General features: G+C 39.3%; 3 protein-coding genes and 5 long non-coding RNA genes across 9 annotated transcripts; 5 read left to right on the forward strand and 3 right to left on the reverse strand.

The window, feature by feature from the left end:
- The first annotated feature begins 810 nt into the window (after positions 1-810).
- Positions 811-12868, forward strand: LOC134286298 (uncharacterized). The gene is made up of 2 exons (XM_062847903.1): positions 811-2412; positions 12626-12868. Exons 1-2 carry the CDS (start codon positions 811-813, stop codon positions 12866-12868), a joined length of 1845 nt encoding a protein of 614 aa, XP_062703887.1.
- Positions 12869-12920: 52 nt separating this feature from the next.
- Positions 12921-241622, forward strand: LOC109408115 (uncharacterized). Its single transcript, XM_019681334.3, has 3 exons — positions 12921-13627; positions 143633-143708; positions 240144-241622. The coding sequence occupies exons 1-3, from the start codon at positions 13498-13500 to the stop codon at positions 240307-240309; spliced, it is 372 nt and encodes a 123-aa protein (XP_019536879.1). The 5' UTR covers positions 12921-13497; the 3' UTR covers positions 240310-241622.
- Positions 85640-87977, forward strand: LOC134286422 (uncharacterized). The gene is made up of 3 exons (XR_009996893.1): positions 85640-86235; positions 86295-86670; positions 86947-87977. It is a non-coding gene; the product is annotated as an uncharacterized LOC134286422 (long non-coding RNA).
- On the forward strand, positions 91431-92472 carry LOC134287843 (uncharacterized). The gene is made up of 2 exons (XR_009997583.1): positions 91431-91620; positions 91885-92472. It is a non-coding gene; the product is annotated as an uncharacterized LOC134287843 (long non-coding RNA).
- LOC115263708 (uncharacterized) lies at positions 92393-126387 on the reverse strand. 2 transcript variants are annotated; one of them, XR_009997582.1, is made up of 4 exons: positions 126172-126387; positions 125517-126110; positions 93627-94089; positions 92393-93568 (listed from the first exon to the last, which is right to left on the reverse strand). It is a non-coding gene; the product is annotated as an uncharacterized LOC115263708 (long non-coding RNA). The 2 variants fall into 2 exon arrangements; XR_009997581.1 differs by lacking the exons at positions 125517-126110; positions 126172-126387 and having other exon boundaries at positions 93627-96657.
- On the forward strand, positions 180913-188850 carry LOC134284011 (uncharacterized). Its single transcript, XM_062854656.1, has 5 exons — positions 180913-180999; positions 182689-182938; positions 183965-184290; positions 185207-186116; positions 188648-188850. Exons 1-5 carry the CDS (start codon positions 180913-180915, stop codon positions 188848-188850), a joined length of 1776 nt encoding a protein of 591 aa, XP_062710640.1.
- LOC109422013 (uncharacterized) lies at positions 189971-190812 on the reverse strand. Its single transcript, XR_003896524.2, has 2 exons — positions 190398-190812; positions 189971-190328 (listed from the first exon to the last, which is right to left on the reverse strand). It is a non-coding gene; the product is annotated as an uncharacterized LOC109422013 (long non-coding RNA).
- A 34734-nt stretch (positions 241623-276356) lies between the features above and the next one.
- On the reverse strand, positions 276357-279749 carry LOC134286427 (uncharacterized). The gene is made up of 2 exons (XR_009996895.1): positions 279217-279749; positions 276357-278185 (listed from the first exon to the last, which is right to left on the reverse strand). It is a non-coding gene; the product is annotated as an uncharacterized LOC134286427 (long non-coding RNA).
- Between the last annotated feature and the right edge of the window lie 8609 nt (positions 279750-288358).

A 288358-nucleotide genomic window follows, 5' to 3' on the forward strand; every position in this document is an offset into this window, starting at 1 on the left:
AGGACTAGACTAGACTAGGACTAGACTAGACTAGGACTAGACTAGACTAGGACTAGACTAGACTAGGACTAGACTAGACTAGGACTAGACTAGACTAGGACTAGACTAGACTAGGACTAGACTAGACTAGGACTAGACTAGACTAGGACTAGACTAGACTAGGACTAGACTAGACTAGGACTAGACTAGACTAGGACTAGACTAGACTAGGACTAGACTAGACTAGGACTAGACTAGACTAGGACTAGACTAGACTAGGACTAGACTAGACTAGGACTAGACTAGACTAGGACTAGACTAGACTAGGACTAGACTAGACTAGGACTAGACTAGACTAGGACTAGACTAGACTAGGACTAGACTAGACTAGGACTAGACTAGACTAGGACTAGACTAGACTAGGACTAGACTAGGACTAGACTAGACTAGGACTAGACTAGACTAGACTAGGACTAGACTAGACTAGGACTAGACTAGGACTAGACTAGACTAGACTAGGACTAGACTAGACTAGGACTAGACTAGACTAGGACTAGACTAGACTAGGACTAGACTAGACTAGGACTAGACTAGACTAGGACTAGACTAGACTAGGACTAGACTAGACTAGGACTAGACTAGACTAGGACTAGACTAGACTAGGACTAGACTAGACTAGGACTAGACTAGACTAGACTAGGACTAGTCCTAGTCCTAGTCCTAGTCGACATAAAAATAGACAACGAAGCGTCGAAGCGAGAACTTGAGAAGATCATGTTCAAGCACCGTATCCGTATTCTGAGCCTATTGATCTCCGATACGAAACGTACAATGGCTAGCTTGAGACAAACGAAGCAGAACATGAACCGTAAGATAGACGAAGACTTCGATCAACCCGACGCAGAAAGGATACGCAAGATGGTGAAAGAGAAAACTGCTACGATCTTCGAGAAGGTTAGAGCGAGAGAGAGACGGAAAGTATCCAGTATGAAAACAAGGCAGGTAATGCAAATGAACAACGAAGCTGAATGGATAGTGAACACTACGACTGTGGAAATCCCGGACTATGTGGAACGAACACTCATGCTGGGCCCAAATTTCAACATAGAAGACAAAGGGGATATTCCATACGTGGAGTTGGTTGCGAGCATCGAGAAAAGCATTCAGAGAAAAGAAAATGCGGATGAAATCAGGTCGGAAGTGTCCAACGCGATGATAAACCATATCCACTATCATCGGCAACCTCGCCACCCACCAGAGGAGTGGATCCAGAAGGAAGTTTCCAAAAGCAGGAAGTTTTTGAAAGAAAACCCAAACCTGGTGGTAACAAAAGCGGATAAGGGGAGCAAAACGGTCATCATGGATCTAAACGAGTACCAAACCAAGATGCAGAATCTTCTCAACGACGGAACCACGTACAAAAGGATGACTACGAATCCGACGAACAGAGTTCTCAAGAAAATGAACAGTTTTATCGATGAATGGCACAGAAAGGGCTACATTGATTTCCGCACACAACGGAGATTAAAAGATTCGAGCTGCAACCCACCAAGAATCTACGGATTACCAAAGATTCACAAAGAGAACCGTCCGCTCCGGCCGGTGGTATCAACTATAGGATCGCCAACATACAACATGGCTCGATTCCTGGCGGACGTAATCGGAAAAGTGGTTGGAAAAACAGTTTTCCACGTACGCAACAGCTTCGATTTTGCGGAAGAAATCACAGGAGTCCAGACAAGTGAAGAAGAGGTATTGTTTTCGCTGGATGTGGTCTCGCTCTACACGAACGTACCAGTGGACTACGCGCTGAGGTGTCTGGAGGAAAGGTGGCCCGAAATAGAACAGCACACGAACATCGATAAAGATAGCTTCGTCGATGCAGTAAAGGTGGTCCTAGAATCAACTTTTTTCGTCTACCAAGCCAACGTTTACGCGCAAACGTTTGGCGTTCCAATGGGATCACCACTATCCCCGGTGATTGCAAATATCGTCATGGAAAAGTTGGAACAGGAGTGCATGGTGAAACTGGAGGAGAAGCAAATACGCATGAGAGTATACAAGCGTTATGTGGACGACTGCTTGTGCGTAGCCAGAAAAGACCAAATTCAAACGATCGTGGAAGTATTCAACGAGTTTCACGAACGTTTGCAATTCACGGTGGAAGAAGAAGTTGATGCGAAAATCAAATTTCTCGACATGATGTTGGAACGAGAAAATAATAAAATAACAACATCCTGGCTTCCCAAACAAGCCAACGGAAGATATTTGGATTTCACATCCAAAAGTCCGTTCCAGCACAAGCAAAACACCGCGATCGCGCTAATAGATCGCGCAATAAAATTGTCGTGCGGCGAGAAACGAGAAGAAGCTCTGAACCAAGCCACGCGGATCCTGGTGAAGAACAATTACCCAACGTGGTTCGTGCACAGGGTGAGAAAACAACGCGTCCACAAGCATTACAACTCACTGGACGCGGAAACCGGACCAGATCAACACGCAAAGTATGTGTCTGCTCCCTATGTACCATGCTTGAGTGAAAAATTGAGGAAAATACTGCGGCGCAATGACGTGGTATTAGCGTCCAGACCCCAAAATAAAATAAAACACAAAATCTTTAGCAAGATGAAGGACCCAATACCACCAGGGAAGCAGAGAAATGTGGTGTATTCCATACCATGCGGCGCGAACGACGGGAAGGTATACGTAGGCCAGACGAAACGGATGCTAGAGGTGAGGATGGCCGAGCACAAAAACGATTGCAAAAAACGGAATCCGAAATCTGGCTTAGCTGTGCACAATATGGAAGAAGGGCATTCGTTCGACTTCGAGAAAACAGCAGTGCTAGAACGCATTGAGGACCCGGAGACCAGGATTATCGCAGAGGTATTCCACATTAAAAAGATGGGAGAAAAACAAACGGTCAATCTACAACGTGAGTGTGGCAACTTTAATTCCACATACAATGGACTATTGGCCCAACTACCTGCACGATCCAATACACGAATGGGAAGACGACCGAACACAAACGATGACGAAGCTAATGACGAAACGGGCGATGTTGGACGTTGATAAGGATGCGGGAAAAAAGGGGAGTTAATTTAGTTTAATTTTGACCAGCCAAGCTGTTCGGTCTGGATCAGCATGTTGTAAGTGTAAATTGTAATTGTCTTTTTTGTATGAAAATTGTGAAAATGTTCAATAAATGTTTGTTTTAGGCGTCTGATGATGGCTGAAGCGTAGTAAGCCGAAACGCGTTACGCACAAGAAATACATGCGAGTTTCATTACAATTCACCGATAAAAGCCAATCAAACCAAATAATAGTAAAGGTCCACGGTGATTATCTTCAACCGATAGTCCTAGTCTAGTCTAGTCCTAGTCTAGTCTAGTCCTAGTCTAGTCTAGTCCTAGTCTAGTCTAGTCCTAGTCTAGTCTAGTCCTAGTCTAGTCTAGTCCTAGTCTAGTCTAGTCCTAGTCTAGTCTAGTCCTAGTCTAGTCTAGTCCTAGTCTAGTCTAGTCCTAGTCTAGTCTAGTCCTAGTCTAGTCTAGTCCTAGTCTAGTCTAGTCCTAGTCTAGTCTAGTCCTAGTCTAGTCTAGTCCTAGTCTAGTCTAGTCCTAGTCTAGTCTAGTCCTAGTCTAGTCTAGTCCTAGTCTAGTCTAGTCCTAGTCTAGTCTAGTCCTAGTCTAGTCTAGTCCTAGTCTAGTCTAGTCCTAGTCTAGTCTAGTCCTAGTCTAGTCTAGTCCTAGTCTAGTCTAGTCCTAGTCTAGTCTAGTCCTAGTCTAGTCTAGTCCTAGTCTAGTCTAGTCTAGTCTAGTCTAGGATATTCCTTAATGATGGTGATATGGGACAAGCAAGCTTGGAACAACAGTTCAGCAGTTTTCCTAGTTTTCCACCCATCCACCCACGCGACGACCAGTCCAACATCACGCAGTCGGGAGCTGTTAACATCCCACAGGCATTTGCTGCTGTCTGAGGAGAGGATGTTGCTGGTTCGCTTATCACGATGAGTGTGGAATGTGGCACTTCGACAGCCGGAGAAAAAAATGTTTCTAGACTAGGACTAGACTAGACTAGGACTAGACTAGACTAGGACTAGACTAGACTAGGACTAGACTAGACTAGGACTAGACTAGACTAGGACTAGACTAGACTAGGACTAGACTAGACTAGGACTAGACTAGACTAGGACTAGACTAGACTAGGACTAGACTAGACTAGGACTAGACTAGACTAGGACTAGACTAGACTAGGACTAGACTAGACTAGGACTAGACTAGACTAGGACTAGACTAGGACTAGACTAGACTAGGACTAGACTAGACTAGGACTAGACTAGACTAGGACTAGACTAGACTAGACTAGACTAGACTAAACTAGACTAGACTAGACTAGACTAGAAAACCCGTTTTTCAGAATGGATACATAGGTCAACTACGCCTAGATCAGCTCTGTATCGCTGTATAAAAATTTCCCTTCAGTGCCAGTCAGCGTCAGCCTATCCCCAGGAGGGGGTAAATTCCTCCTTACCCCGACGACGATCCTTGGTGGCAGTAGCAACGGGAGTCGGCGGCAGAACAGCGTGAGATTTCGACGTTCAATATGTTTTTTTTAGATGTGTTCCTTTTGAGTTGGGTCCGCCACCGTTCGTCGCGTCGTCGTCGTCGTCTCGTGCGGTGTTGTAAACACAAGTGCGACACCCTGCTGAGAGCAGACTATTAGTACCCAATAGCTTGGGATGAATTGTTTATGGTGATGTTGCGCCACGTTGCGATGATGAGTTGGGGAAGAGTAATGATGTTCTTCTGAAGATGCTATATGGGTTTGAACAAATTGTTTTACTCCGGGACTTACTTGGATGCAACGCAATTATCAAGTAATGGGTTGTTAGTATTGCAATAATTAATTGTTGCATTTGTTGAAGCATTTGATCTTCATTTTATAAATCTAATAATAAAATTCAAACAACTATTTAAATAACAAAGCGATTTGTTTTTGCGAAAACACTCATCTCCTAGTAATAAGCATCCTACAAATAAGTGCGAAGAAAATATTTCACAGTTTCTACTCGGTAAAAGACTACTGACCAAACATATTTGGACTCTATTCATTGTTGTGCAAATCTTACAATGTACATGCGATTACAGAACAAGCTACAAGAAAGTAATTATACACCACAACAATAACCTGAATGTTTTGTAGTGTTGAAGTTTTAAACAGTGCCACAGTGCCAAACTTTGAATCAGCATTTGCTTGAGTTTCCTGCTGTTTCCTGGTGCATGCTCAATCCTGATAAGTGACAAACCATACTGTGGCAAGATTGTGATACACAATGGTAAAGTTTACTTCCTGCAAACACCAATTTCGTGGTACACTATCGGATGGAAATTATTTTCCAGTTTTGCGTCTGTTTGGATTATATTTGTATTGTTTGTTTGCAAAAGTTTCATTTGCTTACACTACCTTAAAGCTTTGGATGATTATACTGTTTGGAGTAAGTCGGTAGTTAGAATCGGTAGAAGAATTTTCCTGTAAAGAAGGTAAAGAAACCGCATTGACAGCTCAAGTAGGTGAATTCTTTACTAGTTAGTGTATTTTTATTGATTCTCGAGTTGTTTCATGTGTATTGGCTCATTTAAACTGTAAGAGTTAAACAATTTGTCAATGACACCCTCGAAACGAACGAAACGAACAGAAGAGATATATGGCTATTTTTCACAACTATAAACAATATGTCACGGTCGCCATGTAATAACAAGTGATGCAGATACCATGTAGTGGATATTACATCTTCGGGTGAACCTGGTGGCTTTTCTCATGGTTATGATTCTCTGCCTTCGGACCGGAGTAGGGTAGAAGCTTCAGTTTGGGCCAGTCGGGTGTTTTGGCCATACTAAGTTTTCAGTCTGTTGCGATCTGAACCAGCAAAAAAATAAAAAATATTGCTAAAAAAAATTGTTCCGAATGTTAAGAGAAAGCAAGACGTATCTGGTGTCCTTGGTTCTGATATTATTCGATAGGGTCTGTCTAGTATCGAAAAAAAAAATACTTGAATGAACACCCTAAGAAGTATTCCGTTTTCAGCATAGTTGTTCTGCAATCTTAGAGCTTTTTGGCGGGACAGTAGGCAGTTGAATACGGTGGTGCAAGAGGCAATACTTGAACACCATCTTTGATCCCCTGCAGTCAAATTTTGTCACCCCATAATATTGTTTCTTTGACTTCGTTTTCTTTCCGGGAATTTCTACAGGAATTCTTCCGGGAATTTTTCCAGGAATTCCTCCGGGAATTCCACTGGGAATCTCTCCAAGAATTCCTCTGAAAATTCCTCTAGGACATCCTCCAGAAATTCCTCCCAGAAATACTCAGGAATTTGTCCGGGGATTCCTCCAGGAAGTCCTTCAGGGATTCCTTCAGGAGTTCCATCGGGAATTTATTCAGGAATTCCTCCGGGAATGTCTCCGGGAATTCCTCCGGAAATTTCTCCATCAGGAATTCCTCCGGTGATTCCTCAAGGAATGCCTTCGGATATTTCTCCAGGAATACCCCCGGGGATTGCTACAGAAATTCCCTCCAGGGATTCCTCCAGGAAAAAGGAGGAGATCCTAGAGGTATTACCGATGGAATTCCTGGTGGGACCTCCGGAAGAATTCCTGGATAAGTTCCCAGTGGAATTCCTGGAAGAATCTCTGAAGGAGTTCCTGGAAGAATCCCCGGTGGATATATGGTTAAAAATTGTGATGTGCTGTAGCAAATCTGAGCCTGGGTTCGGATTCAGCGGCCCAAAATCTGTCAGGGACACATTAGTTAGCTCTTGAGACAAAAAAAAAATGTGGCGCTGTGTTATTTATGGTGCATTTTCATTTATCTATGTGGGAATTAAATAGGCTGCCCAGGTCTTACTGAACATCTTTGTACAACACGCGATCTCTTTAAGTGCATTAAGGTACGCCGGGGCAAGTTAAAACGGGTGGGGCAAGATGAAACAGCTGGTTAACTTGATGTTATCTAATCATGATACACAATTTGAATGTCTTAACACATAGTTTTTGATTGAAACTGTTCGGTGAAGGAAAATTTTACAAGTTGTATTGAAATCTGTTTCAATTTACCTCGGTGTACCTTAACAAGATAAGATTTTTTTTCACGGTTTTCGGAATTAACACGGTTTTTTTACATAGTACGTATCCTTAAAAAAAACCTTAGTGTGCCCAGGGAGTCGAGAAAGTTTTCCTAACCGGAACAGGACTCGAACCCGCCGTCTACGGATTGGCGATCCATAGCCTTAACCACTAGGCTGACTGGAGACCCATTCGAAATACAAATACAATATACATCGTAGCCCTCCAGGAGGTGTGTTGGACAGGATCCATGGTGCGTACGATTAGAGGAAATCATACCATCTACCAGAGTTGTAGCAGCACACGCGAGCTGGGAACAGCTTTCATCGTGATGGGTGATATGCAGAGGTGCGTGATCGGTTGGTTGTCGATCGACGAAAGAATGTGCAGGTTGAGGATCAAGGGCCGATTCTTCAACTTCAGTATAATAAACGTGCACAGCCCACACTCCGGAAGCACTGATGATGACAAGGACGCATTTTACGCGCAGCTCGAACGCGAGTACGATCGCTGCCCTAGCCACGACGTCAAGATCATCATAGGAGATTTGAACGCTCATGTAAGCCAGGAGGAGGAATTCCGACCGACGATTGGTAAGTTCAGCGCCCACCAGCAGACGAACGAAAACGGCCTACTCATTGATTTCGCCGCCTCCAAAAATATGGCCATACGTAGCACCTTTTTCCACCACAGCCTCCCTTATCGTTACACCTGGAGATCACCACAGCAGACGGAATCTCAAGTCGACCACGTTCTGATTGATGGACGGCACTTCTCCGACATTATCGACGTCAGGACCTATCGTGGCGCCAACATCGACTCCGACTACTATCTTTTGATGGTCAAACTGCGCCCAAAAATCTCCGTCATCAACAATGTACGGTACCGGCGACCGCCACGGTACAACCCAAAGCGACTGAAGCAACCGGGTGTCGCCTCAGCATACGCGCAGAATCTCGAGGCCGCGTTGCCAGACGAGGACGAGCTCGATGAGGCCTTTCTAAAGGACTGCTGGAGTACAGTGAAAGTAGCTATCAACGACGCAGCCGAGAGTACCATCGGGTACGTGGAACGAATGGTTCGACGAAGAGTGCAGAACGGTTTTGGAGTAGAAGAACGCAGCGAGGGCTGCAATGCTTCAGCAAGGGACTCGACAGAACGTGGAATGTTACAAACAGAAGCGGAAACAGCAGACCCGCCTCTTTCAGGAGAAAAAGCGCCACCTGGAAGAAGCAGAGTGTGAAGAAATGGAACTGCTGTGCCGTTCCCAAGAAACACGGAAGTTCTCAACGCATCCCGCAACGGCTTTGTGTTGCGAGCCGAAATATGCAGGGAGGCCTTATGACGGACAGACGTGAGGTGATCGAAAGGTGGAAGCAGCACTTCGATCAGCACCTGAACGGCGTGGAGAACGTAGGCACGAGAGCCCACGGCAATGGAGGAAACGACGACGCCAGTGCAACGAAGGACGGAAATGAACCAACTCCGACGCTGAGGGAAGTTAAGGATGCCATTCACCAGCTCAAAACCAACAAAGCAGCTGGTAAGGATGGTATCGCAGCTGAACTTATCCAGATGGGCCCAGAAAAGTTGGCCACCTGTTTGCATCGGCTGATAGTCAGGATCTGGGAAACCGAACCGAGCTACCGGAGGAGTGGAAGGAAGGGGTAATCTGTTCCATTCACAAGAAAGGCAACCATTTGGAATGTGAGAGCTTTAGGGCGATCACTATTATGACTGCTGCCTACAAAGTGCTATCCCAGATCATCTTCCGTCGTCGGACACCTAAAATTAATGAGTTGGTGGGAAGTTATCAAGCCGGCTTCATCGACGGCTGGTCGACAACGGACCAGATCTTTACCGTACGGAAAATCCTCCAGAAATGCCGTGAATATCAGGTCCCAACGTATCAACTTTTTATCGACTTCAAAGCGGCATACGACAGTATCGATTGCGCAGAACTATGGAGAATCAAGGACTAAAACGGCTTTCCTGGGAAACTGACTAGACTGATTAAAGCAATGATGGACGGTGTGCAAAACTGCGTAAGGGTTTCGGGTAAACTATCCAGTTCATTCGAATCTCGCCAGGGACTGCGACAAGGTGATGGACTCTCATGCCTACTCTTCAACAGCGCTCTGGAAGGTGTGATGCGATGAGCCGGGCTCCATAGCCGGGGAACGATTTTCACAAAATGCGGACAATTTGTGTGCTTTGCGGACGACACGGACATTATTGCCAGAACATTTGGAACGGTGACAGAGTTGTACACCCGCCTGAAACGCGAAGCAGCAAAGGTCGGACTGGTGGTGAATGCTTCAAAAACAAAGTACATGCTGGTAGGCGGAACCGAAAACGACCGGATCCGTCTGGGTAGTAATGTTACGATAGACGGGGATACTTCCGAGGTGGTGGAGGAATTTGTTTACCTCGGATCCTTACTGACGGCTGTCAACAACGTGAGCCGTGAAATTCGGAGGCGCATCATCAGCGGAAGTCGGGCCTACTACGGGCTCCAGATGAAACTGCGGTCGAAAAAGATTCACCCACGCACCAAATGCACCATGTACAAATCGCTAATAAGACCGGTTATGTCTTCTACGGGCACGAGACATGGACCATGCTCGAGGAGGACCTGCAAGCACTCGGAGTTTTCGAGCGTCGAGTGCTTAGGACGATCTTCGGCGGTGTGCAGGAGAACGGTGTGTGGCGGAGAAGGATGAACCACGAGCTCGCTGCACTTTACGGCGAACCCAGCATCCAGAAGGTGGCCAAAGCCGGAAGGATACGGTGGGCAGGGCATGTTGCAAGAATGCCGGACAACAACCCTGCAAAGCTGGTGTTTGCTACTGTTCCGGTTGGCACAAGAAGACGTGGAGCGCAGAGAGCACGATGGGCGGACCAGGTGGAACGTGACCTGGCGAGCATTGGGCGCGACCGAGGATGGAGAGCGGCAGCCACAAACCGAGTATTGTGGCGTACTATTGTTGATTATGTCTTGTCCTAATGATGTTGAACAAATAAATGTCTGTATGTATGTATGTACTTGTATTGAAACTTGACAGTTGATAAATTTTTTTTATGAAGATTTAAATTGGGCGTTAAAGGGTTAAAAGAGTCCATGTTGTACGACAGCCTTGACTAGAGCACATCTATTACACTATTATTCTGAAGAATCTTCAGATATATTGTAGCTGATGGTGACCTATCTGCATATGTTCCATCCATGTCATCGTTGGAAACGTCGAGACCATCACATTTGGTGGAAATCCCAGTATCTGAGACGATTCTGCTGATCAATACAAAAGGATCATGTTCTGCTTTCTAAATGATTGCTTTAGCAGATGTGCTTGCCATGTTATCGTTCGATGATTGATTCTTTGTTTTATTTGAAGTGCTATTGTTTTAGTAGTCTTAATCGCTATTATCATCTAAAATTTGTTTATGATAATAATTTGATGTTGAACTGAATAAAATAAATTGTAAGCTGCCATGCGTCTCCACTAATTTGGTTCGTGTTGGATCACTTGGTAATTGGCTTCTTTAGTGGTGTTGAGATAATTCCATATTCTGAATCTGCATGCCAAACTGAGCCGAAATCCAAATTTTCATCAATTTTGGTGCCCGGGAACCTATTTAAAAATCAATTTGAAATTTGTATGGGAGCGATTTGTCGAATCACCCCTTGTCGCATTTTGTACTGAGCGGAGCTGTCAAGCAGTTGCCCAGCTGTCAAAAGGTGATTTCAAAAAATCTCTTTGAAATTGATTTTAGATACCAAAATAAAGTTCTAAAAATCTGAAAAAAATCATAGCGGCTCAGAAAAAGGTGCTCTTTCGTTTAAAAATAAAAAATCATTGAATTTTTCTTAATTTAAAAACCCAATTATTGCATTTCCATTGATAAAACTTTGCTAATTGCTATCGTTATTTTTCAGAACATTATGGAATCTAAGCTGCTCATACATTTGCCATTACTGATTTATTTGTTTACGCATTCACTCAACCAACAAGTCCTTTACATAAGGTACCCCGGGGCAAGTGGGACCTTAAAAAATGCTAGTTTGGTTTTGTCAAGCCAAAAAATTCTAAACATAAATAATTTTATAATTCCAATGGTTCTAAAAGACATTGTTGGTATGTTTCTTCTTAGTAATGGTCATTAAAACTGTTTCAAAATTTTTAAATTCTATATATTATGCATATTATGAAAAGTGGAACAGATCTTCATTTACACCGTATCACGGGGCAAGTGGGACCTATTCGAATTTTTTTGTTATAATGGCTTAATATAGTTGCTGCATATATGTAAGGCAGCATAAATTTTAAATGTGTTATGCGAATAACTATGTTTAGCGATTTATGTTGGAGAAGTTTTGTGGTATCGTGCATAAATTACGTAACACATATAATAACGAATCACTGAGAAAAAAAAATGATTTAACTCTAGCAGCTCGTGCAAAACAAATTGATTTTATTTATACAAAAAGCACCCTAAGGTTAAATGCCGAAAGATTTCCAAACCTACTTTTCATATTACATAGTTGATGAGTCTCGCCAAAAGGTTTTTCAACATTTACAGATGTTATGCTTTCCCTTACATAATATTACGATCATTAAATGAAGATTTTTAAATCGTAAAACCCGAATAAGTCGTTTTCCAATTTTCTGATACTTTATGGCCGATTCCTTAACATTCAGAAAAACTCATTATGCAGCGAAAAACGAAAAAATAATAGAATTTGCTTGAACTAAAATATGGAAAAATAGATAATTTCGAAAAAAATATGTTCTATCAAAGACTTCACCATTTCAAACAATAGCTTCATCATCAGAATAGAAGTAACTAAGTATAATTCAACGATTTATTACTTAAGGCGCCGGTTTTTACTTCACTTTTATGTGAATTTCGACTGAGGCTGAAGAAAGCGAGATAAATCTATGAAATTGTGTTTGTTTATTCTCAAAGGTCTCACTTGCCCCAGATGCTGAAATGCACTGGGGCAAGTGAGAGCAGTTAACAAAAGGTAATAAATGAAAATAAATTAGAGCTTTTTCGCTTAAAATAATTTGCAAGCACTCCAAATATTATGCTGAAACTGAAAAAGTTTTACTTTATTTGTTATTTTATTTTTAAACGACGAACGTAGTAGGGTACGTTATTGTCACTTAGTGAATTGAAAATTACATATGAACAACAATAACATATATGGTCTCTAAATGGTGAGAACAATAACAATTTTTGAATTCAAAGTATCCGTTGGTGTGATACCTATGTTTTCTATGAAGAATGTTTGCCTTAAAAATAAAAAATAAAAAAAGTTATAGCTGTAGGTCTCACTTGCCCCGAATTCTCACTTGCCCCGGGATACCTTACGTATTACGTACGTATTTCGGTACAGCTTGGACATCCTCGGAGAACAGAACCAGCAATTTCATCATTCATTGCCATCCTTCACACTCCAGTTATCAGGACTGACTGCAGGAGCTGAACGTGTCCCGTGTTTAGTCATTCCGGTCTCATAGCATCGTCGCAACGGCATCGCCGCCATCGGCCACGCGGATGCGGGGGATGATAAAACCGAAGACGAGAAAAACTCCCAACCCGATCTGCTGGGATGCACGATTTTCCACCGCGTGATACGGTCGTCCGTCGCGTTGTCGTCATCGGATCGGTCGGGTCCGACTAGGAACCGATTCGTACTGGGTGGCGTCGCGACGCTGGCTGGTGGAAGCATGCTGCCTCCAGTCAGTAACTTCCTAGAGTAGACCGCCGTCGCCGCCGCTCTGCCGGGAGGAAAAACCCATATAAGAATGCATGGCGGCTGGTATCAGTTCATCATTTTACTATCGGTTACTGTTGCTCGCGGTTGTTGAACGCACCACAAGTAGAAGGTGTCGGATAGGAATCCCTAGCCCCGAGTGACGGACGAGTGGGTGGCGAGCGGAGACTGGAAGGCGGTGGTAGCACTTCCAGCTGTCGAGAGGGTGTGTGATAACATACAGAGATACCGTGCGTGCGTGCGCGTGGGGTGAGTGGGGGAGCACACTTCCGCCGACGACTACACGGCTGCTGTTGGTTCCTTTTGTCGAGAAAGGAGAACTTATTGGTTTTGTTCGCTCCATCGCATGTGAAAAGGTTAAAAAGGCAAGCAAGTGAGCGGTGCTTTGGCAGAGACTTCCCGAACGACCAGGCCGCCACCTTTTGTTCCACCGAAACACGGTGCCACGGGGTGCGCAAACAGTTGTGGCAAGTGAATAAGTATCCAATAACCCCGGTAGTGCGGTGGTAGCTGCAAGGAATTGGGAAGTGTGCCCTAATAAAACCTGTGTGCTGACAAGTGAAAGTGCTTCTTATCGTGGTTTCGTGGTCGTCGGAAACGGTGAATGCAATCAAAATGAATAAGTATCTCGTGGGAAGACTGTTGTTGATCTGTCTGTTGGCCATATTCGTGGCTAGTGCTCGAGGCGCCAGCAGCTACTTCTACGACTCGGAGGAACCTTATGGCAACATGTTGGAAGGTGCCGGTAAGTGGAAATTGCTTTGTTTGGTGAGGTTTTGCGCCGTCAGGTGGGGTCGAATCCTAGTTTAGCGGTATTGAGCGCCTAACATATGGTCGGAGTTTGAGGATTCAAGTGTGCATTTACAGTCTTGCACGGTGGTTTCATTTGTTGAAAAGATGGTCATAAAACTTATTCCACAACAATTGTTTGTAAATCCAGTAATGGGCTGATTTTGTCAGTCAGAAACCGAACTCTTTCTTACTGAGGACCATGACGGAGTGCACTCGTGAAATCCATAACACTAGAACAACATTCATAAAGTATAGTTATACATAGTATAATCATGGCTTACCCACAATTATGGGTCAATCCCATTTGAATAGCATGAAGAACTGACTGACTGATTAATAAATATGACAGTGGCTCATAATTTTGCAACGACTGCATGTGTAATTATTATTTTTATTAGCTTTATTAGGGAGATTTTCAGCCCGAGGCTGGTTCATCTCCGTCATGTGTAAGCATTCGATATGCGTTTTGATGTTTGAACAGTATACTAACCAATTTTGTAAAGTTCATTATTTTTAGTGGCAGCTTATCGAAGTTAGTGTCTTGTTTTGATGGGTAAATTTACACGTCAGTTTTAGTTGATATTTTGTGATACACAATCCATCTTGATGTGTGTTTCTTGTCCAAGGGAATAATTAATAGTATATAATGTGCCGTATGATTCGCACTACTGGGAGGTAAAAGCCATAATACCACTTATCAAATTAACACCTCTATTGACCCAGAGAACTACATAATAAATGTACGGAGCTTCAGACTCTAGTTTAATTTAAAAACACTTCACTAATACTTCACTTTTACAAAAGTGACTGTCGAGCACTTGACACTGAAGAAGTCTGTAAGTCACAGACGAAATAGGCCTATCTGTCCGAAGATAAGCACAGTAGTAGAATTAAAAGGAATTTGCTCGTCCTTTCTAGTTTTTCTTTAAAAGAGTTATTCATTTTTTATTTTCTTTTGCAAAAGTGAAGTATTAGTGAAGTGTTTTTAAATTAAACTAGAGTCTGAAGTAACAAGTTCTACTAAAAGCTCTAAAGTAATAGTAAAGTGAAATGTACGGAGGTTTCACTTTCCTCCTTACTAAACTGAGAACACTAGTTTACAAAATAAAACGAAAGTCGTGAACTTCTGTCAACGACCAAAATTTTTGAAGCACAATTTAGTGCTGATTTCGAAACCGACCTTCAAAAAATTTTAAGTAGAACAGTTTTTGAGTTTTAGCTCAATATCGAGCTTTACAACTTTTCAAAATATGTAATTTACTAAAGTTCAAATATATTGCGTTTTGTTCAACCAATTTTAAATCTTTTTCCATAAATTAAAAGCTGAATACAATACCATTCGATCATCTGAATACAGGTTTTGCGGTAGATTGATGAATTTCAAGATATTGGCGAGTTTTAGGGACAATCTCCTTAAATTTTAGCAAACCTCCCAAAATTTTTTGACGAAATGTATTTATTTCAATAAGAAAAAACAAATTTAAAAATTCTTTCTCGACGTTTATTTGACACATCATATGTAGACGAGTTACAGTAAAAATTTCAGCTCAATCGGAGCATTGATTACGGAGAATTAGATGTTTGAAGTGAGCGACTTTGCTTAAAAATAGAACAAAAATCGATTTCAAAAATGCTGTAAACTAGTGGAACTATTGTTTTCTACTTCACAGTTGTATTTTTTTGACAACAGCAAAAGCTTTAATGAATTCGATACAATTGGTATTATTGTCTCAAGTTTATATTTACAGTTGTTCGGGCCCAGTTCCTGAGTTCTATATTGTTGACAAATTAATCAGCTTTCTCATTGCCATCGATTCACCTATGCTCAGGTGGTCAGTATATATGAACTGTATAGACTATTATAGAAATTATACATACTCTAACGATTGACTGCCATTGTAATTTGAGCACAATATCTGAAAAAATTTCTACTATCTCTTCTAGTAAACAGTCGAACAAAGCAAATAATACTAACTTTATTTAAGCTTCGTACAAAAGTTATGAAATGGGGCTATGTTAGCTGGAGGTTTAACTATTGAAGTTGCACAAAGCAACAAAATATTTTACTTCCGCACATAATGAAAGTTACTGTATTCATAAGAAGAATTGTTTCTCGACTGGTAAAAGTTATCTCCACTGGAGTATTTGATCAAAAACTATCATTACGAGCCTTCTCAATGCAAGCATTTTTGTATCGAATTTCTCAACAAATCCAGCAGCAACGATCGCTAAGTAAGCGATTGTCTTGATACTGTTTACTGCATTCGTTTTTCTGGTTTGACAAGCTTTGCCATTTAAAGGATCAAAAGAGCTGGCAAATAAATTAGTTGAAAATAAATGTGTACAGAATCGCTAAAAAAACAAGATGGTGCCAAGTTCTTATGTTTATTTATTTATTTCAATTATTCATCTATATATTGTTTTATCCGGATACTTTTAAAATAGTTAATCGGAGAGCATTGAAAATCCATGAAATTCTTTTAGTTTTTGGCCCATTTTCCTTCCATGTAAAAAACATCGAAACATTTTCACCTATAGAGTATTTTGAAACCTTCCGAAAATGAAAATATAACTCAAATATTGATGTTCTGTGGAAAGAAACTATAATTTCTATAATCTGCTGGATCAGACATAGCGTGGGGTGTTTGTGCAGTGCACAATGGGTCCAGAGCCGTATTTATGAAGACACAAACATTTGTGCCTATGTTTTTTGGTTCTAGATACATGGTGCCTTTGCGAAAGTTGTTTCGTAATTTTTAACTTTTTTTTTAACTACTATTGGTATGAAATTTATTGTTCGGTTCCAGTATTGCAAAGTTGTAATTGAAATCAAACTTGGTGGGTCTGTGACCATAAGTGACCCACCAAGTTTGATGACATTCAGAGATCTACTATTTCGATTTTCTATGCAATTACTGTACATCAAGTTTTTGCGTAGCGTAATTTACGGAGAGGAGAGGAGACGGAGAACTTCAGATTTTAGAGTTAACAGAGAAAAGGTGAAATTTAGAAAAAAAGGAATTTTTGTATATATGTTTTGATAATAATAATCAGACCATATATATTTTAATTATTATGCCAATAGTTCAGTATTATTTTTAGTGGAGTTTGAAAAGGATCGTTATTGTAAAACTTAAGTTGCATTGCAAGAGCGTTTATGAGTAAACTGAGAGAAACACGTGAACTTGGAGGTAACATTTCACGATGAAACCTTGGAGGAATCCCTTGAGATTCCCCGGAGGAAGAATCCGAGTTCCAGTAAAAATACCTGACCTCGACAAGTATTCCTGAAGCAATTTCTGTGGAAAATTCCCCGGAAAATATCATGAGGAATCCTAACAGGGATTTTGCGTTTTGTTCAGAGTGTTACGTCTGTTTGACCAGATCGAAGGCCGAATAGTAGGAATTGGGCTATCACTGTACTAAATTCTTCCAAATTTAATATATATAAAAGAAAATGTCGCAATCATAATGCTCTGGATCGAGTCGAAAATTTCGGATAATCGAGTCCGACCTGTATTGCTGTATAAGTTGATGTTTGAGATGAGCCCATAAATAATAAATAAAGCGGATGAAATATTCCTTACACAAAATTCAGATTGGACTTGGATGTCTGTTCTCTGTGGTTATTCAGAACAGCATTTTCTATAACTCTTGTCAAGACACAAACCTTGTATCTTTAAGCATAGTTTGAAAGGGAGGCTCTCATCCCATACGAATGATGTTGCGGGGCACTTCTCGATGGAGGTGTATGTCAAAAAAACGCACAGGAAGTACGACGTTTGCCGGGACAGCTAGTGTACAGTAAAAGTGCTAAAATAGTATATAATAAGTTAATAATGTGGGCTTCATGGCCGTGCGGTTAGCGACGGCAGTCGTCTAGGCGAACCGTAAGCCTCGGAGTGTGGGTCCGATTTCCGCTCCAGTTGGCGAAAACTTTTCGTCAAACAAAAATTCATCACTGGGCCACTGGGGGTTCTGTGTGTTGCCCGTTGTCTAGTGCATGTAATGTGTTCAGTCTGTGCAGCCTCTGGCTAAAAACGGTGTGAATTGTTTTTTTTTAAATTTTTTTTTCCAAGAGTCAAATATTATAAAGTAAGTAAAAAGTAACCACAAAATCGAAGTATATAAATTCAAGGGTACACAAATTCCAGGTATACCTGTGGTTTCTACAGTAATATTGTACATTTGTGAAATTTGTAAAATTTAAATTTGTTCAAACTTTTTATGGTTTCATGATATGAAGTTTTGTGTTGTGATATAATACTTATTTCTGAGCTATTCGAACGATTTATAACACCAAATGCTTATAAAATCAAAAAGCTCTTAGAGCTCAACAAGAGAGCTCTACGTACATATACTGGCCTAAATAAAGGGTGAGTCGTTAAATATTGTGCCACCCTACCTTCAAGTGATTCGCAAATTGTCTACAGTTGACGAAATGAAACCAAATTTTTACAGTAGTTTAGTACATGTATGTATTTCAACTTTTTGGTATAGGTTCAAATTTAGGATGCGTTTTAGTGAAATTCAAGACATTTTCAATTAACGCCCTCCATGTGGACATGTTCAGGCTCCACTTGAAACAAATAATTAAAGTTCTCTGGTTTGTTTACGCGCATCGTGCCTGATTTTCACCCTGCTCCAAGCTTATGTTTCACTGACAACCGTTCCTGAAACTTATTAACGAAAATTAAGATGATACGATAATGTACAATCATTAATTGTTCCAAGGCGCGATACCATGATTTTTTATTTTAGCATGTGACTGTACAACATATTTTTTAGAACTGTTAACTAAATTTATTCTATATCGACCGAAATCTCACTGATAACTGCTCAATTCATTATATGTAAACAATAGACTATAAGGAGAAACTGTGCAAAATTTGGTTGATTTTGGTGGAGTAGGAAAAAAGTTACGTTAGTTTGAAAATGGCACAATAATAATTATCGACTCACCCTTTAGTAACTGGACACTGTCCGAGTAGGTATCACTTGAAAAATATTTGCCAGATTCAGAGTAATATCTATCATTTTTGTATACGGAACGTGAAACCTCGGGAAATCTGCTTTGCAGTCGTGGTGCTTTATTCACGCGCAGGCAAAGATTTCTAGATAGTGGTTGCTTGCAACCCAGTAAGATCGAGTATGCAGAACTTTTGAAGGTTTATAAGTTTATGGGGTTTATAAATTCCATTGCACCTGACTGGGAGACGACGCGTTGTAGTAGAAGCTGATTACTTGACACATGGTAATTAGCTAGCTAGATGCGAATATAAAAACGGAACATGCCACAAAAGTTCAGATTATTGGACGCAGTGGCTTAATTTCCCCAACAGGGGTAAAAAAAACCTAGTTGATGTTTCAATTTACGAAAGCCCATTGATTCGCTTATCTCAGCGGCTTTAAGCACTTGAAATTAATTTTGTAATTATTCGTTGAAGTGCAGTTCAAACTACGGTATTGAACATGGTGAGCCTCAACCAATTAGAACTGCACTTATGGCTTTCTTTATTTTCTTAATCAAAAACAAATCGCCAGATGTTATGTTTATAAATAATGATGAGCCAATCAGTCTAACATTTCAGACTCATGTTTCTGCTAGAAAAGGGGTACTAGAATATTAGAGTATTTTTTGTATATTGGACAATGTTATCAACTTTACTTGTTACTTTTAAGTCTATGATGATACTTTCGAGAAATTTGCTTTCGTTCATCAATGAAAAAAAATGCGAATAGAGTTATATGTAGCACACCTCGTTGGTAGGTTTTGTGTTATTATGAACGTTTGGTCAGTGGTGTTGAGTCTCCCTCCAGTCTGAGGATGCTTTTTGTCAAAGCAAAGCTCTAGCAGAAACATTCATTGGTATCCATAGAAAACTGTCGAATGATCATTTCTTTACGTGTCGTAAAGTATACGTAGGTGTAAATTCATGAGTGGTTCATAAATTAGAAAAATGATTATATTTCATGAAAAGTGGGCGAATGATTAACGTTTACGTGCTTTCATCATTGGAGTCATTAGTCAATATGGAGTCAACTTTCTTATGTACATCCTAAAGACGTGAATAATGGCAACTGTGTTAACAATATTTTTAGATCTTTCACAAAGAAGATCACAAATGTCATAAAGCATCGTCAATCGTCACAACCCCAAATCATACGATTTGAACCCACAATCATAATACGATATCCCCTTTAGCTCGTTTGCACAGACCACACCGAAAAGGGTGAAAGCACTGGAAAAGCATACACCCATTCCACTAAGGGGATTCAGGTGGCCAAAAATCTAAAATTGACTTTATTCAATTTGAGATTCAGGTTCGGTAGTTGGAAGTAGACCACTTGGACCAGTAAACCCTAGAATATTAGTTTGCTAATCCCTATACTTATCGAGATATTGGCAGCAGAATGAGACCATTGCCAACTTTTCGTAAAATTAATGAAATGTTCAACTGAGCATATCTTTGGCTTAAATGTAAAATGTCAAACTTTTAAAGCAGTTTCTAAAAGCTTGCTTATAAACCTTTCGAATGACGCATCAGACGTAAAAATGTTGATTGTAAAACTATTAAATGATGCCACATCAAAAAATTAAAAAAATTCCCATACAAACCGTTCCATACAAAAAAAGTTTCGCTGAGTTTCGCTTCGGGACTACTTCTATGCTTTTGTTTAGGATCCCTGGGAGGCATTGAAATCAAATTTGGCTGCTACTAGCTGCTATTCAGCAATTCCAATCATGTTGTCGGCGATGATTGAGATATTGCTACATAAAATCACCCTATTGGCAATTAAATACCTCTGAAGAAACATTTGGTCGTCATGGCCACTTTTATCGGTAGATCAATCATAGTGCAGTCCGAATCAGGTCTTAGATTTCTTAACGAAACGTGTTTTTACGAATTGGAATCAATTTTGTATTAAATAGAAACAGAAATCCTTAAACGCCTAAAAGTATGCAATGTCCTTGTAATTTCATGCTGTTTGAAACTGTCGTGTTGAAACAACCTGTTCAACATGTTTTTCATATTTTTCAGGCATAAACCCTACGAATAGGAGCAAGACATTATAAAATTGATGCGAAAATATTTTTGGCCACCTGTTTGTATGGAGCCGCCCCATAGTGCATTCGGGGGTGGAAAGTATCCCAGAAAAGATGCTATAGCTTCCATTCAATTTAGTGCCGGATATTATGTTTACTGCTACGATTGCTTGCGTACGTGAACAGAATTCGGGTGACACCACTAATCATGTCATGACGCTTTTCCATATCGGCATCTTCCAAACCGATGAAGGCGAAGGGTTGAAAATATCACTCACAACGTTAACACTATTTTTAGAAATAACATTGTTTTATGGAAACTATTAGATTGAAGTAATTTTCCAGTTATTCTTCATTGAAAAAGATGGAGATATGTTTAACCATTTTAGAGGAGCTTTGTATATGTATGTCTCAGACTGTGACTTACGCAATTCCTATTAATTCAAACGCTGGTGACATCTGTAAGCTTATTCAAGTAAGTTTATAAAGTTTGGGAAAATTTGTTGTTTTTTTAAACTTTAACCGGAACAGTATTTTTTTTTCTTATTTTTGAATTTTAATTTTAATCTGAATAATCCTGAACAATGCTTGTTCAGTTGACACGAAAAATCACGTAGTCTTTTCACAATCTCAATACAGTTTTATGCAATTTCATTTTTATTACTTGGTGCGGTTGGTAATGGTACTAGGGTACAAATTTTTCGACTAAGTTGTGCTTTATACTATGCTGTTGGTGCATAATCTTTGCGATTTCGTTGTGACAATCGAGGTAAGCTAACACTAAACAGCCTAACAACGACTTGTTCGATTCTTTCTCATACTGAATTGCTCTTTTACAGCAGTCTTAGAATATGTTTCGCTGACAGTTCTTCGTTGCAATAACCCGGCCCTGGATGCAGGGTTGGTCAACTCTGAGGAGAATTCAAAGAGTAGTGAATTTTTTTCACACAGCACCCACAGCTTGCTTGATCTGATTCGCTCTACCAATCATCGCTCTCACTTCACAATGCTATTTTGTGAAATCCCACCCGCGAAAAAGTGTAGCACATTCTCTTACACTTTTTTAGTAAAGAGCAATCAAGCGAAAGTACGTTTGAATTAAAAAAAAAACATTTTCCGGAAGTAGGAATCGGTAGCCCTGGTTAGAACCTTTGTCAATCCATAGTGACTGATGGAAGGGCCCTAAGCATTGATTCCATTCCGGCCTGATCGAGGCTCATCCGAGTCAGTCCGAATCATGGACTCACGGCACGGCATGGACAAGAACTTGATTATGATTGGAATAAAGTCGATGTCTTGGGGTCGACTAGGTCGTAGCACGGTACCAGCTCAGTGTATAGTAAAAGCTGTGTATCCCTTCCTAGTTTTCGGGCAGCTCCAGGTCGTCACAGGTTTGCATGCATGTATGCGAATGATTGAAACTGGAGTAATTTGGGGAACCCAAAACCCGAGCTAAGGAAGCGCGACTTTAACAATTTATTTCACTCAAACTGATCAATATATGACATGGAGCCTTGGGGAGTTCGTTCCAGGGCATGGTATACAATAGTTTTATCTCCATTCGGGGCACTGACGGAATTCTTACTAAACACGGTTGCTGCTCAACCGGGCCTAGCGCCTGGCTTCAGCGCCAGGGTGGCCTGATGACAACTTCTTCTACAATAAAGCCCAGTAGAATCTCCGTACACCACTGCTCACCATGATCTCAAGATGATACTTCAACAATTTACATATGCTAGAAATTCGTTTAACCGTTATGTGGCCGGCAAACTTTTTGCTTTTTTCTACACCGTGTATTTTAAATGGGTGCTGGGTACCCGGGTACCCTGCCGGCCACATAAGGGTTAAAGTAGGATTGAATCGTCAGCTGCATTGAGAGTTTGCTGTAGCAAATCAGATTTTCATTTCAAGGGCAAGAGCGAGAATTGACCAACCCTGCCTGGATGTCTATCATGAAACCTTCTGTTTTCAAGAAGAGGTCAACCCGCATCAGCCATGCGTTCGACGCCGCCTTATCGATGTGCTCGAGTTCAAATTGATCGAGGTGCGTCCAATGCAACTCCTTCTGCTTCCTCGTTACGATCATTAGGAAAAAGACACATCTCCCTCTCTGACTTAAAACCGATCATTCCGTCTACGGTCTTGATGTCACAGTTTAGCTGGTACTCTTCCTACGCCAGATGCAGGGCGCTGTAACCGTAGTCAGCTTTTCATACATTTCGGTACACTTCGGATAGTCTTCGCTTTGTATGAAACGGCAACGGCTGGATCTGAGAGATACATAGTGCCTAGATATCAGAGGCGTCTTTTATTCTTACTGCGAGTGACAGGGTGACTCCCTCGATGGTCGACTGTTGGTCGTTTGTTCGGTGATTGGTACTCGTTCTAATGCTTCGAGGTCGGTTTTGGTCCACCTTATCAACCCCAAGTTGTAGGTCGATAGGGACACAGCAAAAGTGTTCACCTTAACCTTCACCATGTTTCTGGCTGATAGAACCCAGAACACAGTTGACACGATGCATGTACTTGTCCGGCAACTCCATCTTGATCACTGTGTGGCGAAAAACCTCTAAGTTGCAGGAAGCCGGAGTACACCCTTACAAGATTTCCGAACATTAATGTTTCTGACATGATATAAACAAATGGGTTAAACGATTGCCAAGTGATTCAATAATATCCTTGGACGTGTTCCACATCCCCATCGCGTGTTGCATTAGCCTGATGACGTTCACGTCTACTTTGTACAGTTGCAATAGTCCGGCCACTGACACTCCTCTCTGGAGCCACCATCGAAATGTTCGATCATGGACACTGGATGACAAGGAAAATCTTTCTGGTGGGAAGATCCCTGCTCGGGCAGCCCATTTATCCTCGGAATGCCAGGGGTGTTGATACTCAAGTTAGGAAAATTTAATAACTCTGTCCACATGACTGGTGGCTCGGCTACTTGGAGAAAGAAAAATTGAGATTATTGGCTGAAGAGTGAAAAAGGGCGCACAACCAATCGGCGTCAGACAGTCAGTCGGCTTGCATGTATGTGAAGAGCGTATTTAGGATTGGATAGTAGTAGAAGACTTTGGATGTTTAGTTTTGTGTAAACAAAGTAGCAACAAACTTCGTACACATAACATGATCCGCTGCCTAGTCCGCTGCCGTCGACCGCCAGCTAGCTTGAGGGACTGACTACTATTGCTGAGTTTCTGCTCTGTGTCCGCGTTACGGGCTGCAATAACTTACCTTATTCTATAAACTTACTTAATTCTACTCACGCTAGTTTTTGGTGTGCGTCGTCTTTACAAAAGTTTAACTGTAGGTTCATTACTAGTGAAAATTTCTAAAGCATTGTAGCAATCAGGAATTTTGTAAATAGTTTATATGTATATACCGGCAGGAATTCCATTAATGTAGTCCAAATATATGTCTCAATAAGATTGGAAAGGTCAATCAGATTAATGAACGAAAAGAAGTTCAAATATGAAGCATCCCTTAGCTTATGCAATCATGAGTTGCGAGCACTTTGCAAAATCTTTCCCGGGGCGGGCTCCTCCGTCTCATTGAAAGGTTGGAAAAGGACAGCAGCACGACCTTCGTACTGAGTTATCCTTCGGGGTTCTGTAGTCACAAAGTGCACGACGGGAGTTCGGGAAATGACAAAGTCCGGTTTGTCCGAGGTCGATGTTCTTTAATCGGAGGAGCCACAGATTCGTCCATTTCGTCCGTGACTTCTCAGTTAATCAGAGGTGTGCGCGTTTGAGAATTTTGTTCGAGTTCATAAAAAGTATGAAAGTTAGTGACTTTATGTGCATGTAAAATAATTAAATGTCTAATTTATTCCCAGTTCCTAGAAAGTGTGCGTAGTTTTGAAAATTGTGTGCGAAATTAGATAGGAAGCCAAACATAGCAAGGTAATTGTGCTTTTCATGTGCGTTTAGTGCCTGTGCTTAGTGTTCGATTTAACCGCTAGGCTGTTTATTCGCAGCAGATTCATCTCGCACCCAAGCACCCAACGGACGAAAACGTGCCCAGCGACCGTCAACCAGCTGGAAGTCGCCCGATTCGTCAACATATCGGCCGAACGAGGTTCAGGGGACCTCGTGAATGCATCCACCGCCATCCTAGGACATCCATTGTCAGCATTGACGATTCAGTCGCTGTTCGTCCATCTTGAACGAACTCGGTGGACGAGATCGTTGACCCAGCCATAGGTCATCGACTGCGGTAGAGTAGACCAACGAAACCGGTGAGTCATACCAGACAATCTTTTTTGGAGTGAAGTGGGGCGTCCGATGAGGGTGCCTCGGAGTTCTTTGTTGCCAGTCCAAAGACTGAGAAAAATGCGCATCTAGAGCGAACACGAAACCTTGGATCGTGAACACGTGCGTGACAAACTGCCGCCGTGTCGATCCCCGTAGAACCAGGAGTGCAGACTAATACGCATCTGCGCTGCTAAAGCCGTGACGTCACACGAGATAACGCAAAGCACATGAGCACAGAGTGAGAGTAGACAGACAGGGCAAGAGAATGCACACAAGATAGGGAGTAGCTAGCCAAACCCAATACACACACAATCGAAGGAAAATGTTTGTTAGATGTGAATAAAATTATAACTAAAACTTCCATGAATTCCGTTTCTGTCTTTCAGAAATAAATGTTAGTGTTGTGTAAGCTCCCTCCCTGGTGTTTAGTTAATTTCATGTGTTGCACGTCACTTCGCGATAAATATCGTTTCCCGTCCTCCACCCAGTTGGGGTTTGATTAATGGGCAGTCAGTCCATCTCTTATGTGTTGATTTGTTGCGCGACGATCGGAGAGTCTGCCCGTGATGAGAAATAACGAGTGACTCAGTATGTTGCATCGTTTGGGAGAATGAGTGGATCTCTTACCGGAATCTCTGAGTGTCTTTCGGAGTAGAGAATTTCGTTGTGATAATAGGGTGAACCCGTTCGGACGTTTGGTTCGTAAGCCAGCCAACGATCTGTAAAATTCCTCTCGAGGAGAATCTATGGACTCGCCCTCAGGAGAGTCTCAACCGGGCAATTAAAATTGGGCATGTGGTCTCCCTTGTGGAGTGGCGCTTAAGCCACGTGTTTTGAGACGGATCGCCCGGGCTGGCTACAGCATTTTCCATCGAATATTCAAGTTTTGCAGCCACTGGTAGCCGGCGGCCGTGGCACAGTGGTCATGGGTTCTTTCCTAGCCCCGGCATACTCATTTTTTGCAGGTACTACCCCAAAAACCGTTCAATATATCGTTTGACCTGAACTGCAAAGTTCTAATTATAGGAATCAAGTACGAACGTGTCGGAACAATGTAAACACAATTTCTCTCCTTATCTGATCAAATTTGTTCCAACAAAAGCATAACGAGTTTCTATGTACCGGCCGGCGATGGCGGCCCCATCGTATCGCAAACTTGCCCAATCAATTGATGGAGGCGTCAAAGGCAATCACCTGCCTGGGTTCTCATCCTCCACCTTACACAGTTACTGTTGTCAGGTTGGGTTGCATGCCCGCCCGCATGCTCATATAGTCCAGTGACGACAACCGACGACGGAAACCCCATCCCTAAGTATGGGTAAACATATGTTAGTGGCGTGCGATGAGCTCATTTCGATCACTTCACTATCCACTCCTCCGTCCAGGCTTTCTATCCCTGCCTTGTTCTAGTCTAGCGGCATGCAGGAACCTGTCGAACGGATCGCCGGAAACGAACGTCAATGGCCGAATGTCACGTAAAGCTCCAAATGGCAAACCTCTCTCGACACGAGAGGGGTTTTTTTTTTCGTGATAGCTGTCTGTTTTATGAGTCCTTACGATATATACCGTCCAGTAGTTCAACTTGAATTGATCCTGGTTGATTGTTTTAAGTTCAATGAGTACTTCCTGGATTGTTTGTTGTATGTCCGTTTTGCTCAGCATCCCTAACCCTTCCTAATGAGATTGTTCGCAATCAACATCGATTGGGTTCCCCAATTCACAATGTATTTGATTTCCCTAAATTTTGGTACAATATGCTGGAATCGAATGTACAGTGGACGAGCGATTGCATTATCATTTTTCACCGTTCCCCACAATGACAAGCATACAGAGATCTTTGAACATTGGGAATACTTGTTAATTTTTTGAAGACTAACCAGCCTCGGGGTGAATATCGAGACTTTCATAAAGAGAAAAAAAATGTTAGTTCCAAGCAGTTATTTTATGTAAATGCAACAAATCTGTCGATAGTTGTGTACCACGGACTCAAATCCAGATTTTTATACATTTTTATAGTGCATATTAGTATTCCAACGATCACCAAATCCTTTTGCCTATTTCTTCTTCCATCAATCGATTGTACATTCCGACGACGCGCAACGCCTCGTCCCTCCCTATCAGGGAGGATTAATTGCTTCCAATACAACAAGTACTAATTAAATGTCGATACCTGTTGGAATTGCGACGGCATGGTAAACGAACCAGAAAATCGATCACATTATGTGCTCATTAGTGCAGTGTCTCGCAGCCAGCGCACAGCGACTCAGGCGTATGGGGGTGGAGCCATCTGTACGGGGTGTCAGACCAGCTGTGACTTTGGTGCGAATGGTTGAAGTTGAAATCGAGAGTACCTACTCCTCCCCTCTCCGTAGACTTTTGTTCATACAAAATTTTCGAAATTTGTATGGAGCGTAACCAGACCTATCCTTTCCTTTTCCTAGAAGTCTACGTAGTTTATGGACAGGCTCTTATATTCTGTTGACACAGATTGCTCCAGACGTCTTTAAAGGATTGCATCAACTTGTATAGAGATCTAATAAAAAAAAATCCCAGAAATTCCGCAATCAAATCATCCATACGCTTATTAATCCTTCAGTAGTCGCGCTGTTGTTGTACTTTCTACAACACGTGAAAAAACACGCTGTTTGAATCTTCTTGAATCTAGCATTACTCTAAGGCAGCGGTTTTCAGATCGTGCACCGCGGTGCACTTGGTGCACCGCGAAACCATGACAAGTGCACCGTAGCACTTCAGAAAAGTCTTGCATATTTAAGTTTAAATTTAAATCCAATTTCATGTAAAATAATTCGACTTAATTTGAACAACTGAACTATTGTAAGGTGCTCCAAGGGATTGGGAGTAACATTTTCATCATTCCAGCCAGCGAGTTAACCTTGAATCCAGCAAAAAACCGACTCAGATATTCGCGAAGAATCATGGAACAAGTCTGCCAAACCTTTTCTAATAAATATCATATTTTTCTAAGAACACGTAATGGATGTTCACAAGTACCTACCCTACAAGGCATCTGCAAAGTTTCTTCAATGAATGCGCTAAAAAAATCTCAGAAGAAATCTTACTTATATTTCTGTGGCTTTGCTTAATTCCAGAGAAGGAATCCATCACTGACCTCAAAATCAGGTGAACACACAATTCCTTCCGAATTGACAAGAGTGCCTGGAAGAAATTTATCAAAAATATTGCCAATATATGCCAAAGTTCTGAAAATAAAGCTGCCAAGTGTCTTGCTAGAAATTTATCAGAAATCCAGTAAAAGTTTAGGAAAAAACGTCTATCAAAAAATTTCTACTGGCGGTTTGCTATCCTCAAATCTACCTGTCCAATGAACGTAAATTATTGAATTTTGTCGTCAAATTAGCTCGTGATTTGTAAAAAAAACACGATAATTGTCGTTTCCGTCCATTTTCAATTTGATTCGGATCATGAATGCTCCGCATATTCCAGTTTTAGAGTCGTTGAAGAGATAAAAAGTGAGATTACGAGTCGCTACTGCTAGAAATAATTCAGTAGTCTTGGAAGGACTTCACCGAGGTTCTTAAAAACAAAACACCACTAATTCTGCTCAAGATTTCATTCAGCATTTATAAAGATCTTGTCGGAAAGTTTCCAGAAACATTCTGAGCAAGGAATATTCCAAGTCGAATATTTAACTTCACTAGTGATAAAAAAAACTTAAGACAGTGTCATAATTGGTGGGGAAAAAACTAATGACGAGTTTATACACCTTGGAATTGCTATGAAGCGACAGCGTTTTTGGCGGGTTTGGAATAGTTTTTTTTAACAATAATGAACATGTGCACCGCGGAGCGATTTATTTTCATAAAGTGCACCGCGAGCCGAAATATCTGAAAACCCCTGCTCTAAGGATTCAACAAAGAATTATTCAAACAAAAACCTAACCGCGAACTGTTCTAGGGAGTCCATCAAAAAACCATGAAATAGATAGGAAGTTCAGCTGAGATTCCGTGATAGAAATAATGGATTTCCAGTATAATTCTCAACAATTCATCTTGGAATTCTGTGAACAGAGATTCAAACGATCCTAGAATTGACCTAGAAATTGCCAAAGGGATTTCTTCTGGAAATTCAGGAATTACACCACTAAAATTTTATCATGACTAAAAGATATTTTATTCAATCGGTAACATCTTCTTTTTCAAAAAAAATCTGCAAAATTTCCTTAGATCAGAAGTGATCGAATCCACATGCATAACTTGTGTGTTATTGTGTGAATAAAAGTCATTTTTAAACAGCCTTATGCAACTTTGTGCTGACAAGTGGTAAGTTCAATGTTTGTTTAAGAATTTCTATGAGCTCCCTTGAGTATGGGTCATCGGATCTACAATCGTAAACAGTCTGGAACGTCTTTAATCTCATCTGAAACCACCTGAAACGTTGAAAAAAACGCTTCAAAGACACGGACACGTTCAATGCTTCCAGTGAGCTTTTCGCTTTTTGAAGGAATCACGACACTAGACAACGGACTAGCATGCAACGCTCAGTGGCAGCTGCGGCGGGAATCGAACCCGCTCTTCTTAGCACGATGCGACTTGGTGACCCTAGTCGCACGATCACGGAGCCGCACAAAGCACCGCTGAAATGTTCCTGAAGCTTACTTAAGAGCTGTGATCCAAAATGTATTTTCAGAAACTGTAAGCCCCCTCAACCACTTTCAAAGTCCCCTGTAACACCCCTGAGACCCTCCGAAATCCCTGAAAACGGCTGCGTAACGCATCTGAAACCCGCCAAAAATCTTCTGAAGTTTCCTAAAACGCCCACGAAATTCCCCTGAAACCCCCTCGGGCACCATGTAACGCACCTGATACTCTCTGAAACCTCCCCTAAACGCCCACGTAACGCCTGAGTTTCGCTTCTGAAACTCGCCAAAAATCATCTGAAGCTGTCTGAAATGCCTTCGAAATACCCCTAAACCCCCCTTGGACCCCATCTCTGAAGCTTTCTGAAATGCCTTCGAAATCCCCTGAAACTTGCCAAAAATCCTCTGAAGTTTTCTGAAATGCACCCGAAACCCCATCGGATCCCATGTAAGCAGCTGAGACTCTTCGAAACTTCCCGAAAATACCCCTGGAGTAACCCCTCCCCCCTTCGGTGCAACGCCCCTGACACTCTCCTCCCCTCTTCCCTCATGAAATCCCACTGAAACCCCGCACTGCCCCCTTTAAATCTCCAGGTCATTCGCCCTTCTTAAACTTCTTTGCAATCTTCAAATCTATTTAGGTAATGAATCCATTTAGGTAAAAACTCTAGTTAGGCAGTCCCGACTTACACTCGGTTTTGCTGTAAAAAAATCGAACTCTATTTAGCAAAAATAAATAACTGGGGTTTAAAAAATGTTCCTATCTGACGTACACGGTAACAAAAATTCACTCAAATGATGAGTTTAAAGCCAGGGGTTAGACAAAAAAAACATTTTATAAATATATAAATATAGCTTCAGTTCAAAACGTCAAAAAATGGGTACCGTAAACGGGGCTACTTTGATAATTTTTCAGCAAATTTCCTTAATATTTTTCCATGTAACAATATTTCTCCTAGTTTTATATTTTCAAAACAAGTACTAGGGTATCAGTTGCAATTAAAAGATTCGATATTTTGAATATTTTGGGTGATTTTTAATTTTTCATAAGAGGAAGAATCACATTTTCATTTTGGGGTAACTTTGATAGTGCCCTAAAACACATCAAATCTTGAAAAAATATTACATGTTGAAATCTTAGAAGTATGAACATTATAAGAGAAGTCTTGTGGAACATATCACATTGATGTTTTATATCAAAACATGGATTTTTTTTACAAATTTCTTCATATAAAAATGAGTTTGTGGAGTACTGAGTGAAAATCACAGTGAATTTAGCTATCAAAAATCATTATCTTTGTAAAAATGTATTTTTAATGGTACATCAACAGATGATTACATGCTTTTCATGATGAGTTCCCTTTTTGGGTTGTTTTTTAATGTTTTATAAACAAATTTTGAACACAATGATTTAATTACATGAAATTACAAGGGCATTGCATACTTTAAGGCGTTTATCGGTGTATGGAGAATAATACCTCAATTTACAAAATTGATTAAAGTTTGTAGAAACACACTTCGTTTAGAAATTCATGGCCTGGTTTGGAATCTACTATGATGGATCTATGTACGATTCCGGCGAAACTAATTAGGCTGATACGCGCAACGCTGGATGGATCAAAATCAAGTATTCGGAACGCGGACGAATTGTCTACGTCGTTTGTGACCTTGGATGGATTGAAGCAGGGGGATGCTCTTTCAAATTTATTGTTCAACATTGCACTCGAAGGAGCGATTAGGAGGTCAGGCGTGCAGAGGAATGGCTCTATCATCACACGGTCGCACATGCTCCTCGGTTTTGCGGACGATATTGATCTCATCGGCATCGATCGTAGGGCAGTGGAGGAAGCTTATGCTCCTCTGAAGAGAGAGACAGCGAGGATAGGCTTGACGATTAACTCTACCAAGACGAAGTGCATGATAGCGGGTAGAGACAGAAGCAGGCCTAGTGGTGTTAGTGCTGAGGTAGTGATTGATGGGGAAGTGTTTGAAGTTGTTGAAGAATTTGTTTATCTTGGAACACTTGTGACATGTGATAATGACGTTTCCCGTGAAGTGAAAAGGCGTATTGCAGCTGCGAATAGGGCCTTTTACGGATTGCGTAGCCAGCTTAGGTCCCGTAACTTGCAAACGCAAACAAAATTCGCTCTGTATAAGACGCTGATTCTTCCGGTTGCCCTCTACGATCACGAAGCGTGGACGTTAAAGGAGGTAGACCGAAAAGCTTTTGGAGTTTTTGAGCGCAAAGTGCTGCGGACAATTCTCGGTGGGAAACAAGAAAATGGAGTGTGACGCAGACGCATGAATCACGAGTTGTACCAAGTGTACGAAGATGCGATTTTACTGTTACACATCAGAGAGTTTATGTCTTCGAAAAAGTTGTTCATTTTGACTAAATAAACAACTCTTTCTTTGACGTCAAAATTCCACGGCCTACTGTTTTCGCATTATTGGATATAAACTAGATTATATTGACAAAAAATGACTATAAAACATATTTTGATGCAATAGTATGAACTATTTTTTATTGTTTTTACTTTTACGATACATAGTAAGTCAAGCAAATGTCAGTTTACTATTGTCAGCATGGGTCAAGATATCTTTTAATTTTTTGCATGTCATTTTCAAAATGTTTTAAGCTTAACCTATTTTGTCAATCATTTTAAATTCTAGAGCGCGAAATAACTTGTCGAAAGTTCGTGGATCTGTTCCTGGATGGAAAGGACGTTGATAGAAGATTGTCCACGAAACTGACATGTTCATGACCTGCTGATGTCAAACAACTTTGTCGAAGACATCATGTGTCGGAAATGCTTCGTTTTGGATTAATTAATTTAGTTCCCCTAGAATGCGATTCTGGCCCTTAGTGCAATGGTAGCCCATCAGATCAAAGCTTTTTTGATCCCATTTCAGGACCCAAAAAAGTGAGCAAAATTTGGGCACGATCGGTTATGTCTACGTTTTGCGCATCGCGTTTGAATTTTGTATGGGGTTTTACATGGGAAAACACACTTTTTTGCATTTCTCTCATAACAAGTTAGAATTTTTCTAAAACTGTGTATTCGATAAAGTGAAAACATAGCCTAGGGTGTCCTTAAAAAACTTTGTCGAAGACCGCGAAGTGATCTGATGCTTATGGAAAAAGTTAAAGCGTTGGCATTGCTTGGCGAAACAGCATGATTTTGTTGCTATTATAATTCCTTTACATGTTAAAGCATAAACACATGCATGCGGTTCGGTGGTTATAACTATTTTCACAAGCATCGGATCGCTTCGCGGTCTTCAACAAAGTTTTTCAGAACATCCTAGGCTATCATTTTACAGTATCGGTTAAAAAGTTTCAGACAAACTTTTTCAACTTATGGCTAAAATGCAAAAAAGTATGTTTTCCCATACAAAATCTCATACAAATTTCAATTGCAATGCGCAAAGTGTAGACGCAACCGATCGTGCTCAAATTTTGTACAGATACTCAGGACAGCTTTGATCTGAGAAAACGGTTCCGATGACCCACACTAATATGCACAGTTATTTACAGAAAGTTGCTCGGTGGCTTTCACTAGTGCGTGGTGTGGTGTATACCTAAGATCGGTTGTCGTTTATTTGTGTGGTTCCGAACTCAGGTTGGAGTGTGGTACATAGAATGTGTTTAGGCAGAGAGTGAGTAATTTCGGTTGATATTTAGGGGTGGCGATAAGGGTTTAAGTGAAATTTTTGCTATAACAAACCTTCAAGAAACATATCAAATTTAATTTTTAAACATATCATTTCTTGACTAAATCGGCGATTCTAGAATCCAACTGGGCCGAATTTGTGCTCAAAATTGCGATATATTTTCACTGGTTTTCAAGATATTTAAAAAAAATGTTGTATTTCGGTATTTTTTGGGTTGGGTACCACATTGGGTATGGCTTTTTTTTTAATATCTCGGAAACCAGTAGAGATATCGCAATTTTGAGCACAAATTCGGCCCAATTGGGTTCTAGAATCACAATGCATGATATTTAGGGATATGGAAATTTTTTTCCTCGCATTTAGAACATGAAAATATTTTTTGATTCAGAACACTCCATTAAACTTAAATTTTTGGAGTGACTTCCATATGATTATTTAGAATACATTTTGCACTTTAAGCCTGAAACTAAACATGAAAACAATTAAAGTTTTGCCAACATTTTTATTTTTCTCATAAAATAGGGTATGTGTGCCATCAGTAATCTCACGCTCCCATATTCATCCTATTCGAAAACAAGCGATTACGGCACCGATTGATTCCGTTTTTTTTGTTTTCATGGGTGCTCACTTCTAACAAAAAATACAAAAATAAGAAACAAAACATACAGCGCTTCAATCCTTTGTTTTTCGTAGGATGAAAATGGGAACCACATGCTTAATAAGGGAACCAATACCCTACATGTTTTCCAACAGTTTTTGGTGTTTATCCATTTTGAAACGTTTTTTTAAAGGTACAGTTTATTCACAGCATTTTTAGGCAACAAAAATATCTACAAAAGCACGCTAAAAGATTTGAAATAGGTAAATTGATTAAAAAGTTATCGGACTTAAAAAAAACCCAAATTAATCCACCTAGCGGTGATAGTGCCTTTCTCGTCGAATATGCTCTCATGATCTTTCCGTCAATGTAAGCCAAAATGTTCTGAATCCTGATAAATACTTTATAAGAAAAGCAAGCATTTTATCAAAGCCATCATTGAATTAAAACTTATTGATGGCACATAGTCCGACGTTATGTTCAACATATAAGCAGAGCTGAAAAACATCAGACTTCTCAGTTGACTGCTTGAGCATCTTCACTAACACTGGAGGCCGATCAATATCAAGACAATACTTCCAAGCCAAGATAAAACTTTTTACACAAACACAGATCACTTTGCGATCTTCGCCAATGTTTTTTCTGTACACTTTAGGCTATATTTTTTATCATATCATGGGTTACAAAATTCATGTAAAATTTGACAAAAAATGCAAGCATGTGAAATTTTCCATGTAAACTTCAACCACTTCGCTCTGTAAGCGCTCTGTAAGAGGGCGCAACCAGTCCATTAAAATTTTACCCAGTAATTTTATACGATTGATGCGTTTAAATTCAATTTTTCCCATAGGGAACGTCCATAAATTACGTCACGCAAAAATCGACCATTTTCAACCCCCCCTCCCCCCTATGTCACACTTTTTGTATGAGACCTCTGAAATTTTTGTATGGATCGTCACACTTTGCCGAACCCCCCCTCCCCCCTCGAAGCGTGACGTAATTTATGGACATTCCCATATAACGTTGACTCATCCAACTGTATATTATCGTCGCGTCACCAAATCGAAGTCGCAACTCGCGTGACATGCGAAGTTGCAGATGCGAAATTTATTTGAACCGATTATTGGCATTGCGCATCATTGAGCTAATTAAGAGCTACAATATGCACCCATCCGAATCGAGATGCGACACTTAAATTTAAGTAAAAACTCAACTTCGAATTTCTAACAAAACAAAACAAAACAAACAAACAAACAAAAAGCATAATATTTCCATCTCAGGAATCTGAAATTGTGTGATTTGATGAGCACAGCACAGATAAACAGACATATGCAACAAATTGCGATCCGCTAGCTAGATGACGGTAGTGAATAAACGTCAAACAGGAGGACAAACGATGCGTGCGCTGTAAGCGTTCAATTGGTGAACTGATAAATATTTGAATCAATCGTTGAAAACAACAACGATATGTAGTGAGTATAGTCTGTCTGTATGTGGGTTTAATTTGTCAAATTTTGTTTCTCTTACACATATTTATCGTTTGTATTGATTTTGTTCACCGGTAGTCTTTAATGTAGTGTGAGCCTATTTTATAGCTAACCGTTCCTCAAGTTATTAAAATGCCGTGGTTTGATGTGTCGCACGGTACATTTGGTCAATTTCGGTGGGACACCCGGAACTGGTTCCGGGGCACTACCGAGTCTCCCAAGTATAGTCTAAGACCATTTCATTGCAAATGTTCATTAGGTTACTTAGAAAACCACGATCTCATGTATCGCGTGCATGGGTAAGGATCACTTTTACGTTTGACCACTTCCAGTGGGACACCCAGAACCAGTTTTGGGACACTACCGGTTGTCTGAAATATGGTCTTACGAATCGATCATCGTGTTATCGAAAAAGCTGCTATTTGATGTTCTGTCAAACCCTCCGTATTAATCACTTTTAAATACGACTCTTTTTAATTCGTACCTCGCTCATTTGACATTTGTCGAATTAAAAAATGATCAAATGTCACAGTGAAATACAACGGTCTTCGAAGGAATAGTTCACTAACTATGTTTATACAAGAAGCGTTGTTCGATTTGTACTAAGAGCTCTGGGATTTTTTTGTCCGGAAGTGTAACTTTTCCTATAGTAAATCCTATGCCAACTTTAAATCGCTTGCGCTAAACTATAGTTTCACGAATTGCTCTGAAATTGTGTTCAGTTCATATGGGACCAAAATGGAATCCAAAAAGTCGACTGGAGCGAGGATTTATTTTTTTCCATGCATGGGTGTCCCATGCACGAATGATCCGATATTGTGCTGTTACTCACACTCGAAGCGGCTCCTCGTGCAGCTGCTACTTCCGGAAGTTTAAATTTTGTGCTATCCGACACCTGATCCAATTGGTGATCAACCACAGTGAACTTCGGAAGCCACCAATCATAAAATGAACAAGCTTTGAATTCAAACTACCACAATATCTGTAGGATTTGTGTTCAAAAACTAATCCAAAAATCTAAACAAAAACTAAAATAGAGTTAATTTGTCGAATTTAAAGTTAACCCCGGTAATTTGACCGCAATCATTGTCGAATTAGCGTAGTTTTATGGTACCACACGTATGGGTTTGGTTCAATTTCTTATTATACCACATCCGGCAAGACACCCAGAACCAGTTCCGGGATTGTATCGATTGTCCCTAATGTGGCCTCAGACTAGTTCCATAGCAATTGTGAATCTTCTTCTTCTTCTTCTTCTTCTTCTTCTTCATGGCTCGACGACCCCACTGGGACTTGGCCTGCCTCTTTAGTTATTAATTGAGGGGCTTTCTTTGTCTACCATTGCATGAATTTGTATATTGTGGGGCAAGTACAATGACACACTATGCCTGACCGGAACAGGAATCGAACCCGCCGTCTCCGTATTAGCGATCCATAACCTTAACCACTAGGCTAACCAGAGACCCCAATTATGAATCAGTTTTCCTAAAAAGTCGCGAATTGTTGTACCGTATGCATAACTGTGGTTCATTTTTGCATTTCGCCAGTTCCGGCGAGACACTCAAAACACATTGCGGAACACTATTGATAGTCTTAAATGTGACCTATTTTCTTGCTGACCGTTTTTCGCGTTATCGAAGAAGCCGTTATTTAATGTGATGCGTGCATGCGTTTGGTTTCGTTCTACATTTGACCACTTCCGGTGGGCCACCTGAAACCGGTTTCGGCACACTAATGGTATTAAAAGTAATTTTATGTGTCGCATTTATGGGTTTGGTTCTCCTTTACATTTGACCACTTCCGGTGGAACACCCGTAATCGGTTGCGGAATAGTATTGGTTGTTCCAAATATTGTCGGAAACTTTTTTTTGCTAAATCAAGACCCCTAAAAAGCCAGGATTTGATGTGTTGCATGCACGGGTTTGGTTCACTTTAATATTTGGTTACTTTCGGCGGGGCACCCAAAATCGATTCCGGAACAGTACCAGTAGTTTCTGATGTTGCCTGAGCCAATTTTTTGCTAACCGTTCATCAGGTTATCCAAAACGCCGTGATTTGATGTGTTGCATGCACGGGTTTGGTTCAGTTTCTTATTTGGCCATTTCCGGCGGGAAAGCCGGAACTGGTTCTGGATTACTACTGGTTCAGATATGTTCTGAGAATATTTTCCTGCTTACTGTTCACAAGGATATCGAAAAAAACGCGGTTTGATATGTCGCATGCTTGGATTTAGTTCATTTTTATATTTGGCCACTTCCGGCGGAACACCTGGAACCGGTTCTGGATCACTACTGGTTCCGATATGTTTTGAGAATATTTTCCTGCTTACTGTTCATCAGCATATCGAAAAAGCCACTATTTGATATGTCGCATGCATAGCTTTGGTTAACTTTTATACTTGGCCACATCCGACGGGACACTGGAACCGGTTCCGAAACACAACCGGTTCAGATATGGTCTGAGACTATTGTCTTGCTTACCGTTCATCTGGTTTTCAAAAAAGCCTCGGTTTGATATGTCGCATGCATGGGTTTAATTCGCTTTTATGTTTGGCCACTTCCAGCGGGACACCCAGAACCGGTTCTGGGACACTACCGGTTCAGATATGGTCCGAGACCATTTTCCTGCTTACCATTCATCAAGTTATCGAAAATGCCGTAGTTTGGTGTGTCGCATGGATGGGTTTGTACCGTTTACATATCTGGCCCCATCCTGGGGTACCGGTCCGGAACACCTAAATGGCCATAACTCCGGAACGGCTGGACCGATCCGAACCATTTTCAATAAGAAACAATAGGACCAGATTCCGCGTCGAATGAACCGTCGGTCATTAAAATCGGTTGAGGTTTACTGCCAAAAAGTGATGTGAGTTTTTTTGTACACATACACACATACACACATACATACACACACACATACACACACACAGACATCACCTCGATTCGTCGAGCTGAGTTGATTGGTATATGTGACTCGACCCTCCGGGCCTCCTATCAAAAAGTCATTTTTGGAGTGAACATATAGCCTTTCCAGTACACTTGGTGTACGAAAAAGGCAAAAAGTTAAAAGTTATTGTGAAAAGAAGAAAAAAAAAATCTTTAAAAACTCATAATTTGCTTGATTTTCGAAAAAAATAATGTTCTACGATTTTTTTTTTCGAAATTCAATTTGTGAGAGATTTATAAAAAAACTGAAAATCGGTTGAAAATTGAGAAAGTTATGGTATTTGAAGTGAAAACACATTTTTATTACTCAGCTTTGAGGTGATTGCGCCACCTCTAAATCTCGATATTTTTGTCTTGAACCCAGAGGTTTCTCTTGTTGTGTTATTTGAATCCAGAAGAACTTGCGAATTCCAGGTTTCAACAACTTTCGAAAAATAAGCCGTAGCTTAATGTGCAACCACTGATGTCTCTGCAAGTACTTGTCATAAGCATGCTGAAGAAAACTAAAACTAAAGAGGGAGATGGGTGGATACTCATAAAATCTTGCAAAAAATGAGTGTAGAATATATTCATTATGTATTTGGATTGCAAGACGTATGCACTTGACACTTTCAAATACCATCCAATTTTGTAAGTTCGCATCAAGCATATCATAAAACAATCTAGGGAAACATAGAGCTCACATACCGCCTTACATATCTCAACACGCATCCACCTAGCTTGGCCGGCGATGACAGGATTACAATTACATTTCCAGAAATGAAGGCACCAGCACCACCGGTTGCTCTTGGTTCAGCCCTGTTTAGCCCAGCTACGCCGAGCATCCTTTATGTGAATGAAAACGGTATAAATTACACCAACGTCTCGACGTGGCGTAGGACGTTTCTTATACCTACATACCTATGTGCATGGTGTCGCCATCAACACATTCACGCGAGAACAATAGCAATTCGTATCGCATCTTGCCAGGAATGTAGCTGAAATGGGTGCGAATCCTTGGTAGTGACACAGCGTTAGCAGCCACACCACCATGGCGGCAAATCCAGCCGTCCTTAGCCAGGACCAGCCTTGGGTCCTGGAATAGCAACGCAACCGGGTTGGATATTCAATTACGTGTATGCAGATTACGATTTTAATTTTATTACCTAGTCGGAGGAAATGGAGATGCTAAATTACGGCAGGCATTATAAATAAGTTTACATCAGCTACAGTGGCTCTGTGCAGACCGGAAGTTGGCGCCGTTTTCGTCATCACCACCAGTCCACCACCACCCGGGTGGACGAAGGGCGGTAGATGGTGATGGTTATAGGACGGAAAGGCGGCAAAAGGCTCTCATAAAACATGTGCAACTTAGTTTGCAAACAACAGCTTCCTTCATTTGGCGTCACCTTGCATTGCAAATTGTTACATGTTATGCATACTGTGGACTTGATGAGAGCAGTGAGACAGGATCTACGGAACTTTCAATTCAACTAAAACGTTTCACAGTAGCAGTCAGTGGGGCACCATTTGTTGATACCTACTTCTGGATTTATATCTAATGAAGGGATTGAGCATTTAGTCAAGCCTTTTCTCAGATTGCTCTTTCAGTCAGCTTTTAATTTAGTTTGCCAATCCAATTTATCGTAAATATGGCTTTGTCCTGAAACAATCCTACTAGATATAACCAGATTGTGGACCGAACACGGTTTAGCAGGAAGACAGGGAGATTTAGACATTTTTCTTGGGGTTTCTTCAGGAATTATCCCGTGTACACAAAAACTTGTGAGTGAATTCTACCAAATCTTGCACTAAGTTCTCTTTTTTAAATCAAATCCATGCACACGCTATGTCTGAACCAGCAGATTATAAAAAATGAATGTACATCGGGTTTCTTTTCATCAAACATCAGCATTTATGCTATATTTTCATTTGCAGAAGGTTTTAAAATATTCTATCGGTGAAAATTTTTCCATACATTTTGTATGGGAGAGAAATTGGCCGAAAATAAGAATTTCATGCAAATTTGTATGAAAAACAGCTAAAAAAGCGAAAAAATCAAAATTTCCCCGATGAAATATTTTGAAACTTTTTGCATATGATAATATAGCATGAATTCTGACATTCTGTGGAAAGAAACCCGATGTACATTCAATTTTTATAATTTGTTAGTTCAGACATAGCGTGTATGCAGATATTTTACTTATATTTGAATCATCTATTGATCCAGTTCTAGTGATCGCTCAACCTATTTCTAAGGGGCGCCGGCTAATCTGTTACGTGGAAAGGATGTTATTTGTACTTGGCTGAAATATATAGGACTCATAAAAAAGGGCCCCATAATAAAATCAGAAATTGCCAATAGAGAAGTAGGGGTGGGAGGAACAGTAAACTATAAAATTTCCATAAACAAATCAAAAAGTGCATAAACACATCAAAATTTCTTATAAATAATTGAGGGGCCCAGAATCAAAGGGGTGTAAGTGACCATTTTGTTAATTTTGAGCTGAGCATATCATAAAATTCTTCAGATTTCAAGCTTTCAGGAACTTTTTTAAGATTGTTTCTACGATGATTGGAAAACATTTTGTATGGGATGAAAAATTGGTCAAAAACTTTAAACCTCATTTACACGAAAGTGGGTTTTTGCCACTTACACCCCTTTGCTTCTAACCCCCTCAATAAAAGGAAACATATTGTGACAACCAACTAGCTCAGGCAACTCTAAACAAGGCTCAGGGTCGGCCAATTCACCTTATTGGGGAAGACTTACAACCCACAACCGTGCTGAAGTAAACGGACAATAGAAAGGGACGACAAACGGACATTCCAATTCCACAAATAAAGGAGGAAAGCCAAAGTATTCATGTTTAAACTTTTAGTTTAGACGTACACATAAGGAGAGAAGGATAAGGTAAGGGGCGGCCGAAATTCAACGTTGGGGCCCTTGACATCATGCGGCGAACATACCTGTCCCCATGCATCTGGTTCACCTTGGTCGGGATGAAGGTTGGTTGTAGTCTCTGCCGGAAGCCGGGGTACGACTGTCAAATACAGCGGGGCGGACCGGGGCCCGGAGGGTGCGGTCGCACCGTCGCGAAAAGTTCGTTGGTTGAGCTTCTCGCAGTGTGGGAGCACTTGGTCGGCACACGTGGTTGGCAGGAGGTGGCTGTACAGGGCAACTTGGAAACCCCGTCGCCGGCTTCTGGTGGTCACAATGGCCGAACTTTCTAGCCGATGGGTACCGGCGAGTAGGCCGGATGATTCGGAGTGTGGGTCCTCGATTAGCGATCAGCCGGGCCTGCGAGTTCACGAGATTGAAGGCCAAGAAGCGTGCATCAGGTTATCGTTCTCGCTCTTCTGGATGGAAACCGGATGGGCCACGTGCGGACACGCGACGGGCTTGTGGTGGCCGTACCGTGGTCGGTTCGGTTGGTGGAGCCCTCTAGGCCTTCTTCCACATGGGGTCCGGCAGGGATCCTTGCTGCCCACGTGGCGGTTGTGGTTCTCGACATGGTTGCGCCGTCGTCCAGCAAAATCTTCTTCGATGCGGCCAGAGGGGAAATGTAGGATGGTCCTCGTGGTGGTAATCTTTCCGGGTCGGGAAATAAACGTCTCGTCCGGCGGGACTTCCGAAAGGGTATCTTTTCACGGACTAATGGTAATGGCGGGTTGTCGGGAGAAATACCCGGAATCCTTCCGGCGTGGATTTCTGATTAGTTCACTCTGACGTCGAGCTACGGAGCCTCGGCTTCAGAAGGGTCACGCATCCCCGATACGTCTTACTTCTGGCGTGGTCGTACGTCAACTGGCTCTCGTCTCGTTCGGTGGTACACGGAGCCGCCAAACTACCCAAAGTTGAGTTCTTTTGACGCAATCCCATAGTTCGGCCCAATAAGCCAAATTTGAGTAAATCGATTAAACTCACACTAGGTAAATTGCCTTCACCTCCAGCAAAAACATTTACTTAAGAGTAGGTAAATTCAACCCAAGACCCCCCTCATTCAACCCAAATTTGAGTAAACCTGCATTTACCCAAAATTGGCTTATTGGGCTCAAGGATCCCCGTTGGGTAGATGCATCTCTGTTTGTTTTTGACAACGTCGGCGAGGGAAAGAGGGAAAACAACCTAATTTTAGGTAACTAGTTTATTCGATATACTCAGCTATGAGTAAAATCGACTCAAAAATTAGGTAGTTTGATTTCTCCGTGTAGCTTTCTCGGTCTCATTCGGTGATTTTCGGTGCGAGAGATCTTCTCTTCGCTCGTGGAACGCGGATGTGTTGTCCCGATCTTCTCCAGGTCATGGCGAAAATGCCGAAAGCAAAGCTACTACGTTCACTACAATTTCGTGCCACAACGTGATTGCCTCTGAAAAGCTAGTTTTTGGGACGTTTTTGGCATTTCCGAATTTTATTAAGTTTTGCTCAATATCTACATTGATGTCAAAGAAACAAATAAACACAAAACATTAGAGAATATGACGCTGTTTTTGAATTTTCAACTTATCACGTATAGGCTCAGTGTACCAGTTATGGCTATAGTACCTCAAATTCGCCATAGTTGATTTTCAACCTTTAACGATGCAAATCAACAAGAAAAAATATGTGAACAACAGATCACGTTCACAAAACATGATTGCACCCATTCAAACTTCACAATTTTCTCAAATTATGATGGAAATAAATCATTTTCCTTAACATTTTGGCTTCCTTGCACCCTATTTTGTCATAGTGTACCAGTTATGGCTAACCCCATAAGGAATGCATGTAAATAGTGCGAAGTGGAACCGAAATTACAAAATGTATCCATAACTGGTACAGGGTTCCTATCATTGGCACACGCCGTAATAAATACTAAAAGTGGATTTGGCTCGGTTTCTATATTTTTCCTGTAAAGTATGAAAACAAATCTATCATTTGACATATCGACGACATTCGTCGGTCTTCTTCTTATTTTTGTAGAAATAGTTTTCCTTAGGTAGTGCGATAACTGGTACATGCACCCTATTAGGATGTTCCAGAACAAAATCTATAAAACAAAAACAACTTTTTAAGGTTTTTCTGATTACAATTGTGATAGTTACATATATTTCCTTGTATTTTATTAGGATACGTAGCAAACAAATACAGGGGGTGGCCGAAATGTTTGGGATAGGCAATTTTTTTTTCTCACGAAAAAGTTCATCATGCTATAACTTTTCATAGAGTGCATCAAAAAACTCAAATTTTGACTGTTTGCCAACCCATCATATGTGCATCATAGTTGTTGATAAACGTTTACAATTTCATTCAATTCGGTTCTCTGGTTTCCGAGATATGACAGTTCAAAAATTTAGTTGTCTAAATAATAGTGTTTTACCCAAAAAGTTCTAACTTCGCGAATAAATTATCAATCGAGCCAAGGGCGTAGCCAGCTTTTCGATCAGGGGTGGGGGGCAAGCACCCTTAGCAAATTTGTGCCTACTAGCTTCTATATCTATACGCAATACGATGAAATTGAATATAATAACATATTCTAAAAGTATTATTTAACCCTTCAGCAGACACGTTGCTGTATTTTGTACAATACGTTAAAACCTCGCCTGATCTAGATGATTCAAGGTGGTGCTAGTAGCGGTGAGCAATTTCTGGCAGATTAAGGATTTTTAGGACTAGAATTTCTTGGTTCCTGTATGAGTCCTTTTTAAATAATCTTTCAATACTATTCGCTGGAGGAATACCTCCAGATATCATCAGGTAAACCTGGAGAAGTTTTTGGGTACATGTCTGAAAAAATGATTGAAGGATTTGTAAATTTTCCTAAGGAACTCCTGAATGAATTTTTGAATTGAACCTGAGAAGAATTTTTGAAGAAATAATTTGAGGAATTTCCGGAGCAATCCCTGGAAGACTTCCTGAATAAACCCCTGGAGCAATTCCTACAGGAATGCCTGTAGGAAGCCCTATTGAATCTCTAGAGGAATGCCCGAAGGAATTCTCGGAGGAATTCCCGTAGAAATTCCCGGAGGAATCCCTGGCAGAATTTTTGAAAGTGTACCTGGAGGAATTCCTGAAGAGATCTCATGAGGAAATCCTAGAAGAAATTCTAGATAAATTTCTGAAGGATTCCTTGGAGGAAGTTCTGGAGAAATTCCTGGAGGAATTCTGGGAGGAACCCCTCGAAAAAAAAATCAGAATAAATCTCTTTTGGAATTCCTAGAGGAAATCTTATAGAAATTAAAAAAATCCTTGGGACAGTTCTTGGAGAAACCTCTGAAGGAATTTCAGGATGAACACCTGAGCCCTGAAGCAATTCCTGGGAAAATATCTAAAGAGAACAGGATTCTCTAAACAAATTCTAGAAACTTCTAAAAGAGAAACTAATTCGAGAAACTTCTAAACAAATTCCTAACGTAATTCTTGGAAGAATTGTTGGATGAGACCGAACAGGGAATCCTGTAGAAATTCCTGGAGAAATTTTTTGGATGAATTCTTGGAGCAATTCCTGGAAAAATTACTGGGGAAATCTCCAGAGGAATTCCGGGAGGAACTGCTGTAGAAATTTGTGAAAAAATCCCTTGAGAAATTCCAGGAGGATTTCCTGGAAGAACCCTTGGAGGAATTTCTGGAGGATTACCGGGAGGAATCTCTGGAAATATCCCTGAAGCAATTCCTGGATAAATTTCTGAAAGAATTCCTGAAGGAATGTCTGGAGGAATCCCTTGAAAATTCCTGAAAGTATTCCTGGAACTTCCTGGAAGAATCTCTGAAGAAATCCCTTAAGGATTTCCTGAATGGCTGACATAAATTCCTGGAGGAGCTCCTGAAGAAATTTCTGAGGTATTTCCTGCAGGAATTCCTAGAAGTATTCCTGTGATAATTGCTGGAGAAATCTCTAGAGGAATTCTTGGAAGAACTACTAGATGTATTTCTAGAGAAATCTCCAGATAAATGTAATGTTGGTGGCACGACTGGTGTTGTTGTTCGTAGACATTTTCCTTGAAGAAGGTCCCAACAAGTGCCGAAACGTTGGCGAAGATTTAAAAGAATCAACGCAAGGTTTCTTTGACTGTATTGGCGGAAAATGTATACGAAAATCTCTAGATAAATCCTGAACAAATCCTTGGGGGATCCTTGAAGAAATTTGGAGAGAAATCCCTTGAGAAACACCTGGGGAAATCCCTGAAAAAATCCTAAAGGTACTCCAAGAAGTTCTCCTGCTGGAAGAATTTCTGAAGAAATAGAGGAATTCCTGGAAGAATCCTGGGGGGAACTTCTGGAGGATTTCCGGGAGGAATCTTCGAAGGATTTCCTGGAGGAATCCATGAGAAAATCCCAGGAAAAATTCATGCCGAAATCTCGGAGAAATTCCTGAAGCAATTTCTGATGGAATCTCAGGAGAAATTCCTGGCGAAATGCCTGGAGGGATTTCTAGAGGAAATGCTAACAAAATTTATGAAGGATGTCCTGGGGTAATTCCTGAAGGAGTTCCTGAAGAAATCCCTGTATAAAATCCTGAAGGAATGCCTGGAGGAATTCCTAGAGATATTCCTGTGGGAATGATGAAATTCCTGGAAGAATCTCTAAAGGAATTCTTGAAAGAATTACTGGATAAGTTTCTAGAGGAATTCTGGCAGATCTATATTACTCTTCAATTTCAGAAGAAATTCTCGAAGGAATTCCTGAAGGAATTCCTGGGGGAATCCTTGAAGAAATTTATGAGGAAATCCCTGGAGGAATTTCTTGAGAAATTTCTGGAGGAATACCTGGAGGAATACCAGGAGGAATCACTGAAAAATTACTAAAGGTATTTTTGGAGAATTTCCTGCAAGAATTTCAGAAGAATCCCCTAGGGGATTTGATGGAAGAATTCTTGGAGGAACTTCTGGAGAAATCTTCGAAGGATTTCCTGGAGGAATCCTTGGGAAAATTCTAAGAGAAATTCGTGCAGAAATCCCTGGAGGAATTCCGGAAGCAATTCATGAAAGAATATTAGGAGAAATTCCTGGAAAAATGCCAGGAGGAATCCCAGAAAAAATTCTGAGGGTATTCCTGGAAGAACTTCTGAAAAAATTCCCATAAGATTTTCTGGAAAAAAAATCCTGGAAAAATTGCTGGCATAATTTCTGAAGAATGTCCAGGCGAAATTCCCGGATTCCTCGAGTAATTACTGAATGAATTCCTGAATAAGTTCTTGGGGTAATTCTTGGAGACTTTTCTGAAGGAGTTCCTGGAGAAATTCCTGGATTGAATCGTGGAGAAATACCCGGAGGAATTTCTGAAGGTTTTCCTTTGAGAATTGCTGCGGCGATCCTTGAAGAAATTTCTAAAGGAATCTTTGGAGAAATTCTTGCAACAATTACTGCATTAATTTCTGGGGGAATCTCTAGAGGAACTATGGGAGAAATATCTGAAAAAATCCCATGAGAAATTCCTGGAGGATTTTTAGGGAAATTTCTGGAGAAATTCCTGGAGAAATCCTCGAAGGAATTTCTGTAGGAATCCTTGGGGGAATTCTTGAAGAAATCCATGAAGGAGTTCCTGGAGAAATTTTTAGCGAAATTCCTAGAGAAATCCATACCTAGAAGCAAATCTACAAGAATTCTCGGAAGAATTCCTGAAAAAAATCTAGAAGGAATTTCTAGATTTTCTCTGGTAGAATTATTGAAGGGATCCCTGAAGGATTTCCTAGAGAAATTCCTGGATGAATTACTCACATTATTTATGATGGAATTCCTTGATTATTCCCTAGTGAAATTCCTGTTGAAATTAATTGAGAAGAGCCTGGAGCAATTCCTGGATGAAGTCCTGAAGGAAAGCCGGCGTGGATTTTTCGAAGGAATCCCAGGATGAAACAATCCCAGTAGAAACTCCTGGAACAACTCATGGAGAATTCCTGGAGCAATGTCTGGTGGAATTTCTGGAGAAATCGCTGAAACATTTCTGGAAAAATCTCTGCAGGAATTCAAGGATGAATATCTGGAAGATGCCTGGAAAATTTCCTGGAAGAATGCCTAGGAAAGTTCCTAGTGGAATTCATGGAGGATTCTCTGAAGTTATTCCAGGAGAAATCTTTGAATAAATTCTTGTAGGAGTCTCTGGAAAAAAAAAATCTTGGAGGAATGCCTTGAAGATTTCCTGGATAAATTTCTGTAGGAATTCTTGGAAGAATCCCGGAAGCAATTATTAGAGGTTTCTCTGGAGGAATGCCTGGAGGAAGTCCTGAAGGAATGCATTGAGGAAAACCTGGAGGATTTTTTGAAAGAATTTCTGAAAAAAATAATCTTGTAGGAATTTTTGGAGGGATCCCTGGAGGATATCCTAGAGGCATGCCAGTAGGAATTCCTGAAGAAATCTCCAGAAGAACTCCTGGAGAAATCTCTAGAGGAATTTTTGGCGGAGTTTCTGCAGGAATCTTAAGATGAAATAAAACTGTTAGAGGAATTCCTGAAGAAATTCGTAGATGAATCTCTTTAGAACTTCGTAGAGAAATACCGGGAATAATTCCTGAAGAAATTGCAGAGAAATTCTTGGAGAAAGTCTGGAGGAATCCTCAGAAGAGTTCCTGAAGAAACTCCAGAAGGAATCCCGGAAGCAATTTTAAAAGGAATTCTTAAGGAAATTCCTAAACAGTTCCAGGGGGAAATACTGAATTATTTTCGGAGAAGTTCCTTAAAGAATACAAGGAGGATTTCATGAAGGAAACTTAAGAAGAGTTCTTGGGAGAATCTTTGTGGAAATTTTTAAAATCAGTTGTTCCAGAAAGAATCACAGAAGGAATTTCCGAGTTAAGCCCTGCAGAAAATCTTGGAGGAATCCATGGAGGAGCTCCTGGAGGATATCCTAGAGAAATGCCTGTAGGATTAACGGCGGAATCTCTAGAAGAATTCCTGGAGAAGTTTCTGGAAGAATCTCTAGAGACATTTGTGAAGGAATTCCTGGATGATTGTATAGAGGAATTCCTGCAGCAAGTCCCAGAGGAATCCCTGGAATAATTCCTGGAGAAATCTCTAAAGAAATTCGGGGAATAACTCCTTGAGAAATGCATATATGAATCCCAGGAAGATATTTTTTTTGTCTGTATTAACGATATTTTTAACCCTAGGCTAGTTCATCTCGGGACCCACGCTTTACTTCCTTTCCGAAGGAAGAACCCACATTTTGTGAGTATGTAGGGAGTGGGATTCGATCCCAGATCCTCAGCGTGATAGTCTTGCGTTCTAACCACCACACCAGGTACGCTCCACCCCAGGAAGAATTCCTGAAGAAATTTTAGATGGAATCCTTGGAGAAATCCTCAAGGAGTTCTAAGAAGAATTATTGGAGGAACTCCGTGAGGAATCCCTGTAGCAGTTCCTGAAGGAATCCCTGCAGGAGCTCCTGAAGTTACCCCAAGAGGAATCCCGGAAGCAATTTCCAGAGGCATTGCTAAAGGAATCCTTAAACAGTCCCTGGAGGAAGTATGTACTGGATTAATTCCTGAAAGAATTTCAAAAGGAACTCCTTAAAAAGTGCTCCTGGGGGAATCGTTCGAGGAATTTTCAAATAATCCCTTGAGCTGTTCCTGAAAGAAACACAGAAGAAATTCCCGCGTAAATCCCTGGAGGAATTCAGGAAGCAATCCCATGAGGAATTTCTTAGGAAATCGCAGGAAAACTTTTTTAACAAATCACTGGAAAAAAATATGTTCGAATAAAATATGGAGGAATGCATGTCTGCAATAATTTTTGGTCGAATTATTGTTGGAATCTTTGGATGGACTCATAAAATAATATTTTGTACAATGTTTAAAGGTACTCCTGGATTTTTTTAGTGCATCTCTGAAAAAATTACAGTAAGCGTTTCTGGAAGATATTCCTACTGAAATATTTCAAATTAATCCCCATTGAATTATATCTCTTGTGGAATTTTCGAAGGAATATATGGAGAAACACCTGAAGAAATCGCTGAAGGAACACTTATAGAAATACCTAAAAGAATTTCTGTTGACATTCCTTTGGGAATCACTGAAGAAATTCCTGGAGGAATCGTCGAAAATACACTGGAACAATCATTGGGGGAATCTCTATAGATATCCCAGAATAATTTCCCGGAGGAATGTCTGGTGTAACCCATAGAGGATCTCTTGAAAATTTCTCTGGAGCAATATGGCAGCTATGGAAAAAAAATCCTGGAGGAATCCTTACAGAAGTATGCATAAAAATATGAAGGAATCGTGGGAATTTGATGGATTTCTTGGAACAAACCCTGAAACAATCATTATTAGAACCCTGCAAGATGCCCATGGAAGAATTCACGAAGGAGAAAAACCTGGAGTTTTTTTTTAATTGAGTACTAGTGAAAATTCGTGTTGCAGTAGCACATAACTGTACTCTATAGCAGCATATGGTTCTACAAAGTCCTTCCTTTTTCCTACCGGAACCGGTTCCGGCATATCTGGAAAATTTGGTATGCTGTTCTTGTATTGCCATCACAAAATTTAGCCATTCAATCAAGCTTGTTATTTGGTAAAAAATCTAAGATATGGTTGTCTTGGAGAAATATTTGGCGAAATTTCCTGTGGTTCTCGAGTAAAAAAAGGTTTGATAATTGTGGATAACCTAAATTATAAAAATATATATGTTTTTAGATATGTTTTCTGGAATTTTGAATTATTGATAATCTTTGAGTTGGCTCTATATTAAAAAATAAATCTGGCGGCCAGAGGGGGGCCACGCCCCCTCCCCCCCCCCCTGCCCCCCTCTGGCTACGCCCATGAATCGAGCCCAAATTTGTACCAATGATGCACATATAATAGGTTGACAAACAGTCAAAATTTGAGATTTTTAGATGCACTCTATGAAAAATTACAGGTTGTTGAATTTTTTTGTAGAAGAAAAAAAGTTGCCTATCCCAAACATTTTGGCCACCCCCTGCATATATTTCAATTTCTGCCGGAAGAAATATTATTTTACAAGTTTTAGTGTAGTTATGATTTTTTTGAAGTTCGAAATTTATTTCAATGAATTTTGCTGAAATTTTGTCCAGTTACTTCTTTTAGGATGCCAATCAAAAAATGTGGGTGGACTTGAGAATCAGAGAACATTTTTGTAAAAGTGGACAGGCCTAATGCACATCCATTATGCATACAATCCCCGCCGACGCAAAAACAAATCCCGTCGTTACTCCGCAATTGATAAATTTATGCAGTTCACCACTTCGTCAGGCACAAACAGTCCTACCGACTCCGAAATGTGCAACATTTTCAGCGAAAGCACAGAAAAACTTTTCCACCGGATCAAGCACCGTTCTTTATGGCTTGGTTAAATTGTTTAACTTTTGCCACTCTTGCTCGCCGATTTTCGCACCGAACAAATCTCGACAGATATTGCCTCAGTGATGATAGTACGGTAGCTTTTTAGCGATGGTTTGCGATAATTTGTGCAAATTGTGTTAAATCAGTGTCGTGCGTTGGCGAATGTTTAAAGTTTTTGTCAGCATTTTTTTTTTGTGACGAATAGATCCATCTTAAGTGATGTTGCGTTTACGATGCATTTTCACATTTTTATCAAGTAAAGTACATTCTACAGATAGAGTAAAATGGAGCAAAAGTTCGAGTGAGGCAAGAGTTTCTTTTGAAGTTTTTGAGCTCAATTCAAATTATTTCTTTCGGGTGTCAAGGTTGTTCGAAGCCTTTTTGAAAAAGAGCCTTTCGCTCCAAAAATTATAGAAATTGATCAATATTTCGAAAAGTTATGACAAAATGTTGGTTTTTGATCAAAAAATTGTAATATGCGATGGTCCTTCCAATGCATGGAATGGAATTGTAATGAAATCGATTTCGATATTTTATTATTGGGGGTAACTAGGTATATTTTGAAGATGCTTTAGCATGTATAACTTTTTGCAAAAAAGATTTGGAAATCATTTTTTACACATAGTGGGGCAAAAGTTCGAACGGTGGGGCAAGAGTTCGAGTCATGTGGCAACTTTAGGTAAAAACATGAAATTCTGCAAAATGTACATATTATCTCTAAAAATGATGGAATTAGTGTGAGAATTCGATCAAAGTTGAAAAAAAAAGTTTTATCTGAATTTGGCAAAAAACTACTTTTTTTTGGTGTAGTAAACTTAACCCTGATTTGGATAAAATCCAGGTCGAACTTTAAAGTGTATTCCAGTTTCAACATCAAATATTAATTGGTTTCAGGCATTTCTATTACCAAAACTTCAAAATAGTGTGCAACGGCTAGCGGAATTCCAAAAACACTAGATCCGAACTTTTGCCCCAGTGGCAAGAGTTCGAATAAGACACACACATACAAAAAGTGTTGTAACATAAAATTGAAAAGATATCTGGCGTAACTTTGTTCAGCAAAGTTTTAGCTCATGGATGGTAGAATCACCAGACGGTATTCATTTATTTATATCTGCTTTGGTTTTTTGAATAATATTGAATTTTCAACTAGGGTCGAACTTTTGCCCCACCTTACTCTAATTTAAAGACTTTCTTTAGAAGTTCAAGCAAACAAAAAATGAAGGGTCTTCACACGGTTTTAAGCCAGTTATGTTATGTCGTAATAAGAAGCTTCGTTTGGTAAACAAAGTTCTTCGTAATTGTTTCAGTGCTTATATAGAACATTCAGCTTTTAATTTTTCTCTGCCCCAGTTGAGTATACGCACTACCCAGGCATAACGTTGTAATACGAAAGAATATACGCAATTTACATTGGTTCAAACTATTCAGAGAGTCATAGAACTTTTTTCAAAAGAATCGAACTTTGTTGCAGTTGCACAATGGAATTGAATTATGACCATGAATGGCACTATTTCTTCCCTCCCTATGTTGGCAAAAGCCGTGGCTCACCGGTTCAAATTGATGGCGTAACAATTTTCCAAAGCAGAATCCAATCGATTGGTGATTGCTAAATGATGAATGACGTAGCCCCATCAGCACATCGGTTTCAAGGGCAAAGTTCTGTATCCGGCATACACTTTAATCGAATAGCACTCCAATATTGGAGAACTATGAAAATATGTGAATATTACATATTTTGAAACTAAATAGACCTTGTGGACTATCCCCTAAGTATCGTAAAACTCAACTATGGGAAATTCTTCACTTGCCTCTGATAAAGAGTCTCTATCGAATACCAACTGCAAAAAACTCAAAACCGCCCGATTCAATTTCTCCGTGTAGATTCCGTTTGTCTTCGCCGAAACGGAGCTAATTTTCTGGACACTCTTCCAGTACGCGTCAGCGGTTTTGTCACCGTGATTCGGGATGGCTTTGCTTTCAACAAAGCGACATCACAGCTCCATTTGCTGCCATATTGTTAATAGCAATGGCTTAATTTGTACCGAATTCTTCGAACTTTACAGAGGAGAGTGGTTTGCCAATACGGTTAAGTGTGCACACGATGGCGCTAGAATGGGTCGATACGTTTGCGTCATTCTATCGCATTGTGTTGACTGCCTATACCTATTGGAATGGGGACAGACCACATCCAATATGGAAAAGTCTTCCAAATTGGAAAATTTGACGTTGGGTATCGCGGTTCACGGAAAGAAAGGCAAAGATTGTTGAATTTTCATAGGCATCAACCATCTCAGACTTGGTAAACACTACGCCATTACGGTTGATGGCGGGAAAGCTGTCCTTTGCAAACACGTGCCCGCTCTAGTATGCTATGAAATAGCATAATATTGGCACGAGTTTACCCCGAATTTTGTTTTGTTAACATTGGCGTGCAAAGATTATTCAATTATTACAAGTGTTATTAGCAAGGGCGTAGCCAGCTTTTCGGTCAGGGGGGGTGTGGCAAGCACCCTTAGCAAATTTGTACCTACTAGCTTTTATAACTATAAGCAATACGATGAATTTTTTTTTTTTTTATCTGTATTAACGAGATTTTTAGCCCTGGGCTAGTTCATCTCGGGACCCACGCTTTACTTCCCTTCCGAAGGAAGAACCCACATTTTGCGAGTTTGTCGGGAGTGGGATTCGATCCCAGGTCCTCGGCGTGATAGTCAAGTGTTCTAACCATCACACCAGGTCCGCTCCACACACGATGAAATTGAATATAACAACATTATAACCTTAAAGCATTAATTAACCCTTCAGCAGTCACGTTGTTGTATTTTGTACAATATGTTAAAAAAGCTCACCTGATCTGCATAAATTAACGTGGTGCTGGTAGCAAGTTCTCCAGAAATTCTTAAAACATATAAAAAAATTCAGGTATTCCTGGAGAAGTTCTTGGGAACATCCCTGAAAAGATGATTGAAGGATTTCTGAAATTTCCGAAGGATCTCCTGAATGAATTTTTGGACAGGTCCTGAAAGGAGTTTCTGAAGAAATCAGTTGAGGAATTCCTGGTGCAATCCCTGCATGATTTCCTGGATGAATCCCTGAAGAAACACCTGGATAAATCCCTGGAGTAATTCCTACAGGAATGCCTGTAGGAAGCCCTGTAGAATCCCTGGAGGAATTTCCGGAGTAATTCTTGGAAGAGTTTCTGACAGTTTACGTGGAGAAATTTCTGTATAAGTTATGGGAGGAGTAGCTAGAGAAACATCTGAAGAGATCTCATGAGGAAATACTAGAAGAAATCCTAGATGCATTTCTGGAGGATTCCTTGAAGCAAATTCTTGGGAAATACCCGGAGGAATTCTAGGAGGAACGCCTAGAAAAATTTTAGAAGAAATCTCTTGAAGAATTACTAGAGGAAATCTTAGAGAAATTTCAGAAGGCATCCTTGGAGGAATTCTTGGAGAAAACCTGGAGGAATCCCAGAAGCAATTCCTGGGAAAATCTCTAGAGAGAATCCTGGAAGAATGCCTGGAGAAACTTCTGGAAAAAATCCTGGCGTAATTCCTGGAAGAATTCTTGAATGAGACTCAACAGGATTTCCTGGTGAAATTCCGGAAGAGATTTCTTGGATGAATTCTTAGAGCAATCCCTGGAGAAAATCGTGGAGGTATTCCTGGAAAAATTTCCATAGAAATTCCGAGAGTAATTACTGGAGAAATTTCTGAAGAAAAAATCGTTGAGAAATTCCAGACGAAATTCATGAAAACCATGAACATGAAAGACAACCAATCAACAATTGCTATTGTCGAATCTCCTGGAACTTCGAAGCGGCTAAGGCACACGGATGTGAAGCTACATTTTATCCGTGACTGTGTTTCAACTAACAAAATAGAAATACGGTATCTACCAACAACGGAGCAGCCAGCCGATTTATTAACCAAAGCATTGCCAGCAGCCGTATTCAAGAAACATTGTGAGAGCATTGGCATCCTGCGACGTCCTGAACAACGTTTTGCTTGAGGAGGGGTGTCAGGATACAAGCAACCGTAGCATATAAGCATAGTAGTCTGTTAAACTTAGAGTCTGATAAATCAGTTTGTATTATACCGTCCAAGCTAGTAGTCGTCTTTCCATATCCTTATCAATACATGGATGAATTTTTGAAGGAATCCTAAGAAGAGTTCCTGGGAGAATCTTTGGAGGAATTTTTAAAATAAGTTGTTGCAGAAAGAATCACATAAAGAATTTCCGAGTTAAGCCCTACAGAAATTCTGGTAGGAATCCATGTAGGCATCCTTGGAGGAAATCGTACAGGAATGCTTGTAGAGATTAACGGAGAATCTCTAAAAATACTCCTGAAGGAATCTCTAGAAGAATTCCTGGAGGAAGTTTTGCAGGAAACTCTAGAGGCATTTCTGAAGGAATCCCTGGATAAATTTTTACGGGAGTCCTTGCAGCAATTCCCACTGGAATCTCGAAGTCTAGTGTTTATGCCCTATCTATCTATATAAATAAAAATGGATTGGTGTTTGTATGTCACGATTAGGCTCGGGAACGGGTCAACAGATCGACATAATTCTTTCACTCTTGCATTCGTGTAGGGCTCCGACGTGTTCGTACGAAAAAAAAAAAAATGCCAAAATCGACCGGGAAAGCAATAAAAACGGGAAATTTTGAAAATCCATTTGTGGGCCATTTTCTTCCAGAACTGAATGTCAAGAAACATGGTAGGCAGGCAGTACGACGTTTGCCGGTACAGCTAGTTACAAATATTTGCAAAATTGTGGCCTTGATCTTTGTCTTAAAATTAAAGCTTGGGTGCTAAAAGTAGAATAACTAGCCACAGAAGTCCAATGTCGCGACTGCTCGTGTGACTAACATCTAGTTTGCCACGCCCTTACATCGTCAGCAGCGGTACTAGAAGTGTCAAGTTAAATTTGTTTACCAAAACAAAAGGTTCTCTACAAGATGGTCACTAAAGAATAGTAAATTATTGCAATTAACGTTATTAAAATAAATAAATGAGAAAAGTTTCTACAGCGCCATTGAAGTTCTAGTGTATTTCTATTGTGCTCAAGCAAGTTCAAACATGGATTTTTTTTTGTACTGGGGTGGTTGGCAGTAGATTCATGAAGAGCTTTTATGTGAATAACTACAACAATTACGTGTGGCGTGGTTACTGGTAGCAACGCATTTAGTACGAGATTGTGTCTTGGAATTCCCGACTACTGTGATCCTTTTTGGTTAAGCTGGATTAACCATTCCCTGTCGAGATTACAGAATAGTGATGAAATCAATAAAAAAAACTTAGTTAAGTCATGATGGATCCTGAAGAATTAACTGATTTAGCTATATTCTAGAGACTTTCAGCCCTTGGCTGATCATCCTGAAGAAACTTTTTATATAAGGAAACGTCCATAAATTACGTCAGGCTTTGCGGGGGGGGGGGTCAGCAAAGTGTGACGACTCATACAAAAATTTCAGAGGTCCCATACAAAAAGTGTGACATAGTGGTGAGGGGGGAGGGGGGGGTTGGTTGAAAATGATCGAATTTTTTTGTGATAATTGAGAATGCAAATAATAAAAAGAATATATATGCAAAAAAAAATACAAAAATTAATGTAAATTTTAGACTTGTAATCACTTTTAAATCACATAGAAGTCCAGAACTTTTCACAGATTTGTAAATGTATTTTCAGCTCTAACAAAACACAAAACATCAGATAAATCAGTAAGTGTCAAGGTAAAGTCACAATCTTTAAATTAAGGACAAACGTCTCGAAATCCCGCTTCAACAGTGCATCAGAAATTCAGGCGCACAAATCTCAAGAAACAAGCCTCAAACAACAGTATTATTCTGTTCTTGCTCATTTGTAATAAGTTTAAAATATGAAGCACAGGTGCGCTGGTTTTGTTTGCGAAGATATTTGTGCTTTCGAAATCGTGAGCAGGTGCCAAAGTCGGCCATTGTGGCGGCCATTTTGGGATTCTAACAAGTCTGTCCTTAAACAACTTGGTTTGAAACTGTGGGGAAATTTTTGAAGGAATTCCTGGAGAAATTCGAAGACATTCCACGAATAACTCCTGGGGAAACTCTCAGTGAAATTCCCGGAGGTAACCCTGGAAACATTTTCGGAAGAATTCCTCCGGGAATTTCTCCAGGAATTCCTGGAAAAAATCTCGTAAGAATTGCTGGAGAAATAACAGAAGGAATTCCTGGAGGAATCACCGGAGGAATTCTTGATGGGATGGGAGTCTCAGAGGAATTCCGGGAGAAATTTCGGGAGGATTTCCGGAAGAAATTCCTAGTGGAGTTTCTGGAGAAACTTCCGGAGACATTTTCGGAGGCATTCCTGAAGAAATCCTCAGATGGATTCCTGTAAAAAATCCGGGAAGAGTTCCTGGATAAATTCCCAGAGGAATTCTTGGAGGAAGTCTTGGATGAATTCCCAGTGGGATTCCTGGAGAAATTTCCAGAGGATTTTTTTTTTCATAAAAAAATCACAGAAGATTTCCTGAAGAAATTCCTGGAGAATTTTCCGGAGTATTTTCTGAAAATTTCTGGAATTACCGAAGCAATTCCTGGCGAATTTTCTGGAGAAATTCCCGGAGATATTCCCAGAGAAACTCCTAAAAAAAATCCCGGAGAAATTTCTGGAGAAATTCTTAGAGGAACTCCTGTAGAAATTCTCAGAGGAATTCCTGGAGAATTTCAGAGATGCATTTGAACGTGTTCTGCGCATGTTCTGTTCAAGAGCTATGCTCACGTGAGCCGTGTTCATGTTCAAACTTTTCAGGTGCCTGATCACCGTGCACTTCGTAGCTAGTAGCAGTGACTTATATACCCAACAAGGAATAAAAAAAAAAAAAGCTAGTAGCAACATGTAGCAACACATTGCTACCGTAGGCACCCGTAGGTGTCATTTTGTGTCTTTTAGTTATTCTCCCTACCAAACCGTGAAAAAGCAATTTAGATATAAAAATGAAATGATTAGTCCCTGCAGGTCCCTGCCTGTCTAATGCATTCAAAAGTTGTCACGGTTTTATAGATTATCATTTGTGAATGTCTTCATGGGCCCAACTCTCTAAAAAAGGTTTTTTTTATATGAAAAGAATTCATTGATTACAGCCATTTTAGTTGCTGTCGATGCTGTTACTTACGTTTTGCTCGACGATATTTTCCTCAATGAAATCGAAACAGAATGGATTTGAGTCCCACATATCAATTGACTATTCGGAAAATATCCGAGCATTTGCGGCCTATAATGCGTTGGCCCTGTGGGAGCAACCTACGGGGACTTGCGCTACAAAAAATGTAAATGAATAAAAGACTCTCTTCATTAACCCAGCCAGATCCCGTTTAGGCCTGGACATCTATTTAAATTCAACGATATTATGGCGTGGATCCTTGCGAGGTTTTCACTACATTATGCCGTCCCGGGTAGAGCTTAATGGCAAAAAAATGGCAAATTTTACCATTAAAACAGAATGTTTGAATGGCAAAATGTGTTATTTGTTTGTTTGAAATAAGAGTTAAAATAACAAAAATAATAACAAAATTTTGGTAGCAGAAAAACATAAAAATAACTTATTTTGCCATTGTAATAACAAAGTAATGGTAAAGCATGCGGATTAAATTGAAGAACAAAATAAGTTATTATTGAGATATTGATAACAAAATAAGACCCAAATTAACTGTTATCGGTGAATAACAAAATATGACATTCTTGAGTTATTGATAACAGAATAAGACCAAATTTAGCTGTTTATGTGGCGATCAAAATAATGGTAGGTTTAATTGTTCAAATTCAATTTTAAAATAATGGTACCGTGTGTGCACCAAACTTTGCGCAGTTAAGAAAAATCACATTTCTAATCGTTATAAAAAATACAAATAAACAAATAATATCATGAACAACTTGCTCATACGATAGACTGATGATCCTTCTTTGAGTCTGCAATATTTAAAAAATCATAATATGAACCAAAAAATACTTAAAATAGAAAAACTATTTCATTGCCTTGTTCCTAACTTTGCGCACAAAATCTTCGATTGTTCCTAACTTTGCGCATGGTGTGCCTAACTTTGCGCATGCTATGGATTGCTTGACAAAGTCACCAAAAATACTATTATTTAATGTTTCCCCATTGAACTAAAGTTATTTAGGTAGTGTGCTCTTAACTGATCTTTGTTGAAATACTTTGTCCTACGAGACAGGGGCGACGGAGGCCTCCGGCAGTTCTTGAATTCGTCTGCGGTTCGTACTAGGCACCTACCCTGTGAACAATCCAAAATTCATGAGGGGTTTTCCAGTGGGTAGAGATCAAAGGTAAAAGCTTCCTGATAAATGGAGTGATCGTTACGGATAGGAACAATAAGGGATCATTTAAATATGACGTCCATCTTTGGTGGGAGGGGGGTGGGGTTGGAGTTGTCTGAAAAAGTGTGATATGCCATGTATTAGGTATAGGTACTTTGAAGCGTGACGGGGTAACCCGGGGGAGGAGGGGGTTCTAAAATTCAAAAAAAAATGGTGGACGTCATATTTGAATCGTCCCTAACATTGACCGCCGGAAAAGTCAAATAAAGGACTGTTCACAAATCACGTAACATTGTAGACAGACCAAGAGTGCCTGCCGTAGTGCTACGGTTCATACAATTTTCTACAAATTTCCATACGATACAAAATTTGCTACATGGTGGAGGCAGGCCTGAAATTGTCAATACCATTGTTACATAATATTTAAATGGTTCATAAGTCATGTATTCACGTTCATCATGCATTTACTGAAGGTGCGCAAAAATTAGGAACACAGTGCAAATATTGGTTCCAAACATTGCGCACCACTATTTACTAGTTAAATTGAAAAAAAATATTACGAACTGTGATTGATATTACTAGAATATCACCTTTTTTGTCAATTAGGTAACTGCAAAATTAATCATCGCTGCACAGTTTTATCGAGAAAAATGTTGATTTTTAGTAGAGTTACTTCTTGGCAGTCGTGTTAAGGCGAGGCAACGTTTTTGTGTATTTTTTGTTTATTATTCAACATAAACAAAGATTTTATGGTAATATAATTTTCGTCAAATAATGTTTATGTTTACACAATGCTAGTGCAATGATTAAACTGGTGAAAATGTTGACATTTATTTATTTTTTGAATTATTTTACAAGAATGCGCAAAGTTTGGACCTGCGCAAAGTTAGGTGCGCACACGGTAGATTCAGTTGTTATTTCAAAGTAGCAGAAGAAAGGTAAAATAAGCTATTTCTTTTTTTTTCTTCAATAAAATTTAAGTTCATCAATCAATGTAAAAACAGTTTTATTTTGTGGAAATTAAAAACTCAAAACGAAACGAACTCAAAAATCAAATTCACTTTGATGAACGTAGCCACCGTTATGCTTGAAATATACAATATAATAGTTAATGGTATATTAAGAGTAAAATATGTTATGGTGCCTAATGTTTAGAAATAATTTCTCACAATATCAAAATAATGGTTAGTTTAGCTAGGAATGTAAATTATGTTATTGTTTTGATATTTTATACAATTCATTATAAAAGGTGCTAAATTGCAAGTTTTACCATGATACTAATTTTTGTTATTGATGTGTTATTAATGAATAACATATCAATGTTATATCAATGACAATTTTAGCTATGATTGTATATTTTGCTATTGATTAGCCATTTTAAGTTTTTCATAATAACAGAAGAATGGCAAAACGAGATATGATGGCAAAACCAGTTATTATTTTGTCCTTTGTTTGCCATTAGCCTCTACCCGGGGTGGCTCTGACAGACCCAGCTGAGCTAATGAGAAGCACGGTATTACATATATCATTGGAAAGGACTTAAGGACCTGGTCCCGTCCTGGCGTAATGAAAATATTTAGCCCAGATCTTTTACGGAACGATAACTAAGGGTTCAAAAGCATTGCAAAATGATTTTCTCATCGATAGCCCCGATTTCCAAATTTCCAGTCCAGTCAAAACGCATTTGACCTGTCAAAATTTGAACACCGCTCCGTGTTCAATCTAGTAATCAAGATTGTGTTCAAAATGTTGAACATGATCTTGAGAGCTCGAAGGGAACAATTTTGGCACGCTCACCGAACATGAGCGTTCAAAATGCATCTCTGGAGAATTTCCCGGCAAAATTTATGGAGGAATTCCTGTGAACTCATGGAGCATTCCTGGGGAAATTGTCAGTGAAATTCCCGGAGGAAATCCTGAAAAAAAAATCCGAAGGAATTCCTGGAGAGATTCCCGGAGGAATTTTTGGAGAAACACCCGAAAGAAATCCTGGAGGAATCCCCGGAGAAATTCTTGATGGGAGTCCTAGAGGAATTCCCGAAGAAATTGCTGGAAGAACATTCCCGGAAACATTCCCAGATAAATTCCTAGAGAAACCCCCGGTGGAATTCCTGAATAAATTCCCGATGGAACTCCTGGAGGAATTCCTGGAAGATTTACCGGAGGAATTTCTGGAGCATGTTGTAGACGAATTCCCGGAGGATTTCCTGAAGAAATTCCTATAGGAAGTCCGCGAGGAATTCGCACAGGAATTATTGGAAACGGAACCTATCGTATAATATCAGAACGAAGAACACCAGATACGTCTTGCTGCCTCTTAACTTTCGGAACAATACTTGACAATGCCGGATTTTTGAGATAAAACTATTTGAACGTTTTGGTTACTGGTGTCACGTAGTTTAACAATTGCCGGATAGATCTTAACCTGCCGAATAATTTTGCAGAAAACGCCAATCTTTTAGCTGATTATCGAGTATCAAGATATACGAGTTTAAATATTTTTACACAAGGTGCCACCAAGGGAATTTAATGACGAATCAAAGAATCAGCTGTCATACAGTTCTTAGCTTGCTGAATTCCATTGTTGAAGACGGCATCATTCTATCTTATCAGGATTCTGAGATATTGAAGTATGAAAATAGTTAAGCCTGGCGCCGCCTAGCGGATGATTCTCGAACCAGAGACGCCATTACCAGATAGTTCTTAGCCAACTGAACAACTTTGATGAAAACGGCATGCTTGTGGTTTATTAGAGTTTCGAGATATACGTGTTTGCATTTTTCACACAAAAGGTGCCACCTAGCGGATAAATCCCATACCAAAGAGTTAACTATCAGATAGTTCTAAGCTTACTGAAAAACTTTGTTGAAGACAGCATCATTCAATTTTATCAGGATTCTGGGATATTAGGGTTTGAGCATTATTGACTATGGCGCCGCCTAGTGACCGAATCTCGTCGCCGTGGCCAGCTAGTTTTTAACCTCCTGAACAAATTTGCCGAAGACACTATTCTTTTACCTCATCGGACTGCTGAGGTATAAATCCAGAACCATGTAGACCAGGTACCATTCCCCCTAAACTAGAAGAGTTTCTCGGGAAGTTGTAAAAAAATCATCAAATCCCATCGAAAAACAAAGTTCTTCCAGCTTTTGGCACCTTCCGTAGAGTTCAGCGTGGTTCATTCTTCGCCGCCATTCACCGTACTGCTGCACATCGCATGACGATGAGTCGAGTCCCTCCATATATCCACTGGCGACCAGAATCGCAAAAATGCAACACCGCTTTCCATTAGCGGGAAATAATTTGCATTTCCCGCTTGGTGACTGAAATCATCGAAAATTGTCCTCGCTTCCCTAGTGCCAGCCGAGCGCCTACACCATACCTACCACCGCGAAATCCCTGCGTGCCTGATTGAATGTTTTCCGGATTTTTGTGTATCAGTTTGGGTAACTTTTCTGCCTGTAAAAAAACGAATCAACAAGCCATTTGCCCATCCTGCCCCACCCCCATGTCCATGACGGGCCCAAGGGAAGGGAAATAAAAGCGAAATCATGTTATTTTCATTACCATTTCGGTGGGAAAAGCTCGACGACAAACAATCAATGAATCTGAATAGGATTATGTTCGCTCAATTTCGACGCTAAATTCACCGATTATTGATTCCTGTAAACGCTGAGGAAATGACTTCGCAAAGCTATCCGCTCCATTAGTGCTATTAATATTTCAGAAGATGCTGAATTGGTAAAAAAAGCTTTTAAATTTCGATAAAAAAAATCCTTAATTTTGTTTCGAGCGAACATCCGGTCCTCGACTAAATTTGGTTCATCCCAAAGCTGGTAGAAAAACATATATCTCGGTTGAGGTGTTCCGTCAAAGTTGTTGTTTTCCTGCCGTTGCCATCTACCTCTGACCGGTTGTCCACCGGTTTTTTGATTTCGGTGAACCGGCGTAATCCTTCTTGGGACAAAAACGATCAAACCAAAGCCAGACCGATGACAAAACGATTAAAGTTGGGGATTTCTTTTGAATGAGAAGTCAATTTGGAACAAAAGGAAGGAAAAGTTCCCTTCTCACTCCACCCACGATTACAATCGCTGGGAAATATCAGGTTCAGGTTACTCGAATCACTCTTTTTTTTTCTCGTGGAATACGGTAAAGATGAAATCGATTGTTGACATCAACTTTCTGGCAACCGGATTACCTCAAGCTGTAGGATTTGAGCCGCTTTTAAATAGGGTATTGGTTCCCTTATTAAGCATGTGGCTCCCATTTTCATCCTACGAAAAACAAAGGAATGAAGCACTGTTTGTTTTGTTTCTTATTTTTGTATTTTTTGTTAGAAGTGAGCACGCATGAAAACAAAAAGAACGGAATCAATCGGTGCCGTAATCGCTTGTTTTCGAATAGGATGAAATTGGGAGCGTGAGATTACTGATGGAACACAAACCCTAGTTGGTTTCTTCCACATCTGAATAAGAAAGTCAAAAGCAGTAGAGAAAAATTAAAAATCAATGAGTTCTTTAATCGACTCCAGAAAGTGAAATTTTAACCTTTGGGTATGCTGATTAGAGTATACACTCCCGATCAAAAGTTTGGGACCACCCCCTCAAAAACATGTCATTTTTTAGGCTCATATCTCCGCCAATTTGCGTCCGATTTCAAAACCCTAGGTCTCATTCAAAAGGTAATAAGTCAAAGAAACTTTGAAAATGATGTGAATAAAACTTTTCTAGTAATGTTTGTATGTAAACTTTAGCCAAGTTTTTTGTAAAATGAATACTTATGACAGCTTCGCTGGATTGACCATATTATAAGATGACACCGTTAATATACCCAATTTTCTATTAGCTTTCAACTACACTTGATGTATCGACCAAAAGTTTGGGGTCACTATCGGAAAACATGGAGAAGTGATTTGTTGATATCTTTGTCATCTTTCATTCAATTTTAATTCTTCTTGGCTTATTTGAAACATAATGAATGGTGCTTACTGCATAGATATTAAACCACACATATTTGTTAATAATTACATACTAAAACTTAACGTAAAATTGCCTCATTATTTGGAGTGTGGTGAAATTTGTTAACTTTACATAACTTTTTTATATATAAAAATCGTTGAATACGTTAAATTAAAGATATCAAACGTAAATTTAGTTAATTGTCTTTGAAATAAGCCAAGAAGAATTAAAATTGAACTTTAGATGACAAAGATATCAACAAAGCACTATTTCATGTTTTACGAAGGCGACCCCAAACTTTTCACCGATACATCATATTGAGGGGTGACGTCAAACTTTTGGTCGATGACATCAAGTGTTAATTTATTTAATAACTTTATTCCTAGAATTTCTCGGCTTCGGGTCGGATGCGGGTTTTGAGATTTGAAAATTTTCGGGTACGGGTCGGGTTCGGGTCTGTTGAATCTGAAACCCAACCATCTCTATGCTGCACACGGCAGTGATGACGATGAAAGTCTAAAATATGCTGGAACATTTTGGCGCAGAAAACGTGAGATTTTTTTTTTATTGCTGGAAATGACTTCATTAAGCAAAATCTCATGTTTTGGCCTAAGCTATTGAATTGTAGTTTTAAGAAAAAATACGTTAAAGGGACCGAATTGAGTTTAGAAATAAAAAATATGCATTAGATTCCAAAGACCAAAGAGGTACCCTAGTTTTATATTTTTATCAGACAATTCAGGAAATTTGGCGTAATATATCAAAAAATCAGAAATGTATGTGTTTTAGATTTCAAGATATGATTTTTTGAAAATATTAGGCCAAATTTTCCCATACAAAACTTTTTTTTAAATTTTATCATATTTTGAATCATTATACAACTATGGATATCAAAAAGACCAGGAATCACTCAAAAAAGCTATATAAGGCATAGTTAGTGTTAAAATATACGAGTTTTTATATTCAAAATATCATATCTTAAAAACAAAATAAACATTTTTTCTGAGTTTTTGAAATGTTACGCCAAATTTCCTGAATTTCCCGAGATTATAAAAACGCGAAAAAACTAAAATATATGCATATTTTTTGCACTTAAACACAATTTGCCCCCTTTAGCGTAGTGTAGTTTTCTTAAAACTACAATCCAATAGTTTTCAAACGAAAACAAAAAAATAACTTCGGTCAACTCAGGCCAAACATGTCTAAAGGTCCTGTTTAGCACTTAACTACTCTTCTTTCTTCACTTGATGGTGGGATATTTTCCCAGCGGATTCTAAAACTTCTTTCGTTCTTCCCATTCAATTCTAATTGTCCTAAACTGCTTCACTAGGCACTGCACAAGCGGACGGGTGCAATTAAGTATGAATCGTCGCGATTGGAACTTTCGGACACCATACAAAACCGGGAGCAACTATTTGTGTGTGCAAACGCGGCGGGGTAACGATTTCAACTAACTCTATTTTACATTTCTTATGCTACTATTTACATAGGGTGTGCATTCGGTGTGCACCGTGGGTCAAACTTAATTTGCTTAGGTCAAAATTAATTACTTATTCTAGACTGGAAATTTCATTTCGAATCTAATTCAGAGAAGGTATTTAACATTCCGGCCGCCAATGAAATTTCTACACTTCATCAGTCACTGGCGGTCGAACTTCTTCGGCTCATGGTGTACGTGGGATGAACAAACGCTACAGGATGGAATGTGGTGCAGAGGGCACAGGCCGCTCTCCAGGGTTGGGGTCCTTGGTAGTTGAATGCGGATGTCGAGCTGGAAGAAACGGAACATCTGTGGCCAGATTGTTTGGAACGATAGAACGAATAATGGTACTTAACTCGAGTTAAGTCCGGTCCATGGGGCGAACCCACATGGAAGGCTTAACGTCTTTACAGATGCTTCTCGTTCTACTCGATTCCCCCGAGCGTGGGCCAGAATCTCATTCTGGCGACTCATTTCCCCGAGTAGGGGCCGGGAACTCGTCCGGCGGCTCTGTTCCCTGAGCAAGGGCCGGGATCTCGTCCGGCGGCTCTGTTCCCTGAGCGAGGGCCAACGTCTGGCGAATGCGGGGCATCAGTAACGATGGTGGAAGGATCAACTTCGATCGGAAGAAGGCACAGCTTCGAGATGGCACGCTGGATCGTACCGGTGCTGGTTCGCAAAGTGGCCACACGAACTCGTCCGTCGGAGCCGGGATGGACGCTGATCACACGTCCGAGAGGCCACTTGAGTGGCGGAATCTTCTCCTCCTTGAGGACGACGATGGAGCCGACGGCGAGGTTGTCGAGCGCTTCAGTCCAGCGGTACCGGAGTTGCAGGGTCGCTAGGTACTCCTTGTGCCACCGAGACCAGAAATGTCCAGTGAGCTGCTGTACTCGTTGGTAGCGAGAAAGACGGTTTTCTGGGACGTCCTGAAGGTCGGGATCGGGTACCACGTTCAGTGGTCTACCGATCAGGAAGTGCCCTGGAGTGAGGGCGCGTTCTTCGGAAGGATCGCTCGGGAGCGGGGTGATAGGGCGTGAATTCAGCATTGCCTCAACCTGCACGAGAGCGGTTTGGAGTTCCGATTCCGTGAGGTGAGCATTGCCGAGGATTTTGCGTAGCAGGGTCTTGACGGATTTTACGCAAGCCTCCCAGATGCCGCCGAATGATGGTGATCGCGGCGGAATAAAATGGAACTGGATTCCATCATCCCCACACTCGCGTTCTACAGACTCTATGTGTTGTTGGGACAGGAACAACTTGCGGAGCTCCTTCAACTCCCTGGTAGCACCAACGAAATTGGTGGCGTTGTCGCAGTAGATGCGCGCTGGCTTACCTCTCCGGCTGGTGAAACGCCGGAGGCTCGCGATGAATGCTTCGGTGGTGAGGTCGGAAACAAGGTCGAGGTGAGCTGCTTTTGTCACGAGGCAGACGTACACGACGATGTACACCTTGGCTAGTGGACAGCTGCGGCTTCTGGTGGACGAGCGCACGTAAAGCGGGCCGGCGAGGTCGATGCCGACGTTTTCGAAAGGGTATGCCTGAGTGACTCGCACCGGAGGAAGTTGGTCCATCAGCTGCTCGAGCGGCTTTGGTCGAGCGCGGGCGCACGTTACGCACTGATGGACGATCTTTCGAACCAGGTTCCGGCCGCCAAGAGGCCAGTACTTCTGGCGGAGGGATGAAAGCAGCAACCCAGGACCAGCGTGGAGTGTCTTCTGGTGCTCTCTCGTTACGATGAGGTCGGTTACACGATGCTTGGCCGGCAAAAGGATAGGGTGCTTCTCGTCATTCGGAATAGAAGCGTTATGCAACCGGCCGCCGAGGCGGATCACACCGTCCACCAACTGTGGATTCAGGAACCGAAGTTTGGATTTTCGGTCCACTTTCGCAGTGGAGGACAGTTGACGGACTTCATTCTCGAAGTGCTCGTGCTGAGCCTGACGGATCAAGGCGAGCAGGGTCTGGTCGATTTCGGCTGCGGTCAGAGGGCCGATAATACGCTCCTGATGGTTCTTGCGGCGGAGGCAGTTCTCACGGAACCGACGGATGAGGGCGCCGATTCGAAGCAGCGAACGTAGACTGGAGTAGCGGAGAACTAGATCGCATGACGGATCGTCTTCGACGACGGGAAGAGCAACGATCTTACGGGCTTCGAGACTGGTTGATTTCGACGTTGCATACTTGGCTGGCCACGGAATGTCTAGTGTGCCAAGCCATACTGGTCCGTGCCATACCGCGAGAAATGAGATCGGCCGGATTGTCTTTTGACGGAACGTGATTCCAGACGGCGTGTGTGGTGAGTTCCTGGATTTCAGCCACGCGATTTGCCACAAACGTCTTCCATGATGACGGTGTTGCGGCGAGCCAGTCCAGCACGATGGTAGAGTCGGTCCACAGGTAGACCGTGGCAGCAATCTCGACGGAATTCATGGCATGGACGAGGAGCTTGGCGAGCAAATGAGCCGCGCAGAGCTCTAGGCGCGGAATGGACTTCGTGTCGACTGGTGCCACCTTCGACTTCGACATGAGCAGCCGAACAGTGCAGGATCCAGCGGAAGAGATGGAACGGAGAAACAAGCAAGCACCGTAGGCGGCCTCTGAAGCGTCACTGAAGCCATGGACTTCCAGGCGTGCGTAACCAGGGCTAAGGACGTACCGGGGAATCCGCAGGTGCACAAGACCGGCGAATTTCTGCTGAATATCCTGCCACTCACTGACGACTGCCAGAGGAACTGGTGTGTCCCAGTCGAGGTGGAGCTTCCACAAGCCTTGAAGAAGGATTTTCGCCTTCGAAATGGTCGGGCCAATAAGTCCAAGCGGGTCGAACAGACTGCTGATCTGCGACAGAATCTCCCGCTTCGTGAGGATGGAATATTCCTTCCACTTCGGCTGCTTGAAGGACAAAAGGTCGGTGGCAGGTTCCCAGCGTAGACCGAGCGTGGTGACGGAGGCTTCATGGTCCAAATCGAGCAGCGTTTCAGTCTCCCGGAGCTCCGGCGGAATGGCGTCGAGTACAGCCTGGTTATTGTACGACCATTGCCGAAGCGGAAGGCCTGCAGAAGCCAGCATCGCGATGAGCTGCTTGCAGGTAGCGGCGAGAGATGACGTGTCGTTGGAGCCAGTCAGCAAGTTGTCCACGTAGAAGTCACGGCGAAGCACAAGAGCTGCCAGCGGGAATCGCTGTTCCTCGTCGTCGGCAAGCTTCTGTAACACCCTGATCGCTAAGAACGGGGCACAACTAGTGCCGTAGGTGACGGTAAGTAACTGGTAAATCTTCAGCGGAAGATCCGGATGATTTCGCCAGACTATTCGAGTCAGCGGCTGATCCTGTTCCGATACCAGGACCTGACGGTACATTTTTTCTATGTCCGCTGATACGACGAATTCGAAGATTCGGAAGCGTATGACGATCGTAACTAGAGTGTCTTGGACGGTGGGGCCAGCGAGGAGAACGTCGTTGAGGGATAGACCGGATTTCGACCGGCAAGACGCATCGAAGACGGTTCGGAGCTTGGTAGTGGTGCTGTCCATCTTAATGACTGCGTGATGGGGAAGATAGTAGCGAGGTTTGCTGTCTCGCTCGTTGAGATCAATTTCCCTCATGTGCCCGAGAGCTTGGTATTCTTGGATGAACTTCTGGTACATGGCGTGCTTCTCTGGATCTCTGGCAAGCGATCGTTCCAAGGAGTAGAATCGCCGCGTCGCGTTGTACCAGTTGTCTTCTAACTGTGGTAGTAACTCTTCTCGCTTTGGGAGGTTGACGACGTAGCGACCATCTGCATTTCGGACGGTGTGTTCGACGAAGTGTTCCTCGCAGTATCGCTCGGACGGAGACCACCCTTTTGACTGCTGCACTTCTTCTAGCTGCCAGAAGCGGTTAACCAGCTCATCGATTGTGCAGGGATTGCTGAACTGGCAGTTACGGGGATCTTCGTGGTCGTGGTTTTCCAATACGCACTCTCCAGAGACAACCCATCCGAATTCGGTGTTCTGGAGCAGCGGGAGATCGTTGCCGAGAGAGATTCGGCCGTAACGAAGGACACGGAAGAAGTGTGCGGCACCCAGGATCATGTCGATGTTACTGGTGACCGCGAAAGTCGGATCGGCGAGGTCGACGTGCTCCGGTATCGACCATTCACGGGTGTCGACGGAGAACTGTGGAAGCTTCACGGTGATCGACGGAAGAATCAGCATAGAACACTTCACGGAGAACGATGAAAAACGAGAAGAGACGCTCACGCACGCTTCGTGCTCTACACGCGTGGTGGTGTTGCCAATTCCGCTGATTGTCATCGGCTGTGGCAGACGAGTCCGTGGTAGTTGGAGCTTCTCACACAGTCCAGCAGACACGAAGTTTCGTTGGGATGCACAGTCCAGCAAACACCGTGCGGTAATGATGCGACCTCTACTGTTGCGGATGTTCACGAGCGCAGTTGGAAGAAAAACGGTTCCAGGGATCACGGCTTGGGATTGCGAGACCAAAGCGCACTGGGGATTCCCGGAAATGTCGTGAACACGGAGAGAGGGAGCGATCGAAGTACTAGGAGTACACGGTTGTTGAGCTGAAACTTGTGGAGCGGACTTCGAGTGTGCTGGATTTGACGGAATGGAAGGCATTTCCTCGACAACGACGCAACAGGTAGATTCTTCACACTGGGTGCTGGACGTGGACTTCGTATCGCTGCTGTCCGTGTGAAGCAGCGTGTGGTGTTTTCGGGAGCAGACGCGGCAGCGGGAGCCCGAACAGGTTCGGGCGAAATGGGAGGAGGAGCGCAAACAATTTAGGCAGATGTTCTTTTGTTTTACCAGGTCGGTCCGTTGCGCGATATCCAGCTTCTGGAACTCCGGGCAGTGGTACAGGTAGTGTCCCTGTCCACACTTCTCGCACGGCTTCTCCGAATTGCTGGTACTGGAACTTGAAGGTGTCGAACTGGATGCGCCCTTCGGTGGCGCTGCGACGGGGAATGCGGCTGATTTAGGCGGAAGCTTGGGCTTGGAGCGAGGAGAAGGAACGAATGTGGCCGGGGAAACTGCGTGCAGGACTCGAGCATAGTTCTGGAGGAAGTTCACCATCTGGACGTACGATGGCATGGAGGTCGAGTCATCAGTGACTGCGCTGGATGTCGAAGCGGTTCCTCCCAGAACGGAAGCGATGTTGTCGGCATCGAGTTTGGCGCAGTGGTTCTCCCATTCTCGGAGCGTACACGAATCAAGGCGGACTGTCAGCAGGTAAACCAGTAAGGAACTCCACTTATCGGCTGGTTCACCCAAACTCTTCAACACGGAGATTTGCTGTTCGAAGCGATCGACCAGCGCCAGAAGATCTTCGGCAGATTCATTACGCATCGCTGGAGTGTCGAAGAGCGTCCGAATGTGACACTTGATGAGCTGCCGCTTGTTCTCGAATCGCAGAGTAAGTGCCCGCCAAGCGTCTTTGTAGCCCTGCTCACTGACCTTGATTGGGTCGAGAATACGGGCCGCTTCACCGTGGACCAGACCTTTCAGGTAATGCAGCTTTTCAACGGGACCGATATCACTCCGAGAACCGATAGCAGACTGGAAGCAATCGCGAAAGACGCACCAGTCCTCCAAACGACCACTAAATTTAGGAAGAATCAGCTCCGGAAGCCGAACGTTCATTGGCTTGGTGGGTGGGGAGCGACTGGAGGGAGAGGAACTGGCAGCCATCGCAATCTGCTTCAGGTAGAATGCACGCAAACCATAATATCGGGAATCAAATTTTTGACGCTCACCTTTCAAGTCGATGGGATTCTCCTCCGTGGATAAGGCCTCCATCTTGACGGCTACCTGATGGAACTCGTCGTAGAACCGCTCAAGCTTTTCCGCCCAAGCTTCTACCTGCTCTTTCCGGGCCTCCTCCTTGTCGAAATTCTTCACATAATACTCCAACAAGGCCACGGAATCCACCACGTTTTGCTTCTTCTGCAACCACTCATCAAAGGTCTTCGCTTCTGCCGCCATTTTGTTCACCGGTCGCTCCAAATTGATCACACACACGTACGGCGGTCCAAAAATCCGGCTCGAAGGACCAAATTATGTTTAGCACTTAACTACTCTTCTTTCTTCACTTGATGGTGGGATATTTTCCCAGCGGATTCTAAAACTTCTTTCGTTCTTCCCATACAATTCTAATTGTCCTAAACTGCTTCACTAGGCACTGCACAAGCGGACGGGTGCAATTAAGTATGAATCGTCGCGATTGGAACTTTCGGACACCATACAAAACCGGGAGCAACTATTTGTGTGTGCAAACGCGGCGGGGTAACGATTTCAACTAACTCTATTTTACATTTCTTATGCTACTATTTACATAGGGTGTGCATTCGGTGTGCACCGTGGGTCAAACTTAATTTGCTTAGGTCAAAATTAATTACTTATTCTAGACTGGAAATTTCATTTTGAATCTAATTCAGAGAAGGTATTTAACAGGTCCTATCTGCAGAAGAGAGGCTCTCTTTGGTTTCCCTCTCTTTCGTTAATATCTCAGCTGTTTATATGTATTATGATTGTCTCCTTGCATTGAACGATGGTCAAAACAATCATCTTTTAATTTGTACTGCAAAAATAGTTGAAAAGTGTACCATTACATTGCAATAATTGAAAGAGAAAGTGAACAAAGAGAGCCTCTCAAATGCAGATAGGACCTATTGAAATGTTTGGCCTGAACTGGTTCAAAAGTCATAAAAAAAGGGTTTAAAAACCTTGATTTTTAGGACCACCCTATCTGAAAATTGGTCACCCTAATGACGGAATAAAAATAACGGGTCTAGTAGTTTTCGATGAACTACAAACCCACCAAGTTTCACGACGATCGGAGTTGTACTATATTGTTTATCGTTCTGGCTGTATAGGGAACTGCATGAAATTCTCTCCTTCTCTTTCACACTAACAGAAATCTTGTAAACAACAAGGCCACGAAACTTCAAAATCCCATACAAAATCAAAACAGTGCGGTGCCCTATACAGGGTGTTAGGTTCATGAGTGCAAACTTTTTAAAGGGTGATAGAGGACCATAAATGGTGAAAAAAAAAATGTTCTACGCATATGGTCCAATCTCAAACGTTACGTAATTATTGAACTTTCCATGTTTTTGATTATTATTGCCTTAACTAGCTATAATTTGAAAATGGTCAAAGTTATCGCAGTTTTCTTACCCTAATTCGAAAGATTATTGAATTTTCTATAAAATGGCATCTTTGAATCGATTGGTTCAGTTAAATAACTATGTTTTCTAGAGCAAAATAGTTAAAAATAGTGTGTTTTAATTTGTTTTTGTCAATTATCTTTGAAACATGCGTAATAAATTAAAACTATTTCTTAGGCAAAGTTGTGGCCCCTGTCCTACTCTAAAATTGACATCAAACTTCTAGCTCTTATCGTTTTCTTGCAATTTTGATTTAAATGTGCGACACAGTGCGCGAAAAAGTGATTACCATGACAGTTGCCAATTTATGTACTGAAATGCGAGTTTAGGGGTAAAATATATGCATGTATTTCATTTTTTTTTCATGTTATCATGGTCTTGGGACTCATATAAAAAATCCAGATACCGTAAACCGGGGTCAAATTGATTAGCGGGGTGAATTTGATCACTTGAGTACTACATTGTAATTCCATACTAGGAACTCTTAAGCGTCGTAATGATCTTAAACTTTCTACGTCATCTGATTCGTAGATGTCTAGAGATGAGTGTAGACTTTTAATTTTTTAGAAAGAAGTTAGATTTACCATATTTTTTCAAGGAATTTGCAACGTATTTCTCATTTAGCTGAAATCATTGCTACTAAACAATCAATTGCTAATAGGACTTCCTGTGAATTCTCTGTTTTAACATATTTCTGGAGCCTTGGTAGGGATGTAATGCAGCTAATCAGAAAATGAAATAGCTATAAAAAGTTCATTTTATGAGAAATTGTCATTTTTTGTGATAAAATCACTTATTTTAAATGAAATTGTCTACGTTTAGGCGTTTAAGGGGAAATTTCAAAATTTAATTTTGCATTTCTGGAGCTCGATATGAAAAGGTCGTATGTGCTTTTGTCGATTAAAAATTCGATCAGTTGGATTCGCTTTTTATAGCAAAAACCGTTGAAATTGAACAAAGTTGATACATACAGCAGAATCATCACAAAACAGGCTTTCCGTTCCATCATTTAAAGTCTGCAAAATATCTTCCATATTGCTACAATATCTAAAATAAACTGATTGAATTTTATATCGACAAATGTACATACGACCTATTCAAATCGAGCTCCAGATTTAAAGTAATAAAATCACTAGTTGTAAGATTTTAGACGCGTTATTCGGTTTTAGAAGAGCAAAATTAAGCGGTGAAGGAAATTTTCCTTTCCAACCGATGCTTATTTCGCCCCTGATCAATTTCGCCCCAAAGTGGCATTTCCAATATTTTGATATTTGAAGTTATTTAACTTAAAGTTTAAATTTGTTGAACAAAATTCTGTCACATGGCTCCATGGAGATCCACTGGGTACTGGTTTTACAGAAATTCTTTTGGCAATATTTGAACAGGCGCTGATGTTATCCGCAAAAGTTGTTTTAAAGTGATTAATTTGATCCCGGATTACGGTATGTATGTTTTTTTACTTTTGAGATATGATTCTTTTGTAAATTTTGCGTTATATATTTCAACACTAGCTGCTCTAAAATTGCCTGATATTGTGCTATGCATTCGATCAAAAAAAAAAAAAACGGACGCAATTCAGTTCCGGTCTCTAAGCAAACTACAAAAACTCATTCCTAAGCAAACAAATCTGGGGAAACGAATGGTATAAACTCCTTCGGCAAGTGTCTCATTTTGGTCATTTTCCCCTAAATATGTCAGAAATACCTAAGTATATCAAACCGAAAAAAAAGATGAGGGAATATTAAAAAAAACATCATGTAGCAATGTCAGACAACTTAGTTTGGTAAATGTTTTCAACTTTTGATCACAGTAAGTGACTTATTTTGTCCAATATCCCCTACAAAATGAGAATATTTGAAAGTTTCGAATGAATTTGAACAAAAAACCAAACAAAGTCGATAGAAAGTCATGCTATTTAATGGTAAAACCCTAAGCGAATCACCTTTTGTTCATCATATACATAGATGATGTCTCATGTTGTCCTTTTTCCCCTACGAATTGAAAGTACATAAAAATATTCAATGACAAAATTTATCAGTTAGAAAACTATTCAAATATGTCGTAATCTTATGTTGGGATGTCGGAATGATCTCTTGGTGCCATTCCCAATCAGTCACAATTTTATTGAGTTATTGAGTATCCCATTTTGACCATTGTCCCCTATACATTACAAAATGTTTGTATATATATACACGCCGAATCAAAAGTTTGCGGTCACCCCTTCAAAAACATATCATTTTTAGGCCCAACAACAAAATGAAATCCGAGTGATATAAATAATAGGGCACGATCATTGAAGTACTAGATTTGTAGTAATGAGCTGAATTTTAGTATGATGAGAAGGTGTAGTCTCCGTTTCCTAGGAAATGGTTCAAAACCCGTGGGAAATATGATTTTTTGTCTGATTTGATGCTGTTTGTGCAAAACATTGGAAACAACACAGTGTTGTTTTCACCATTTCTTGTTTCTTCAACAGGACAGTTTTCCAAAATTTTGCTCAAACAGCATAAAATTTGACACGGAATCATAGTACCCAAGCTTTTTGTACCAGTTCCTTGCAGAACCGGAGAATTAACCTTCTCACCATACTAAAATAAAGCTCATTACTACAAATCCAGTACTTCACCGATCGTGCCCTATAGATAAAAATTATTAAAACAAACGGCTATATTCAAGTGATGGGGGATATTCGTAATATTTTTTTCCTTAAATCTAGAACCAATAACTGTTTCATTCGTGAAAAAAGATTACAAATCGGTCTATTGGTTTACAAGTTATGACGACTTTAAAATATAAAAAATAAGAAATGTACTTACCAATTTTTATTCGTTCTCTGAAGATACGACTTCAAGAAGTAAATGTTAATAATGATTTCATCGGAAGAAGTTCGCTTTTTATAATAGACTAGCTGTCCCCGGCAAACTTTGTCTTGCCTACTGCGTTTTTTGACGTTTCAAGTCCCTAGCCAAGCGCAAGTCCCCGTTCAAAATGTATGAAAACCCGATTTTCAAAAACTCTAAATTTTCCCATGTTTTTTGCCTCATAAACCTTCCTTGGGTGAAAACTAACCAAACAAAACTTAGACGACCAAAATTGGACCACCCGGTCGCAAGTTATGCGCGGTCCCACGTATGCTACTGCATTTATATACAGGGGATGGCCAAAATGTTTGGGATAGGCAACTTTTTTTCTCTCACAAAAAAGTTCAACATGCTATAACTTTTCATAGAGTGCATCAAAAAATCTCAAATTTTGACTGTTTATCAACCTATTATATGTGCATCATTGGTACAAATTTGGGCTTGATTGAATAATTTTTCGCGAAGTTAAAACCGTTCGGGTAATACACTATTTTTTAGACAACTCATTTTTGAGCTGTCATATCTCGGAAACCAGTGAACCGAATTGAATGAATTTTTAAACGTTTATCAACAATATATTGATACTTAATACAACGTTATAAAATGTTATATTTTCTCACGGTGAATTAAGTTATACCGGGTTTAAATATTTACCCATATAGAGGAAAATAAGTCAAATTTACAATACCGCACAAAAATTACCAAATGTGTTCTTCCTTTAATCTAAATAGGCTCTAATATATCTGATTAAAGATAACTTGAGAACAGAAGTGGAAAATCTTTGGACATCAACACTAAAATTTATTGACATTGACGTAAAAAAAATACATTTTTTCGAGAAAAATCCAAAAAGTGTCAATCCATGATGACTTTTTTCAACGTTCAAAAAGTATCTATGTTTTAATAGTTTGTGAAGCATTTGTATATTGTTAGTGTACGTTCAAAATTTCATTCAATTCGGTTCACTGGTTTCCGAGATATGACAGCTCAAAAATGAGTTGTCTAAAAAATAGTGTTTTACCCGAACAGTTCTAACTTTGCGAAAGATTAACCAATTGAGCCCAAATTTGTACCAATGATGCACATATAACAGGTTGATGAACAGTCAAAAATTGACATTTTTTGATGCACTCTATGAAAAGTTATAGCATGTTGAACTTTTTTGTGAGAGAAAAAAAGTTGCCTATCCCAAACATTTTGGCCATCCCCTGTATATATAGATAGATATATCCAGAGTTCGAAAAGATGCGCTCGCTATTAGCAGACGTTGATTCAATTGTCGGTTCAGTTTACCATGTAGCTCAAAAAGTGGCAGCTCTTTCACAATAAATTTTGAAAAATCAATAATTGCCGAATCAGTCTGGGACGGGTTGGCATATTCTTTTCTAGTCGATTCTAGTTATTAACGCATGCTCGATGGTGTCATGCACACAGGACAATCCAGCATTCAACTCGGCAGCATCATCATCGGTCTGTCTTTGGCAGTCTTGCAACAATCGGACTCCTAGTTCCTTGATGAACTTTATCATTTGCGTTTTCGATAAGCTTTTGAGTTCTGCTGGCACTTGCGTTGACAACGGAAGGCCTTGAAGGAACTTCAGCGCTGTTATTACGTCGTGATTGCGTCGAAGAGGTCGTTTCGAACTTTGGAATTACTTTTCTTAAGCTTCGAATACAGGAAACTCAAGTTACCTTCCGCATACAGTCGCGTCTTCTCAATGCTTCATAAGCGAGCTTGTAAGCGAGTCTGATTGGCTGAAGAGCTTCATGAAGGTTTATTGCGGCTAAAATATAAACGACTCATAAAAAAGTGATCATTCTTCATAAATAATTCCAAAAGTGCCAATGAAGAAAGAGGGGTGTAAGCAGTCATAAATTACAAAAGTTCCATAAACAAATAAAAAATGCATAAATAAATCAAAAGTTTCCATAAATAATGGATTTTTGAGCAATTAAAAAAGTCAAAAATGCAATGAATAAATCAACTGTTGCAATAAAAAAAGCCATTTTTCCCACCAAGTAACTTCGAATTTTCCATAAATAAATCCGAGTTTTCCATAATAAATTGGAAAATTCACAATAAAAAAATATCGAAAAAGCAATAAATAATTTAAAAAGTGCAATAAATGAAAAAAGAAATTATCAATAAATGTCAAAAAACGAGCAATAAACGTAAATGCATTTTGAACCAAAAAAATACATAGACCATGCGGCGAAGCCGCATAGAGGATTGAGGAACTGAGGCGGCAGAAGGCCGCCGAAGTTTGCGATATCCGATGCACCGCAACTGCATCGTTTCGGTTCTAGGCAAACCACAGTTCCAAGAATTTGCCCAGTATAATGCAAACATAGATGTTATCCCTTTTTAGGTCCGACGAGCGATAGCGAGTTCGGACAGCAAGCGATTGCTCGGTAAATTGCAATCATAGTTAGGCAGGCTTTTCAGTCGTTACAGTCATATAAGTGCGATTCAGCATTTCACTGCCTCATACTTTCCTGCATTTGTTTTTCATGGGTAATTTAGTCATTTTTTATTGCATTTTTTGAAATTTTTATTGCTTTTTCGATGTTTTTTTATTGTGAATTTTCTAATTAATTATGGAAAAATCGGATTTAGTTATGGAAAATTCGAAGTTATTTGGTGGGAAAAATGGCTTTTTTTATTGCAACAGTTGATTTATTCATTGCATTTTTGACTTTTTTTCATTGCTCAAAAATCAATTATTAATGGAAACTTTTGATTTATTTATGCCTTTTTTATTTGTTTATGGAACTTTTGTAATTTATTACTGCTTACACCCCTGTTTCTTCACTGGGACTTTTCGAATTATTTATGGGAAATTTTGTATTTATTATGGAACGTTTAATTGTCTGCCGTTTATTGCAACCTCGAAATCACTGTCCGTCCAACATAAGACCTAAAAGGCGTATTTCGGAAAGTGTCTCTCTGATGCAATCAAAACTGCGAATAAAGTGCTCCAGCATCGTTTCAGTCGAATTCCAACGAGTTTTGACGTCCACACACAGTTTGAACGTAGAGATGAGCAAAACAGTTCTATTGAGTGAACCATTCTCAATTTAACAATTCCTTAAAAAGAACTAGTTCTTTTGAACCGTTCTTTCGTTCAGTAGTTTTTATGGTTGTTTTTGAGCCGAAGTTTGACGTTTGTACGTTGCCGTGTTACGTGACCACATTAAAAAGCAAAAATATGTAGGATTTGTGATACTATGCATTGCAGTTTTTGGATCGGTTGCATATGTCATCGGAGGGGGCCGGGTCACAACGTCCGAGGCCATACAGTCCCGGACATTAAGTCGCGTTTTTTTTTTTTTGCGAAATAGCGTCCAAAAGTTTGGATGCGTCATAATATCCTATGTGCCTTCTTTCCTTGGACCTTGTGGCGTATCTGCAAGTTCGGACGTTATGCCCCGGAAAAATGCGCCATAAAGTCCTGGGACTTTATGGCCTCGGACGTTATGATACTGCGCCTCATCGGAGTACTATTTTGCGAGATAATTGGGCAGATCATTTACAACATTCGCACTTTCAGAACGCAATATTCGTTCATTATAAAAGCTGAATGAACCGTTCTGCGAGACAGTCAATTTTCTCGTTTTTTAGAGAACGGAGAACTACCGTTCTTTTCAAATGAACGACAGTTCAGTTATTCCCTCATTAGAACTAGTTCTTCGGAACCGTTCGCGAACGGTTCGCCCATCTCTAATTTGAAGTGGTTTATGAAACATTATCGTGATTTTTTTTTCTTGAATGCAATTTTGGAAATCATTTCACGACTCTTTGAATACGTTTCAAAGACTCTCCAAATCCAAATCAAAGCGAAAACATATGTAGGATATGTGTGTCCCGGGATTTTCGAGACGGTGAAAAATTTTATCCCGGGATTCGGGAAATCCCGAATTTTGCAAGATCCCGGGATTTTTTGTCCCGGGATATCCCGGGTTGGAACCTCTAGCGTAAATGCAAATGGACGCAAAAGCGTACATAGTTGTTTATCGTCTGCTCATACAAAACCGAAATCCACTTAGGGTCGATTTCTTCACCTCGGCTTAACCGGTAAGCCAGGCTTACCCATATAGTTAAGCCTGGTTTAACGCTTAAGCCAGGGTGAAGAAATCGGCCATTAGTATACATATTAGTAGCTAAATATTATTAACAACTTTGCATCGACATGTTCAATCACAATATTGAACCGCATTACCCATAGAGCAGTTAATTCATCCATTCAAGTGTAATTGTCCAAGGGAGTCCCATCTGTGTCGTTCGATGGCTCCCATAAAATGTGCACAGTTAACAAAAAAGCGCACTCATTCTTCTCCTTACTCCACAAATCCACATCGCCCAAAGCATCCACGTTTCAACTTTTTACTTCGGATGCTTCACGGAGACCATATTTTTCCATTTTCACGATAATCTCTCAAGAGACAGGGGACCAGTTTAGCCCGAGTGCACAATGTGTCTTACTCCTGCTGCAGAGTGCACTCGCAAAGAGTTGCTTTTAGCGAGGATTGGTAACTTCTTTTATGATCATAAATTTTACGAGAAAGATTATAACTCATAAAATTATATAATGTTTTGCAACGTGCAATAAGTACTATGGGCCAACACACAAAGCTGAAGTTCAGAAAAGATGAAATTTAAGGAAAGTTATAAGTCTCAACAATCTTCAAGACAAGCCGGTCACATTTCGAAGGGATGAAACTTTTCTCGGTAAAAGACACTTCTGATCGAGATCTATAAACTGTCCTAGCCGGCACTTCTCCCGGAAAGCTATTACCAGCGATAGAAGGATGTATGGAAATGTATGTGTAAATGTAAATGGGTGCTGGGTACCCGGGTACCCTGTCGGCCACATAAGGGTTATAACCACGGTGCTCCCCAGACCGTTATTATAAAATAAAAATCTCCATCCAATCGGTGAAAACTGTTCGTTTTCTATGGCTATCCTGCATGTCTGGGCACAATTTGAAAAAAATCGTAGGGCCCATTTTTGAGTTACGCCCTTTTAAATGGCGTAAAGCCCAATATTCAAAGAAAAAATCGAAATATTTAGTACTCAATTATTTTTTAACGATTTGATGAAATATTTTTTTGAAGAATTGTAATGCATTGAGTATTAGATTTGTTTAGCATAGTTTTTGTTGAAATAATTGAAGAAAATTTGACGTTTTTGTGAGTTGACATAAATAAAAGCTCTTTAAAAGAGAAATTTAGCATAACATGTGAAAAGGGCCTAAGTGCGTTTTGTAAACAAACACGTTTCGATCGCTGTAGGGCCCTACTGTACCCACGAATACCTACACCCTTTACCGATAGCCCGAAGATTGGACTTTCTGAAACATCATTTACGTAGCTAGCTTTTTCTTTTTTCTTACTCTCCTAAACAAACATGAGAAAGAGCGGGATGCAAGAGGGGGCCTGTGCCCCCTCTTTCATCCTTCTCTTTCTCGAGCTAGCTACGCCAATGTGAAACATGTTTTCAAAAAGCACTTAGGCCCTTTCACATGTTATGCTAGAAACGATATTATGTGTGTTTGAATAAATGGAAGAAGAGCCGTTGTTTTAAGCCCTTTACATACTAGTTTTATTCGCACAAGACAAGAAAAAACGAATCAATTCTGTATGAACTCATGAACACCAATATGTGATGATTTATAAATTTTTAATGATAATTACATCTAATCAGATATGTATTGTATTTGAAAACGTAATATTTTGAATAAGAATGTAGACAGCGCCTAAGTTGAAATGAGCCGCGCAAATATATAGAGAGATATTTCTTTAAAATAAATGAGATATAAACAGACTTGCTTCGGCATTATCGTTTTTCTAAGTCTTTTCAATAGCATCTCATGTCCACATAGTTTTTAAAAGATAAGACAACACACTGCCAGGAGGCGTTTGTGGTGTGATAATGATGTTTTCCAATAGTAAATTTAAGGTGAAGATATGACGAAGCCACAGCTCAAATTTTCAAGAGCACAAATCTGAAGAACCGAATGTCGTTGACCAGCGGGTAACCAATCGATCAACTTTTCAGCGCAATCCGACGTTTGGTTCTTCAGATTTGTGCTCTTGAAAATTTGAGCTGTGGCTTCGTCATATCTTCACCTTAAACACATTTTTGTGGTCAAATACAATACGTATCTGAATAGATGTAATTATCATTAAAAATTTATAAATCATCACATATTGGTGTTCATGATTTCATACAGAATTGATTCACTTTTTCTTGTCTTGTGCGAATAAAACTAGTATATAAAGGGCTTAAAACAACAGCTCTTCTTCCATTCATTCAAACACACATAATATCGTTTCTAGCATAACATGTGAAAGGGCCTAAGTGCTTTTTGTAAACAAACATGTTTCAGAAAGTGCAATCTTCGGGCTATCGGTAAAGGGTGCAGATATTCGTGGGTACAGTTGAGCCCTACAGCCATCGCAACGTGTTTGTTTACAAAAAGCACTTAGGCCCTTTTCACATGTTATGCAATTTCTCTTTTTAAGAGCTTTCCATTCATTTACTTTTTTTTGTTTACATACATTCACGTTTTTCTTACCGTATTTGAACCTGAAAAGTTACAAATATTATTGAAATATTTTCATATAAATACACTTTTATTAATCTCAACTCACAAAAACGTCATATTTTCTTCAATTATTTCAACAAAAACTATGCTAGACAAATTTTATACTCAATGCAATACAATTCTGCAAGAAAATATTTCATCAAAATCGTTAAAAAATGGTTGAGTACTAAATATTTCGATTTTTTTAATATTGGACTTTACGCCCTTTTAAAGGGCGTAACTCAAAAATGGGCCCTACGATTTTTTTCAAATTTTGTCCAGACATGCAGGATAACCATAGAAAACGAATGGTGGGCACCGATTGGATGGAGATTTTTATTTTATAATAACGGTCTGGGGAGCACCGTGGGTTAACGTGTAATGAGAAGACAGATTAAAGCAAAAAAAAAAACATCAGTTTAGTGCTACAACGACACAATAAGTCTTACAATTGTCGCAAAAACCATTTTCACAATAATGTAACACCATATCATCCCTTCATCCGACCATGCTAGAGCGGATCAAATGGATAACAACAAAATAACCACCAATCGGCCGCGACACCATCGGTTTGCACTTTGGAATCATCCAATAAAATTATAAGGGCTTAATTTTCACCACATTTATTGATAAGCGTGGTGGCGTGGGTGGACGACAGTGGGAGACGATCCGGAACCGGAACATACCACACCGCCAACACACGGAATCGAAAAACAATACGCTTCAGCACGTGCCTGAAGAAGGGGCAACACTATTCCGGGATCCTTCCAATCGGCTTGGTTTACGGGCTGTCGCCTTGGATGCGGGATTCACTCTGTTAGAGGCCCATGCTGCAGCGCTATGCATGGGTGATCTAGTGGGTGATTATTATTGGAAAGGGTTCGGTATCAACATCATCCGAGTAGCTGACTGGAGCGTCATGATCCAAGGACCAGTCGGAGTTTACGGCCGCAGTTTGCTGGGTATAATGGATAGTTTTACGAGGCGATTACGACAGGCGATAATAATTCATCACCAGATAATTGCGGGGCTTAGTTTCGCTAGGCAATAATGCACTGGATTGGAAAGAGTATGGCGAACGTGAAAAATAATCGCGGAAAGCCTGCAGCTTTAAAGGGAATGAAATTTTCTTAACATCACACTCACGTTTTGGCACCGTTCCAATATTGAAATAATTCGATAAAACTGTTTCTTCCTATATGTATACTGCCGTGAATCGCAAGTCAGTCCCATCTGCATTTTGGGCAAAATTGAGTTAATGGCAGTTTTCGATCTTTCTTCGGATGATCTGCGTGAATAAAAATATATAGTTTGTTTGCTGCGTGAATAAAAATATATAGTTTGTTCAGTAAAATCGAAAAACAACACCAAGTCAGATTGTCCCATAATGAAAAGTAATCGCAAGTCAGTCCCATTATCAGCTTGTGTACCCTGCAGTGCAAAACCGAACACTGTTTTATTTAGATTTATATTTTCCTCAGTAACGTTTTCACATTTGAAACAATTTGTGAAGGTTTGATGATGATCACAGAAGTTTTCACAAGGTTCCACATAGAAGTCGAATTTGAAAACTTCGAGTCCATTTTCTCAATGCCTACTTTTTACATATGGGACTGACTTGCGATTCACGGCAGTATACTGGTTAGGATTTGGCAAAATTCTCAAAATATTGTCACCGTTCGCCTTGTGACTAGGGCGAAGAATGTTATCAGTTGTTCCTTTTTGGACCACCCTAATTAAACCGAATTTCCACTGCAGCACTTTAGTAATGGTAGCTTGAAACTACATTTATTATTCAAATGATAGCAAAAACAAATACACAATTAATTCCTTTCTTTTCGGCTTATTTCTAATATTATAATTACTTACATTCAATGGTTTTCTATTGTTTCCCTTGCAGGCGGCTTTTGTAGCGCGGTTTCAGTCCGATTGGATCCTGCAGACGTATCAAACTTTTCAAATAAAGAAATCAAACAAATTTGCTCAATTTAAAGCTCACCTTTGAAAATCACAAGAACTACCTCTAATCTTCTGCCGCAACAACTATCGGCTCTATTATTGTTCGTGCAGTTGAAAATCGGAATTTTTGACATGCGAAAATCGATTTTTCTCCTGAACCGTGTGTCGGACGTACGTCGGGCACAGTGCGCTGGGTAGAGAGCCAGGTCCGCTGTCCAGCGCACTACGTCCGACGTTAGGTTTTACGTATGAATTTTGAGATAATTAGATTGTCGGGTGTGGGGAAACTTCGGGTTTCAACCGCGACGACAATATTTATAATTTCGCGAACTTGAACTGAAATTCAACAACTTTTCCTGGTTCGTTATTTTCTTAGTTCACTTCAAACCATTTTGTTTGTCTCTTCTGGAACTTGTTTTTGTTTCGACTAAAATATTAACGCGCACTGAAACGGCAAAAATTAGCAATAGCCAATATCTTACAGAAATAATATTAAAAACTATCAAAGTCTTTGATAACAGAGAGATGCTCCTTCTTTTTATCATCTGCACAAAAAAACTATTGAAAAATATCCATAGGATTGCCAGTTATTCAACAAAAACCGAAATTTTTATTGCTTCACCCATACAAAGTGTTAGGCGATTTTGATCAAGTTTATTGCTAATTTCGAATTTTTAATTTAGCGATAATATAGCTGCCTTTTGTTTCTGTTTACCTTCTACCTTTCTCACCCAACATTGAGTTCTCCAAATTTTATCTCACGAAACCTAATGCAAGCCTATCCATATATTGCGGATTTTTAGAAAATTTTCCACTCTGTGGTAGTTTAGCAGATCAATGAGTAGGCCGAGCTCTTCGAATTATCATTACTAGTCGAGATGTCAACTGGAGAAGCACCACAGTAGGTATTGGGTATTTATGTGGCAAACTTTTTAAGAATTAGGGTAATTCATGTATTTTGGACAGGCTGACGACAACGCTGGAAACATTGTTTCTTAAATTCCTTAGAAACCAATTGGATTGTTTTCAAAGTTACTTAAATGCTTATAATATGACTGTACTTTGCATTCCTGGTGACTAAAACCTTAACCAAAGCATTTTAAGCTGAAAAAATCACAATTTCCAATCGCCTGTTAGAATAGCATTTTGGACACCGAATATATGTTTTGGACACCCTCAGGTATATATAATTTGGACAGGGCAATTATCTCCATTTTTAGCCATGAATACTGCTTTATCATGAAAGTAGCATAAAATGACAAATATTTTCATGTAAATAATCAAATTTCTTCGCTTAACAGGCATCTATTTTGATAACTATTACAGTTTTTTGTTAAAATCGAGGAAATATCGCCAGAACAACATAATACGCCTCCAAGTATGCAATCGCACAGCATCCCCATGTAATTCGTCAGATGACCAAAATATATTTACAGTAGAAAACTTGTAAAGTATTTTGGACACCACCTATTTTAGGCGTTCTAGATGAATGTTAAGAGATTGGCTGCCCAATGCTTCTTTATTGAACAGTTTTCATTGCAATAAGGCTTTTAAATTTCTTACAATTATCAATTCAACGATTTTGAGGTGAATATTGTATGTGACTGTGAAGTGTATGTCGTCTTGCATACCTGTGCATTTGATGGGTTTCAGTGAAAAATTTTACATTTTCGATAATTTTGAAGTAAATTCTTAATTGTTAAGCGTATTTTCAACGTAAGTCATCAGAATAGGGTCTGTTTGATCCAATAAGGATGCATCAAAATTCGTCGACGTTCAAATCGTCGACTTGTATCGTTTTTATCGACTATCGTTCATTTCCCACTAGTTGCATTGGTATTAGTGACAACCTGGATTTTGATAATCCAAAACAAAACGATCATCCGGGTGGTTCTCGCAGTACCTACTGTTTATCCGAAACTTTTGCCGAGAATTATTAATTTACGCGTTTTATTTTTCTTTGGAGTGTCACTAGTTTTAATACAAATTAAATTTTTATACAAATTGCCTGTGAGGATAATAACAAATCCGAAGACGAGATGGTGATGCCGTACAAATCGGCATCCGGAGAGTCCGGAAGGTGCTTTCAAGAATCCAGATTGTACCACACATCGGTTAGCTGGCTGGAATGGGGATCGTGGCTTTGATATCGAGCTGGATGACGATATTGCCGCTTGGTGTGAGAACTTCCACGATAATTATAAGACAATCTAGGAATCGCGGATTTCCTAGCGACTGCGGATGTTCTATACGAACACGCGAAATCCATATAAGTGCAACTGAAGCTGTGTGCTAACTGTCCGGACCATAATTCACCGCAGAGCAATTAGCTGGCGTACACGGGTGAGTTTCAAATACTGGTCCCTTAATTTGGAATACATATGATGTGCGTTGATTTTCAGAGCTGGATGAGACGCCGCGTAATGTTCTGCATAATTGTGGACTACGGTGCCGCGAGATGATCACCCCGAAAGTACAAAGTACGGAAGATAATTGCTCGACAGCACAGAAGCTGGCTAGATTCCGTTAGATCTGGACCTGTTAGATGGATTCGATGAGCATACTTTGTGATGCCACTGTTTATTCAAGATAAGATGTCGATTGCTGAAGACCGCCTGAATAGGGCCGACTGTGGGACACTGTTTCGGAAACGGAACGAGAACTGCAGCTGGAACTGGTGTGTTTGTTTGAACTTTAAGGATCAACTAGAGGCTATCAGATAGGCCTCCCATTATCAGATCAAACGGAACGATCTTCCCCTACTTGTGCAAGATTACTGTAAGTGTTAAGTGGGAATGACATACCGTCAGTGTACCAGTAGCCGCTCGTGTTCCAATCGCCGATCAAGAGTGTAGAAAACAGAGTTCCCTGCAAAAATAATGTTTTTCCACGGATATTCAAAATATGCGTGCCAAATTATACACGGATGAAGACAATCGTACATTTTTATGCCAATAAACATCATTTTTAAGACGGTGAGCGGCTATTGGAACACGAGCGGCTACTGGTGTCTGATGGTAATTGACATTCAAGTTTTCTTTGACACGATTACAGGAGAAACCAAGTAGTTGCGGCAAGATATCGAGGGCGAACAATGGGATGTTCCCGAGAATGAACCCGCGCATACGCTCCGGCTGGATGAATTCCAGGTTCATCTGGTGGACTCGAAGGACATACTTCTCGCCATGTTATCGGAACTCAGGCGGCAGTCGGTTATTACCGACCTTAATCGGTGCAAACAAGATTCCCCACATTCAGCTGGCCAAGTGGGACGATGTGTAAATGATCTGGCCATCCAGCTGGAGCCGTCGGATTGGACCTTGACGAAGAAAGTGTTCAACCAAGATTTTCTAAGCTGTCGTTTGCTCCTTCTACCATATTTTAAAAGGCACTGCCGTCTTCCAATGTGATTTATAGGATTTATAGCACCTCGAAGGCATCGGTCATATCCTAGGAATTATGCTTAAACGGGGGACCGTGTAGAAAAACTGGAAAATCTGAAAATATTGAAAATGTTCTCACCTTTGAATATCCGAAGATTGTTTCAGAGAGTTCAAGCAGAAAGGGAGGTGGTAATGTAGCATGGGTGGATTCTAGGGATTAGTGTAGAGGTGGCAAGGGAAGGTTGAAGGGTTTGGAGGAGGGGAATCCATACTGGTTTTAAGGAGGGTTTCAGAGAATTTTTAGAGGTTCTTCTTCTTTATGGCTCTACGTCTCCACTGGGACTTGGCCTGCCTCGCTTCAACTTAGTGTTTTTTAGCACTTCCACAGTTATTTTTAGAGGTGTCAAGGACGGTTTAAACTTTAGACGGACAAATCAAAAGATCAAGGACACTGTCATAAAGTGTTCAAGAGGATATAAGGCGTTGTTTGGGTGGGACATAAGGCTTAGGGGTGTAGGGGTGTTCCAGGACATTTTCAGCAGATCTACATACGTTATCAATGGGGTTTTGTTACCATTCTTCTGATGTGCAACATTCTATAGGTCTATGAATTATAGAGTTATGTCCATAAATGTAGAAGGTCCTCCACAAGCTCTCGCGAATATAGGCATCATGATACATGCATATACATACATACATTTATTTTTTTTTTTTTTATAATCTCTTTATTCTCCAAAAAGGCTTAACGGGGCCGAGTTTACTATTTACACATTTCATTAGACAAGTTCGAATCACAGCCATTCTGTGATTCCTGAGTTGCACACAACTTTTTTTTATCCTTCCTACGCTTCGTTGACAGCCGCCGCTTGTTGGTGCCATCGTAGGTCTCGTATGGTGAAGTTGAGCTGTCGTTCCCGTCGTCGTCGTCGTCTTCATTCGTGCTCTGCTGTTCGGTTTGGTTCGTTGAAATGGTAGTCGTTTTGGTCTCGTGTTCGGCAAGTGCACGTCTGCTTCTTGCTACAATCTCGATGAAAGTATCACTCACATCAGGAGAAGATTCGCTGGAATGACTGCACATCGGTGGAAAATCAGCTTCGGTGAATATCGGTTCGCTTGATGGGGCACTTGCTGCTGCTGCTGCTGCTGCTGCTGTAGCTGTTGTTTGGGTTTCGGGTGCGCTCACATCCAAACATCTCTGCTTTGGATGTACTGGTTTGGAGCATCGCCTACAGGTTCTGACCTGGTTTAGGTGTTCCACATAGCAGATCTCATTTGTTATTGAAAGATACGATGGGATTGGGTGCTTGATTCGCATCTGCAGCACACGAACCCCGTTGGGTATGCCAGCAAAGTAGTGTTTCCAGCGTTCAGTTTGTATAGAGAACACATCACCGTACTTCTTCATAAACTCCGCTACCGTAGTATGAGGTACGGAAGGGGGAAGGTCATGCACTCGGACAGTCACTGCTTCGCTGTCCACATATACCGGTATTTTGAATGGTTTGTCTTTCCAAACAAAGACTCGTTTGATATTGTGCGCTTTCTCGTAGCGCAGCGCAATATCATTGCTTACCATCTCAAGGTACACACACTAAGAATAAATCGCAGAATTCTGTGAAATTTCACCGAAATCTCAACAGCAGATTTTTCGGTGAACTGTTCGGTGATTTTTTTATTCACCGAACAATCTGTGAAAACTGAAAACGCTCATCAGTCAAATTCACAGAACATTTCGGTGACTTTTTCACCGATTTTCGGTGGATTTAATGTTTACTTTTGTTGGTTTCACAGAACTTTCGGTGTTTTTCCACAAATTTACGGTAATTTTTCATTTGGATTTTTTCGGTTCACCGATTTATTCGGTGTTTATTTTGGAGTTTTCTAGAAAAAAAAAAATCAGCAATAAATTTAATATCTGTTACATTTCGTTGAACATGTAATATTTATTCCAACATTCAACTGTAAACACATATTACGAAGGCAAAATACAGATTCACAGGATGAAATGGGGTTGTTTTTCTTGCACGATTTTTCTTGCTGGGATGCATCACGGTGATATGTCCGGGCACTTCAATCTGGTAGAAACAGAAGCCAAATAATTGTCTATAAACATATATTATGAAGGTGCAAATAGTGCATACTTACGGAAAACCACAACCAGCCTCTTTTCCACCTATTGAACATTTTTGTTAGATTTCACTTTAGTTTTAGTTACCACCTGTTACCACTTTTACGAAAGAACAAATAAATCCAACTAGTTGTGTTTTGACACCCTGGGCGCTCTTGGGAATATGGCAGACTACTGATTTCACAGAAATTCGGTGAAAATCACAGTCTGCGGTAAATCTTTGGTTGTTTACCGAACTGAAATGTAAAAAGTTCACAGAATTTTGTAATTTATTTGCCTTCACCGAATTTTCGGTGGCGTTTTGACAGTTGGGTTGGAAATATTCGAATTTCACAGAAAGATCTGTGAAAACATGGTTTACAGTTTAGATTCGGTGAAACATTTCACAGAATTCTGCGATTCATTCTTAGTGTGACAGTTACGCGTGTTGTGCAACTGGAGACTTTTAACGTCCGAAAGATTTAATTTTATTTCGTTTTCCAGAAACTGTTCGACTTTTCGAACATCGGGTCGTCCTGGAACAACGCTAAAATCAACTACCAATGTGTTTTTCCGAACACCACTCATTTTAACGGTATGAAGCACGGGAGACCGGTAAACGCGTCCGAAGGCTACGAGTATAGGCTGTCAACTGATACATTTATTTGTTCAACATCACATTTAAGACAAGACATAATCAACAAAAGTACGCCAGGCCAGGCCAGTAGGCATCAAGATCTACAAGCGTAATCAACAGATTGTTACATAAATGATACAGTGCAATACATACAGACCCATTGAGCATTGTTCTTTAAAGAACAAATTTACAAAGATATTCTAGGTCATCCAAGGACGAGAGTAAAGGCCTTGAGATCTACAAGCGTAATCCATGGATTGTTGTTACATTACTGACACGGTGCACCATCATAACTGGAGCATTGTTCTGTGAAGAACTAATTTTCAACGATGTTCTAGGTCCTCCAAGAACTTCCGCGAGTGAAGGTCGTCTGATCTACAAGGGTAACCAATGACCTTTTCTTATTCTACTGTTTCGGTATTAGCCGCCGTTCATAAATAACGTAACGCTCCAGGGGGAGGGGGCGAGTACGGCCAAGCTTTACGGCCCTTACAAAAAAGATTTTCATACAAAAAAGCATTACGGAGGGGAGAGGGGGGTCGAAAAACGTCGATTTGAGCGTTATGTAATAAAAGGATGCTGCCAGAGCCTTTTAGATGTTAATGCCTATAACTCAAAGGGTTTAAGACCATTCGCAATGCTGTTTTATTTTGTATGGCGAGTTTTAAAATTTTTAAAACTCGCCATACAAAATAAAACAGCATTGCGAACGGCCTAAGGCTTGGTTTAAGAACAAACGTCTTGACATCCCGCTTTAACAGTGCATCAAAACTTCAAACGCACAAATCTCCAGAAACAAACATTTTGGGGTTCTAACAAGTTTGTCCTTAAAGAGTGAACCTAATCTATGTAGAGTTGCAATGGGATTCATAAGATTTATTCTGATGGTTGTAAACTTTAGGCCGTTCGCAATGCTGTTTTATTTTGTATGGCGAGTTTTAAAAATTTTGAAACTCGCCATACAAAATAAAACAGCATTGCGAACGGTCTAAGACAAGCATAGTACACAAATTCAATTTATTTAAGTATGTTGGCAAAAAAGATCAGAGTAAACAAAAAAATAATTTATTTCATCCGGTAACGTTCATGGGCCTGTAGAATGACCCATCGCTTCAGTAGTGTAATAACAATCCACTTAATTACGCTATAATTGCGAGCGTACTTGGAGGCCATAGAATATCTTTGGAAATCTAAATCAGGGTCTGTCCATAAACAACGTAGACACTTTAGGGGGGGGGGGGTGTTGTGGATCTGGCCAAAGTCTACGCTCCATACAAATTTCGAAAATTTTGTATGGACAAAAGTGTACGAGGGGGGAGGGGGGTCTGAGATGGCCAAAAATGAGTATACGTAAAGGCCTGTATTCGCGAGAGTTCTTGGATACCTCTAGATCATCTTTTAAAATGGCTACTCAAAAAAAAACTATCTTCCACGGACCTGTAGGATGTTGCATCGCATCATTAATATAATAACCCATTGATCACGATTGTAGATCTAAAGGCCTATATTCACGAAATTTTTTGGAGGATCTCAAGGAGGACATCTTGCGTAATCAGCACATCTACAGGAAAATCTTCCATTGACCTGTAGGTTGTTGCATCGTCTCAATCTAGGGGCGAGACAGATCTAACGAGAGCAAATCTGAGCTCGAGGTGTTGCTCAGAATTCCTCACAGTTCCTCAGAATTTTTCCCATTTGTGCCAAAGTGTGATCTGGCACCAATGTCAAACTGCAAAGTGTTGCATGTGCTGAATGAAAATTGCAGTTTTAGGGATGTATTTCAACAAATTTCGTCGATCATCGATAAAAAGAGTAACTCAGAATCTCTCAGAGTTGCTCTCGTTTGCACAGTGTCTTGCCCCTAGGTCTCAATAATATAATAACAACCTATTGATCACGCTTGTACATCACTCGCGGAAGTTCTTAAAGGACCTACAACATCTTTGAAAACTAGGGTAGGACGGGGCAAGATGAGCACCCCTCCGTTATACTACTTTTATGATGTATTTTGCCCAAACAACTTCATAATCCGTTAGAATATACTTCATCCTGTTTGTAAACCTGATAAAAGGTACTTCATAATAAACGAATTAAAAAGTATCATCAAATTAGTCATAGCATGGATTTTTAGCATTTTATTATAAGAAATCATCAGAATAAAATAATGTCAAAAGAAATTTTTTACCATAATTCTGGTTATCAGCCAATATTAATAGCTTATTGCAAAGCATTGTGATATCTTTCCAGATATCAACTGCTCGAGTCTACTGTTAAATAAAAACTGTCTTTATTTCAATCTACAAGTTTAAAAATCACTTAATTCTACATACATAGATTTGTTCTCTACACAATACTTATCCTAGTGGGAGGTGAGAGAGAGAGAGAGAGAGAGAGAGAGAGAGAGAGAGAGAGAGAGAGAGAGAGAGAGAGAGAGAGAGAGAGAGAGAGAGAAAGTATAAGCGAATAAGGCACCAACGCTTGTTGCGTGATGCACTTGGCAGCAGTCTAAGTAATTTATGTGTACGCAAGTATTATTGCATGAGAACGGAGTGCTATGCTGAAAGAGTCGAGTTACGGTTCATGTGGGGTTTTGCATTTGAAGTGATTTCTGAAGTGCCAATGACATAGGTCATTGCTATGTGATATTTGAGAGACAACGGCCCGAATCTGACGGTATTCGAATGGTGTAGTTCTTGCCCACCCACCCAGAGCTTAATGACATTTACTGAAGCGAGTAAGATCAGTTCACTCATGAGCGATCAATTTCACCGCCTAACCAGTGATGAGACGATGGCGCTCACCGGTTAACAGAAATTTATTGAATGTAAATATATCCAAAAAATACTAACTTTATGTTCATAATCATAACTTTATTTGGAGTTCCACACCATTAGTATAGTGGAATCATTCGTCCAAAGTAATGAGCATCCGAAAGATCAGAATACAAGCTGAGCCCGGTGTCCTCGAAGGTCTCGGAACGGATCCTAATTTTTCCTTCAGATGGTGCAAATTAGTGTATAGTTCAACCAGGACAAATCTTCTTCTTCTTCTTCTTTATGGCTCGACGTCCCCACTGGGACTTGGCCTGCCTCGCTCCTCGCTTCAACTTAGTGTTCTTTGAGCAGTTCCACAGTTATTAATTGAAGGGCTTCCTTTGCCTGCCATTGCATGAATTTGTACATTGTGAGACAAGTACAATGATACACTATGCCCAGGGAGTCGAGAAAATTTTCCCGACTGGAACGGGAATCGAACCCGCCGTCTCCGAATTGGCGCCTATAGTTTTAACCACTAGGCTAACTGGAAATCCCTAGCAGGACAGGTCGTCAGGACAAATCGTCATCCGAAATTCCATGGACATAGTTGGCACAGGTTGGCAATATGGATATGCACCGATTCCTTAACACAGTCTCATTCCTCGTCACGAATCGGGATTCCGATCGAATTACGATTTGACGAACGTAACGATACGGACGTCGTAAACAAGAACATCACGGCGGGGCTGAATGCTCCTTGGCCTTCTTCCAGGCTCAGCGAAACCAAGAATACCTAGAAAATGCAAGGGGAAAGTTAAAATTGCTCAAAATTGAAGTAAATAAATTCGTACCTGTACGTAAAAGACCTCATTAGAGCTCTGAGCGGCTCTATTCCTACCAAGCGACTTGCAAGTTAATAACAACCGCAACAACCAAAAGCAAGGCATACTTGTACCACTATTTTAGTTCTATCTTTTCCTGCAAGCTTGATGATGGCGCTGTGTTTTTGCTTCCAAAAAAATAATTAAATGCTGACCGAGATGTGCTTCAAATAAACATTTCCCGTTCTTCTCGTGTTTGATGCTTCGGTTTCCCTGCGGTACTATTCCAACTTCCAGTGGATTGTTAGTTTTCGGCGGAACCGTCGAATCCGTCGTAATACGTACGGTCCTGTAGAAACTGTCCTTCGATCCTACCGATCATTACCGCGCCTTTGGTGATGCGTTCTACCTTGTGCAGACCTTTGAACAGGGCTACGTGTTTGTGGGGATTCTACTAGTTCCAGAATGTCGTGGCAGATTCTGAAGTTGAGCTCTGAAATAGTAAACGGTAATGATATTTAAAGGCCGTTGAACGATATTGTAATTAAGATGATTTTCCCGAGCCCGAAATAAGCTTGGGGTGCAATTAATTACCAGTATGCATTATATGGGTTCTTGTGTACTCCCAAGCCTGAAATCAGCATAGGATACACAAATCACCCGAGGATGCATTCAGTTCAAATTGTGCATCATATGGGATCTAGTATAGACGGATTTCGCGCCAACTCAGATTATAATGAAACTTTCTGGGTGTGTAGACCTTGACTGGATAAGCCACTTTGCATACTTAGTTTCTTCAAAAATTATCTAGACTATCTTTTGAAAAGGGCTAAACTTTTTTTACCTATATTTTTTCAAATGTGTTTAATAAAAAAATGACTACTCCTACAAGAAAGTGTTGTATGAGTGATTGTCACTAAATACGTTAAGTTTCAAGAAAAAATATTGAAAAAATTCCAAATTGAGCCCTTAAAAATCGTTTTTAAAAATTCAAAGTCTATTTACAAAAAAAAAACACACCATCTTTGATATCGATGAAATTTTGTCTCCAGATAGGTAAATATGCTCCCTACCAACCGTCCATAGGTACACTACAAGATGGGCATTTTTAAGAAAAAAAAAGTTTTTCTGACAAATGTTCATGTCCAAATGTGTGTCGGCACCGCTCAAACGTCAAATTTGCGGTGAGAGTAAACAGGCCAGCATAAATTCGTGCAGTGGACCATGGGTGATTTTCACAAAATAATTCAAAATAAAAAAAAAATGAAAGAAAACCAAATTGAGCCCTACAATGAAAAAATCATTTGAAAAAAAAAATCAAAGTCGGTTTACAAAAAAAACATTTTCGTTTTCGATGAAAAATTGCCCCAAGATAAGTAATTATGGGTACTTTTAAGTAAAAGCAGTTTTTCTAACAAAAACTTTTTTGTGTCAAAAGGATTTTTTGGTGTCTTTTGTTATTAAAAACTTAATCAGTGATGGTAAGTATCCCCCCAAAATCCAATGAACCACATTTTGTTATAGATTTTGTCTCATTTATTCAATCATTTGGAAAGGTTTTCTTTTATTTTATTTACATAAATACTTACTTTATTAAAAATGTATCCTTGTCGCACCTTTTTATCGACTTGTTTCAAATGCATTCAATGAAAAAATAACAACTCCTAAAAATAAATTTTGTTTGGGTGACTATCACAAAATATTTCTAAGAAATAGTATTGAAAACATCCTGATTGTGCCCTACACTGAAACAAATAATTTTAAAATAATACAATTTCGATTAAAAAAACACATTTTTGATATCGATGAAATTTCGTCTCAAGATAGGTACCGTAAACCGGGGTCAAATTGATCTTCGGGTCGAAATTGATCAGACGTTTTTCGGTTAGATATAGCATACTTTAAATAGTTTCCCTGCAAATATCGTTTTGTACTCGATTCCTACAGCACGATTCATTTGAAGAAACTATGAAAAGTATGCTCAATCTTACTGAAAATCATCAATTTCGGCCCGGAGATAATTTGACCCCGGTTTACGGTAATTATGTTCACCACCAACCGTCCATACACCACAAGACGGGCACTTTTAAGAAAAAAAGTGTGCCTAAAAAAATGGTGTTTATTTTTGAATCGACTTTGAATTTTAAAAATGATTTTTTTTTCAGTCAGTTTTTTGTAATAGTAGTCATGTTTTTTACTAAACGCATTTGCAAAAAAATCGAAAAAAAAGTTAGCCCTTTTCAAAAGACAGTCTAGATGAATTTTGATGAAACTAAGTATGTAAAGTGGCTTATCTAGTCAAGGTTTACATATTCAGAAAGTTTTATTGTAATCTGAGAGGGAGCTGCTAACTCCAAATACGATTTAGGACGAAAATCACCATTTCCAAAGAGAAACCATTTGTAATAAAGTATTTATTTGAATATAAAAATTTAATTGATCGAATGAATAAGACAAAATCTCCTTGAATAAATGAGACAAAATCTCTTAACAAATTATGTTTCATTGGATTCTGAAATGATTACGACCTTCACTGGTTTAGTTTTTGATAACAAAAGACACTGAAAAAAAAAATCGTTTGGACATGAAGAAGTTTTTGTTAGAAAAACTTTTTTTCCTTAAAAGTGCCCATCTGGTTGATAGGGAACATAATTACCTATCTTGACACAAAATTTTATCGAAATCGAAGATGGTGTTTTTTTTTTTGAAAATCGACTTTGAATTTTTTAAAACGATTTTTTCAGTGTAGGACTCAATGTAGGATCTAGTACATTCCTAAGCCCGAGATGAGCTTAGGATACACAAATCACCTAAGAGTGCATTCAGTTTAAATTGTGCATCATATGGGATCTAGTATATTCCTAAGCCCAAGATGAGCTTAGGATACATAAATCACCTAAGAGTGCATTCAGTTTAAATTGTGCATCTAATAGGATCTAGTATACTCCTAAGTCCAAGATGAGCTTAGAATACACAAATCATCCTAGAGTGCATTCAGTTCAAATTGTGGATCATAAGGGATCTAGTATATTCCTAAGCCCGAGATGAGCTACACAAATCATCCGAGAGTGCATTCAGTTTAAATTGTGCATCATATGGGATCTAGTATATTCCTAAGCCCGAGATGAGCTTAGGATACACAAATCACCCAAGAGTGCATTCAGTTTAAATTGTGCATCATATGGGATCTAATATATTCCTAAGTTCGAAATTAGCTTAGGATACACAAATCATCCGAGAGTGCATTCAGTTTAAATTGTGCATCATATAGGATCTAGTATACTCGTAAGTCCAAGATGAGCTTACGATACACAAATCAACCTAGAGTGCATTCCGTTTAAATTGTGCATCTTATAGGATCTAGTATACTCCTAAGTCCAAGATGAGCTTAAGATACACAAATCACCCGAGGATGCATTCAGTTCAAATTATGGATCATATGGGATCTAACATACTCCTAAGTTCGAAATTAGCTTAGGATACACAAATCATCCGAGAGTGCATTCAGTTTAAATTGTGCATCCTATGGGATCTAGTATACTCCTAATTCAAAGATGAGCTTAGGATACACAAATCACCCGAGAGTGCATTCAGTTTAAATTGTGCATCATATGAACCACTTAGGTGACATCAGATGATGAACGACAACATTAAGCTCAGAACGAATCTGAAATAAAATTTAATTCACACCCAAGCATCAAATACACTTAGGTGACATCAAATGATGAACGACAACATTAAGCTCAGAACGAATCTGAAAATAAAGTCTAGATCACACCTAAGCGTCAAATACACTTAGGTGACACCAAATGATGAACGACAACATTAAGCTCAGAACGAATCTGAAAATAAAGTCTAGATTACACCCAAGCATCAAATACACTTAGGTGACATCAAATGATGAACGACAACATTAAGCTCAGAACGAATCTGAAATAAAATTTAATTCACACCCAAGCATCAAATACACTTAGGTGACATCAAATGATAAACGACAACATTAAGCTCAGAACGAATCTGAAATAAAATGTAGTTCACACCCAACCATCAAATACACTTAGGTGACATCAAATGATGAACGACAACATTAAGCTCAGAACGAATCTGAAATAAAATTTAATTCACACCCAAGCATCAAATACACTTAGGTGACATCAAATGATGAACGACAACATTAAGCTCAGAACGAATCTGAAAATAAAGTCTAGATCACACCTAAGCGTCAAATACACTTAGGTGACACCAAATGATGAACGACAACATTAAGCTCAGAACGAATCTGAAAATAAAGTCTAGATTACACCCAAGCATCAAATACACTTAGGTGACATCAAATGATGAACGACAACATTAAGCTCAGAACGAATCTGAAATAAAATTTAATTCACACCCAAGCATCAAATACACTTAGGTGACATCAAATGATAAACGACAACATTAAGCTCAGAACGAATCTGAAATAAAATTTAATTCACACCCAATCATCAAATACACTTAGGTGACATCAAATGATAAACGACAACATTAAGCTCAGAACGAATCTGAAATAAAATGTAGTTCACACCCAAGCATCAAATACACTTAGGTGACATCAAATGATGAACGACAACATTAAGCTCAGAACGAATCTGAAAATAAAGTCTAGATCACACCTAAGCGTCAAATACACTTAGGTGACATCAAATGATGAACGACAACATTAAGCTCAGAACGAATCTGAAAATAAAGTCTAGATCACACCTAAGCGTCAAATACACTTAGGTGACATCAAATGATGAACGACAACATTAAGCTCAGAACGAATCTGAAAATAAAGTCTAGATCACACCTAAGCGTCAAATACACTTAGGTGACATCAAATGATGAACGACAACATTAAGCTCAGAACGAATCTGAAAATAAAGTCTAGATCACACCTAAGCGTCAAATACACTTAGGTGACACCAAATGATGAACGACAACATTAAGCTCAGAACGAATCTGAAAATAAAGTCTAGATTACACCCAAGCATCAAATACACTTATGTGACATCAAATGATAAACGACAACATTAAGCTCAGAACGAATCTGAAATAAAATGTAGTTCACACCCAAGCATCAAATACACTTAGGTGACATCAAATGATGAACGACAACATTAAGCTCAGAACGAATCTGAAAATAAAGTCTAGATCACACCTAAGCGTCAAATACACTTAGGTGACACCAAATGATGAACGACAACATTAAGCTCAGAACGAATCTGAAAATAAAGTCTAGATTACACCCAAGCATCAAATACACTTAGGTGACATCAAATGATAAACGACAACATTAAGCTCAGAACGAATCTGAAATAAAATGTAGTTCACACCCAAGCATCAAATACACTTAGGTGACATCAAATGATGAACGACAACATTAAGCTCAGAACGAATCTGAAAATAAAGTCTAGATCACACCTAAGCGTCAAATACACTTAGGTGACACCAAATGATGAACGACAACATTAAGCTCAGAACGAATCTGAAAATAAAGTCTAGATTACACCCAAGCATCAAATACACTTAGGTGACATCAAATGATAAACGACAACATTAAGCTCAGAACGAATCTGAAATAAAATGTAGTTCACACCCAAGCATCAAATACACTTAGGTGACATCAAATGATAAACGACAACATTAAGCTCAGAACGAATCTGAAATAAAATGTAGTTCACACCCAAGCATCAAATACACTTAGGTGACATCAAATGATGAACGACAACATTAATCTCAGAACGAATCTGAAAATAAAATCTAGATCACACCTAAGCGTCAAATACACTTAGGTGACACCAAATGATGAACGACAACATTAAGCTCAGAACGAATCTGAAAATAAAGTCTAGATTACACCCAAGCATCAAATACACTTAGGTGACATCAAATGATGAACGACAACATTAAGCTCAGAACGAATCTGAAATAAAATGTAGTTCACACCCAAGCATCAAATACACTTAGGTGACATCAAATGATGAACGACAACATTAAGCTCAGAGCGAATTTGAAATAAAATTTAATTCACACCCAAGCATCAAATACACTTAGGTGACATCAAATGATGAACGACAACATTAAGCTCAGAACGAATCTGAAATAAAATTTAATTCACACCCAAGCATCAAATACACTTAGGTGACATCAAATGATGAACGACAACATTAAGCTCAGAACTAATCTGAAATAAAATTTAATTCACACCCAAGCATCAAATACACTTAGGTGACTTTAAATAATAAACGACAACATTAAGCTCAGAACGAATCTGAAATCTGGGATCTAGTGTTTTCCTAAGCCCGAGATAAGCTTAGGATGCACATATCACCCGAGAGTGAATTCAGTTCAAATTGTGAATCTTATGGGATCTAGTGTTTTCCTAAGCCCGAGATAAGCTTAGGATGCACATATCACCCGAGAGTGAATTCAGTTCAAATTGTGAATCTTATGGGATCTAGTGTTTTCCTAAGCCCGAGATAAGCTTAGGATGCACATATCATCCGAGAGTGAATTCAGTTCAAATTGTGAATCTTATGGGATCTAGTGTTTTCCTAAGCCCGAGATAAGCTTAGGATGCACATATCATCCGAGAGTGAATTCAGTTCAAATTGTGAATCTTATGGGATCTAGTGTTTTCCTAAGCTTGAGATAAGCTTAGGATGCACATATCACTCGAGAGTGAATTCAGTTCAAATTGTGAATCTTATGGGATCTAGTGTTTTCCTAAGCCCGAGATAAGCTTAGGATGCACATATCACCCGAGAGTGAATTCAGTTCAAATTGTGAATCTTATGGGATCTAGTGTTTTCCTAAGCCCGAGATAAGCTTAGGATGCACATATCACCCGAGAGTGAATTCAGTTCAAATTGTGAATCTTATGGGATCTAGTGTTTTCCTAAGCCCGAGATAAGCTTAGGATGCACATATCATCCGAGAGTGAATTCAGTTCAAATTGTGAATCTTATGGGATCTAGTGTTTTCCTAAGCTTGAGATAAGCTTAGGATGCACATATCATCCGAGAGTGAATTCAGTTCAAATTGTGAATCTTATGGGATCTAGTGTTTTCCTAAGCTTGAGATAAGCTTAGGATGCACATATCATCCGAGAGTGAATTCAGTTCAAATTGTGAATCTTATGGGATCTAGTGTTTTCCTAAGCCCGAGATAAGCTTAGGATGCACATATCACTCGAGAGTGAATTCAGTTCAAATTGTGAATCTTATGGGATCTAGTGTTTTCCTAAGCCCGAGATAAGCTTAGGATGCACATATCACCCGAGAGTGAATTCAGTTCAAATTGTGAATCTTATGGGATCTAGTGTTTTCCTAAGCCCGAGATAAGCTTAGGATGCACATATCATCCGAGAGTGAATTCAGTTCAAATTGTGAATCTTATGGGATCTAGTGTTTTCCTAAGCTTGAGATAAGCTTAGGATGCACATATCACTCGAGAGTGAATTCAGTTCAAATTGTGAATCTTATGGGATCTAGTGTTTTCCTAAGCCCGAGATAAGCTTAGGATGCACATATCACCCGAGAGTGAATTCAGTTCAAATTGTGAATCTTATGGGATCTAGTGTTTTCCTAAGCCCGAGATAAGCTTAGGATGCACATATCACCCGAGAGTGAATTCAGTTCAAATTGTGAATCTTATGGGATCTAGTGTTTTCCTAAGCCCGAGATAAGCTTAGGATGCACATATCATCCGAGAGTGAATTCAGTTCAAATTGTGAATCTTATGGGATCTAGTGTTTTCCTAAGCTTGAGATAAGCTTAGGATGCACATATCATCCGAGAGTGAATTCAGTTCAAATTGTGAATCTTATGGGATCTAGTGTTTTCCTAAGCTTGAGATAAGCTTAGGATGCACATATCATCCGAGAGTGAATTCAGTTCAAATTGTGAATCTTATGGGATCTAGTGTTTTCCTAAGCCCGAGATAAGCTTAGGATGCACATATCACTCGAGAGTGAATTCAGTTCAAATTGTGAATCTTATGGGATCTAGTGTTTTCCTAAGCCCGAGATAAGCTTAGGATGCACATATCACCCGAGAGTGAATTCAGTTCAAATTGTGAATCTTATGGGATCTAGTGTTTTCCTAAGCCCGAGATAAGCTTAGGATGCACATATCATCCGAGAGTGAATTCAGTTCAAATTGTGAATCTTATGGGATCTAGTGTTTTCCTAAGCTTGAGATAAGCTTAGGATGCACATATCACTCGAGAGTGAATTCAGTTCAAATTGTGAATCTTATGGGATCTAGTGTTTTCCTAAGCTTGAGATAAGCTTAGGATGCACATATCACTCGAGAGTGAATTCAGTTCAAATTGTGAATCTTATGGGATCTAGTGTTTTCCTAAGCTTGAGATAAGCTTAGGATGCACATATCACTCGAGAGTGAATTCAGTTCAAATTGTGAATCTTATGGGATCTAGTGTTTTCCTAAGCCCGAGATAAGCTTAGGATGCACATATCACTCGAGAGTGAATTCAGTTCAAATTGTGAATCTTATGGGATCTAGTGTTTTCCTAAGCCCGAGATAAGCTTAGGATGCACATATCACTCGAGAGTGAATTCAGTTCAAATTGTGAATCTTATGGGATCTAGTGTTTTCCTAAGCCCGAGATAAGCTTAGGATGCACATATCATCCGAGAGTGAATTCAGTTCAAATTGTGAATCTTATGGGATCTAGTGTTTTCCTAAGCTTGAGATAAGCTTAGGATGCACATATCACTCGAGAGTGAATTCAGTTCAAATTGTGAATCTTATGGGATCTAGTGTTTTCCTAAGCCCGAGATAAGCTTAGGATGCACATATCACTCGAGAGTGAATTCAGTTCAAATTGTGAATCTTATGGGATCTAGTGTTTTCCTAAGCTTGAGATAAGCTTAGGATGCACATATCATCCGAGAGTGAATTCAGTTCAAATTGTGAATCTTATGGGATCTAGTGTTTTCCTAAGCTTGAGATAAGCTTAGGATGCACATATCATCCGAGAGTGAATTCAGTTCAAATTGTGAATCTTATGGGATCTAGTGTTTTCCTAAGCTTGAGATAAGCTTAGGATGCACATATCATCCGAGAGTGAATTCAGTTCAAATTGTGAATCTTATGGGATCTAGTGTTTTCCTAAGCCCGAGATAAGCTTAGGATGCACATATCACTCGAGAGTGAATTCAGTTCAAATTGTGAATCTTATGGGATCTAGTGTTTTCCTAAGCTTGAGATAAGCTTAGGATGCACATATCATCCGAGAGTGAATTCAGTTCAAATTGTGAATCTTATGGGATCTAGTGTTTTCCTAAGCCCGAGATAAGCTTAGGATGCACATATCATCCGAGAGTGAATTCAGTTCAAATTGTGAATCTTATGGGATCTAGTGTTTTCCTAAGCTTGAGATAAGCTTAGGATGCACATATCATCCGAGAGTGAATTCAGTTCAAATTGTGAATCTTATGGGATCTAGTGTTTTCCTAAGCTTGAGATAAGCTTAGGATGCACATATCACTCGAGAGTGAATTCAGTTCAAATTGTGAATCTTATGGGATCTAGTGTTTTCCTAAGCCCGAGATAAGCTTAGGATGCACATATCACTCGAGAGTGAATTCAGTTCAAATTGTGAATCTTATGGGATCTAGTGTTTTCCTAAGCCCGAGATAAGCTTAGGATGCACATATCACCCGAGAGTGAATTCAGTTCAAATTGTGAATCTTATGGGATCTAGTGTTTTCCTAAGCCCGAGATAAGCTTAGGATGCACATATCACTCGAGAGTGAATTCAGTTCAAATTGTGAATCTTATGGGATCTAGTGTTTTCCTAAGCCCGAGATAAGCTTAGGATGCACATATCACCCGAGAGTGAATTCAGTTCAAATTGTGAATCTTATGGGATCTAGTGTTTTCCTAAGCCCGAGATAAGCTTAGGATGCACATATCACTCGAGAGTGAATTCAGTTCAAATTGTGAATCTTATGGGATCTAGTGTTTTCCTAAGCTTGAGATAAGCTTAGGATGCACATATCACTCGAGAGTGAATTCAGTTCAAATTGTGAATCTTATGGGATCTAGTGTTTTCCTAAGCTTGAGATAAGCTTAGGATGCACATATCACTCGAGAGTGAATTCAGTTCAAATTGTGAATCTTATGGGATCTAGTGTTTTCCTAAGCTTGAGATAAGCTTAGGATGCACATATCACTCGAGAGTGAATTCAGTTCAAATTGTGAATCTTATGGGATCTAGTGTTTTCCTAAGCCCGAGATAAGCTTAGGATGCACATATCATCCGAGAGTGAATTCAGTTCAAATTGTGAATCTTATGGGATCTAGTGTTTTCCTAAGCTTGAGATAAGCTTAGGATGCACATATCACTCGAGAGTGAATTCAGTTCAAATTGTGAATCTTATGGGATCTAGTGTTTTCCTAAGCCCGAGATAAGCTTAGGATGCACATATCACCCGAGAGTGAATTCAGTTCAAATTGTGAATCTTATGGGATCTAGTGTTTTCCTAAGCCCGAGATAAGCTTAGGATGCACATATCACTCGAGAGTGAATTCAGTTCAAATTGTGAATCTTATGGGATCTAGTGTTTTCCTAAGCTTGAGATAAGCTTAGGATGCACATATCACCCGAGAGTGAATTCAGTTCAAATTGTGAATCTTATGGGATCTAGTGTTTTCCTAAGCCCGAGATAAGCTTAGGATGCACATATCATCCGAGAGTGAATTCAGTTCAAATTGTGAATCTTATGGGATCTAGTGTTTTCCTAAGCCCGAGATAAGCTTAGGATGCACATATCATCCGAGAGTGAATTCAGTTCAAATTGTGAATCTTATGGGATCTAGTGTTTTCCTAAGCTTGAGATAAGCTTAGGATGCACATATCACTCGAGAGTGAATTCAGTTCAAATTGTGAATCTTATGGGATCTAGTGTTTTCCTAAGCCCGAGATAAGCTTAGGATGCACATATCACCCGAGAGTGAATTCAGTTCAAATTGTGAATCTTATGGGATCTAGTGTTTTCCTAAGCCCGAGATAAGCTTAGGATGCACATATCACTCGAGAGTGAATTCAGTTCAAATTGTGAATCTTATGGGATCTAGTGTTTTCCTAAGCTTGAGATAAGCTTAGGATGCACATATCATCCGAGAGTGAATTCAGTTCAAATTGTGAATCTTATGGGATCTAGTGTTTTCCTAAGCCCGAGATAAGCTTAGGATGCACATATCATCCGAGAGTGAATTCAGTTCAAATTGTGAATCTTATGGGATCTAGTGTTTTCCTAAGCTTGAGATAAGCTTAGGATGCACATATCACTCGAGAGTGAATTCAGTTCAAATTGTGAATCTTATGGGATCTAGTGTTTTCCTAAGCTTGAGATAAGCTTAGGATGCACATATCACTCGAGAGTGAATTCAGTTCAAATTGTGAATCTTATGGGATCTAGTGTTTTCCTAAGCCCGAGATAAGCTTAGGATGCACATATCACTCGAGAGTGAATTCAGTTCAAATTGTGAATCTTATGGGATCTAGTGTTTTCCTAAGCTTGAGATAAGCTTAGGATGCACATATCATCCGAGAGTGAATTCAGTTCAAATTGTGAATCTTATGGGATCTAGTGTTTTCCTAAGCCCGAGATAAGCTTAGGATGCACATATCACTCGAGAGTGAATTCAGTTCAAATTGTGAATCTTATGGGATCTAGTGTTTTCCTAAGCTTGAGATAAGCTTAGGATGCACATATCATCCGAGAGTGAATTCAGTTCAAATTGTGAATCTTATGGGATCTAGTGTTTTCCTAAGCTTGAGATAAGCTTAGGATGCACATATCATCCGAGAGTGAATTCAGTTCAAATTGTGAATCTTATGGGATCTAGTGTTTTCCTAAGCCCGAGATAAGCTTAGGATGCACATATCACTCGAGAGTGAATTCAGTTCAAATTGTGAATCTTATGGGATCTAGTGTTTTCCTAAGCTTGAGATAAGCTTAGGATGCACATATCACTCGAGAGTGAATTCAGTTCAAATTGTGAATCTTATGGGATCTAGTGTTTTCCTAAGCCCGAGATAAGCTTAGGATGCACATATCACTCGAGAGTGAATTCAGTTCAAATTGTGAATCTTATGGGATCTAGTGTTTTCCTAAGCTTGAGATAAGCTTAGGATGCACATATCATCCGAGAGTGAATTCAGTTCAAATTGTGAATCTTATGGGATCTAGTGTTTTCCTAAGCCCGAGATAAGCTTAGGATGCACATATCATCCGAGAGTGAATTCAGTTCAAATTGTGAATCTTATGGGATCTAGTGTTTTCCTAAGCTTGAGATAAGCTTAGGATGCACATATCATCCGAGAGTGAATTCGTTCAAATTGTGAATCTTATGGGATCTAGTGTTTTCCTAAGCTTGAGATAAGCTTAGGATGCACATATCATCCGAGAGTGAATTCAGTTCAAATTGTGAATCTTATGGGATCTAGTGTTTTCCTAAGCCCGAGATAAGCTTAGGATGCACATATCACTCGAGAGTGAATTCAGTTCAAATTGTGAATCTTATGGGATCTAGTGTTTTCCTAAGCCCGAGATAAGCTTAGGATGCACATATCACCCGAGAGTGAATTCAGTTCAAATTGTGAATCTTATGGGATCTAGTGTTTTCCTAAGCCCGAGATAAGCTTAGGATGCACATATCACTCGAGAGTGAATTCAGTTCAAATTGTGAATCTTATGGGATCTAGTGTTTTCCTAAGCCCGAGATAAGCTTAGGATGCACATATCACCCGAGAGTGAATTCAGTTCAAATTGTGAATCTTATGGGATCTAGTGTTTTCCTAAGCCCGAGATAAGCTTAGGATGCACATATCACTCGAGAGTGAATTCAGTTCAAATTGTGAATCTTATGGGATCTAGTGTTTTCCTAAGCTTGAGATAAGCTTAGGATGCACATATCACTCGAGAGTGAATTCAGTTCAAATTGTGAATCTTATGGGATCTAGTGTTTTCCTAAGCTTGAGATAAGCTTAGGATGCACATATCATCCGAGAGTGAATTCAGTTCAAATTGTGAATCTTATGGGATCTAGTGTTTTCCTAAGCTTGAGATAAGCTTAGGATGCACATATCACTCGAGAGTGAATTCAGTTCAAATTGTGAATCTTATGGGATCTAGTGTTTTCCTAAGCCCGAGATAAGCTTAGGATGCACATATCACTCGAGAGTGAATTCAGTTCAAATTGTGAATCTTATGGGATCTAGTGTTTTCCTAAGCCCGAGATAAGCTTAGGATGCACATATCATCCGAGAGTGAATTCAGTTCAAATTGTGAATCTTATGGGATCTAGTGTTTTCCTAAGCTTGAGATAAGCTTAGGATGCACATATCACTCGAGAGTGAATTCAGTTCAAATTGTGAATCTTATGGGATCTAGTGTTTTCCTAAGCCCGAGATAAGCTTAGGATGCACATATCATCCGAGAGTGAATTCAGTTCAAATTGTGAATCTTATGGGATCTAGTGTTTTCCTAAGCTTGAGATAAGCTTAGGATGCACATATCACTCGAGAGTGAATTCAGTTCAAATTGTGAATCTTATGGGATCTAGTGTTTTCCTAAGCTTGAGATAAGCTTAGGATGCACATATCATCCGAGAGTGAATTCAGTTCAAATTGTGAATCTTATGGGATCTAGTGTTTTCCTAAGCTTGAGATAAGCTTAGGATGCACATATCATCCGAGAGTGAATTCAGTTCAAATTGTGAATCTTATGGGATCTAGTGTTTTCCTAAGCCCGAGATAAGCTTAGGATGCACATATCACTCGAGAGTGAATTCAGTTCAAATTGTGAATCTTATGGGATCTAGTGTTTTCCTAAGCCCGAGATAAGCTTAGGATGTACATATCACCCGAGAGTGAATTCAGTTCAAATTGTGAATCTTATGGGATCTAGTGTTTTCCTAAGCCCGAGATAAGCTTAGGATGCACATATCACTCGAGAGTGAATTCAGTTCAAATTGTGAATCTTATGGGATCTAGTGTTTTCCTAAGCCCGAGATAAGCTTAGGATGCACATATCACCCGAGAGTGAATTCAGTTCAAATTGTGAATCTTATGGGATCTAGTGTTTTCCTAAGCCCGAGATAAGCTTAGGATGCACATATCACTCGAGAGTGAATTCAGTTCAAATTGTGAATCTTATGGGATCTAGTGTTTTCCTAAGCTTGAGATAAGCTTAGGATGCACATATCATCCGAGAGTGAATTCAGTTCAAATTGTGAATCTTATGGGATCTAGTGTTTTCCTAAGCCCGAGATAAGCTTAGGATGCACATATCACTCGAGAGTGAATTCAGTTCAAATTGTGAATCTTATGGGATCTAGTGTTTTCCTAAGCCCGAGATATGCTTAGGATGCACATATCACTCGAGAGTGAATTCAGTTCAAATTGTGAATCTTATGGGATCTAGTGTTTTCCTAAGCTTGAGATAAGCTTAGGATGCACATATCATCCGAGAGTGAATTCAGTTCAAATTGTGAATCTTATGGGATCTAGTGTTTTCCTAAGCCCGAGATAAGCTTAGGATGCACATATCACCCGAGAGTGAATTCAGTTCAAATTGTGAATCTTATGGGATCTAGTGTTTTCCTAAGCCCGAGATAAGCTTAGGATGCACATATCATCCGAGAGTGAATTCAGTTCAAATTGTGAATCTTATGGGATCTAGTGTTTTCCTAAGCCCGAGATAAGCTTAGGATGCACATATCATCCGAGAGTGAATTCAGTTCAAATTGTGAATCTTATGGGATCTAGTGTTTTCCTAAGCCCGAGATAAGCTTAGGATGCACATATCATCCGAGAGTGAATTCAGTTCAAATTGTGAATCTTATGGGATCTAGTGTTTTCCTAAGCTTGAGATAAGCTTAGGATGCACATATCACCCGAGAGTGAATTCAGTTCAAATTGTGAATCTTATGGGATCTAGTGTTTTCCTAAGCCCGAGATAAGCTTAGGATGCACATATCACTCGAGAGTGAATTCAGTTCAAATTGTGAATCTTATGGGATCTAGTGTTTTCCTAAGCTTGAGATAAGCTTAGGATGCACATATCATCCGAGAGTGAATTCAGTTCAAATTGTGAATCTTATGGGATCTAGTGTTTTCCTAAGCCCGAGATAAGCTTAGGATGCACATATCATCCGAGAGTGAATTCAGTTCAAATTGTGAATCTTATGGGATCTAGTGTTTTCCTAAGCTTGAGATAAGCTTAGGATGCACATATCACCCGAGAGTGAATTCAGTTCAAATTGTGAATCTTATGGGATCTAGTGTTTTCCTAAGCCCGAGATAAGCTTAGGATGCACATATCATCCGAGAGTGAATTCAGTTCAAATTGTGAATCTTATGGGATCTAGTGTTTTCCTAAGCTTGAGATAAGCTTAGGATGCACATATCACTCGAGAGTGAATTCAGTTCAAATTGTGAATCTTATGGGATCTAGTGTTTTCCTAAGCCCGAGATAAGCTTAGGATGCACATATCACTCGAGAGTGAATTCAGTTCAAATTGTGAATCTTATGGGATCTAGTGTTTTCCTAAGCTTGAGATAAGCTTAGGATGCACATATCATCCGAGAGTGAATTCAGTTCAAATTGTGAATCTTATGGGATCTAGTGTTTTCCTAAGCCCGAGATAAGCTTAGGATGCACATATCACTCGAGAGTGAATTCAGTTCAAATTGTGAATCTTATGGGATCTAGTGTTTTCCTAAGCTTGAGATAAGCTTAGGATGCACATATCATCCGAGAATGAATTCAGTTCAAATTGTGAATCTTATGGGATCTAGTGTTTTCCTAAGCCCGAGATAAGCTTAGGATGCACATATCTCACTCGAGAGTGAATTCAGTTCAAATTGTGAATCTTATGGGATCTAGTGTTTTCCTAAGCCCGAGATAAGCTTAGGATGCACATATCACCCGAGAGTGAATTCAGTTCAAATTGTGAATCTTATGGGATCTAGTGTTTTCCTAAGCCCGAGATAAGCTTAGGATGCACATATCACTCGAGAGTGAATTCAGTTCAAATTGTGAATCTTATGGGATCTAGTGTTTTCCTAAGCTTGAGATAAGCTTAGGATGCACATATCATCCGAGAGTGAATTCAGTTCAAATTGTGAATCTTATGGGATCTAGTGTTTTCCTAAGCCCGAAGATAAGCTTAGGATGCACATATCACTCGAGAGTGAATTCAGTTCAAATTGTGAATCTTATGGGATCTAGTGTTTTCCTAAGCCCGAGATAAGCTTAGGATGCACATATCACTCGAGAGTGAATTCAGTTCAAATTGTGAATCTTATGGGATCTAGTGTTTTCCTAAGCTTGAGATAAGCTTAGGATGCACATATCATCCGAGAGTGAATTCAGTTCAAATTGTGAATCTTATGGGATCTAGTGTTTTCCTAAGCCCGAGATAAGCTTAGGATGCACATATCATCCGAGAGTGAATTCAGTTCAAATTGTGAATCTTATGGGATCTAGTGTTTTCCTAAGCTTGAGATAAGCTTAGGATGCACATATCACCCGAGAGTGAATTCAGTTCAAATTGTGAATCTTATGGGATCTAGTGTTTTCCTAAGCCCGAGATAAGCTTAGGATGCACATATCACCCGAGACAGAATTCAGTTCAAATTGTGAATCTTATGGGATCTAGTGTTTTCCTAAGCCGAGATAAGCTTAGGATGCACATATCATCCGAGAGTGAATTCAGTTCAAATTGTGAATCTTATGGGATCTAGTGTTTTCCTAAGCCCGAGATAAGCTTAGGATGCACATATCATCCGAGAGTGAATTCAGTTCAAATTGTGAATCTTATGGGATCTAGTGTTTTCCTAAGCTTGAGATAAGCTTAGGATGCACATATCATCCGAGAGTGAATTCAGTTCAAATTGTGAATCTTATGGGATCTAGTGTTTTCCTAAGCCCGAGATAAGCTTAGGATGCACATATCACTCGAGAGTGAATTCAGTTCAAATTGTGAATCTTATGGGATCTAGTGTTTTCCTAAGCTTGAGATAAGCTTAGGATGCACATATCATCCGAGAGTGAATTCAGTTCAAATTGTGAATCTTATGGGATCTAGTGTTTTCCTAAGCCCGAGATAAGCTTAGGATGCACATATCATCCGAGAGTGAATTCAGTTCAAATTGTGAATCTTATGGGATCTAGTGTTTTCCTAAGCTTGAGATAAGCTTAGGATGCACATATCACTCGAGAGTGAATTCAGTTCAAATTGTGAATCTTATGGGATCTAGTGTTTTCCTAAGCCCGAGATAAGCTTAGGATGCACATATCACTCGAGAGTGAATTCAGTTCAAATTGTGAATCTTATGGGATCTAGTGTTTTCCTAAGCTTGAGATAAGCTTAGGATGCACATATCATCCGAGAGTGAATTCAGTTCAAATTGTGAATCTTATGGGATCTAGTGTTTTCCTAAGCTTGAGATAAGCTTAGGATGCACATATCACCCGAGAGTGAATTCAGTTCAAATTGTGAATCTTATGGGATCTAGTGTTTTCCTAAGCCCGAGATAAGCTTAGGATGCACATATCACTCGAGAGTGAATTCAGTTCAAATTGTGAATCTTATGGGATCTAGTGTTTTCCTAAGCTTGAGATAAGCTTAGGATGCACATATCATCCGAGAGTGAATTCAGTTCAAATTGTGAATCTTATGGGATCTAGTGTTTTCCTAAGCCCGAGATAAGCTTAGGATGCACATATCACTCGAGAGTGAATTCAGTTCAAATTGTGAATCTTATGGGATCTAGTGTTTTCCTAAGCTTGAGATAAGCTTAGGATGCACATATCACCCGAGAGTGAATTCAGTTCAAATTGTGAATCTTATGGGATCTAGTGTTTTCCTAAGCCCGAGATAAGCTTAGGATGCACATATCACTCGAGAGTGAATTCAGTTCAAATTGTGAATCTTATGGGATCTAGTGTTTTCCTAAGCTTGAGATAAGCTTAGGATGCACATATCACCCGAGAGTGAATTCAGTTCAAATTGTGAATCTTATGGGATCTAGTGTTTTCCTAAGCTTGAGATAAGCTTAGGATGCACATATCACCCGAGAGTGAATTCAGTTCAAATCGTGAATCTTATGGGATCTAGTGTTTTCCTAAGCCCGAGATAAGCTTAGGATGCACATATCACTCGAGAGTGAATTCAGTTCAAATTGTGAATCTTATGGGATCTAGTGTTTTCCTAAGCTTGAGATAAGCTTAGGATGCACATATCACCCGAGAGTGAATTCAGTTCAAATTGTGAATCTTATGGGATCTAGTGTTTTCCTAAGCCCGAGATAAGCTTAGGATGCACATATCACTCGAGAGTGAATTCAGTTCAAATTGTGAATCTTATGGGATCTAGTGTTTTCCTAAGCTTGAGATAAGCTTAGGATGCACATATCACCCGAGAGTGAATTCAGTTCAAATTGTGAATCTTATGGGATCTAGTGTTTTCCTAAGCTTGAGATAAGCTTAGGATGCACATATCACCCGAGAGTGAATTCAGTTCAAATCGTGAATCTTATGGGATCTAGTGTTTTCCTAAGCCCGAGATAAGCTTAGGATGCACATATCACTCGAGAGTGAATTCAGTTCAAATTGTGAATCTTATGGGATCTAGTGTTTTCCTAAGCTTGAGATAAGCTTAGGATGCACATATCACCCGAGAGTGAATTCAGTTCAAATTGTGAATCCTATGGGATCTAGTGTTTTCCTAAGCCCGAGATAAGCTTAGGATGCACATATCACTCGAGAGTGAATTCAGTTCAAATTGTGAATCTTATGGGATCTAGTGTTTTCCTAAGCCCGAGATAAGCTTAGGATGCACATATCATCCGAGAGTGAATTCAGTTCAAATTGTGAATCTTATGGGATCTAGTGTTTTCCTAAGCCCGAGATAAGCTTAGGATGCACATATCATCCGAGAGTGAATTCAGTTCAAATTGTGAATCTTATGGGATCTAGTGTTTTCCTAAGCCCGAGATAAGCTTAGGATGCACATATCATCCGAGAGTGAATTCAGTTCAAATTGTGAATCTTATGGGATCTAGTGTTTTCCTAAGCTTGAGATAAGCTTAGGATGCACATATCATCCGAGAGTGAATTTAGTTCAAATTGTGAATCTTATGGGATCTAGTGTTTTCCTAAGCCCGAGATAAGCTCAGGATGCACATATCACCCGAGACAGAATTCAGTTCAAATTGTGAATCTTATGGGATCTAGTGTTTTCCTAAGCCCGAGATAAGCTTAGGATGCACATATCATCCGAGAGTGAATTCAGTTCAAATTGTGAATCTTATGGGATCTAGTGTTTTCCTAAGCCCGAGATAAGCTTAGGATGCACATATCATCCGAGAGTGAATTCAGTTCAAATTGTGAATCTTATGGGATCTAGTGTTTTCCTAAGCTTGAGATAAGCTTAGGATGCACATATCACCCGAGAGTGAATTCAGTTCAAATTGTGAATCTTATGGGATCTAGTGTTTTCCTAAGCCCGAGATAAGCTTAGGATGCACATATCATCCGAGAGTGAATTCAGTTCAAATTGTGAATCTTATGGGATCTAGTGTTTTCCTAAGCTTGAGATAAGCTTAGGATGCACATATCACTCGAGAGTGAATTCAGTTCAAATTGTGAATCTTATGGGATCTAGTGTTTTCCTAAGCCCGAGATAAGCTTAGGATGCACATATCACTCGAGAGTGAATTCAGTTCAAATTGTGAATCTTATGGGATCTAGTGTTTTCCTAAGCTTGAGATAAGCTTAGGATGCACATATCATCCGAGAGTGAATTCAGTTCAAATTGTGAATCTTATGGGATCTAGTGTTTTCCTAAGCCCGAGATAAGCTTAGGATGCACATATCACTCGAGAGTGAATTCAGTTCAAATTGTGAATCTTATGGGATCTAGTGTTTTCCTAAGCTTGAGATAAGCTTAGGATGCACATATCATCCGAGAATGAATTCAGTTCAAATTGTGAATCTTATGGGATCTAGTGTTTTCCTAAGCTTGAGATAAGCTTAGGATGCACATATCACTCGAGAGTGAATTCAGTTCAAATTGTGAATCTTATGGGATCTAGTGTTTTCCTAAGCCCGAGATAAGCTTAGGATGCACATATCACTCGAGAGTGAATTCAGTTCAAATTGTGAATCTTATGGGATCTAGTGTTTTCCTAAGCTTGAGATAAGCTTAGGATGCACATATCACCCGAGAGTGAATTCAGTTCAAATTGTGAATCTTATGGGATCTAGTGTTTTCCTAAGCCCGAGATAAGCTTAGGATGCACATATCATCCGAGAGTGAATTTAGTTCAAATTGTGAATCTTATGGGATCTAGTGTTTTCCTAAGCCCGAGATAAGCTTAGGATGCACATATCACTCGAGAGTGAATTCAGTTCAAATTGTGAATCTTATGGGATCTAGTGTTTTCCTAAGCTTGAGATAAGCTTAGGATGCACATATCATCCGAGAGTGAATTCAGTTCAAATTGTGAATCTTATGGGATCTAGTGTTTTCCTAAGCCCGAGATAAGCTTAGGATGCACATATCACTCGAGAGTGAATTCAGTTCAAATTGTGAATCTAATGGGATCTAGTGTTTTCCTAAGCTTGAGATAAGCTTAGGATGCACATATCATCCGAGAATGAATTCAGTTCAAATTGTGAATCTTATGGGATCTAGTGTTTTCCTAAGCCCGAGATAAGCTTAGGATGCACATATCACTCGAGAGTGAATTCAGTTCAAATTGTGAATCTTATGGGATCTAGTGTTTTCCTAAGCCCGAGATAAGCTTAGGATGCACATATCACTCGAGAGTGAATTCAGTTCAAATTGTGAATCTTATGGGATCTAGTGTTTTCCTAAGCCCGAGATAAGCTTAGGATGCACATATCATCCGAGAGTGAATTTAGTTCAAATTGTGAATCTTATGGGATCTAGTGTTTTCCTAAGCTTGAGATATGCTTAGGATGCACATATCACTCGAGAGTGAATTCAGTTCAAATTGTGAATCTTATGGGATCTAGTGTTTTCCTAAGCCCGAGATAAGCTTAGGATGCACATATCACTCGAGAGTGAATTCAGTTCAAATTGTGAATCTTATGGGATCTAGTGTTTTCCTAAGCTTGAGATAAGCTTAGGATGCACATATCACCCGAGAGTGAATTCAGTTCAAATTGTGAATCTTATGGGATCTAGTGTTTTCCTAAGCCCGAGATAAGCTTAGGATGCACATATCATCCGAGAGTGAATTTAGTTCAAATTGTGAATCTTATGGGATCTAGTGTTTTCCTAAGCCCGAGATAAGCTCAGGATGCACATATCACCCGAGACAGAATTCAGTTCAAATTGTGAATCTTATGGAATCTAGTGTTTTCCTAAGCCCGAGATAAGCTTAGGATGCACATATCATCCGAGAGTGAATTCAGTTCAAATTGTGAATCTTATGGGATCTAGTGTTTTCCTAAGCCCGAGATAAGCTTAGGATGCACATATCACTCGAGAGTGAATTCAGTTCAAATTGTGAATCTTATGGGATCTAGTGTTTTCCTAAGCCCGAGATAAGCTTAGGATGCACATATCACCCGAGAGTGAATTCAGTTCAAATTGTGAATCTTATGGGATCTAGTGTTTTCCTAAGCCCGAGATAAGCTTAGGATGCACATATCACTCGAGAGTGAATTCAGTTCAAATTGTGAATCTTATGGGATCTAGTGTTTTCCTAAGCTTGAGATAAGCTTAGGATGCACATATCACCCGAGAGTGAATTCAGTTCAAATTGTGAATCTTATGGGATCTAGTGTTTTCCTAAGCCCGAGATAAGCTTAGGATGCACATATCACCCGAGAGTGAATTCAGTTCAAATTGTGAATCTTATGGGATCTAGTGTTTTCCTAAGCCCGAGATAAGCTTAGGATGCACATATCACTCGAGAGTGAATTCAGTTCAAATTGTGAATCTTATGGGATCTAGTGTTTTCCTAAGCTTGAGATAAGCTTAGGATGCACATATCACCCGAGAGTGAATTCAGTTCAAATTGTGAATCTTATGGGATCTAGTGTTTTCCTAAGCCCGAGATAAGCTTAGGATGCACATATCACCCGAGACAGAATTCAGTTCAAATTGTGAATCTTATGGGATCTAGTGTTTTCCTAAGCCCGAGATAAGCTTAGGATGCACATATCATCCGAGAGTGAATTCAGTTCAAATTGTGAATCTTATGGGATCTAGTGTTTTCCTAAGCCCGAGATAAGCTTAGGATGCACATATCACTCGAGAGTGAATTCAGTTCAAATTGTGAATCTTATGGGATCTAGTGTTTTCCTAAGCCCGAGATAAGCTTAGGATGCACATATCACCCGAGAGTGAATTCAGTTCAAATTGTGAATCTTATGGGATCTAGTGTTTTCCTAAGCCCGAGATAAGCTTAGGATGCACATATCACTCGAGAGTGAATTCAGTTCAAATTGTGAATCTTATGGGATCTAGTGTTTTCCTAAGCTTGAGATAAGCTTAGGATGCACATATCACCCGAGAGTGAATTCAGTTCAAATTGTGAATCTTATGGGATCTAGTGTTTTCCTAAGCCCGAGATAAGCTTAGGATGCACATATCACCCGAGACAGAATTCAGTTCAAATTGTGAATCTTATGGGATCTAGTGTTTTCCTAAGCCCGAGATAAGCTTAGGATGCACATATCATCCGAGAGTGAATTCAGTTCAAATTGTGAATCTTATGGGATCTAGTGTTTTCCTAAGCCCGAGATAAGCTTAGGATGCACATATCATCCGAGAGTGAATTCAGTTCAAATTGTGAATCTTATGGGATCTAGTGTTTTCCTAAGCTTGAGATAAGCTTAGGATGCACATATCATCCGAGAGTGAATTTAGTTCAAATTGTGAATCTTATGGGATCTAGTGTTTTCCTAAGCCCGAGATAAGCTTAGGATGCACATATCACTCGAGAGTGAATTCAGTTCAAATTGTGAATCTTATGGGATCTAGTGTTTTCCTAAGCTTGAGATAAGCTTAGGATGCACATATCATCCGAGAGTGAATTCAGTTCAAATTGTGAATCTTATGGGATCTAGTGTTTTCCTAAGCCCGAGATAAGCTTAGGATGCACATATCATCCGAGAGTGAATTCAGTTCAAATTGTGAATCTTATGGGATCTAGTGTTTTCCTAAGCTTGAGATAAGCTTAGGATGCACATATCACCCGAGAGTGAATTCAGTTCAAATTGTGAATCTTATGGGATCTAGTGTTTTCCTAAGCCCGAGATAAGCTTAGGATGCACATATCACCCGAGACAGAATTCAGTTCAAATTGTGAATCTTATGGGATCTAGTGTTTTCCTAAGCCCGAGATAAGCTTAGGATGCACATATCATCCGAGAGTGAATTCAGTTCAAATTGTGAATCTTATGGGATCTAGTGTTTTCCTAAGCTTGAGATAAGCTTAGGATGCACATATCACCCGAGAGTGAATTCAGTTCAAATTGTGAATCTTATGGGATCTAGTGTTTTCCTAAGCCCGAGATAAGCTTAGGATGCACATATCATCCGAGAGTGAATTTAGTTCAAATTGTGAATCTTATGGGATCTAGTGTTTTCCTAAGCCCGAGATAAGCTCAGGATGCACATATCACCCGAGACAGAATTCAGTTCAAATTGTGAATCTTATGGAATCTAGTGTTTTCCTAAGCCCGAGATAAGCTTAGGATGCACATATCATCCGAGAGTGAATTCAGTTCAAATTGTGAATCTTATGGGATCTAGTGTTTTCCTAAGCCCGAGATAAGCTTAGGATGCACATATCACTCGAGAGTGAATTCAGTTCAAATTGTGAATCTTATGGGATCTAGTGTTTTCCTAAGCCCGAGATAAGCTTAGGATGCACATATCACTCGAGAGTGAATTCAGTTCAAATTGTGAATCTTATGGGATCTAGTGTTTTCCTAAGCCCGAGATAAGCTTAGGATGCACATATCACCCGAGAGTGAATTCAGTTCAAATTGTGAATCTTATGGGATCTAGTGTTTTCCTAAGCCCGAGATAAGCTTAGGATGCACATATCACTCGAGAGTGAATTCAGTTCAAATTGTGAATCTTATGGGATCTAGTGTTTTCCTAAGCTTGAGATAAGCTTAGGATGCACATATCACCCGAGAGTGAATTCAGTTCAAATTGTGAATCTTATGGGATCTAGTGTTTTCCTAAGCCCGAGATAAGCTTAGGATGCACATATCACCCGAGACAGAATTCAGTTCAAATTGTGAATCTTATGGGATCTAGTGTTTTCCTAAGCCCGAGATAAGCTTAGGATGCACATATCATCCGAGAGTGAATTCAGTTCAAATTGTGAATCTTATGGGATCTAGTGTTTTCCTAAGCCCGAGATAAGCTTAGGATGCACATATCATCCGAGAGTGAATTCAGTTCAAATTGTGAATCTTATGGGATCTAGTGTTTTCCTAAGCTTGAGATAAGCTTAGGATGCACATATCATCCGAGAGTGAATTTAGTTCAAATTGTGAATCTTATGGGATCTAGTGTTTTCCTAAGCCCGAGATAAGCTTAGGATGCACATATCACTCGAGAGTGAATTCAGTTCAAATTGTGAATCTTATGGGATCTAGTGTTTTCCTAAGCTTGAGATAAGCTTAGGATGCACATATCATCCGAGAGTGAATTCAGTTCAAATTGTGAATCTTATGGGATCTAGTGTTTTCCTAAGCCCGAGATAAGCTTAGGATGCACATATCATCCGAGAGTGAATTCAGTTCAAATTGTGAATCTTATGGGATCTAGTGTTTTCCTAAGCTTGAGATAAGCTTAGGATGCACATATCACCCGAGAGTGAATTCAGTTCAAATTGTGAATCTTATGGGATCTAGTGTTTTCCTAAGCCCGAGATAAGCTTAGGATGCACATATCACTCGAGAGTGAATTCAGTTCAAATTGTGAATCTTATGGGATCTAGTGTTTTCCTAAGCTTGAGATAAGCTTAGGATGCACATATCATCCGAGAGTGAATTCAGTTCAAATTGTGAATCTTATGGGATCTAGTGTTTTCCTAAGCCCGAGATAAGCTTAGGATGCACATATCACTCGAGAGTGAATTCAGTTCAAATTGTGAATCTTATGGGATCTAGTGTTTTCCTAAGCTTGAGATAAGCTTAGGATGCACATATCATCCGAGAGTGAATTCAGTTCAAATTGTGAATCTTATGGGATCTAGTGTTTTCCTAAGCTTGAGATAAGCTTAGGATGCACATATCATCCGAGAGTGAATTCAGTTCAAATTGTGAATCTTATGGGATCTAGTGTTTTCCTAAGCTTGAGATAAGCTTAGGATGCACATATCACTCGAGAGTGAATTCAGTTCAAATTGTGAATCTTTTGGGATCTAGTGTTTTCCTAAGCTTGAGATAAGCTTAGGATGCACATATCACCCGAGAGTGAATTCAGTTCAAATTGTGAATCTTATGGGATCTAGTGTTTTCCTAAGCTTGAGATAAGCTTAGGATGCACATATCACCCGAGAGTGAATTCAGTTCAAATTGTGAATCTTATGGGATCTAGTGTTTTCCTAAGCCCGAGATAAGCTTACACTGAGAAAAAATTCTACTCAGTCGATGAGTTACGACAACTCAGTTTCGTCGACCTCGAAGAGTTGGCGGAAGCTGAGTAAGCTTGCTGGAGGGAAATGAGGTGCTTCTACTCAGTTCGTCGCGTTTGCCGTCGGTTACTCGAATCTGAGTAAAACTGGAGGAAATCGATGTTCCGAACTGTCAGATTAGGAGTGAGCTGGAAAAGCAAAACAGAAGTTTGTTCGTGGCGGACTGCAGCGGCTGCATTGAATCCGGCAAAACGACCCCATCGAAGGCTATTTTTTGTGATTTGAGTGATTTATGACTTCGGCAGACAGTGATTCTTCTAGTGGCAACGGCAATTAAAATTACTAGAATCTAAGCATTTAATGACTGGCATCGTAAATTCTTCTCAGTAGTTATACTTCAAAAATAGCATCAAAGCATCGATAATTAAAAGTTTAGAGATTTTGATCAGTGGCAACATGTTGCTGAAATAGAATCACTTGCTGCTGAAGCTGTAAATTATCAAATTTTGAAAACAGTAAATCAACAACATTATTAGAATTGCTTCAAATCTACTCAAAAACTGAGTAGAAGCAACTCACGGTCGATGTTAAATGCCGTGAGTTGACTTTACTCAGTCTTCATCGACTAGAGCAACTACTCAAAATTGAGTAACCTACACCTTACTCAGTTTTAGGGTTGTCCCACTTTTAACGAAACTGAGTCGGATCCTACTCAATTTTGAGTAGAATTTTTTCTCTGTGTAGGATGCACATATCACCCGAGAGTGAATTCAGTTCAAATTGTGAATCTTATGGGATCTAGTGTTTTCCTAAGCCCGAGATAAGCTTAGGATGCACATATCACCCGAGACAGAATTCAGTTCAAATTGTGAATCTTATGGGATCTAGTGTTTTCCTAAGCCCGAGATAAGCTTAGGATGCACATATCATCCGAGAGTGAATTCAGTTCAAATTGTGAATCTTATGGGATCTAGTGTTTTCCTAAGCCCGAGATAAGCTTAGGATGCACATATCATCCGAGAGTGAATTCAGTTCAAATTGTGAATCTTATGGGATCTAGTGTTTTCCTAAGCTTGAGATAAGCTTAGGATGCACATATCATCCGAGAGTGAATTTAGTTCAAATTGTGAATCTTATGGGATCTAGTGTTTTCCTAAGCCCGAGATAAGCTTAGGATGCACATATCACTCGAGAGTGAATTCAGTTCAAATTGTGAATCTTATGGGATCTAGTGTTTTCCTAAGCTTGAGATAAGCTTAGGATGCACATATCATCCGAGAGTGAATTCAGTTCAAATTGTGAATCTTATGGGATCTAGTGTTTTCCTAAGCCCGAGATAAGCTTAGGATGCACATATCATCCGAGAGTGAATTCAGTTCAAATTGTGAATCTTATGGGATCTAGTGTTTTCCTAAGCTTGAGATAAGCTTAGGATGCACATATCACCCGAGAGTGAATTCAGTTCAAATTGTGAATCTTATGGGATCTAGTGTTTTCCTAAGCCCGAGATAAGCTTAGGATGCACATATCACCCGAGACAGAATTCAGTTCAAATTGTGAATCTTATGGGATCTAGTGTTTTCCTAAGCCCGAGATAAGCTTAGGATGCACATATCATCCGAGAGTGAATTCAGTTCAAATTGTGAATCTTATGGGATCTAGTGTTTTCCTAAGCTTGAGATAAGCTTAGGATGCACATATCACCCGAGAGTGAATTCAGTTCAAATTGTGAATCTTATGGGATCTAGTGTTTTCCTAAGCCCGAGATAAGCTTAGGATGCACATATCATCCGAGAGTGAATTTAGTTCAAATTGTGAATCTTATGGGATCTAGTGTTTTCCTAAGCCCGAGATAAGCTCAGGATGCACATATCACCCGAGACAGAATTCAGTTCAAATTGTGAATCTTATGGAATCTAGTGTTTTCCTAAGCCCGAGATAAGCTTAGGATGCACATATCATCCGAGAGTGAATTCAGTTCAAATTGTGAATCTTATGGGATCTAGTGTTTTCCTAAGCCCGAGATAAGCTTAGGATGCACATATCACTCGAGAGTGAATTCAGTTCAAATTGTGAATCTTATGGGATCTAGTGTTTTCCTAAGCCCGAGATAAGCTTAGGATGCACATATCACTCGAGAGTGAATTCAGTTCAAATTGTGAATCTTATGGGATCTAGTGTTTTCCTAAGCCCGAGATAAGCTTAGGATGCACATATCACCCGAGAGTGAATTCAGTTCAAATTGTGAATCTTATGGGATCTAGTGTTTTCCTAAGCCCGAGATAAGCTTAGGATGCACATATCACTCGAGAGTGAATTCAGTTCAAATTGTGAATCTTATGGGATCTAGTGTTTTCCTAAGCTTGAGATAAGCTTAGGATGCACATATCACCCGAGAGTGAATTCAGTTCAAATTGTGAATCTTATGGGATCTAGTGTTTTCCTAAGCCCGAGATAAGCTTAGGATGCACATATCACCCGAGACAGAATTCAGTTCAAATTGTGAATCTTATGGGATCTAGTGTTTTCCTAAGCCCGAGATAAGCTTAGGATGCACATATCATCCGAGAGTGAATTCAGTTCAAATTGTGAATCTTATGGGATCTAGTGTTTTCCTAAGCCCGAGATAAGCTTAGGATGCACATATCATCCGAGAGTGAATTCAGTTCAAATTGTGAATCTTATGGGATCTAGTGTTTTCCTAAGCTTGAGATAAGCTTAGGATGCACATATCATCCGAGAGTGAATTTAGTTCAAATTGTGAATCTTATGGGATCTAGTGTTTTCCTAAGCCCGAGATAAGCTTAGGATGCACATATCACTCGAGAGTGAATTCAGTTCAAATTGTGAATCTTATGGGATCTAGTGTTTTCCTAAGCTTGAGATAAGCTTAGGATGCACATATCATCCGAGAGTGAATTCAGTTCAAATTGTGAATCTTATGGGATCTAGTGTTTTCCTAAGCCCGAGATAAGCTTAGGATGCACATATCATCCGAGAGTGAATTCAGTTCAAATTGTGAATCTTATGGGATCTAGTGTTTTCCTAAGCTTGAGATAAGCTTAGGATGCACATATCACCCGAGAGTGAATTCAGTTCAAATTGTGAATCTTATGGGATCTAGTGTTTTCCTAAGCCCGAGATAAGCTTAGGATGCACATATCACTCGAGAGTGAATTCAGTTCAAATTGTGAATCTTATGGGATCTAGTGTTTTCCTAAGCTTGAGATAAGCTTAGGATGCACATATCATCCGAGAGTGAATTCAGTTCAAATTGTGAATCTTATGGGATCTAGTGTTTTCCTAAGCCCGAGATAAGCTTAGGATGCACATATCACTCGAGAGTGAATTCAGTTCAAATTGTGAATCTTATGGGATCTAGTGTTTTCCTAAGCTTGAGATAAGCTTAGGATGCACATATCATCCGAGAGTGAATTCAGTTCAAATTGTGAATCTTATGGGATCTAGTGTTTTCCTAAGCTTGAGATAAGCTTAGGATGCACATATCATCCGAGAGTGAATTCAGTTCAAATTGTGAATCTTATGGGATCTAGTGTTTTCCTAAGCTTGAGATAAGCTTAGGATGCACATATCACTCGAGAGTGAATTCAGTTCAAATTGTGAATCTTTTGGGATCTAGTGTTTTCCTAAGCTTGAGATAAGCTTAGGATGCACATATCACCCGAGAGTGAATTCAGTTCAAATTGTGAATCTTATGGGATCTAGTGTTTTCCTAAGCTTGAGATAAGCTTAGGATGCACATATCACCCGAGAGTGAATTCAGTTCAAATTGTGAATCTTATGGGATCTAGTGTTTTCCTAAGCCCGAGATAAGCTTACACTGAGAAAAAATTCTACTCAGTCGATGAGTTACGACAACTCAGTTTCGTCGACCTCGAAGAGTTGGCGGAAGCTGAGTAAGCTTGCTGGAGGGAAATGAGGTGCTTCTACTCAGTTCGTCGCGTTTGCCGTCGGTTACTCGAATCTGAGTAAAACTGGAGGAAATCGATGTTCCGAACTGTCAGATTAGGAGTGAGCTGGAAAAGCAAAACAGAAGTTTGTTCGTGGCGGACTGCAGCGGCTGCATTGAATCCGGCAAAACGACCCCATCGAAGGCTATTTTTTGTGATTTGAGTGATTTATGACTTCGGCAGACAGTGATTCTTCTAGTGGCAACGGCAATTAAAATTACTAGAATCTAAGCATTTAATGACTGGCATCGTAAATTCTTCTCAGTAGTTATACTTCAAAAATAGCATCAAAGCATCGATAATTAAAAGTTTAGAGATTTTGATCAGTGGCAACATGTTGCTGAAATAGAATCACTTGCTGCTGAAGCTGTAAATTATCAAATTTTGAAAACAGTAAATCAACAACATTATTAGAATTGCTTCAAATCTACTCAAAAACTGAGTAGAAGCAACTCACGGTCGATGTTAAATGCCGTGAGTTGACTTTACTCAGTCTTCATCGACTAGAGCAACTACTCAAAATTGAGTAACCTACACCTTACTCAGTTTTAGGGTTGTCCCACTTTTAACGAAACTGAGTCGGATCCTACTCAATTTTGAGTAGAATTTTTTCTCTGTGTAGGATGCACATATCATCCGAGAGTGAATTCAGTTCAAATTGTGAATCTTATGGGATCTAGTGTTTTCCTAAGCCCGAGATAAGCTTAGGATGCACATATCATCCGAGAGTGAATTCAGTTCAAATTGTGAATCTTATGGGATCTAGTGTTTTCCTAAGCCCGAGATAAGCTTAGGATGCACATATCATCCGAGAGTGAATTCAGTTCAAATTGTGAATCTTATGGGATCTAGTGTTTTCCTAAGCTTGAGATAAGCTTAGGATGCACATATCACCCGAGAGTGAATTCAGTTCAAATTGTGAATCTTATGGGATCTAGTGTTTTCCTAAGCCCGAGATAAGCTCAGGATGCACATATCACCCGAGACAGAATTCAGTTCAAATTGTGAATCTTATGGGATCTAGTGTTTTCCTAAGCCCGAGATAAGCTTAGGATGCACATATCATCCGAGAGTGAATTCAGTTCAAATTGTGAATCTTATGGGATCTAGTGTTTTCCTAAGCCCGAGATAAGCTTAGGATGCACATATCATCCGAGAGTGAATTCAGTTCAAATTGTGAATCTTATGGGATCTAGTGTTTTCCTAAGCTTGAGATAAGCTTAGGATGCACATATCATCCGAGAGTGAATTTAGTTCAAATTGTGAATCTTATGGGATCTAGTGTTTTCCTAAGCCCGAGATAAGCTTAGGATGCACATATCACCCGAGAGTGAATTCAGTTCAAATTGTGAATCTTATGGGATCTAGTGTTTTCCTAAGCTTGAGATAAGCTTAGGATGCACATATCACCCGAGAGTGAATTCAGTTCAAATTGTGAATCTTATGGGATCTAGTGTTTTCCTAAGCCCGAGATAAGCTTAGGATGCACATATCATCCGAGAGTGAATTCAGTTCAAATTGTGAATCTTATGGGATCTAGTGTTTTCCTAAGCCCGAGATAAGCTTAGGATGCACATATCACCCGAGAGTGAATTCAGTTCAAATTGTGAATCTTATGGGATCTAGTGTTTTCCTAAGCCCGAGATAAGCTTAGGATGCACATATCACCCGAGAGTGAATTCAGTTCAAATTGTGAATCTTATGGGATCTAGTGTTTTCCTAAGCCCGAGATAAGCTTAGGTTGCACATATCATCCGAGAGTGAATTTAGTTCAAATTGTGAATCTTATGGGATCTAGTGTTTTCCTAAGCCCGAGATAAGCTTAGGATGCACATATCACCCGAAAGTGAATTCAGTTCAAATTGTGAATCTTATGGGATCTAGTGTACATACTCTCAAGCCCGAATAAAGCTTAGTATGTGCAAAATTTTTGTAAGAGTGAACTCTGTTTATACAATTAATTAACAGAAATTGTTACATATTCCCGGTTGGGTAATTCACTTGGGAGTTCACTTTGAATTCATATGTAACCAACACGAACAAACTGTAATAATTGTGTGTGCCATCTATGGGTATAAAGGACAGCTTAAATAAATTCCATGTTCACTTCTAAGTAATCTAAAAGTGTCTTTAATATCGTAACGAAGAAACTCCTTATGTAGTTCTAGTTCATAGAATTGAACATAATTCTTGTGTTAACACTTGTGTACTAATCAAATTAAAAACAGCAAAACTTAAAATAGTCACTTACATTTTATCAGTAGCAGCATAGATCATCACACCGGATCTGTTGTGGATATAATAATACGATAGGCTAAGTTTATGAGAAGGGGCGTACAGCTGGATGTACAGATGGCCTGGATTATTTTTGTGTATAAAACAGCGATATTGCCTGTTATCGATTTGTTCAGATGTTCAGATTGTACGGCGAACTGCGCTGGACCGATCATACGGACGGCTTCTAGTCCTAGATCTGCGCTTGTATGCGCCAGACTGCAGGACTACTTTCGCTTTGGAACGACATCACCCGGGATCGCATTCTCGACCTGCACCGGAGCTCGGTGTGCATTATTTGCCGTTCGGTCGAGTGTGACATTCTCCCTTACCACGTTGCAATTGCTTTTCATGAGTTTGGAGAAGTCGCTTCACGTACGGTCTGAGATCCTTCATAATATCCCCATCCGGATCTTTCCGACGGCACTACCGTACGCCTCTTTTTGGCCACACCAGCCACACATTCTTTCCTCCATTTCTTCCTTGGCTACACAATTGGTTCTGCAATGTTCGCGGACATATTTTAGCATATAATTCAATCAGCAACAACCCGTTCATCAAAAACTCCAACCTAAAATGGAACGAATTATATTGTAAAATTTACCTACATTATAATATAAATCATTACTTACTGTAAAATAACTAAAATACACTATGTCTCGTCGTTGAAAACGCAAAAAAAAAACCGTTGACGAATTTAGGGGAAAGGATTTCTGGCACTACCGAAAAGAAGACGTTTCATGTAAACAAAACATCTGTCAAACGTGGTTTCACTAATACTTATACACATGCACGTAACACAGTAAACGATAAGTTTTCGACGAGTTGAGTTGCGGGCCAGCTTCGCCGGCCCTCCAATAATCGATATTCAGAAAAGTCTACTTTTATTAGCTCTCCGGAACAAGACATACATCGCAGTGCATGTCCAAATTATATACATGTCCAAATTATATTTTTTACCCTATTTGGTGGGAGGCTCGAGTCTGTCACGCTGTCACATTAATTACACGTCAGAAATGCAAAACTCTGTTACAAATGCTCGGTGAGTAGTCTCCACAAGCGTTAAAATTGAGAAAAAAAAAACAATATGACCAACAAGAAAATTTACATTACAGAAAGAAGAGACCGATAGGCCTTCTTCTGAAATTGCGTCTTTCAGCCCACGAGTTGAATCTTTAACTTAAGTTTGACCTACAGAAGAACCCGTACTCATCAGGTTAGATCGTAACAAAAAACCTTTTCTGATGAAATAATCCAATTGTCCCGTTACCTAGCGAACAGCTTGACATTTTTTGTTAGTAGAAGGGGCAAGAGACACTTCTAGGAAGTCTGGCACAAATTGTCCACGTTCAGTCAGTTTAGTACGGTGCGGTGGCCGGCCATTCATTGCGTCGTTTCCTAGAGCCGTGTGTCTTGTCCACACTCATCGTTACACGTAGGTGGACGACCGACATCCATTCAACCGGATTTTTTCCCCTTTGCCATAATCGTCCAGGCCAGACCACCGAGACCGGTGTGTGGAAGGTATTACCGTTATCAATGGATACCGAATGAGCCCCATCTGTTAGCCACTGCACGGACACAGGAAGCAGCGTGGGAGGCGGCGTGTTTGATATCGCTAGGAAATATTAGAATATGCGGAGAGGATTTCCTTCGGCACTGGTGATGGTCGGCCGATGTGGAACTTTTCACAGGTGTGTGTCCCTTATCTGTTGTCTACGGCGAGTCACAGTACCTAGAAGCACATGGTCGTTCGATACCTACTCGCACAATCTAATCTACAAGTTTGATCGAAAAGTCTACCTGTTATGTGGCTTTATATATTTGCAGGTGCGTGGGAGAAAAATGAGTTTTCAAATTGCTTTGCTTTTCCGATAATGTGGTTTTGAGAGGGATTTGGCCTGTCACCATAGGCAATGGAAAAGTTTTCCTATTTCGACCCAATGTGGAATAGTAAACCTAGTCCGCAATTTGATGTAGATATATGAATTATTACTGTATTGTATTTGTATATTGCACAGAAACATTTTTCTTAGGATATTTTATGCATAAGCATTAAACCGGCCCACATTTGTATGAAGCGAAAAAAAAGTTTGCAAAATTCGCGGGGCACCTTCTAGAATCATGCCTTTAGATGAGAAGAACAATCTGTGAAAAATTCAGCTCAATCGGTTAAAATTTGAGCTGGCGCAAATGAGTTGAAGGTTTGTATGGGATGATCAGTCCAAATATATGGGAAATTGGATGACCTCCAAACTCCGTACCATAATGGGTTCAAACAGCGCCCTGAAAAGGGCACTGTAATAACGCATGAAGTGAAAGGGAGCCTATAGCTCTTTACCACATCGGGTTAAGAAAACAGAATATCCTGAAGATTCAGGTTTTTGAAGTCAGTTTCACTTAATAAGTGTTTACCGAATACTTGGAAACGCAGTTGTGCAAAAAATAAACAGTTACAAATCAAATGATACGAAGTTCCATAATCGGATTCACAGCTATCACAGGCAAATGAATCAGCTTGCTGAATATTCGCCATGTGATAGCTGAGTCGGCAGTGGCCAGTCAATGCTTTGACCAGCATGATGCAATTCTGTTTTGACAGATTTGTAAGATACTTCGCCATCCTTGTACAATACGCCACGCTCAGTACAATACAATTTGGTTTGACGACATGACTCCAAACTATTCCAGTATTGTCTGTGTTGAGTGGCAGCCCAGGTGTGAATCTGAAGCTTTACCCAACATTTCGATATCGGAATAGCTGGCTCAGGGCCAATGAAATCATGTGATGCTCCAATACGAGCTAACTCATCAGCCAATTCATTTCCAGTGATGGAAGAATGGCCAGGTACCCATAAAAGGTGAACAGCGTTTGCTGAATTCAGCTCCTAGATTTGAGTTCGACAAGCGATAACTATTTCTCGGGAATCGATTCCGTAAATTTCTCCAGGAATTCCTCCGGAAATTCCTCCAGGAATTCCTGGATGAATTTCCGAAGGAATTCCAGGAATTCCTCCGGAAATTCCTGGAGGAATTTCCGGAGGAACTCCTGGAGTAATTTCCGGAGGAATTCCTGGATGAATTTCCGGAGGAATTCCTGGATGAATTTCCGGAGGAATTCCTGGATGAATTTCAGGAGGAATTTCCGGAGCAATTCCTGGAGGAACTCCTAGAGAAATTTCCGGAGGGATTCCTGGACTAACTTCCTTAGGAATTCCTGGAAGAACTTCCGAATGAATTCTTGGTGGAATTCCTGGAGGAACTTCCGTAGGAATTCCTGGTGTTCATCTCCGAAAAATTGACCCCGGAACCACCGGAACCGATTCCTGGGAAATCTGAATACCGGATCTAAAATGGCCAACAGTATTTCAGATAACGCAATATAAGCCCAGAATGATGTATTTTGAAAATCACGATGTTTGAGATGCCGCATGACGGTATTGAACCATTTTCAAAACTTGGCCCCGAAACTGGCTTCCGGAAAATCTGTATACCGATTCCATAATGGCCAAATGTATCCTAAGTGACCAATCATTATGAAAAAGTGCCATAATTTTCAAAATCATGAAGTTTGATATGTCGCATGATGGTGTTTGTTTATTTTCGAAAATTGGACCCCGGAACCACCGGAACCGATTCCCGAGAAATCTGAATACCGGTTCCAAAATGGCCAACAGTATTTCAGACAACGCCAAAACAGCACAGAATGATGCATCTTGAAAAATCACGAAGTTTGAAGTGTCGCATGATGGTATTGAATCATATTAAAAAATTGACCCCGGAACCGGCTCCCCGGAACATCCGTAAAACGGGTTCCAAGGCACGTAGTGACCTGGATGGACTTCTAGAAAAAAATTTCTATCATTCTAGTGCACTTAGGTCTGAAAACTGAACGGCTCTCATATCGAAAATTTACTTTTCCAAAATGGCCAAATCGAATGACCCTTTTTGATTCCGGAATAACTCCGGAACCAGGTGGCCATTCCAACAATCCCTAGAAAATCCTTGAATTAGAAGGATATCCGAATATTGTGTCAAAATTTTGCCGAAAAATATTGACAAACAAAAAAGTTATAACGAAAAGGGTATTTTTTCGCACTCTCGTTAGGGGGGGGGGGGGGGGGGTTGGTAACGGAAGGGTTAATAGCAGCCTGGCTATCTGAACAGAAGTATATTACTTATACCATTACGTGTTGCTGAAGTGTCGATTGCACTCCGCACATAAGAGCGAAGATTTCGGCCTGAAAAACGGTGATGTGTCTACCAAGTGAGTAAGATTGATACAGCCTCTGCTCACGAGAATAAACACCAGCATCTGCTCGACCTTCGAGAAGGGAGCTATCAGTGTAACATACGATGCCGTCTGAAATACTTCTTTCCAGATATCCAGATGGCCACTCTTCCCGGGAAGAGAATTTCGTGGAATGTGTCCTATATGGGAAATTACAAGCAATTGTAAGATCACTTGGAGCAAGGACAACTTTGTCCCAATTCACCAAAAGTGGAAACGCTTGGTTGGGATGCGACTGGGATGATTTTGCTTCGGAATGTTGGCTTTGCAGTCTTTTGGGGAATCGAAAACACTAGTTTATGATTTTTCCCGACGTTTCGGTCCGTATGGGACCTTTTTCAAGGGTTCAATCGGTCAAAGCCATCTTGACTAGGAAACCTTGACCGATTGAACCCTTGAAAAAGGTCCCATACGGACCGAAACGTCGGGAAAAATCATAAACTAGTGTTTTCGATTCCCCAAAAGACTGCAAAGCCAACATTCCGAAGCAAAAGTGGAAACAATGAGGTGTGTGTTGATGTGCGGTTTACAGGAGTTTCCTCTAGTAGACCGAGTACCGAGTTTGGAGATGAACTAACTTTGATTGGAATTTATGAAATATGTAAATAACAACTCGTGAGAAAACTGTCAAGTTCGATTCAACTATAAGAAGAGAAAGAATAGTGTTGAACTCATCCACTGATATACGGTAATCTGGCCTGCGTCTTTCCGGATGGACCTACATTCGTATTCCTCTCATCGCACTCTACATACCTAGCCCACCATATCTTTTGGATATGCAGTCCTTAGGACACCTGGTTTACCACTTTATTAAAACATTTTATTGACTTTAAATAGATGTTTCAACTTATTCACTTTTTTCTCTTTCATTTCCTTTGCAACAAAAATGTCACGGACATCAACAAAACAAAGCACGGAAAAAATCATAAACAGGAATGGTTTTCACCAAATACTCTATGGTTAGTTTTTATCCGGGATGATAACAGTAAATAATAAAATCGATAGGGTAATTAATAACTTTTTTGACGAACGCCGCATCATTTTGCGCTCTTCGGAGGTCTGATTTATCGTGAAGTTATCTACAGAGATCATTCTTCGACATACTTTTAGGGATCAAGGGGTGATTCCATGCGATTTTTCTTTGAAGAAGTAAATTTGCCCCATAGTAAATCGAATGTAAAACTAAGAATGTCGGCGCTTAAATATAGTTTTTCCGATCGATCTGAAATTTTGCACAGTTGATATAGGGCCAAAATGGAACTCAAAAAAGTATACAGGAGCCAGAGTATTTTCCTTATTATATTTTCCCATATAAACCGTGGTCTGAGATGGCCAAAAATGAGTCTACGTTGTTATGGACAGCGCCTCAGCGGCACACTCAAAATGAATGTCGTATCGCAGAGAACAGACATCCAACTCCAATCTGAATTTTGTGTAAGGAATATTTCATCGGCAACACAGGTGGCAAGTTCGTGGCTCTGCGATCGGTTATTTTCTCATACTAATGTAATTCACCACTTGAAATGTTTCAATTCACCACTAACTGTGGCAATATGGTGTTTGGCAGCGCAAGTGTTTCCTTCGTGTGTTGATTTGCATCCTCACTCAAGTGAAGATTCAAATCCTTACACAACTTTCTGAATGAAATTTGTTCTAGCCTGGATGTCTGTTCTCTGTGGTTATATTGTCAGATTTCTTGAGACGTAAACACCGCGCGGTCGTTTAAATGTTTCAAAAAGGGGCTTTGCACAAAAGTTCGCGCGGTGTATCGTTTTCGAAAGGAACAGCCTTATTTCCCATAAGGATGGAGTAAACAGGGAGTGAAAACCGCGGCAGTACCTTTCGAAAGCGATAGGCCGCGTTCACTTTTGTGCAAATCCCTCAATAACGAACATGTTTCTTTTTCAGTTTCTCCGTGCACATTTTGTGCTCTCAGAAATTGTGCACACAAACATTCTTGTTGAGAGCGCACTCAGTCGTGCTTTCAGTGCAATACTGTTTGTACCGCAGGAATATTTCTCCCCTGTTGAGGTCAGCCACTGCGTCCAAGTTTTTTGGAAATCCAAGGGCTTACAATAGATGGACCATTCATTTCAAGGATTTACTACTAGAAGCCGCTTATAAGAATGAAAATTTTATAACTTTATATCTCAGGATCCTGATTACTTACAAAGATGGTTTCTTCGACAAAAGTTGTTTGGCAGGTAGGTAGGGGCCGCGCTAGTTACAACATATTAAAAGCATTTAAATGATTGGAATTTCTCCAAAAGTATTCAACAACTTGTAACTTTTTTCCTTACGAACATAATTTAGTTGAATCAAATCTTTTTCGAAGACCAACATATTAGTCATAAATGTTCAAAATTTCATTTAATTTAGTTCAAATAAACATAAGAATTAATCATTTAATGAATGGCAGTAAAATAAGAAGTATTTTACTAGAAACGCTCTAACTTCGTGTAGAGTTAACCAATCAAACACAAATTTGTACCACTTATAGCTAACTAAGTGAGAACTACTTGTATTAACTAGCATTTAAAATTTGGGGATTTTTGGTGCACTTTATAAAAAATGATAACTTCTTGAAAATGTTTAAAGCTTATTATTGAAATTTGCATGCTTTAGGAAATTTTCAACTAGCGCCGCCTAGCTGCAAAAACTCGAACCATACGGTAACTATTCTGAAAGCCCTTGATCTACTATTTAAAAAAATCAACGATGTTGAACATTATGTTTTCACAATGAGCTTTAAATGTCATGGTTTGTTATAATTGTGTTATATTTTTGTTACAATTTTCTAGTCGGGATACCCGCTGATTCTCAATTCATCCGGCCATATTCAAAACAACGCGGAGTAAAGAAAACGCGTTTTTCGGCACGAAGAATAATTCCCTGTGCTTAAAAAAGGGAACGTTTAACTAGGAAACTATTACAACCGGAAATCGAACCCAGACATTATCAGCGTAGTCTTGGTAAAAAGCTGCGCTTTTACCGGCTATGCTGCATGGGTCCCTCTCATCTTCTTGGGTATCATCGAATGCTTACGTAGGCGCGCGTAACTCGGAATTGTACTGCACCTTATGTAAATATAGCATCGAAATGCCACGACAGCAAATTCCTAAGAAAAAAAAACCGTCAAATGATGGAAGCTGCAAGAGACCTACGAAAACACGGCAAACATCACGTCCCTGTGGGAAAATCCCAACGGGAATGCAACTTTCCACACACTTCTTCGCGTATGACGAGCAGACGGTTTTTCCTCCTGGGAGGTCGTTCATTCAACAGGCTTTGAAGAGAAGAGTCTATTGGAGTGCCATATTCCATCAGCGTTCATGAGTTAGTACGTTGATGGAGGTGGTGATGATATGAAATGGAAAACTTTGCTGCTTAGCTCCTTATACTCCAATATAATGAGCGAGAAATTGGACCACATTGCGCATTCTTTCTTATTCTCCTTGAACTTCGAAAAATGAAAATTAAAAAACGAAAAAACGGACCAGTAAACAGAAACAACAACAGTTCATATTCATAAATAACTTTTTCAAACTTTTCAATAAATCAGTTGTTTTTTATCTTTTAACGAGATTTTCACCCCTGGGCTAATTAACCTCGGGACCATCGACGGTTCCTCTTTTTCGAAGGAAGTACTCACATTAGTTTGTCGGAAGTGTGATTCCATTCCAGGTCCTCGGCGTGACAGTTCCGTACTTCAATCTTCACACCATGAATGTCTCTGACAATTTTTCCAGAAATTTTGAGAAGCATATCTCCCTATATCGTTTGCAGAATTGTTGGGAGAGTGTATACAACATATAACAACACACATATATCATTTCATTTTACCCCACATTCACCAGCACTCTGTCCGGTGATGCGGATGATGTAAATTGAATCATTTCCATTTCCCGCGCAAAAAAAATCCTCCAAAGCGAAAAAAAAACTGCCAAACTGGCGGCGGCGAACCGGTAGAGGGCCAGAAAAGATTAATTTTATCGTCAATATTGGCTCAATCATAAGCTGGTCACCTGCTGCTAGGCCCCGCGTTTTCCTGCTAGGTGACAACGGTGACGACGATAGGTCCAAGCAATTTCCATCTTTCTTTGACGTGGGTCGCTCGTTGGGCGAAGTTGGATCAGGATCAATCACATTCTATATGTAGGTAGGTACGTGATGCTGTTGATGGCAGGAAAATTTCTTCGTGATTGAAATGTCCACGGTGGTCGTCGTCTTCGTTGGTTCGATGACGTTTTCGCTGGATTTGGATTTGAGCAATATGGAAACGTTCGGGTGTGACGTATTCCTGCTGGGTATTCGTTATTAACAGTCGTCAACCTTTTTATGGTTGGATGACAAGCGTTGAACTGTTTGGGAATGCATCAAACAGCACCCACCATAATGCTCATTATAAGGTGGGTTATTCTCGCTGAAACCAGTTCACCATTTATGTACATTATTATTTTTTTTTCCTCCCCTGTTGGGGAAATTAAGCCACTGCGTCCAATAGGCTGAACTTTTGTGGCATGTCCCGTTTTGATATTCGCATCTAGCCAGCTAATTACCATGTGTCAAGTAATCAGCTACTGCCACGACGCGTCGTCTCCCAGTCAGGTGCAATGGAATTGATAAACTCCAAGACCTTCCCAGGTTTTGCAGACCAGATCTCACTGGGTTGCAAGCAACCACTATTTAGAAATCTTTGCCTGCGCGTGTATAAAGCACCACAACTGCAAAGCAGATGTTCCGAGGTTTCACGTTCCGTATTACAGAAATGACAGATATCACTCTGAATATGGCCAATATTTTTCTAGTGATACCTGCTCGGGCAGTGTCCAGTTACTAGGCCAGTGTATGTACATAGAGCTCTCTTGTTGAGCTCTAAGAGCTTTTTGGTTTTATAAGCATTTGGTGTTATAAATCGTTTTGACTGATTGCAATTTTTGACGTCCATCCAATTGGATATCACCCTCTGCTCAGCCCAGCGTTTCAGGTCCATTTTAATTGTACAGTTTGATATACCACAGAATGGTTCTGGGCCAGCAAACTGTAAATTGGAACCACTTGTACATTAAGTCTGGCATTCGAATTTTCACTGATAATTCGGATGAAAACTACTTTGGTTGGACTAAATTGATGGGACATATTCTACGGGCCCCATATCATCAATACAAATTTTCAAAGTTGAGTTTTGGCATATTTGACATTTTTATCACATTCTACATTACTTTTGTCATCCAAAAATGTATTCGACATGATATTAGTGTGACAATAAATATAAATTGAACGACGATTAAGATTTTAAGCCATTTCATCTAAGGTGTCGTATTTTTAACACGAACACACTGATTTTTCAAAAGTCTTCCATCATTTGTAGATAAATGTATGTAGATTTTTTAGCATAAAAAGTTTTTTATTCGGAAGACTTTACAACTCTGAAATATGGTTGATCATAGTATGGGTTTTTATTGCGTTGTAACGTCACGAAAAATCAACATTTATGAATTTTATTCAAATACGGAAAACGTTTCAAATATGAAATTTTGTATGCTCTTTGTACTCGAAAAGATCTTTCAAATGAGACTAAAAGAAAGAAAATCGGTTCACGGAAGCTTGAGTTTCACCTGGTTGAAGTTTGCGTTGTAACGTCACGAAAATAAGTTCTGTGGGAAAGACCAAATCTTTCTGGCTTGGACGGCTTCTGAATTGGACAAACGCAGTTCTATATTCAAAACAGTTCCGTTCTCGTTGTGTATGAGCTCTTTTTCAAGATATCGTTTATAAATTGCGTACCATTGCCCGTTCATAAACTACGTAGACTTTTGAAGGACGGGGGAGATGGTGTTTGGCCGAAATCTACGATGTAATTGTACTGCGGTATTGTATTTTTTTTCAATCGTAATCAAATTCCACTCAAACCGAAAATTAATGTGATATCAGTGGCCAACAGACGAAACACTGACGAAATTACAAAGTTATCAAGTTGGTCAAAGACTTACAGTTGATGGATAGTTTGATTTAAACTTCCACCAACAGGCGGCGCTAGAGAACTTACAAATTTTAAATTTCATACATCTCAGGATTCCTATTACATAGAAATACGATTTCTTCGGCAAAGTTGTTTGGTATGTAAAGGATTTGCAGTTGATTTACCAATAGATGCGAGATTTTGCCACTAGAAGACGTTAGTTTCCATTTTGCAAAAGCAGGCAAGGGATTAGAATTTCTTGAAAAGTATTCTACAGGCTGGAACTTTTTTCACTTTGGACATATTGTATTCAAATCAAATTGTAATCAAAGATCAATGTATAATTCTTAACCTTCAAAATTTAATTTGATTTGATTCACTTATTCCTTAGATATAAGAGTTAATAGAACAACAGTCAAAAATATGATTATGCTTAAAGCGCTCCATCTTTGTGTAGAGTTAACCAATCAAGTCCAAAATTGTAGAAATTAGGGGTAGGCGGGGCAATATGGACACCCTAAGGTTTTTGCCTACTTTGCCTGGCAAGATGTCAAAAAAGTTTAGTCTTTTGATACATGTATCCTTTTAAAGTCTTTTTAGCATCTATTGCATTGAGTGTAAAATTAGCAACTAGTTAAAATACACAAAAATAAAAACGAAAAAAAATCTATTGTATAATAATGCTCACGAATAAAAATGATTTATCCACTTCAAAAAATGTTATGAAAAATGTTAGTTTTTCATGACCGTCTTCAAGCATACGGGGTAGAATGGACACCCCCATGGGGCAATATGGACACCATGAGACTTTTACGAATTTCGTAAATTATTTACACCTACAAAGTCATTTCATCACGAAACAACTATTATGGATGAATAATACGCCGAAGTAGTTCATTTTTGTTCAGTTAATTTAATTTCAGGCTGATTTGGATAAAGCTTCGTTTTTGTCGGCATGTACAGCTGTGCCTAGAACAACTATTTTCCACTGCTGTCGTTTTTTGACCAATTTGTTTCACCCTATGTCTACTGTAGTGAACATTCAACCGAAAATATACTGAAATCGAAGAATTTGGTTGGTTTGTGATTTAGGTTATATTTTTCCCTTGCTGCTTCTTTCAAAAAGGTGAGTGTCCATTTTGCCCCGGCAGCAGAAGATATTTCCAAACTTGATTTTTGATATATTAAAGAAGAAAATATAAACATGTTAAGCATGTAGATACAGCGAAACTACTTGCATGTGTTCTAGAAATATCAGGTTTTAATCGACCTGCAATAAATTAATCACTAAATCTTATTTAAGATGGTGTGAAAATTTTAATTTCCATGCACAAAAAACGGAGGACCCAACTTTTTCATGTAAAATCAAGAATAATTTTAATTTCGAATGTTTCTTTCCTGAAACTACATTTTAGACAAATGGACTATATTCTCCATTCATCAAAAGTTCAAAAAAGATCGCATATTTCAAAATATCGAGGGTGTCTATTCTGCCCCGGGTGTCCATATTGCCCCGCCTACCCCTACAGATAACAAGATTAAGAACTATCAGTCAAAATTTGAGAATTTTTGATATATATTTTATAAAAAGCTACAGCATGTTGAATGTGTTTTGGATAATTAATAAAATTGGCATACTTTTGAAAATTTGCAACTACCACCACTGTGTGGCAGAAATTAATACCATACGGCTATTAAACTGAAAGTTTTTGATCTACCAAACAACTTTAATGAAGCAATCATCTTTCCAATTAATCACGATCCTGAGATAAGTAAAACTAAAAATGTGTATGCCCTCTAGCGCCTTCTAGTAAAAGGATTTGAAATCATACGGGCCATCAATTGAAAGTTCTTGACCAGCCAAACAATTTTGTCGAGGACACCAACTGTCTAAATAGTTAGGATCTTGAAATATATGGGATGGATATTACGTCAGTGTTACATCTATTTTTGATATAACAAGAATCACCGACAAACAGACGTAACACCTACGGAATTGAAACTCATATATCCCAGGACTCTAATTACTTAGACTTTTGACTTTTAGAATGTTGATGTCTTTGGAAAAGTTGTTTATCTTGTCAAGAATTTTCAGTTTAAAAGGCGTTTGGTTCAAGTTTCTAACTGACTAGTGGTAGTTGAAATTTTGAAAAATCATGCACTTTATATTTATTCAAAAAATATTCAACATGTTGTAATTTCTTATAAAGTGCCCAAAGATTTTCCAAAAAATAGTTTCTCAACTAGTCAAAATTTGTTGAAAACTTTTTGAGAAATTCTAAACTATTGTAAACTTTTAATTAGCGTCGTCCAGTGTGTCTGAATCTCACATCCAATAGTGAATCAGCTGTAAGTTTTTGACTTATCAAACAACTTTGCCAAAGACACTAACTCTCTAAGTAATTATGACTCTGACATATATAGGATGGATTTTTTTGTCAGAATTAGGTCTATTTGTCTCTGGAATCACAGAATTTGATGCCCCTAAGTGGTATGCAGATCCTCAGGTATGTATGTCTTTGGCTCAATATCTGCTCGCACATCTTAAAGCGTTTTTAATTGAATCAATGACATTGCATAAATTATTGAAAAAAATGTTTAATTCGACGACGTGATTAATTTTATGCTGCAAAATCTAAATATCTGGCGGTGCAAAGTAATGAGTATCAACGGTTTAGTCTTTGGGACAATATTAGATGAATATGGGTGGTACAAGGCCGAAGATGGGTACCATTAACCTTCATGAAGGAGTATTCATACCATTGATAGCAATAACTTGGCCCTCCGAGCCATTTATCACAAAACGGATTTTAAATAGAATAAAGTTCCCCTTGAAGCAGTGAAGATAATGCAATGATATATTCACAAATTCGGGCAATTTTGGCTGATTGTTCTGATTCTAAAATGATGTGCATTTTCGTGACGTTACAACGCAAGCAGAACCCTGTTTGAAACTGAACGGGCGTTGTAACGTCACGAAATGTAAAAGTCGATTATTCAAAACCAAATCCGAAATTTAAATGTTTTATTCCATTGAATTGAAGAACAAACCAATGAATTTCAATGGTGTAAAAAAATCAGAATATCATAACAATCCGAGCAGATTTTTTAAGATGATGGTAGCGCGTTAGAGAGGGTCGGATTCTAGCGCGTTGTAACGTCACGCATTTTGAACACGTTTTCCTAATGAAAATTAAATGTTCAACAGGTCAAATATTTCAGAAATTTTACATGGAATCCGAATATGAAAAAATATTTTGAGGTTTACGCTCGTTTTCATGAGTTATAGAGGAAAATCTGACTACGAATGCGTCATAACGTTGTAACGTCACGATAGAATGTGTCATGGACCCTTTGCTTGCCAACTGTAATATCGTGAGTAATTGAGGGGGTTAGAAGCAAAAACCTACTTTCGAGTAAATGAGGTTTAGAGTTTTTGAGCAATTTTTAATCTCATACATAATGTATGGAGTTTCAAAAACAACCCGATTTTCTCTGATTTATTGTAATTTTCCCAATCATCGTAGAAACAATCTTAAAAAAGTTCCTGAAAGCTTTGAAATCTGAAGAATTTTATGATATGCTCAACTCAATATCGACAAAATGGTCACTTACACCCGTGGGCGTGAATGCTGAGCAGGAAACCTACTCCACGGTGCTGCGAAGTGTGTTCGCTTCGTAGGCCAGAGTATAGCAGAATTTGACCTGATGCCATTCTGTGTTCTCCAGAGATCGACCCACGGGAATTAGCTCAGTCCTAGTATTTCTAGATTCATACGGTATGCCTTTTTAGCTAGTTATTCCACTTTATCTTGCTGGGCTAGGGCTCTACATTCCCAGTTCCATTTATTGTCCGTTGTTTTCCGCTCAAAGTCGTTGACATCAAATCAGTTCACATGCCGGGGCCCGTAGCGTAGTGGCTACACATTCACTTAATAAGTGGATGGTCATGGGTTCGATCCCAGCCCCGGAACTTGCAATTTTTCGTCAGCTGCTCTTCACCCCAAGAGCGGCTGATACCTGACCCTCTTCTGAGCATATGCTCTAACGAACCCGGAAAATTTGGATATCGGCTAACGGCAACTCATAACACAGCGTAACATTTTTTTTTGTCTCAAGAGCAAACTTATGTGTCTCTGACAGATTTTGGGCCGCTGAATCCGAATCTGGGCTCAGATTTACTCCAGCACGTCACAATTTTGAGCTATACCTCAATTTATAGGGCAAAATATGCGATTTTGGGCTTTTTTGACTGCAAGCCATTAAGCATGGACATATTTTTTTTTTGAGCAATCAAAGGGTAAATTGGTCAATTAACATCTAAAATAATGACTCATGCAAAATATTTCATTTTACAAAATCAAATTTGATAGATTTAAGCATTTTATGTCAGTATGAAAACTTGCATGCATCTTTTGGAGGGTGACTTGTATGGGAAATATCGTACTTAACATAAATCGCTTAAAACTATCAAATTCGATTTGGTAAAACGAAATATTTTGCATGAGTCATTATTTTAGATGTTAATTGACCAATTTATTCTTTTATTGCTTAAAAAATATATTTCCATGCTTACTGGCATGCAGTCAAAAAAGCCCAAAATCGCATATTTTGCCTTATAAATTGAGGTATAGCTCAAAATTGTGACGTGCTGGAGCAAATCTGAGAACGGATTCGGATTCAGCGGCCCAAAAACTGTCAGAGACACATAAGTTTGCTCTTGCGACAGACCAAAAGTTAATTTTTGTTACGCTGTGTAATGGACCCCCAATCGGACTGGAAATGAAACATAAACCACACCAGCAGCATCGTGCTCATCATTCTACCATGGAAAGGTAGAAAAGACAGCAGCGCAAGGCTATACAGTTTAAATTAGAATTAGTGGAATTAGAATAGACTACATTTAGGCGCTGTACAAAGTGTAAGTGCAGCCGCCAATTGGAATTGCTCACGCAGTGCCCAAGTGGACAAAAAGAGCTGTAAATTAGGTTAAGTGGTCGAAGAATAAAAAAAAAAATCAGTTCATAATCTTTCATATCGGTGGAGAAGCATTTCGTTCTCAGCCGCTGGATGCCAGAACGGACGCTGATAGACTATCCAGAATTATGGCAAATCCAGAGAAACTATCGCAAAACTATCTTTCCCCCTTTCTTAATGGCCACCACTACTTTATCCCTCAAAGTACCCAGGTAAAATCGTGTCATATTGTGCTATAGCAAACGGGGGCTTGGTCCTTACTATCTTCATTAGAGGCCACCCCATCCGACCGCCATTCGACCGAAATCTGCGGCATACTTCATTCGTTCGAACCAATAATGGTGTTTACTTTTCTCATTTGGTGTCCCCAAGCGGCCGCCTGGCTGTGGTGCACGTCCTGTGTTGCCCGAAGAAGGCAGAAGACCCGTTTGCATGATTCCATACCCACAGGATGTGCCATCACCGGACCGGATGGAATACCTCTACTCCTACAAGATAGTAGGCAAGCAAGCAAGCACCAAGCAAACAAGCAAGCAGACCCCACAGAGAAATAACTTACCTGGATACTTGTCTTTATTTATTTATATCATTGCTCTTGAGCCTCGAGACCGGATGGACCGCCATCCACCACCACCACTTCCGTGCGGACGACGAGGAAGCATGGCCTGGAAATAAGAGGTGTGTTTGAGTATCATAGTTTAATTATTGGGGACTTAGTGGGGGCCAACTGATGTTGCCTGCGTGGAGAGACCAGTCAACCATTGGCGTAGCTTCGTTGTTCTGCTTCGGAGGGTACACAGTCAGACTTTTTAATTGAGTTAAACGTCTTTAAATGAACACTTTTGTAAGATTTGTCACTGAGATTTTTCAGATAGCGTGGAAATTTACTAAAACTGTTTTAAACATTTTAATGCAATCCAGCTTTTTACGCTGGCTATAAAACTATGAGGGGTGATTCGATCTTGACAATTCTTGCCGACCGATTTTATAGTTTGGTCATTTGGTCTTAGGAGGCGGGAATATATGTTTGTTTATTTGAATGTCAAAAATGTTCATGGAGTTTATTTGGTAGCTGCGAATTCTTCGTAACCCAAATTGCATTATTTTATGTATTTTATGCGGCTAATTGCTCTTTTAATTATTTCAGATTGCCATAATTGCAAGGTACCAGTGGGATATAATTCATCACATACACAATATGCAGAGCTGTATCCACACAAACCCGAGTGAATAAGGAGTACTTTATACATTTTATGTAAAGAAAATGCCAGGTCAAATTATTATTACAAGAGAGAAGGCGTCCCTAACACCTCGTCTGTTTGAAATTGTACCCTTTGGAGGCAGGAAAATTGGACAATAAGATACTATTCGCAGAGGCCTAGAGGATATTGGCTATTCCCAATATATGGGGATATTGATTGTGCAAGGTCAGGCCAGATTCTGGCCACATCATTTAGGCTTAAACTATTTGAATGTAATTTTCACTACGTCATACCAGCGGTGTTGGAACGAGCCCCGATCGGGCTTAGCGAATAACATGATTTACTTGGACAGAGAACCCTTAGCAAGGTTTAGTTTGGACTTTGACCCCTCCTTATTTCAGTGTAGTAAAATTAGTATCAATCTCTCTATCTCTCTTACATCTGACCTCACCAAAAGACTCATATGGAATGCCACAATAACACCATCAGCAAAAAAAAACAGCAGGGAACCATCAAAACCGCGATCCAGGTAACAAAATCCTGAGCTCAGGTCATGTATTTAGTGGTCTGAGACGGTTGTGCTTGCGGTTGTGCAATTTGGGGTATAATTCCATACATTTGGCCTATAAAGTCTCCCTGTAAATTCCCAACCAGGTTCCCATCTTCCAGCTACCGGATTTTACTCCTTCTCCACCTAAAATAGCAAGAAAATTGGATTAGGAATAAACTTGATTGATTTTTAACAAAAGTGAAAAAAATTGACGCTTGACATCGTCAACATTGAAAACATTCAGTTTCAGCATCAGCATCCGGCTTGCTTTGACTGATCCATAATGGATTTTATAGTGTCGGCAAGAAATGTCAGAAAGGGGTGATTCAAAAATTATGGCAGGCTAGCGTAAAAAGCTGGATTATATTTAAAATGTTATTTACATATTTCAAATCATACAACAAAAGGAAGAAGGTCCTATATTTTGCAGCATCTTATGGTAGGGTACCTGCTCCCTCTAGTTACACCAATGCATTCAGCACACCGCAGAATCGACAACCGTCCAACCAGCCGGCCGGCCGGCGGTGGAATAATTTGAAGGAAATCCTATCCCCCTGGCGTAAACGAGATGCAACAGGTGGCGGCAAAACAGCACGTGATCTTTTGTTTTCCTGGGTGCACCCAGGAATAGGAAAAGCACAAAACTTTTCTTATCGAACCAGCAGAGAGCTTCTTGATACTACCCGGCCATTTGCGTGGCACTTGATTGCTATGGAACTCCTTTGCGGTGTATTGCGCTGCTTACTATACAGGATAAAGTTAGAGCTCACTTCAAAAGTATCCTTGGTTGTTTGTCGTAATCAACTTCCTGAGGGCGTGTGCTGGTTTATTACAGTTTCCCGTGCTCCTTTCTGGGAAAGTTGCAAGTTTTTTTTTCTTTCCGTTGGCAAAGATAATACCCTACGTTCGTGGCATTTATACAAATTCGAAGAAGGAGTTCAGTTTCGCTGTCTTGCACACCGCAATCAAAGTGTCTGGGAAAAGCGCACTTGTTGAATTTCAATGCAATGCAAATGGAATCGTTTCGTAGTTTTCGAAGTGTTGTTGTTTTCCGTCCGGGCACGTTCAACTTCAAAAGTAATCAATATCAATTTTGTTTCTTTCATTTCAGATTCAACGGAAGAATCGGACAAATCGTTTTCGGACGACAGCTTAATGGATAATATATTTCGGCAAGGTGCAGACAAGTAAGTTATTTATTATTAAATTTGACACTTTTTTCGCAAATTGGAAGAACCGTAGAATTCGAATGTTTAAAGGGGCTTTACAATTTCCAAAAATTCCCGGAAATATAATATTAGGAAGACCTGAGTTCTCAGAAGATTTTCCTGATCTTTTCTGGCAAAACAAAATGCAGTTCCTCATATTTTGGTTTTTGATTTATTATAAAATAACGAAGCAAGGTATTTTTTTTAAATTTTTCCTTCAGTTTTTCAGAACCCAGTTTTACGTGAAATCCATCGTCTAATCTATTTATCTATATCTATATCTATATATATAAAAATGAGTTTGAAGTCCCTTTGAGGCAACAAAACTCAACAACGGATGAACCGATCAGCTTGACTCTTGCACGGTTCGGTTCGTATTCGTGTTGGCTGTGTTTATATGTCCAAAAAGTTACGAAAAACAACTAGAAAAGTAAGAAAATTGATAAAGTATCGATTTTCGTGAGCTGGGAAGGAAATCAACACGATTAAAATGAAACCAATCTAGAGTGCGGTGACGTTATGACCTCTACAGTTGTCAAACTACCACAGATTGGCAAGACAAAGTTTGCCGGGACAGCTAGTTGTGAATAAAAACCAGTTTTGAAAGTATTGCTCTGTTATTTCATAAAAAAAATCAAAAATAAAAATATTAGGGAAATGTATCTAGTTTTGCCTTGCCTTAAATGAAATAATACGGTAATCCCAGCAGTGGGAGAAATAAATTATGTTTTAAGCTTACATTAGGGTGCGTGTTCCAATTATGGCACTACCTAAGTAAAGCTATTTATATAAAAATAACGAAAAGACCAACGAATGTCATCAATAAGTTAAAAGACAGATTACCCGAACGAAGTATAATAACTGACCAGTAACAAACTGATAACTAAAGCTTGCTTCATAACTCATTTTACAATTTTGTGTTCTCAACTTGCTAATTCATGTTACCACACCTGTCAAACTGGGGGCATCGTCGTCGACAAATATCTTTTCGATAACAAAATGAGTTTTCATTTGGATGAAAATGATGTATTTGCAGAAATTGTTATCAGGGTGCCTTTGATGATAACATAAGGAGATATTTAAATGATATCTCGTGTATACTTGGTTGTTATCATGTTTGTTATGTTGCCTGCTTATTCAGCCAAAATGAGAACAAATTTTGTTAAGCCAGATAACTCAGTATATTTTCCGGTTGTTATGAAACTTTGCTCGGGTAGTTTCCATGCTTTACTGGAAAAATATAGAAACGGAGCCAAAACTACTTTTAGTATTGATTACAGCGTGTGCCAATGATAGGAACGTTGTACAAATTATGGTTACATTTTTTACCTTCGGTTCCTTTTCGCACTATTTGCATGCATTCCTTATGGGGTTAGCCATAACTGGCACACTATGGTGAAAAAGGGTGCAAAGAAGCCGAAATTTTAAGGAAAATGATTTATTTCTACCGTGATTTGAGGAAAATGTGGAGTTTAAATGAGTGCGACCATCTTTTGTGAACGTGATCTGTTGTTCACAAAATTGTTCTTGTTGATTTACATCGTTAACGGGTGAAAATTAACTATGGCGAATAATTGGTACTATAGCCATAATTGGTACACTTACACTACTTGAACTAAATTCACCCATGGACTTTATTATCCCTCGAGTAGTCGCGTTTTCGGCCAGCTTCAGTGACACCATGCTCACGTTGTGTAATACAAACGTTCTTTTTTCATGGTGAGTGTACTCAGGGCACGGTAAAAGCTGGGTAAGTCGCGCAATACAGCTCCCATTAAGATCACTAGCTTCGGCCCAATTTCTACCTCCGCGTTGCACCAGCCCGGCTAGCAACCTTAGGGAAGATGCGGTAGCCAACCCCGGTGGGAGCTTTGGTCGTAGGCTGACTAGGAAGGGGGGGGGGGCTGCTTCTACAAACCTGAGCATCTGTTTTGCAGGAGGAGCGGCTCACAACAGCCTCTATTTTAACTGAAACTTGTTGAAGATATCAATCTTCTCTCAGGTTGCATTAGGGTAATTTTTGACCCAAACCATACAATACGTCAACGAGCTGTTCCCAACATAATGCATTAGAAAAGTTAAATCGAATGCCAGAATATCAGAAAATGTTGCTATTCTAACTCAAACTGCATGTCGTTTTGGAATAACAATAATTGTCCAAAATAAGCTTTTTTGGTATTCAGGTTTGTTCCAGGACAAACAAACACACTATGAAATATTTTCAACATGTTTTGCATATAACGTTTTTCTGAATCAATGTATTCTTCGAGTTCATCACCTTTTATTCGTTTCAACTCATAAACCAATTCAACCAAAGCGGTGCAAAGATCTCACCATTTTACTGATCTGCAATATCCTTGGTTGCTTAATCGAAAATGTGATTGGGGTTTGTCCATAAACTACGTAGACACTTAGGGGGAGACGGGGAGGGGGGGGGTCTGGCCAAAGTCTACGCTCCAAACAAATTTCGAAAATTTTGTATGGACAAAAGTCTTCGAGGGGGGAGGGGGGTTCTGAGATAACCAAAAATGAGTCTACGTAGTTTATGGACGGCGCCTTGAGTTGAATTGGAAGTACTACTTGGTCTGCAAGTTTTTAGTCATATTTCCACTTTTATTTTATACTAGCTGTTCCGGCAATCGTCGTTCTGCCTGCCTACTGTGTTTTTTGACATGCAGCTCTGTAGAAAAATGCCGCGTAAAACGGAATTTCAATCTTTGTCGTGTTCGGTGTGTTCCGGGTCGATTTTCCTAATTATTTTTTCGTATGAACACGTCGGAGTCCTGCACGAATGAAGCACTGAAAGAATGGTGTAGATCCGTTGAACCGTTTCCGAGCCTATTCGTGACATACAAACACCATTTAATTTTTATTTATATAGACATAATTATATATCCGATTTACCAAAGATAAATTCAATCGTATTGCACAACACAGCCAATGGTACTTTGCGGTTATATGCATTATTATGCTATCATATAACTTTCGACTCCTGCTGTATTTCAGTCATAATTTAAATTAGGTACTCCGCCTTCTCAATCGAAGTTCATTTTTGCAGAGCTCTCTGGTTTTGCTATAAGACACTCCGCTTTCTCTAACATAGATTTACTCAACGGTACTATGCCTACTTTATTTATTAAGTACTCCGCCTTCTCTATCGGAGACTTATCCTTATAAGGGTATTCTGCTTATTTTATCAGAAACTTTTGTTTCGGTCGCAGGTATTCCGCCTTCTCAATCGGTTACTGTTTCATAAGATCTCTGCCTTCTCAATCAGAGTCCATGATATTTTATTTGGATACTTCGCCTTCTCTATCGGAGTTCCTTTTGAGGGTCCTCTGCCTTCTCTATCAGAGCCCTGCAGAGTTTGTGGAACTCCACCTTCTCTATCGGAGTCTACTTCAGGATTAGCTGACTCTCTTTCAGAGCACAGTATTAATTTCAGATATCATCCGCCATTCAACAAACCTTTTTAAAATTTACCATTTATTCTTGAGCGCTTCTAATAATTCAATGATCCAGGAATTCAACATCCTTAGGCATCAAACTCCGGTTGTTCGGAGGCACGACTGCACCATTGTTGTGACCGGAGGTGCCATTCTTGATCATCAATGCGCTCTTCGTTTCAGTTCTTCACTGCTCAACATTCGTCAAACGACTGATTTCCCATTATCCTGATCACGGCATAAATATCACAAGGCAGGCTAGTAACCTATGTAAACATACATTTTGGATGTAAACATGTGACGTCATTCTAATCGTTCTTCACATGATCAAATTGATGTAGAGTTCTAGATCGCCTCTAAACGATTTGAATTACGTCATCAAAAAACTGTCAGTTTTCCGGAAGCCGGAAGATATCACCTTCTAAATGTTGTACACCGAGATCCTGATTTGACATCCAATAGTTAGCCATGCTTGCTATGATAATTATTTTTGCATATCATGCTGTATTCTTAATCACATACCATACCCACTATCCATCTCAATAGTAACCAAGGACGTAAAACTGAGATGAACCAACCTCGGGCTGAAAATCTCATAAATAAAGACATAAAAAAGGACGTAACACTTGGGACATCTTTCATTAAAAACAAAGTCACGAAAACGTAATCGCCTAATGCTAAACGTACTGTATTTGGCCGGGCTACCACTAGGTGACGGTAGTGAGTAAACGACAAACAGGAACAAAAAAGATGCCAGTGCCGTGAGTGGTAAATTGACCAACTACTGAATATTGACGATCTTGCGCCAAATACGACGCACACGGCTTTTCGGGCCCGTATGAAGTTGATCACCAATATCAACTTCTTTTCCCGATCAGCCTAGATAGCTGTGTAGTGTCGGTAGTGGTTAGTTCAACTGGCTAAGAATAGCACTACGGACCGCCTGTTCCAGTGGTAGGAATCCACTAATCAGGTGACCCCTAATTCATGGTGTTATGCGGCTTTATGCTTACCGTGCCTAGGAATGAATGGCTAGAGGGGTCTAATAAAAACCTAACCGCAAACGGAGCCTGTGGAGTACCAGGGCACCCTCCACAGTATTTGCCCTTACTGTGCTAACCGGAGCAATAGCGCGGTGGACCTTGTGTTTCTCCGAGACAATCAGCTGCCCTTCTTCAATCTCATACTTGAGGCTGAATAAGGGCGGGATTATGAAGATGTTATTAATTAGTTTAGATTTTCACCTATATGGTTTCGCATTATGCGTTTTACACAGTGTATTCTGTGCATCCTCGCCTTTGGCGCACTCAATTCGATACCGATCTGGCTTTATTGTTGCTGTTCTTTTTTGTGCTGTGATTGTTAAGAGTTTAATCTTGCCTAGTTTGGGTAGTGGCTACGGTTAGGATAGCTCAGATCAATCTTCAGCACAAAAGAACAGCAACGATCAATCTTTGTAGACTTATGCAAAATGGTACAGCCCAAGTGGCGTTAGTCCAAGAACCTTGCTTTCGTAAGGGGAATTTCTATTTAGGAAACCTTGTCAATCCGGTGTTTGCTACTTTCAGTAAAAATGAAATGGCAAACTCACGTGTCATGCCTCGAGCATGTGTGCTTGTCAACAACGCAATCGTTGCTACACTCATCTCTGAACTAACTACCAGAGATGTATGTGCTATCATAATAGATGTATTTGTTGGAAACCTCAACAGGAAATACGTTTATTGTTCGGTTTATTTACCGCATGATGAACCATCCCCTACGGATGCTTTCAAGCAAGTCATTGCATACTGCACTTCAAAAGGCCTTCCGCTAATTGTTGGCAGTGATGCTAATGCTCACCATATAATCTGGGGCAGCTCAGACATCAATTTGAGAGGCTCCAGTTTGATGGAATACTTGAGTAGTACAGATCTTGGATTACTTAACATAGGCAACCGCCCAACCTTCATGGTATCTGGTAGAGAGGAAGTGTTAGACATAACGCTTTGCTCTAGCAGAATTAGTCATGAGCTGACCAATTGGCATGTGTCAGATGAAGAATCTTTATCTGATCATCGTTACATCTTGTTTGAACATGTGAATTTTACTTCGCAAACTTTGCGTTTCAGGAATCCCCGGTCAACCAACTGGGATCTCTTTACCGATTTGGTTGCAGCCAAATTTCATGGATACTCACCATCAATTGACACTCCAAGTGATTTAGATGATGCCGTTGATACCACAACGGCCTTCATCATGGAAGCTTTTGAAGAAGCCTGCCCTCTGCGGTCTGTGAAGACCACAAGAGGAACCCCTTGGTGGAACTCCGATCTGGCGAAGCTTAGGAAACAATGTAGAAAGAGTTGGAACAGACGACGTTCGGCTGGATCGGAGGCTTTCAGGTCGGCTCGCAAGGCCTACCAGAAAGCTCTTCGGTCTGCTGAACGATCCGGCTGGAAAAACCTTTGTACAAATGTTTCCAGTCTGAGTGAAGCCAGTCGATTGAACAAAATCCTTGCAAAATCTAAGGATTTTCAAGTGAACGAACTTCGTTTGCCAAATGGTGATTTCACTTCCTCTGATGAGGAAGTTTTAGAATGTTTATTCAGTACACACTTCCCCGGATGTGTGGATATTACATCTTCGGATGATCCTGATGTCTTTTCTTGTAGTTATGATTCTTTAGCTTCGGCTCGGAGTATTGTAACTATAGAATCGATTGAGTGGGCTCTTAATAGCTTTGCTCCTTTCAAATCTCCTGGGGCAGATGGGATTTATCCTATTTTGCTTCAGAAGGGATTTGATCATTTCAAACATGTTTTGAAACAACTACTTGTTTGCAATTTTGCTACAGGGTATATTCCCAAATCCTGGCGGGATATTACTGTGAAGTTTATTCCGAAAGTGGGTCGCGCGTCGTATGAAGAAGCAAAGAGCTTCAGACCTATCAGCTTGACCTCTTTTCTTCTGAAATGCTTAGAACGCATTGTGGATCATCACATCCGTGATGTTTATCTGGCCAATGTGCCTCTTCATGTGAACCAACATGCTTACCAATCTGGAAAGTCCACTGTGACTCTTTTACACAAAGTTGTTTACGATATCGAGAAGGCATTCGCTCAAAAGCAATCCTGCTTGGGTGTTTTCTTAGATATCGAGGGTGCCTTTGACAACGTGCCTTTCGATGCCATATTGGAAGCCGCACGGGGTCATGGTATATCTCCAATGATTTCCAATTGGATTCACCAAATGCTCAAAAACCGACATCTCTTCTCGACATTGCGTCAAGCGGCGATTAGGAAATTGAGTGTTTGTGGATGCCCCCAAGGGGGAGTCTTATCACCACTTTTATGGAATCTCGTAGCAGATACGCTATTGAGGCAACTCAATAATAGCGGTTTTCCTACTTATGGTTTTGCCGACGACTACCTAACATTGTTAGTCGGTATGTGCATCAGCACCCTTTTCGACCTGATGCAAAACGCTCTTCAGGTAGTTGAGGGTTGGTGTCGCCAATATGGCCTTTCGGTAAATCCGAGTAAAACATCTATTGTTCTTTTCACGGAAAAGCGAAACCGTAATGGTGTTCGAACTTTACGTCTCTTTGATTCTGAAATCAATGTGACTGAACAGGTAAAGTACGTTGGAGTCATTCTTGATTCCAAGCTTTCCTGGACACCTCATGTTGAGTTCAGAATCAAGAAAGCTTGTATGGCCTTCGGGCAATGCCGGCGAACCTTTGGTACAACTTGGGGTCTAAAACCCAAGTATATCAAATGGATCTACACAACTGTTGTTCGGCCAATATTGGCCTATGGATGTCTTGTGTGGTGGCAAAAGGGCGAAGTGATAACGGTCCAATCAAAGTTAGGCCATCTCCAAAGGATGTGCTTAATGGCGATGTCTGGAGCGTTCTCTTCAACTCCCACGGCAGCGCTCGAAGTTCTCTTTGACGTTGTCCCACTACACATTCATCTCAAACAAGAAGCACTTTCTTGCACTTACCGTCTATGGGTACTCGGTTTACTAGAGGAAACTCCTGTGAACCGCAGTTCAACACACACCTCGTTGTTTCCACTTTTGGTGAATTGGGACAAAGTTGTCCTTGCTCCAAGTGATCTTACAATTGCTTGTAATTTTCCATATAGGACATTTTCCACGAAATTCCCTTCCCGGGAAGAGTGGACATCTGGTTATCTGGAGAGAAGTATTTCAGACGGCATCGTATGTTACACTGATGGCTCCCTTCTAGAAGGTCGAGCAGGTGCTGGTGTTTATTCTCGTGAACTAAGGCTGTATCAGTCTTATTCACTTGGCAGACACTGCACCGTTTTTCAGGCCGAAATCTTTGCTCTTATGTGCGGAGTGCAATCAGCACTTCAGCAGTACGTAATGGGCAAAGTAATATACTTCTGTTCAGATAGCCAGGCTGCTATTAAAGCACTTGCTTCGGCCAACTCCAGGTCGAAGATAGTTATCGCTTGTCGAACTCAAATTGAGGAGCTGAATTCAGCAAACGCTGTTCACCTTGTATGGGTACCTGGCCATTCTTCCATCGCTGGAAATGAATTGGCTGATGAGTTAGCTCGCACTGGAGCATCACATGACTTCATTGGCCCTGAGCCAGCTATTCCGGTATCCAAGTGTTGGGTGAAGCTTCAGATTGACACCTGGGCTGCCACTCAGCACAAACAATACTGGAATAGTTTGGAGTCATGTCGTCAAACAAAATTGTATTGTATTGAGCCATCTCTAGGGGTGGCAAAGTATCTAACAAATCTGTCAAAGCAGAATTGCAGCATGCTGGTCAAAGCATTGACTGGCCACTGCCGACTCAGTTATCACATGGCGAATATTCAGCAAGCTGATTCATTTGCATGTGATAGCTGTGAATCCGATTATGGAACTTCGTATCATTTAATATGTAACTGTCCAGCTTTTGCGCAATTGCGTTTCCGAGTACTCGGGAAACACTTATTAAGTGAAACTGACTTCAGAAACCTGAATCTTCAGGACGTTCTGTTGTTCTTGACCCGCTGTGGTAAAGAGCTATAGGCTCTCTTTACGCTTTATGCATTATCACAGTGCCCTTCTCAGGGCGCTGTTCGAACCCATTGTGGCACGCTTATGCGTTATTACAGTGTCCTTTTCAGGACGCTATGTGAACCCATTGTGGTACGCTTTTGCGAGTATGACGATCCTATTCCCTTACCAGTCCTTTCCCAACTCCTATCCTTTTTCATTCCCTTTTCCGTCAGGTAAATGATGAATAGGCTCGTGTTCATGGCGATGGCACAAATTTCCCAAATGGAGGAGAACGTGCCTCTAGAGCCGACCTACTGATACCTGGAATCGCCTAATGCTAAACGTACTGTATTTGGCCGGGCTACCACTAGGTGACGGTAGTGAGTAAACGACAAACAGGAACAAAAAAGATGCCAGTGCCGTGAGTGGTAAATTGACCAACTACTGAATATTGACGATCTTGCGCCAAATACGACGCACAGGCAAACAAGATTGTCCCACCACAAAATATGCACACCGGTTTCAGCATACATTGGTTGATGTCGCCGCTACAGTTTTCCAGTAACGGTGCGTTATTTTGGGGTGGTGTTTCGACTAATCGGTTTGTTTATGCACTGTTTCCTTTGTTGTTGGATGTGTGAGCATTGTGTTGTCAAAGATTAAACATTTGCACGATCGTCGCAAAATCCTTGCAAAGCTCAATATTTGAATCAACCAAAAAGGTGATCGATGGGAAGCGATGTGAGTGTGACGTCTGTTTCTCTGTGCTCTCAACTACATTGGGATTAGCCGTATACTTGCCGATCTAGTGAAGTACCGCGAGTTCGGCATCATAGCGCTGCAGGAGATATGTTGGACACTGAGTGCTGCGAATAGAAACGGTTTTAGGTTTCAAGCTAGCCAACACACACCTACACACTCCCGGCACACAGCTTGTAAACACGCACGAGCGTTCAATTTTCTTGCAATCACCTCTCTCAGCTCGGTTGTCAAACACGCCGTCGCGACGCTGTTCGGAAATGGTACACGGAACCGCCAAACTACCCAAAATTGAGTTCTTTTGACGCAATCCCATAGTTCGGCCCAATAAGCCAAATTTGAGTAAATCGATTAAACTCACACTAGGTAAATTGCCTTCACCTCCAGCAAAAACATTTACTTAAGAGTAGGTAAATTCAACTCAAGCCCCCCCCCCTCATTCAACCCAAATTTGAGTAAACCTGCATTTACCCAAAATTGGCTTATTGGGCTCAAGGACCCCCGTTGGGTAGATGCATCTCTGTTTGTTTTTGACAACATCGGTGAGGGAAAGAGGGAACACAACCTAATTTTGGGTAACTAGTTTATTCGATATACTCAGCTTTGAGTAAAATCGACCCAAAAATTAGGTAGTTTGATTTCTCCGTGTAAACATGATCAATCCACCATTATTCCAATTTTGCTATCATGTTCAAAGTTGATTATTTTCCATTCGCGATGAAAATTTTGATGGATAGTTGTTACAAAATTAGCTAAAATAGGCTCAAAACAATGTTTATCCTTCTCCTCGCTTTCCAACGGATTGACAGCGGCAAATGGAAATATCGTGATAACAATTTTGATTATATCCGCTGCACCTAGATAACAATACTCTTCACTCAATCACACAGGTTCAACAAGGTTTAACATAACCTCCATCTTCAATGTTTGGCTCCCGCTCCATTTTGCGAACGTTTAGAGGTAATAATACCATCTACCAGAGTTGCAGCAACATACGTGAGCTGGGAACAGCTTTTTTCGTGATGGTCGACATGCAGAGGCGCGTAGCCCATCGACGAAAGTATGTGCAGGATGAGGATCAAGGGCCCATTCTTCAACTTCAGCATTATAAACGTGCACTTCGGAAACACTGATGCTGCATAGCATGCACACTCATTCATGATGTTGTTCCCCGAAGTCGTTCGTGGTGCTAGTGTGCTTGTAGCTCCCAAGGTATATGTAGCAAGAAGGTAGATGTTTGTCTTGTTATTAGCCGTCTTCGCCAGAAGGAGGAATTCAATAGAGTTAAGAAACTATAGCGATGCGTAAACTTTGCAGCCTCCCGTGGTATGGTAGTCCGAAGCACCTTCTTCCCCCGCAAAGATATCCACAAAGCCACCTGGAGATCACCCGACCAACAAACAGAAAACCAAATCGACCACGTTCTAATCGACGGTAAATTCTGGAGCTCGATTTGAATAGGTCGTATGTGCTTTTGTCGATTAAAAATTCGATCAGTTGGATTCGCTTATTATAGCGAAAACAGTTGAAATTGAGCAGAGTTGATACATACAGCAGAATCCTCACAAAACAGGCTTTCTGTTCTATCATTAAAAGTTTGCAAAATATCTGCCGTATTGCTACAATGACTAAATGAAACTGATCGAATTTTATATCGACAAAAGCACATACGACCTATTCAAATCGAGCTCCAGAATTCTTCTCAGATATAACCAACGTCCGCACATACCGCAGTGCGAATATAGATTCGGATCACTACTTAGTCGCTGTATGCATGCGCTCAAAACTTTCGACAGTTATCACCACGCGTCGAAGTCGAACGCCGCGGCTCAATATCGAGCAACTTCGTACCGTAGAAGTGGCTCAAGACTACGCGCAGCAGTTAGCAGTGGCCCTACCAACGGAAGAGCAGCTTGGCGCAGCTACACTTGAAGATGGCTGGAGGGACATCCGATCCGCCATAGGTAGTACCTCGGCTACAGCACTAGGCTTCGCGACTCCGAATCACAGAAACGACTGGTACGACGGCGAATGTGAACAGTTGAAAAACGAGAAGAATGCAGCATGGGCGAGAATGCTGCAACACCGTACGAGAGCGAATGAGGCACGTTACAAACAGGCGCGGAACAGGCAGAACTCAGTCTTCCGGATGAAGAAGCGCCAGCAGGAAGAACGAGATCGCGAAGCGATGGAAGAGCTGTACCGCGCTAAGGACACACAAAAGTTCTACGAGAAGCTGAACCGCTCGCGCAGAGGCTTTGTGCCACAAGCCGACATGTGCCGAGATAATCACGGGAATATTCTCACGAGCGAGCGTGAGGTGGTCGAGAGGTGGCGGCAGCATTACGATGAGCACCTCAATGGCGACGTTGCAAGTACCGAAGGTGGCGTGGTAACAGATCTAGGAGTATGTGCACAGGACCAAAGACTTCCGGCCCCTGACCTTCAAGAGATTGAGGAGGAGGTTGGCCGGTTGAAAAACAACAAGGCCGCTGGAGCAGATCAACTACCAAGCGAGCTTCTAAAATACGGTGAAGAAGCACTGGTGAGAGCACTACACTGGGTCATTACCAAGATTTGGGAGGAGGAAGTATTACCGGAGGAATGGATGGAAGGTATCGTGTGTCCCATCTACAAAAAGGGCGACAAGTTGGATTGCGGGAACTACCGCGCGATCACACTACTGAGCGCTGCCTACAAGATACTCTCTCAAATTTTATGCCGCCGTCTATCACCGATTGCAAGAGAGTTCGTGGGGCAATATCAGGCTGGATTTATGGGTGAACGAGCTACAACGGACCAGATGTTCGCCATCCGCCAGGTGTTGCAGAAATGCCGCGAATACAACGTGCCCACACATCACTTGTTCATCGATTTCAAATCGGCGTATGATACAATCGATCGAGAACAGCTATGGCAGATTATGCACGAATACGGATTCCCGAATAAACTGATACGGTTGATCAAGGCGACGATGGATCGAGTGATGTGCGTAGTTCGAGTATCAGGGACACTCTCGAGTCCCTTCGAATCTCGCAGAGGGTTACGGCAAGGTGATGGTCTTTCGTGCTTGCTGTTCAACATTGCTTTGGAGGGTGTAATAAGAAGAGCGGGGATAAACACGAGTGGGACGATTTTCACGAAGTCCGTTCAGCTGCTTGGTTTCGCCGATGATATTGATATTATTGCTCGTAAATTTGAGACGATGGCGGAAACGTACATCCGACTAAAGAGTGAAGCCAGGCGAATCGGATTAGTCTTTAATGTGTCGAAGACAAAGTACATGATGGCAAAGGGCTCCAGGGAGGAATCACCGCGCCCGCCCCCCCCCCCCGAATTCATATCAACGGTGATGAAATCGAGGCGGTTCAAGAATTCGTGTACTTGGGCTCACTGGTGACCGACGACAACGACACCAGCAGAGAAATTCAGAGGCGCATTGTGGCAGGAAATCGTGCTTACTTTGGACTCCGCAGAACTCTACGATCGAACAAAGTTCGCCGTAACACGAAGTTAACCATCTACAAAACGCTGATTAGACCGGTCGTCCTCTATGGGCACGAAACATGGACCCTACGTGCAGAGGACCAACGCGCCCTTGGAGTTTTCGAACGGAAGGTGTTGCGTACCATCTACGACGGAGCGCAGATGGAAGACGGCACTTAGAGAAGGCGAATGAACCACGAGCTGCATCAGCTGCTAAGAGAACCAACCATCGTCCATACCGCGAAAATCGGGAGGCTACGGTGGGCGGGTCACGTCATCAGGATGTCGGATAGCAACCCGACTAAAATGGTTCTCGAGAGTCATCCGACAGGTACAAGAAGACGTGGAGCGCAGCGAGCTAGGTGGGTCGACCAAGTGGAGGACGATCTGCGGACCCTACGCAGAGTGCGGAACTGGAGACAAACAGCCATGGACCGAGTGGAATGGAGGCGGCTACTATGTACAGCAGAGGCCACCCCGGCCTTAGCCTGACCGGTAAGGTAAGTAAGAAACTATAGAAGGACGAATGTCGCTGCTGTTCCCTTTGTTCTCGTTCGGAAACATGTCGGGTATCTATCTGTCAAACTGCATACTTTTTCGCTTTGACACTTATAGCCCGGCCTGCACTGCGAACCCGCCATTACCCTTTAAGGAGTTAAAAGTACCCTCTTTTTTCTTATATATGAAGCTGTCAAAATAAAGGGTACTTGTCAATTTCTAAATATGGGTAAATTTTGCCCTTTCTCAGGTTTTGACAGTATATTATGCTTTTGGTCGAAATACAAAAAATGATTTTTAACCTACTTAGAAATGTCGCAACTCAATTTGGATTAGTGCATATTGTTGCTCTTAATTAGCTTAATGATGTGCAACAGAAAAAAAAGATTCAAATTTACTTCGCAGCTGCAACTTCGCATGTGCTTCTAGCGACGACTTTGATTTGGTGGTGCGACGATAATACTCTTTAATGAGTGAAAATGTTCTTGAACATTTTCGTGGCGCACCCAGTCGTACAAGGCTGATGTTGTTTGGTTTAAATATCTCTCATACATTGCGATGCTGCATAACGCTTTTGCAGGTGAGTGCTACAAAATATTCAATAAAGTGATAAACTTATTGGCCAAATGTATGTTTTTAGGTAGGCCCGTGGTTCAAGAGCTCCACCGAGATCGAAAGCATCGATGAAGCTGGGAGCGCAAATTCCATCGACCGAAGGCTAAATGCAAAAAGTTCTGGCAAAACATACACAAATATTAATTAAATTGATTATGAGATGAGAACGATGAAATAAAGTTCTGAAACGAACGGTCATTTATCAAGTGCATAGTATTTTTATGATTTTGAAAGTTTAAATTTCTTTAAGTCCGCGTAAATGGATTAACAGGGTGAATTTTACTCTTTTTCCAATCTCAAATCGCTCCAGAAAAAGGGTAAAAATCACTCGTTGATTTGACGTACAAGCGGTTTACTCTTTTTATGAGTTCACCTAGTTACTCTCGAAATGGGTGAAAAATTACTCTTTAAAGAGTACTTCAGTTTCTCTAAGTGTCTCCGCCAGCAAGAGATGTTTCGGCAGCGACGTCAGCGACATCCGTCCTCTATAGTTTATTAACTTTATTAGGAATTCAGACCGACGATTGAAAAGTCCAGCTCCCACCAGCTGACGAACGAAAATGGTCTATGCCTCATCGATTTCGCCGCCTCCAAAAACATGGCCACTTGTAGCACCTTTTTCCAACATAGCCTTCCTTATCGTTACCCCTGGAGATCACCACAGCAGAAGGAATCGCATATCGACCATGTTCTGATTGACGGACGGCACTTCTCCGACATTATTGACGTCAGGACCTATCGTGGCGCTAACATCAACTCCGACCACTAACTAGTGATAGTCAAACTGCGCCCAAAAGTTTCCGTCGTCAATAATGTCCGCACATACTACCAAGATTTTTTATGTATTTTTTTTTTGCTTTCGCACGATTCCTCCTGTGATTTTACACGAGTTTCATTAAGGGATTCTTTCTAAGGATCCTTTGTTGATCTTTTTCGTTTTTTTTGGTAGGGATTTCTTTCAGGAATTCTTGAGGACTCTGCCAAGAATTCCATCAGAAAATCTCCATGGAATTCTGTTAGGAATTCCTCTCGGGATTCCTTTCGAGAATTCTGCCAGGATTGCTTTAGGGATATTTTCCGGCATTACTTTAGGGATTCCTTCCGCCATTCCTTCAATGATTCATCCCAGAATTCCATTAGGTATTTCTCTCGGGATTCCTTCCGGTATTTTTATCAAGGACTAGCTGTCCCGGCAAACGTCGTACTGCCTGCCTACTGTGTTTTTTTTTGACATGTAGCTCCATAAAGACGTCCTTCGCGAAGTCATCCGTATGGGAGCCCTCCGTTCCAGAGACCGGAGAGGTCTCACACCAAGCTAACAACCTTCCCCGGTCCCAAACCCCCCTGCATACAAAATTTGACGTCGATCGGTTCAATAGTTTCCAAATCCATAAGGGTCAGACAGACAGAAATTTATTATTATATAAATACTAGCTGACCCGGCAAACTTTGTATTGCCACATTTTAATTGTGGATCTAACAATATGACACTTTAAATTGGTTTAGTTTTGATGGTTTTTAATATCTTCTGCTCCGGAAGAATCTTACGTGGAATCACTGAAGGTGTTCCTGGTAAATTCCTCGAGGAATCGTTGGTAACTTACTGGTAAATCCTGGTGGAATTACTGGAGTAATCTCTTGAACCAAATTCGGGAGAAATCTCTGGAGGATTCCTTGAAGGAATCCCCGAATTCTTAGAATAATTCGTGTATAAACTCCGGGAGGATGATTTCTTGAAGAAATTCCTTGTAAATTCCGTTGTAATTTCTGAACGAATTATTGGATTAATTTCTGCAAGAATTCCTGAGGTAATTTTCGCAGGAGTTCCTGGGGTAGTTCCTGGTGGGGTAGTTCCTTAGGGAATCACAGGAGAGTTTTCTTAGCGAATTCCTGGAAGATTCTGAAGGAATCACTGAAGAAAACAATCTGAAGAATTCCATGTCTGCAATAATTTCTAGACGAATTATTGAATGATCAATTGGATCTGAATAATTTCTGCAAGACATTCCTGTATAAATACTGCGAATTTCAGATGGATTAATTGTTGCAATTTATAGTGAAATTTTGGATGACATCTCTGAAGGAATACCTACAGAATGACTATAATGGATCTCTGGTTAAACTCTCGAAGGAAACCGCGAAAACAGCAATGGAACAATCACTGAAGGAACCTCTAAAGATATCCGAATCCCCACTTAAGGACAAACCCCCAAAGAATCCCTAAATGCATTCTTGAAGGAATCTCTGGAGAATCCAGTCATTTTGATTCTTCAAAACTGCAATCCAGATATGCATATTCAAATATCGGGCGACTATGTCATCTCAAGTCAAGCTCTCTGGGCCTCCTTCTAGAAAAAAATCATCCGATTTTTCCGGGTCGTAGTAATCCTGAGAAACCTTCCGGTTGGTGGCAGCCCTCTCAAGCCAGTTGAATTTCTTGGTCGGTGGATGCTTGTGCGACCATTCCGCGTCCCGATATCGTTTTTTTTTATAGGTCTGTACCATGGTAGTAAAATCGGACAGGCTGAATCCTGAAGCGCCTAAATTTGCTGACCACCATCAATACTGGCGTACTTACAGTACACTTACAATGTTGACATATCTGTCTGTTTAGAAGCATTCACTTGTACTTCCCGACGTCATACATCGTTGGTCGTACTGCCTGCCTACTGTGTTTTTTGACGTACGGCTCCATAGGGACGTCCCTCGCAAAGTCATCTGTATGGGAGCCCCCCGTTCCAGAGACCGGAGAGGTCCCGCACCAAGCTAAGAACCTTCCCCTGTCCCTAAAGCACTCACATACAAAATTTCACACCGATCGGTTTAGTAGTTTCCGAATGCATAGCGGTCAGACAGACAGACAGACAGACAGACAGACAGACAGACAGACGGAAATTCATTTTTATATATATAGATTATTCCCAAGATTGTATCAGGGATTCATCCTGAATTCTAACTGAGTTCTCTCCCGGGTATCCTTTACAGATTCCATATGCGCAAACCCAAAATAAGAATTATTTAATGATGTCGATTTGTGTAAAGTGTAAAATATGTGTGAGGATACTTGAAAATTACTTTAACACATCTGTTCTGCAATGTAAGTACTTTCTTAAGTTTTGATTTAGCAGAAATGAAAATATTGTATTATGTAATGAATGCATACGTAATTAAACTGCAGTAATGCTTCATTGGGTACGAAAGATAGCAATCTTTTCATAAGGCCACACCAGGAATAAATTTAATTTGAAATTTGCTGAATACGAGCATTCCAAGTAAGGCATGAATCTATGTGCAAACCTAAGGATTTCTTTAAAAATTTCTCCTGGGATTGATTTATCCCGGAATTTCCTTCGCAACTCTTCCAGGTACTTCTTCCGTAATTCATTAACAGATTTCTGTTGGGGTTCATTCTGGATGCTTTCAGGGATTCTATCAGACATTTTTCTCGTGGTTCCTTCATGAATTCTTTTCGAGTTTATTTTAGGAATTTACCCTGGTATTTGTACAGGATTTCTCCTGAGACCCTACAGGAACTGTCCCGGGATTCTCTTTTCAGACTTTTTCCGATATGCCTTCAGGGATTGCCCCTTGGGATTCCTTTCGGGATTTCTTTTGGAATTCCTTCGGAGATACTTCTCGGGATATCATCAGGGATTCCTCCTTGAATCTTTCAGTGGTATTTCAGGATTCTCATTTTTAGATTCTTTTAGGAATTTCTTCAGGAATTTCTAACGAGATTTTTCCAGGGATTATTTCAAAATTTTTGGGTTTTCTTCTTGTTCAGGAATTTCTCCCGGGCTTTCCTTCCCGGGCTGTATTCCTTTCGCAACTCCTCACAGAATTCCTACAGTGATCTTCCCGGAATTCTTTCAAGGATTCCCCGTGATTTTTTTTAGAGATTTGAATATTTTTCCAGGACTCCCATAGGCATATTTTCAGGCGTTTATCCCGAGATTCATTTGCGGATTCCCACGGGGATTTTCTCAGTGATTTATTCATTTAACTGATAAATGATCGACTGTATGGTTTAATTACTGGTTTTCATCGTTAATTAAATAAAGACTGCGTAGCCGAAAACCAGTAATTTATTTATTTATTTACTCGGATTTCCTCTGATGATTTTTCACAGGATCCTTAAAAGGATTTCTCCTGAGATTCTTTTGAAGATTCCTTCCTAGATTTCCCTTGGGAACCCTCCCTGTATTCTTGCTGAGATTGGAATCTTCTCTCCAAAACTTCCGCGAGGATTACTCTTTGTTGAGAATTTGTTGAGAAAGATAGACATTTCTGTAGTAAACTGACAGTTCTTCTACTATTATTTTAAAGTAGATATCATCTCTTTCACCGTTTAGAGTTGTATTGTATCCATCTGGAATGTAACGATAGTATAAAAGTTGTGCTGAAATAGAGCTTTAGAAAACTATCAGCTACACCATAGACTTCCATGTTTTTCGTAAAATTATTTAAATTTTATTAGAACTTGATTATTGATAACAAATTGATTTCAAGACTCAAATGTGAGAAGCCTTGGGCGTTAACGGATTAAAAGCTATAGAAGAAACTGCGGTTAAAAAAGATTCAACACCATAACAAATGTGAAATGTACCATGTATAAAACGCTAAAAAGACCGGTATTCCTCTGTAGCCACATGACATGGACCACGCTTGAAGAGAATCTGCAAGCACTTGAAGTTTTTGGGCGACAAGTGCTAAAGACGTTTTTCGACAGCATGTAGGAGAACGGTGTGTGGCGGCGAAGAATGAACCAGGAGCTCACTGAACTCTACGGTAAACCCAGCGCATCCTGAAGTCAAATCCGGAAGGATATCGTGAGCAGGTCAGGTTGCAATAATGCCGGAAAACATCCAAGCAAAGTCGGTGTTTGCCGCATATGGTATCAGCTGTGTGACCCTGTTAAACTGCCATGCAAAATACAGTTTAAAGTCTTTAATACTAATAACTGTCGAAGTTATATGATAAGACTGTTGCAGACAGACTGAAAAAAATTACAACTTAGAAGAAGAAAAAGGACGATCAATTCGAGAGCCAATTCCCCAAGATACACAAAATAAAATAAAATCGTTGATTTGAATTGCGGGAAAATTCCACCATGACTATTTCTATCAGAATCCCTCCTAACGACGCGCCGACGACGACGACGACATCGATCCTGAAATAAATCCTCCCCTTATGCTTCAAATGACATGCAAACAATTGAAATTACTTGTTGGAATCCAGCGCAGCTTCGCCATTTGCCGTCACCACGTGGCGGTTTGTGCGTTGACACGCTCGCTATCGTCTTCTCTCCAATCCCACGCACAAATTGCTAAGTAGTATTGAAAATTTCCTGGTAAAAGCCGTCGAATCAAAGTGCAAACGAACCAAATCCTACGTAGGATAGCTGAAATCCTGACGAGCGCAGAGCGTGGCGGCGGCGCCAAACAAAACTCAATAAATCCAATCTTGTAACGAAACAACTACGCGTTGGGGATGGGATGGAGTGCTAGGGAGAAGGAGGGTTGGAGGCATCCAGCCGTCAACGGGAAATTATTTGATTCATCCAAGACACAGTGACAACGTTCGGCTGAGAGAAGTTGGGTAAGGTGAGCATCTGGGTCTGTTCTTCCTTTTTCTTTTATGTTTTGTATGTCCATTGGGACAGGGTCGAATTCACAGCTTTTGAGTTATTCATTTTTGAGTTAGGGGCATTTTAAGATTTTAGGTATTGTGACCGCGCGGTTAGCGGTGCAGGAAAGCTTACGGAGTTTTCAAATGCAAAATGCGGACAATTCTCGGTGGAAAACAAGAAAAAGCTGTGTGGCCAAGGAATTGGTCATTCAGCACACTTCATTTGTGCCGTTATTTTTTAGCGTGTGCCAATGTGTACCAAAACTGTGCCGATCATTTTGCAGTGCGTGCCGAAGTGTGCCGAACGTACCGGGAGCTGTGCCGCATGTGACCAATGGAGTGTTTTCTTCGAATGTTTTTGCGCTATTTGAAACCCTGTCAGTTTTTGACAAATGCTGTTAACCGTTATGTGGCCGGCAATCTTTTTGCTTTTTTCTACACCGTGTATTTTAAATGGGTGCTGGGTACCCGGGTACCCTGCCGGCCACATAATGGTTAATCTAATCGGTGTTTACCAACAAAATTCCACCCAGAATACTTGTCTATAACACTAGTTTACAGCATTTTTGAACTCGGTAAGCTGATGATCGTTTTTGGCGTAGAATCATGCCCTGAGTTCGAAAACGCGAAGGAAAAAAATTACAGTAGAGCGGAAATTTTTTCGACTTTCCATACAAGGCTGATGATTTGAAATCGATTTTTGTTCTATTTTTAAGCAAAGTCGCCCACTTCACACATCTGGTTCTCCGTAATTAATGATCCGATTGAGCTGAATTTTTTACTGTATCTCGCCTACATATGATATGTCAAATAAACGTTGAGAAAAAAATTTTAAATTGTTTTTTTCTTATTGAAAAAAATATATTTCTTCATATATTTTTGGAAATTTAGCAAAAATTTAAGGAGATCGTCCCCAAATCTCGCCTATATCTTGAATTTCATCAATCTGACGCAAAACCTGCATTCAGATGATCGAATGGTATTATATTCAGCTTTTATTTCATGGAAAAAGATTAAAACTTGGTTGAACAAAACGCAAGATATTTGAATTTTAGTAAATTCCATATTTTAAAAAGTTGTAAAACTCGATATTGAGCCAAAACTCAAAAACTGTTCTACTATAAATTTTTTGAAGCACGGTTTCGAAATTAGCGCTAAATTATGCTTCGAAAATTTAGGTCGTTGACAGAAGTTCACGACTTTCGTTTTATTTTGTAAACTAGTGTAATCAATCTAAAAAGATTTTTGTAATCGTAAGTATGTTGGAAGATTAATTCTATATCACAAAGTTGTTGTGCCTATGTGTGCCAGAAGTGTGCCGAATTGTGCCGGCATGTGTGCTGGGCACAATGTGAAGAGTGACCAACCGCTTGTGTGTGGCTTAGAATCACGAGTTGTACTAAGTGTACAAAGAAGCAGATACTATGATACGAAAAAATATAGCAGACTTTAGTGGGCTGGCCACGTAGTGGAAATGTCGGAAGGAAGAATAATGAAAACAATAGCAGGAAGACAGGTAGAGGTCAACGACGGTTTAAACCTTAAAAACCTACTCGTTCGGGGAAATCAGAGAAGCTTCGCCCAAGACCGATGATGAAGACACTCTACAATCGGTGCGGGAGTAAAATTACTTTGTTGTCAACAAGGTTTCAAGGTTTATACTCAAAATCAAATTCGTGTATCTTCGGTAACACGTTGTCTTTCAATTTGAAAATAACATCACAACTGGAATCATCAAATTCCAAGATGCCCATAATGCTCCAGATTCCCCCCCCACAGAATGGGTATGTTACGCATCACCACGTTCAGATGTGGAGACAACGACATTTGGTGATATCAATGTAAGCTTCTTAGAATGTGGTTTGATAAGTAGCTTTGTGTGGATTGAATCGGCACCCAAGGTCTGTCTGTTGTACATTGCATTGTGGCATTTGTTTGTTTCTGCTGGTTAAATGTGTTTTCTTGCTGTTTGATTTCGATTTGATGTAACAATCATGTGGCTTGACACGGTTTCGTCCCTATATGTACTTACTTGTTACGCTGAACATCGTGACTGCTTTTGATAAACTTATCGAATACGACAATGATGGAGATGGACAGTGTTGTGATGGATGGAGGCTGATGACAATCCTGTTACAATCCCATTGGACATCGCCAGATTCCAAAAAGAGGAATTTTGAGGCCATCCAACCTCACCAGTTGAATCATAGATATGTCCCACCCACATTCACAATATGCGAAATGTGCTAAACTGGTCGTTGAAATATTGGATTAAGTCGGGAAATTGAAAAGCCGTCCATTTTCCAGCTATAATGGTACTTCCTGCCTGTAACTGATGGCAGTTGCAGTGACTGGGCGCAGTAATCTCATTTTTTCTGCATTCCAGTAATGGATTGGGGGTGTCGAACGGATCGAATTGTTGGAAATATGCTATGAATTTTAGAACACGTCAGTTGGATATTCGGCTAATCAAATGTCATCACTGGTTGACTAGTGATTGGTTTAAATTTCCCATGTACTAACTTGCCTTTAGTTTATGGAAGGGGAAGACTATATACCCAAGTAACATTTTAAGTTTTGTTCGACTCTACAAGAGATCTCCATGACCAATTTTATAAAACTTGCAATAAAACTGAATCATACATCAAAACCTCTTGATAACCTTTTTAAGAGTATCTTCCGGCTAAGTGGACCACTCTCGGAGAGGTTTTGCAAACCGCATTAAGAGTAGCAATAAACCCGCTCGCTAAAACCTAGTTGAAATATTTCCTATTCTCGATTGTTGTTGTTTTTTTTTTTCAACAAAAACTATGACAGCTCTAGATGCAGAGAAGCTTCTTCGATGGCACGTAAAGTTCAGGAGGATACATCATTCGTAAGTAAAAAGCGATTATTTCAAAGTAGTATTTTAGTAGTTATTGTGCTGGTAGGCTTATGCGCATTCGAATTTACCGTGAATATTGAGGTTGCAGAATCATAAAATTAATGCGCTTCGAAAATAGTGAATATTATCATCTTGGAATGAAATAAATCAATTTGTGAATTTAGTAAAACTATCCCGAATCACAAGAAAACTCAGCAGAGAGAGTGTGAGCATGCTATGAAAATGGTGGCAAACTACCAATTTATTGCTAATCTAAGCAAAATTTACTATTTTTCATTCACGTAAATTCTTCAATATGGCGACGACCATAATCAGCGAAAATAAAACAAAAGCAAGTTTACTTTTATGATGACCCCAATAAACCTAGCAGTGTCGCAGTTTTTGCTTTTCCACCAACAGATGTCGTTACTAATCGAACGGATCGCCATCTGTTGAGAGTTTTAACAGTTTTATTGCGGTAATAATGATTGCCAGAAGGTTTACATATCGAAAAGTTTTGTTTACTCTTAAAATTTGTGTTTATGGATATCTTCAAGTATACTATAAAACATTTTATTAATGGTTTTCATAAAAACAGTCATAAAACTGTGAGTTTTAATTATTGCTGTAATAAAACATTAATAAACATCAAACAAAACCAATCAGCGATGGAATTGTTACTTGGGATATAGTGATGAAAATGATCGGATAAAAAGAGACACAAACTTACAAGATGGCTGTTTGCGATTGGACCAAGACCGAAAAGGATGCTTCATTCGGTGTATGGTCAACAAAGCGACTTGAGTCCCACCAAGTTTTGTGGATTTACCGGCTACTTGTATTCCACCGGTCACTTCAGTAGCCGTTCCAAAGTAGCCGTTTTATTAAAAAGAGGGGCTTTTAAATGAGCTTTAAAATATTTAGTAAATGCGCGAGACCTCGTTGCCACCAGCTACTCAATGACATTCATATTTTGAGAACTAAATTTACTTTAATATGAAAACGGCTACTTTGGAACGGCTACTGAAGTGACCGGTGGAATACAAGTAGCCGATGAATCCACAAAACTTGGTGGGACTCAAGTCGCTTTGTTGACTATACACCGAATGAAGCATCCTTTTCGGTGTTGGTTCAATCGCAAACAGCCATCTTGTGCGCGGCCTGCCACGGAGTCGTCGGCCTGTCTCTGGCTCTGCCAAACATAATAATATAGGGTGCGTGTACCAATTATGGCACTATCTAATGAAAGCTATTTATACAAAAATAACGAGAAGACCAACGAATGCCATCAATAAGTTAAAAGACAGCTTAGTTTCCATACTTTACACGAAAAATATAGAAACGGAGCAGAAACTACTTTTAGTATTTATTACAGCATGTTCCAAAAATAGGAACCCTGTACCAGTAATGGTTACATTTTTTAACTTCGGTTCCTTTTCGCACTATTTGCGTGCATTCCTTATGGGGTTAGCCATAACTGGTACACTATGACGAAAAAGGGTGCAAGGAAGCCGAAATTATAAGGAAAATATTTATTTCTACCATGATTTGAGCAAAATGTGGAATTTAACCCTTTCGTGACGGACCATAAAATAATGATTATCTCAAATTTCTCTTATAAACTTAACGTCCTCTAGAATAAAACTTTCTTTACTTCGGCTACTTTATCCACCTATGCACTTTTTGGGGTCAAATTAGGACCAGCACAATTGTGCTGGTCCGTCCTCAAGCCGGTCGATGTTCTCTAATTACATTTGAAATTGCTAATAATTGCCTATTTTTGGCGTTTTTTGGTACTGAAGATTTATTATAATTATTAAATCACTGCAAAGTGTTAGTTTGTAGAAATTAAGACGTATAATTTTAAATCTAGGAACACGAGATCAGCTTGACAGGGTATTCACATCATAGAAGTCAATAAAAAGAAGATAATATGAACAACAAATCCCTGTTCCAATCTAATCTATGATTTCGATAACATGGAGTAATATTTTTCACCCAAGTATTCAAAGTTCCTTAAAAAACTCGTACAAGCTGGAATCGTGTTCCTTGAGTTGAAATTATACGTCTAAGTTTTTACAAACTAACACTTTGTAGTGATTTAATAATTAAAATCAATCTTCTATACCATAAAACGCCTAAGAATAGGCAATTACCGATGAAACTTGGACCGCCTTGGGGACGGAACAGCACAATTGGGGCCCCCTGATTTTGGCCTACTCTGAACTGTTATACACTTATCGTTTAGCTGTCATTTGTGTCTGCTACACGCAATTTCGTTGGTGTTAGTGAGATCGTGCGAGGAGAGAAGAACGTGCGCATCTTCGATTTTCAAAACAATCCGATTTCAACGGTCGCAAGAGATTGCAAGATTTTTGTTTTCTTTCGGTTGTTCCGCGGTGAATAATTACGGTGAAAAATTGAGAATTGCACATTTCGGCAAATCATCCGAAGGTTCGATTCCTAGTCGATGATATCACCCATCAAGATGAGAAAGAAATGGTAAGTCGGATTCCATATTCTAGTTGAGTGAAAACCAATTCATTGGCTATTTTCAGAAAGATAACGAGCCGAGCGGGCTAGAATCGAACTGCTCCCTGTTCTGCTGGTGGAGTGCAATCCACGGGTATATCCAGCTGGTGAAAGCCGTAAGGAACAAAGTTTTAGCATCGGGCGGATAACAGCAATGCGAAATACCGTTCTCTGCTGGAGGATCCTTCGGTCGGCGATCGAACGAAGTCAGGCAAAAATACCCAACGTATCGGAGCATCGAAAATCCTCCGTGGCAGCTGACAAAATGCCTAGAAAGATGAAACACCCGGAGGTCGCAAAAGCAGGAAGAGGAAATCGGTGGTGGTGTATCCGGCGCAGGGTGATGAGGACACAGTCTAGCTCGAACCACCAGTGAAAATGAATGGGCGCTATGAAAACATGACTAAAGAGACCCCAATGATGTCATGCTGGAGAAAGAATCGACTGCCTTATCGGTCAATTGGGGCAAAAATCGTGTGATAGTGCCAAGTGCCCATTCTACATAGGGAGTATGCTGTTCCAAGGAGTTTCGGACATGGTGTTGGCAAGCGGTCAGGAAAGTTGTCCATCGTTTCATTACGAAAAACTCGATCACATCCCGTACGGGGAAGTCCGCATAGAAGTTCGGATGTTTTCGCATTGGTTGTTCCTGTGACGACGTGTACAAGATGATGGAATTTGACATTAATGATATTAGAGCAAGCAGGCGATCCGGATCGGATCAATTTCCCTGGACACGGTAAGATATTCCGAAAAAAACTCATATTCCTGCTATGGCCAGTAATACACAGGTTCAAATATTTGACAAGGAAATAACTCAAGAAACAACATCAGCTTGACACTAACGAAAATTCGATCGAGTCAAACAAGATGTTTGAGCATTGGTTTTTTTTTCGGACAAATATTTAACCCTGTGTACTAGCAGCTTATGCCTTGCTTCCAAATGAAGTAAATCATTCGTATATTACAGTGGTCACCAAACTGCGGCCCGCGGGCCGCATGCGGCCCTCGAGAAGGTTTAGTGCGGCCCGCGATCTGATTTTCGAATATATTAGAAAGATTTCAAAAACTAAAAGCAGACACTTTTATCAAAGCCCTTTTAAGAAGTAAAGAATTAATTTCCAAGCAAAAGATACAAAAAAAAACAAAAAGCTATTTGAAATCAGTAACTTTAAAAATAATTTTTATCTGCAAAGTTATTACGCCCAAGAAATATAAAAAGTCATATATTTTGACTATAAAACATTATTCTGATGAACATAAAGGATGACTTGTACGTCGAAGTTAAACCACAGAGAACAGACATTTAAGCTCGAACAAAAATACGCCGAAATCGTGTGTAAAGGATTTAAGTGTACCTCAACGCCACCAACGGAGACTGCCCCACATATAAAGTCGTTTTGACCCCACGATGGCAGTGTTCATCGTTAAAATACACTAGCCCACAAATCGACACGAGCGCCAAATGGCAAAAAACGGCGAGCACTGGAAACAAATTTGACAACACAACAATGTAAGTGATAGGACGCTAGCGCCGCGCAACGGGAGCATAACCACATACTCTGAAATGACCGTTACAAAGTTTTACACAAGGCAGAAAGCGAAGATAGACGTCTGTTCTCTGTGGTTAAACCTTCTATTAAAATTTAATCAAAATAAATTTTTAAATGCCTTGCGGCCCGCAGCCTTCATGTGAAATTCAATTGTGGCCCGCGTAGACAGTACGCCTGAGGACCACTGGTATATTAGGTACATATCGAAGTGCATACATAGTTGTTTAGTATCAATGTTATCCACAATCGCCCAATTCTTTTTGAGTTGCTCGAATCGTGGCTCAAATGGATCTCATCAAGCCGGCATTTTTTTTTCTGCTTCATGATGCTTCGGCATAATTGTTAACGGAAGAATTCCTGAATGGATCAGACAAAACTCCTGAAGTGAAACTATACTGCCCCCACTCGCATAACAGCTGGATGCGAGTCCCATCTTTGCTGGATTTCCTATTCATATGGGACTGTTTTACGAGTGGGGGCAGTATTATATTATAATAGTCCCATCGAAAAATGTTTGCTGAAAACTCGGGCTACATTTTCAGAAAAATAGGGAAACTCCCGTGGAGCTCCGGTTTTTTAGAAAACGGGACCAAACGGGATAATCGTTGAAGAAATTGTGAGCATTGTTTTCGAAATATCTCAAATTCTTTGTTCGGAAATCTGTTGAGCAGAACTTTATATGTCATTTACGCCAGAAATTGCATCTTAAAGCGCTGATTCGTTTTCGAAGAGAATTCGTCACGAACTTTCTACGGTGATTGCCATTTGAACTGTCATTTCTGGAATTCCTCCCTCGGAATATTTTCTAAGATTTAGCCAGGAATTGCTTCTGAGATTAGTCCAGAGATTGCTCCAGGAAATATTTCGGGAATTTGCTGGGATTCCTCCCTGGGCTTGGACTATATCTTCCATGAAGATAAGAAGCTAAGGTGCGTAGAATAAAAGCAATGCAACTTTAGACAAATGTTTTATTGAAAAAAAACTATAAGGTTGTCGAATGTCTGATGTTCGAACACGAATGAGGGATAATTTCTGTCACTCCACACCGTTGGCCAGCGTTGTCGGCGTCGTCAAGATGCAGTGTGGCCATATCAAATTGCAGCGCACCACATCACTCCCCCTCCTTGGAAAAAGCTTACTGAATCCTGAACCGCACGTGATGTCCACTTTTTGTAATCCTGTCAGAGGAGCAAACAGGATCTTTGATGAAGTAAGCTGGTTTCACTCGGTCGATCGAAACTGTTACCGGTTTATTTCTGTTTTTGATGGTGAAGGTTTTTGCAGTTCTCGACCTCATAAGGACCGAGAAAGGAGGATATTACTCTAGGAGTTTGCCGGGCATTTCTTACCTTACCGATCAGGCTAAGGCCGGGATGGCCTCTGCTGTACATAGTAGCCGTCTCCATTCCACTCGGTCCATGGCTGTTTGTCTCCTGCAGTTCCGCACTCTGCGTAGGCTCCGCAGATCGTCTTCCACTTGGTCGACCCACCTGCTTGCTGCGCTCCACGTCTTCTTGTACCGGTCGGATGACTCTCGAGAACCATTTTAGTCGGGTTGCTATCCGACATCCTGATGACGTGACCCGCCCACCGTAGCCTCCCGATTTTCGCGGTATGGACGATGATTGGTTCTCTCAGCAGCTGATGCAGCTCGTGGTTCATTCGCCTTCTCCAACTCCCGTCTTCCATCTGCACTCCGCCGTAGATGGTACGCAACACCTTCCGTTCGAAAACTCCAAGGGCGCGTTGATCCTCTGCACGTAGGGTCCATGTTTCGTGCCCATAGAGGAGCGTTTTGTAGATGGTTAACTTCGTATTACGGCGAACTTTATTCGATCGTAGAGTTCTGCGGAGTCCAAAGTAAGCACGATTTCCTGCCACAATGCGCCTCTAAATTTCTCTGCTGGTGTCGTTGTCGGCGGTCACCAGTGAGCCCAAGTACCGTGAGGTGCCCATATTTCGTGCACTTAGGAATTCTCAAAGTTTGATAAACGTCTGAAATTTTACCATAAAGTATATCAGATTAATTTCTTCAATAATATTTTGTGCTGGCACTGTAGCTCCAAAGAAAAATAAAAATTAGGCGACTTCACATTATACGAGATAGTTACAGCATTAGTTTTGATTTGTTTGAAAGTGCTATATTTCGTGCACGGGTTCCAAATTTTCTTTCAAAATGGGTCCAAATTTCGCTCACTCGAAAAGACATAGAATTCGTCAAAATGTGTTAATTTTCAAAAAGTAGCGTACTCGTACAATACCAATGAAACCAAAACGTGGAGATAAAATCGATGTCTGTGACGAAATATGAGTGAATAGTTGCTGTTTCCCATGTTCGTCCCGGATGTTTAACCCTCGAGCGATCGCGCTGTTGTATTCTGTACAACACGTTGAAAAAATCTCGCTTTTTGTACTCAGCATTAGCGTGGTGCTGACGCAGGTAGTCAACTGCGCGAGTTACGGAAGGTTAATTTAAGATTTACAAAAATCCTTCTGTAGTTTTAAGGGTTATTATTTTTCACGATTGTTTTGCACTTTAATTGACATCTTAATTAAACAATATTATTGTTTGCTATTTGAATCAAATGTTCATCAACTTTACTGATTGTCAGTAATGTAAATCAATTCAATTTGTAATTGTAGCTTTTTACCTTTCTATTATGTCCCATTAATAGTCACATTCCACGGGAGGTTAGTTCTAGTAAAGTGTCGTCTTTCAAATGTGTGTTCTGGCAATAAGGCTTACGGCAACAATTTGTTTGAATGAAACTAGCGGCTGTAAGCTACTACTCCCAATGCTTGGATAAATAAATAAAATCATTCTGAGCTTACTTAGTATTCCCACATTTATAAATTTGTTTATTTTTTTTTTCACTTTCTACGTAGTTTATGAGCAGTCCCTAGCTATTTTTAAACCAATCAAAATAGTTATTAGAACTATTATTAATAACCGAATCATGCGATGACTACAAGTACACATGAACCTCTAAAACAAAGTTATAAAAAAGAGTGCACGAAATTAGGGACCCATACAAATTGTGGGTTCCTAATTTCGCCAACAACATAAATGTTGAAACAAAATAAGAAAACTGCATTTTTTAAGTAATTTTATTGCGTACAGTCAAGTCTTTTTTTACGCGGTTTTCATTTACGCGGCCGCGTAAATGAAAACTCCATACAAAAAAAAAATTTCATCGTCTTATTTTTGCATGATTCGTCGAGAAATGGTGAGACTTTTTACGCGTTTTTTTTTTAAATTTTGAACTGAGTTTTTTTTTACGCGGTACGTATCCCCCGCGTAAAAAAAACCTGACTGTATTATAATAAAACATATTGAATTGAAATAATCAAACATAAATAGGAATATTTATTTTTGCTAGAGATCGAAATACTTGTTCACTTCCGTGAGTGTTGATTTTCTCGTATCTCTGAATATGGCATCTGCTATTTGCATACATTTGCAATTTATCTTTCAAACTTTGACATAAATCAAATTTTTCATTTCTTTTTTTGTGAATTGTATTGAGATCAGTTTTGAAGTTATAACAAACTTTTGATGATTCCGCAGTTAATTAGATAATAATGCTCTCAGATGTCAGAAGTTTACGAAGTTTGGGCGCGCACGAAATTAGGGCACCCCACGGTACACGAATTCTTCAACCGCCTCGATTTCATCACCGTCGATATAAATTCGAGGTGGCGGGCGCGCTGATTCTTCCCTGGAGCCCTTTGCCATCATGTACTTTGTCTTCGACACATTAATGACTAATCCGATTCGTCTGGCTTCACTCTTTAGTCGGATGTACGTTTCCGCCATCGTCTAAAATTTACGAGCAATAATATCAATATCATCAGCAAAACCAAGCAGCTGAACGGACTTCGTGAAAATCGTTCCACTCGTGTTTATCCCCGCTCTCCTAATTACACCCTCTAACGCAATGTTGAACGGCAAGTACGAAAGACCATTACCTTGCCGTAACCCTCTGCGAGATTCGAAGGGACTCGAGAGTGTTCCTGATACTTGAACTACGCACATCACTCGATCCATCGTCGCCTTGATCAATCGTATCAGTTTATCCGGGAATCCGTATTCGTGCATAATCTGCCATAGCTGTTCTCGATCGATTGTATCATACGCCGATTTGAAATCGATGAACAGTAATGTGTGGGCACGTTTTATTCACAGCATTTCTGCAACACCTGGCGGATATCGAACATCTGGTCCGTTGTAGCGCGTTCACCCATAAATCCAGCCTGATATTGCCCCACAAACTCTCTTGCAATCGGTGATAGTCGGCGGCATAAAATTTGAGAGAGTATCTTGTAGGCAACGCTCAGTAGTGTGATCGCGCGGTAGTTCTCGCAATCCAACTTGTCGCCCTTTTTGTAGATGGGACACACGATACCTTCCATCCATTCCTCCGGTAATACTTCCTCCTCCCAAATCTTGGTAATGACCCAGTGTAGTGCTTCTCCACCGTATTTTAGAAGCTCGCTTGGTAGTTGATCTGCTCCGGCGGCTTTGTTGTTTTTCAACCGGCCAACCTCCTCCTCAATCTCTTGGAGGTCAGGGGCCGGAAGTCTTTCGTCCTGTGCACATACTCCTAGATCTGTTACTACGCCACCTTCGGTACTTGCAACGTCGCCATTGAGGTGCTGCCGCCACCTCTCGACCACCTCACGCTCACTCGTGAGAATATTCCCGTGATTATCTCGGCACATGTCGGCTTGTGGCACGAAGCCTCTGCGCGAGCGGTTCAGCTTCTCGTAGAACTTTCGTGTGTCCTTAGCGCGGTACAGCTCTTCCATCGCTTCGTGATCTCGTTCTTCCTGCTGGCGCTTTTTCATCCGGAAGACTGAGTTCTGCCTGTTCCGCGCCTGTTTGTAACGTGCCTCATTCGCTCTCGTACGGTATTGCAGCATTCTCGCCCATGCTGCATTCTTCTCGTTTTTCAACTGTTCACATTCGCCGTCGTACCAGTCGTTTCTGTGATTCGGAGTCGCGAAGCCTAGTGCTGTAGCCGAGGTACTACCTGTGACGGATCGGATGTCCCTCCAGCCATCTTCAAGTGTGGCCGCGTCAAGCTGCTCTTCCGTTGGTAGGGCCACTGCTAACTGCTGCGCGTAGTCTTGAGCCACTTCTATGTTACGCAACTGCTCGATGTTGAGCCGCGGCGTTCGACTTCGACGCGTGGAGATAACTGTCGAAAGTTTTGAGCCCATGCATACAGCGACTAAGTAGTGATCCGAATCTATATTCGCACTGCGGTATGTGCGGACATTGGTTATATCCGAGAAGAATTTACCGTCGATTAGAACGTGGTCGATTTGATTTTCTGTTTGTTGGTCGGGTGATCTCCAGGTGGCTTTGTGGATATCTTTGCGGAGGAAGAAGGTGCTTCGGACTACCATACCACGGGAGGCTGCAAAGTTTACGCATCGCTGGCCGTTATCATTCGATACGGCGTGCAGGCTGTTTCACCCGATTGCCGGTCTGTACATTTCCTCACTTCCTACCTGCGCGTTCATGTCGCCGACAACGATTTTCACGTCACGCGGCGAGCAACCATCGTATGTTTGCTCTAACTGCGCGTAGAACGCTTCTTTCTCGTCATCAGGTCTCCCTTCGTGTGGGCAGTGGACGTTGATGATGCTGTAGTTGAAGAAACGGCCCTTAACTCTCAACATGCACATCCTTGCGTTGATCGGCTGCCACCCGATCACACGTTGTCGCATCTTGCCCAACACTATAAATCCTGTTCCCAGTCCATTGGTAGTGTCACAGCTTTGGTAGAAGGTAGCCGCTCGATGCCCGCTTTTCCACACTCTGTCCAGTCCAACAAAGTTCCTGCAACGCCACGATGTCGAAGTTGCGGGGATGTTACATTACTACAGTAGTTCGTCGTAAATTATCCTGTCACATCCTGCGAAACCTAGTGACTTGCAATTCCATGTTCCAAGTTTCCAATCGTAGTCCTTATTTCGTCGCGTGGGTCTTTGCCGATTGTATCGAGTCGTATTTTCTCCTATGTTTTTCGCAATGGGGATTTTTACGAGTGGCTTATTGGGCCTACGCCAACACTCCTGTCTCGCCGGAGGGCCATCGTGCCAGTTCTGTTTAACGTCCCAACCAACACTGGGACGACCACGCTGATGGGGCTACCACCTTGGATCTAGCTGGGCGTGGTGCAGCGTTTCTTACTCAGCCGCTGGATGCCAGAACAGACGCTGTTTGAGCCGCACCTCCTTGGTGAACAGACACTCGGATCGTACCTCCTCAATCTAGCTGAAGTCAGAAGGACAACAGTGCCCAGGCTGCACTACCAGCTAAGCACACAACTCTTAGCTGGCGGTCTTTGTCATCGCTTGACCCGTGGAAGCATGAGGTAGGAACTTGTGAGGACCAGAGCTATGTTGGACGCTCTCCTTATCGACTCACCGTTTTGCAGCCCAGAAGTTCCTCGGGAATATCTCCAGAAGTTCCCCAGGTATTCCTCCAGAAGTTTCTCGGGTATTCCTCCACTAGTTTCTCGGGAATTCTCCAAGGAGTTCTTCGTGAATTCCTCCAGGCGTTTCTTGGGAAATACTTCTGGAGTTCCCCGGATATTAAACAATTGCTCCAGGATTTCCCCGGAAATATTTGCAGGAGGTCTTCGGAAATATCTCAAGAAGTTCCTCGGGAATTCCTCCAGGAGTTTCTTGGATTTATTTCCGGGAGTTACTCAGAAATTTCGCAAAAAATTCATCGAGGATTCATCCAAGAGGTCTCCAGGAGCTTCCCAGAAATATCTGCAGAAGTTCTTCGGGAATATCTCCAGAAGTTCTTCGGGTATTCCTACAGGAGTTCCTTGGAAATTAATCCAAGAGTTTCTCCAACCCCGGGAATTTCTCCAGGAGTTCCCCGGATATACCTCCACTAGTTTATCGGGAATTTATTCAAGGAGTTCTTCGTGAATTCTTCCAGAAGTTCATCGGGAAAACCTCCTGGAGTTCCCCGGATAGTCAGAAACTCTTCCAGGAGTTCCCCGGAAATATCTCCAGAAGTTCCTCGAGAATTCCTTGAGCAGTTCATCAGCAATTCTTCCAGGAGTTCCTCAGAAATTCTTCCACTAGTTCCAAATTTCTCCAGGTGTTATTCGGAAATTCCTCCGGGCGTTCCCCGGGATTTGCTGCAAGTGTTCCCCAGAAACTGGGCCGGATTTACAAATGTGGGGGCCCTCTATATAGAGGATATATTTTAGCCCATATAACATGAAAAAAAAAAATCTAAAAAAATGTTAATCATTCTTTCAAAAACGTATCAATGCCGTTGTAAAAGAATTTGAATCTAGAACAAAAAGGGCTTCATGGCGGTGCGGTTAGCGGCGTCAGTCGTCTAGGCGTTTCGTAAGCCTCGGAGTGCGGGTTCGATTCCCGCTCCAGTCGGGGAAAACTTTTCGTCAAACGGAAAATTCTCCATTGGGCCACTGGGTGTTATGTGTGTTGTCCGTTGTCTCGTGTTAGTGTAATGTTCAGTCTGTGCAGCCTCTGGCTGAAGACGGTGTAGAGTCTTTTTTTTAAGGCAGAGCTGTGAAAAATGTTGATATCCACTAAATTTATTCATTCACTAAGCAAATTTGAAATTGTAGCTTAAAATGATGAAAAAAAATTTAAGTATGTAAAGTAAATAATTTGCTTGAATGAAACTAGCGACTGTAAGCTACTATTCCCAATGTTTGGATAAATAAGATCATCCCGAGCTAACTTAGTATTCCCTCATTTATAAATTTGTTTATTTTTTTCATTTTCTACGTAGTTTATGAGCAGGGAGCTAAATTTAAACCAATTAAAATAGTTATTAGAACTATTATTAATAACCGAATCATACAATGGCTACAAGTACACATGAACCTCTAAAACAAAGTTATAAAAAAGAGTGCACGAAATTAGGGACCCATACAAATTGTGGGTTCCTAATTTGCTTACCGCTCATCAGGTTATCGAAAATGCCGTGGTTTGATGTGTCGCATGCATGGGTTTGGTTCACTTGTATATTTGGCCACTTCCGGCGGGACACCCGGAACCGGTTCCGGTACATTACCGGTTCAGATATGATCTGGGACTATTTTCCTGCTTACTGCTCATCAGGTTATCGAAAATCCCGTGGTTTGATGTGTCGCATACATGGGTTTGGTTCAATTGTATATTTGGCCACTTCCAGCGGTGTGCCTAGAACCGGTTCCGGAACACTACCGGTTCAGATATGGTCTGAGACTATTTTCCTGCTTACCGCTCATCAGGTTATTGAAAATGCCGTGGTTTGATGTGTCGCATGCATAGGTTTGATGCATTTTCATATCTGGTCCCTTCCTGGGGTACCGTTCCGGAACACCTAAATGGCCATATCTCCGGAACGGCTGGACCGATCCGAACCATTTTCAATAGGAAACAATGGGACCAGATTCCGCGTCGAATGAACCGTCGGTCATTGAAATCGGTTGAGGTTTACTGCCAAAAAGTGATGTGAGTTTTTTTTGTACACACTCACACATACGCACACACACACGCACACACATACACACACACACATACACACACAGACATCACCTCAATTCGTCGAGCTGAGTTGATTGGTATATATGACTCGACCCTCCGGGGCTTCTACCAAAAAGTCATTTTTGGAGTGAACATATAGCCTTTCCGGTACACTTAGTGTACGAGAAAGGCAAAAAGGGAAACTTTTATTAAAACTATTTTTGTTCAACGCAGGCCAAAACAGTGTCGACTTGGGCCACACACGCCTACGTACTTCTGTGTGTTGAAACAAAAATAGAGGCTTCTAGAAGCAAATGTAGGAAAAGGGTGCGGTGTAGAACATAAGCACAGTGTTGCTACCGCCGTAATCACTTAAAAAAAAAACCCTAATTAATCCACCTAGCGGTGATGGTGCCTTTCTCGTGCTTTAAAATATCCTTTCAACAAAACTCGAGCGACATGTTGATGACATTGACATAAATACAAAATGAAAACTGCTTGCTAAATCTACTCAATATGGATACATTTTATATGAGCATAACATCCAATATTCAGAAAATACAAGACAACGATCCAAAACAAGTGGTTTGAACAAGTGTCATGAAGCCGCAAAATTTTGAAACGTCATTTTAGATTTTCCGGTCATCTTTTTATGACTCCGGATATCTATCCCAACAAAACTAACCGCCATCTTGAACATTGAGACACCATCTTGGATGTTCTGGTATTCATTTTTGGACTCTGCACCTAAAATTACATAAAATAGTCGCCGTATTGAATTTTGGCATGTCGTTTATGATTTTCTGGCTACCAGTTTTGGACGAAGACCGGCATTCTTTACCATTCAAACTAAAGTCATATTGCAGACCTTGTGAAACAGCGCACAGCTTGGGTTTTCTGATTACAAATTTTGAGTTCTGGACATATTTTCATACAAAATATGCCCATAATGCAAGAATTAAAAATCCTATAAAATAGGATTTGGTTTACTTTTACATTTGGCCTCTTCCGGCCACTCAAAACCGATTCCGAAACACTTGCTGGCCGTTCATTAGGTAGGTAATCTAAAAAGCCGCTATTTGATGTAACGCATGTACGGGTTTGTTTCTCTTTCAGATTTAACCACTTCGGCGGGAACCCCGGAACGGGTTCCGGAACACTACTAGTTCAGATATGGTCTGAGATGATTTTCCTGCTCATTGTCCATCAGGTCATCTAAAATGCCGTGGTTTGATGTGTCGCTTGCATGGGTTTGGTACAATTGTATATTTGGCAACTTCCAGCGGGACGCCCAGAACCGGTTCGGGAACACTACCGGTTCAGATATGGTCTGAGACTATTTTCCTGCTTACCGCTCATCAGATTATCGAAAATGCCGTGGTTTGATGTGTTTCATGCATGGGTTTGGTTCACTTTGATATTTGCCACTTCCGGCGGGACACCCGGAACCGGTTCCGGAACACTACCGGTTCAGATATGGTCTTAGACTATTTTTCTGCTTACCGCTCATCAGGTTATCGAAAACTGCCGTGGTTTGATGTGTCGCATGCATAGGTTCGATGCATTTTCATATCCGGTCCCTTCCTGGGGTACCGTTCCGGAACACCTAAATGGCCATATCTCCGGAACGGCTGAACCGATCCGAACCATTTTCAATAGGAAACAATGGGACCAGATTCCGCGTCGAATGAACCATCGGTCATTAAAATCGGATGAGGTTTAATGCCAAAAAGTGATGTGAGTTTTTTTGTACACACATATACAGACACACACACACACGCACACACATACACACACACAGACATCACCTCAATTCGTCGAGCTGAGTCGATTGGTATATGTGATTTGACCCTCCGGGCCTTCTATCAAAAAGTCATTTTTGGAGTGAACATATAGCCTTTCCAGTACACTTAGTGTACGAGAAAGGCAAAAATAATTGATTACTAATAATGTTTATATTTTTCCAGGGTGACAACGCAGCCATCTTCGAGTCAGTGTTGCATTAACCCTGGCGCCGTCGAAATAATCGTTTCCTTTTCGTTCTACAGTGTCAAGATGGCTCGGGGACCGAAGAAACATTTGGAGCGTATGAACGCATCAAAAAGATGTTGGACCAGACCAGACCAACTTCGCCCCGCGTTCATCCATGGACCCACACAAGCTTGTGATTTTCTTTCGCATCTGAAGTACGTCTTGACCACCACCGATGTCACCAAGATCTGTAACGTCACATCTAGATCGATGGCAAGGTTCGCACTGACTTCAACTACCCGGTCGGATTAATGACTCACTCTTTGATCTACGACGCCAAGGATCGTTTCACCGTTCACCGTATTACCGCGGAGGAAGTGAAGTACAAGCTCCTGAAGGTGAGGTGCGTCAGATCGGCCGTGGAAGGTGCCGTTCATCTTGATTGGATCCGAGCATCCACCAGAACGATTATTGTCACCGGTGATGGACGTGTTCAAGTTCGACCACGAAGATCTGTGCGTGACCAACTATCAGAACGGAAGATGAGCGGTTTGCATGCGGGTAATCGCTTTTTTAAACAGTGAGAAGAAGACCTGTTTTGAATGCTGAAAATACAAAAATCCGTTTATCATACCACTATGAAAGTAAACTGAAATATGTAGAAGAATACGAAAGCCCGCTTAGTCGAAGCGGTATGCAAGCGATGTTCAATTTCCGATCGGTTTAGGATAGGGTGACGATGGATATTATCGGCAGGTTTGTTCGATTCGTCATGAAGGGATTTTGTCGGCCAAACTACCTGAAACTTGGTCGTATAATTCAGCTTGGTTGGGAAGGATTTGAGACCTAGGTACTCTGAGTTCAACAGCTTTCAAAAATCCCCCATGACGAAGAGAACAAAACTGCCAAAATACGCAATTTCCCCTATTTTCATATCCCAGTTGGGACAAAAACAATAAAGGAAGCAATACATATTAGTTCAACGCTTTATTTTTATTTTTTTTGTTGTGTTTATTGATTGTTCATTGCCTTCTCTTCTTTGTTCTCTTCTATGGCTGATTAAATTATATTTTTTATTCTTTTTCGATTTTAATTTAGTATAGATTAAGTGTTTACTTCAGCTATACAAAATTCCGAATGAAAAGGGATGAAAATGCAATCTAATCGGCTATAGAAGAGCCTTTAAAATCGTTTCCATTTTACGTCGCTTCATTCACATCGTACAAATGTACATCGAATAAATTACATCGCAATAATTACACCGGATCTGTTTATTACATCAACAGCCGCCAAGTACATCGGGCTGTGTAATATTCATCAATCGATGTAACGACCTGGTTGCAGCGATTTCGATGTAATATTCAACAACTTTTTTTGCTGTGCACCTTCCTTGGCATAATCGCATCGCAAGCTCGAACCAGAACAGAAACCAGTTCGTCCGTACTCAGGTTTAGCATGTTTCGCTCATACCGGAGCGCTCTATCTTCCACTTCCGCTCGTGGGTTCTATCCACTCGTGCTTCCACTTGTATTCGCTCTCCTACCAGGTATCGTATTGCTTGGAGATCGCTATGGGAATAGTCCTCCAATTCGTACTCATCGCTAATACGGGACTACTGAACGTGACATCGATGATAGACTCTCTTCCATCGCATCGGTAGGTGCTCGTAGAGCCTTCGTTGATTAAAACTACGTTCAACCTGGATAGTGCTTCCAGCAGGCTCCAACCTCTGGGGTTGGTGAGACGGCTATCCCACTCAATCGCCCAGGTATTAAAATCGCCGGCAATGACGACTGGCCTTCTACCACACAGTTTCTCCATGATTTCTAGACAAACATGTGAAAAGGGCGGAAGAGCCAAAATGTCAACAAATCAGATTACTTCATATTTGAAAAGAATCTATTTAAATCCTTCTAATTACTTTCAAAATCACACCAAAAACGATTTTATATTACTCAAAAACGAATTTCCAGATCTGTAAAAGCACCAATTATTTTGTTGTTATGCCCTTCAGATTTACCATCCTTTGAATCCATGTAATTTTGATGAAAATGCAGAGTAAAGAAGCTTGCAAATATTTTCAATAGTTGAATCCGTCACCATCTGTACACCACGTAGTCTCCGATGCAGCGAAAAACGTTAACAGTAAGGAACGCTCAACTTTCGATGAGGCAGAGCTTGTGACTCACGAATATGATGACGACGATGAAGATGATGAGGACTTTGTGCCACAAGGAGATGCGAGCTTGTTGGACGACTTTTCAATTTTCGAATACTTCGAGTCATTCCGGAATCAATCCATCATCGACGAAGACGAGAACGAAGATAATCCGGCGAGTAAGTATTCCTTGCGCATCGAACTATAGGGTCTGGGACCATTTGGGCAGGGGGTCCTATTTTGGGAACTTGCTGCTATGACTCAGTCAATTTTAAACCGATTGTCTTGATTTCCACGACACGATCAGAAACGTACAGTACCTAGCCTTGTTCAAAAATTCAAGTCAATCGGTTTGAAATTGACTGGGTTATAACAGCAAGTGTCCAAAATAGGTCCCCCTGCCCAAATGGTCCCAGACTAACTATGCTTTGCTTTGTGCTCGAATTGTGACACGGAGCTGCAAATATGCTGAATTTTGTATATGAATTTTGTATATTCATGTTTATGCCACAAAAGTTCAGCCTATTGGACGCAGTGGCTTAATTTCCCCAACAGGGGAGGAAAAAAAAAAAAAATATTCATACTAAGTACAAAATGTTTCCGATGACTGATCTGAGCGTGACAAGGCAACCAAAATGTGCAAACTTGTTCGGACAGAGGCACACATGTAAATCAAAGGGATAGGGTCTGGGACCATTTGGGCAGGGGACCTATTTTAGGCACTTGCTGCTATAAATCAGTCAATTTCAAACCGATTGACTTGAATTTTTGAACAAGGCTAGGTACTGTACGTTTCTGATCGTGTCGTGAAAATCAAGTCAATCGGTTTAAAATTGACTGAGTCATAGCAGCAAGTCCCCAAAACAGGTCCCCCTGCCCACATGGTCCCAGACCCTACGGCTGTCCGATTACTTTTGCAGATTTGGAATGCCTTGTCAAGCCCAGACCTGTGATCGAAAACATTGCGTATACTTCGTATATACAAAATAAATATATTTGTAGTTTTGGGTACAAATTTGAAATTATTTCATTAAAGTAAACCATAGTTGTAGTGTGGAATCTCTCAATTTTGTATGAAAATCGGCATTTACCCGAACACTTTTGCACCACAGTGTATAATGAAAAAGTTATGATGTTGAACAAAAATAAGAATAATGATGCTTTGTGAAACATTGTAGATTAACGTATTATTGATTTGATTACAGATGCTGCAAACAATTACGAAAAATTTGATGAAATGGGTTTTGCTGATCTCGACAGAGAGGACGATGAGGTTCCCACCAATGTGTCGAAAAAGTTGTCCAATAAGCTGCGCAAGGAGAAGGGCTTGTCATATGTTCGAAAAAATGGCACAGAAGTGGCGGCACGAAAGCTGCGAAAGGCGTGCACCTGCATGAAGCGTAAATGTTATGAAAAATTTAACGATGCACTCCGAGAAAAACTGTTGCGTAATCTGCTTGAGTTAAAGAGCTCGGGACAGAATCAATTTCTCAGCCAACATGTTGCTGTGACCTTCGTAGAACGTCATCGTGTAAGTATGTAATTAGGCGCAAAAATAGTATATGATTATTGAATATTATACATTCTGGGGTTAAATTTAATTGTGGGTAGAATCTACTTACAGGGAAAAGACTGACAAAAGGGATCGGGATAGGCAATCTTTTCATTAAAAAAGTTTACCCAGAAACTCTCAAATTTACCTGTTTCCATGTCCAAATCCAAGTTGGGTCAAACAGTTTTTCAGTTCAAAATACATAGGGTCTTGCACTATTTGGGCAGTTGCACCTATTTTTGGCACTTGTCGCTATAACTAAGTTAATTTTATACCTTAAAACTTAATTTTTGGCACATAGTGAGATACGTGCAGTATCTAACCCTGTACGAAAAATCAAATAAATTTGTATAGGATTGGCTTAGTTATAGCGACAAAAGCTCTAAATAGATACAGTAGACGTTCGGTCGGTGCAAGTGGTTTAACTGCAATGCTTTTTAACAGCAAGTCCGGTAAGTGCAACAAATTTGCAGTTATCGCACCGCTACCTGTTAAATCGATGCGCCAAGTTAGCCCAAATGAACAATTGAATGAATTTTTCGTAAACATGTTGCAGTTATCGAACGTCTACTGTACATCTGCCTAAATGGTACAATACCTTATAAGAAAAGGTTGAAATTTATTTGAAACAATATGAAAATAATATCTTCACGATTTTTAAACATTTTACTAGAACCGCCAAAACTTCATGTATACCTTATCTAACCAGTACTATCAAATGTGCACTATTACACCAGTTAAACTTATTTTGAATGAATACTTTGAATTTTCCGATCATTTTGTCTATGTTCTTACATGGTGGCCATTTTATAGTTGTAGTTGCAGTTGTTTAAATATTCTTTTATTCAATCCATCAATTCAGAAATATGGAAATCAATGTCTTTTCAAATTTTAGGTCATTAATTCCAGGAGAGCTTTTACATACAAGTATTACCTTCCCGGACACGGTGGCCAGGTTCGAGTGTGTCTGCAGATGTTCTTGAATACTTTTGACGTTACGGAGAAAAAAATACGAATTCTGGTCTCGAAAAAGGTATCCGGCTTGGGCATTTCCGCTGACGATAAGCGTCTTCTGAATACCAATCGTTGCCCGATCTCCAGCGAAGAAAAAACCTACATTGAACAGCATATCAAGTCGTTTCCCGCATATTTTTCTCACTACACAAGAGAGAAAAGTAGTAAGAAATATTTATCGAGTGATTTAAATATCACAAAAATGTATGAATTGTACACTGCAAAGTGCAAAGAAGATTCACAGCGTCTCGTGCACTACAATTCATATCGCATAATTTTCAATGGATGCAATCTCGGCTTCCGGAAACCAAAAGCGGACACTTGTAATGAATGCGATCGTTTGAAAATACTTTTGAAATCGGGTGACGAAGATGAAAAAAATCAAGCCGAAGATAAACGTTCTTCCCATCAAAATCAGGCCCAGCTCGTGTATACCGAAAAGAAGAAGGATGTTCAGGCGGCAAGGACCGATCCCGCAGTTCGCACTATATCCTTCGACTTGCAGAAATGCTTAGCAACGCCTCACCTGCGAAATGGAGTGGCCTTCTACAAGCGACAACTATATACCTATAATCTCACGATTTTCGAAACGTATCGGGGCAAGAATAAGGGTTTCTGCTACATGTGGGATGAGTCGCAAGGTAGACGAGGGGCAAATGAAATCGGCTCTTGTTTACTAGAAGATTTGAAAACATTCTTAAGCGAGAATCCGGACGTGAAGATAATCAATCTATATTCAGATCGCTGTGGAGGGCAAAATTTAAATTTCGTTGTGTGTAGGGGAGGAAGGGGTAAGCCCGTCAACTTAAGCATTGGGATTTTTTAAAATTAATGTAAGGCTTAAATGGATATTTTCAGTACGCAGAATCTTTGATTCATTAGTATTTTATAAGATTTGTGCATTACAATTGTCAAAATATGTTTATTCTGATGAATAATGTACATAACACAACCGTATTAAATATTGATGTTTTTAATTCAATGCGGGTAAGACCGTCACCCCTATGGGGTAAGGCCGTCACCTAACGGGGTAAGTCCGTCATACCTGTTTTTCAAGAAAATTTTGAGGATTTCAAATTGAAAATATTTTTGATGTGTAGTAATGGTATACCAATCATTGTACATCAGTCGTTTTGTTATTTGAAACAGGTTCTGGAGATCCTATAATGGTAAATTTTAAAGTATATGCAACACATAAAATCTTTTCAGAAGTCATTCGTTATCAATAAGATATATATTTTTTTTGCCTAAATGAAATATTTGGTTGAGGATCATTTGCCCAAATGGCATTTCCCGAACACCATTTGGCCGAAAAGATAATTTTTACCGAATATCGAAAAAGAAAAAAACCTTCTTAAGCGATCATGACCGTCCGGGAATCGAACCCATTACTCTCACCATGGTCGTGCTAATTATTCGTGCGCTAACCGCATTGGCTATATGCATACTCGAGTGTGGTGCAGTTTTGGAATCAAACAGACAAGCGTCTCGAAAGGTTAAAGAAGGAAATCTCTGATAGAGTTCTGGCAAATGACATTCGCCAAATAGAAAAATTAAAAATCTCTGATGAAAATATTGGCAGTTCCCACGCTAAATGATTCTTTAACGGTTATCAAAAGAAGAAAATAATTTGATGATCATCATCATCTTCTGAATAAGAAAAAAAAATGGATAATCTATGTTACAAGAAGGGGAAATCTTCGCTGACATTTTGAGAAATCGCTTTAAGCTCACTTTTGATTATCTGAAGATTTCCCGTTCCTCTGAATTCATCCGAACATTATTCGACCAACCAGCATTCTACCAAACAAACTATTCGGTCAGATGGCATTTGGTCAAATGGCGTTCGGACAAACGACATTCACCAAAATAGCTGAACATTTTTTTATATTTTGTGAGTAAAAGACATGTACACAGTCATACATCGATATAACAGAAATTTAACCTTGATATAACGTTCGGCTCCGTGAAGCGTTAAACGTGATTGTGCCTCAACTAACTGAACTAGATAATAGTAATGTTGGATCTATATTGTCAGCCTTTACGTGATTCCTTGAAGAATCACTGGAAGGATACCTGAAGAAATCCCTAGAAGAATTCCTGAAAGAATCCCTGGAGAAATCTTTCAATGATTTTCGTGTAGAAATTCCTGGATGAATCTTGACAATAGCGATCCTTACAAAATCCCCGCGAGAATCACTGAAAATAATGTTCTTAGAAGTTTCTGAAGGAACAAAAAGAATCCAAGCAGAAACTCCTGGGGAAATCCTAGTAGATTGATTGGATAAATCACCGAAGGAATTAATGGAAGAATCCCTAGAACAAAACACCACAGGAATTCCAAGAGAAACCCATGTAGAAATTTCCTCGGTTGTTCTTCCGTTTGTAGTTGCGTAGCACCTAATAGAAATGCCTAGTCAGTTCAACAAACATCCGTTGATCCAAAGAGCATGACGGTCTTACCCCCACCGATGAGTGACGGGCTTACCCGAAAAGCCCACTTTTTCTAAATTACACCGTAGTTCCTGAATAATTGTCGAAACTGACCGTTCGATGAGTCTTGGCACTAAAGAATAGTACAGATGGGAATACATGATTAATGAAAGTGAATTTCTGCACTTGTTTTGTAATCCAGAGGCTAAATTCTACCGACGAAAAATTACATCCGCCATTGGTGTGACGACGCGTGTGTTTGTTTTGTTTATTTTCTTCGCGTTTGACAGGTCAATGTTGGTATCATGTGTCTCAAAATAGTAGAAATGGTAAAACCGAATGAGGTGTGTGGCCAAAAAGCTACTAAATAACTGTTTTCTGGTAAAATCATTGAGGTGACGGGCTTACCCACCTGACGGTGTTACCCGCCTTTCCCCTATGATGCTAAGCTACCTAACTGAACAGAATTTCAAGAACAATCGAGACGTCACAATAAGACATAAGTTTATGGTAAGTGGCCATAGTCATATGGAAGTCGACACCATACACGGAGCTATCGAGAGAGCTAAGAAAAGCACCACAGTAGACATCGAAACCCCCAGGGACTGGGCAGTGTTTATTGCCCAAATCAAAAGGAAGGTGCCGCTTGTGGTGATAGAGCTAAATCAACAAAAGATCTTGTCGTTAAAAAGTCTCTCTAACAGGTACAAAAAACCTCGTTTAAATACCGCTGGCGAACCTCTGAAATTCAAAACCATAGCTATGTTCGAGTACTGCTCCAAATGCCCTGGAGTTGTATCCTATAAAACAGATTTGACATCGAATGATTACAAGCATTTTCGAATTTGCGATGATGGTGTAGTTAATGATGAACCGTTGCCGATTTTAGCCCCTTTGGAGACTGAGCCTATCCCGTTGCCGTACGAAAAGCTAATGGATTTAAAGAAGCTGATGCCATTTGTTAGTAACAAAACGTACTATGAAGCTATGTTGAAGACATTAGTTGTTCCAAAGCGTGGACGAAAGGCCAAAACCGATGCCCAAGATACAAATTTTGATGATGATCTCGATATCGAAAACGAAGATGATTGATATGTAAGTATAAGCTTCGGATACAAAGTTCTCAGTTTCACTCATTGCATGTTTTATTTCAGAAATTTGCTGCAGAAGAAAAGCACCATGTTAAGCTATAAATGTCAACAAATGAACGACGCTAAAATATATGCTCATAGAGTATACGCTGCTATTAAATGGTAACATAAATAGAAGAACGCAATGGAAAGAAATGGAGAGAAAAAAGAAAGAGAAATGAAATAAAACTGACTAAAACAAAATTATTTTTCGCTGATTGTCCGACTAGATATTAAAAAAATGTCACAGTTGCAAAGGCATGCAAAATGGCCATTGGCAGAAGAATGTCTCAGTTATAACTGTGGAAGTGCTCATAGAACACCAAACTGAGAAGCAAGCTTTGTCCCAGTTGGGACGTTATTCCAATAAAAAAACGAAGATGCTCAGTTAGAATAACAACTGACTATTTTAAGTCTTTCATTTCTTTACTTGTTTGGGCTTTGAGTATCTTCATGCCTGCCAGTTTTGCAAATTGGTCATTACTAGAGTAAATTACCTTCCCATGGAAGGATATACAAACAGATCCATCATTTGGTATATGTTTAAATTATCGTCACAGAAGCATAATCGCCTAACACTAATCACGCTGTATTTCGTAAAGACAAGATTGCGTTAGAAGGCTAGCTTTAAACAGAAGCAAACACTATGCTATCACTGAGAGCGAACTTCTGACTATTTGGAATATACACTAAAAAGATAAACGATGGGAAGGAAGTAGAATCTGTTTGTCTGTGGTAGAAGTGTTCATAGTACATGCTTTTTACTAGTTGGCACGCTACGCCAAGAATAAGGAGAGGCTCAATAAATTAGGCCTGCAAGGGCATATACAGCCACAGCGTGGGTTCCAGTATGACCATGCTGGGGATGACGGGTTCGATTCCCGGTAGGATCAGAAACTTTTTGTAACGGGAACTTTCTTGACTTCCTTGGACATGAAGTATGACTCAGAGAAATGAGGTATTGGTTGCAGTAAACTTATGCTGAAACTGTCCGACTTCCATTCACAGTATTGTTTAAGATCATTCCGTTTCAGAAATTCTCTGGACTTAAGTAAGTGATAATACAATTAAAAACAAGAGCATGTTTGATAAATTTTGTTGTATTTTGCTATGTAAAATCATTTTCTTGAGCAAACTTCGCCTAAAATGTAAGATAATACATCAGTTGTAGATACAGAATGTCAGCATTTAGGGCCAAAACTTTCATGTGTATATAGCTCAGTTGAAACGTTTTTAAGTTTCAATACCTTCGCATAACAATACGCGTATCCCACACATATTTTTGTAGGAGAATCTAACATTTCCGAAACATGTTACATGTAGCATAATGTAATTATGATGCAGTTATTGTTCGTTGAGCATAATTGCACATTTTGACATATGACACGTACATCGTTGAAGTCAATCCACAATCATCACACCATGGTACATTTTACAATCCTGAAAATAGTATAATATGGTGGAATCAAGCATTCGTTAATTGGATAAGCTATAGAAATCAATACTTACCGTTGAATTGCAAATAAACGTGATGAAAAACAACTCCGGCGTAATTCCATTACAATTCGTTTGAGAGGCAGAAGAACCTTGGCGGAACAACAAAACATAAACACAACATGACATAATTCCGCGGCGAATTTCCAGTGCTGCCATGTTATCGGGCGAATTCACTAGGCGTAATGACGCTTAACATATCAATAGGGTGTATTTCCTTTTTCATTAAATTCTAAGCTTAAATCAATACTTTTTCAAAATATTTCGTCGTAAAGTTTTGAATTATTTTCCTATCGTCATTTTAAAAATTCAAAAATATTAGTTAAGACGTTGCTCTTAAAATAGCATTTAAATTTGTATTCCGAATCTTTGTTGGTTGTTTTCTCAGTTCCGTGTTTTTGGAAGTACGCCCTTTTCACATGTTCGTCTAGATTTGATCCTGCACCTGATGTATATTCCTAAGCTTGGAATGAGCTAAGGAAGCGCAAAATAATCCGAGAATGCATTTGGCTTGCATTTGCATCACATAGAAGCTAGTATATTCCTAAGCTTGGAATGAGCTTAGGAAGCGCAAAAAAATTCAGAATGCATTTAGCTTGCATTTGCATCACATAGAAGCCAGAATATGCCTAAGCTTGGAATGAGCTTAGGAAGCGCAAAATAATCCCAAAATGCATTTGGCTTGCATTTGCATCACATAGAATCTAGTATACTCCTAAGCTTGGAATGAGCTTAGGAAGCGCAAAATAATTCCAGAATGCATTTGACTTGCATTTGCATCACATAGAATCTAGTATACTCCTAAGCTTGGAATGAGCTTAGGAAGCGCAAAATAATCCCAAAATGCATTTGGCTTGCATTTGCATCACATAGAATCTAGTATACTCCTAAGCTTGGAATGAGCTTAGGAAGCGCAAAATAATCCCAAAATGCATTTGACTTGCATCACATAGAATCTAATATACTCCTAAACTTGGAATGAGCTTAGGAAGCGCAAAATAATTCCAGAATGCATTTGACTTGCATTTGCATCACATAGAATCTAGTACACTCCTAAACATGGGATGAGCGTAGGAAGCGCAAAATAATTCCAGAATGCATTTGACTTGCATCACATAGAATCTAATATACTCCTAAACTTGGAATGAGCTTAGGAAGCGCAAAATAATCCCAAAATGCATTTGACTTGCATCACATAGAATCTAATATACTCCTAAACTTGGAATGAGCTTAGGAAGCGCAAAATAATCCCAGAATGCATTTGACTTGCATTTGCATCACATAGAATCTAGTATACTCCTAAACTTGGAATGAGCTTAGGAAGCGCAAAATAATTCCAGAATGCATTTGGCTTGCATTTGCATCACATAAATTCTAGTATACTCCTAAGCTTGGAATGAGCTTAGGAAGCGCAAAATAATCCCAAAATGCATTTGGCTTGCATTTGCATCGCATAGAATCTAGTACACTCCTAAACTTGGGATGAGCTTAGGAAGCGCAAAATAATCCCAAAATGCATTTGGCTTGCATTTGCATCACATAGAATCTAGTATACTCCTAAGCTTGGAATGAGCTTAGGAAGCGCAAAATAATTCCAGAATGCATTTGACTTGCATTTGCATCACATAGAATCTAGTATACTCCTAAGCTTGGAATGAGCTTAGGAAGCGCAAAATAATCCCAAAATGCATTTGGCTTGCATTTGCATCACATAGAATCTAGTATACTCCTAAGCTTGGAATGAGCTTAGGAAGCGCAAAATAATCCCAAAATGCATTTGACTTGCATCACATAGAATCTAATATACTCCTAAACTTGGAATGAGCTTAGGAAGCGCAAAATAATTCCAGAATGCATTTGACTTGCATTTGCATCACATAGAATCTAGTACACTCCTAAACATGGGATGAGCGTAGGAAGCGCAAAATAATTCCAGAATGCATTTGACTTGCATTTGCATCACATAGAATCTAGTATACTCCTAAACTTGGAATGAGCTTAGGAAGCGCAAAATAATCCCAAAATGCATTTGACTTGCATCACATAGAATCTAATATACTCCTAAACTTGGAATGAGCTTAGGAAGCGCAAAATAATCCCAGAATGCATTTGACTTGCATTTGCATCACATAGAATCTAGTATACTCCTAAACTTGGAATGAGCTTAGGAAGCGCAAAATAATTCCAGAATGCATTTGGCTTGCATTTGCATCACATAAATTCTAGTATACTCCTAAGCTTGGAATGAGCTTAGGAAGCGCAAAATAATCCCAAAATGCATTTGGCTTGCATTTGCATCACATAGAATCTAGTATACTCCTAAGCTTGGGATGAGCTTAGGAAGCGCAAAATAATTCCAGAATGCATTTGACTTGCATTTGCATCACATAGAATCTACTAAATTCCTAAGCTTGGAATGAGCTTAGGAAGCGCAAAATAATCCCAAAATGCATTTGACTTGCATTTACATCACATAGAATCTAGTATACTCATAAGCTTGGGATGAGCTTAGGAAGCGCAAAATATGCATTTGCATCACATAGAATCTAGTATACTTGAGCTTAGGAAGCGCAAAATAATCTCAGAATGCATTTGACTTGCATTTGCATCACATAGAATCTAGTATACTTCTAAGCTTGGCATGAACTTAGGAAGCGCAAAATAATCCCAAAATGCATTTGACTTGCATCACATAGAATCTAATATACTCCTAAACTTGGAATGAGCTTAGGAAGCGCAAAATAATCCCAGAATGCATTTGACTTGCATTTGCATCACATAGAATCTAGTATACTCCTAAACTTGGAATGAGCTTAGGAAGCGCAAAATAATTCCAGAATGCATTTGGCTTGCATTTGCATCACATAGAATCTAGTATACTCCTAAGCTTGGAATGAGCTTAGGAAGCGCAAAATAATCCCAAAATGCATTTGACTTGCATCACATAGAATCTAATATACTCCTAAACTTGGAATGAGCTTAGGAAGCGCAAAATAATTCCAGAATGCATTTGACTTGCATTTGCATCACATAGAATCTAGTACACTCCTAAACATGGGATGAGCGTAGGAAGCGCAAAATAATTCCAGAATGCATTTGACTTGCATTTGCATCACATAGAATCTAGTATACTCCTAAACTTGGAATGAGCTTAGGAAGCGCAAAATAATCCCAAAATGCATTTGACTTGCATCACATAGAATCTAATATACTCCTAAACTTGGAATGAGCTTAGGAAGCGCAAAATAATTCCAGAATGCATTTGACTTGCATTTGCATCACATAGAATCTAGTACACTCCTAAACATGGGATGAGCGTAGGAAGCGCAAAATAATTCCAGAATGCATTTGACTTGCATTTGCATCACATAGAATCTAGTATACTCCTAAACTTGGAATGAGCTTAGGAAGCGCAAAATAATCCCAAAATGCATTTGACTTGCATCACATAGAATCTAATATACTCCTAAACTTGGAATGAGCTTAGGAAGCGCAAAATAATCCCAGAATGCATTTGACTTGCATTTGCATCACATAGAATCTAGTATACTCCTAAACTTGGAATGAGCTTAGGAAGCGCAAAATAATTCCAGAATGCATTTGGCTTGCATTTGCATCACATAAATTCTAGTATACTCCTAAGCTTGGAATGAGCTTAGGAAGCGCAAAATAATCCCAAAATGCATTTGGCTTGCATTTGCATCACATAGAATCTAGTATACTCCTAAGCTTGGGATGAGCTTAGGAAGCGCAAAATAATTCCAGAATGCATTTGACTTGCATTTGCATCACATAGAATCTACTAAATTCCTAAGCTTGGAATGAGCTTAGGAAGCGCAAAATAATCCCAAAATGCATTTGACTTGCATTTACATCACATAGAATCTAGTATACTCATAAGCTTGGGATGAGCTTAGGAAGCGCAAAATATGCATTTGCATCACATAGAATCTAGTATACTTGAGCTTAGGAAGCGCAAAATAATCTCAGAATGCATTTGACTTGCATTTGCATCACATAGAATCTAGTATACTTCTAAGCTTGGCATGAACTTAGGAAGCGCAAAATAATCCCAAAATGCATTTGACTTGCATCACATAGAATCTAATATACTCCTAAACTTGGAATGAGCTTAGGAAGCGCAAAATAATCCCAGAATGCATTTGACTTGCATTTGCATCACATAGAATCTAGTATACTCCTAAACTTGGAATGAGCTTAGGAAGCGCAAAATAATTCCAGAATGCATTTGGCTTGCATTTGCATCACATAGAATCTAGTATACTCCTAAGCTTGGAATGAGCTTAGGAAGCGCAAAATAATCCCAAAATGCATTTGACTTGCATCACATAGAATCTAATATACTCCTAAACTTGGAATGAGCTTAGGAAGCGCAAAATAATTCCAGAATGCATTTGACTTGCATTTGCATCACATAGAATCTAGTATACTCATAAGCTTGGGATGAGCTTAGGAAGCGCAAAATATGCATTTGCATCACATAGAATCTAGTATACTTGAGCTTAGGAAGCGCAAAATAATCTCAGAATGCATTTGACTTGCATTTGCATCACATAGAATCTAGTATACTTCTAAGCTTGGCATGAACTTAGGAAGCGCAAAATAATCCCAAAATGCATTTGACTTGCATCACATAGAATCTAATATACTCCTAAACTTGGAATGAGCTTAGGAAGCGCAAAATAATCCCAGAATGCATTTGACTTGCATTTGCATCACATAGAATCTAGTACACTCCTAAACATGGGATGAGCGTAGGAAGCGCAAAATAATTCCAGAATGCATTTGACTTGCATCACATAGAATCTAATATACTCCTAAACTTGGAATGAGCTTAGGAAGCGCAAAATAATCCCAAAATGCATTTGACTTGCATCACATAGAATCTAATATACTCCTAAACTTGGAATGAGCTTAGGAAGCGCAAAATAATCCCAGAATGCATTTGACTTGCATTTGCATCACATAGAATCTAGTATACTCCTAAACTTGGAATGAGCTTAGGAAGCGCAAAATAATTCCAGAATGCATTTGGCTTGCATTTGCATCACATAAATTCTAGTATACTCCTAAGCTTGGAATGAGCTTAGGAAGCGCAAAATAATCCCAAAATGCATTTGGCTTGCATTTGCATCGCATAGAATCTAGTACACTCCTAAACTTGGGATGAGCTTAGGAAGCGCAAAATAATCCCAAAATGCATTTGGCTTGCATTTGCATCACATAGAATCTAGTATACTCCTAAGCTTGGAATGAGCTTAGGAAGCGCAAAATAATTCCAGAATGCATTTGACTTGCATTTGCATCACATAGAATCTAGTATACTCCTAAGCTTGGAATGAGCTTAGGAAGCGCAAAATAATCCCAAAATGCATTTGGCTTGCATTTGCATCACATAGAATCTAGTATACTCCTAAGCTTGGAATGAGCTTAGGAAGCGCAAAATAATCCCAAAATGCATTTGACTTGCATCACATAGAATCTAATATACTCCTAAACTTGGAATGAGCTTAGGAAGCGCAAAATAATTCCAGAATGCATTTGACTTGCATTTGCATCACATAGAATCTAGTACACTCCTAAACATGGGATGAGCGTAGGAAGCGCAAAATAATTCCAGAATGCATTTGACTTGCATTTGCATCACATAGAATCTAGTATACTCCTAAACTTGGAATGAGCTTAGGAAGCGCAAAATAATCCCAAAATGCATTTGACTTGCATCACATAGAATCTAATATACTCCTAAACTTGGAATGAGCTTAGGAAGCGCAAAATAATCCCAGAATGCATTTGACTTGCATTTGCATCACATAGAATCTAGTATACTCCTAAGCTTGGAATGAGCTTAGGAAGCGCAAAATAATCCCAAAATGCATTTGACTTGCATCACATAGAATCTAATATACTCCTAAACTTGGAATGAGCTTAGGAAGCGCAAAATAATTCCAGAATGCATTTGACTTGCATTTGCATCACATAGAATCTAGTACACTCCTAAACATGGGATGAGCGTAGGAAGCGCAAAATAATTCCAGAATGCATTTGACTTGCATCACATAGAATCTAATATACTCCTAAACTTGGAATGAGCTTAGGAAGCGCAAAATAATCCCAAAATGCATTTGACTTGCATCACATAGAATCTAATATACTCCTAAACTTGGAATGAGCTTAGGAAGCGCAAAATAATCCCAGAATGCATTTGACTTGCATTTGCATCACATAGAATCTAGTATACTCCTAAACTTGGAATGAGCTTAGGAAGCGCAAAATAATTCCAGAATGCATTTGGCTTGCATTTGCATCACATAAATTCTAGTATACTCCTAAGCTTGGAATGAGCTTAGGAAGCGCAAAATAATCCCAAAATGCATTTGGCTTGCATTTGCATCGCATAGAATCTAGTACACTCCTAAACTTGGGATGAGCTTAGGAAGCGCAAAATAATCCCAAAATGCATTTGGCTTGCATTTGCATCACATAGAATCTAGTATACTCCTAAGCTTGGAATGAGCTTAGGAAGCGCAAAATAATTCCAGAATGCATTTGACTTGCATTTGCATCACATAGAATCTAGTATACTCCTAAGCTTGGAATGAGCTTAGGAAGCGCAAAATAATCCCAAAATGCATTTGGCTTGCATTTGCATCACATAGAATCTAGTATACTCCTAAGCTTGGAATGAGCTTAGGAAGCGCAAAATAATCCCAAAATGCATTTGACTTGCATCACATAGAATCTAATATACTCCTAAACTTGGAATGAGCTTAGGAAGCGCAAAATAATTCCAGAATGCATTTGACTTGCATTTGCATCACATAGAATCTAGTACACTCCTAAACATGGGATGAGCGTAGGAAGCGCAAAATAATTCCAGAATGCATTTGACTTGCATTTGCATCACATAGAATCTAGTATACTCCTAAACTTGGAATGAGCTTAGGAAGCGCAAAATAATCCCAAAATGCATTTGACTTGCATCACATAGAATCTAATATACTCCTAAACTTGGAATGAGCTTAGGAAGCGCAAAATAATCCCAGAATGCATTTGACTTGCATTTGCATCACATAGAATCTAGTATACTCCTAAACTTGGAATGAGCTTAGGAAGCGCAAAATAATTCCAGAATGCATTTGGCTTGCATTTGCATCACATAAATTCTAGTATACTCCTAAGCTTGGAATGAGCTTAGGAAGCGCAAAATAATCCCAAAATGCATTTGGCTTGCATTTGCATCACATAGAATCTAGTATACTCCTAAGCTTGGGATGAGCTTAGGAAGCGCAAAATAATTCCAGAATGCATTTGACTTGCATTTGCATCACATAGAATCTACTAAATTCCTAAGCTTGGAATGAGCTTAGGAAGCGCAAAATAATCCCAAAATGCATTTGACTTGCATTTACATCACATAGAATCTAGTATACTCATAAGCTTGGGATGAGCTTAGGAAGCGCAAAATATGCATTTGCATCACATAGAATCTAGTATACTTGAGCTTAGGAAGCGCAAAATAATCTCAGAATGCATTTGACTTGCATTTGCATCACATAGAATCTAGTATACTTCTAAGCTTGGCATGAACTTAGGAAGCGCAAAATAATCCCAAAATGCATTTGACTTGCATCACATAGAATCTAATATACTCCTAAACTTGGAATGAGCTTAGGAAGCGCAAAATAATCCCAAAATGCATTTGACTTGCATCACATAGAATCTAATATACTCCTAAACTTGGAATGAGCTTAGGAAGCGCAAAATAATTCCAGAATGCATTTGACTTGCATTTGCATCACATAGAATCTAGTACACTCCTAAACATGGGATGAGCGTAGGAAGCGCAAAATAATTCCAGAATGCATTTGACTTGCATTTGCATCACATAGAATCTAGTATACTCCTAAACTTGGAATGAGCTTAGGAAGCGCAAAATAATCCCAAAATGCATTTGACTTGCATCACATAGAATCTAATATACTCCTAAACTTGGAATGAGCTTAGGAAGCGCAAAATAATCCCAGAATGCATTTGACTTGCATTTGCATCACATAGAATCTAGTATACTCCTAAACTTGGAATGAGCTTAGGAAGCGCAAAATAATTCCAGAATGCATTTGGCTTGCATTTGCATCACATAAATTCTAGTATACTCCTAAGCTTGGAATGAGCTTAGGAAGCGCAAAATAATCCCAAAATGCATTTGGCTTGCATTTGCATCACATAGAATCTAGTATACTCCTAAGCTTGGGATGAGCTTAGGAAGCGCAAAATAATTCCAGAATGCATTTGACTTGCATTTGCATCACATAGAATCTACTAAATTCCTAAGCTTGGAATGAGCTTAGGAAGCGCAAAATAATCCCAAAATGCATTTGACTTGCATTTACATCACATAGAATCTAGTATACTCATAAGCTTGGGATGAGCTTAGGAAGCGCAAAATATGCATTTGCATCACATAGAATCTAGTATACTTGAGCTTAGGAAGCGCAAAATAATCTCAGAATGCATTTGACTTGCATTTGCATCACATAGAATCTAGTATACTTCTAAGCTTGGCATGAACTTAGGAAGCGCAAAATAATCCCAAAATGCATTTGACTTGCATCACATAGAATCTAATATACTCCTAAACTTGGAATGAGCTTAGGAAGCGCAAAATAATCCCAGAATGCATTTGACTTGCATTTGCATCACATAGAATCTAGTATACTCCTAAACTTGGAATGAGCTTAGGAAGCGCAAAATAATTCCAGAATGCATTTGGCTTGCATTTGCATCACATAGAATCTAGTATACTCCTAAGCTTGGAATGAGCTTAGGAAGCGCAAAATAATCCCAAAATGCATTTGACTTGCATCACATAGAATCTAATATACTCCTAAACTTGGAATGAGCTTAGGAAGCGCAAAATAATTCCAGAATGCATTTGACTTGCATTTGCATCACATAGAATCTAGTATACTCATAAGCTTGGGATGAGCTTAGGAAGCGCAAAATATGCATTTGCATCACATAGAATCTAGTATACTTGAGCTTAGGAAGCGCAAAATAATCTCAGAATGCATTTGACTTGCATTTGCATCACATAGAATCTAGTATACTTCTAAGCTTGGCATGAACTTAGGAAGCGCAAAATAATCCCAAAATGCATTTGACTTGCATCACATAGAATCTAATATACTCCTAAACTTGGAATGAGCTTAGGAAGCGCAAAATAATCCCAGAATGCATTTGACTTGCATTTGCATCACATAGAATCTAGTATACTCCTAAACTTGGAATGAGCTTAGGAAGCGCAAAATAATTCCAGAATGCATTTGGCTTGCATTTGCATCACATAGAATCTAGTATACTCCTAAGCTTGGAATGAGCTTAGGAAGCGCAAAATAATCCCAAAATGCATTTGACTTGCATCACATAGAATCTAATATACTCCTAAACTTGGAATGAGCTTAGGAAGCGCAAAATAATTCCAGAATGCATTTGACTTGCATTTGCATCACATAGAATCTAGTATACTCCTAAACTTGGAATGAGCTTAGGAAGCGCAAAATAATTCCAGAATGCATTTGGCTTGCATTTGCATCACATAGAATCTAGTATACTCCTAAGCTTGGGATGAGCTTAGGAAGCGCAAAATAATTCCAGAATGCATTTGACTTGCATTTGCATCACATAGAATCTAGTACACTCCTAAACATGGGATGAGCTTAGGAAGCGCAAAATAATTCCAGAATGCATTTGACTTGCATTTGCATCACATAGAATCTAGTATACTCCTAAACTTGGAATGAGCTTAGGAAGCGCAAAATAATTCCAGAATGCATTTGGCTTGCATTTGCATCACATAAATTCTAGTATACTCCTAAGCTTGGAATGAGCTTAGGAAGCGCAAAATAATCCCAAAATGCATTTGGCTTGCATTTGCATCACATAGAATCTAGTATACTCCTAAGCTTGGGATGAGCTTAGGAAGCGCAAAATAATTCCAGAATGCATTTGACTTGCATTTGCATCACATAGAATCTACTAAATTCCTAAGCTTGGGATTAGCTTAGGAAGCGCAAAATAATCCCAAAATGCATTTGACTTGCATTTACATCACATAGAATCTAGTATACTCATAAGCTTGGGATGAGCTTAGGAAGCGCAAAATATGCATTTGCATCACATAGAATCTAGTATACTTGAGCTTAGGAAGCGCAAAATAATCTCAGAATGCATTTGACTTGCATTTGCATCACATAGAATCTAGTATACTTCTAAGCCTGGCATGAACTTAGGAAGCGCAAAATAATCCCAAAATGCATTTGACTTGCATCACATAGAATCTAATATACTCCTAAACTTGGAATGAGCTTAGGAAGCGCAAAATAATCCCAAAATGCATTTGGCTTGCATTTGCATCACATACAATCTAGTATACTCCTAAGCTTGGGATGAGCTTAGGAAGCGCAAAATAAGCTTGGGATGAGCTTAGGAAGCGCAAAATAATGCCAAAATGCATTTGGCTTGCATTTTATCACATAGAATCTAGTGTAGTTCTAACCCTTAGGATCATACTTAGAATGTATCAAATAGTATAAGACTGCATTAAGGTCAGATTAAGTGGCTACTAAATTCTAGAGTTATCTTAGGCTTCAACTCAATTTGATGCATGTCGCAAAAGTTCAACTTGTCGGAAGCAATGACTTCATGGTCGCAAAAACGGGAATAAGGACAATCTTTTTTGGAAACACGTACCTACCTCGTATTTCTATGTAGGATGTTTGTAATCCTGACCGCGTTGAAAATCAAATCCAAATTACCCATATGCAAAGATACACACACTGCACCCGTTTCGGGCTGACTGAATGAGCGGCGTCACGTTTTTTTTAAATGTCCTCCTGTGTGTGGTCCGGGAGCGGATCTAAACTACCGACGAATCTAAACTGCATGTTGGGTATTTCCTTTCCTTTCAATTATACCTACAGCGGAGATTTTTCCTTGTAGGCTTTTTCTCGCACCCGAAGCTGCTTCGATTCCGGCATCAAACGTGTTCTTCATACGCAACTCACGAATTTTGTTTTATGCAGACTGGTAAAAAGCTACATTTTTCAACTTGACGTGCACTTTGGACATTCGACATATTTTGTGGCAGCGATTCCAGATCTGAATTAATCCGATGAAAGTTTTTCAGCTTTTCCTCGAGCACCCGGTGCCTTTTAGAATAGATGAAAATCTATACAAGGGAACCCGGTATCGGACCTTTCGCAATCTCTTCGTTCACCTGAAGATTCCCAAACACCTCCGATGACATCGAAGATGGTTCTTCCGGTCACTCATGGCCACTCTTCAAGAACCAGCTCAGCCCGCCCTACATTTCGTTCAATAACTGAAAAATGCAAAACAAAAAACCGTTGGTTTTCCAAATGCGGGACGTAAACAAAGTTAATAACAAGAAACGCAAAAAAAAAACAACTTTCAAAACAAATGATGACTTCACTAACACCAACAGACACAAACGACATTTTAACTTGAACGACAAAAATCAGTGATTAAAAGTATCCACTGAAATGAACATTACTCGCTCCTAACCTTAGAACAAGCTTAGTTCATATAAAATTTAGAACGACAAAACTGCCCATAACTGCATAATTGGCTTCTTTAACGGTGTTGTGATAATTCGATATTCTGAATCTGCACGTCAAACTGAGTCGAAATCCAAATTTTCATGAATTTTGAAACCCGGGAACCTATTTAAAAATCAATTTGAAATTTGTATGGGAGCGATTTGTCGAATCACCCCTCGTCGCATTTCGTACTGGGCGGAGCTGTCAAACGGTTGCCCAGCTGTCAAAAGGTGATTTCAGAAAATTTCTTTGAATTTGATTTTAGGTACCAAAATAAGGTTCTAAAAATCTGAAAAAAATCATAGTGGCTCAGAAAAATGTGCTCTTTCGTATAAAATCGAAAAATCAATATATTTTTCAAAATTTAAAAACCCAATTGTAACATTCGCATTTTTTGCTGGTTTTGAGTTAATATCGAAGATCATCATCAAATCACAAGTACTTTCGATTACCTGAAAAAAAAATTCAAGTTTGTTCTAGGATTTATGAAAAAAAATACCAAGTCATTTTGTCTCATTGACCAATGTAACCGCATAACAGTCACACTGAAAAAATAGACTGGCTTTGAAGCGTGTTATCAATCATAATCAGGTCCAATTTTTTTTTCTAACTATTCGTCTAGCATATAAGATGTGCTGTAGAAAAAATTATTACAAAACGATTGATTACGAATTTATGAGAAGCTTTTAAAATTTAGGTTCATTTTCATATTATTAAAAGTTGAATCTTTGGGCACCATTTTCTCCAATGCCTACTTTTGTCGAATGTTACTCTTATGTGATTATGGGCAGAAAACTAAGTGATTAAAATTATTCACTGAAATGTATATTACTCGCTCCTTACCTTAGAACAAGTTTAGTTCATATAAAATTTTGAACGACAAAAATCAGTGATTAAAAGTATCCACTGAAATGTACGTTACTCGCTCCTAAGCTTAGAACAAGCTTAGTTCATATAAAATTTTGAACGACAAAAATCAGTGATTAAAAGTATCCACTGAAATGTACATTACTCGCTCCTAAACTTAGAACAAGCTTAGTTCATATAAAATTTTAAACGACAAAGCTCAGTGATTAAAATTATTCACTGAAATGTATATTACTCGCTCCTTAGCTTAGAACGAGCTTAGTTCATATAAAATTTTGAACGACAAAGCTCAGTGATAAAACATATCTTTAAACTCAGTGGTTAAAAGTATCCACTGAAATGTACATTACTCGCTCCTAAACTTAGAACAAGCTTAGTTCATATAAAATTTTGAACGACAAAGCTAAGTGATAAAAAATATCTTTTAACTCAGTGGTTAAAAGTATCCACTGAAATGTACATTACTCGCTCCTAAACTTAGAACAAGCTTAGTTCATATAAAATTTTGAACGACAAAGCTAAGTGATTAAAAGTATCCACTGAAATGTACATTACTCGCTCCTAAACTTAGAACAAGCTTAGTTCATATAAAATTTTGAACGACAAAGCTAAGTGATTAAAAGTATCCACTGAAATGTACATTACTCGCTCCTAAACTTAGAACAAGCTTGGTTCATATAAAATTTTGAACGACAAAGCTAAGTGATTAAAAGTATCCACTGAAATGTACATTACTCGCTCCTAAGCTTAGAACAAGCTTAGTTCATATAAAATTTTGAACGACAAAAATCAGTGATAAAAAATATCTTTTAACTCAGTGGTTAAAAGTATCCACTGAAATGTACATTACTCGCTCCTAAACTTAGAACAAGCTTAGTTCATATAAAATTTTGAACGACAAAGCTATGTGATTAAAAGTATCCACTGAAATGTACATCACTCGCTCCTAAGCTTAGAACAAGCTTAGTTCATATAAAATTTTGAACGACAAAGCTAAGTGATTAAAAGTATCCACTGAAATGTACATTACTCGCTCCTAAGCTTAGAACAAGCTTAGTTCATATAAAATTTTGAACGACAAAGCTAAGTGATTAAAAGTATCCACTGAAATGTACATTACTCGCTCCTAAGCTTAGAACAAGCTTAGTTCATATAAAATTTTGAACGACAAAAATCAGTGATTAAAAGTATCCACTGAAATATACATTACTCGCTCCTAAGCTTAGAACGAGCTTAGTTCATATAAAATTTTGAACGACAAAGCTCAGAAATAAAACATATCTTTAAACTCAGTGGTTAAAAGTATCCACTGAAATGTACATTACTCGCTCCTAAACTTAGAACAAGCTTAGTTCATATAAAATTTTGAACGACAAAGCTAAGTGATTAAAAGTATCCACTGAAATGTACATTACTCGCTCCTAAGCTTAGAACAAGCTTAGTTCATATAAAATTTTGAACGACAAAAATCAGTGATTAAAAGTATCCACTGAAATGTACATTACTCGCTCCTAAACTTAGAACAAGCTTAGTTCATATAAAATTTTGAACGACAAAGCTAAGTGATTAAAAGTATCCACTGAAATGTACATTACTCGCTCCTAAGCTTAGAACAAGCTTAGTTCATATAAAATTTTAAACGACAAAACTCAGTGATAAAAAATATCGTTTAACTCAGTGGTTAAAAGTATCCACTGAAATATACATTACTCGCTCCTAAGCTTAGAACGAGCTTAGTTCATATAAAATTTTGAACGACAAAGCTCAGTGATAAAACATATCTTTAAACTCAGTGGTTAAAAGTATCCACTGAAATGTACATTACTCGCTCCTAAACTTAGAACAAGCTTAGTTCATATAAAATTTTGAACGACAAAGCTAATTGATTAAAAGTATCCACTGAAATGTACATCACTCGCTCCTAAGCTTAGAACAAGCTTAGTTCATATAAAATTTTGAACGACAAAAATCAGTGATTAAAAGTATCCACTGAAATGTACATTACTCGCTCCTAAACTTAGAACAAGCTTAGTTCATATAAAATTTTGAACGACAAAGCTAAGTGATTAGAAGTATCCACTGAAATGTACATCACTCGCTCCTAAGCTTAGAACAAGCTTAGTTCATATAAAATTTTGAACGACAAAGCTAAGTGATTAAAAGTATCCACTGAAATGTACATTACTCGCTCCTAAGCTTAGAACAAGCTTAGTTCATATAAAATTTTGAACGACAAAAATCAGTGATTAAAAGTATCCACTGAAATGTACATTACTCGCTCCTAAACTTAGAACAAGCTTAGTTCATATAAAATTTTGAACGACAAAGCTAAGTGATTAAAAGTATCCACTGAAATGTACATTACTCGCTCCTAAGCTTAGAACAAGCTTAGTTCATATAAAATTTTAAACGACAAAACTCAGTGATAAAAAATATCGTTTAACTCAGTGGTTAAAAGTATCCACTGAAATATACATTACTCGCTCCTAAGCTTAGAACGAGCTTAGTTCATATAAAATTTTGAACGACAAAGCTCAGTGATAAAACATATCTTTAAACTCAGTGGTTAAAAGTATCCACTGAAATGTACATTACTCGCTCCTAAACTTAGAACAAGCTTAGTTCATATAAAATTTTGAACGACAAAGCTAATTGATTAAAAGTATCCACTGAAATGTACATCACTCGCTCCTAAGCTTAGAACAAGCTTAGTTCATATAAAATTTTGAACGACAAAAATCAGTGATTAAAAGTATCCACTGAAATGTACATTACTCGCTCCTAAACTTAGAACAAGCTTAGTTCATATAAAATTTTGAACGACAAAGCTAAGTGATTAAAAGTATCCACTGAAATGTACATTACTCGCTCCTAAGCTTAGAACAAGCTTAGTTCATATAAAATTTTAAACGACAAAACTCAGTGATAAAAAATATCGTTTAACTCAGTGGTTAAAAGTATCCACTGAAATATACATTACTCGCTCCTAAGCTTAGAACGAGCTTAGTTCATATAAAATTTTGAACGACAAAGCTATGTGATTAAAAGTATCCACTGAAATGTACATCACTCGCTCCTAAGCTTAGAACAAGCTTAGTTCATATAAAATTTTGAACGACAAAGCTAAGTGATTAAAAGTATCCACTGAAATGTACATTACTCGCTCCTAAGCTTAGAACAAGCTTAGTTCATATAAAATTTTGAACGACAAAAATCAGTGATTAAAAGTATCCACTGAAATATACATTACTCGCTCCTAAGCTTAGAACGAGCTTAGTTCATATAAAATTTTGAACGACAAAGCTCAGAAATAAAACATATCTTTAAACTCAGTGGTTAAAAGTATCCACTGAAATGTACATTACTCGCTCCTAAACTTAGAACAAGCTTAGTTCATATAAAATTTTGAACGACAAAGCTAATTGATTAAAAGTATCCACTGAAATGTACATCACTCGCTCCTAAGCTTAGAACAAGCTTAGTTCATATAAAATTTTGAACGACAAAAATCAGTGATTAAAAGTATCCACTGAAATGTACATTACTCGCTCCTAAACTTAGAACAAGCTTAGTTCATATAAAATTTTGAACGACAAAGCTAAGTGATTAGAAGTATCCACTGAAATGTACATCACTCGCTCCTAAGCTTAGAACAAGCTTAGTTCATATAAAATTTTGAACGACAAAGCTAAGTGATTAAAAGTATCCACTGAAATGTACATTACTCGCTCCTAAGCTTAGAACAAGCTTAGTTCATATAAAATTTTGAACGACAAAAATCAGTGATTAAAAGTATCCACTGAAATATACATTACTCGCTCCTAAGCTTAGAATGAGCTTAGTTCATATAAAATTTTGAACGACAAAGCTCAGTGATAAAACATATCTTTAAACTCAGTGGTTAAAAGTATCCACTGAAATGTACATTACTCGCTCCTAAGCTTAGAACAAGCTTAGTTCATATAAAATTTTGAACGACAAAAATCAGTGATTAAAAGTATCCACTGAAATGTACATTACTCGCTCCTAAACTTAGAACAAGCTTAGTTCATATAAAATTTTGAACGACAAAGCTAATTGATTAAAAGTATCCACTGAAATGTACATCACTCGCTCCTAAGCTTAGAACAAGCTTAGTTCATATAAAATTTTGAACGACAAAAATCAGTGATTAAAAGTATCCACTGAAATGTACATTACTCGCTCCTAAACTTAGAACAAGCTTAGTTCATATAAAATTTTGAACGACAAAGCTAAGTGATTAGAAGTATCCACTGAAATGTACATCACTCGCTCCTAAGCTTAGAACAAGCTTAGTTCATATAAAATTTTGAACGACAAAGCTAAGTGATTAAAAGTATCCACTGAAATGTACATTACTCGCTCCTAAGCTTAGAACAAGCTTAGTTCATATAAAATTTTGAACGACAAAAATCAGTGATTAAAAGTATCCACTGAAATATACATTACTCGCTCCTAAGCTTAGAACGAGCTTAGTTCATATAAAATTTTGAACGACAAAGCTCAGTGATAAAACATATCTTTAAACTCAGTGGTTAAAAGTATCCACTGAAATGTACATTACTCGCTCCTAAACTTAGAACAAGCTTAGTTCATATAAAATTTTGAACGACAAAGCTAAGTGATTAAAAGTATCCACTGAAATGTACATTACTCGCTCCTAAGCTTAGAACAAGCTTAGTTCATATAAAATTTTGAACGACAAAAATCAGTGATTAAAAGTATCCACTGAAATGTACATTACTCGCTCCTAAACTTAGAACAAGCTTAGTTCATATAAAATTTTGAACGACAAAGCTAAGTGATTAAAAGTATCCACTGAAATGTACATTACTCGCTCCTAAACTTAGAACAAGCTTAGTTCATATAAAATTTTGAACGACAAAGCTCAGTGATTAAAATTATCCACTGAAATGTATATTACTCGCTCCTAAGCTTAGAACAAGCTTAGTTCATATAAAATTTTGAACGACAAAAATCAGTGATTAAAAGTATCCACTGAAATGTACATTACTCGCTCCTAAACTTAGAACAAGCTTAGTTCATATAAAATTTTGAACGACAAAGCTAAGTGATTAAAAGTATCCACTGAAATGTACATTACTCGCTCCTAAGCTTAGAACAAGCTTAGTTCATATAAAATTTTGAACGACAAAAATCAGTGATTAAAAGTATCCACTGAAATGTACATTACTCGCTCCTAAACTTAGAACAAGCTTAGTTCATATAAAATTTTGAACGACAAAGCTAAGTGATTAAAAGTATCCACTGAAATGTACATTACTCGCTCCTAAGCTTAGAACAAGCTTAGTTCATATAAAATTTTGAACGACAAAAATCAGTGATTAAAAGTATCCACTGAAATGTACATTACTCGCTCCTAAACTTAGAACAAGCTTAGTTCATATAAAATTTTGAACGACAAAGCTAAGTGATTAAAAGTATCCACTGAAATGTACATCACTCGCTCCTAAGCTTAGAACAAACTTAGTTCATATAAAATTTTGAACGACAAAGCTAAGTGATTAAAAGTATCCACTGAAATGTACATTACTCGCTCCTAAGCTTAGAACAAGCTTAGTTCATATAAAATTTTGAACGACAAAACTCAGTGATAAAAAATATCGTTTAACTCAGTGGTTAAAAGTATCCACTGAAATATACATTACTCGCTCCTAAGCTTAGAACGAGCTTAGTTCATATAAAATTTTGAACGACAAAGCTCAGTGATAAAACATATCTTTAAACTCAGTGGTTAAAAGTATCCACTGAAATGTACATTACTCGCTCCTAAACTTAGAACAAGCTTAGTTCATATAAAATTTTGAACGACAAAGCTAATTGATTAAAAGTATCCACTGAAATGTACATCACTCGCTCCTAAGCTTAGAACAAGCTTAGTTCATATAAAATTTTGAACGACAAAGCTAAGTGATTAAAAGTATCCACTGAAATGTACATTACTCGCTCCTAAACTTAGAACAAGCTTAGTTCATATAAAATTTTGAACGACAAAGCTAAGTGATTAAAAGTATCCACTGAAATGTACATTACTCGCTCCTAAGCTTAGAACAAGCTTAGTTCATATAAAATTTTGAACGACAAAAATCAGTGATTAAAAGTATCCACTGAAATATACATTACTCGCTCCTAAGCTTAGAACGAGCTTAGTTCATATAAAATTTTGAACGACAAAGCTCAGTGATAAAACATATCTTTAAACTCAGTGGTTAAAAGTATCCACTGAAATGTACATTACTCGCTCCTAAACTTAGAACAAGCTTAGTTCATATAAAATTTTGAACGACAAAGCTAAGTGATTAAAAGTATCCACTGAAATGTACATTACTCGCTCCTAAGCTTAGAACAAGCTTAGTTCATATAAAATTTTGAACGACAAAACTCAGTGATAAAAAATATCGTTTAACTCAGTGGTTAAAAGTATCCACTGAAATATACATTACTCGCTCCTAAGCTTAGAACGAGCTTAGTTCATATAAAATTTTGAACGACAAAGCTCAGTGATAAAACATATCTTTAAACTCAGTGGTTAAAAGTATCCACTGAAATGTACATTACTCGCTCCTAAACTTAGAACAAGCTTAGTTCATATAAAATTTTGAACGACAAAGCTAAGTGATAAAAAATATCTTTTAACTCAGTGGTTAAAAGTATCCACTGAAATGTACATTACTCGCTCCTAAACTTAGAACAAGCTTAGTTCATATAAAATTTTGAACGACAAAGCTAAGTGATTAAAAGTATCCACTGAAATGTACATTACTCGCTCCTAAGCTTAGAACAAGCTTAGTTCATATAAAATTTTGAACGACAAAAATCAGTGATTAAAAGTATCCACTGAAATGTACATTACTCGCTCCTAAACTTAGAACAAGCTTAGTTCATATAAAATTTTGAACGACAAAGCTAAGTGATTAAAAGTATCCACTGAAATGTACATTACTCGCTCCTAAGCTTAGAACAAGCTTAGTTCATATAAAATTTTGAACGACAAAAATCAGTGATTAAAAGTATCCACTGAAATGTACATTACTCGCTCCTAAACTTAGAACAAGCTTAGTTCATATAAAATTTTGAACGACAAAGCTAATTGATTAAAAGTATCCACTGAAATGTACATCACTCGCTCCTAAGCTTAGAACAAGCTTAGTTCATATAAAATTTTGAACGACAAAGCTAAGTGATTAAAAGTATCCACTGAAATGTACATTACTCGCTCCTAAACTTAGAACAAGCTTAGTTCATATAAAATTTTGAACGACAAAGCTAAGTGATTAAAAGTATCCACTGAAATGTACATTACTCGCTCCTAAACTTAGAACAAGCTTAGTTCATATAAAATTTTGAACGACAAAGCTAAGTGATTAAAAGTATCCACTGAAATGTACATTACTCGCTCCTAAGCTTAGAACGAGCTTAGTTCATATAAAATTTTGAACGACAAAGCTCAGTGATAAAACATATCTTTAAACTCAGTGGTTAAAAGTATCCACTGAAATGTACATTACTCGCTCCTAAGCTTAGAACAAGCTTAGTTCATATAAAATTTTGAACGACAAAACTCAGTGATAAAAAATATCGTTTAACTCAGTGGTTAAAAGTATCCACTGAAATATACATTACTCGCTCCTAAGCTTAGAACGAGCTTAGTTCATATAAAATTTTGAACGACAAAGCTCAGTGATAAAACATATCTTTAAACTCAGTGGTTAAAAGTATCCACTGAAATGTACATTACTCGCTCCTAAACTTAGAACAAGCTTAGTTCATATAAAATTTTGAACGACAAAGCTAAGTGATAAAAAATATCTTTTAACTCAGTGGTTAAAAGTATCCACTGAAATGTACATTACTCGCTCCTAAACTTAGAACAAGCTTAGTTCATATAAAATTTTGAACGACAAAGCTAAGTGATTAAAAGTATCCACTGAAATGTACATTACTCGCTCCTAAGCTTAGAACAAGCTTAGTTCATATAAAATTTTGAACGACAAAAATCAGTGATTAAAAGTATCCACTGAAATGTACATTACTCGCTCCTAAACTTAGAACAAGCTTAGTTCATATAAAATTTTGAACGACAAAGCTAAGTGATTAAAAGTATCCACTGAAATGTACATTACTCGCTCCTAAACTTAGAACAAGCTTGGTTCATATAAAATTTTGAACGACAAAGCTAAGTGATTAAAAGTATCCACTGAAATGTACATTACTCGCTCCTAAGCTTAGAACAAGCTTAGTTCATATAAAATTTTGAACGACAAAAATCAGTGATAAAAAATATCTTTCAACTCAGTGGTTAAAAGTATCCACTGAAATGTACATTACTCGCTCCTAAACTTAGAACAAGCTTAGTTCATATAAAATTTTGAACGACAAAGCTAAGTGATTAAAAGTATCCACTGAAATGTACATCACTCGCTCCTAAGCTTAGAACAAGCTTAGTTCATATAAAATTTTGAACGACAAAAATCAGTGATTAAAAGTATCCACTGAAATATACATTACTCGCTCCTAAACTTAGAACAAGCTTAGTTCATATAAAATTTTGAACGACAAAGCTAAGTGATTAAAAGTATCCACTGAAATGTACATTACTCGCTCCTAAGCTTAGAACAAGCTTAGTTCATATAAAATTTTGAACGACAAAAATCAGTGATTAAAAGTATCCACTGAAATGTACATTACTCGCTCCTAAACTTAGAACAAGCTTAGTTCATATAAAATTTTGAACGACAAAGCTAAGTGATTAAAAGTATCCACTGAAATGTACATTACTCGCTCCTAAGCTTAGAACAAGCTTAGTTCATATAAAATTAGGAACGACAAAAATCAGTGATTAAAATAATCCACTGAAATGTACATTACTCGCTCCTAAACTTAGAACAAGCTTAGTTCATATAAAATTTTGAACGACAAAGCTAAGTGATTAAAAGTATCCACTGAAATGTACATCACTCGCTCCTAAGCTTAGAACAAGCTTAGTTCATATAAAATTTTGAACGACAAAGCTAAGTGATTAAAAGTATCCACTGAAATGTACATTACTCGCTCCTAAGCTTAGAACAAGCTTAGTTCATATAAAATTTTGAACGACAAAACTCAGTGATAAAAAATATCGTTTAACTCAGTGGTTAAAAGTATCCACTGAAATATACATTACTCGCTCCTAAGCTTAGAACGAGCTTAGTTCATATAAAATTTTGAACGACAAAGCTCAGTGATAAAACATATCTTTAAACTCAGTGGTTAAAAGTATCCACTGAAATGTACATTACTCGCTCCTAAACTTAGAACAAGCTTAGTTCATATAAAATTTTGAACGACAAAGCTAATTGATTAAAAGTATCCACTGAAATGTACATCACTCGCTCCTAAGCTTAGAACAAGCTTAGTTCATATAAAATTTTGAACGACAAAGCTAAGTGATTAAAAGTATCCACTGAAATGTACATTACTCGCTCCTAAACTTAGAACAAGCTTAGTTCATATCAAATTTTGAACGACAAAGCTAAGTGATTAAAAGTATCCACTGAAATGTACATTACTCGCTCCTAAGCTTAGAACAAGCTTAGTTCATATAAAATTTTGAACGACAAAAATCAGTGATTAAAAGTATCCACTGAAATGTACATTACTCGCTCCTAAACTTAGAACAAGCTTAGTTCATAAAAAATTTTGAACGACAAAGCTAAGTGATTAAAAGTATCCACTGAAATGTACATTACTCGCTCCTAAGCTTAGAACAAGCTTAGTTCATATAAAATTTTAAACGACAAAACTCAGTGATAAAAAATATCGTTTAACTCAGTGGTTAAAAGTATCCACTGAAATATACATTACTCGCTCCTAAGCTTAGAACGAGCTTAGTTCATATAAAATTTTGAACGACAAAGCTCAGTGATAAAACATATCTTTAAACTCAGTGGTTAAAAGTATCCACTGAAATGTACATTACTCGCTCCTAAACTTAGAACAAGCTTAGTTCATATAAAATTTTGAACGACAAAGCTAATTGATTAAAAGTATCCACTGAAATGTACATCACTCGCTCCTAAGCTTAGAACAAGCTTAGTTCATATAAAATTTTGAACGACAAAGCTAAGTGATTAAAAGTATCCACTGAAATGTACATTACTCGCTCCTAAACTTAGAACAAGCTTAGTTCATATAAAATTTTGAACGACAAAAATCAGTGATTAAAAGTATCCACTGAAATGTACATTACTCGCTCCTAAGCTTAGAACAAGCTTAGTTCATATAAAATTTTGAACGACAAAAATCAGTGATAAAAAATATCTTTTAACTCAGTGGTTAAAAGTATCCACTGAAATGTACATTACTCGCTCCTAAACTTAGAACAAGCTTAGTTCATATAAAATTTTGAACGACAAAGCTAAGTGATTAAAAGTATCCACTGAAATGTACATCACTCGCTCCTAAGCTTAGAACAAGCTTAGTTCATATAAAATTTTGAACGACAAAGCTAAGTGATTAAAAGTATCCACTGAAATGTACATTACTCGCTCCTAAGCTTAGAACAAGCTTAGTTCATATAAAATTTTGAACGACAAAAATCAGTGATTAAAAGTATCCACTGAAATATACATTACTCGCTCCTAAGCTTAGAACGAGCTTAGTTCATATAAAATTTTGAACGACAAAGCTCAGTGATAAAACATATCTTTAAACTCAGTGGTTAAAAGTATCCACTGAAATGTACATTACTCGCTCCTAAACTTAGAACAAGCTTAGTTCATATAAAATTTTGAACGACAAAGCTAAGTGATTAAAAGTATCCACTGAAATGTACATTACTCGCTCCTAAGCTTAGAACAAGCTTAGTTCATATAAAATTTTGAACGACAAAAATCAGTGATTAAAAGTATCCACTGAAATGTACATTACTCGCTCCTAAACTTAGAACAAGCTTAGTTCATATAAAATTTTGAACGACAAAGCTAAGTGATTAAAAGTATCCACTGAAATGTACATTACTCGCTCCTAAGCTTAGAACAAGCTTAGTTCATATAAAATTTTAAACGACAAAACTCAGTGATAAAAAATATCGTTTAACTCAGTGGTTAAAAGTATCCACTGAAATATACATTACTCGCTCCTAAGCTTAGAACGAGCTTAGTTCATATAAAATTTTGAACGACAAAGCTAAGTGATTAGAAGTATCCACTGAAATGTACATCACTCGCTCCTAAGCTTAGAACAAGCTTAGTTCATATAAAATTAGGAACGACAAAAATCAGTGATTAAAATAATCCACTGAAATGTACATTACTCGCTCCTAAACTTAGAACAAGCTTAGTTCATATAAAATTTTGAACGACAAAAATCAGTGATTAAAAGTATCCACTGAAATGTACATTACTCGCTCCTAAACTTAGAACAAGCTTAGTTCATATAAAATTTTGAACGACAAAGCTAAGTGATTAAAAGTATCCACTGAAATGTACATTACTCGCTCCTAAGCTTAGAACAAGCTTAGTTCATATAAAATTTTAAACGACAAAACTCAGTGATAAAAAATATCGTTTAACTCAGTGGTTAAAAGTATCCACTGAAATATACATTACTCGCTCCTAAGCTTAGAACGAGCTTAGTTCATATAAAATTTTGAACGACAAAGCTCAGTGATAAAACATATCTTTAAACTCAGTGGTTAAAAGTATCCACTGAAATGTACATTACTCGCTCCTAAACTTAGAACAAGCTTAGTTCATATAAAATTTTGAACGACAAAGCTAAGTGATTAGAAGTATCCACTGAAATGTACATCACTCGCTCCTAAGCTTAGAACAAGCTTAGTTCATATAAAATTTTGAACGACAAAGCTAAGTGATTAAAAGTATCCACTGAAATGTACATTACTCGCTCCTAAGCTTAGAACAAGCTTAGTTCATATAAAATTTTGAACGACAAAAATCAGTGATTAAAAGTATCCACTGAAATATACATTACTCGCTCCTAAGCTTAGAACGAGCTTAGTTCATATAAAATTTTGAACGACAAAGCTCAGTGATAAAACATATCTTTAAACTCAGTGGTTAAAAGTATCCACTGAAATGTACATTACTCGCTCCTAAACTTAGAACAAGCTTAGTTCATATAAAATTTTGAACGACAAAGCTAAGTGATTAAAAGTATCCACTGAAATGTACATTACTCGCTCCTAAGCTTAGAACAAGCTTAGTTCATATAAAATTTTGAACGACAAAAATCAGTGATTAAAAGTATCCACTGAAATGTACATTACTCGCTCCTAAACTTAGAACAAGCTTAGTTCATATAAAATTTTGAACGACAAAGCTAAGTGATTAAAAGTATCCACTGAAATGTACATTACTCGCTCCTAAACTTAGAACAAGCTTAGTTCATATAAAATTTTGAACGACAAAGCTCAGTGATTAAAATTATCCACTGAAATGTATATTACTCGCTCCTAAGCTTAGAACAAGCTTAGTTCATATAAAATTTTGAACGACAAAAATCAGTGATTAAAAGTATCCACTGAAATGTACATTACTCGCTCCTAAACTTAGAACAAGCTTAGTTCATATAAAATTTTGAACGACAAAGCTAAGTGATTAAAAGTATCCACTGAAATGTACATTACTCGCTCCTAAGCTTAGAACAAGCTTAGTTCATATAAAATTTTGAACGACAAAAATCAGTGATTAAAAGTATCCACTGAAATGTACATTACTCGCTCCTAAACTTAGAACAAGCTTAGTTCATATAAAATTTTGAACGACAAAGCTAAGTGATTAAAAGTATCCACTGAAATGTACATTACTCGCTCCTAAGCTTAGAACAAGCTTAGTTCATATAAAATTTTGAACGACAAAAATCAGTGATTAAAAGTATCCACTGAAATGTACATTACTCGCTCCTAAACTTAGAACAAGCTTAGTTCATATAAAATTTTGAACGACAAAGCTAAGTGATTAAAAGTATCCACTGAAATGTACATCACTCGCTCCTAAGCTTAGAACAAGCTTAGTTCATATAAAATTTTGAACGACAAAGCTAAGTGATTAAAAGTATCCACTGAAATGTACATTACTCGCTCCTAAGCTTAGAACAAGCTTAGTTCATATAAAATTTTGAACGACAAAACTCAGTGATAAAAAATATCGTTTAACTCAGTGGTTAAAAGTATCCACTGAAATATACATTACTCGCTCCTAAGCTTAGAACGAGCTTAGTTCATATAAAATTTTGAACGACAAAGCTCAGTGATAAAACATATCTTTAAACTCAGTGGTTAAAAGTATCCACTGAAATGTACATTACTCGCTCCTAAACTTAGAACAAGCTTAGTTCATATAAAATTTTGAACGACAAAGCTAATTGATTAAAAGTATCCACTGAAATGTACATCACTCGCTCCTAAGCTTAGAACAAGCTTAGTTCATATAAAATTTTGAACGACAAAGCTCAGTGATTAAAATTATCCACTGAAATGTATATTACTCGCTCCTTAACTTAGAACAAGCTTAGTTCTGTTATTCTGTTATAATCAACGCACCCCCGAGTCATGAACAAGCAAACACATGAATATTCCATTTGCATAGTAGTAGAAAGAGTTGCGTGCCTGTTTATAAAAGTTTGTAAGGTATTCCGGGGCAAGTGGGACCTAAAAAAATGCTAATTTGGTTTTGTCATGCCAAAAATTTCAGTACACATTTTTTTCTATAATTCCAATGAACCCAAAAGACGTTGTTGGTATATTTGTACTTATTAACGTGCATTAAAACTGTTTCAAAATTTTAAAATTCGATATATTATGCATATAATGAAAAGTGTAGCAGATCTTCATTCACTGCGTTTCACGGGGCAAGTGGGACCTATTCAGAGCTTTTGTTCAAAGGGCTTAATATAAGTTGCAACAAATAAGGTAACATAAATCATAAATCTCTTATATGAATGACTATCTTTAGAGATTAAAATAAGAAGAGGTTTATGGTATCGTGCATAAATTACGTAACACATAAGAAATCGCTGGGGAAAAACACTTGAATCAACTCTAGCAGCTCATGCAAAATAAATTATTTTTTTATACAAAAAGCGCCGTAAAGTGAAGAGACAAGAGATTTCGAAACTTGGTCTCTATATTATATAGTTGATGAATCTCGCCAAAAGTATATCTGGGGTTTCGAGATTTTCAGTAATATCTTCTCCCTTACATAATCTTACGATCATTAAATAATGTTTTTTTTAATCATGAATTTTGAAAAGGTCATTTCCCTATTTTAATTTTTTATGGACGGTTCCTGAATGCCCAAAATAATTCATTATGCAGCGTTAAGTGAAAAAATAATGAAATATATTTAGAGAAAAACATAAAAAATACATGCTTTTGATTTTTTTTTTGTTTTACCCAAGGTTTTACCATTTTTAACAAAAAAAATTCATCATCTAAATAGAGGTAATAAAGTATAATTCAACAGTAGATTACTTAACGCGTCAATTTTTATTGACTTTCGTGCTAATTTCATCGTAGGCTGGACAAGGCGAGATGAACCCATAAAATTGTGTTTGTTTATTCTCATAGGTCCCACTTACCCCAGGTAGCGAAATGCACTGGGGCAAGTGAGAGCAGTAAAGTAAAGGTAATAAATAAAAATAAAATACAGCTTTTTCGCTTGAAATCATTTGCAAGAACTCCAAATACTATCCTGAAACCGAAAAAGTATTTGTATAATGACAAATTTATTTTTAAACGACGAATGTAGTAGAGCACGTCAATCTCACCTAGTGAATTGAAAATTACATATGAACAACAATAACGTATATGGTATCTTTATGGTTGAAACAATAACATTTATTGTATTCAAAGTATCCGTAGGTGTGATACCTATGTTTTTCATGAAGAATGTTAGTCTTAAAAATAAATAAAAATAAAAATACTAGCTATAGGTCTCACTTGCCCCCGATTCTCACTTGCCCCGGGGTACCTTACTTAACTTGATTGCTCCGGATAATTCCAGTTTGTATTGGGGAACTTCGTAAGTGTATGGTTGTCTTCAAAACAAAGGCGGTTTCTGGAATAAAGACAAAAATAAAGGAAATGCTGGACCGCACAGCTCCGCGGCCCACATATATTAGTATAGTGTTTTCAACAATGCAATTTGCAGAATGCAATTCTTAATCGGTATAAATAATAATTACTAGGTTCTACTTTATATGCTACAAGATAGATGCAGTTTTTTCCTTTCCACCGTTTTTTAGAAATTAAAGTGTACGAACTTAGGCTGTGAACCGTTTCGCTTGTTCGTTTAACTTTTAGTTAAAATTTGACACTTTGATAGTTATTTTGAAAATAACCCTACTCCCGAGCAGGGTTAGTCTTGACAGTTCGATAGTTATTTTTTGTTTGCAATGATTTGGCTGCGTACTGTATTTTGTTCCAAATTACTACTCGTCTGTCAAATTTCAAATGGGCCGCCGTCGTGGTTATTTTTTTAACTTTTTGATGGCAAATAACTATCAAAGTGTCAAATTTTAACTAAAAGTTAAACAAATAAGCGAAATGGTTCACACCCTTAGTCAACTGTTGTTAGGTCATGCGACAGTGCCTAAATTCATGCTGGAGGCATGGCAACATCAAGCGTGTGAATAGACAACGGTATGATTATTTGGAGTCAGATAGGGTCACGTTGGATAGGATGAAGCCAGAGGAGAAAAGGAAATATTTGAGACGAATAAATAAATTGAGGGGCCCAGAATCAAAGGGGTGTAAAGTGACCATTTTGTCGATTTTGAGCTGAACATATAAAAAAATTCTTCAGGTTTCAACCTGTCAGGAACTTTTTTAAGACTATTTTTACGATGAATAGAAAATTACAATAAATCATTGAGAATTGGGTCGCTTTTGAGACTCCATACAATTTGTATGAGATGAAAAATTGGTGAAAAACTTTAAACCACATTTACTCGAAAGTGGGATTATGTCACTTACATTCGTTTGCTACTAACCCCCTCAATCATTATTCTAATTATTAGTTTACTACGACGCTTGACAATAAACAATAATCCAAGCTTACCAATTTGGCACCTTGCCAGGGGAACTTGGCCTTGTATCTACAGCTCAGGGATTAAATCCATACCGTCAATAAGGCAAATTGTCAACTATATTCTTTTGTGATACTTTGACGGAATATTATTTGGAGTAATCTTCTGAGACACACAATCCGGGCAAATTGGATTGTCAGATAATCAGTGCCCTTTCAGCACCAGGTGTCACATCACGATCATTAATATACAGGAGTATACTACAAGATGTGATGGCCGGAAGAATACAGTGTCGAACCAAACAGCAAGACCACCAGCCGGCTAGTGTTCCTACTGCTACGTCCTGTAGTAGCTTAGACCACTGTGTTCAGTGTGCATTCATGTATGTATTGTTATTATAGCTCTCCGCTCTTAGGATACATAGGCTTTGCCTAGAATGATAATAGATCGAACTGGCATTCGATAGACAGAACCCAAACCTTAAACATCAATCTTTGAATAACTGCGAAAGATCAACTCATCAATTATTTATTCTACTTTTTCCTTAAAGTCTTATACCGCGTACATAAAAGTGACGACGAACGGGATTATATCGCGTGCAACGTAAAAAAAAACGGTGATTTTTTTTTAAACTACAGTGATAACAATAAACGGCACCTGCACCATATCCGAGACGCTGCTGAGGTATTGTATGTAGATATTCACCGAGAACGCATGTAACATAGAGGGTAACTTATTAGCCAATAGCAGCTGTAAAGTTAAGTGAATATAACAAATATCGGTTTTCTATTAAAACTGCTAAAGCAGTGCAAGTAAGTAAAAATATAACCAGTACCAAAGCGATTTCCACCATTTGCTTTATTTGTGCTTTGTGCTGTTCTGATATTTGATCACCGACAAATTTGCAGTTGAGTGTGAAACTAAAGCAGCGGGTCATTTTATTCCAACAAAAGTTTCACTTGTGAACAATAGCACAATACTACTGTATTGATTGTGATCGCTGTGAATTTTATACATTTCATATAACTGAGATTTACTTATTTTTTTGACAGGCTACCTCACAAACGGCATTCCGTCAGCGAGACCAGTGTTTAATAATATCCCAGTGATTATTCACAAAACATCTTTGGCAAATCTGGCGCCTTTTTTTCATGATCGGTGAAAATTTTTCAACTGGCAGGTTTCGTTATAGTGAGTGTTCCTTGCAACCGGTAAGTTGTTCAACATCATTAATTTTAATTCAGATTATTTAATATGGTGCATCATTACACAAGAAGGCAATTCTTTGTTTCGTGGTTGGTTTGTCCAACAAAACCTTTTGTATTCGTGGAAATTGTGGTTTGCAAAACGTCCTTTCAATACTGCATTGCAAATGGTGTAGATTTCAATCTGATTTATAGACTGTATAAGGAGAGTACTGTCCCTGGAATATATGTTTTGTGGAAGACAGGTTCAATATTCTTGGCTCACCTCAAATTTCTTAAATTAATGGTAAAAAGTGTAGTATTTGATACGTTAGCTAAATTGCATAATATTTTACAGACAGATGTCCAATTGGAAAATATAATACTCGTGAATGTGAGAGAGATTAGACAAATGCTTGAAAAGCTGCAACAAAACTTAAACGGTGCTGATAATAGCTTATTGCTAATGAGCGTTTCATTGCAGAATGACTTGTTCAGTGTATCAGAAATGAATGAATTGTGGATTTATTTTAGAGAATTCATTGTTTTCACGCCTTATTCCGTAAATCTGTATTTAAATACGTTAATTAGACTTTTTGGTGTACATGTTCAAAATGTGAGTGAGGCAAATGTCTTTAATATTCGTTTTAATTATTCGAAATGTATTATGCAAAGGCATATAGTTATTAGAAATTATTTAATGTTTGTCGGCCTAATTCGTCGAGGTATAAATTTGAGTTACCGAAGACGCTATATTTATCGCCCTGTGCTATATTTCCGATTGAAGAATCTTGAGCATCGTGATCTTTTTAAAACATTGAAGTCAGTGGTTTACATTTGGGCAGTGAAGAATTATTTGAGACATTCAAAACATTTATGGGAGTCAAATGGCAGCGTCAAGAAAATTGAAGAAGCGAAGATTGCTAATATGGTTATCCGACGACAACAAACAAACTGTTTTGTAATAGTGGCACTTCTTGGAATAATTTTAATGCAATTAAAGGATAAAATAATGTGTAAAGGATTTAATACTTTGACCAGGAAAACCATGCTAACAACATACCGGAATTTGTTAATCTATTACATACCGTGCCAATTTCGAAACGAAATAGATAGAAATAAGAAATATAAAAGTGTACCAAAGGATGTGAATAATTTACTAGGAACAAACGCTGATAAATTTTGGTTTGCGTTCACTAAGAATAGAATAAGTTACATTTGTTTAAGTTGCTTCAAACGTAAATTATCCATTTTCTCAAGTGAGAATAAATACTCATTCATGATTGTCCGTAACCGCATAAGTTTGAATTGTGTGGAAAGTTTTGCAAAAGTTTTGTTATTTATCCAAACACAACATGGCAAAAATTCATATAATCTAGCTTTGCCATTTAGTTCTGTTGAGAATTTTAAAATTGTATACAAGAGAAGAAGTAATATTGTATTGTTTTTAAACAAGTCGAAGGAAAAATCCCTAACAGAAATCTGTTGGAATGAAGCAAGAAAAATGACTAATTGGAAATTGAATAGGAATAGTAATAATTTATGCAATGGCAGTTACCATGTATTGGTACTCGGATTTATTAATTTCGATTATTTTTCATGTACAGCAAAGCCTTGTGAGGAATTGACTGCTTGGCAAATTCATAAATTTATGAAGAAATACGTGTTAACTAAACAGATTTCTTGTGCTATTTTACAGGTCCAAATGTGGACATCATTTGACAAGATGCAGACAACGGTCTGCCCCATTGAAGAATGGCTGACGGGTGTAACATCCAATCTGCAGGATCCAATAGAATTCAAGTGTGCAACAGCACAGCCCATATGCTGCGAATCGGTCTCGATTCAATGGAACCTTCACCGATATCAAAGGCGTTTGGACTACATCAACTACGGCCTGCATGAGATACGCTACCAAATCAACGTTGGAAGCAACTGCATCATCTTATATGATTACAAATGTCGGAAAATTCCGTGACCTTTCATTATTAGTTGGTGACAAATGTCACATATGAGATGGATAATCTTATCAGAATATCAATAGTTCAAATAAGTGTTTTGTGTTCTTAGAGCTTAATTTATGTACATATTATGTATTTACATTTCTAAATCTGAGTCCCTTCTGGACTTTCAAAATTGTTTGTTCATTATAAGATATACTTTTGTGAAAGGGAAGAACTGTAGTAGCTTAGACCACTGTGTTCAGTGTGCATTCATGTATGTATTGTTATTATAGCTCTCCGCTCTTAGGATACATAGGCTTTGCCTAGAATGATAATAGATCGAACTGGCATTCGATAGACAGAACCCAAACCTTAAACATCAATCTTTGAATAACTCCGAAAGATCAACTCATCAATTATTTATTCTACTTTTTCCTTAAAGTCTTATACCGCGTACATAAAACGTCCGACGCTGTAGGTAAGCTAACTCCCCCAACTTAGAACAAGCTTAGTTCATATAAAATTTTGAACGACAAAGCTCCGTTACTCGCTCCTAAAAGTAGAACAAGCTTAGTTCATATAAAATTTTAAACGACAAAACTCAGTGATTAAAATTATCCACTGAAATGTACATTACTTGTTCCTAAGCTTAGAACAAGCTTAGTGCATATAAAATTTGAAACGACAACACTCAGTGGTTAAAATTATCCACTAAAATGTATATTACTCGCTCCTAAAAGTAGAACAAGCTTAGTTCATATAAAATTTTGAACGACAAAGCTCAATGATTAAAAGTATCCACTAAAATGTATATTACTCGCTCCTAAAAGTAGAACAAGCTTAGTTCATATAAAATTTTGAACGACAAAGCTCAATGATTAAAAGTATCCACTGAAATGTACATTACTCGCTCCTAAAAGTAGAACAAGCTTAGTTCATATAAAATTTTGAACAACAAAACTCAGTGATTAAAAGTATCCACTAAAATGTATATTACTCGCTCCTAAAAGTAGAACAAGCTTAGTTCATATAAAATTTTAAATGACAAAACTCAGTGATTAAAATTATCCACTGAAATGTACATTACTTGTTCCTAAGCTTAGAACAAGCTTAGTGCATATAAAATTTGAAACGACAACACTCAGTGGTTAAAATTATCCACTAAAATGTATATTACTCGCTCCTAAAAGTAGAACAAGCTTAGTTCATATAAAATTTTGAACGACAAAGCTCAATGATTAAAAGTATCCACTGAAATGTACATTACTCGCTCCTAAAAGTAGAACAAGCTTAGTTCATATAAAATTTTGAACAACAAAACTCAGTGATTAAAAGTATCCACTAAAATGTATATTACTCGCTCCTAAAAGTAGAACAAGCTTAGTTCATATAAAATTTTGAACGACAAAGCTCAGTGATTAAAATTATCCACTGAAATGTATATTACTCGCTCCTAAAAGTAGAACAAGCTTAGTTCATATAAAATTTTAAATGACAAAACTCAGTGATTAAAATTATCCACTGAAATGTACATTACTTGTTCCTAAGCTTAGAACAAGCTTAGTGCATATAAAATTTGAAACGACAACACTCAGTGGTTAAAATTATCCACTAAAATGTATATTACTCGCTCCTAAAAGTAGAACAAGCTTAGTTCATATAAAATTTTGAACGACAAAAATCAGTGATTAAAAGTATCCACTGAAATGTACATTACTCGCTCCTAAACTTAGAACAAGCTTAGTTCATATAAAATTTTAAACGACAAAACTCAGTGATTAAAATTATCCACTGAAATGTACATTACTTGTTCCTAAGCTTAGAACAAGCTTAGTGCATATAAAATTTGAAACGACAACACTCAGTGGTTAAAATTATCCACTAAAATGTATATTACTCGCTCCTAAAAGTAGAACAAGCTTAGTTCATATAAAATTTTGAACGACAAAGCTCAATGATTAAAAGTATCCACTGAAATGTACATTACTCGCTCCTAAAAGTAGAACAAGCTTAGTTCATATAAAATTTTGAACAACAAAACTCAGTGATTAAAAGTATCCACTAAAATGTATATTACTCGCTCCTAAAAGTAGAACAAGCTTAGTTCATATAAAATTTTGAACGACAAAGCTCAGTGATTAAAATTATCCACTGAAATGTATATTACTCGCTCCTAAAAGTAGAACAAGCTTAGTTCATATAAAATTTTAAATGACAAAACTCAGTGATTAAAATTATCCACTGAAATGTACATTACTTGTTCCTAAGCTTAGAACAAGCTTAGTGCATATAAAATTTGAAACGACAACACTCAGTGGTTAAAATTATCCACTAAAATGTATATTACTCGCTCCTAAAAGTAGAACAAGCTTAGTTCATATAAAATTTTGAACGACAAAGCTCAATGATTAAAAGTATCCACTGAAATGTACATTACTCGCTCCTAAAAGTAGAACAAGCTTAGTTCATATAAAATTTTGAACAACAAAACTCAGTGATTAAAAGTATCCACTAAAATGTATATTACTCGCTCCTAAAAGTAGAACAAGCTTAGTTCATATAAAATTTTGAACGACAAAAATCAGTGATTAAAAGTATCCACTGAAATGTACATTACTTGCTCCTAAGTGCATATAAAATTTGAAACGACGACACTCAGTGGTTAAAATTATCCACTAAAATGTATATTACTCGCTCCTAAAAGTAGAACAAGCTTAGTTCATATAAAATTTTGAACGACAAAGCTCAATGATTAAAAGTATCCACTGAAATGTACATTACTCGCTCCTAAAAGTAGAACAAGCTTAGTTCATATAAAATTTTGAACAACAAAACTCAGTGATTAATTTTCAAATCAATTTAATTTATTTTTCCAGAACTCAACGGTACTACATCTAATATTTACATTTACATTTCAGAGATTTGGTTTAACTTTCAACTGAGAACAATTCAAATTCATCATAGGAGACATCAATACATACAACATAAAAGTACTAGCTATGTAAAGCTTTTTTAGGGAAAAGAGTAAAAAAACCCTAGAATTCAGAATGTCTTAAAGCTAATATCACAGATGTTGAGGGATGAGTGCTCCAATGAGCGGATTTGCTGACATCTCACAGGAGGTCCTGAAGGATCTGGTGGCCTGTTTGATGCTTGTTTCGATGGTGTCGACACCAGCCAACTTGTGGAGATCGTCGGTCGGGTACCTGGGGTTCAGGTTGTGAACCATCTTAAGCAGCTTGTTCTGTTTTACTTGCAGCCTTTTGCGGTGAGATTTGGCGCGGTTGCCCCAAACTGCCGATGCATAGGTGAACATTGGCCGGATGATGCACTTGACCACCAGTAGCTTGTTTTTAACGTGCAGCTTCGACCGTCGATTCAGCAGGGAGTACAGCGCTTTGGTAGACCGATCAACCTTTCCGGCGACGTAATTCACGTGTTTGTCAAACTTCAGCTTCTTGTCAAACAGCACTCCAAGATACTTGACTTCATCGTCCCATGTAGTTGGCTGACCATTGACCGTGATCGACCTGCGGGGAAGGTGTCGAGCGGCACGCCTCCTCGTGAAGAAAATCGACTGAGTTTTCCCTGCATTCAGTTTGATTCGCCACTTCCGCTGGAATTCCCCGAGGTTGTTCATCGCCGCTTGGAGGTGAGTAACGACGATTTGCGGATCTTTGTCCGACACCAGGAAAGCCGTGTCATCCGCAAAGAATGCGTACAGTACTCCGTCTATCATCAGTACGTCAGAAGTGAGGACGTTGTAGAGAATCGGACTCAGGACTGATCCTTGGGGCACGCCAAAGGGGATGTTTTGGACGCTGGAATTTTCACCATTCACGGCAACCGTAAAAGTCCGATTTGAAAGGAACGATTGTACTATCTTGACCAGGTAGAGTTGAAGATTCGAGCGGAAGAGCTTGTATACGATGGCGTCTTGCCAGACGGAGTCGTAGGCTTTTTCCACGTCGAGAAGAACCATGCCAGTCGATTTGCCCGTTCGAAATCCGTGATTCACCTTTTGCGTGATGCGAGCAAGTTGGTGCACCGTTGAGTGTCCCGCATTGAAGCCGAACTGCTCCGCTGGAACGACTTCTTCCGTCTCCAGGTGACGGTTTAAACGTGCGAGGATTACCCTTTCCAGAACTTTACTTAGGCTGCTTAGGAGACTTATCGGTCGGTAATTACCTGGATTGGTGATATCCTTGTTCGCCTTCGGGATGGCAATCACGTTGGCGTGTTTCCATCCGGTCGGAAAGTAAGCTAGGGCCAGGCATGCGTTGAATATTTTGGTCAAAACGACCAACCCTTTTCTCGGTAGGTGCTTGAGGCAGGTGTTCCGGATTCCATCCTGTCCGGGAGACTTGCGATTTTTCAGCGTGCGGATGATTGATTTGACCTCTTTCGGTTTTACCAGGGCAGTAATAGGAACGGGAGGGCTTGCAGCACGAATTTGGCCGATCGCAGTGTCCACCGCCGCCGAAGTTTCCGGATCGCCTGGCTCTTCGTTGTTATGAGCCGCAGCAAATGATGCTGCGAATGCTTCGGCTTTCTGTGATGAACTCACTACGAGATTACCGTTGACGTTCAGCGGGGGGCTATACTTGACCGTGTTTCGGAGGCTGCGCGTTAGCTTCCAAAATTTGTTGCTGCCATTGTCCAGATTCTTCACCATCGAACCAAAGTTCCTGTATCGGTGCTCTGCGCTTTTAGTGCTGATAACGTTGTTCAGGTGGTGTACAACCGCACCAATCAGCGGGTCCCGTCTACGAATATACTGCCTGCGCCGAACATTCCTCAAACGAATTAGCAGCTTCAGTTCGGCGGGGATTTCCTTCTTTTTGGGAAGGATCCTACGCGTAGGGACAGCAACCTCCTCAGCCGCCTTGACGATCGTGGTGATTATGCCGATTGCATTGTCGATTTTCTCTGGCAGGTCCAGATCGTTGATCCAATCTGCCGTGAGGTCGACTTCCAGATCGACTTTTCGAGCGAATGTGTTCCAGTTCGCTTTGTCGAAGCAGCGAATGGTCTTTCCCGCCGGGGCTACTGGAAACTCAGCGTCGATTATGAAGGTTACTGGCAGATGGTCTGACGAAAGTTCGGCGTGTGTTATCGGCCTCGACATCTGCACCAGGTTGTTGGAGATCACCAGGTCCAGGGTAGAAGGCCTCCCTCGCCCAGTAGGGATGCGGGTGGGAGTCTCCGGAGCGTGGATATAGAAATCCGTGGACTCATACTCCTGGTGCAGGATTCGTCCTGCTTTGTTGGATCTGGTACAGTACCACATCCTGTGCCGCGCGTTCATGTCACCCACCAGAAAGAACGGTTCGTCGATGCTGCACAATCGGCGAATATCGCGCCTGAACTGACAGAGCGTTGCCCTATGATTCGAACCGGGATAGTAGACAGCGATGATGTTGACTGGTGTTGGATCTGCCACCACAGTAATGCCGACAGTTTCGATTGCCCGCGTCGATGTATCCAGCTTCGAGTAGGATATTCCGTTTTTCACCATAATCGCCACTCCTCCCCCACGGGTGGCATCCGGCGAGTCTCGATCCGCTCTCACAATAGTATAGTTTTCGTGGTACATTGAATTGTTGAGCTGCAGCCAGGTTTCCGTGATTACAGCGATGTCAATTTCGTGGTTCTCGAGGAAATGGAAAAATTCCTCAGTCTTGTTTCGGATGGAACGGCAGTTCCAATTCACCACCTTGAGTGAACTAAGACTGGCCATTGTAGACATACTTGATGATAAGCTCGCTAAGGGCGAGGAATTGCATTGCCTTCGATTGGCAATTCGAAAGTCTGGCGAAGAGTTCGCTAGCAAGGCACATGAACTCCTCAACGGTGAACAAATTGTTTGGCGACCCGGGCTGAGGGTTTCCCTGGACGACTTGAGAATACGAAAGATTCGGTTTCGTGATGCAGCCCAGCAGATGGCTCAAGTCATCACCCGGCCGGTTGGGGGCAAGTACAGGCACTGTTGAAACCTTCACTGAGCTGTTCCTCGGGTTCGGTCTCGTTCTCCTCTTGGTCTTCAAATCCTGCAGATGCTTTAGGCGAGTAGGGCATCCCTTGTAGTTCGCAGTATGGTTTTGGCTGCAGTTTGCACAGCGTATTTGCGAACGGTCCTCGTTGACAGCAGTGTCGCCTCTTGCTGGTAGAATGCACTCCGATGTCTGGTGTCGTTCACCGCATTTCACACACTTTGCCTCCAGGTGGCAATTTCTCATTCCGTGACCGAACTGTTGGCATCGAAAGCACTGTACGACGTCGGACTTCTTCTTGGAATAGTGCCTCCACCAAACAATGACGTTGAACAACGACTTTATTTGTTGAAGGTCCTGCAGTTTGACGGCACCATTCGGAAACTGCAGCAAATACAGCGCGTAATCACCGTGTTTCGAGGTGGACAGCTGGCGAACACTGGTCGGATGTACTTGCACTGACGCGAGCTCTTGCGTCACTTCTTCCGCCGGAAACACCGGCAGCCCGGAGAGAACAATTCTCACCGGAATTTCATCACTAGTTCCATGTGTGTAGAACTGGATTCCCGAAGCTTCCAGTGTATTCACCATAGCGGAAAAATGCGGTTTAGATTTCACACTGATCTGGATGTTGTTATTGCTCACCCGGAGGTGGTAATCATTTTTCGTCACCGACGTCGCGGCAATCATTCGATTTAGCGCGGGAACACTGGAGCCGTACACGAAAATCGGCGGACACCTTATTTTAGTGGAAGCGGGACCCGACTTTTTTCCACCACTTTTACACGTTCTTGCCCACTGTGTAGTGGTAGCACTACCATCATCACCGCCATTGTTGACATCTTCATCATCGTCGTCAGAGAGCAAAGCGAACTGGTTCGACGCTAATAACGCTCCGGATGAACTCCCCTGCTGGGTTAGTGGCACCTGGATGTTGAGCTGGTCAGCGGATGACGGCGTTCCACCGAAGGAATTCCGGCGAAGACGTTTTGTCGCTTGATCGGCAAACGGAGGTTTTACCGCAATCTCCTTCTGTTGTTTGCGGATCTTTTTCGAACCGTAGTTCATCCGAACCACGATCTGCGATGACCCGTGTCCATCGCCTGGCCGCGGCGGCGGCTTAGTTGACTTCTCCTTCCCCAGGGCGTTAGCAGCACACCGGAAACACTAGGAAAAAAAAACTTTTTCGGGAGCAACAAAAATGATGTATACACACCGAGGCACTATGGGCCAAAACTGAACTCAGTGATTAAAAGTATCCACTAAAATGTATATTACTCGCTCCTAAAAGTAGAACAAGCTTAGTTCATATAAAATTTTGAACGACAAAAATCAGTGATTAAAAGTATCCACTGAAATGTACATTACTTGCTCCTAAGTGCATATAAAATTTGAAACGACGACACTCAGTGGTTAAAATTATCCACTAAAATGTATATTACTCGCTCCTAAAAGTAGAACAAGCTTAGTTCATATAAAATTTTGAACGACAAAGCTCAATGATTAAAAGTATCCACTGAAATGTACATTACTCGCTCCTAAAAGTAGAACAAGCTTAGTTCATATAAAATTTTGAACAACAAAACTCAGTGATTAAAAGTATCCACTAAAATGTATATTACTCGCTCCTAAAAGTAGAACAAGCTTAGTTCATATAAAATTTTGAACGACAAAAATCAGTGATTAAAAGTATCCACTGAAATGTACATTACTTGCTCCTAAGTGCATATAAAATTTGAAACGACGACACTCAGTGGTTAAAATTATCCACTAAAATGTATATTACTCGTTCCTAAAAGTAGAACAAGCTTAGTTCATATAAAATTTTGAACGACAAAAATCAGTGATAAAAATATCTTTAAACTCAGTGGTTAAAAGTATACATTGGGATGTACGAGACTTGCTCCTAAGCTTAGAACAGTATATAATTTTAAACGACAAACTCCAGTATCCACTGGAAGTGTACGATACTTGCTCCCAAGCTTGGAACAGGCTTTTTTCTGTTTGGGCATAACCACTGCTATTGTGGTACCGTAAAACGGGGCGAATAGAAACACCTTCCAGCATACTTAGGCAAGTATCTCTGGAACCGTGCGTAATAAAGTCAGTTGCAAGGGTCTTAACTTTGGGTCCCTACTCCCTCTTTAATTGCTGTAATTAGGATTCAAAACTAATTTTGATTTCGTTAACTTATTTGAAAAAAGGTTGCTTGTTTGCGGGGCGAATAGAAACAGCTTTAAACAATTTTCGATATTTTTTTTTTCAATTTTAAGACAGAAATAACTTTTAATTCAATTAAAACTCTAACACTAGATTATAAAAATTCACCTAGTGAAGAAAAAAATGTCAAATGTCGAAAAATACTTTAGTCTGTTAATATATACCAAATCGATGAAATGCAATTTAAATAGCGGAAGTTTTTTTGCCTCCAAATCAATACTTTGCTTTTAAAAATTTTCACAAAAAAATTAACGGAATTATCATCTTAAAAAAGGTTTATTGAAACACTAGTAGCATCCAACTAGCTAATAAAATTAAGTTTTGATGAATTTTAAAACATAATTGTCATCTTTTTTACAATAAGTTATTTGTTTCTATTCGCCCCATTGTTTCTATTCACCCCGTTTTACGGTATATCCCGTGTCCTTTGTGTAGTGCATGTCGTATTACTTTATCATAAATTGAGAAGTTATAAAGTATTCAGGTTTGTTACAGTAGTCATTTTTATTTTAATCGTTAGGAAGAATTCTGATTGATAGGTTCCGCTTTCAGCAAGCTCCTTTTTCAGTCAAAATCGGATCCCTTAACGAAAAAGTCAAGAAATGATACCGGTATTGACCATGCATCGGAACCCTAGTCCTTACTGCTTCAAACCTGTATGAACACCGAGTAGAAGATTAGATTAGGCACTTTCAACAAGGTATGAAATGTAATAAGGACCAAAGTTTTTCCTTTAATTACTAAAATATGCTGTTCCATAGTTGGAAGCAGTTAGAACTAGGATTTAATTGGTAGATCTTTCGCCGTAACGCAACCCGAAAAGGTGATCTACCCACGTTACGGGCTCCGTTGAAGATCGAGCATCTTTTAAACCACATCAACCATTCATCCATCAGCACGGGTCACCTGACACCTTAGATTGAGGTTCCCTGTTTGGTGGACTTTTACCACCGGAACTGGGAGTCCGTAGTGCTATTCTAAGCCGGCAGCTACACGGGCAGAACAATTCGTATACAAAACTCAGTGGTTAAACGTATCCACTGGAGTGTACGAGACTTGCTCCTAAGCTTAGAACAGGCTTAGTTCACATAAAATTTGAAACAACAAAACTCAGTGATTGAAATGAGAAGAAAAGAACCAACTGACTTACATGATTTTGAAATTGTGTCCCCAATCCAGTGGTGTTGCGAACTTTCCATCATTGAGACGTCTTTTCGCTACCGCAGTGTCATCGATGTCGGTCTCTCCAGGTTTAGGGCATATTCTATGGGTTTTCTCGCCATGTCCTTGTCGCAAAAATATTATTATTGTTGATTTCCAACACGGACAACAGATCCCACTCGGCGCTGGAACGGATTGGAGATAAATGACGACGATTTTCTGCGGAGGAAATAAGGGCCAGGCGTTTCACTAAGGCGGCCACAACGCCTTCCGAGGGGTGACTGGACTGAGAAATGTACGCCAGATAGAAGAGGCGAACCTTGAACTTGATCTGAAAGATTTCCGGTTCGAACATTGTATACAGCCTCTCTTAGATGTTCGGATAGGAAAGATTATGCTGCTGGATGAGTACAAAAATGCCATGCATGGCAAGGACACTCATGATACCGCCAAGGTCCAGCGAATCCACAAGGAAGTCGGGTACCTTCTCCAACAGAATCAATAGCTGCCGATGACTGATTTCGTCTTGCAGGTTGTTTTTGTTTTGGATTTGAGGATGCAGATAAAACTTGGGTATTTTGTCATGGCCTTGGCCAATGCTTGCGATCTCCCCGCCGGCTTATTATGTCCGAACAAGTCCACTCCAGTATACTTATAAGGCGCTGAACGACTTGCAGCCAAGCCACTGCTTGGGGGATGGTCCGGATGATTCGTCAGCTAATTTCCGACGATGGCTAATTTCAATGGCAAACACGACGATTTCCAGCAGATTGTTGGATGCAATTTTCGGGGCAGCTAGCAATTCGCTAAGCTTTGGCTTTCAGCTACCGGAAGATGGCAAAAAAACTGCTCGGGCACTTTTTCACTGCTCCAAATAAAAATATTTCATTAGGTAGGTCTTCTGACGACGACGACTTTATAGAAAAACCGAATTTTAAATTTCAACTGACGATTTTTTTTTTCGATGATATTCAAAACAAATGATGACTTCACTAACACCAACAGACACAAACGACATTTTGGCAGATGAGTGGAAAACGATAAGTGTATGACGATTTGGAGTAGGCCCGGCTGCGCCGGGCCGCACAATTGTGCTGGACCCACTTTGACCACTCAGAAATCATGTGCTTTTCAACAAAGCACCACTTTTTCTTCGCCGTTTTGCAGAACTACTCTTTTTCTATCGATTTTTATCCCTGCATAGGTACTTGGATTAAACAAATATTTATAAAAATACGACAGATAAAACTTTTTCAACTTCTAGGGTGATTTTTATCATTTTTATTGATATTTTTTGGCTCACCGAAAAATATCAATAAAAATGATAAATATCAGTTAACGGTGATTAACACAACCAATTCTAGGGTGATTGTTTACTTTTTGTTTAACTTATCGTGGCGTTTTTTATAAACAATTCCAATCAAAGCTGAGGCTTGTATTTACAAGTTAGAGTAATAACTCGATCATAGAAATTATTTACATCACATATTTTGAGGAAAAAACAATTGAAAAAAAAATGTGTAAAACCAATGCCGAAAAACAGCACGATTATGCTGGTTCGTCACGAAAGGGTTAAATGAGTGCGATCCTCTTTTGTGAACGTGATCTGTTGTTCACAAAATTGTTCTTGTTGACTTACATCGTTAAAGGGTGAAAATCAACTATGGCGAATAATTGGTACTATAGCCATAATTGGTACACTTACCCTATATGGTCTATGCACGAATTTATGCTGGCCTGCTTACTCTCACAGAAAGACTTACGTCTGAGCGGTGCCGACACCTCCCAAACGTCAAATTTTCTGGGAGAGTAAGCAGCCCACGTAACAATTCCATTGCTGATTGGTTTTGTTTGATTTTTATTACGGTTTTATTACAGCAATAATTAAAACTTACAGTTTTATGACTACTTTTATGAAAACCATTGATGAAATGTTTTATAGTATACTTGAAGATATCCATAAAGCTTCTGGCATTCATAATTATCACAACAAAACTGTTCAAACTCTCAACAGATGGCGATCCGTTCGATTAGTAACGACATCTGTTGGTGGAAAAGCTGAAACTACGACACTGCTAGGTTTATTGTGGTCATCCTGAAAGTAAACTTGCTTTCCTTTTGTTTTCGCTAATTATGGTCGTCGCCATATTGAAGAATTAACTAACGTGAATGGAAAATAGTTAATTTCATTTTTGTTTCACCTGAAACTTTGTAGAAGAATGTATTAGCGTTAGTTAAGTCAACAGAAGGCAGCAAACGCAACTCTTCACGGCGTGAATGTAATTTACATTCACCACGTGGAGAGTTGCCTTCACAGCTCGCTCACGACTTTGGTATGCGTGTGCGACCTCAATGTTATTCGGCAAACTTTCAGATAAAACTACAAAATTAAATTCATCCATACATTGTTTTTGGATAGCATGCTTCTGAACTGAAATAAAAGCAAGTGAATGTAACTCTTTGCAAATGAATGGACCCATCCCTGGACTTCTCCATGGATTCCTCCAGAAATACCTCTATCTGTTCATACAGTGATTTCGCTAGACTTCCTTTATGGATTTCTCCCGATATTTCTCGAAACTTCCCTTTGGATTCTCCAGGCAGTCCTGATGGGGTTGTATATACTAGAAATTTCTACACAGATAAATCCAGCAATTTCTCCTAGGATTACATTGGAAATTCTTACTACAATACTTCTTGGAATTCTTCTAGGGATTCCTCTAAAAAAATCTAATGGGATTCCTTCAGGAATTCCATGTGGAACTATTGAAGACAATCTTCCGGGGTTCTTTTTAGAAGTTCCTCCGGTGATTCTTCCAGGAATTCCATCAGAGACTTTATTCAGAGATTCTTTCAGAAATTTCTCATACAATTCCTTCAGGAGCTTCTACTGGACTTCCTCCGGAAGTTGTGGTTAGGATTCCTCAAGCAACTGCTGCTGCGATTCTTCCAACAATTTCTCTTAGAATTCCTCCAAAAGTTCTTACTGTGGTACCTTCAGGAATTCTACTAGGACAGTTCTTCCGGAAAATTTCCCTGGGATTTAAAAAAAAAATCCCTTCGGTAATTTTTCCAGAAATTTTTTCAAGGATATATCCAGGACTTCCCCCAGAGGATCTTTCAGAAATTCCACAGGTGATTTCTCCAAGAACTTCTATTGGCTTTCCTCCATGAACTCCAGTTGGAATTCTTCAAGCAATTCCCATTAGGACTCCGTCAGAAATACTTTTAGGGATTTCTCCTGGCATACTTACTTGCTGCAATACTTACGGGAAATCTTCCTGAGATTCTTCCAAAAATTCCTCCTGTGATACCATCAGGGATTCCTCCAGTATATATTTCTACCGATTCTTTCAAGGAGAACTGTAGGTATTCCTTCAGGCATTTGTTAAAGAAACTTCCCTTAGGATACCCCGGCATTCTTGATTTGAGGATTTCTCTAGAAATAACTTCTATAACACCTCCTGGGATTCTAGGAATTCCTACAGATATTCCTACGGTTTTTCCAGCTATTCTTCCTCCAGAAATTCTAACCTTGGTACTTCAGAAACTATGCTACGGATTCTTCTAGAGCTTTCTCCTGTTTTTTTTTTGCTGGGATCTTTCCATAGGCAATCTTCCTGGAATTTTTGCAGAAATTCCTTTGGTTGTTCTACCACGGATTTCTCCAAGGACTTATCCAGGAATTCCTTCAGAGATTTTATCCAAAAATCTCTCCTGATCGATCCTCATGGAATTCCTGCCAAAATTCCTTTTGGCCTTCCTCCAAGAATACCTCATACCTCAAACAACTTCTTCCTCCAGAAATTCATACATTGATACGTCCAGAAATTCTTCTAGTGATTCCTTTACGAGTTTATCTCAGCATTGTGGCTGGAATTTTTCCCGGGAAATCTTCCTGAGATTCCTTCAGAAATTCCTCCTGCTATTCCTTCAGGGCCTTCTCTATAGATTCGTCCAGAATATCTGTACCAGTTCTTGCAGGGACTTCAATAGGTTTTCTTTGGATTCCCCCAGGCATTTCTGATGGGGTTTCTCTAGAAATCCCTGTATAGTTTCATCCAGCAATTTCTCCTAGATTTTTTTCTGAGATTTCTACAATGATACATCCCGGAATCCTTCTTAGAATGTGCGATTTTTCTGTGATTGCTTCAGAAGCTCTCCGGTGATTCCTCCAGAAATTTTTATCTAAGGATTCTTTCTTAAACTTCTCATATGATTCTTCCAGGAACTCCTCTTGGTCTCTCCAGGAATTTCAGGTGGATTTCTCAAACTATCCCGGCTGGGATTCTCCCAGAAATTCCTCCTAGGACTCCTCCAGAAATTCTTACTGTAATACCTCCCGGAGTTATTGTAGGGATTCTTTCCTGGAATTTTTTCTAAATATTTATCATTGGATTCCTCCAGGAACACCTCCTGACTATCATCCAGGAACTTCTCCTGGGATTTCATAAACGATTCCTGCTGCTTCTAATGTTTCATAAATACCTCATACATAGGTCTCCTCGGGAATTTCTTATTGTGATACCTGCAGGAATCCCTCTAGGGATTTCTCCTGGCATTCTTGCTGGGATTCTTTTAGGCAGTTTCCCTAGGATACTTCCAGAAATGCCTTAGATTCTTCCAGAGATTTTTCAAAAGACTCATCCTGGAATTGCTCTAAAATTTTTTATTCATGGATTACTTTAGAAACTAATCATGGTTTTACTCCTGCAACTCCTCTTGGCCTTCTTCAAAGAGTTCTAGCTGAAAGAATCACAATAGAAACCTCTAACGAAATCCCTAAACAAATTTAGGGAATAGTTTAAATTTCCATGAAATCCTAGGAGGTATTACTAGAGAAATCTCTAGTGAAATCCTACAGGAATATACGGGAAAAACTTGTAATTAAAAATTTTCGACGAAATTCTTAAAGAATTTTCCGCAATCATCAAAGAAATTTCTGAAAATAATTTAGTAAGAATTCTTAAATGTTACTACCGTAGAATCTCCGTGACAAGGAAATCTCTAAGAAATTTGCCGAATTAATTTCCAAAGGAATTACCGAACTTTGAGAACTTCTCCCAAAGTAATAATCAAAATTTCCAAAATTTATCAACGAATTGCTGATGAAATTTCCAAATAAATTTTCCATGTAACATCGTAGTTGCCGAAGGTATTCCAAAATCATGTGCTGCAGGAATGCCGTACATAGTTACTGAAGAAATCTAGAAGTAATTGTCTTAAGGATTTTCAATAAAATTATAGAAGCGATTTATAAAAGAATTTCCGAAGAAGTTTTTGAAGGAATTGGCGAAGGAATACCGAATAGCATACTTAGATAATGAAAGTCCAAAAAATCGACGAAGAAAAAACAAAAAAATGTAGAATGACTGTAAAATGAAAAAAAAAAAAATGTGAAGAAGTTCCCAGAGTCATTGGCAAATGAGCTACGAAAGTCTTCACTAAAATAATTCCCAAAAGAATTTCCTGGGGAGTAATTGGAGAATTTAAAAAAGTAAATATCAATAGAATTGCTGACATGCGTCGTTTCAGGAAGTTGCAGAGGATTTTCCTATACCCCATCACAATATCTTTTGAAACGCCCCTGAGATACCCCTTAATTTGAAGGTGTTCTTGAAACGACCCTTTCCTGAATGCCCATGAAACCTCCGTAATCCCTTTGAAGCGCTCTTGATATCATCATAACCAATTTAAAATGCCTCTGAAAGCCCCTTCGACGCCTTTAACAGGCTCCATGAACCCCCTGAAACGCCCCTTTAATGCTATCAAACACCCCCAAAACCTCTAGAAACATCCTTTAAATGTTCCTGAAATTCCCTGAGACTCTCTGAAATACCTTGAAAGACCCCTCGAACCCCTGGCATCGCCCTTTATAGACTCCTGGGATCCCTTGAATTGCCCTAAAAGTCCCTTGAAACGTTCCTGAGGTCCTCTTAATACCATGTGGAGCCTCGTAGCCGTGCGGTTAGGGTCACCAAGCTTATAATCGCACCATACTATGGGGTGAGGGTTCGATTCCCGCTTCAGGCGTTGAAACTTTTCGTGAGAAAAGTTTCTTCCCCGTTTCCACTGGTGCATGCTCCGTTGTCCGTTGTCTAATGTTAAGTTTAAAACAGTCTGTACAGCCGAAAGCTGAAGACGTTGTCCGTGTCTTTTTTTTTTAAGAAATGCCTCTGAATTCCTCGTACACTTGAACCTCCATTTAAGTCGAATCCATTAAAGCAAGGTTACAACCATTCATTTGCAAAGATTTACATTCATTTTCTATTATCTCAGTTCAGAAGCATGCAATCAAAAAACAATGTATAGATGAATTTAACCTTGTAGTTTTATCTGAAAGTTTGCCGAATAACATAAGGGTCACACACGCATTCCAAAGTCGTGAGCGAGCTGTGAATGCAACTTTCCACAGCGTGAATGAAATTTACATTCACCGCGTGGAGAGTTGCCTTCACAGCTCGCTCACGACCCCAATGTTATTCGTTTGCGACCCCAGTGTTATTCGGAAAACTTTCAGATAAAACTACAAGGTTAAATTCATCCATACATTGTTTTTCGAGAGCATGCTTCTGAACTGAGATAAATGAAAATGAATGTAAATCTTTGCAAATAAATGGCCGCAACCTTGAATTAAAGTAAAATAGGGGGATTAGGGGCATAATGGACACCCTAAGCAAATGAGTATGTTTGGCCTGTGTAACAGACAAAAACTTACAACTTTAACTTGTTTCTTACGTATTTCAATCATTTACAGATGCTAGGATGTCATTATTGTGAAGAAATAATGAATTGAAAAACTTGTGTTTTTTGGGCCTGGCAGGAAAGGTACGGGGCATAATGGACACCCATGCATGTTTAATGCTGTATCTTCGAGAATATCGACCAGTTAAGTAATTTGCCTACGGAGATCAATACCACAGATATAATACTCCATCTTAGACAAGTTAACATAACTTCAAAGTTAATTAAATAAATTGTAGACTAAAATAATCGGATTATTTTTTTTTCAAACTCTCTAAAACGCCTAACAGTATGCAATGCGCGTACATCCATTCGTAATTGCCAGTGTTCATTTCGCCCCGAATCGACTACAACATTGAAATTGCTATTTTCAGTAAGTTCTGCTCAAAAATATAATACTTCATCCATTGCTAAATCTGCGTATACATGTAGATAAGCTAACAACTCACTTGTTTGTATGGTGGACACACTCAAACACTCGTAATACCTTATTTGCTGCTGCTTCCAAATTATAAGAAATCCACCATATGAAAAACATACTTCAATTTCAATGATATTTTGGTTATTTTGAAGGAATATAAATAATACTTTTGAAAAATATATCAACGACTTATTCCTTTACACTTATGCATTAAAAGTTTTACATAAAAGTCAATGGTTTCCGCAAAAACAGGGGTGTCTATTTCGCCCCGGGTGTCCATTATGCCCCTAATCCCCCTATACTACGCCCTCCATTTAAGTAACGCAACTTGAATGGAATATTTGACTGCATTCACAGCAAAACAAATAAAAATATGCTACGGTTTCGGAAAAATGTGTTCTTCTAATAGGTGATTAGGCTGAATATGCCGAATAGGGACCTTTTCGGCCCAGTCATGAGGCTGAACACGTCATTAGGCCGAACGTGTAAATAGGCCGAATAGGTCATTAGGCTGAATACGTCATTGGGCCTCAAAAATCGTTAGACCGCAAAAGTCATTAGACTGCAAAGGGCTTTAGGCCGAAACAATCTTTATGCTGAAAAGGTCCTTATACCGAAAAGGTTTTTAGGCCGAAAAGGTCTTAAGGCCGAAAAGCTGTTTCGGCCGAAAAGCTCTTAAGGCCGAAAAGGTCTTAAGGCCGAAAAGCTCTTAAGGCCGAAAAGGTGCTTCTGCCGTACGACCTGTGCTTTTAAAAGTTTCAGGCACCCGACTGCCTGTTTTGTTTTCCTCACAAGTTCTATCGATCGGTAGCTTTTTCGGAATTCACACTCCGTTCATAGGGGTATGCCTATATCGCGGCGTGTTCTTTCTATTGGCTTTCTGGATCTTATTGGATAGAACACTTAAGACCGAAAAGGTATTTATGCCGAAAAGGTCTTTAGGCCGAAAAGGTCTGTAAGCCGAAAAAGTCTCAAGGCCGAAAAGGTCGTTAGGCCAAAAAGGTCTTTAGGCCGAAAAGTTCTAAATACGACGAGTAAGGTTTCTTGCACATACTTTTTGATGACCCTTCTTCTTCTTCTGTATGGCTCTGCGTTCCCACTGGAACTTGGCCAGCCTCTTTCCAACTTAGTGTTCTCTGAGCACTTCCACAGTTATTAATTTGAGGGCTTTCTTTGCCAGCCAATGCATGAATTAGTATATTGTGGGGCAAGCACAATGATATATTATGCCAGGGAGTCGAGAAAATTTTCCAAGTTTTACTAAATTGAAAAAAAATATTGATGCCAACTTGTATATTTTATCAAGTAGCGTTCTTCTCCTTCAAGAAGCAATAATGTGGTCAACTGTCAACAATAATATAATGGATAATAAAAGCAGCAAAGAATTTTCTAGACGCCATATGTCTGTGTAACTATCAGTTTTTGATATTGTAATAGAAAAAAATAAAACATTCGCTAGCTACAAACAGTTTACATGTAATGGTTATTCCAAAACCTTTTTTTCTCCTTCCGCAGACGCGCTGGTTCCCTGATTCACGTCCACCGGAGGTCCTGCATCCGACGGGGTGGAGCCTGCGACCACCGGCTGAACGACTGCTGCTACAACAGCTCCTGTCGGTGCAACCTGTGGGGCTCCAACTGTCGGTGTCAACGGATGGGTCTGTTCCAGAAGTGGGGATGAATGACCAATGACCTTGTTCCGTCATCGTTCTGCATTTGCACCACCCCCACCACCACTACCGGTTGTGACTTCTTGGAATTCTTGGACCACCATGGGGGATGGAGGCTTTCGGTGGATGGAAATGACCACCGCTGGAAGCATCTATCGCCTTGGGGTCCTGGGGTGTTGGGGTCGCTACTGTTTGTGGTTATCGGACTGACAACGCACTCGTCTACTGGCTGCTGATTTACATGGATTGCGGATTGGATTTTCTTCTGTGAGCTAATAAACTTCGAGGACCTACGGCAACAGGACACTTATGGCAAACCGGACACACATGCTGAGAAACAAAAACAACCGAGTTTGGTAACAAAATACTGTATTTTATGGTGAAATCTGGTTCATGCGCTATTTTCTGAGCGAGATAAAGCTGAGCTCAACGACGGAGAAGTATATTTGTAGAAATATTGGTTGAGTTTTAAAGGATTTTAGGGATGAGTGACTTACATTTTATGTTTGCGGTGAAATTCTGGTCTAACGGTCAAAGCTTTAGTTGAAACTGAGAAATGAGGTATGTTTTACACCTGAATGACAAGGAATATACTATTTAATGATAATGATAATAATGATAATGATAAATGATAATAATTATTATTACATAAAAAACAGAGAGAAAATATTGTCTAGGTTATTCAGATTTATTCTTTACTGTTTTAGGGCCATAAGTTGAGTGAAAGTCGATGCGACATATAGATTACCTTACAATACATCTAGAGCAGCTAATGAGACAACAAAGAATTATATCGAGGCAACTTATTATCAATTATTCGACGCTTTAAAGATGTTTTCCACACAAAAATAGAGTCAACACACATACAATACACACATTTAAAGCCCAGGATGTTGAGAAGCTAAGCACTTCGACTTTGTGAAACCGTGTTGAATGTATTCTCTGATGTCCAGTGGATTTTGATACGACTAATTTATTCGCTGTTTGTGTAATGGAGACAGATGGATAATCAACCACTAATATATACAGAAGATAAATATGACGAGCAGCAGCGTAGAAGATGCAAAATCTTAGAGTGAAGCTGTGTAAGAGAAAACTAATTAATTAGGAGTAATTATTGCGAGCAGGGAAAGTGTCCGGAGCACGATTCTCCTCGGGTATCTAGGGCAGACCATCGTCCGGTGGCACCTCAAACGTTTCCCAGCCTTTTAAAACGAACGAGTGTTGCACGAGCACCACTAGGAGGACCGTCCTCCGCATGCACTTTCCCCGTTTGTTGTACGCATAACTATTTGAATAAAAAGTAATACTAAACGGAACTGTACGATAAGCTTTGAGCACATTTATCAGACTTCCTCTCCGGTGTTCTTTATACCTATGATATACCAGATACATGTGTAGTGACGATTTATCTCCCATTCTCCAATCAACTTGCACCACTGCTGTTATGCCGTCAATCCTCACGTCGCTTTATCATGCTTTAGAAAACATCCAGCAAACCGCAAAATGCACAATTCTCCACCTATAGGAAAATCATAAACAGAACCGATGCGGATACGTTTACGAACGATTGCCATTGCCAGCAGATTAGCCTTTCACCGATCCGACATCCAATGCGGTGGTCGTCCTGTTGATCCTTTCCACCTCGACTCCGACAGTTGCTTGTTTCACACATGAGTTTTCCACAATCCAACTGACTGAGGGTGCATTTTCAGACACTGCTTGGCTCGGAAGTAGCACGGTGGTGCCACTATTGTTCTCAATTAGGTAAATCCTCATACTTGGACTGTGGCAACTGTGGAATTCGACTAAGCTCTATTTCCTCCTTTGGTATATATCCATACTTTTTATGATAAAGGTATTGTAGTAGAATATATCTATCAGACAATGCCACGTAACATCAAATTATAGTTGATAATCTGGCCGATACAGGCGGTTTGCAGAAGTAGTTGCTGTGTACATTTGGTAGTAAAAACACTCAATCAATGCTCGAAAATTTATTTCTCTTTGACCGGTGCTTTTTAATCGAAAGCGGTAGCTACTAGCTAGTATAACCAAGAAAAATGTGGACAACCGGGGTCGTATTACCAATATTTACTCCGGTTCAGTGAAAGTATGCCCGACATTCCATGAATTATTTACAAGATTAAGCTGCTCTGCATGAGTAGCAATTATTTTTTTAACAGAAAACATCATTATGTGTCCTTAAATTAATTTCAGTTAATCTAGCCATCAGTACGAGTGAACAGTGTTCCACGAACAAGATTTACGAGGAAAGATGCATTGCGCGCCTTCAAATGATTTTTTAGACAAGTATGGTCTTCTACGAAGTTGTTCCTAATTTCTCATCAAAGTCGCCCAAAAAACACTTGTAGAGCATTTGAAAACGCGTCGTTTCGATCGTTGTTTGCTTTTGGTTCAATAGTTACAGGTTTTTGTCTTCAAAAATCATAGTTTTTTAAAAAGGTGATAATAAGGGATGTGACAAAAATAAAAAATATCTTTGCACGAATTCAAAAGAAGAAATATTGTTATAAAACAAGGGCTGTTATTTTTCGAACCCAGAAAAAAACATTAAAAAATGCCTATTTTTTGAGAAAATTTTCAGTGCAACATGATGAGAAATTTGAAACAAAAAAGATAAAGCGTTTACACTAAATTCTGTTTTTACGCGATTTTTTGTTCCGCGTAAAAAAAATCGTGTAAAAAAAGTTTTCAAAACTTTTTTTATCGGATCATCCTAAAATTTTGACAGGATATCAAGGATGATAAGAGAGATCTCTGGTAGAAATTTGAGCCCCGTCGGAAGTAAATAGCGACCAGGAGAGAAGAATCTTTCCAAAAGCACATCGCGTAATTTCGAGAAAATCGTGTAAAAAAAAATCGTGTAAAATAAAACCGCGTAAAAAAAGATCGTGTAAAAAAAGAATTTAGTGTAATCTGTTTTGACCAAATTTGGAGCATATTCCCATAGTTTTCATAGGGTGACGCTAGAACAAATTGTTTTTTCGTTTTATCTTTTTTGTTACAAGTTTTTCATCAAAGTCGTCAGAGAACAAAAACGCACATTTTCGTGCGCGGAGAATGTTGTTACGTCATTCCGTTCAAAATATATTGATGATTTTCTAGGGATAATAGGCACTTTTCTTCAATTTTTTTCTTGAATTACAAAATTAACACTTCTCTAATTTTGCGATATGTTTTATAACATTTTTTTTCATTTGAATGCTGTCAAAAGATATCTTTTATGTTTACTCCAACCCGTAATATTACTTTTTCAAAAAACTGATTTTTATTTTAGGAAAAGCACCTGTTACTATTGAGCCAAAAGAGATAACGACCATCTCCGTGCATGAAACGACGCATCTACAAATGCTCTATAAGTGCGACTTTGATTACTCAGCGTAACAAAAATAAACTTTTGGTCTGTCTCAAGAGCAAACTTATGTGTCTCTGACAGATTTTGGGCCGCTGCATCCGAATCCGGCCTCAGATTTGCTCCAGCACGTCACAATTTTGATCTATACCTCAATTTATGGGGCAAATATGCGATTTTGGCCTTTTTTGACTGCAAGCCCTTAAGCATGGACATATTTTTTCTAACCAATCAAAGGATAAATTGGTCAATTAACATCTAAATTAACGACTCATGCAAAATATTTCATTTTACCAAATCGAATTTGATAGCGATTCATGTTAGGTACGATATTTCCCATACAAGCGACCCTCCAAAAGTTGCATGCTAGTTTACATACTGACATAAAATGCTTAAATCTATCAAAATTGATTTGGTAAAACGAAATATTTTGCTTAGATCATTAATTTAGATGTTAATTGACCAATTTATCCTTTGATTGCTAAAAAATATATTCCCATGCTTAATGGCTTGCGGTTAAAAAAGCCCAAAATCCCATATTTTGCCCTATAAATTGAGGTATACACAGTTCGAAAAAAACCTGTAAAATTATGACGGATCGAATGTAACAAAAGGACCCCGTCATATATGATGGAAATCTTTGTGCGATCTTAAAATTACATTGTAGATATCTGTGAGAAAATATAAAGAAAACTTGAACTCCGAGCGAGAATAGAACTCAGATCCTTGGGGTGTGAGTAGCACGCCCGTGCTCTCTCGGCTATCTCAACTTGTTGAAGAGCAGACAGTCAAAGTTAAACTGCTTCACCAATATTGCACGCATTCCCGACATGCTCCGGCTGCTGCAGAGAGTACTGAGAGAGACAACGGGGCAACCGCCACAGCTCCGAGCAGCCGTTCGTTTAGCTAATGACGGAGAGTGGCTGGCATGATTTATAGCAGATGCATGTAAATTTAAAGCGAATATGCTTTAAAATCTGTAAACAAACCATCTGACCAGCAGCGGGCTGCTCGGCTGACGTTCAATGTTGGTGATTTACATTTTTCTGCAGCAAATTTCAGTTAATCTTCAATTTACGTGCTGCTTAAGTTTCATATTTTTTGCTGTGTAGCTCAAAATAGTGACGTGCTGGAGCAAATCTGAGCCCGGATTCGGATTCAGCGGCCCAAAATCTATCACAGACACATAAGTTTGCTCTTGAGACAAAAAAATGTTGCGCTGTGTTAGAGATGGAAGCTGAAATATTGACTTTTACGCGTCATTCCCTTTACCAACAAAATGTTTTTTTTTTTTAAATAAATTTCTCCTTTGCCTCAGCAAGCGAGAACGAATGATCTCCAATCAATTTGCTACACGAGTCAACTGATCAATGAGGAACAGCGGTCACAGTTAGTACAGCCCGAGTTTTCTTTGCTCTCTTCGCTTGTTCGTTCGTAGTGGTGGCTGGCGCTGATAACTGATCGTATTTTTCATACTCACTCAGATTCAAGCACTGCTCAAAATTGATAACTTGCGATTTCTCAAGCTCCAGTCTATTTGGAATAATGGTCTCTTTGGCAAAGTTGTCTAGACGGTCAAGAATAATCAGGTTAATTAATCGGTAATTTTACCGCTTGTTGGCGCTGGTTGTCAATTTCAGTTTATGCTTCTCTATCTTGAAATCCAATGCAGATAAAACCGTTTTGTCTTCGGAAAAATTCTCTACGTCGAAAGCAATCTGAAACTGCACCAATAGGCACTAGAGCCAGCCTATCATTCGTTCGTTATTGTAATAGCTTGAGTTGTTATTCGCTTGGTATGGGTCTGTTCATTAACCACGTAGGGGAATTGTGGGTAAAATGAACAGGGGGGGGGGGAAATGAACAGGGTGTTGTTTTACAGCAATTAGCGTATTTCTGCATGTTTTAACGATTGAATGCTGTGTGATAACGTAAAACATTATACTTCTGCTGATCTTGAACTTAAAAATTGAACAAACCACTTGATTATGACGAAAATATTAAAAACCACACAAAAAATGTGCTCTGATGTAAAATTGAGCTTATCTGAATTAAGGTCAATTCGTATATTTTTCGCAAATTTAGACTTGTGTGATCCCATATTCCAATAATGTACTTCCAAAAGATAATATTCAGTTGAAAAAAAAATAGGTTACGCTTTCAATACAATTTTTAGAACAACTTTAAAACCAGAACGACTTGGGGGTAAAATGAACAGCTGGTTCAAACTTTACCCATTTTTATAAAATTTTGTGCAAACTCGGTATATTGAAATCTAAAGCACATATTTTGACACAACTAGTGCAAAAAGTTAAGAAAAAAAGTATTTTGCGCTCATATAATAAGATGTTTATTCGAAAAATCGCTTGTTTTAGTACATTTTTTACAAATAATTATTCCAGCACATTCCAAATTATATATAAAAAGTTTTAAAAGTGTAGCATATAAAGTTTGTATTAAATTTGTTGGCCTACACTTGAATATATCGAAATTATACATTTAAACTTGTTATTGAAGACATGTTCATTTTACCCCCATCGAATGTTCATTTTACCCACACTATTTTTTATGACTCTGTTTTATTGCATGATTTGTAATCGAAAATAATGTAAGAAAACTGTATTTTTTATTAATATTTTCCTCCAGAACTCTTTGAATATATTGCCATCTACGATATTACGGGGTGAAAAATAAAGATTTTGTCATATTTCTATTGGAAATGATCACAAACGCTTAGGGTGTTCATATTACCCCCAATTCCCCTAGACAAAAATTTGGCCATCTCAGACCCCCCTCCCCCTCGTTATCTGTTGTCCATACAAAACAAACTATGGGCTCCCAGTCAACCAGTGATTGTATAAGATGTTAAAGTGAAGGCGATATGCGTACATTTTACATGCGCCCAAATGGAGGCATACACGCATATGGCCTCCACGTTATCATCTTATTCAACATCTTATACGATTACTGGTTGTCTGGGCCCCCTCCCCCCCCCAAAAAGTCTACGTGGTCCCTATTGGGCATACAATTTATTGGTATTCGGTTTGGGTATTTTACTTCTTATTACATACTATTAAGTGTTCACACCTTTTGGTATCCAAGTACTGACTTATGTTCGGGTTCTTGTCCTTTTGACGTTTTCTTTTTCGATCTTTGGTCACAGATTATTAAGACTTTCAGAGTGTAGTATTAGCCTAAGTTAAAATACACATATATAAAAAAGTCCAAACATTCCCTTAAGCAGCCCAGCATTATCACTTGGCAGAGTGCACTAGAAAATAGTCTGCTTCTCAGCTTAGTGTTCTATTAGCACTTCCACAGTTATGAACTGAGAGCTTCCTCTGTCAATCAGGTATCAGTAGGTCGGCTTCAGAGGCAATCTTTGATTATTTCATTCGCAAAATCATGAAACATTTCAAAATAAGCAGGAAATCATGGCTTATGCGAGGTATGCACTTCAAACGGAATCGCTTAAGTAATTTTCGTTCAGTGCATTATTTTTCCGTGACCGTGAATGGTCAAGAAATTTAACACAGCAAGCCCCATTTGGTTTGACGTTTCGTTTCAGCTCCGTACTAGGATCCGGAATAAAGCAACGCTTTATTTTTTCTTGAGCGATTCCTTGCCTGAATTTTCCACGCATCGAGATAGGCCAGGAAATTTATTGCGATCTGCGTACTACCCATTACGCAGCAATTTACTACTATCTTTGCGTAAGAAAGCCTAGGAAATTTCCATTACGAAAAGTTACTGGATCGACCGGAAATCGAACACGTCACTCTCAGCATGACATGCTGAATAGCTGTAACTATATGGGCGCCTTTCACGGATATCCCACGGAATTTTTGTCCAGAATTTCATCCAGATGTTTTCCCGATATTGCTCTGGAGTTCTGTGGTCTACAATTTACCCAAAGAAGTTTTCGTGTGATTTATCCCATGTTTTATCCCAAAATCTCTACAGGAATTTGTCTCAGGATATTTCTCAGATGTTCTTGGGGAATAATTCTTAGAATTTCTCTCGAGATTTCTCTTGAATAATTTTCCGTGATTCCTCCAGGTTTTCCCCTTGGGATTTCCCTAGGAGCTTTTCCCGCGGTTCCTCCCAGCGTCTCTATTGGAGCTATTTCTGAGATTAAAACTAGACTCATTTCCAAGAAATTTCAAGAGTTTTTCTCGTTTTTTTTTTGCTGGAGTTCCTCCCGGTATTTCTTCTGATGTCCATCGTGTAGATTCTTCTTTAGTTTCTCTAGGGCTTTCTACAGAAGCCTCTAATTGGGTATTTATTTACCTTCTTCGTGCATTAGCTTGCGGTCACCTCGCTGCTGACCTAGTGCATGTTTAGGCGCCATAAAGACTCCAATGCACGTCGAGGGTTGAATGTTACCATGATATGTTTTTTTAAGCATCAGAAATTTTTCTCATTGTTTCTACCGGGTCTTCGCAGAAGACCCATTCCGGCGTATCTCCCTCTCTCTCCCGATATTCCCTGTAAGAAACTACCGGATTAATATCGTAAGTGAGCTCGATGAAACTTGGGGAAGACCTGGAGAAATCAACAGAGGAACTTTAGAAGAAATCCTCAGAAACATATAACAAACCAGAATGAAATGTGAAAACCTCCAGAAGGAACTACGGACGAAATCCGCGAGAAACTCTAATAGAAATCCTGCAAAAATCTCTGGGAGAAGTCCCCGGAAGAATGTTTGCCAAAATCTTTCCGAAATCAGGCTGAAAGCCATCCTGGAAAACCACAAAGAGAAATTCTTGAAAGTACTTTGGATGGATCTCTGAAAAGCATCCACCGAAAAACTATGGAAGCAATCGAGAAAATCTATGATGGAAATATCGGGAGGTACTCCTGTAGAGACTCCGTAAAATCTAGAAAATATCTAGCTATTTCAACGGTGTGACTGGAATCATCAGGATTCCATAGAGAATATCAATCAAATTCTAGAACAAAAATGTCTAACTGTTATACTGGCTCGACTGTAATTGGAGATCAGAGACAGTTTCGACTTTGCAGTCTTGTTTCAGGAACAAACGATTTGTCTAACGATATCTGACTTGAGCTACTTGGATTCCCTTCGGAAGCGAGATTGACATTTTTTTTGATTCCTCCAATACATCCACTACTGATTCAATAATGCATTCTGCGTCTGAGGGTTCAAATCAAAATATATTCACAAAATCACCAAAAACTACCCATGGAAATATTGCTGATAGCTCCTCACCTTTACTCCCTTTATCTGGTAAAATCTATGATGAGCTTCCGAATTGGAACTAATTCCTGCTGCTCGATGAAAGCAAATCAAAAACACAGTCGACAACGTAATCAGTTTGTAGTAAGGATTTGCTTAGTGAGCATTGGTGTAAATAGGGGGTGGCCAGGGGGCCTGGACCCCTCCAGAATAATACATTTCGGAAAAAATCACGCAATTCAGACGAAAAGTATCGTTTTAGTACCACCCCCCCCCCCCCCCCCCCCTAGAGCTATGACCTAGTTACGCTTATGCTAGTCATCTTGCAATTTAAGTACAGGATAAAGTTTATCTACAGGTCAATGAACCCAAAGCTTGACTTCAACCAAGCCATCCCGGGTGCTAAGGAATCTAGTCGAGGAATTTACTTACTTCTTTTCGTTGTAGAATTGGATTCTGATGCTCGCCATTGTTTTCCGCTTGCAAATAACTCTAACTGTTATGCAACTACGGTTCTCTGAAGTCAAGGCATGACTTCGCCTAGATTATCAAAGTTTCCTGGGAATGGTTGTGAGAGACCTTCTCATTGACACTTGATAAAATATGAGTTTATAGTGTGAACAGAAGTTCCACATACGTAGAATATGCGATTACAGTTTATCAACAGTCTCATGAACTAAAGGTCTGACTTTAACCAGGTCATCCCTGGTTCTCAGGAATCTATTCGAGGAATTTGCTTACTCCTATTTGGTGTATTATTGGTTTCTGGAGCCAACCGTTGTTTTTTGCGTGCAAATAACTCTCATTGTAGTCAATCTATGGTTCTCCGAAATCAAGGCATGACTTCAATCAGATCGTCCAAATTTTCTGCATTTCGTTGACATAACAAACAATATACAGATTTTCAAGTATTGGTGCAAATAAGAGCGATAAAAACAATTGAATATCATCCGTGGTGATAATTTCGAAAATCATGTTTTGTAAGGACGGATTCGGACAATCCATCGAGAGATTCAGAAAACATAAACAGTAGTACAATGGCAACACATGTTCTAAAGATGTCTCCGATGACCTAGAAGGTCAATTTGGAAATCGTACCTCGTGTTTAATGTCATTTGAAAACAACATACGTAAATGTAGACTTAGGTGGTTCGGGAATGTTCAATTTCCCAAGAATTCAAAGGAGATTATTCGAAGAATCTCAAAATCGAACCTGTAGCAACTTCAACTATCATTAGGCAACGGAATATGTATACTTCCATTGAAATACTTCGTTAGAAGAACGTTATGCACAGTACGAACAAAATCTGTAAATTTATGACGAACTGAATGTAACAAATTGACCTCCATCGTGTTCGATAGAAATTTATGTGTGATCTTAAAATTACACTGCTGATTGCTGAGAGAAAAGTGTTAATTAAGCATCAACTTTTCAGAGAAACTTAAAAAATCTTTATACGAGAATCGAACTCAGATCTTCCGAGTGAGAGTTCACGCCTAACCCCCCTAGGCTGTCTCACCAAGCTGAAGAGAGAGCAATCAAAGATAAACATGTTCCACCATAAAGGAACAAACTGTTGTACCGCTTCGGCCACAGAGAGCGAGAGAGCCGTCTCCGCAGCGAGGCAGACGACTGAGCGTAGCTTTTCTCGTTTACGTTACTGCATGTAAATTTCAAGCGGATATGTCTCAAAAAATGTAAACAGTACGCATGATTGGCTGATTACTGAGCGGACAGTATCATCTCTCGGTAAATGACTGTAATTTTGTAGCTTCTGCTATAATTTTTAGTCTATGCCTAACTTACGTGCTGTTTAATTTTCATGATTTCTTTCTGTGTGGTGATGTAAATCGAACTTGGCCTTATTTTTACTCGACTTGAGCCAGAGACCTACCAGAGGCCTTATTCCGTCCAGAAGTCCAAAAACATCTTGATCCAGTATATTTCCAAAACTAGAGTGTTGTGCGAGTTTGTATTCACAATTTGATCAAATTCTGTTGATAGATGGGCTTGTTGACGATTTTTGAACTTTTATTTCTCAGCTGGGGACAAACGGGTTAATGAAAACCATTTCGAATGTTTCTGAGGCTGTGTCTTTATGGCTCTCATGGAAAAATACTTTGTGAATTTTGACAGAAGAATTAATAGTGGCACAGATCCATGCATAGGGTTCTTCTGAGTTCATAGAGTTACTGGTATTTTTGAAGTTATTATCAACCAAAATCACTGGTGGAATTTCCTGCCGAAAAGTACTGAAATAGATACCTTGAACATGACCCTAAACAAATTCTTGATGAAGTGCGATAGATCTTCTAAGCTTTGGGTTTTTTGCTTGATCCTATCTTAGAAACATGAACTCATAACTATGACCGTATTCCTCCAATATTTTTTTCAAATTTGAATTCCTTAAAAAAATGCATTGAATATGATCTGTTGTTAGGTTTCATTGGAAAAGTTTTTTTTTAAATGCAATTAAGTATGAGTTGTAATGCTGTAACATCACGCAACTAATTCCTATTTTGAACAAGCTTTAGCATTGAAAACTAAATGTTCAACAAATCATATATATCACAAATTTTACAGGGAATATGAATTTGTTAGAAACATATTCAAAATTTCCGGTCGTAGTTTTAAATTATAGTGGGGAAATCTGGCCATCACAAAAAGTTGTACCGTCACGGTAGAATGTGTCTCTTACATTTTCACACAATTATTCGCTTTGTTTCAATTTTCATTTTCCTAAATACCTGACCATGACAAATGATTACGAAATCAGACTATCACAATGTTGCAGCACAAAAAAAGGCCGACTACTAGCTGTAAATCTCAGTTTGACGTAGGTTGGCTCACCACCGAGCAAAATGTCACAGTCATAAATCATGTTTTATGATCCACTTTTCGCATCCTACACTTGTAGGCGGCAAAAAGAAATTCCCTGTGGGAAAGAATCCATTGAACACCCTCGCTCCAGTTCTTTATCATATCACTCAGTAGAGATAGATGATAAATCCAATTGTCGTAATCTGTCGGAGTCATTTCATCACCAATGGCAGTTTCCTTCCTTTCTATTCGAGTCCTCCCACCAGCATTGTCGGAAAATTGTTTCCTGATGATAGGCTAATCCATTGCATAACGCCACCACCAGCAACGCAACGCTTCACTGGACTTAAATTTATGGGAAACTCTATCTCACCTACGCATTTAATTTTATCATGTTTAGATAACAGCTGCCCTTTTGTAAATGTGTATAAAGTGTAAAGAGAAGAACAAGTAAATTACCAAAAGGAAACCAACATCCTAAAACAAAACAAAAAAAAAAACACAAAAAGAACGAGAAAACAAACGAAACGAATCAATAAAAAACGAACGAACGAATGAATGGAGTTACTAAGCAGAAAACCAAAAGTTGTGAAACTACGAGCTGAAGGTCGGTGAGAAGGAGTTGGATGGAGGCATAAATGAATAAACACACACAGTTATATAGTAAAAACCAAAACTAGCAGCAACTGGTGGTTCACGTCTGGTTTTCATTTACGGTTCTGGATGGATGGATATAGGTGCTTGGTGTGGTTTTCACTGTGAGAGATGTGGACGTGCAAAGCTTTTTCTACCAGTGAATGATGACAGCCTCAAATTGTTTAACTCCTTCAAATAACCGATTTTATCGTTGCATCCTGAAACTTCTTACCGAATTTTGGTGTCGCACATATGGAAAAGTCGGTAAGTATGTAAGCAATTATGATGGTACTGGAAAAAGCGGTAAACACGCGACTAATCAGCGAGATCATGCTGAGGGTGACGGGTTCGATACCCGGTCGGCCCAGAAACTTCTCAGAATGGAAATTTCTTTGAATTCATTGGGTAAAGACAGTGGCGTAGCTAGGAATTTGGGGGCCCGGTGCGGAACCAAATTTGTGGGCCCCCATGAAAATTACAGATGTACGTACATATTTTACAATGATAAGTCTATCCTTCTAATGATCCTCAAATGATCACGCCGTATTTTGTATTTTGTACAAAACGTTGAAAAAAATCTCGACTTTCGAACTTAGCATTGGCGTGATGCTGGCAGTGGTGGCCAACTGACGGAAGGTTAAAATTTATTTTCTAGGTATATTCTTTTATGAATTTCTTCTGGGGTTTCTGCAAAAATACATCCCGGAGTTCCATCAATGCGCATTAGATTATTTTGTAAGAATAATGTCGACTTTATTAGAAAATTTCATCAAGCAATCCCTTAGGAAGTCCTTCAAAGATTGCTTCACCGTTTTCTTAAAAAAAAAAAATAAACCTTTCTGAATAATAATTTGTCTTCAAGAATCTTTCAAGTGGTTAACGCAAGTGTGTCATTCAGTATTTCGCTAAACACTCCATCAGGTATTCTTACAGTGTTGTCTCCGAGCATGTTTTCAAAAGTACTTTAGAGTTCAATAATATCTCTGAGGATTCATCTATAAGATCAAAGAATTCTTAAGAAATTCTATAAAAACCACTACAAAAGTATTCCAATGATTTTTTTGGAACCAGATATTTTTCCAAGAAATTACATCGGAATTCCGTCAGATGAAGAGAAGTCCTTCTAGAATTTCTTCAAACAGTCCTCCATGGTATCTTTCAGGAGATCCTCCAAATATATCTTAAATGATTTTTCCACGGAAGTTAAGCATTCTACATAGATACATCCAAGAATTTATCTTGTCATTCCCTTAAGCATTCAGTACTCACCTTGGCGTTCCTTTGAAGATTTCTTAAGAATTTCTTCCAAGGATTCCTTTAGAAATTCCTCCAATATACTGCAACGCTTTTTTTTTTTTCAAAAAACAAAATCTGCAAGGATTCTTCAAGGAGTTTCTCTAAAGTTTTATTAAGAGATTCATCCTAGATATCCTCCATGAAATTTCCAAAGAAGCCATTGATAATAATTTTTAAAAAATCCTTCAAGGATCCCTACGGAAGTTCCTCTAAGAAAATTCTTAGAGGAAGTTCGGTAGAAATTCCTTCCAAAAATCCTTCTGGATTTCTTCCAACAAGTTCTTCAATATCCATCTACTCTAGGGTTTCCCCAAGGATTTCTTCAGGAATTTTCGCTAGAATTCCTCTAGGAGATCTTCTAAAAATATCTTTTGCGACTTTTGATAAGACTCCCTAAAAATTCTTTCGCAAAACCTTTGGAAAAATCATTCTAAGTTTGTAATGGCATCTCAGTCAGGAATTTCTTCAGGATTTATGATTGATTCCTCCAGAAATTCTTTCGAAAATTCGTTTAAAACAATCTCTAAGGATTCCTAGTAGGGTCAACGTGCCTTAGTAATCATACAATCCCAAATTCATAATATTCGAAAACAAAGCGATTACCGCACCGATTGATTACGTAATTTTCGTAATCATTCGTACCTACTTCTAACAAAAATAAAAAAAGCGCTTCATTCCTTTGTTTCCAGTAGAATGAAAATAGTAAAGGAACATGTACCTGATTTGATAAGATAAAATCGAATAATTTCTTCAGAAGTTTCTCCAAGGATTACTGTTTTGCCACTTTCTTCAAGAATTCTTTAAGGATGCCTTGAAGCATCTTTTAAGTGATTAATGGTAGTTTAAGATTTCATTTAGGATTTTCATCGAGAATTCTTCAGGAATCGCTTCAAGAATTCCTACGGGATTTTTCCAAGGATTTCTTAAATATTTCTTCAAATTTCACAAACTTCCTTCAGGACTTTTTGCAAAGGTTTCTTTAATAGTTCATCCAATAAATTCTCTTGCCATTTCTCCAAGGATTCAACAGATTCAAATTTAAAAAAATGTAAGAAAACTTTCAATTCTCATAGAAATTTCCCAAAGAAATTCTACTGGTATTCCTTCAAACATTTTTCTTAGATAATTCTTTTGAGATTTTCTTCGGCTTTCGGCTCTCGATAAAAAAGTTATATGAAAAAAAAAAATCTTCAGCAATTCCATTGTAAATTCTTGTTTTTTTTTTAATTCGCAAGAGTGTATCTCATAGAACCTCAAATTTTCTGAGAATTACCGGAGACATTTTCTAAAATTACCACCTCAATTTACAAACGAATATGTTTGGCGAATTTTCAGATTACCTGCCCAGTCAACACTTGATCGCATATGATGTTGAATAGGACGCAAAAGTGGAGGCGATATGCGTACACTTTACACGCGGTTAAATGGAATCATGTGCGTATATGGCCTCCACGTTAGCATCCTTTTCAACATCATATATGATTTCGTGTTAGCTGGGTGCCGAATGAATTTTGAAAGGAACTATTAAAAGAATTCAAAAATAACTATCAGGTATATTAACAAAGGGACTGCCGGTCAAACTTCCAAAGAAACTGCTGAGGGGAATCCCGCAGGGATTGCCTGATAAATTTCTGAAGCTGTTGCTCAAAGTATTTCGAAAAGTAATGCCGTAGATACTTTCTAAAATAAAAAACCTTCATAAATTTCGAATATTATTTCCCAGAAATTTCCGAATGAGTTATCGAACCAAATTTCAAAGAAATTGCCGAGATAGTTTTCAAAAAAAAAAAAAAATGTGCAAGAAAATCCCAAAAATAATCTTTTAGGAATTAAATAAAATCTAAAAGGATTTCTAAACGTTTTGCCAAAAAAAAAATCCGCCAAAAGTAATATGAAAAATGTTCACGAATTAGCTCACAGGAAATTCGTCGAATGCATTTCTAAAGTAAATGCCAAATGAATTACCCAACCAAATTCCGTGGGAATTTCCCGGAAGAAAATTTAATAAGAGTGTTGAAGTTATTCACAAAGTAATTACCAGATGACTTTTCAAACGAATTTCCAAAAAAAACCAACGAGAAGTTGTGAATGGAATTTTCAAAGAAATTTCCATAGAAAAAATCTGAAAAAGTTCGCAGAGCCATTTCTGAAGCATTTCCTATAACTTATTAAAGTTTTCGTAGGAATTTTCTATGAAACTTGTAACATCTTCAATATTTTTACCAAAGGAATTGGGAACACAATAGCTGAGACATTTTTCAAAAGAATTGCCGAAGAATTAATTTAAAAATAATGAATGAATGAATCCAGAAAAAAAATATTTAATTAATTCCCAAACCAATTTCCGAAGGAAATTTTCAGAAAAACTGCCGAAGGAATTTCCAAATAAATTTTCAATGGTATTCTTTACCGAATTGCTGCACGGATTTTCAAAGCATTTACTGAAAAAGTTCCAAATGAAATTTAGGAAAATTATATTAAAAATTGTAAGAATTCTTTCAAGAATACTCACAGAAATTCCTCCAAGAAATTTTATTGGAACTCTTTCAACGAATTCTTTAGGTATTCTTCCAAGGTTTCCATCTATTGATACCATTAAAATTTTACTTAGCGATAACACCAATTTCGTTCGGATTTCCTTCACGAAGCTTTTAGGAATTGTTTTTAACGATTCAATCAAGCATTTGTTCCAAACGAGATTTTTTTTTACGATTCGTCAAGGAATTACTACAAAGAGTTCTTAACAAATCTCTCCAAGATTTTATTTTAGAAATTCCTTCAAGATTTATTTTTAGAAATTTCTGCAAGGGTTGTTTTTGCAATGCCTCAAGCGGTTTTCTAAAAGTCAAGTTCTTTCAAGTATTTCTTACGAAGCATTGTTCAACAAATTCAAAGATTTCTTCAGAAATTAATCCAATAATTACTGTATGAAATCTTCCAAAGATTACACAATTTTTTAAATTCCTCTTTCACGATTCGTTCATGAGTCCTTTAAGAAAATCCAATAAATATTTAATCTTTTTTTTCAAGATTTTTTTCAAGCTATGTTACAAAGATTCCTTCAGGGATTTCTCAAAGTTTTCCTTCAGATTATCCTACAAGGGTACATTCATCTCCAAAGGATTCCTGTACAAATTCCCTTAGGGGTTCTTAAAGAAATTCCCTCAAGGCTTCCAGCAGAAATTTTTCTACTGAAATCTGTGGGAATTCTTTCGAAAATTGTTTTTTGATTTGCATCAACGAACTTGAGAGGAATTCTTTGGGATTCATGCCATTGATATCTTTGAAAAATAATCTAGGCATTTCATAACTGATTCTTCCAGAACTCACTTCGCTTTCAAAATTTCTTCAGGAATCCTTTACGTAATTCCTAATAAGACATCTAGTAAATCTACTACTAATTCATAGTACTGTAGTAATCCGTCAAGAATGTTATCCAAAATCAACCTCATGATTCTTTCCGAATACATATTAGAATTCATCTAGAAGATTCTTCGAGGTTTCCTTTAAAATTTCCTCCAAAAATTCCTGCAAGCATTTCTACAAGGATTCTTTCAGGAATTCCTCCGAAAAATCTTCAAAAATCTCACAAGGATCTATTGAAGAGCCATACGTGATCAAACATGATCTCAGAAATTCATCAAAGATATTTTCCATGAGGAACTCCTGCAACATTATTTCTTTCAAAAATCTCTAAAAGGATCCTTGGAGAAATTCCTTAAGGTTCATCTGAAGGATTCGTTGAAGGACTTTATGACATAATTTTTGAAGGACTATATGAAGGGATCCGGAGAGGTATTCCTGAAGGAATGCTTGAAAGAATTTGTAAGGTAAAATAATCCTTGAAGGAATTTTTGAAACATTCCTTGATACATTTTGGAAAAAAAATCCTGAAGAAATTCTTGGTGGTGTTCCTGAAGGAATCAATTCAAGTATTCCAAAATGAATGCTTAAAATTTCTAAAGAATGCTAGAATTTCTAAAGCAATCCATTGAAAAAGTTCTAAAGTAAATGTTAGAGGATTTTTTGTAAAAGTCTTTGAAGTAACTGGTAGATGAATCGTAATACATATTCCCGAAGGCAAGGTATGTAAGTATTTACCTTGCCCGAAGGAATTTGACCTCCAAATCGGTAATTAATTTCGTTAAATCCAATTTTAATTTCTAACACATTTTTCTTGTAATTTTGGGGACATCCATGTGCCCCATGATAACCACGAAGGGGCCCCCACATACCTATCAGCAGTTCTGCAAAGTGTTGAACTTATAGGAAATTTTGGCTACACAGAAAGAAATCATGAAAATTAAACAGCACGTAAGTTAGGCATAGACTAAAAATTATAGCAGAAGCTACAAAATTACAGTCATTTACCGAGAGATGATACTGTCCGCTCAGTAATCAGCCAATCATGCGTACTGTTTACATTTTTTGAGACATATCCGCTTGAAATTTACATGCAGTAACGTAAACGAGAAAAGCTACGCTCAGTCGTCTGCCTCGCTGCGGAGACGGCTCTCTCGCTCTCTGTGGCCGAAGCGGTACAACAGTTTGTTCCTTTATGGTGGAACATGTTTATCTTTGATTGCTCTCTCTTCAGCTTGGTGAGACAGCCTAGGGGGGTTAGGCGTGAACTCTCACTCGGAAGATCTGAGTTCGATTCTCGTATAAAGATTTTTTAAGTTTCTCTGAAAAGTTGATGCTTAATTAACACTTTTCTCTCAGCAATCAGCAGTGTAATTTTAAGATCACACATAAATTTCTATCGAACACGATGGAGGTCAATTTGTTACATTCAGTTCGTCATAAATTTACAGATTTTGTTCGTACTGTGTATTTAAAGAACTTAATCCAAACTAGTGTTGGAAACCTTACTTGATTTGGAGGCCCCCTAAATTCGGGGGCCCGGTGTGGACCGCACCCATCACATCCCCCTTGCTACGCCACTGGGTAAAGAGTATCTTTTATCAACTATCATTTATTGTGAATGTGAACGTCAACACAGCGTCCTCAATACGGCTTGATGTTGTGTTACTGTGTTGTACATGTGGACGGAGGCTTCTCTGCAAGCCCTATACCAATGAATCTGGCGAACTTAATCCACAAGTATATATGCTGTGCGAGCAGCTTCTATGCCACCAAGTCATAGTTCTTTTCTCGGCTCCTATGTAGCCACTAACTGAATAACATCTAGAGAAGGCGCTTTCTCATCCTTTTCACAGTTGTTAAATAATAGTTATACGGCATCCCCAAATTAATTGATTAAATATAATTAGGTTATGGATACCGTGACGCAATACACGTGGAACTGCAACTATCGCTTTTAAAATTGAATAATCAAAGTACTTTCCACTACTTGGAATCGAACTCCCGATCTTCATATCCACTCATCCCGATGATGTTCTCGCTGCCACACTGCTATATATAAATGGCATATAAAATAGCCCGTTTTGTTTTACTCCAGACAAGGATTTATAATTGTGCCACAAGAAACCTTTCCCAGTTGAAGTTTCATCTTACTGCAAAAGCTAGTGAAACGTCAAATGCAATGAGCTTGTTCAGTGTGTGCGCCAACAGGTTCTTCGTCACAGCTTCTAGCTGAAAGAATGTTCTTTAAACCGCTACGAAGCGCTGCTGTTTTGTGTATTTGGCAACATTTCAAAACGAACTGTATAAAAGCAGCTGTTTTATTGGTTGAGACTTTTATTCGATTTGCACATCTTCCGGCAAATCTCGATTAAAGTGCAATAAAAATAACCCTAATAATTTCACAGCACAGAGATGGATAGCTGTAAAGTATTTGTGTAGTAGCTATACATCCCGTTTAAAGTTTTTTTTTGACAATAATGTTAACATCCGACAAGACGTGTTGGTATACCAACAGTTTTTTTTCGCATAACGGCCTTCAATGCGCTGCTGGTTTGTGTAGTTGTCAGTATGTATTACGAATTGTACTGTGTAGTAGCAGCTGTTTTGTTAGTAGGGACTCCTATTCTATTTGTTCAAGTTTTCATATCTTCCGGGAAATCTCCCGGAGTTGGAATAGAGTGCAGTAAAGGCAGCCCCAGTGACAAGTAATTGATTTCAGAAAACCAAGTTTGGTAGTTGTATGGTGCTTGTTTTGCAGCCGTGTATAAGCTTATGGTTTATATTTGACTAGCTTCTATTTTATACAGCGTTGACTGCTTCAATTCGATTATTACACAACAGATAGCAAATGGCTGAAGCTTATAACGCTGAAAAGGTTAGTTGGGTTGTCTGCCCCACGATATTTTTTTTTTCTAAACCATAGGGGGATAATCTGCTCAACAGACACCCTAACAGAAGGTTAGGGTAGTGTAGGTCTGAGGCCGTCTTCTACAACAAAAGTAAAAGCCAGGACTACTCTCTCCTCGTACCCACTAAACCATTCCTATGGTCGCCAAACCCTACGTCTCTCCGGAACCACCAAGAAGGTATTGCTTCAGAGAGGGGCTAGTGCACATCGCACCCACAAGGTTAGCTGCGTAGCCTGCAGCAACGAACATCGATGACTCGCTTTGGAGAGTCCATCACGGTGGCATGCTGGCGCTTAGCCAGTTTCCCGAGTGGTCCTCGCCACTCCCTTTGTCCTCGGAAGGCGGGCAGGGTCAACCCCGCCCGCGCCCTACTGCTGAGCGGACATCAAGAACTGATGCCCACGTGCAACCCGATCTGACCTGCCCGTAAGGAAGGGTATCACTACCCTTCAGGCCCTATCAGATGCACCCGTAGGTTGCAGACAGCAGGGTCTCACCTACCCCGACCCTTGCCGGGGACCCCTTTCCAACCGCGGGCTCAGATCCAACCCAGTAGACTGACGCCACGACAGCACCGCTACCGGGACTTCCTCTCCGCGGCCACATAATCGCTGTAAGGGTCGATCTCGACCGCAAGGCACCGGTATGACCTACGAAGCCGACTCCGAACCCCTGGACCACCTCTTGTACTGCATCTGGACTAGCCACTCTCCGAGTCCACGCGCCACCTCCTCTGTAGCTCCCAGACGATATGGGTAATAGCCGTTGAAAAGGCGTTCCAGCCAAACTCATCCCTACACATCCTCTGGACAAAGTTGTCCGGAGTTGTGTCCTCTCCGCATGTGGCAAGCATGCGGTCACGCATTGTGCGAAAACGCGGGCACACGAACAAAACGTGTTCCGCCGTTTCCTCTAAACCATTGCACACTGGGCATTCGGGAGAATCCGCATGCCCGAAACGGTGTAGAAACTGTCGGAAGCAACCATGATCTGTAAGGACCTGTGTCAGGTGGAATGTAACTTCCCCATGGCGCCAATTAATTCAACTATCTACCCTCGGTATCAACCTATGGGTCCACCTTCCTTTGGTGGAACTGTCCCACGCGCGCTGCCATTTGACCATAGAGGCCATCCTGGCAGTCCTGCGTATGCCTCTTGTGCCGCGCATTTCGAAGCACTCCATGTCCTCACTGATAAGAATGCTGATAGGCACCATACCAGTAATGACGCAGAGAGCGTCGTGTGACACGGTACGGTATGCGCTTGCAACCCTCAGGCACATAAGCCTGTAAGTACTTTCCAGCTTCCGTCGGTAGCATTTAGTACTTAGCGCGGTGCCCCACGCCGGGCCGCCATACCTAAGTATGGACGTAGCAACACTAGATTACTGGCGTACACCGCAGAGCTATTGGACATCGTCCGGGACAGTGCCGCAATAGCTGTGGAGGCTCTTTTACAGGCATAATCGACGTGGCTACCGAAGGTAAGCTTATCGTCGATCATCACGCCCAAGTGTTTGACGGAGCGCTTTGACAGGATGCCCCACGATATGGATATGCTCATTTGCAGAAACGCTTAGTTAATATCAGTGGAAGTGCTTAAGAATTGCTTATTAGCCTAAGGAAGCTAAATGAACTGGTTTCCGGACAAATGTTCGTGTTCCGAAGGTCTCCAGTGAGTTTAGCTTACCCTGGTACAACAAGCCATCAGGTAGCCATCATCATCATGGATGGTGATGAAAAAGCGACAAATAAAAGAAGCCGAAGAAAAAAACATAAACAGGTGTTTGGTGAACGCTACGGTTGCTTGTATGCTACGGTGGGAATCGAACCCACCCCAAGTAACAATTCCATTGCTGATTGGTTTTGTTTGATTTTTATTTGGTTTTATTACAGCAATAATTAAAACTCACAGTTTTACGACTGCTTTTATGAAAACCATTGATAAAATGTTTTATAGTATACTTGAAGATATTTATAAAGACGGATTTTTAGAGTAAAAAAAAATTCCAATATGTAAACCTTCTGGCAATCATTATTACCACAATAAAACTGTTAAAACTCTCAACAGATGGCGATCCGTTCGATTAGTAACGAGATCTGTGGGTGGAAAAGCAAAAACTACGACACTGCTAGGTTTATTGCGGTCATCATAAAAGTAAACTTGCTTTCGTTTTATTTTCGCTGATTATGGTCGTCGTCATATTGAATAATTCGCTTACGTGAATGGAAAATAGTTAATTTTGCTTAAATAAGCAATGAATTGATAGTTTGCCACCATTTTCATACCATGCTCACATAAATAAACTCTCTCTGCTGAGTTTTCTTGTGATTCGAGATAGTTCCACTAAATCAAAAAATTGATTTATTTCATTCCAAGTTGATAATATTCACTATTTTCGAAGCGCATCAATTTTATGTTCCTGCAACCCCAATATTCACGGTAAAACTGAATGCGCATAAGCCTATCAACACAATAACTACTAAAATATCACTTGGAAATGATCGCTTCCCGAGTAGAAGTAAAAATCAGAACAATATCATCATTTGATATTCCTCAGTGAAGTACTCAAGATCATAATTAGCTATTGATTTGTTTGACATAACAGATAAAAGATCAAAAATAAGATCAAAAACTAGTATGGGGAAGAACATAATAATATCTCATTTTGATGTTATAAGATCAGACTAATATCTGGGGAGATCTGGGCTGTAGCACATCTAACCAATATCATAAAATAACCTGACAGATGGATTAGAGTAAAAAAAAAGAAAAATGGCCGCGACCAGAATCGAACTTTTGACCTTGTGATTTATGAGCAGTGACATTACCACTGCACTACGACTCATATCTGAAAATAGAAGGTAACAAGTTCTACGTTTTCCAAGGTGTTTGCGAGTCATGGTAGTTGTGTTGGTTTGGTCCCGCCATGTTGTAGATGAGTGTGTGAAAGAACTAATTATGATCTTGATTAGTAGTTTTCAGATCTTACAATTTTCGGATGTTATAGATGAATGTGTCAAAGAACTGATTTTGATCTTGAGCAGTAATTTTCAGATCTTTCGAATTCTGGATGTTGCAGATGGAAATGTGAAGAGCTAATTTTGATCTTGAGCAGTATTTTTCAGAATTCTTAATGATAAATGTTCTATTGCAGAATATTAATACAGTTTCCACCCAAAATGTGTAAACTGACGTGATGGTATGGAAAATAAAATTGAATTAAGGCTGTTTTGCATATTTTCCTAAACTAAGAGAGCACTTTTTTTTAAATGATTTCACATATCATGCTCTTTCTCTGAATTGTTAACAAAGCTGGTGATCCAAACTTTTAAAACGACATGCGTAGAATCATGTTTGGTTTATTTTGCGCCTTAAACAGAACGAATTTCCACCAATAGGACGCAATCAGTGAAGTACTAGATTGTAGTAATGCGCTGAATTTTTGTATGGTGAGAAGGTAAATCTAGTATGTACTTCACTGAACGTGCTCTATTGTGAACTGTCGCCCAGAAAAGCTTTGGAAACATTTTGAAGATTGTAGTCGTCACGACTGTCGTCTGTTATATACCCCATGCAGAATCGCTACGCAATTCGTTGGTTGAAACTCAAAAAGCTTGTCGTCTGCAGCGGTATGTTTTGTTGAATCTAGAATTAAACGATCCGTTTTTCGAAATGGACGTATTTCGCTTAGCGGGCCGATAAAGTTCCCAAATTGTCCGGTGATTCATTTATTGGATTCGTACCACAAATGCAAGCTCGACAAGCTCGAGATTCAGCTCATGTTGTCATCAGACTCAATTGGAAAGCCTCTGCTGGTTTACTCACAGTGAAATAAAATAATTAAGAAATGAATCAGATTAAATCAGTACATATTTTTATGCCTTTTTTTTTAAAGATAAGCAAATATCGATTATAAGTAGAGTAATCGGCACATACTCTGTTTTTTTGTTCTATCTATTGCCGCATCCATGAACCCGCTTATTGAAAATGAAGGCCACTTCTACTTCCTTTTTGTCCCAATGCTCGTTTGTAAAATTTGTGGTGTACATAAGGGAACATCTATTTATTGTGTAACGCTAAATTCGATATCTTTGAACTCGGTGGTTGGTTCATTAGGAACTTTCGGAATCCATAATGTCCTTTTGTATGATAACTCCAACTTTTTTGTATGGGTCGTAACACTAGGCTGTATTCCCTATTCCCCTGGAGCAGTGGTGCTCAGGCTGGAGGATACCGCGGGCCAAATTTCCAATTCGGGATCGCCCTGCGGGCCGCATAAAACATCGATGCACAAAAACAACAAAAAGAACAATTCTAAAGCATATTTATTAAAAATCTGAACTGTTAAATTTAGATTCATAAGTTTGGTTGAGAAAAACGTTAGAGTTTCAAATTGAAATTTAAACAAACAATTTAGATGTAGCCCCTAGAATTGCCTTGAAGCCACTTCAAGAACTTGTCAAGAAGCTTTTACAAGAATTTCTTTTGAATCGCTCCAAAAAGGTTTGCTGGAATTTCTCCTGAAATTTCTTGTGGAGTTGTTCCAAAAGGTTTTCGAGAAATTTCTTGAAGTTTCTTTTAGTTTTTCTAGAATTCTCTAGGAACATCTCCAAGAACTCCTCTTAGATTTGCCTTTGGAACTGCCCTGAAGTTACTTCAGAAATTCCTCATTAACCGTTTCCAAGAATTTCTCCTAGAATAGCTTCCGGATTTTCCCGAAAATTTTCCAGGAGTTTCTTGAAGATTTAAGTAAATTCTTTCCATAAGTCTATTCTAAAGTTGATGCAATACTTCATCATTAGATTTCTTAAAAAAACAGATTTTCAACAACTGTTTCCGGAAGTTTTTTCAACATTATCTTCTAAAGTTGCTGCATAAGTTGCTTCAAATTTATTGTTCAAATTTTCCTCAGGCGTTCTAAGCATCTTTTGTGTCTTGATACAGTTGGTTCTGGAATCTTATTTGTAGTTACTCCTGAAAATTCTGTTTTTGTTGCTCGAGGAATTTATTCTAAAGTTGTTAAAAAAAATTCTGTTAGAGTGGCACCAAAACATTTTTCTAGAAGATGCTCCTATAATTTCCATGCTGTATCGCCACAACTTTCTCATTGAGTTTCTCTATATATTTCGCTTAGAGTTTCTTAAAATTTTTCTCCAATAATGTTTCCTGGAGTTTCTCCAAAAAAGTATCCAAAAGTTTCTCCAAAAGGGCACAGGAGACGCTTTGTGAATCTCGCCTGCGATTTTTTTCTTTAAGTTCGTTCAGGACAATTCAAATTGGATTCGTAAGTGAAAATGAAGCAATATTAGCAACCAAGTTGAGATTTGTTGAGAATTTTGTCAAAAACTTCGTGCTTTCTGTTTGTATGTTCTTCGGAAAGGCGAAATGTGAAATATTTGCTCAGCGTTGCATTGACTGCGCTTAAAAACTGCAACTAATTTTTAAATGATTCAAGATTACATTTTTAACAAACTTTCATTTGATTCGTACCACTTATAATTAACTGTAAGCTGGCCTCTTGACCTAGCTGAAATAACGAAATATTTCGGAGTTGCGATTTCGAATCTTACCAGAACGGATTTTTCATTTTGTGTTCAACACTGTGAAATTAATCAGCATTTTTCTTTGTTTGATTTCTTAATGAATTTAACGAGTTATTTCAAATAATCATTCAAAAACTTTGATTCGTGTTAAAGTACTCCGCGGGCTGCATCTTAAGGCTTGGAGGGCCGCATGCGGCCCGCGGGCCGCAGGATGAGCACCACTGCCCTGGAGCGTTACGGAATTTATTGAACCCCTATCTCCTGAAGCGTTACGTTATTTGGGGACGGAGCATAATGAAAGTTGAAAACTTAAAATAGTTTTTATGCGCAATGTTGGAAAATTTCGACATTTATACAGCAGGTTGTACTAAGCTTTCCAAAAATCAAATTAAGTACTAATTTTAAAATCATATCGCGATGAGATATTAAGTAGATATTTGGCTACTTTTTGAATATCTCATCAATATCATATTAAGATATGACATCAAAATTTGATCGTTTCAAGATATGATTATGATATTCACGTCTACCCGGGTTTCTACTTACGAATGATGTATCATTCTCCTGAAATTTACGTGCCATCGAAGAAGCTTCTCTGCATCTTGAGCTGTCATCGTTTTTGTTGAAAAAAAAAAACAATCATCATAACCTTTTTCGAGAATGTAGAAATTTCAACTAGGTTTTAAAACTGTTTTAATGCTACTCTTAATGTGGTTTGCAAAACAACTCTGAGAGTGGTCCACTTAGCCGGAAGATGCTCTTAAAGAGGTTATCGAGAGGTTTTGATATATAAATCAGTTTTATTGCAAGTTTTATAAAATTGGTCATGAAGATCTCTTATAGAGCCGAACAAAACTTAAAATGTTACTTGGGAAGGCACCTGGGGAAAGCACATTAATTATCTGTATCAGAAGTGCCAACAACGAATCAACTTCATGCGAACACTCACCGGAACATGGTGGGGAGCCCACCCGGAAGATCTGATAAAGCTTTATCGTACAACGATACTGTCGGTTCTCGAATACGGTAGCTTTTGCTTTCAGTCCGCCGCGAAGCTAGAGCGTATCCAGTATCGTTGTCTTCGGATCGCGTTAGGCTGCATGAACTCGACGCACACAACGAGTTTGGAGGTACTAGCAGCAGTCCTCCCTTTATCAGATCGTTTCGTGGAACTGTCATTAAGGTTCCTCATCCGCTGTGAGGTGCTGAATCCATTGGTAATTGAAAACTTTGAGAAGTTGATCGAACGAATTCATCAAACAAAGTTTATGACAGTGTACTACTCGTACATGGCTCTGGAGGTTCACCCTTCATTGAATGTTCCCAACCGCGATTGCTTCCCAGACTTCTCCAATTCCACTATAGATTTTGATCTGACCATGATGCAAGAAATCCGTGGAATCCCAGATCCGCTCCAAACGGAGCACATTCCAAAAATTTTTGCAAGCAAGTTTGGTCATATAAGTTGTGACAGAAGGTTTTTCACTGACGGGTCAAAAACAAATGATTCCACTGGATTTGGTGTATTTAATGAGCTTCATAGCGCCGCCCACAAACTTCAAAGTCCTTGCTCAGTATATGTCGCAGAATTGGCGGCTATACACTACGCATTAGAGCGAATCGCCTCTCTTCCCTATGATCAATATTTCATTTTCACGGATAGCCTCAGTTCAATTGAGGCTATTCGGTCAATGAGGCCGGTAAAGCACTCCACGTATTTCCTAAGCGAAATACGATCATTTTTGAGTGCTCTCTCGAATCAAGCATATAACATCACCTTGGTTTGGGTCCCTTCGCATTGCTCGATCCCGGGCAATGAGAAAGCGGACTCACTCGCCAAGGTGGGCGCTATGGAAGGTGATATTTATGTATCGTCTTCAATGATTTTTTTTTCGATTGCTCGTCAGCATGCCTGGGTGAGTTGGCAACAAAAATGGGATGCAGGAGAGTTGGGCAGGTGGTTACATTCAATTCTCCCACAGGTATCGAAGACGGCGTGGTTCAAGGGGTTGGATATGGGTCGAGATTTTATCAAGATAATGTGTCAACTTATGTCCAATCACTTCTGGACTCTGGACTCTGGACTCTGGACTCACATTTCTATCGAATAGGGCTCACATATAGCAACCGTTGTAGCTGTGGTGCAGGCTATCAAGATATCAACCATGTTGTGTGCGAATGCCCCGAATACGGTACCGTCAAACGGGGTTACTTGCAACAGCGGTGTAACTTGCAACACGATGACATACACTAAATGTGAAGCATTTTCTAATAATAATAAAAACTAGTATGCCCTACTATTTCGGTTATAGAGATTATGTGTATCAACGATCGATTTAGTATAAAAATTAGCTTTGTTTCTTTGTTTATGGTTTAGCTACACTGTTAAAACGGATTGCTCATTTTATGCAATAAAAACAAGTATGAAAATCGTGCTTGAACTCTCCCTAATGGTAAGTGCGATAAGTTTGATGACCTTGCTTGCAATTAGGGTACCTAATAGTAAGCTTAGCTAAACGAAAAAAGTTTGATAAACTTATCGACTAAGTAATGCAAAAAATCATTATTTTATTCGACAACCACTATGGGGTAACTTGCAACAGTTGAATTTGACGAAACCTTCCATTATTTATCTTCATTTCACGATATACTTGATAGAAATAACCGAAATGGATCATTTATTGATTACATAACGCGTTCATTTTCAAATGATAATTCATTTTTTATATTTTTTTTGCACGTGACCTTCAAACATTGTTAGGAAATACCACATTTTGAAGTTTCATTCATGTTTCATCATGTTAAAAGTTCAATTTTTGTTTATGAACGCTATAAAGCAATCACCAATATCAATTCTGAACCTAGATGGAGTAAATTATTCCAGTTTAATACCCAAATTAGCGAGTTTGAAATTTACAAAGTAGAATAGGTGTGTTTCAATCATATTAATTTAGCTGAAATTGCCAAACACCACTTCAAACTGAAAACTACTTGAAGATGACTCACTCTACCTTTTCAAGAAAGGACAATAATCATTGTTGACATTTTGTAATGAGTGCTAAGTCAAGAGAATCATATATATTTTGTGTTTGAGGGACGTGAGACCTGTTGCTAAACGATAAACTCTCGCTTGCAATAACTATCAATCCTTTCATGAAAAATTATATGCCAATTGGTTAGTGTACATCTTTTCATGATATGTTTCATGCATAACATCAAAAAATTACAATACGACTAAATACTAGAATGTTAGTGCTGCTAAATGATAGCTAACTTAGCTTCATGTCCTATGTTGCAAGTTACCCCATAGATGGGGAAACTTGCAACAAGCATGTATTTCGCACCTCCTGATTAGGTGGCAACGTATTTTGGTAAACCAAGTGCTGCATAGTATTCTACTCGGGGTAATTAGCGTACACGATGCTTCACAGGATGTTTCAAATGTTTAGATTTCCAATGATATTGCTTCAAAGTCGAAAAGTGTTGCAAGTTACCCCATTTGACGGTATTGCCAGATCCGATTTATGTGCATTCCTCAGGGCCCGAGGGAAACCAGTAAAGGAAGACATTAGAGATGTGTTGGGTAAACTTGATCTTGAGTATATGAAGCTTGTGTACCACTTCTTGAAGCAAGCTGAAGTCTTCGTTTGATATCCCAGTCTTGTTGCTCCACTTGTCCACCTCGTGTCTTAGTTTGATATCCCCGTCTTGTTGTTCCACTTGTCCACCTCGTGTCGTTGTATCGAAAATCGTTTGTATGTATCGTTACAGGATGTTTGTCCACTCTACGCTTGACCAGCAGCAGTACGCCACACCATGCTGTTACGTGTCAACGAAAAGCGCCATCACCCTATCCTTTCCTCAAATATTTTTGTTCCCCCTAACCTCGACCAAGCCGCGAGTTTTACGGTTCCCCAAAACTAACATAGTTTATAAGTCAAAACATGAAATTGTAAAAAGTTTTAATTGAATTCGGCTCCGTTATGCCTGTTGGCGTATGAGCCTTAAATAAATGATTAAGTAAAAAAAACGTCGAAAGACAAAACGTCGAATGCCAAAACGTCAAAAGGGACAAAACGTCGAAAACGAGTAATCTAAGCAAACAGTGAGTTCTTTATTCTTTTAAAGGATACTCTACTCATTCTTTCACTTGTATCTGCCATCTAGTTCAAAGGAGCCTTCCTGAGGTATATTTCTTGACCAGTTCTTGCGGGTAGGGAATATTCGCACTGTCGTGTATATAACACTCACATCACGTCTCGTTAAGGTGAAACATCAAGAAATCCCATTGAAGTTTTGCATACAAACTTTAGAGGCACACATCTGACAAACGAAGTATCAAACCAAGCCGCACTAGTTTATCCTGGCTTTGCTCACGTGCAAAAAGAGGCAGCTTTTCCAAATTGAGCGCATTTGTTTACGAATTTTTAAGATTGGTGCTCTTGAAATCGTGAGTAGGGGTCCAAGTCGGCCATTGTGGCAGCCATATTTGTATTCTCTGAAGTTTCACCTTAAGTGTAGGGTAGGGCGGGGCAAGATGAGCACCCTAAGGATCACGTTAAGTTTATTGGAAGTGATCACAATTTTTCAAAGTACCTCTCAGTAGTTCTTTTCTATATTATGTTTTCTACCACCCATAAACATGGCAGGGTTCAAAATGCACAACAAGGATTATTTTTTTTGATTAAACAAAAAAGATGTTTTATGGTCAGTCCGAACATGCTGCGGGGCAAGACGAGCACTTCTTTAAAATCTTAACATTTTAACAATAAATTGGCCACACAGTGATTGATATAGTAAATCTTGTTTATAGCTATGGTATCACGTTCTAAAATGATCAGTTTTTTTTCGAATATTGAAAAAAAATGTAGTTATAATACTTTATACAAAATGACCCGAAAAACAATAAACGATTATTAAGTGGCTTATTTTTTTTAATTTACGCAACCAAATAGTTGTAGAGGATACGGAAACTTGTGTTCGGCAAAATTCGTCACTATTGACTGGATTACAATAATTTCAAAAAATTTTCTACATTCCCATCAGGGGTGCTCAACTTGCTCCACTATAGGGTAATAACTTAAATTGAATAAATTTTAATGTATGTTTTTAGAAAATATTTTCTAATGTAAGTTAAAATGCTTTGCATTAAGCTAGTAATGTTGGCTGATAACCAGAATTACGGTAAAAAATATATTGTGACATAAAAACCTTATTTCATTCTGATGATTTCTTAGAAGAAAATGCTGAAAATCCATGCTATTGACAAATTTGACGATATTTTTCAATTAGTTCGTTATGAAGTACCTTTTATCAGGTTTACAAAAAGGATGAACTTTATTCTAATGGATTATGGAGTTGTTTGGACAAAAATCACCATAAAAGTAGTAAAACAGAGGGGTGCTCATCTTGCCCCGGGTGGCCATCTTGCCCCGTCCTACCCTAACATTATTTATTTCCAGACTTTCCCGGCCTTTTTTCTCTTACTTCTTTGGGGCCCCTTCTACTGGCACCCAGTAGTGTTGCATTTGAACTAAACACGAACCAAAACTGAACTTAGCTTGGATGTGGATTTGTTCATCGAGCACATGTTCTGTTGTGCACATGGATGTCAGAGCATTTTCAACAGTGCAGTGTAATGACCATTTCAGTTTAACCAGGTAATGGGTAGTACGCAGATCGCACGAAATTTCTTGGCCTATCTCGAAACGAAACGAAACATCAAATCAAATGGGGCTTGCTGTGTTAAATTTCTTGACCATTTCGGTCACGGAAAAAATGATGCACTGCACGAAAATTACTTGAGCGATTCCGTTTGAAGTGCATACCTCGCATAAACTGCTAAGCAGTTCTTGCTCAAGTTGCGTTCACATTCGAGCTCACGTGCGTTCAAAATTTTGAACTGAACAATGTTCAAATATGTTTGATCGCAGGGTGCCGTTTTTGACCTTCAAAGCAAATTGATCGCGTTCAAATGCAACACTGCGAGTGGCACAATGTCAGTGGCACCTTCCACAAATTTCCAGCATTACGTCATAACTTCCTTCAGGGTGGCTACGATGGCGGCCTCTAGCTATCGTCGGCCGTATTTCTGGCACCTTTAGGGTGGCGATGGCGATCATCGGGTGCATTGTTCCTTCAAGGACGTCTGGTTTGGTTACAGCTGTCCTTCGCAGTTCATCCGGTATTCCAAAATATAGTACTAGTACAACAATGCCAAACATCCACACAATAATCTTTACACAGCTGGTGGTTTAACTAGGGTCTGAAGCATCATAAGTAGAGTGCAAAATGAGTCACTGACCTTTAGCGCTTGGGCAGTGACCAGAGATAATGAGACATAATGAGTGTGTCCCGTTAATTAGTTCGTCATCCTGCCATCTTGGTGGATCTACCGTATCGCCACCCTTCTCAGGCTATCAACAGGATTAAATCAATCCACACAAAATCACACAAAATCCCATAAAAATCCACACTGAATTGCGAACATTTACACATTTTTCGACGCTTGGTCCTTTCGACGTTTTGTCACCCATTCTTTCAAAAGATACACAGGAAGAATCCAAGAAATAATTCCGGAAACGAACGTTGGAAGAATACCTTGTTGATTTTTTGGAGAAAATTCCAGGAACTTTAGCATAAATCTTGTGACTTGTGACTTGAAATCCTAAAAAGAAAAACAAGAGGGATTCCTGAGAAAATGTTTAGAGAAATTACAGAAAAAAATGTTGGAGAAATTCGTGGAAGAATTTCGGGAGAAATCCCGCCCAAAATTTTGTAAGAAGTCCCTGGAATATTTCCGGGAAGAACCTCTACGAAACCTCTAGGAGAATTTTGGAACATTTTGAGGGGAATAGATCAGGAGTAACTTCTGGAATAAGTACTGCAGAAATTTGTAAAATTCCCTAGAAATATCTGAAAGAATTACCCTGGAATAATTCCGGGAAGGCTTTTTGGAAGAATTTTAGAAGGAATTTTTGGAAGAACTCCGAAATGAATCCCTACCCGAACAAAGTCTGACAGCAAATTGAAAACAAATTTTGATGTTGTGATATTGCAAATTATGATAACTCAGGTTGTTGTCGTTTTGGTCGTTTTAACGGTTAAAACATCAAAAATGAGAGCAGAAAAATGTTACCGTAACAGCAAGTTGAAAACAAATCCTGCGATCAGTGATAGCAAATTGATAACCGGTTTTGCTATCAGTAAGAAAAAATGGAAAAATCGTTAAATATAGGGTTTTTTTCGATTGATATGGAATTCTAAATGCCATAAGATAATTACACTAATAGTATATTCTTAGAGTTATTATACAAGGTTGGCTAAGAAGTTTTGAAATACCTTAACAACTTATTTTTTATAATAGTTTGAAGTGACAGCAAAACGAAACCTAAATTTGTAATCAAATTTAGTCAAGACAATCTGATATCAAAATGTGATATCAATTTGCTGCTGAATACAAATCGAGTTTTCGATTTGCTATCATTTTGTTGTTAGACTCTGCACGGGAAGAATGACATCCGGGTTAAATACCTGAAACAAAATCCGGGAGAAATCTTTGGAAGATTTACGAAAAGAAACCCTGTGGAAATTCCTGGTAAAATACCAAGAGGATTTCTTGGACGGACTCCTAGAGGAATCCCTGGAGTGGAACTCTACAGTAAATTTTATCTTACAAAACACAAATAAATCACTTTTTGATTTGTAATCTATTACGTCAGTTTGTTTCATTTACGGATAATATGGACATTTCTGAAACCCTTTAGGTTTAGGAAGAAGGTTAAGTCGTGCAGAAAGTTTATTTCTGTAGTTAATGGGGGAAAATGCATTTTGAAGAGTATGTTGAGTTGAGGGTTTTCTTAATATTTTAGGAAACAATATAACGGTAGTCTGAGACACTTTTCAGAAAGTAGGCAGGGTTGGTCTACCTCCGAACTCTGCTTACAACTTACTACAAAGACGTGAAAGACACGAATAATCATTTGTTTTGCAGAGTTCTAAATACCGATACTGCTTCACCGCATGCAATCTAATTGAATTGGTATCGGTAAAATTGAAAATTTATGATCCCTGCTTCCTACAGCGTAAGTATTTATTATTGCTTCGCCTTGTTAGCTACTGGTCCTTCGCCATTCCAGCTCGAAGTCCATCGATACGTCGCCCGACGGTATTTATTTTTAACCCCCGTTCCCCATAAGCACATTTTTCCTCGTAACCTACAGCAGCCATCAAACCGTCAGTTGTTCAACATCGTACCAAACGGAAACCACTCAAGCATCAATAATAAGCTAATTTTGAGTTCGTGTTTATTCAATTTTGCACCCACATCATCGACGATGATGACGACGATGTGATCACCGGGATCGGGATCGCCGCCGCCCTGTTCGATACGGCGCGGCGCGGCGTGCGATGATGCGTATAGCTATAGACAAACCTACGACGACGATGACGGGAGGTAGGAGTTCAAAAGAACGCACCAAACTTATCCTTTAGGGGGTGTAAAAAAGGAGCCGTGAAATCAACTCTAGACTAACATTTGAAAAGGGCGGAACAACCATTGCAAATTCTCACTTGTTCCGTCTCTCCTGGGCGTATTTCAAAATTTTTATGCAAACTTTCCCGTTAACAGATAGAGGAAAGTGAATAATGGGGGGTAAGCCTAGGAGGGACGTGAGAAGCAGAAATTCGAAATGGCTGTTACGCCCTTTTCAAATGTTGGTCTAGAACTGCTGAGAATAATAATAAGGCACTCGGGCACACGGTTGATAACCAATTTTACACGCCATGCAAACTTTTGATTGCTTCGGGGATGCTTCGGGGATGGAGGGAAGAAGTTGGAATGAATTTACTTCCTCCATGGAAGCAAGCATTAGATAATGTTGAATGAATATTTTCAAGTCGAAAGTTGTGAGTGCAAATATGTCACTGAAGAAAGTACAATGACCAATGGGGTCAGGATGAAGGATTCCACCATGGCCGTGCGCAGAAAGGGGTTTGGGGTTTCACATTCTGCGGATGGGCTTGCATTTCTTGAACCAGCAGCGAAGTCTGATCCTATTAGAGGAACTGGCCAGTAGCCATGCTAGATGGTACCACAAGGTACCAAAATTACCTGTAGAAGGAATGAAGCGGAGTCCATCATCGACGTTACTTTTTGTAGTCCTGGCCTAACAAGTAGTTAGAACTGGAGGGTAGATAATGTTTTCACTCAAAGAAAGCACCTGTCGGTTCGCGATATTATCGACTACAATAACAGCGAAACTTACTCATGAGATCATGCCAAGGAAAATCCACCCTAGGAATGGGAGACCACCGGCGTATTGGTGGACTCAAGCGATTGGAAATCTACGAGCCAGGAGGCGGAAGCAGCGAGCACTTACTGATGAGCAGCGCAATCAGCGATGTGTGTGTGTGTTCGTCGCTGCCAAAGTCGCGCTGAAGACCGAGATAAGGGCAAACAAAAACGCCTGCTTTGAAGTTCTCTGTTAAAGTGCCAATACGAATCCGTGGGGTGATGTCTACAGTATCATGAAGGTTCTTGGAGGGGTTCATCTAGTGGCTCTTTCGCATCATGATCCTTGGTCTCCTTTCGTAGGACAGCTGGGAACTGGGGTTGGTGATGAGGGCAGGGTCGTTAAAGATGATCTTGAGGGGATAGCAAAGTCCCTCCGGACGGAGTTCTGAATCTGATCTTAGAAGTAGTTATTGCAGAGGTTTCCGGGATCTCCGGCCAGGTGTGCTATGCAGAAATGCCTGGACGAGGGCGTTTACCCGGTGATTTAGAAGCGGCAGAGCCTGGTTCTATTCCCAAAGGCGGGGAAACTACCCGGAGATCCGTTGGCATATAGACCAATATGCTTGATCGTCACAGCTCGGAAGGTACACGAAAAGATCATCTTGAACAGAATTTTGAGGTACACCGAGCATGTAAATGGTCTCTCGAGCAACCAGTTCGCCTTCCTGGAGATACCCGGGTACCTGTACAAGATTATCGGAAGTTACTTCCAGAATCAAGTACCGGCTTACGACATATTATAGGAGGATCGGAAGTGCTTTCACGTTACTTTTGGAATCTCTCAAGATTCAATCCTGGGTCCGGTGTTATGGAATGTCGTCTACGACGAGGTGTTAAGGAGTTTCTGGTGGGAGTGGCGCTAGATTCTATGGTGAATCGATCGAAGAAGTGGGATTGACTGCTGCCCTTTCGATCGTAGTTCTATCATTTGGGTAAAAATCCTAAAAAGGGAGGTAATCCTCCTAATGATAATAAATTAAAAAATAAAAAAAAAACTTATAAAAGGATTTATTATGGATAAATTAATAATTTGATGAGGACTGGAATTTGCTTACCACAAAACACAGGTGCTCACAATCGTGCAGCGGTGATCTGTGTTGGTGATTCCATTATAACTTCGAAGCGCTTCGTCGAACACTTAAGGTTGATGATCGATGATAAGCTTGCCTTTGGCAGCCATGTATATTATGTTTGCAAGAAATGCTCCATATTCCGGACATTCTTGTCTTGAGGATGTGTCAAGACGAGCTTGGGTGAAATGCCGCCTCATCGGCTGAGAGCTGGTAACTGGGCAGCACAATACCTTGGTGTCCTCCGTCCTCGTGTCATGATGTTTGTTGCTGCAAGGCTACGCAGCTATCTTGGAAGGTGCGATGTGCACTATACCCTCTCCGAAGCAATGCCTTCTAGATGGTCATGGAGAGCCGTAGGTCTTGGCTGCAGTCCAGAAACTGCATGAGCTGCTGCTCGATTGCAGTGGTCGCGGGGCACATAGCAGCTACAAAAAAAGACCCCGTTTATCTTGGCGACCACACAACTCGTCCATATCACACGCATACCAGGAACCTACATATTATCGAACTTGCATGAACCTAAAATCTTTTTCCATAGGGTTTCAGCTTATGGTCTTACCTTTCAGAAAAGCCTTTGTTCAAAATATTCTATCGGTAAAAATTGAAATAAATCAAGTTTGAAGATTTTCTATCAAATGAGGTATATTCAGAGCATAATTTTGTTGATCATTCCGAACTGCAAACAACAAGGCATCGTGCGTGACCTGTCACATACCCGATGATCTCTTCTTAGTTTTATAAACATTATATTCACTTGCCATTTTTCCGGCATCTGTGTTATATGATCAGCCCAAGGGGGTCTGTCGTGGTTAATTAGCTCATTTTTTTATTTTGTGAGCTTCGAGGTCATGCGGTTAGTGGAGTTATACGTTTAGGTGTATGTGTAGTAAGTCTTGGAGTAAGATTCTGAAGAAACTTTCGTGAAACGAAAAATTCCTTACTAGCTTCTGTGTGTTGTTTGTTATATGGTGGTTATATGGTGGTATTCAGTCTGTTCAGCGTCTGGCAGAAGACGGTGTGAAATGCTAAAAAAGGAGTTTTGGTTCATGCAAGTTTGATAATACTTAGGTTCCTGGTATGCGTTTCTTTACGTTTGGACAAGAAACATCTTGTCATCTTCAAAGGAAAAATTTTTGTTCGTTCTATGTCTGTTGAACTAACTAAATAATTCGTTAAAAGAGTTTATTGACTGCTTAGCTGAAAAATTCAACATTCAGTGCATCCAAAGAGTCGAACACTCGAACTGCCAGTTATACGATACGTTTATCAAAGCCTCCTCCAGTATCCCAATGTTAAGTACTTGAAGATTTACAATTTCGGATTTCGGCTTAGGCAGTGTTTCGTTTTAGCGTTGATTGTTTCTTATCTTCGCCGACGTTTCGGTCCTCGGATCGGACCTTCTTCAAGGCTCGATAAAAATCAACTGGTCAATTTATAAATGCTTTTTAATAAAAATGGCCACAGCATGTTGAAACCCCATATTGGGATTTCATATTGTGTGTGACACCTTGATTCTATTTCGCACCATGATCATATATTACACCATCATTGTAGTGACCTACACCCCCCCCCCCCTTAGGCAAGATTCCTGCACACGCTAGTGCAAGGACTTGCTCCGCCAAAAATGTGTAAATGAAGCACTTTCGCTCGGCGTCCTTCACTAGTACGAGTACGTCTGATGCAGCCCGCGCCAGCTCTCAGATACATGAGCTTAGCAACAATATTAATTGTTTATTAAAAACTTAGAACTAAACATGGAATGGAACGAATTAACGTAAGCTTATCTGCTGCACCGGTGCTTCATTATGGTCAATATAATACGGAGTGAAAACTGTGGACATCCAAATAAGTACTTCAACTTTGACGATGGTTGTGGCCCAAATCACTGGATTACAATTATTCAAATTTCGACCACATAGTTTCCTATATTTTCTGACGTTGCAGTGAAATTTTCATAAAGCAACTTTAATTGTTCACTAAAATACGGGTTTTTGAAAATAATATGTTCTATAATGACTTTTTGAACGATTGATTGCTCCTCATCAATTTCATCCAAGTAAAAGGACGATAAGGATGACGTCACAAGTTGACGTCCAAAATTGAAGTTTACATTGTTTAATAGCGTGCCTCGTCTTCTGGTATACTGTGTGCCTCACCACACACACATTGCTGCCCTCGTTAATGCTTCTTAATTGTTTTCCACCCAATTGTTAGCAGGACGATGGCATAACTTAAGCTAACCACGTAAATAAAGTCTGATGGAAAAAGCTGCGATATTGCGGTAGGGGTAAATAAGATGGCTGGTGTGGAAATCGCACCGGCGAATGTTCATGTTACTTAAAATGTTAAACAAATATGGCAATTCACACCTGTGGTGACCCTCCATAACCCAGGCAAGAAGATGGTCGGCAGACCGACGCCGAACGCCGGAAGGAACCGGCGGATGGCAGGACCGAGGGCGGAATCTTCAGCAGGAGTTTGGAAGACGATGGATGGACAGCGATAAAACTTGAATTGAACTGCGACCGGACGGACGACCAGGATCAACGACGGCGAGCCAACAGATAACAGGAACGGCCAGTGGACAGCAGACTTGACTAACGGATACAGAGTAGTACTTGGTAGGGCTTGATCTTCGGAAAGTGCCGGCGGGTCAACGGATGGTAAGAACGGACACCGGACAGCAGACTTGATTTGACCTTCGGCGAGCCAACGGATTGGAGCAACAGATAACAGACAGCAGGCTTGACTACGGGCGACAGGGTATGGCTTGGTTGGGCTTGATCTTCGGGAAGTGGTTGCGAGACAACGGATGGCAGGAACTGCAGGAACGGACACCGTTCGGCGAGATTGACTGACGGTGGGGCTTGAATTGATCTTCACGAGTGACGGCTAACCAGCGGATAACAAGAACGGATACGGACAGCAGGCTTGACTACTTAATTTTCGGCGCAAGGACAGAGAAATAAAAGATCGATTGGTTTTCACGACTTGTCTCTCCAAATTCTCTGTTGTAGTCAAGCCTGCTGTCTGTTATCTGTTGCTCCAATCCGTTGGCTCGCCGAAGGTCAAATCAAGTCTGCTGTCCGGTGTCCGTTCTTACCATCCGTTGACCCGCCGGCACTTTCCGAAGATCAAGCCCTACCAAGTACTACTCTGTATCCGTTAGTCAAGTCTGCTGTCCACTGGCCGTTCCTGTTATCTGTTGGCTCGCCGTCGTTGATCCTGGTCGTCCGTCCGGTCGCAGTTCAATTCAAGTTTTATCGCTGTCCATCCATCGTCTTCCAAACTCCTGCTGAAGATTCCGCCCTCGGTCCTGCCATCCGCCGGTTCCTTCCGGCGTTCGGCGTCGGTCTGCCGACCATCTTCTTGCCTGGGTTATGGAGGGTCACCACAACACCGTCTTCAGACAGACGCTGAACAGACTGAATATTACTATCATCATATATTCGACAACACACAGAAGCTAGTTGGGAATTTTTCGTTTCACGAAAAGTTTTTCCCGAGTCTCACTCCATGACTTACTACATATACACCTAAATGTTTACCACCACTAATCGCATGACCACGAAGCCCGCAAAATATAAAAAAAATGAACTAATGAACCACGGCAGACCCCATTGGGCTGATCATATAACACAGATGCCGGAGAAATGACAAGTGAATATAATGTTTATAAAACTAAGAAGAGATCATCGGGTATGTGACAGGTCACGCACGATGCCTTGTTGTTTGCAGTTCGGGATGATATACAAAATTATGCTCTGAACATACCCTATTTGATAGAAAATCTTCAAACTTGATTTATTTCAATTATTACCGATAGAATATTTTGAACAAAGGCTTTTCTGAAAGGTAAGACCATAAGCTGAAACCCTATGGAAAAAGATTTTAGGTTCATGCAAGTTCGATAATATGTAGGTTCCTGGTATGCGTGTATCACCGTCATTTTTCCCGACCCATTAGCCGTTACTGTCGGGTACTCGGTATGAGTCTACTATGATGGCAATATCCGTCCCCCACTCAGCAACTGCCTGACATAGCAGTTGCTGGTCTGCGTCACAGAGTTGTTCAGGTTCAGCTGCGCTACCTGTACTGTAACTTGTCAGCTGTGGTTTTTATGATGGCCGGACACCTTCGGTCCCCCGTTGGGTGCTTGCTGTTCGTGGATTTTCCGGGGAAAATCAAGCACTTGGTAGGAAGCCTTGTGCCTTATGGCCCTTTCTCTCAGGTATCAGGTATAAGGGTATGCGGTATGGGATTTTTTCAAGGCGAAACGAAACGAAACGAAATATACAATTTCTGATACGATGCGGTACGAAACGAAACGAAATTCAAAAATGTTTCGTGAGATCGATACGAAATTCGAGTTCACCCGGTATTTTTCGAAACGAAACGAAATTTTCGAAAAAAGTTCCGCAGAATTTTGCAGTTACATCAATTTTGTGCGAATTGATACTGCGTGTTTGCGGTGGCGTGTATTACATTTCCATAAAGACTCCCATCACCTAGCTCCTTTTGCTACAGTGCCATTTATATGTATTTTTTTAATTTTTCGCTACCTATATTGAAAATTTGAATAATAAATTACACCGATAACCTAAAAAGACCAATATAACCAGGGCCCATATAGCCGAGGCGGTAAACGCACGGGTATTCAGCATGACCATGCTGAGGGTGACGGGTTCGATTCCCGGTCGGTCCAGGAACTTTTCGTAAAGGAAATTTCCTTGACTTCCTTGGGCATAGAGTATCTTCGAGCTGAGAAGCAGGCTTTATCCCAATGAGGACGTTACGCCAAGAAGAAAGAGAGAGAGATAACCTAACTAGATTGCTCCAATGGCCAAATAAAACCACACCAATAATGTGTTACATCATTGCGACTATGCTATAAGATGCAATAATGCCGATTGTTTCAGAAACCTAAAGCAATGATATGGATACATCAGCCAAATATTTACCACTCAAGCTTTGGTGAATAGCGTATCTCCTGGAGAAAGCCTAAAATCTAATTCTAAAACTGATAGATAATTGAATTTATCAGAAAATACTCAGTAAAACTCGTATAGAAATTGAAAAGAATACTAAAGAAATGTATGCGCACTCATTAAATATGAAGGCATCCGCAAACTTGAAATTCGAAAAATATAACAAATCATCTCTAGATTATTATGCCAAAAATTCTACCAGATAGATCTGGTCAATAGCGGACCTGGTGTGATGGTTAAAGTACTCCGAGGACCTGGGATCAATTTGCACTCCCAAAATACTTGCAAAATGTGAATTCTACCTTTGGGTCTTTCGATTCGAGAGTATGGGTCCCGAAATCAATTAACCTAGGGCTAAACATATTGTTGCAACAGTTGAAGAAAAAAAAAGTATTTTTCAGAACTTATGTATTTGAAAAAAAAAAAAAATATTTCACCTAATATCACTAGCCCAGAGTATGTTGGTGAATAATCTGATGAAATCCAGACAACAAACGTCTTTTTACAGAAATTTAGCATAAAAGTTGGCTGCGCACTAGGCCGTCCCTTATTTTGCAAAAACTAGAAATGTTATAAGTTCGTTAGTGTAAAATGATCGTTTTAGCTAAGAAACGATCGTGTCAAAATTTGAAGTCCATATCTCAAGGCTAAGTGGTCCCTCAAGGGGCCTAAAGTTGACAAAAATGGTATGGGACCAAAACACATGATATTTTTTTTCGACGAAAAAATAGGCTATTCTACTAAAACCGGTGATTTTAGGACCCTAAAGGACTGAAAATGTGCCTAGATTTGCAATATCTCTACTCGTTTCTGAGTTATTGACAAAAAACAACCGAAAAATCAGCATTTTTGACCATTTTTTTAGATCCCGAAGGAACCCTACCCTATTTTGTTCAATAACTCAAAAACAAGTAGAGATATCGCAATTCTAAGCACATTTTCGGCCCTTAAGGGTCCTAAAATCACCGGTTTTAGTAGAATAGCGTATTTTTCGTTGAGAAAAAAATTCATGTTTTTTTTGGTCCCATACCATTTTTGACAATTTAGGCCCCTTGAGGGACCACTTAGTCATGAGATATGAACTTCAAATTTTGACACGAGCATTTCTTAGCTAAAACGATCATTTTCCACTGACGAACTTATAACATTTCCATTTTTTGCAAAATAACGGACGGCCTACTGCGCACACATGAGTTTCTCGTTTGTCTAACCTTTTGACATTTTCAATTCACTCCTGAATATATTTTAAGAAATTCGTCAAAGAAAAACGATATGAATTCCTACGATCACATACTTTCCACTTGAAAAAATTCAAGAATTCCACCACAAACTCCTACATTGTTGTCTTCACCTAAACATATTTTAGAAATTTACTAATTGAAAAAAAAATGATGGTAGGGAAATCCTACCCTAATATTCTATTACAGTATTTTCCTAAATTCATCCAAATTATCCAAAGTACTCTTTTCAGTGTCCGTAAACTTTCTATTTTAAGTACAGCTCTATCACGCAGAAAAATATATTGTAAAACCAAAGGAATTCTGCATAGATTCAACAAATTTTATTGTTGACTCAGCGCTTACCTGCAAATTTTGTTGATTCAACAAATTCAGAAATTCATATCAACAATGAAGTTTTTTGTTTCTAAAATTGCCCGGAATCAATCTGCTGTCAAAACCAATGCATATTTTTTTCGAAACAAAAATACGATTGGTCAAATCTACAAATGCAATTTTTTTAAATAATAAAAGGTGTTATATTGAAACTAAAATTTGATTTTGTTGTTTCAACGATCCTGTTTTTTGAACTAATAATAGTAATAAAACTGTTTTGTTGTTTATTGTTTATTTACATTTATGTAATTCTAATTATTTTCAATTTTACACTGTACATCGTCTAAGTAAAAAAAAATGAGGCAATTGTAGATAACTTTTGTTCTGATATGATGTTGTGGCGTGATTCCTGCTAATGAATTTTTCGTCAATCCCATTTTCTCTGTCGATTTCATTTTGTATTCATGGTTAATTCTGAAATAGATACATAAATTGTTATATCATTATAAGATCAATCATGTCAAATTTACCTTTACCTATCCTCATGAGATTTCACTTTTTCCGCAAATAAAATTATATTTCTCCTATTCGTACCGACTGGCTGAAATTAGCAACAATCCATTAATAATGAAATCACAGTTTAATCTTGACAACTATCCTCTTACCTTCATTAACAACCTTTATCGTCAAACTTTATGAAATGCAAAACTTGGATAACAGTTCTTAAATAAACTCGCATAATTTTTATTTTCTAATGCACTTTTCACTGAAATTCTGTGACGAAAAAGGAAAATTAAAACAATGTGTACTGTTTACCTCCCAAAAACAAAATGGTGACCTTAATACAACAAAGTTGTTGATTCTAAAAAATTGTTTTTTGGAAACAATAACAAAGATTTGTTGATTTTAAAATATTGTGTACATATTTTATTCAAATCGAAAAAAATGTTGTTTCGAAAATATTGCCGAATAGAAACAAAAAAATTGCCTGATCAATTCAATGCATACAAAAATGATCGATTCTAATCGATGTGTTTTTAGGTTCTACCTATCGATATTTTTCTGCGTGATGAAAAACAAAAGGACGAACATGATATTTTAAGTAATTTCTTATCAGCAAAAGAAATAAGAGTTTAACCGTGTATAATGCTTCGCCATACAGATTTGATGGTAAGTAAAAAGAAAATCGGGTTAAGTACTGTTTCTTTGATTTCTGCTAAGAATTTGCATCCTTTGAAAGATACGTATTTCTACCTCAACAAGAGTTCCACTGGAAATTTCCTGGAAAAGGCTATCTCCAGAAACTTTTCCATGTACCAAACCTTCTACCGAATTTGTCTTAAGGACAGAATCACAAAATGGCCGCCACAATGGTCGACTTTTGCACCTACTCACGATTTCTAGCGCACAAATCTCTTCGTAAACAAAACCAGCGCAGCAGAGCTTCTTATTTCAAGCTTATTACAAGTGAGCAAGAACAGAATAATAAAAGCACTGTTGTTTGAAGCTTGCTTCTTGAGATTTGTGCGTCTGAAATTCTGATGCACTGTTGAAGCGGGATTTCAAGACGTTTGTCCTTAATCGATTTCTCCTGAGATTTTCATTTTTTTTCTAGAGACATATTTTGGGAGAGCTTCCATGTTTTCTTAGAACATTTGCTAGTGTATCCCACACCCAATATCATTCTATCCAAATATTTTCCATTACTCTGCTGAAAATTCCTGTTGGGAATCTTAACTGAAGACAGAAACTAAGCTCGTGTTTTTTTTAACCAAAATACTAAGTATGGTTCCGCATACCGCAAATGTTGAAAGCATACCTTTTAAGAAAGATCTTGATGGTAGTTCCAAGATAAGAAGTAAATTCGAGATTTTTTCTGTCTTTATAATATAACCTGAGAGTGGTTTATCTCTTGCTATTCGAAATGTTTTTTAAACACTTTTCAGTAACTTGAGATTAGCAAGATCTTCGATAGATCATGCGGACATTTACTCTACTTATTTGTTTTCGAAACTTTTTATTCATTCCGCGGAATTTCGTTTGATTTCGTCAAAATCAATTTTTTATAGACGAAATTTTTAGAATTTGGCGAAACGAAACGATATTCAAAATCGTAAATTTCGCCTAGGTGAATTCCGTGGAATTCCGCGGAATTTCGTTTCGAGGTGTATTTGGCGAAATCTTTCGGTATACCGCATACCCTTAGGTATTGGTAGGTCAGCTCCCTCATATCCCAAAAGCTAGACTTTACAAATACTGGCGTGAGTGAGAAATGGACAAATTGGAGCGGAATTTGCGAAAAAGTTACTCCTCCTCTCGGTGAGACTCGAACTCACGACTCCGATTCTCACCGGGTGGACGAGTAACTTTTTCGTAAATTCCACTCCAATTCGTCCATTTCTCACTTACGCCAGTATTTGTAAAGTCTAGCTTTTGGGAATGAGTAAAACTTCCACTCGGCTTGTAAGCCGCAAAAATCGATAAATAATTAATTTGATTATTCCTCATATCGCCTTCACAGCTCGATCCTGTCAGGGCCTTTACAGTCCCATGTTTTGTGTCCTGGTTCCAGACACCAGAAGCAAGCCTCCGGTGGCTCTTGCATTGTCAGTTGGCATACCGACCTACCCATTTGGCCCAACCCACTTTAACTGCTTTGTTAGTGTCCGCCTCAGGTAGCAATACCAAGATCACCTGTGTCCCTGCCGGGCCTTTCCGTAGCCCTGAGGTGGCTACCTGAACCTCGCACTGTTATCGCTGGTCCATGACGAGCTCTTTCGCGTTAATGATCTAGCTCTACAAGCTTATCGTCGATCCTCGTCGCCTTCAAAACTTCCCTGTTCTTGGATTCTTCAGTCTTGATAACGAGTGCATCATCCTTCTCGCAATTAGCACCTACCCTCCTACCGTACTTTGACCTGGTGTTCCTCCGGATCTTTTTCCTACTCATTAGGGTTCATGGGGTGTTCTCCCCCCCTGACCCAGTCTAACCTGTGGTGGCTAAGAACCTATCAATGGTCGCAACGGTGCAGTATCATAATGTCCCAGGATTTTATGGCGCATTTTTCCGGGGCATAATGTCCGAACAAAGTAGATACCGTCACCTCCGTTGGTTTGAACGACACCTGCTGCAAAGTTTCATTTCACTTCACTTTCACTTTCAATTTGAACTTCTTGTAACCCCGTCGGCATCGAAAAAACACACTGCTGGCAACTTCATTTGATGTTTTGTTTTGATTCTGCGTTCCTTTAGCAACCCGTTCCATTAGCAGAATGACGTTTTAATCATTTTTCTAATTTGAACGATGTGCAGATTACCGGGGGTCACATTAAAAAAATGTTCAGATTAGATGCGGTCATACCAACCGTTGCAACGGGAGAAGACGGTACGCCACAAAGGAAAGAAGGCACATGGCGACGTTATTTCGCACCTGAACTCTCTATTCCTTTCGATCCGGGACACCTGGTTGGAGTTTCGACTTACAGGTATTACTGCCGACTTTTGAGGTCAACAACCTTGCAAGCGCCACCTGGTAGCTCCAAACTTGGCCGCTGCCTCACATGCTTCTGCAATTGCTTGTCATAAGTAATCGCGTCCACCGCTTTTCTAGGGCTACACGCCCTGAGGAATACACTATCCCCGTGTCGAAACGTCGGGTGAATAATAAAACACGTTTTTTGAACCCTAAGGCTGCGTAGTCGTTAATCTATAGAGTTTTTTTTTTAATTGATGGCCCTCATCAACAACGCTCCGACTATGACCTCTTCTGTTAACTACTAGGAGAGGGAATGAGGTTTCCTACGTTGGCACTAATCCCATTCCATCCCTGAATAGTATCTCATACGCGTACAAAAATTGATTCAAATTGAAAAGGGACCTTTCTATGTGATTCGTGCATTGCGGTAAAAATGCTCTCTTTCTTTCCTGGTCCACCTAATCCTCCAAATGAGTCTATACTGCCAAATTTTTACCTGAATGAATTTCAAAGTTGTAAAGCAGTTTCAGAGGACCTTTAGGGAGTTTTAGGAGGGAGGCTTAAAGGCGTTACAGGGTGCTTCAGGAGTGTTACGGAGTTTCGGAGGGTCTTAGGTGTGTTACAGGGGTTCCAAGGGGTTCCAAGGGGTTCCAAGGGGGTATTTGGAGGTATTTCAGAAAGTGTTAGAGGATTTTCAGGGGGTCCGGAGGCGTCATAGGGGTGTTTTCGAGGGTTTCGGAGAGTCTCATGTACGTTACATGGTGTCCGAGGGCGTTTTAGTGGTTTTCGGTGTCGTTTCAGAGGAGTTTCAGAGAATTTTCAGGAGGTTCCGGAGGCGTTATAGGGACATTTTGGGTGTTTTACAACGTCTCACCTGCGTTACAGAGTCCGAGGGGGTTTCAGGAGAATTTCTGTGGAATTTCTGGAAATTCCAGGAGGATTTTCAGTGGATACCAGAGGCGTTTTCGGGGGTTTTGGAGGGTCTCAAGTGCGTTACAGCAGGTTTTCGGTGGTATTTCAGGAGGTTCCAGAGAATTTTCTGTGAATTTCAGAGGGGTCTCAGGTGCGTTACAAGGGGTCCAAGTGGGTTGCAGGTGGTTTGTGGTTTTTGGTGGCATTTCAGGAAGTTGTGGAGAATTTTCAGTGGAATTCAGAAATATTACCAGGACAATTCACGTGAGTTACAGGAAATCCGAGGTGGTTTCAGGGGTTTTTGGAGACATTTTAGGGGATTTTCTGCGGGATTCATAGGCATATTGAGGAATTCTGGAGGGTCCCAAGAGCGTATAGGAGGATTTGAGGGAGTTAAAGTGAAACTTCAAGTTAAATAATACATTTCGGATTACTGCTCTCGGTGTAGGGTTCTCATCCGGGAGGACACTCGCCACAGTCCACTCCGGTAATCCGGTGCCTCGATAACTTCCTCTTGTCTGCCTACTGCCTATCACCGGTGCTACTCGTACTTCTCCGCCACCGTTCCTCTCTCCACTCCGGCGCCTGTCACTCTACACGCTGATCAGTGACAACCCAAAATCCACTCTTTACACATTCAATGTAAACCCAGCAAGTATATGCTAGTTCGAACCCTACACCCCCTTCCTTCTTTAAATGAAGAAATGCTTAGAATAACTTTTCGTCTAAACAAGTACATCTTTCTTATTGTATGATTTTCTTGAATTCGACCACTGAATATGGTACACATTCTCCCACGCTATTAATCACATACGTAACAACCAGCTACAGATTTATTATCTGAGTCCTCTGCCATCATACAGAAAAGATGCCTTGTCATCTAGGGGCAAGACAGATATCATGACTCACGGGGGAAAATCTGAGCTTGAGCTTGAGCTTGAGCTTGATTGACCGCCCGTGGATGCTACTCCAGTATCGCCAGACCAGCTACACTCACACAAGGACCAATGAGATAACTGCCGGGGACTAGCAGGCATCTTCAGTGTGTGAGCGTTGGCGATCTTCTATTTTTAGGCGACAATGGCGCCTGCCACGTCAGGTTGCAGGTCAATGTGGGGAAGGGGGAAGGAAGTGATGATTGCAATCGTTTGTATCCACATCTGGCCGAATATACCTCTGCGCCAGCACAAATTCATGCGGATGTTGGAGTGTTGGTGGGAATTGGTTGGCAGAAGGTTCACACATTGGTGTGTGGATACCAGGGGAAGGTGATAGAATTGAGTGTTTTTATTATTTTGAAGATGTGCGGCACAGTTCGCTTGATTGCATAACTTGTAGGCGTTTTCTAATAGGATTGTGACACTGTGCTGTGAAAGTTTGGAAGGAAGGGAAACGGCTTTTTCAACCCGTTTCTGTTCTAGCGACGGCTATGAACGTGTTTATATACATGATTTGTTTATGTAGAGAGCAGAGAGAAAGTATATAGAAAGATACAAAGTAGGATGAAAGGGACGGGCCAGGGATTGAACCCAGGACCTTCTGCATATAAATCAGAAGCGGTAGCCACTAGACCACCAAGCCCGTCATGACTCACGGGGGAAAATCTGCGTACA

Source organism: Aedes albopictus, chromosome 2 (genome assembly GCF_035046485.1).
Source record: "Aedes albopictus strain Foshan chromosome 2, AalbF5, whole genome shotgun sequence".
Classification (NCBI taxonomy): Eukaryota; Metazoa; Arthropoda; class Insecta; order Diptera; family Culicidae; genus Aedes; species Aedes albopictus.

Bases quoted from the DNA above. Each gene is read 5' to 3' on its own strand.
- LOC109408115 (XM_019681334.3), top strand. From the start codon at position 13,498: ATGAATAAGTATCTCGTGGGAAGACTGTTGTTGATCTGTCTGTTGGCC. The intron at 13,628-143,632 runs GTAAGTGGAAAT...CTTTCATTTCAG, and splicing joins CAACATGTTGGAAGGTGCCG to ATTCAACGGAAGAATCGGAC. The intron at 143,709-240,143 runs GTAAGTTATTTA...CTCCTTCCGCAG, and splicing joins TTTCGGCAAGGTGCAGACAA to ACGCGCTGGTTCCCTGATTC.
- LOC134286298 (XM_062847903.1), top strand. From the start codon at position 811: ATGGCTAGCTTGAGACAAACGAAGCAGAACATGAACCGTAAGATAGAC. The intron at 2,413-12,625 runs GTGAGAAAACAA...CCGGTCTCATAG, and splicing joins CAACGTGGTTCGTGCACAGG to CATCGTCGCAACGGCATCGC.
- LOC134284011 (XM_062854656.1), top strand. From the start codon at position 180,913: ATGACTCACTCTTTGATCTACGACGCCAAGGATCGTTTCACCGTTCAC. The intron at 181,000-182,688 runs GTGAGGTGCGTC...TATTTTCAATAG, and splicing joins TGAAGTACAAGCTCCTGAAG to TTGAATCCGTCACCATCTGT. The intron at 186,117-188,647 runs GTAAGCCCGTCA...TGCCGATTTTAG, and splicing joins TGTGTGTAGGGGAGGAAGGG to CCCCTTTGGAGACTGAGCCT.